Here is a 280851-nt window from a genome sequence, read left to right as displayed (position 1 = left end):
GTTAAATATTCTCTTAATTAAGAAGAAAATCCACGAAAACTACACTGGGTTCTTGGTATAACATACGTCTTCAAGATAAAATGCGTTAATTGGCTGGCGGTTTTTAAAAAGTTTTAAAATAAACAGAAAAAAGCGATCAACGCGGTGGAGCTGGAAGAGGGTGACGCAACAAGGGGTGCCCATTAATAGAGAGACTATTGTATTGAGAAGTATCGTGTAAATAATCGGAATTGGAGAAGCAAAAACCGGGGACGCGAGGCTGAAAAGATGTGATTGTAAAAACTAGGTGATGTACAGAAGGTAATGTGACGTCACCACACAGCTTGTGATCACACCGAGGGTGGTTGGATATTTAAAGAAACGCTGTAAAGAATTTTAATACTAAAATTATTTTTATTGTATCAACCTCGTCACAAGGTCTTTTTACTTCTCACTGGTTCTGCAGTTATAAACAGGTCTGACGAAAAAGTAGCTTTTATTCTGTTATGTAACAATAGCACTACCCGAGCAGAAGACAAAGCCGTCTGAGAAACCCCTTGTTAGGTCATTCTTATACCCAGACAACATTCTTTTCATAATAAATCCTCCACGGGAGGTGCCCAATCTAAAAACAAAAAGAGACAACTGGTCCTTAGATCGAGGTTGCATTTTTTCACCACAAGCCTTTCTATAGAAATGTCTAGAAATTATTTATTAATTTTAGAAAACTCTATTTTTTAATTATGTATTTTGTTATAAGACACAATGAAACGGAATTGGTGATTTTAATGTTACTACGAGCTAACATAGGCTTCCTAGCTACCTTGAAACAATGTATTGATAAAAGAAGAAAATTTCCTAATATATGAGGATTTCTTCTAATAGCATTTATTATTTGCGTTTGCGAAACTATCAAAATTTATTATTTCATTGAAGTAGAATATTTCTATAAAATTTTCAATACAAATTTCATAGGATGAGAAGCAGAAACTTATAAAAATATGAATTCACTTTCAGGTTATTTCTATCTTAGCATTTTATTTTTAACTACGAAGGTAGCGACAAGCGTGAGGATTATAAACAAACCTGGAAACATAACTTCTTCAATATTTCTACCATTATGTCTTAAAGAAAAAATAACACTAAATTCTTTGATGATGCTGGAACTCATTGATTACGAGATGAACGTTGCAAATACAGCTTTAGAGGGACTTAAAAATAAAAAACTAATTTATGGATATAATGTTTATGATACGTGTTATGAAGATCACGACCTTATTGAAGCAATTTTGGATGTTTTGATTGGTTCAATTGACGCTAAGTCGGATGAGGAATGTTTGTGTTTTAAACCTGAAGAAAGGAAAGAGTTTGTAACATCTGTTATTACGAGTGTTTCAGCAGATGAAACTATTTTAGCAGCTAATTTACTGCTTCATGGCAGCAATGACTTGGTGTCAATTACTTCAGATAGTCCCAATCTTGACACTGGTGCATATCCATATTATATTCGGATGAGAAACTTGGATGCGAAGCCGTTTCTTGTATATAATTTCCTTATTTCTGTGTTTAAATGGAAGAACATTGGGATTGTATTTTCTGATAATGATTATGGTGAAATGGGCTATTCATATTATTTGGACGTTTTAAAACCAACTGGACTATGCTTAAGTCTTGTGTCATTCTTTTCAAACGAAAACGAGAAAACAGTTTTGAATACTTTAAAAGAGAATGTGTACCTTGATGCTGTTATACTGTGGCTGACAAATGGAGATGGATTAAAATTTCTTGACTTGGCTGAAACTTATAAATTATACAACAGAACTTGGATAGCAAGTCCTTTGCTTTCAGAAGTGAGGCTTGACGTTTTGGAAAAATTTAACCCATATTTAGTTCAGGGAATGTTAATTCTCAAAGATATCAAAGCCCAAGAAGTCCACCAATCAGATTTCATGAAATACTTTTGGAACTGGTTTAATTCTACAGTTAAAAAAAGACCATGGTTAACCAATTTTCTTGAGCAGAATTCTCTCAACATAAACAACATAAATATAAGCATATTGAAAAATAACATTTCAAGTAAAAGTTATCAAAATATACACAATCTGTACAAAGCTCTTCATTTTACAAGCTTTGACATCACTAGCATTGCAGAAAATGCCGAAGGTGAACTTGACATGATGCGAAGACTTAAAGTAAGAACATTACATACTAACAATCTTTATCAATGGTTATTGAAAGTGCAAGATATATATGTGTATTTACTTCAAGTTGACATTGCTCAGCATAAAATACAGGCTTCATCTCTTGGTGGAGTTGTCCTTTTTCATGATAAGATACACAATTTTCTTAATATACCCTCAGAAGCTCGTTGGTCTGCATATCGCAAACATATTCCTCCTTCGACTTGCTTTGCACAATGTAAACCAGGATTTAGCCCTTTATATACAAACGGTGTTTGTTGTATGATTTGTTTACCGTGTGCAGAAGGTTTTGTGAAACCAAATCATGGCAATACCATGTGTGAGCAATGTCCGAAAAAAACAGAGTCCAATCAAAATCAAACTTTTTGCATAAAGTACAAAGACGTTTATGTATCGTTCACCAGCACTACTGCTTATGTTATATACATACTTGCTACTTTAGGACTGGTATTCAACCTTACTTCTATTGTTTCGTTTGTGAAACATCGAAATACACCAATCGTACGCGCATCAAATCTGCCATTATCTTTATTTCAACTCGCTGTTCATGCTTTGTTATTTCCACAGTTTTTATTTTTCATCGGCGAGATAAGGGAGACCACATGCACGGTGGCTGTCGTTTTGCAAGGTTGGTGTGTGTGTTTGATTTTAAGTATAATTTATTCTAAAACCGCTCATTTGATTAAAATTTTTAAAATGAAAAGAAGATTATCCAGCTCGGTGATGCGGAGGAGTTTTCCCTATGCTTCAATATTTGGGATTCAATTCGTCTATATTGTTGTTATTTTAACTGTCATCTTTTACTCGCCAAAAAGTGAATTGAAAAATGTCCAAATCAAATCCAGTTTACTAAATGAAGTTTCTTGTGACAATCGCAATCTTATGAAATTTCAGGTGTCATTTATTTTGATTTTATCATTCTTGTGCAGTATCCAAGCATTCAGAGCAAGACATTTACCCGCGGTTTTCTCTGAAACAAAATATATATTCTACTCAGCTTTTATCACTTTAATAGTTCTAACTATGTCCACCTTGTTGCTGTTCAGTCAGAAAGACACCAATCAGAGTTTATTATTAAAGTACTTGTGCGTATTTCTTATTAATATGTCCACTTTGGTTTGCATGTTTGGCGCGAAATTATGGATATTGCTGTTTCGGCAACATAAGAATAAATCTGGTGTTATTGGACGATCCATATACAATCACGTGCTGTCGAAATTGGATATCACAATGTCACGCTCACATGAGAAGATATAGTTTGTTGTGTAAACAAAGATGGCAGACGTGAACTAAAGCTTTGTATGCTGGGTAGCACGGCCTCATAAAGACACGCAAAGAAAAATATTAAAATAAAAATAAAAAGGATAGTAAAGTTTTGTAATATTTTGTTCACAATATTCTTTTTATCGTAATTTGATTAATAACAAAAAAAATAGTCATAACTACGTTTGAACTAAGAAGCCCTGTAAACAATTTTTATTTTTCAATTATCGATTGTTGTTCTGCAAAGTACAAGCAAAACCTTCTCGCTACCATCAACCATTCGATTAGCCAGCTTAAATTTTTAACACTAGTCGTTAGCCCGTGGAAAAATGCACGGGTTCGCCCGTCCTTTTTATACTGCATTGCGTGCGTCTCGCTACCTGCGCAGGACGGACGGACGGACGGACGGACGGACGGACGGACGGACGGACGGACGGACGGACGGACGGACGGACGGACGGACGGACGGACGTATACGGGTATTATAATATAAACTAGTCGTTAGCCCGTGAAAAAATCCACGGGGTCGCCCGTCCTTTAAGTTAACCCGTTGCAACAAAGTGGACAGAAATATCTCGCATTTGGTATTGGTGCGTATTTTAAAAATTTCGTGTTTCCGTTACGGGACACGACTTTCGCGGACACACAGACAGACAGACGACGGCTATTATTGAAGAGACTAGTCGTTAACCCGTAGAAAAATCCACGGGGTCGCCCGTCGTGTTCGCTCATCCTTTAAATTTACCCGTCGTAACAAGGTGGATAGAAATATATCGCATTTGATATTCGTGCGCATTTTAAAAATTTCGTGTTTCCGTTACAAGACGCCGATTTCGCGGACACACAGACAGACGGAATACGGCTATTATTAAAGAGATAATAATAAATATTCGTGTTTATATTTTCGTAGTAGTATAAAAGTTTGATAGAACTTTATGGAAAACAAATTTAATTTGACTTTGTCGAGTTAGTATTAAAATTATAATGATAAACTATAGTTTTGATAAACCTCTCCTCAAAATCAATACAAAAATGTTTAAAAAAATCTTGATAAACCGATGTTTTGGGAAATCGTGAAATTGTTTTCTGTACTTTCTCAATTCATTTTTTAATAATTATCAAACACACAAGAAAACAACAAGAAAAAGCAAGAAACAAACATAAATAAATAAATAAAAATAATTGTTTTTTCATTCAAGATACCATCTGCATTCTGGACCTTGTTGTGTGACTCCAGTAAGTTTGCCATTTTTTACAGCAAGATATTTCTTTCCAAAATTAGCAAATATGACAACCGCTCTTCTACCACTAGTATCTGTATTATCAGACATAAGCAACCATTCTTCGGCGCCGTAATGTTGGCCTTTGGTGTATGTGTAATCACCGTTTGGATCGTAACCTACAAAAAAAGAAAAAAAAAATTAAACTGTAACACCCCAAATGCGCCCCCATTTCCTCCCCTATTCCGCCTGTGCCCATTCCGAGCAGCAGGGTGTTTTGTCAAAAAGAATTTCTTAAATTCTGAACCTCCCGTACAGCTATTTAAACGAAATGAAGCGCTTAGTGTGTTCTGGGTAAAATAGCTTGTCTGTGTTTTTGGGTGTTGTTAAAGCGGCGTAGGAATAACCCGACAATCAACGCCAAATTGTTGTAAACAATATTGTAATATTGTCCCTAAATTTACATAAATTTTAACAAAAAGAAGACTGCAACAAATTCAAGTTCTATTGCCCGCAGGATAAGTTGTCTTTTTTTTCGTTAAATGTTCAATTGCCTGCGCAGGTGGAGGTCTGTCTCCTACCTCTTTCTTTACGATAGATAGATGACATTTGAGAAAGTGTTTTACACGACCCAGTCTTCTGTCGATAACTTTAGGTCGCTAAAAACTTGACATCTGGTACAATAATACAATATGAAAATTCTGCTTCGTAATATACTTACTATTATCTATATTAGCCTTATTAACCATATTTCTAACTAAACTGAGGTAAAATCTGAAATTTTAGTGGCACTTACCTAAATAGCCTTTTGAAAAGTAATTTTGAAAATAGATGATTTCAGATTTCTTCTCCTTTCTCTCTTCAACCCAAAAACTAGTGTCTTGTGTATTGTTGCTAAGCACCAGGGTACTTCTGTTTCCACTTTGCGGATGGAACTTTACTTGGCCTAAAAATAAACAAGAGTGTAATTCCAGCTTTAAACCATGCTCCGGTTGGAAACGAACCACCATGTTGGAAAGAAATTGAAAATTTCGTTTTGTAAAGCAATTGGCGTTATTTTTTCGTAAACATTCGTTTCACCCACAACCAGTGGCTCAACACTTTATCGTCGCCTCCGCACTTATTCAGTGGCTTCGCCCTTTTACAGAGGCTCCACGCGATAACATGTGCTCCACATTTAAACAAATGTTCCACACCTCGCCTTTCCGTTTTTATAAATCAAACAGTCGCTCCATTACTGCTTACGAAAAAACCCGCCAAAGTTAATACAACTAACAAATTAGGAGTTAATACAATTTAAATACAACTCATAAAAAAAACGTCTTTACCTGACTCAGCCAGAAATTTTCCACTTAGACAATGTTTAAAGGCTCGACTGACTTTATTGTGCAACTCTTGTGGTCGTTGATCAGCTATTGTTGGTCTTGCTGGCCCAGCTGAAGTCATCCAACTGCTTCCAGTTTGTGATATAATTTCTTTTGCGAGCGAGTCAATTTTTGTCTCAAGATTTGATTCGTCTCTAAAACACAAGAAATATATTCTAAGAAACATGCAAGTTGCACATGCGATGTTTCTAATTTTGACTGCCAAAATTGTTTACTCAATCCAACGTTGTTTTAGGCTTTCTTGACCTGAGTCGTTATCACGGGGCGATTGCACTAAGAAAGGCTAGTTCATGTGGTGTAATATGCACAGAAATCCTGAGCATTTAAGAAAAACATTTGATGTTTACCTAAAGTTTATCGACAGATATGAAATAACGTAAAAAAAACACAATGTTGAAACGTTTTTTTTACCATAAAGTTTAAAAAACAGCAAAAGTAGTGGAAACGAAGTTGATGGACCATATTTGGTTTTCATACTTATCTATTAGACAGCAGCCTGGCAAATTTCCCAGGGCATTTTACCTTTTTTGCTGAGTTTGACCGTAATAGCGGTAAAGGAGCCAGAAGACCTAAGGCCTTCCATAGCCTAATTATTGGCTATTACTTGAAACAACCCCTTTTTACAAACCGGAAGATATGTTTTATAAATAAACTTTATTTAGAAATCGGAAACTTGTTCTAAAAATATAAAGAAGGTAAGCAGGCAGTGGTATTTTGAACAAATTTCGAGGTTCGGATGACGGCACAGAGAAAACGAAAGAATTTGTAACGTCACAGAGAAAACGAAAGAAAAGTACACAGAAAAATGCTGACATCAGCAAAAAAACTATTTGATTCCATTTAGGAAGCCTATTAAAAGGTTAAAGGGGAGAATATTTTGGAAGAACGCCAGACCGAATACGGTTAAAAGTTAAAAGTTAAAAAAAAAAAAAAGAAAAAAATAATAAAAAGTTTTAAACTAACCGGAAATTTAAGTACAATAATCCCGCTGTGACGATGCCCAACCATCCTGTCTGTTTCCAAGGACTGGCTTGTACCATGATGGGAATAATATCCCTGTCCTGTGTATCCGCGTATGTCAATTCTCGCTTACAGTTTTTACTGTCCTGGTACTTTTGAGTCATAAAGCAACAAATGGCTTTTGAACCATCAACACCTTCCGCCATACTAAAAAAAATAAAAGATGTTATGTTAGGTTTGTTTATCATTAAACAAGTCAACTCGGCGTGCATATCGCATATCGCATTTGCTTTATTGAAACTTTCACTTGTGGCGCTTCACGGTATGCTCTCGTTCGTATTATTCACCTGGACCTGAAAGGGCCAGAACAGTTCCGGAATTACTATTGTTATTATATACTATTGTTAGCAACCGCTGGAAGAATGTCTGCTTGTAAAATCGAAAGATCGGTATATGATTGATTGTAGTCCCAGGTCCCTTTGCGAAAAGGGCCTGGGGACGAGGTTAAAAACTGCACATTAGACCTTACTTTGACAACTTATCAAGGTATTACATAGCCTCTTGGAAAGTAATTTCAAATAACGTAATAATAATGTTTGACCGAAATGTTATTATATTAGTGAATTTTTAAGTTTTCTTGTAATGTTTTATAAGATACAGTTTTTAAGAATTTACCAAACAAACAAACAAATAAAACATACCTGCTATTAATATCTCCACTGACACCTCCATCTATATCCATCCACACAGGCACACCTCTCTTCTTCAAACCAGCTGCAACTTTCTTTACCAAGTCTTGGTGATCCCAGTTGTATGACAGCATAACATACGCCATCTTTAATCAACCTCGTGCTGAGATCTGTAAAAGATGCGTTAACAGATCTACTGAACAAGGTTTATTTGATTTATTTGGTTTCTGGTATCTGTCAGAAAGTGAAAAAAAAAAAAATTACCTGAAACACTTCACTCACAATATCAAGTGAACACTGTATATATTTAAACTCATAAAAAATCTCTGATGAAATATTTAGCACAATATAATCTACTATTGCTTTGATAGAAATTGTTAAATTCTTCATAAAATATTTAATTGCGTTGGGAGTTTGCGTGTATCATCAATCAATTTTTTTTGTATTTTCATTGGCTCCTGGCGGTTGGTAATGATTTTATTGGTTAATTAATACTAGTACAACTCTTGTTAGTTAGTCAATTTGGAGCGCTCTGTTCACTTCATTACCTTTAAAAAATGTACCTTAAATAAAGCAATTTGGTTTTCGCGAAGAATTCAGACATGTCGAGATATTTTGTAAAGCTTTTGGTGGCGAATGAACAATTTTAAGGGAATTTTGCGATTCGCGAATTTACTAATAATTTTAATTTATTTCAGGTCTATTGATTCAGACAGAAAGAAGCCTTACATTAAACTGTCTTACAAAATTCAAGTGGGTTAGTATTAGCGGATTTAATCATCTATAATATAATACCTGTGAACGTCTGTCCGTTCGTCCGTCCGTCTGTCACGCAAAATGGTAGCTTAGCTGCGCAGCTGGCGAGACGCACGCAATGCGGTATAAAAAAGACGGGCGAACCCGGGGATTTTTCCACATGCTAACGACTAGTTTTTAAGAATTTCTCGAAGACTTATTTTCGCGTATTGACCTTTCTAGTAATATTCACGCAGACAAATATGTGAAAATTAATCAACTTAGGTATTCAGATTTTCAAAATCCGAGGTGACTTAAAAAATTAACTCTAATTACGACCTTTAATTACGTAATATATTCAGAGTTACCATTTATAAGGAAGCCTCGATAGAACATCGAGGCTTAAAGGGGCACTCCAGTGAAAAAAAAATAATTGAAAAAAATGTTATTTTGATAAGACAATACATAAATATGTCAGAATAAAACTTTTACAATTGTTAAAAATCTTTATTTATACCTTAATAGGGTCTGTAAACAACTTCAATTTTAAATATATTTGCATACGTCAAAGCATACGTCATATCCTGCAGAAAGTCCGTGAGCTCAGAAGCACACCATCTAAAAGTTTGTTTACTTACTGTTGACATTGTTCGTTGATAAGACGTCTTGTAACAATGACGAAGATTATAACTTAGAAAACATAGCATCGGATAATTCTCTTCATGAAAAAGACTTTACAAAGCTACAGCCATACGACTTCGAGCCTCGTGTCTCACAGGGAGAAATTAATAATGATGCAAAGTGACGAGATGTCTTTTACTGACTCAAAGCAACATTCTTAGCAAAATATTTTCTTTTTTCAGAAATATACTTAACCGCTTTTTTTAACATTCTTTTCGTCAAAAAACTTTATCATTTGCTTCAGTAAAAAATCTTTCTTACTTTACAAGCCAATTTATTTTTTCTTCACAGTTCAGCAATATTTTTCCTCCGCACGCGCTTTTTTTGAAATTTTCAACAAACCAAATATAAAAACTTTGATCGCTTGGTAGATCACCTGTACGACGTATTTCGTTTAGCCATTTTTAAGTTCTTTCTTTTTCACGGACGGGATTCTGTAAAAACTTACTTCTTTACACTTACTTCTTCTCTGATCGATCGGTACATCGAAACTCAGAGCAACTAACCATTTTTTAAAGATTTAAACGTAAATTACATACAAAAAGCGATTTAATGTAAGCTATAGGTGTTAACATGAACGTTCTCTGCGCTCGCTTGAACTTTCTGCACTATGTGATGTCATTATTTATAATCAGGTCCAGTCCTAAATGAAATCGCGCCTGTCTGACTTTTTATGAGAAAAAAATTGAATATGCGAAGGTTTTTACAACAATTTTAAATAAGAAAAACAAGTGAAGTAAGTTTTTTATTTCTTATGCTTTTCTGAGTACGTATAAAACAACAAAAGGTTATTTTTACGGGAGTTCCCCTTTAACTATAAGTGGATTAAGTCTTGAGAGAATTGATGCCAAGATTAACTTAATATTTCTTTTTTTTACGGTCCCAATTTTTGTAGAAAATAAACAAGGATTTAGTTATTTTCAACCTTTTAACAATTTCCCAAATCTATCACATTTAGCATACTTTTTAAGTTCCCTAGGTCATTTTAGTCAATAACGGAAAACATTTTTACTTCTGGACCAATCGCAGCCTATAACGTCATTGGCAGTCGAAAAATTGAAATCTTGGTATCACCAACATATTCGGCATGTTTTTTTTGTTTTATGTGCCAACTTGTTGTTGAAACCCTTTTAATTTGAGGCTTCGTGCAAACGAGGCCTCAAATTAAAAGCAAGTCAAAAAAAATTATATCATTCGGTTTGTTTAAGTCATTTAAAAATAAAACAAGAAGCCCTGGGGGCTCTAAGAATTTCCGCGCGCTACCAAAATATTTGATGAAAACCTGCTAATTCGTTGTTCTATTGTGCCAAACATTCAAAGGGGTTAGGTGCATGAACCTCTGAAGATAAAGCACACCAGTGACATTATATCTTACAACAAACGCAAACAAAACGAAACGTGTCATAATAAACTCACATTTTAAAAGAAATTACTAACAAAAAATACAGCCTATCATTCATGGTTGAAAGTCTTGCGATTGAAACGTTTATGGTCTTAAACGGCATTAGTTGACAAAAAATCAAAATTTTGATGTGACCATCATTTTCAGCATAATTTTTTTATTAACTGTGTCAATTTTTGTCGAAAATAAAGCAGTTTTAATTTTTGGATAAATTTTGGCCTGAAATGACATTTAGGTGGCAAAAACCAAACTTTTGTACCATCATCATTTTCAGCATACTTTATTTGTTAACTGTGCCAGATTTAGCCGATAATGAAGTGGTTATAATTTTTGGACCAATTTTGGCCTAAAATGGCATTTAGGTGACAAAAATCAAAATTTTGATGTCACCATTATGTTCAGCATACTTTTTTTGTTAACTTTGCCAAATTTTGTTGAAAATGAAGTAGTTTTAATTTTTGGACCAATTTTGGCCTAAAATGACATTTAGGTAACAAGAAATCAAAATTTTGATGTCACCATCATGTTTAGCATACTTTATTTGTTTACTGTGCCAAATTTTGTTAAAAATAAAGTAGTTTTAATTTTTGGACCAATTTTGGCCTGAAATGACATTTAGATAAGAAGAAATCAAAATTTTGATGTCACCATCATGTTCAGCATACTTTTTTTGTTAATTGTGCCAAAATTTGTCAAAAATAAAGTAGTTTTAATTTTTGGACCAATTTTGGCCTGAAATTACATTTAGGTAGGAAGAAATCAAAATTTTGATGTCACTATCATGTTTAGCATACTTTATTTGTTAACTGTTCCAAATTTTGTTGAAAATAAAGTAGTTCTAATTTTTGGACCAATTTTGGCCTAAAATGACATTTAGGTGACAAAAATCAAAATTATTATGTCACCATTATGTTCAACATACTATTTTTGTTAACTGTGCCAAATTTTGTCGATAACAAATACCAATTTTGGCCTGAAGCGTCAATACTAGACTTCCCAGTAGTTAAGGAGCTTGGGTACAAAGTTTACATCTGTGACGGACCAACCTGAAATCCCAGGGTCGATTTCTTCTCAAAAAATGCTCCGAAAGAAAAAACGACGGTTTTAAAGAATTTCCTACGCCTTCGGGCGCGGAAATTCAATAAAAGATTTTGAAATTAGATTTCCTTTTTATCTCTATTTTTTACGATTTAAAAATACATTATAATCCACTAAAAACCAACAAGAAGAGACATCAGCAAACTTTCTTTTTGATGTTCATTCTAAAAAAATAAGTATTGTACGAATACTCCCATCAATTGAGTCGTTTCACTAAATTAACCGCTAATTATTCGTGTTTTCTTTTTCTTTTCTCCTCGATAATAGTCTAACGAGAGAATCGCAAGTCTTACGCAGAGAATCAGTAACATTCGGTAATTTTCGAGTTGGTATTGCTTTTTCGGTATCCGAGCAACTCGACTTCGAGGAAGTATCATCAGATGACCCACTCGAACTATCGTCTGAAAAGTCTCTATCTGATGATTCTGAAAGCATGCGCTTGGCAGGTTGAAAATCTTTCTCGTCATCCGGCTGTTTTGAAGAGCCGGCTATAACAGTTTCTTCTGCTTCGTTCTCATCTTTTTCTATTTCTTTCATTTGAGTAGTGTCATTTCCGTCATTGCTCGGTAACGTCTTATCATCAGTAGGACATTTCTTTTTCTTTGCAGGCGGTTCGTCTACTTTTTCGCTGTTAATTTCTTTTTCTTCGGGATCTTTGGAACTTCCGGCTTTCGATTCTAAAAATTAATAAAAATATCATCGCACTAAAAGTTTTAAATGTCACAAAACTCAGCGTATTGTATTTTATCTCTTACACAAAAATAACAACTGGTTGCAACAAGAGCTTAACACTAACTTCCACAAGAAAATCGAAAGTGTCCGAAATGTGAGAAATAAGAAGTGTGAGAGTGTGAGCGCAGACTTTTTTAAAGCACGTTTAAGACTGTACCCAAAAAACTTTGATCGCGTCTTAATACACACAGCACCGCGTGTACATGCTTTCATCACATATAAATCACAGACTGATCTCCCACACCAACTTACCGCCACTCACAACGCCCTCTTCTTTTTTTTCTGCTTGCTCTAACTTTCTTTTGCTTTCTCCTTTTTTCTGTTTCTTCTCATCTAAAGCTTGTTTGTGTTGATTGTAACGTTCAATCAATTCTCTGATGCAACTTTGCAGCAATTGCGGTACCTTAACTTCACCAGGTCTTGTAACGGACAGGAGCAAACATAACGCACGTACATCCTAGTGTTAAAGATGAGGGCGTAAAGATTAGTGTTAAAGATAAGGGCGTAAAGATAGGGCGTAATTAAAGATTGCATCAACATAAAGACTTAAATAAGAAGGAAAATATAAATAAATGCACCTTGAATTAAATTTCGCAGATATACAAAATTAACGATTTTCGAACAAAAGAGCAAGTGAGTTGTTTTGACTAAAGGAATTCTAATTTTATACACGCAAAAATTAAGTTTGAAGTTATAGTACAGAATAAATTATTAAACTTGTACGATATAAAATTTTCTCTTGTGTGCGAATTAAAATCGCTAATTTTTGATTGATATAAAAAAACAAAAAAAGAAAAGGAAAATATTTAAATAGAAAGTATTTCTAGAGTCGATTCACTTAGTCTGCTATTTGCGCATGCTCACTATGCTAACAACATAACATACTCCATGAACTCTTGAACAAATTTCTTCGAATTGATCACTTGACATGTTCTTTAATGTTGTGACGTCAGCAACCAAAGTGGACATTATCATGTTAAAAACACTTTGCTTTTGCTCGAACAAAACTTTATGTTGCACCTAGAAAGTAAAATAACGTTGTTTTGAAATTTAGATTTCACCATATTAATATTCAAGGGGAAATAAAAAAACATTTTTTTCAAAGAATTTTTGTGATCTTATATGCTTCACACGAGTTGGCAAATCAAACCATTATTGAATACAAAAACTTACCTGAGGAAGCATAATACATACAAATGAGTAGAACACGTTAATATCGAACAATTCTCTTTCGTCCGTGAAAATTGTATCCATAAACTGAAATATAGAAATTGTATTTTAATGACTTGCTTATTCTTATCTAACGATGCGTTTCAGTTATGTAGGGCTGCAGCACTTCCACTAGTAATGTAGAGTAGGTAGAGCAATCGATGAAAAAGAAGGTTTAATCCAAGCCAACATATTTTAAATGCGCCAAAATCCTTCAAAATTAGGTAAACTCCTATGCACGCATTTAAATAATATAAAACGCACAAAAAGTACACCTAAAATATTTCTGCACACTATTTTCTTCTGTTTTATAATTGGGAGGGACATGTTACGAAGTGCTAGAAAACGGGATAAAAAAAGTAAAATTTAAAAGAATTTTAGAAAGCCTACATAGGGTAGGTTTACGTTCAGTGACACCCCTTACTTGACCACGAATTCAAAGCACGGCTATATGTACCTTTTGAGTCTTAATAAAAGTCGGTGAAAGGGTACATAAAACCATTAGAAAGAATGCACAAGACAAATTAAGTATAATAGATATACCTCGATAAAAGATTCACACATGAACAACCTTTGCATGCAGCTTTGATATTTCACATTCTAAACGATGGAGAACAAATAATAATGATCAGTAAGTATTCCTCATGAAACTTGGACGTAACAACTTCACTTGAGTTAGATTTACACCAAGCAAAATTTAGTACGAATTGAAAGGACAATTTCGCTGCAAATTTTTTGATGTTGACCATCTAATATTTGAAGTAAAGTCGGCACAATTTACGAATTACAAGCTTTTTCCATACCATCTATATTATAATACCCGTATACGTCTGTCTGTCTGTCACGCAAAATGGTAGCTTAGTGGCGCAATAGCGAGAATCACGCAATGCGGTATAAAAAGGACGGGCGAACCCGTGGATTTTCCACTGGCTAACGACTAGTTTACCAAAAATACTCCAGTGAAAATAAGAATTTACATGCTTATTTCTAGGTAAGTAAATATGATAATCATTCGTACTAAATTGCACCAACAGATTTACAATGTCAGAACATCAGAGCAGACAGCTTTTAAATATGTTAGACACGGGAGTTTTTTTAACAGCTCACCTCACTAGATTTGTTATAAACCTCCTGCCAAAGTTTTGGAAATAACGGAAGTTTTAAGGGTAACACTTCAACAGCTAACATGCAACCTAAAACAATAACCAGGATGGTCAACTTTCATATAGGCGATTGCAAACAGCACTAGTAAAACGCACGAACAAACGCACGCCTACGAACGAACGAACCCATGAAAATACAAACGAACGAACGAGCGAAAACAATACTTACTTATCTCTATTATCATGGATGGAATATCATCCAAGTTCAATCCATATCGACACAACTTATCAACAAAAACATGATATCCTTCGTAATATTCGGAGAGTTGGAGCCCATACTCTTTATCCGTTCCCTAAAATTAAACCCCTTAAATAACACTAGAAATAACACGTTTATGAAACATATCCTTTTAAATGAAAATATTCCATTTTGATAAGGAATAAGATTTTAACAGGCTTAAATTATTTTCATCCCATACGCAGTCACATTTACTGCTGAGTTCATACAAAAAGGGTTTTTATTGATTGCTAATCCGCTATTAATAATTTAAACTAAGATCAATTGAATGTACCTTATAGCTTTCTATTAATGACGGATGCAATGTCATATTAAGTTCAGGTCCGTTGGAACGTAACGAAGCTTTTCTATTGGGGGGTTTGCTTTGACCACCAAGTCTTGGGAAAAAGGGTCCAACTGGAGCTACGGAGAAAGAAAATCTTTACAAAACAAAGAACAATGCAAAAGGGTACTCCACAAGCTAAAACGGAAGATTTTAATAAAAAAAGATAATCCGTTGGTTTTGTTGCAGAAAGGATTATCTTTTTGTAAGATCCTTATTACTGAGGTAGTAAAGAGTCTTAAATAATTTTCAAACGGAAAATATTTTAGGTTTGGTTGATTTTAGATGATTTTCATTTAGAGGGACAAACAAATGAACAATTTTCACGCTTAATTCAGTAAGCGTTTACGTGAATTTACATCTCGTTTGAGCTCAGTGAACCCAAAAGATTTCGGGCCAAGAATAATTCCTATAATAATTTAATTTTGAGTTTTATTCTCAACCAGAAAAAGTTATGACACTAACCTGGCGTTTGAGTCATTCGTATTGTCATATGTGATTGCTGAATGATCGGAACAATTGTATCAACACACTCCTCTGGATATATTTGCAACAGGATCGTTAATAAATCTACATATTTAAAAAATGGAAAGTGAAGAAGAGTAACCCACGCTGTACAGTAATATGTGGAAACCTGGATGAGTCAATTATTACTACCCTTTTTCTTCCCTTCGTATTGAAAACGCGCCTATGAGTTTCACGTATTGATGTATATATTTTATATCTAGTGTACTCGCATTCATATTTCGTAGTAAAAGTATATAGATTTTATTACTGTTGTTTTTCGTTTTCTCCTAACTTCGATAAGTTGAACATTGTTTTATCCATCCAACTAATCTTCCCGCGTTAAGTAGGCCGTTTATATAAATAAATTTTATTTCTCGCGTTTGTTATGTAACTCCAACAACATAAACGAAAAGTTTAGCATCATACAAACATTTAGATATATTTCGTGACCATTTAACATGAAGATATTCTCACTTACCTAGGCAAATCTTTCGAATATCACTTGGTACGAACGAATTTAACATAGACAATGCTTTCATCATAATATCAGTTCGTTCCATCCAACCATGTAATGCTTTGTAAGCCTCAGCTGTTTGAGAAAAGACAATTTATGCACAACTTCCTTATATAGCTTAGCTCGATTATAAGTAAGGATATTTCTCTTTTCTGTAAGGCTAATAATTCAACAAATTAAGATAAAATTTCAGATAAATGTGAATATCATAATTTTTTCTTCTTCTTGCTACTGATGATTTTACTGCAAAACTCCCTCCCTCTAGTAACTACGCAACGCACATAAAACTCGACCTCATAGTAGTAAAATAATAATAGAAAAAAATTTTCCTACGTATCCTAGGGCTGTGCGAATGACAACATTCGAGAATGGTGTGAAGCAAAGTGGATACTTCCAATATATCTTTTGTCACGTTGCATGCAGTGGCTTCATGGTACATGAGATGGAGGGTGGAGAACGCCTAAACATCAATCACGTGCTTAAATTGTCAACAAAAGCTACTATAGAAGCAACCAAAACAAAAGAGTAAAAAATCTGCATAGAAATTAGAAATCACTTCTGTGCTGTTTGACGGGAAGAAACATACAACATATACAAAAAAAAAGGCTGTACAAACCTCTCCTAAAGGATTCAACCCATTATTGCACACCACATGAACGCAATCTTCTTCAGATTCGATTAAAATCTTTAATATACTAAAAACATAGCAACAATACTTAAAATACTTGATGTGTTTTCGGCTTCACTAAGATATGTTCTCTATTTACGGTGCAATGTATAACCCAGTTTATGTATTTATGTAAGGATTAGACATGTTTCAAAATATGAGATGTAAGACTTCCCATTAGGCCAAAATCAATAGGGAGCGTTATTTGAATTCAAGTCGTAACAAACCTCTTCTTTAAAAAAAAGAAATCCACCCTGCTGTGTAGCTGGACTAACGCACGCTAATATTTTTTATCCTTATATATATTCTAGGTATATATTAGTACAAATGTCCACCATGTACAACGTCAGACTTACTTGATCAATGTCATCCAAGAATGCTGTCCGTCCATGCAACCACAAAACAGTTCGATAGCTTTTCTTCTAAATTTGAACGCGAATTCTATATCCTCTTTTTCTTTATATGTTACACCAGAGAACAGCTTGATCATTTGCAGAAGTTCATCGACAACCTAAAAATGTAACGCGAATCTTTCAAAATTGAGAGAAACGAAAGAAGATCCTTAAGGCGTTACGACACGAATTCGAGAGAACAATTTTGATTGGTTAAAATCATTGCGCTGAACGTTCTGCTTGAACGAACGTACAGAAGAACAAACGAACAAATTAAAAATTGTTCTACCTGTGGATAATGTGAAGATCTTGGCATTAGATGCTCAAACGCCCAAGTCATGTTTGGATGCGAAGATAGATTCTTACAGAACGCAACTGAATAGCAACAAGCCAGTCTCATCAAACCATAATACACCGGAAGTGTCGAGTTGTTGTACGAAATCACTTCCTGGTCATCATTTGATCTAAAATGACAACAAATGTTTCAAATAACACTGGGAGAAACAGTAGACATTTCTTGTGTACTCTCAATAGTATGACATAGAGAAGCTACCAACAGAGATAGTGTTTTTGTAGAAGCATTATTAGAATTGAAACGTTAATGTATTCACATATTTTCAGTTAAGGTAACATTAGGTCAACCTACAAAATATAGTTATAAGCAATATTTGTAGCAACGTCTTCAGTTTCAGTGATATACTTCACGTTCTCTTCAAAACCATCACACACATGGTACCAAAATGTCAGCAAAGCCTAGAGAAAGAAACACCAGTAGTACCTAAATTGTGTAGCTGAACATTTTTTAAATCGATTCGATGTGTTCAATGATTTCTAAGGAGAATAAGTCTGTCCCAAATATATTTTACCGCATATATTCGTTTAGATATTGTGTTATGCAAAAATGTCGTACATACAAAGAGGTTTGAAAAACAACAGTAACTTGTGCTTAGAAACCAAGGGAACTTCTATCAATTTACTTAATATAATTTGCCTGTTTGGCTGATTGGGGAGATTTCACAATGATTAAGATAAAGCTACTCCACTCTGTCGTCGTTCGTTCATTGCAGTGACTTTATACCACAGTGGTCATGTTGAGAGAGGGGTGATTGAACGAGTAATATAATAATGATTAAATAATAAAATATAGCAAAATAAAAAGAGAAGAAAACAACTACCTGTTTGTTGAAATGAACAGCTATGTCAGGTTCAGACATGATGGGATGGTATAACTTCCACATCTCACCACTGAACGGTGTGAACTAAAAGAAAACATTTATTTAAAGCTTAAACTTCATATTTTTTACTGTGGTTGTCAGATCATAAAAAAATAGTTACTAACCATGGCCTTCTCTTCTTTCGATATACAACAGTAGTTCAAGACGGTGAAATAATTTACTAGTTTCGTTGTGCCCGAGTGCGTTTTATCTAAGAAGAAATAATAATTATAAAAAAAGATTTAGGATTTGATAATATTTACTTTTACAAGATTTTCTGGAAAGCATTTAATTTAAAAACGGAAAGTGTAACGATCAAAAAAAAAAACGAAAAAAAAAATGATTTCGCGATTGACGATGCAAAGAAAAATTCAAAATAATTAATTATCGCTCTTGTAAAATTGACACGAAATTCCCGGGTTTAAACGCTGTGTAATCTGCAGCAGTTTACTACTATTCGGACCAACCAAAAACATAAAATACAATCAAAATATAGTTACCACAATACTTCTTTAACGTGGGAAGTAAGTTCAACAGAAACGTGTAAATCTAAAAATAAACAATAAAATGCAACAAATAGAATTAATGCAATACAGGCTGTTAAATACTGACGAAAATTTTGACCTCCTTTTATAAAGACCAGTTTAGTAATTTTTTTCGCAACACTCCACCCAATTTCTTAAACCCTCATTGCGTTGTATGAAGACTCGTAAAAGTATAGAAATAATTAATCATGACCTTCTTCTAATAAATCTACGTAACTTCAATCACTGAGACTGTTTATGTATTCAATGATGATTAGCAAAGGGTACATACACCAGAAAAAAGTACGGTACCTCGTGAAGTATGCTTTTAGCTTCAGTTGTCATCTAAAAGCAATACACTAATTACAAAAGATATTCTTAAGCCAGCATAAAATTAAAAACAACAACAGTTAAGCTGTACCTTGATTTCTTTCTGTGGTGCTGCAAATAAACGGCCTCTACATAAATGAAAATATTCGGTGTTTGTTATATTTCATATGGAAAAAAAGCTAAAGTTTACGCATGCGCAATAGTTGATTTCTAAATATGAAGCATTTTACTGATTGCTACATTTTTTATCAAGTTGGAAAGCGAGTTATGAAGTTCCAGAATATAAATATGCTGACAAAAAACAGAATAAAAATAGTTACACTTCAGGAGAACTCTTTCAAAATTTTTAATTGTAGTAGACATTATATAATCATATGAGGTTAAGCAATATACAAATAGCTACCTGAAAGCTTGTGGAAAGTTATGGTTTGGTACTAAAGACACTAGAAGATATGCAGCCCCTAAAACAAAAAAGTTTTATTTAAAATACCAGAAAAAAAATTAATAGAATTAACTGCAGTGGTTTCATTTTTTTGTAATCACATAAAAAACTTAAAGACAACCAATGATAAAAAAATTTTCGCCAAACAAACCTCCACGTATTCTTGGACTGTTATCAGCTATCAAATACTTCTCAACCCATCTGTCGAGGTTTTGAAGAACAAATTGATGCGCCTGTGAAAACAGCGAACAAAAAATATTCAGTTAAATCTATCAAACGAATTCAACATCAGAAGATTACATTAACCAAATGGATTTCTGCTATTATAGAATGTGTCTTAAAGATAGGAATGTGTGAGTTTAAAACACAACCGTGCTATATCAACAACAATAATAACAGAGAACAGTCCCTTCTGTCTGACACTCAGTACAAAAAGGTTTGTTGTCTAGTTGAGGTGACATGCAAACCTTTAAATACACTCGATCTCTGACTTTTATTGACAATAGGAAAGGATTTCAAGAATCAATGGTAAGTAATCATTGAGTAATTACTACTACTAAACAAATCACCTGCTTATGTCTGGGTACTTGTGTTGATAACCAGTCTAACGTAAGAGCTGGGTTATATTCAGCCGCCTATAATTCAAAAAAAAAAAGGTTCTTTACTGTGTTTGTGATAGCTAAACTTTTTTAGTTTAAGAAAATATGTATTCGCCAAAAACTAAATCTAAAATAAAAATAACATGAAAATTGTAAGAAAACACAAATTGTTCATGCTCTTCTACAAGGATATTAACAACAGTAAGAACTAAAAACGTAATAAGCACTTCACTTTACGACGTTGTGTTCGTTCGACGGCCATTTTCAAGTAAGTAAGTTCTAATACAATATGTTTAAATATACAATAACGTCGTGAAGTATAGTGCTTATTACATTTTTATATTTCATAACGTCACACACATAATAATTTTTCAATATGAAAATATCACCCGAGCAATAAATCTCTCTTTTAGGTTACAATAATTTAAACTGGGAGAGCAATCTGAATAAGTTTATAAACAGATATTTTATTACAAAATCCTTTTTCATCTATTTTATCTTGTCTGTTTTATATCTTTTGTTTTTTTACTGCAAAATAATAAGAAGGATAACATTGATTTCCATGTGAGATAAATTGACATTGCTCAGTCAGACAAATTTTTGTGGAATTGACAGAGCCAACAATAGCTCAGCTAGCTTCTCATTTCTCAGAATTGGGTGAGCTTTTGCGTGAGCAAGAGCTATTGCTCTCCCCTTATTAATAGGCCTGATATAGCAACAGTGTTTTTTTTACCGTCCATATTTTTGGCAAGACCAATCCCATAAAAGAAGGTAGACCGGGTAATCCGTTTTCTCCGATTTCTGTTAACAACGACAACAATTTATAAAACGGTTGTGATTGTTCAATTGGTAACTTTTGTGCTGCATTGAGGAGTAGATTAATCATCATGTCAGCCATTTCTTTGTTATAGCGAGACAAATGGAATATTATGTTTGCAGTTTGGCGCAAGTTGACTGCGTCAGCAGTGATTTGATAGATAAACGGAAATTCCTATAAAGAAAAAAAATAAGAATGTTTTTTGCTGAAAAAAGGTGTGCAGATAGACAGAAAAACCGTTTACAAAGATAGCTTACTGTATTCGAAACAAAGCATTGCATATCTGCGTCAGATAAGTGTAGCTCACTATAACATAATGGTAGATAAGCTACGTTAGAACATAATAGTAGATTAGCTACGTTATAAAATGAGAGGAAAACTTACGGCCCATCCCTGGCTTCTTCTAACAGCAAAGCAATGGAGCCGATCATTTTTTCGAGAGCACTTGGATAAAATTTGTCTTCGGGAAACAGGGAAAGAATCTCGTCATCTTCGACATCAAGGTCTTCATCCTCGTCACATGCAGGTTCAGGCTAAACAAAGTATATAAAGGGTTGCTTCCTTATTTAATCACACAGGACATGACATGCAGAGGTAATTTTAAACAACTGAAAAAGTATTAATTTGACCATGTTTAGAAATTGTTACCTGCTTCCATGATCATTTATTATTATAGTAACAGTAATTGAAATTATTTTGAAAATATTGCAACAAGGGAAAGAAAACTCACCAAATCACTTGCTTTTAAGCTGCTGTAAAATTGCACCATTGTTGATATGGCATCGATGTTCAACATAAATGCACACTAGTACACAAAATGATAATAATAAACAACGTATCTAAAGCATTCTTGTTACGCTGGCTTACAAAATTATAACTTGGAGTCAACAATATTACCTCTTCGTGACCGAGCGATAAAAACTGATAAAGGAAGTAAAATAGCTCTGGTAAGTTTTTGCAGTAACTCTTTAGATTGTCTTCGAGCTAAAAACAAGATGAAGAGTGATCATGATCACTTTAATATCAACTGTTTGGCGGTCACAGGTATTAAAAAATATTAAATATTAAAAAATTGTATAATATTAAAAAATAATATTTAACTAATTCTTTACCATTAGCAGGATGGTCCTGATAAATCTTGTTATGGGAGAACACGACCCCACGTCGCCATTTTCCTCATCACTTCCTCCTTCCCTAAAATAAAATAAGAGTGCTATGCGATATGCTGGAATATCTGAGTATGTCCTGTAAGTCCGCACTCCATTGTGTTTACAAGAGTTAGCCTAAAACGTGAAACTAAGAAGAAAAAACTTACTCTTCTGACGTTTTATTATACAGCTGGACATGTCGAGGACGCAAATTTTTGATAGCGATCAAACAGAGCTGACCAAACATCTAAAACAAAAAACAAGGACTACAATACAACAACAACGAAGATGAGTTTTTTTATTATAAGAGAAGTTAAAACAAGAATTACCTGACGTATGCTCTGTCCAGGACATCTTATAAATAGCTGCTGCAACCACCAATCATCTTGTGCCATATTATCCAAAAACCACTCGCATGCACTTTGTGAATGTTCAAACCCGTATCTTAACAACTCAACCCAACCTTTCATATTAGGTTTTTCTCTTGAATGTAAAAGTGTTTCCGAAAAGAAGGAGATGGCTAATTTGGTGCTATGAAAGACAATATCGGACGGTATTGTTTTTGGGATTGCATTGCAAAACTGCCAAATAAAGTTGAAGTATGACGGCTCGAAAACAAGTTTATCTTGCAAGAATTGATAGTTATCCTCCCAAATTCCATCTCGAAGTTCTTTTGATACTTTGATATTCCGCGTCTTTCTTACTTGTTTTTCCATATCATTGTGTTCATAAAACAACATATAAGCACTGTGTGTTTTCTCAAACGAAAAATCCATGTACTTCTCCGTCATTGCATCAAATGTTTTCGTCTACAATAAAAACAAGGAAGAATAATGGCAGCAAATCCATTTCTATTTAAAGGATAATCTACAGAATAAAAAATTCTAACTTAGAAAAATAAATAAACATGTATATTTACCGTCATTTCACCACCAAAGCATTCTGCAGCAATCTGTGATGGGTCAAAAGATTTCACTTCAGCATCATTAAAAAGGTACCAGCTATTATCTCTGGATGTTCGATCACGAATAAAACTATAATAGTGACCACCTTCAGCAGTTCCAGTATGTACGACCACGCCAGCTAAATTGTACCAATGGCCTGGAATATCGTCAGGATCTAGAAGTAGAACACATCAAACATACTGACCGCTTTAAAAAAAATATTAGGTTCGTTGTAGACAATCTTGGTGCAAATAAACTGTCTTTATACAAGAGAAGACACACAAGTAGTAAGTCAAAACTAGCATACATACCGCCAACACCTTTGTTCGTAAGAAGATATTCCTCTGTATAGGCTGCCATATTTAACTTCATTGGAAATGAAAAGTGCGTGTTTACTTTCTCTTTCATCATGGTCACCATATTGAATGTATACCGCATTGTATTGAAACACATCACTTTTGGCAATGATTTAAAACAGGCTCTATAATGTAGAGTTTGTTTGAGTTTAACGTTAATACGCAGTATACGCAAAATAAAAAGTTTTTAACACAATACTAATTTTCATTTAGAACTACAACCACGTAGCATTTTTTTCTAAAGAGCTTTTTTAAAGTAATAACTTCCCAGCCCACCTAACTGAAATTTTTATGAGTCCCAAAGGAGTGGGTAATAAATACCTTTTTTCAGCTCTCACTTTTCCCTCACACTGGGAGCACGTGTATTTGTTATCACCTTCCAGAACATCTTTAACCGTTACCTCATCAAGGGATTCCTAACAAAAAATCATAAATGGAAAATATAGAGTTGAAAGATGGTACAACTACTGAAGAGAAGCATACTACATATTACTGAAAGTAAATTCAGAATGTGTAGAGTAACGCTTCTCTGCTTTTCAGGTAACACAGCCTTGCCAAATTTTTACACCTACCAAGTTAAATATTTAAGATAATAATTTCCAGAAATAACCCAAAACAAGCGAATGCATAAATTTTTGCTTGTTTCTGTATCTGTCTATATGTATCGGTATATATGTAGCCTATTTCTACTTAGGTAATGCTACAAAATAATGGACACTTTATAGAGGTCATTTCCCTATCAAAACTATTATGGGTTTGACAGTAGTAGCATCACTGTGTACTTAAGAAAGTCTCAAAAAGCTAGAATTTGTTAAAATGAACGATTTAAACAGTTCATATTCACACTGCTGTAAACAAAATAATACAGATTTATTTGCCTTTTTTCCCGTTGAAGTTAGTACTTACATATAAATTTTTCATATCAGCTACTGTACATCTGACAGAATAAAATTCTTCTTCTGTTTTGCTCACATGAGGACAGTCCTAAAACAAAAAAATTATAAAAATATAATTTAAAAGTAAATGAGGTTAAAATAATTTGTTTAGGTATGTATGCAAGCTTTGTCAAGCACAGCTGTGGATAACGAGAGGGCTTGTTATGCTTTACATATCCCTATTCCTATTTTTGGTAGCACAAACTCCCTATTTTCTGAAGAAGGAAAATAACTATGGAAGTGGTATTAATCTTCTTAAACAATGCCTTCTATATAAAATCATCTAAACAAAAGCAGTATTAATCTCCCATCATGATACTGCGAAGAAGAAGACAAGTAAGGAACCAGTAATTTCGTGTGTGCACATTAACATTTATAACATCCATACCAATGAAATAACGTTGTTTGTGATGACTCCACAAAACAATTCTCGAATCATATGTCTCTAAATGACAAGATGTCAGATCAATTACATAGAGACAAAACAATAATTGTCAGTAAATAATAATTTCTCTTTTTGCATTCCCTTTAAAAGTAAACGATTTAGGTGAATTTTGATGAAAAAATGAGTGTTTGTTTGTTTCAGACAGTCAACAACTAATAAAGAGTCCCTGAAATTCAGAAATATTTATTTTGGTAGCAACATTCCTGTCCTTACATAAGTAAGTAAGCACAGGTTGACAATTTTGGAGAACCAGTGTCAGAATAAAAACATACTTTGAAAGAAAAAAACACATAATGCATCGCGTCATGGATGTTCCATGGTTATAAATTTATAAAAAAAAATACGCAAGACGCAAGAGATAAATAATCTGAATGTGCACAACGCATCTTTGTGTGTAAAAAATGATTAATAAACATTCTATTTTTTAAAAACTCTTTCGGGACTTTCTTGCACCAGCAATTATATGAATGCTACTTATACAAAAAAGTCAACAATCACCTCGACAATTGCCATGTGTAAGTTGTAAACGTTAAATATAAAAAATCTTTAAAATGAGGATCATCCCAGTTACACACATTCACTATGTAAACAAAGCCTAATTTAAAAGCAAAAAAATTACCAGATCCACGCCCATTTCTTCAATTTTTGATACAAGATCTGTGAAGAATTCTGTCATATCTTTTTGTTCTCCAGTATTCAATGGTTGTTTATCCATTGTGTAGGTTTTACAAAAGGATCTTGGATTGTACGATTTCCGAATACTCTCTAACTGGTATGCAAACATTTTTTGAATTTCTTTTAAAATTCCTGGATGCTTTGTATCTTTTACGATTGATGTTTCCAAAATGGACTGGCGTGCTTCTGGTATCATAAACAACTGTTGCATACATGATGCCATATAACAAGTTGCACCTAAATTTATCAAACCAACATAACCCACATTGGACCGTTCTTGGTCATGAGGCCAATAATTCCAACCGTAACAACAATGTGATTGAGTTCTTGGATTAACAGAATGATGTCGTAAAAATAAACCTTGCAATTCTAAATACATTTCTTTAGAGTTGTTGACTAGCTGTAATAAAAGATCATACGCTGCTTGACGTCCCGACTTTGTGTCACACCTTGGCTTTACATTCTCGCTGGATGATTTAGGCAATGAAAATAAACACCTGTGAAAAATATTCCGCATCAGCTGATAGCCCTGACTTGAATTTTTAAATTCTGTATCATGTTGAAGCAACGCTGTGCAGGCTTGTAGCAAACCAATCAAGCAGTAATCCACAGATACATGACCCTCTGAAGAAGCAATATCCTGTTCATCATCTTGAATAAACATGGACACTTGAAGAATAGCAGTGCGAATGTTAATGACCTCATTAGATGAGTCACATTGATATTTGTTAATTAGACGACACAATAACCAAAAATAATCTTTGTAGTTCGAAGAGGAAGAACGGATTTTATCTGACTGAAAAAATTTAGAGGAACCTTGCAAGCGCAACTCTTTTCTGAGAGAAAGTTCTTGAAGTTTTCCAAGGAGAAGATTTAATATTTTATGAAGAACATCTTGTCCACCACTAACACAGAGTTTATACATGCCACGAGAGGCTTCAGTACGTACCGATCTCTAAAAAGAAAAAAAAAGGAAAAATAGTAAAAGAGAAGTATGCATAGGCACATATTCAAAATAACTGTCCAAGAAATAGACAAAAGTGGTGAAAAACAATTCACTACCTGAAAAATTCCAATTCAAAGAGACATAAAACAAGATTCTCTGTTAGGATTACTTAGTCCCACAGTTGTGGTATATAATACTAACCTGGGGCGAGAAGAAAACTAACTGTATTAAAAGTGTGCTGAAGTTTTGATGTTCAATTAGTGAATCACGAAGTGTTTCCTGTGAAGAGACCCAACATACCAGAAATGACAAGCAATGATAAACAACTAAAAAATAGTCATGAAATAAAAGATAAAATTATAAAAAAAAATCTCTGAAATTTTGTTTAAGTTAAGACTGGTTCAGAATTTTGAAGTACACACAGAAGCAAGTGAAGTAAGCATGTGCATTAGGTCTAAAGTGACATTTGAAGCTGATTGTAAACAAGTTGGTCACATTTGCGAAGTGAAGAAAGTCATTTTAAGAAAAACATAAGAAGAAAGAGGAAATTATGTTAAATTTTAGTTTGACCTGTTCAAAACACAGAGGGCATTGTCAGAGACAAAAAAGCACAAAAGTATAGAAAAATGGGGAATTTTGATTAACTTTTTATTGATTTGTTTTTCGAGGTATGTATTGTTCCAATATATGCTGGATGTAACTGGTCCAGTAATATTAAAAAAAGGACGTGCACTTACAGAAGGTTATGTCTTTAAAACATTATGAAAACGTTATGTTTCAGATTCGCACAACAAAAATCATAAAGCAGGTATGCAGCAAGCGCAAAAATGAAGCAAAACATAAAACAGAATAAGAACCCATCCTCATGCTTCACATCTACTTCACTTGCTCCATGAGTGTCCACACAGTGCTTGCGGCTGCTTTCACTTCTGCTTGTGTTTGTGTCTGCTGTGCAAAACTGCACAAAAGTTGAAATTTTCTTTAATAATAGCCTTATTTCATTTAAAATGGCTGCCAAATCGCCTATTTGTCCTAAGGATGTACCAAATAGTGACGTTTAAAAGAGGGCAAAAATAATAATGGCAGACTTACCTGATGCTCGTACGTCTTGACTACCAATGTTTGATGTTTCACCCGCATTTTCAGAAACATATGACAAAAGAGAGACTAAACGTCTGTATAAAACATCTTTTGATAACAGTTTCAATAATGGCTAAATGTAAAACATTAAAAATAATTAAGAAAATAAAACCAGGGGCTAATATACTTTTAATACTGTATAATACAAAATTGCCAATACTAATTGCATCCAATAACAGTTTGTCTAACACTCAATTACAAACAAAAGATATATCATAAACTTCCTACAAACTTAAGGGTCATTTTCATTTGACTGTGCATTTTCCACTATCGTGCGAAAATGCTCACAAGCTTTTTTGTTAACGAATCTTTAGAAACAATATTTAGTGCAACAACTGCTTTTAGCTACAGTTATCTACCAAATATAAACCCCTTAAAAACTTAACACATATTTTTTAAATTTTTTATAGATTTTTTTTAACTTTTATTTTAGGAAAAATACTTTATTTCACCTTCTTGGCAAATAAAATTCAATATCTTTGATTTTATAAAAAAAATAACCAAATATCAGAAAGGAAAACACATAGTGATAATGTTGTACAAATTATGTTGCGTACCTTATTAAACTGATGGATTACAACAGCATTATCTGCCTCAGTGCTTCGATATCGCGCTCGAAAAACATGCCGCCTTTGTGCAGTAGCACCCATTTTGTCTTCACTGGGACTGCTAGAGCTAGACGGCTCTTCATCTGGTGAAATATTAGCCAATCCTATTCTTGTTAACAATTTTATGATATAAGCTACACAGTTTAAAGACCACTCATCTTGGCCTGTCTTAGGTTCAAGTGTGTCTGATAATAACAGATTTAGCAAATGTTTAACAAATCCATTTTCGAAAAGTTTATTGATCCATACTAATAATAATTTATCACTAGTTGTCGAATTCTTATCACCATCTGATAAAGAACTATCTGAGTCCCCACTTGAATCAACGGTGTTAGTGCCGGTTGTATTTCTCATTAAGGGTAAGCTCAGACCATCTAGAACTTGCAATGTATATAATAACTTAAACTTTTGCTCAAAGTTTAAAATACCATCCCATGTGTTTGACAGATCAAATTCAAGCTGCATGAATTTGTTGCTAATTGCAGAATTTGTTGGCAACATTAGTATAAGTTCCCAGGCATTGTAAAGCAAATGATCTGCTGACAGCTGTTTAACGATTTCATGAGGATCTTCAAACGAATGTTCCGAGTTTTCACTGAAACAGCTATCCTCTAGTCGGTTTTCAAGTGCTGCCACCCAAAGTTCTCTATAATCATCCATCTTGGTGACTTTGTACAATACATCAAGCAAATCAAAAATTTGTTTAAAGTTGTTTTCTTTTAAAAGCTGTATCATTGGGACAGACTCAAAGTTTGGTGGTGGTTGCAAAGAAGGCGGTAATTGCGACTGGTTTATCATTCTGTCTTTGCGTACATTTGTGACAGATATATAGACAAGCTAAAATCATATGTTTAAAATACGTAAGTAGGCAAATAAAAGTGGAATAATTAAACCAAACGTAAAAGGTTTTGCTAAATCGATGGGAGCTTGCAAGAAATATTCCATTTAAAATATTGAGTACTGACGAAAATGATACCTGCTGATCTCTCATACCCAATTCTGCAAGTGTTTTCATATCAAAATCAGGAGTTAATTCATGTCCATGAGTAATTAATCGAAATGGTGGTTTTAATATGGTAGTGTTATCTGTACTGGAAGTTGAACCTCGCTCCTTTTGTATACTTACACACCAGTACGTGACTTGTGCACGAAAACATGATAATAAGTCAGAAGATAACATCTTGAAGGTGACCTGTGTTAAAAAGATGGTGAGTAATGGGTGTTGATAAACACAAGAACTATAAAGGGGAGTTGGTTTGCACAATATACGAATACTCTAACTGTTGCAGTGTGAAGAAAAACTATATTACTTCTTCTTTTAAAACAGAATCCTTTGACAGACAACATAAAGAACTCGCACACAACAACTAGCTCCTACCTTCTCTGTCATAACAACAGATATCTGACAGCAAATCCTTAACACATGATCTTTACTGTTTGGCTTTTGTACACATTGATGGCTATTGAGATTTTTACCATTCAGTCGCCATAACTCCAAATGAAAAGCAAACCTATATATAGTTACCAATTAAATTCCGAAAAAAATATTTCCTTCCATTTAATAATATCCTATAAACTAATAAAAAATCACACTTTGATAAGGCTTTTGGTAAAATTAAGTTTAAATGCATCCCTAATAAAAGCTAGAAAATTTTGAAATATTAACACAACAACAATATCTAATATATGGCATATACCTTTTCGAATACGTTTCTAAATGATTTCTAAGAATTTTCAAAACTTGTTGAATTAATCTTAAAGACTGGAGGCAATTCTAAAAATAAAAACAAATCAATGCAAATTTAAGTCAATAAATTGTATCAATGCAATTAAAAAGGAAAAGAAATCAATATAAACTCACAGCTTCCAAATTGCTGACAGCCTCGTTCAGCACAGACATGCATTTTTGCACAAATTCTTTTTCTTTTCGTACTGAGCTGTCACCAACTAAATAGACACACAAATATACAAACAAATACAAAATGTTACTCTTAACATCCAGGACACTCTTTTAGTATAAGGTATATTGAGGGTCAACTTCACTTATTTAAAAAATTAGTCTGCTTATATTAAACAAATCAAAGAAATAATAAGAGTAAATTTTGTTGCTGTTTCAAAAAAAAAACACAAAGACAAGTGAATAGACTATCTTACCTGTTAAGTAGAGATGATTAAGAATGCTCATGGCTTCATTAGCTACGTGAAGTTTCTCAGCTTTCAAAGCAATGTTCCAAAGCTGTTCTGTGCCAAGTTTATACTAAATTATAAATATTATTCGTTTTTAAGGATATCCTAATGACTTTTGGATTATTTCAGTTGTTATTAATATTTGACTAACCTCCTCTGTTTCAGTTTCTTGTTGAGCAAATGGTGAAGCATTTGAAAGTCTTGTAAGTCCAAATAATTTTTGAAACAGATTCAGGCCAGTTATTGTCATCTTTTCTGCGTTCAGTTCTGGTAACTAAAGCATTAAATTAAATTTGTTTACTTGACGGATTAAATGTTTACTTCATGAAAAAAGGGTTAGTATATAAAATTTATAAATTAATTCTGACAACTATTTTCATTTGACAAACTTATTTTGCCCCAAAAATTTATGTTTCATTGACTACTTGTAGAATTTTAAAAAGAAAAAGAAACATGAATAGTCAATTATCAGAAACTAAAAAAAGAACCACCTTTTTAACAAAAATATGTTTAAACGAGTCCAAACCAAGTGCATGTAGTTCTTCACTGTTTGTTTGTTTTAACAGCCAGTTCAGTATTAAAAAATGATATGCTTCTGGAACTTCAGTAACCAAACATAACCACAAACAATCAAGCTGACCAATAGTTAAACCTAAACATATTTGGTTAAAACAGACATTACAATATTGAGACACGTCCTAAACAAAACTAACGATCAAACACTCACGGAAATGATCTGGGGTAATCTCGATTGAAAACATTGCAGTCAAGAAATCAAGTCGAGCACGAATTTGCTGCTCTCTATCATTCATGGGATCATCATTATCAGACATATTCTTGCATATTGTGGTGTATGCTTTTAAATTCTCAAAGAAGCAGTCCATAAGTTCTAAATCTTTTACTGCCCATGACAACAATTTGGAACTCTCTGATGAGTTGTTGGAATGTGGGAATATGCTAAGTATTTTGGGAAGAATCTTAAACGATACTATCACAGATCTAAATTGAGAAAAAAAATATTAAATATTTGTTTTTAATTTGAATGTATCAAATGTACCAAGTAGTAGCAAACATGCATGATTTAGTTCTACATGCAGTCATTAGGGCTGGGATGACATACCAAATAAATGGATTTTTGATGCTCAAAACTGAAACAAGAATTTCTTTAGCTAGCTAAAAATAGTGTGTTGAGATGAATTATATTGTACGGTAGATGATATTGTATGACAGGTTTACACAGTGCAAATAAAGAATCAATGAGGTCACACTTAAACAGTTTGCAAACAATCTGATTAAACATGGCCATGTTAACAGAAAAACAAATACACTTCACTTAGTTATTTATATAACCCAAACTTTATGAGAAAATCAATGTAGCAGCCTTAAACATTTGCCTTCTGGTTTTTGCTTAACACATACCTTTATGAAAAAGTGAGTTTATGACCTAGCACATACTAAAAAAGATACATCAAATTTGGAAGGATATGAAAAAATGCTTTTTGCAACTGTGTGCACAAACTCTTTAAACTTCTATAAAGAAATCCTTGTCAAATGCATTATTATTGTTTCATTCTTATTAAAAACATTGTTTCTGATTAGATGCTACACTAGTGGAGTTTCAACATGCTTTATGGAGTGGTATCCAAATTACTTTTTTTAACCTGCTACTGCTTAAGTTTCTATTTTACTTGTTGTAAGTTTAACACTTTACTACTTCTTAACTTGATAATAATGACCATAAATATCTTTCCCGAAAGGACATTGATACATTTATGCTTAGTGTATAATGCTTTTTAGATGTTTAAATTTAAATGAAATATCCTGCAATTTTTAAAAGTACACACATTGCAGCATACTTAATGCACATATATAATTCATCCTCCTTAATATTGTTGCTGTGATTCTAAGCTATTAAAACATTTTGGAATCAGGTTTTTTACAACCATGTAAACCAGGTTTTAAATTTAAAAAAAACATAATTTTTTACCTATTCTTTTTAATATTTTCAAGACACCCTTTTATAAACACCATTCTAACTTTCTTGTTACCAGAATAACAAATCAGTTGCCACAACAGCTTTTGTATTTCGTCGAGTGTGCTGTCTTGTAAGGATTCCTAAAAAAATATAAAAGTAAATGTAACTAAACTATCAATCAAAATATCAAAACTATTTTCACATGATTGACAACATTACAATGCCAACAAAAGTAAAATTTAACGATATTAGAGGATTTTTGGTGAGAATTTAAAAAGACAATACTATTTTAACAAAAATTAAATAGATTTGAGTACATTTTCTTTTTTTTCCAAACAAATTAAGAATATTTAAAAAGATTTTATTAAAGGTGAAGCCATGAGTGAAGAACAAATTATTGTTATACACATGTAGGGTTTCTATGCATTCTGAAAATTAAAAAGATCTGAGAGGTTGCAAAAATAAAATTGAGGTGATTTAAGAAGAAATTTGTTAAAAAATCTCATCTTTGAGGAGATTTAAGGAGTTTTAAGGAGTTTTTAAGAATTGAGGAGTTTTAAGGAGGTACTACAACCCTGCTGCATTGATAACATTTTAAAAACTTTTAAAAGACATCTAAAAAACTCGTGCCTAAAGAAACACATTCGAAATATAGGTCAGAAACTGCAATGTCAAGTCAGAATCAGGACAACATCAGAATGCCAACAAGATTTAATGAAATTTTTTCTAAAAATTTAACTACGTTTAATTCTTACCAAGGAAGGATCTTGTATTAAATCCCACAACAACGTACTTCCTGGTTCACATAAACTGTCTATGTTAAATTCAATTGGTTCGTTTCTTTTTAAAGGTGTGTTTACTATGCTTGCCAGTGATGATTCTTCTTCCAAATCTTCCATTATATCACGTTCACGATCGGAAGCTGAACTTCCATTTGTATTTGTACTGCTGATAGCATCATCTACTTCTGCAATGATACCGCTACTTTGACTGCCAATTAAGCATGATTCAATAGGCGATGGTGAAATATGCATGTAAGGATCATTTGTCAATGTGCGAATCTGATGATCAGTAATCTTTAAATCCACACTAAAATTGTGTTGCAAGTGCAATAATAAATTTATAAAGTTTGCTTAACCTATCTATCTCAGGTTTTAAACCTTAATGTTATGTTTGTTATAAGTTTTTAAAAGGTTTCAGTTAGTCTAGAATGTGAATGAATTGTTACCCTGTAATCAATAGTTTATAAGTTGATAAGGAATTCAAATACATGCACATGGGCCCTTTAATTCCTTTTGAATTGGACCAGCTATGAAAAGATGCTGGTTCCTCCGCATTCCTTATGTTTTATTTGTTTACTAGTAGTATAATTCTTAAGGATTCTTGTGAATTTGTTAAAAATACATTTTCCATTACTAGTTGCCTAAAAACAGTAACAATATCATTAAATATAAAGGCTAGAGGTTAAAAAAATACAGAACCAAATTAAAATCCTGCATCCGCCTTTACCTTCTAAGTTGTTTTATTTGAGTTCCAGTAAATCTCCGTGCATGTATGTCAGCTATTTCTTCATCAGTACTTCCATCACTACTTAAACTTGGACTTTGTATAGGACTGATGTTGAGCTGTTTATATGCTGTTGGAGTAGGTTTAACAGGAACTGTGGATGAAAATGATAGTGAAGCTTAAACATTTTTACATAACATTTAGACTTATACAAATAAAATTTAATGCTTAAAATTAAAGTGGATGTGCATTTAAGAATAAAAAATACACACAAGTAGTCAACATCAAATCCAGTGTTTGATACATTTTTATAAGTGCAATTAATACAGTTGTCAATAAAGAAAAGTTCATGTTTGTGACAAGTCACACACAAAAAATTGCTTTTTTAAGTTTCTAATCAGTCTGTCTACAAAAAATAAACTTTTGCATTTGCAATATTGTTTCACGTGTGCCATAAGACTGGAAAACGGGGTAACCAATTCTGTTTCAGTTGCATGTGGAGGCATGTGAATGTGATTGCACTTGCTAGAATGATTGCTAATACTATTAAGCTAAAAAATTATGGTTTACAAAGTAGTAAAAAAGATGATATATTAACCAACAATTTGTCAAAAATCGCATAACAAAAAATGAAAATAAAAGTTTGATCAAGAGACTACTTCCCAACATCTAATTGGGTTTTAAAAGTTAATGTGATCCTAATAGCTACTGACTTTTTTATGTACAAAACATTGCAGGTGTTTCAGTGGCTTTCATCTTACTGACAGATACATCTACAGATATAATAGCCAACGTATAATTTTTAAAGATATGTGTTTTATACAAACCTTCATGTTTTCTTATGTTTAAAAGGCTTATCAGTTAACTAATGAGAAATGAAGCACGAAATGTTTTAAAACACAAATCACTTACATGTTAACTTTTTCGGTGTAATTTTGCTTGCACTTTTTTCCTCTGATTGAAATTCAATTAATCCTGCTGTCCATATGTTTCTTGTTAGTAAAGATGACAACAGCAATGTTTGTTTCGTATGAGATGCAACTGGAAGTTTAGCAATTAGTTGTAACAAGTATTGCACTGATACCAAATCCATTGTTTTGGCAAGGGTGATGAGCAAATCCAGGACGTATCGACTGATGTGCTTGAGCTAGAAAAGAAGTGTAAAATATTAACAAGTATAAAACCGACACATATTTAACCTCAAAAAGCTAGGATATTGTTTTCTCTATTATTTTTAAGTGTTGAAAATAATACTCTCTACCTGTGCAGCACTCCACAAACAGTCCAAATGCTTGGCTTTTAATTGTCGTTCTTGTGCAAGGAAGTTTAACAGAAATTGTGACTGTTTGATGAGCTGAAACAAACCCAGTATGAAGGCTTTAGTGACTATGAATACTGTAACATGCAATCTGCTGCTATTACACCACATTTTCTCTACAACAATTTGACCACTTTTTGACCACATAAAATTTTAGATGTTTCGCTCTGGCCCGTTGTGCATTTCAGTTTGTAAAGAATGCTTTAGTACTTATTCCCAATATACATTGATCAATGCAATGCATTTTAGTAAAACACTGAATAAAGATTAGAGTTACCTCAACATGATAATTAGGGCCAAACAAATGTTCTATCATTTCTTTTTCATTTAACCAAGACGCCAACTGTGAACACATACTAAAAAAATACTTCTAACCATTATATTTTTATGCAGTTTGAGATGAAGCCAATAGGGATGTCTATTACATTGTTTACTGTAGTTACCTGTTAATACCACCATACATTTGACTTTGCCCAACTTCAAGTAAACTATGAATTTGGTTCTAAATAAGTAATGAAGAGTATTTTTCTATCTTTTTAGCCATAAGTACTGAAAAACAAATGGAGTTTCATATTCCCTATTAAATAAGTTGTTTTCTATGCTGTCACTGTTTCTTTATGATGCTAGAAATGATATACTAATTGCCAATTTTAAATATTTTTGCCAATTGCTAAAGCCCGATAACATGGTGAGATTAAGTAGTCAAGCCTAGTATTGTTTTTGATCTAATTTGGATCTTAAGCAAATTAAGGTGAAATCATATGTTTAGGTTAGCTGACAATGTCACTGTCTTTTTCGGTATACATTTCGCTAAAAAAGGATTACAAGTTTTTTAATAATAATACATGATTTATAATCATGTTATATACATTTTTTGATATACATATTTTATATACAAATTTTTCAACCTTGTGCAAAAACAACATGGTTAAATAAAATGCTCTTTTTCAAACTACGTCCTACCTAAAATAAAACCCTAGGTATGTACAATTTACAAATTCTGGAACAATCTCCATTTTAAAATTTAACTGACTTCCCCTTTTAATAAAAAACAGCCCCTCAGCATAGATCATGAAAAAATAAAACAAAAAAGAATTTTTAAGTTTTGTATACATCTATTTAAAAAACTCAAATTAAATTCACACACGTACAGATAGAAAGTGTTGAAAAAAACGCAAGGGATCTTAGGCTAAACCATTTCTAAATAAGTGTATCAACTTAATATCAATCTTAGGTGTGAAGTTTCTGATAAAGAAGGGGTTCGATATTTTACGTTTTCATTGTTAGCCAAGCCTTTTAAGTTCAAATTTAACATTATATTTAGCCAAGAGTCAATTATCAAAATTGACTTGTTGAATTTTCAGTAAAGAAAATTCATACCACCTAATGGCAAGCTAATCTGGCACATCTAATTTTAAAAAAATTGCTTAATCTGCCAACTTGGCAGTTAAATAATTTTTTCGTGAAAACACAGGAGGAAGGACTATATACTTGTCATCACATCAAGGGGTAGTTTTAGGTGGTTGTTTTAGCAAGTTTGACTGCAACCTTACTGTTATCAAATTCAAGCCAGCCATTCTGACAGCAAGAGTGGTAGACATGAAATACTTGAATGCAATGTTGAGAATGTCGCTAAAAAGGAAAGAAATTAAATACATATTTCAAATGATACAAGAACCAAAGTAACTTATAAAATGATAATTCATATTTAAATAAACAAACAAGTAATTATCATAGAAAAGTACCACCAAAGAAAAAACTGATGAGTTAATAAAATGTTATGCAAAACTGGTGTACCAGTGTACCAAGTTCATTGTCAGTGTACTGATATTGGAGTCCAAAACCTGTTGCCTATACAATTCTTTCTCTATGTAATTTGATTATTGTGTGGCTTCCATTTTTTTTCATTTTCGTTTTTTTTCAAGTTTAGAAAGTTTGATGTTCTTTTAAAGCACAACTTTCCTGTAATTTAATAACAACAACTTAGCGCTGAACGAGAGACTTTACTCTGGGTGGCCATATATTTACCACTCTAAATTTCAGGAAAGTGTAGGAGGTTTTTAAAAAAAATTAGTTTTCAGTTCAATTTTAGGCAAAAACACTAAAATTATTTTACTCAATTCTACTACTCAATTTTTTATAACATAAAATGCAATAACAATAAGTTACCATTAGAAAAAAATGTTACCATATACAGTTTTAAGGTTTCTTAGGAGATTCTAGAAGGAATCAATATTTTGAATCCAAATTTTAGGCTATTTAGAAGATTTTAGGAAGTGTGGTCACCCTTTTTGAACCACTTCCTTAATGAGTGCTAACAGGCAGGAATGATACTAGTAACTAGTTAATAAAGAATTCAAAAATAATACGATGATTACGCCAATACAATGCAAAATAACATAAACTTACACATCATAAGAAACCTGACCAGGTTCTTGCACCTTAACAGTGTTCAACATAAGTTCAGCCGTAGCTCGTGCACTCATTAGTCGTAATTCATCTTCATGTATGTTGCATAAATATCTGAAAGCAAATATATAATTTTAAATGAACACCATGACTATGAGGCTTCTGTTTTTCAAAAGAATGAAAAGGTAATTGAGGAGTAAAAAGATTATTGCAGCTTTAGAGAAATTCTTGAAGACTAAATTAAGGAGATTTGGAAAAAACAATGTCTTTGGAGAAAATGCTGATATTTTAAAAAATCCACATTGGCTCAATCCATAATTTTGGATTTCTGATTATAACAAGCTCGGCTTTGCATATTCACATTACAAAAATATCCTAGTCAAAAAGAAATTTTTATGGTGGGAATCCTGCATCGTACTATTTTTTTATGCAATAAATTTTGCAAAACAGAAAAAACATTCTACCTTGTCACTGGTCCAGACATTGGTTTAATTAATTGAATGATGGCATGATCATGCATCCATGTACGCAGCTTTAAAATACAAATATGAAGGTCACACATTATTACTTTTCATTTACAGTTAAATGGATCCTAAGACAAAATTGGCAAAAAAAAGATATAATGATACAACTTTGATTGAAGATGTGTATATACATTTTAAAATCAACATAGCAATAACATATACAACATAAACTCACCTGAGCAATAATACTGATCAAATTACTGGATAGGCTTAAGGGCAGGGGAGTATCGACAGCTTTGAAGCAATTGTTTATTTTTCCAATGCCATCTTTCTCACAGAAATCAGCAATATTCTCAAACAACAATTCAGAAGCATTTGGATTCTCCTAAATGTCAAAATGTACTTATCACACATTGGAATATCAGGGGAATATCATAAAATTGTTTTCAAAAACATGTTAGATGACTGAACAAAAACTTTATAGGTTGCTACAACCATAAACATAGTAGAAATCCAACACAAAGTTAATAAGATTTGCGATAACGTCCCCACCAGCTGTTAATAACACTCCAAATTTATTACACTCCATGTCACTAAATTACATAGTTGCACCACTTTACAGAATCAAGCAAAAATAACAAAACATTCTTGGATAGTTTTACAGCAAAAATTTAATTTTGAGTTAAAAAACAGATCAGATTGTTATTAGGGACCGTCTCAAAATGTTCGTACGTAGTTCGTATAATTCGTATAAAAAACTTCGTATCGATTTATTAAATCTTTCGTATCATTTTATTTTTAATACGAACTTTTTCGTATCATCAAAATTAAAAGTTCGTATAAAGTTCGTATCATTTAAAATAAAGTTCGTATGTAGTTCGTATCATTTTTAAAGAAGTTCGTATAAAAATTTGCTTATAGGAAGTTCGTTTATTGTAATTGGACTATTATCTATAGTCTTTATATTTAATTTTTTTCAACAATTATAAAGTTCGTTTCGTTATACGAACTTCGTTTATTTTAATTGGACTTATTATCTAAGGTCTTTATTATTTAAATATTTTTTAACAATGACAAAATTCGTTTCATTAACGAAATTCGTTTAACAAATATTATTCACGTTATTACGCGTCTTATATCATAAAAAAAACTTTCAAAAAAAACTTTGTTTTGTTTACTAAGTTTATTGCGCTATCTTTACTGCATCTTATTTTAAATTTAAGAGTTTAAAAAAAGGGGAGAAAAAAATAAAAAAATATATACTTTGCAACAAATCAGTCTCGTCGTCGGAACTGGCTGTGTCATATATCCAATCGATATCACTGTCGTAATTTTTAGACATGCTATGAAAGTAGCTAGTTTTAAAAAAAACTGTTTAATTTAATTAAATTCGATATTTTAAAAAGGAAATACAAATGCTTGATATTAAATTTAAGTTTGGTTGAAACTATTAAAATAAATCGTATATTTTACTTCTTTTATTTCTGGTTTCGTATTGAAATAATTATGCGCAATTACGCCGGTACTTTTGAAGTTCGTTTTAAGTTCGTATAGCAATTTACTTCGTTTAAAGTTCGTATCATTTCTTTTCCTATGTCAAAAAAACTTCGTTTAATTCTTTTGTTTCTGATTTTGTATTGAAATAATTACGCGCTATTACGCCGGTACTTTTGAAGTTCGTTTCAAGATCGTATAGCAATTTACTTCGTTCAAAGTTCGTATCATTTTATTTTGTATGATAAAAAAACTTCGTTTAAGTTCGTATCATGTATTAAAAAAGTTCGTATAAACTTCGTTTATATTTTTTATTTTAAACGAAGCACTTCGTATGACATTCGTTTCACGAAACGAAGTACTTCGTAGCGTTCGTATAATTATACGAAAAAAACGTACGAACATTTTGAGACGATCCCTTAGTTCTTTTTACAGTTTAATAGGATCATGAGTGGTAGTACATACTACTGAAAACACCCACATGCCATTTAGAAACTTTGCTTATACAGACTTCCTCTGTATGCCTACTTGTGCATTGCCTTATAAAAAGTTTAAAAACAGTTCTTTTAAAAAGACAACAAATATTAAACTTTTACAGTGATGTCACAAAACTTTCCAATTGCCTGTTTTTGTTCATCAGTAACCTAAAATACAAAACATGTTGCAAAGATTAGGCCTCGAAAGGTCTAAGTTGCAGGAATAAAAATAGTGTGAAGATGCAATAGTGACTTAAATAAGAAAGCTTATACAGCATTTATTACTGTAAAACTCTAAATCAAATAGCATAGCTGTTGTACTTGGTGCCAGCCAAAACTTGGAGTTGGATAAAAATTAAAAATAAGAATGAAGCTCTAATGCATACGTAGTTAAGAGAATAAGAAAGGATTAGAATGTTGAAGAATGTCTATTATTTTAACAAAAGAAAACCTGCTAATTAGAATTTGTTTGTGCAACTTTTATAATCTGGAAAACTTTGATACTTGCACAGTTAAACAAAGTTCGTCAATCGTCAACTTGTAATTAAAAATTAAGAATACCTCAAAGTTATTCTTTACACACTCATAAGCTTGATACAGAGGATATTGTAGCTGGAAGCTTTTACAAACAGCCTGATATAGTTGTTCAGTGGCAGTTAGGAATTCATTATTCCAGTCATCAACAGTGATGACTGTTTCTGTGTACTTGACGCAAAAAGTATAGAACTTTTTTAATAATGTGCTTAATGGAACTATTAATGCAGGATTTCTCAGTAAACATTTGCACTGCCTAAATAAGAAAGGTATTAAAGTATGAGGGAACATTTCATTACAATAAAAACACAAAAAGTCAATATAGGGGTTTAAAGGGAACTAAACACAGAAATATATTTTGATAAGCTTCTACCAATACAAGAACAACTACAAGAATTTTAATTTAGTAATCCTACTGTTTCACACAACTCAGAAGTCACATAAATACCAATTTTTATTGCCTTATTTGGGTATTTAAATTTCAAAATTTCAATTTTAATGCCAGTTGTAACTTTCAGTTATACAAGTTGCTCTGTTTAAAAGCCAGCTCCACTTGCTACTTACATGCTACATGGTAAAGTCAAATAGTTTTCACAATCAATCTCCGTAAGTATATATATATATATACTTTAATTTTTATTATTAACTTCTTAAACACTTGAAGTGATAAGGAATTAACTGGCAAAAGATGTTGACCCCATGAATAGCTACAATACTGCTTAAATATAATTTTCAGCATAAATATAATAGCAAAAAAGACAGTAGATCAGCCAAGTTCCTTTGAAATTAATTGACCTTCTAATTTTTTAATATTTTGCTGACTACTGACCTATAATATCCAAAACAAACGGAGGACATGAGAATGCCGTGTATTCTTACCTGGATGATTCATTAATAGTTCTGGCAAATATGAAGAAATCGTGATCTGCAACATCTTCTTTGTCTTCATCTACAAAAAAGATTTTTAGAAGTTGCAGGACAAAATTGTAGATGTTCTAAATTTAGAATACCTTGCAAGCCCATACATAAAACATACAGATTAAAAACAACCAGAAAATATTCTTGTTACCCACTGTTGATAGCAGGTTTAGCAAAAAGGATCAAACATAACAGAAGATCAGAAGTAAGTACTTGAACAAAAGGGATGGAAAAAAAATTGTGATATTGACGAATGAATGATGGCAATAACTCAACAACTTACCAAATTTGTATTGAGAAAAATAAATTGCAAATAAAGCCAGAAATTTTTTTTCATGCATTATAACTTCTGCATTGGTAATGACTTTAAAAGGTTGCAAAAAATGTGGTGCAAGTTTGTGTTCATTGATCATTTGAAAAATATAATCAGACATATTACAAGCACTTCCACAGTGAAAACATAATGCTCGAAAATTTGTGCTCTTCCACAGTAATTTAAAAATGTTTAAATGTTTAAACAAAAACTATTTTTGTATGTATATAAACCGTAAATCTCCAAATAAACGCCCCCCATCTTTTAAACGCCTCCCTCTAATAAACGCCCCCTTAAAATCCGAAATATTTTATAAACGACCCCTTTTTTAAACGCCCCCCCCCCTCGAGAGGGGCGTTTTATAGAAGCACTTTTAATAAACCCCTTAATAAAAACCAATTAATGATGAGAATTAATGAAATTAACCCATTCGAACCTATTGATTTAGACATCAAGGATGCGAATAATCCTGGTAATCTTCTAGATGAAGATGAAGAAGATGATTTTTTAAACTGTTGTGTAAAAGAAATATAACTGAAATAAATAAACGTCCCCCTTAAAACTCTGAAAATTAAATAAACGCCTCAGGCGTTTATTTGGAGATTTACGGTATATATATATCATTCCTACTTGAAATAACACACTTTCTTATTTTTTTAATAATGACTAATCAATATTTAATTTTTAAAATAAGGCCTATTTATTTTATTTGTTAGTTCATTATCAAGCATCACTTTAAGAGATATTAGCATGTCTTGCTTTTTCAATAAGAGAACAATACGTATATATTTGATACCCTATGGACTTTCTATGAGGAAATTTCCTGTTTACTTTAGTGTAGTATAAACATGGTACAAACTTAAAAAATAATATGCTGTTAACATGAGGTGGAGGGGGTCATGCTGTTACCAAAGACGAAACCAAATGGTTGACAGATTCTTATAATTTTTGACATTCCAACTTGTTTTTATTCTGATCTACCAAAGCACTTCACCTTTTTAAAACTTTGAAATAAAATTGAAATTTGCAAATTTTGAATCAAAATTGTCTGTTTTGAGGAATAGAAGCAGACACTAGCTACATCCTGAGAACAGTCAGCAAATATTGTAATAAAAAAATAATTTCAGTGAATCTCACATTGGAAAAAACACATCCCTAAGTCATTTTAGTCATTAGTTGATTCACCAGCATTTTTGCAAAGTTGCTTTAAGAAGGGATAGCTTATAGTCCAAACCATGAAATTATGTGGAAGCAGATTTTACAGATCGTCACTAACACTGTTTGTTTTCACGTAATAAATACGGTATACACTATGGTTGTTGCAACAAAATTTCCATTAACAAGGATAAAAGGCAAGTGACCTGTAGTGGTTCCAGACTCTTCTCACAGTCAGTATTTTTTGCAAACTGACCATAACTATATTTCTAAATTTGAACCCCGTAGTTTCAACTATCTTTGTCTTTTTTTATCCATATTGAAGTTTATGTACTGAAAAAATGTCTGGTAAAAGTTTGGAGGACTTGTCCTAAAATTTTAAAGTTTAAAAAAATTTGACACTTGTGATAGAAGACTGGTATTTTTGTACAATTGTAGCTGTTTACACAACATAATTTGTTGCATACTTCAATTGACAACAAAAAGATTGAACTGTGTATCCAACCCTTTCATGTGCTATATTGATACGTGCAGAGCAAATCACAAAAACAGGGAAGCAAGAAAGGTAGCCAACTTACACTTTTCAAGCAGCTCTTTTAATTCTCTGCAACACTCTGCAGTCATACTGCTGATTCACATTGATAGGAAGCTAACCAAAGATTTTTTAATTTACATTGTAAACTTCAATTTACGCCTTTAACACGGTTGTTTTGTTTTTTTATCTTTTAGATATTTTTTGTTTCCGTGTTATTCTGGTCGCAACTACATCCGCCATTATTATTGTGACTAAATATATTTGTCGCTTTTGCTCTCCGCGCTCCCGGGAAAAGCAAGACCAAGAGCACCTTCGATTAAAAAAGCAAAAATTCCTGGGAATTAGGTTTCCAGATGAGGGTCTTGTACTGTCGGAAGTTTTTAAACAAGTCAATGAAACTAGTGCATGGCAAATTTCTTGTACTTTTACATGACGCAGATTTTTTAATAAAAAAAAAAAACACATAAAACCTTGTTTCATACACATTTCTCGCCCTGCAACGTCCTTAAGAAGGCGGCACTTACCTTTTTTAGCCGTTCCAACAAATGGATTTTTTAGTCAGTGTATTATCTATACGAATTTTCTTTGTTATTTCCTAAAAATATTGACCTACAGGCACATAGGAGCAGTTTTGTTTAATTTTTTAATTTGCTAAGTCAGCAGATATACTCGTTTATAACAATAAAAAAAAGAAATAGCTTTCACGAGCTCCAACTTTTTATAGCTTCGTAATTTTTCATTCATTGACTTCTGTTTTGACATGCTACATCTACTTGCTGTCAAAAGAAAAATGGTTAAAAACAAAAAAAATCTGCACAACGTTTTATAGCTGTATGATTTACAGAGCTCGTCTTAAAATTTTAAAGAGGAACGAAAATGCTATCAGAAGTTAAAGCTTTCGGGGTAAAGCGTAGCCAAGATATCCAGCATAATTTTGGTAAGTCGTCCACGCATTACTTCCCGAATATGTAAGAGATAACATATTCAATATGTGTTAGACCTACGTATTTTCCTTGCGGAGATGATAATTTCTTATTCTCAATATGACCCGTTTTCAGAACACCATGGCCTTACAATATACCATAGCCTTACAATATATACAGGAAACCGGAATTGCTAAGGTGGGAAAAATTACGCTGGGTCTCGAACGATTTTTCTGTGTGCAGAATACTGACCGTACTTTTATTTGGTTAATTTTATGCTTCTTTGCTCACGTGGTCAATTCTTTGTTTTGAGCGCGAATGGACTTACTCACCTGAATTAATATATTTAAACTCTGAAATTATTTAAGAGGGTAAGACGTGACCATGCCGAATTCGTGCTGATTGGTTGGTTGTAATTCGGGGTTTGCTATGAGGTGGATTTGAATTTAAGAGAAACTGAGTTTGATATCTTCGAATAGCCTAGTTAACTAAGCTTTCTTCTTCGAGTTGATAAAATGAGTTTCTCTCAAACTAAAGCTTAGACGCGAACGAATTACTCAGCGGAAACCCCGAGTTTAAACCAAACAATGTGACTAATCGCTTCATAGGACATTTTAATTTATCTGTGAGTTGTATACCAAGCTTGCCCAAATCTTACTTTGGTAAAAGATTTGTAGAATACTAATGTTTATTAGGGTGAGTGAAACCACTCGCTGACATATTCGGGATGAAAAGGGCTTCCCCGATAATAATCACGTGAGCAGAGAACAATAGAATTAGCCAATCAATGTTTTTGCTTTATTTAAAGCATGTTTACTTGCTTTAAACATGCTTTAAATAAAGCAAAAATAAGGAGTTCTTCGAGGCACTCTTTATTTTTGCTTTAGCTGCTATAAGTGCATAAAACAATAGAATAAAAAATATGCACAAGTATTTGAGTATTAAGAGTGAGGGTTTTGAGCGGGTATTATGAAAGTGAATGTTCATTCGTATGTGAGAAAAACAACAACATAAACGTTTTGTTTTTAAATTTTGTTTACAACTCTCCCCTTGATGTTACCGGCAACTTGCTTTAGTCAAAGCATGCTTTATTTTTATACTAAGCATGCTTTATTCTAGTGTGAACCCCCCCTAGGCTAGGTAAGGCTTTATTTTTACTTTATGCTTTCTGTATAATTAACAAGCTCGTGGCACTAAAGCTATATTCGGCAGAATTTATTAATTATTTTCGAATTGTTGAAGCTGAGTATTGTCGGTGAACGATAATAGTATTACCGCTATAAAACCGTCACAAATACATTTTTTTAAAAGGATCACTGCCACCTTAAGCGTGCATTGCACCAACTTTATTGACCTTGATTAGGTTTTCTCCAAAAGATACAGTTTTTTATTATCCCCAACTTCTTCTTTGTGTATGACGCGTGCCGTAGATTTGGTGTTTCAAACGCATAGATATCTAACGTAACCCATTTATCCTAATCAATCCTTCTACGATGACGTGCGCCCTTTAAAATCAACCTCTATAAGACGGACTGTCGCCACGCAGATCTGTTCCTGCTTCGTTTACAAGAGTAGCTGCATTTGGCCCTTTAAAAAGGACTCCAATCAGTCAAATGCAGTATCGCTGATGCCGAAACACCATAGTTTTTTTAACAAAATTTTATGATCAATAGTGTCAAAAGCTCTTTTAAGGTCAACAAGAAGCCCTGGGGGCTCTAAGAATTTCCGCTCGCTACCAAAATATTTGATGACAACCTACTAATTCCCCGTTCCCTCTATACGGCTAATTCGCAATGCATTATGGTAGTTGTATTCCGCGAAAACGTAAACAAACCATTCGTAGTAACAAAAATGGCCGAACAAGTACACTTCATCCTTAATTCTACTCAAAACCAAAGCGATATACAAAATTCTAATCAAGACAACAGTTTTTTTCAAAACTTGGGCTCTCCTGCAAGCATTGGCTCAAACTTTTCATCAAGTTCAAGCTTTTTATTGCAAGCTAAAAGTAAAGGAGGAGGGATAACTTGCTGTGTACCTCTCTGTCAAAACAACTCAAAGAAGAATCCAGACTTATCTTTTTATGTCATTCCTAAAGACTCAGAGCTTCGAAAGAAATGGCTTTTTATGATCAGTAGAAAGGATTTTGTACCTTCTACATCGCATAGAGTTTGCTCTGTTCATTTCACTGGTGGAAAGAAGACATATATGAACAATGTTCCCACAATAGTCCCAAAAACTATCAAACCAACAGCTAGCAAACCAAGAAAAACTCTCAACAGTACAAACTGTAAATTGCAACTATTTTCTCCTGTGAGGGCTACGACAAATGACATTGCTGCAGAATTATCTGTGGAGGAAGAGTTAAAACAAGAGTTGGAAAAATTGAGAGCCGAAATTAGTTGTATGAGAATTCATGAAAAGGAACTTGATCAAACTATTGAAAAACAACAAGCCACTATAAGTGACATAGCATTTTCAATTGACCGGTTTAAACACAATGAAGCACACTTTAAGTTTTATACCGGATTCGAATCTTATAAATTATTCAAAGCAGTTTTAGAATATTTACAACCAGCTGCAAATAAACTAATATATTGGGGTTCAAATACTAACACTGAAAATACAAAAAATATAAACTCTACAAAACGAGGCCGATCACGATCATTGAGCGCAGAAGAAGAATTCTTTATGATACTGGTTCGAATTCGATGTGGACTTTTGTTAGAAGATATGGCTGTTCGATTTAATATGTCGACAAGTCACATAAGCAGAATATTGATTACATGGACAGATTTTTTACATTCACAATTCCGTATGCTTCCAATATGGGCTTCAAAAGAAACAGTACAAAATAGAATGCCGAAATGTTTTCAAAAAAGTTACCCAAATACCCGTGTCATATTAGATTGTACAGAAGTATTTGTGGAAATGCCTACGTCATATCGCACACAGTCCAGTACCTTTTCAAATTACAAACACCATAATACAGCAAAAGGATTAGTCGGAATAGCTCCTGATGGATCAGTGACATTTGTCTCTGATTTGTATGGTGGACGCTTTTCGGATAAACGAATAACAAAAGATAGTGGTATATACGATTTGCTAGAGCCTGGGGATTCTGTGATGGCTGATAGAGGATTTGAGCTCGAGGAAGATTTACCTGATGGAGTAACATTAAATATTCCACCATTTTTAGATGGAAAACCTCAGCTAAGTTTATTAGAGGAAAACGAAACTAGAAGAATAGCATCTGTACGTGTACATGTCGAACGAGCAATCGAACGTATAAAAAATTACCGAATTTTACAAACAGTTTTCAAACTATCAATGGCTGCTGAACTCAATAAGATATGGGTTATTTGTTGTTATTTAGTTAATTTTTTACCACAGTTGGTACCAGATGTAAATACGAATGACTAAAAATTATAAACTTTCGTACACTATATATATATATATACTAGATCATGAAATATAAAGACAAAACAATATTGTGAGGAAACAATTTTATTTACTCACACTGTTGTTCTGTAATGTTGCTGTGCATGAAAGTGAAATAAAAGTGTGTTAGCTCAGGCAAAGTAATTCTGTTCCATTTTTCCTTTTGAAAAACTATTGTTTCCACATGTCGGTCAACTTTTGTATAAACAATAAAATCAATTTCATTGACTTGTGTTACTGCCATCACACCTTGACATTGGTGAAAATAATTATGTCTTTCTTTGAGTTTTGGCTTGCCATTCGATATTTGTAAAAAAAAATTTTTATCTTTGCATGCGTCAGAAATAGAGCAATCCTTTTTTGAATATGGGCACTTCACCTCAATCAATCGAGCATTCCCATTCAAAGTTGTTGCGCCATCAGGACTTGCACCTAACCACGGCCATTTTGGATTAATAACGAAACCACATTTTTCGACTTCAATATTTTTCTCGGTTTGATACCAGTTTAGAGCATTAACTTCATTTTCTAAGCCCCATTTGCAGGCCTCTGATGTAAAGTTTTTATTTTTATTTAGACATTTTTGTAATATGCTTTTTGGATGTATATTTTTTCTTCTATTTATAATAGATCCAAAATTGGATGATGTTATGCGTTTCTTTCTTTCTGTGTACCACATATCACATTTATACTGAGTACATGTGGATTTTTCTATGTCTCGAACTTGTTCGGCATTGACATGAATGAAATTGTTTACAAATGACTTTTGCTCATCTGATAACTCTGCTATTTCTGGTTCAAAGTCAAGAGCCTGCAAAAATAAATTAACTGTCGGACGTAATTCAACTGTTTCACTGTTTGTCTGTTCAAAATTAAATTCTTTTATAGATGTGTCATAAAATGATGATGGTTTATAGTCATTTCCTTGTAATAAATATGCCATTGAAGTTCCTTGCCCTATTTCAAATAAGTCTGTCGCTAATTTTTTGACTTTTTCGGTTGAGGGCTCATGTGCAAACAGTGGTGTAGAACAAAATTTTCTATTTCCTGTGACCAACGGTCTTTTGCGACTTTCATTTGTGTCTTTCGTAAGGTCTGCTTTCTCGAATGCCATTGCAGAAAATTTTATTGGTGCAGAATTTGCACTTTCTCCAGGTACATGCCATTTTTGTAACAAATCTGTGCATGTCTTGTCATCAGGGACAATTTTTAAGTCCAACTGTTTGTATTCAACCAATTGAAATAGAACTGCTGCGACATGCTTACAGCATCCTCCTGCTCCAGCTTTACATAAACATTTCGCATACAAAATATCACCACTTCTTTGACACAGGTGGACATAAACAGAATATTTTTCTCTTTTCATGGAAGCAGCTACAAAACATTTCACAAGAAAAGTTAATTTTTCAGCCATAACATTACTTTTAACTCTCACTTTCTTCACGTAGCTCTCCTTGAATAGTTGGTATCCAAGAATTTTATGCTTTGTAGCACCCTTCGGCTTGCTATCACAGCTATTTCCAAGAACTAAATATTGGTGAATTTTCTCCTGGGTGATCGAAGGCATAGCTGCAAGATCAGTTGACCATTGACTTATATCTTCGTGTGTTCTTTCCTCCACTTCTTCGTCCCTCTCGGCATTTGTTAATTCTTTAAAAACAGGTCTTGGTACCACACAAGAGCTTTGAGAAAAGCTAGGCCCAAGATCTGTAGAGCTTAAAATTATATCTAAATCTGTATCCTTATTTATTACTTCCATTTCGACTTCTTTCACTCCTAAAACCTCACTAACTAACAATATTTAAATGTTTACATCAATAACACGGGTTTTGGATAAGGGAGATAATGATTTTCTTGAGGAGATTTGAAAATTATCACAAACAATAACGGCTTTTTGTTATTATCGCCACAATAAAAAGAATGCTGTTATTTATTTACAAACTCTCGCTTCTGGGAGGGAAAACTGTAGAATACAACTACCATAATGCATTGCGAATTAGCCGTATAGAGGGAACGGGGAATTCGTTGTGTTATCGTGCCAAGCATTCGAAGAGTTTTGGTGCATGAAGCTCTGAAGATAAAGCACACAAGTGACATTATATATATGTTATAACAACCGCAAACAAAACGCAATGTTTCATAATAAACTTACATTTTAAAATAAATTACTAACAAAAAATACAGCCTATCATTCATGGTTGAAAGTCTTGCGGTTGAGACGTTTATGGTCTTAAACGGCATTTAGTTGACGAAAAATCAAAAATTTGACGTGGCCAACATTTTCAGCACACTTTCTTTATTAACTGTGCCAATTTTTGTTGAAAATAAAGTAGTTTTAATTTTTGAACAAATTTTGGCCTAAAATGACATTTAGGTGACAAAAACCAAAATTTTGATGTCACCATCATGTTCAGCATACTTTTTGTGTTAACTGTGTCAATTCTTGTAAAAAATAAAGTAGTTTTAATTTTTGGATCAATTTTCGCCTAAAATGACATTTAGGTAACAAGAAATCAAAATTTTGATGTCACCATCATGTTCAGCATACTTTATTTGTTAACTGTGCCAAATTTTGTTGAAAATAAAGTAGTTTTAATTTTTAAACCAATTTTCACCTATAATGACATTTAGGTAACAAGAAATCAAAATTTTGATGTCATTATCATGTTCAGCATACTTTATTTGTTAACTGTGCCAAATTTTGTTGAAAATAAAGTAGTTTTAATTTTTGAACAAATTTTGGCCTAAAATGACATTTAGGTGACAAAAATCAAAATTATGATGTCACCATTATGTTCAGCATACCTTTTTGTTAAGTGTGCCAAATTTTGTCCAATATTGGCCTGAAACATCATTTAGATGATTTCCCAGTACTTAGGGAGCTTGGGTACGAAGTTTTAATCTGTGACGTTCAATTAACCATTTGGGACAGGGTTAGTTAGTCAGTTCAATACCATCCTCCTCTCAGATGAACGTGAAATCCCAGGGTCGATTTTTTCTCAAAAAATGCTCCGAAAAAAAAAAACGGCGGTTTTAAAGAATTTCCTACACCTTCGGGCGCGGAAATTCAATGAGCACAACACCAACAACGTTTTGTTCATCGAGCTCAGTAAGAATATAAAATCAGACACATCGACTACTGAAGTTTCCGTGAAAAAACGTTTCGAAATCCAGACTGTCCGTCATTTAGGAAATGGTGCTAAGAAATAAAAAGAGAAATTTGCTCATGCACTAACTTGTCAAATATTTTTAAAGGAATTGGCAAAATGGTATAGAACGATAATTTGTAAGGTCTGTTTTATTGCCAATTTAAAAAAGAGGCGAGACCCTTTACATAATCCAGTAAATAAAGACTTGATAAATAAATACGAAAAAGTGTCGATCCTGCTTTTAGCAGTCGCGAACCAATTCCGTTCAAGGTCCGAGCCAGTATTTTTTAAGTTTTAATGAACTTATTATTTTTTTTACACTTTAGGTTTTAATTGGAATACACCGAAAATTGTGTCTGCTAATAGGTAGATTAACATTATCAAGTTGTGCCAGAAGAAAACTTTGAGGCTAGTTTGGCACCAATACTGAGAAAAAATAAATTACATGTGTTTAAAATTTCTTTTTGGGTTAGATATTACCATCATTTTATACTACTCATTGTTTGAGGTAGTATTGCCTGACTTAGCATTTTTTTTTAGATTTTTTGGAAGTTCTTTTAACAGGTTTTGGAAGTCCTGCAAAATGTCATTCGTTTTTTTGTCGATTTTGAGTTCTATTAACTGGTTTCTTTTTAGTTTTAAATGATGGATTTTAATGCTTTCCCTGATGACTGTTATTCATCACTGAACAATACCTCCACACGGCCGGAAAATCTATGCGTTTTAAAAGGAGCATGTTTGTCAGCCGCTGTTTTAACATTTTTCAATCACTTTCTCACATGCTTTAAGAAGCACCCTCTTCCCCAGGGTTTTTTGTCTTCTTGATATGAGAGAACGCAAAAAACCCTGGTGACGAGGGTACTTTAAGAAGGTCATCATAAATTCCTGAGTTCTTTTAGAAAAGCCTCTTCACTAAAGTTTTTGTATCTACGAACCTTGATAATTTTGGGTTCATGTTTTTGATTTTCAAATTTTCTAATCATGTCAACAAAATTATCATCGGTTTTAACACCATTTTTAGAAATACAAGAGCTATTAGAAAATAATCTAGTCAACAAGAGAATGATACTCATTCTCGACCCAAGAGCTCTTTGAGATAAACCTCGAAACTACTTTCGTGTTTATCTCAAAGAGCTCTGGGGACGAGAATGAGTGCTACTCTTTTCTGTAACACATGTTTGCTCCGTAAAAAGTTGTTTTAGGAAAAGAGTGGAGCATAATTCCTTTATTTTGGAGAACAGAGCATATTTGAAAAGCATGTTACAGGTAAAATCTCCCAGGTACATACGTCATTAGGTTTAGTTTTTTTCAAGCATAACGCCCATCATTCTCGTCCCCACGGTTTATTACCTGATGTCAAAGCCGCTCGCGCTAATTTGACGGTTAACGCAGCGAGCCCTGATATCAAAAAACCAAGAACCCCTGAGTCGAGGTTGATCGTGCATATATAAGGTACTACTGGAATTTCCGTCGTATACATTTTCCGCATCGTTGGGACACTGACGGACCTTCGGACACAAAGATGTCCTGGTGAGGGCATCAGAATATTGGGCGGAAAGCTAGGCTAGGCCATTCTTTGAACGCTTTTTAGCGGACACAAAAACCATAATTATTGTTTATAAATGAAAAACAAATTTCTTAGTCCTTTTAGAAATTGGTAAAACATTGGCTCAAGGATCGCGTCGCGAGATTTAATTCGAGGAGGCCTAATAAGCTACGAAAATGAAAGAATGTTTCCCATCATGGTTGGAGAATAAGGAAAGAGATCCAAAACGGCGCTGCGGCTCGTGTGAATAAAGTTTTGCATTTGTAGCTTGTGGTAGCTAATTTTGAACACACGTAGGACAGGCACACAGCGTTTAAAATTTTCTAGTCGAATTCTAGCACGCCTGCACTACGTAAATAATCCAGGTCGAGACCCGCAAAGACTCCGAAATTTGTGAAAAATATCTGTAATGCTGACGTCAAAAACTGCTTTCAACAACAAGTCTCTATTTTCAAGGGCGAGTGTTTGAAACAAACAGGTCTTCTTGTTTAGTTTGGTATTTATTTGAAGGACTTTACGTGTATTTTGGCAACAGAAACGTTTAATCTCATGTTCGACGTGACGCAAACCAAAGTAGGTCCGTGGTCCTTTAATTATACAGTCCTAGATATTCCATGAAAAAAAATTAGTGACACACGTGTTGGCAAATGCTTGGGATTAATGTATAAGTCCATTTTTATCCCACAGGAACTTTGTTCTTGTTGTTATGAACTGAATATATTCCATGTTATACTAGGTACCTTTTCTTCTCTTATTTCTTTTCTTCTTTTCTCCTTCTTTCTCCTCCAAGCCTCTTTTCCTTGCTTTTTTTGCAAGAAGCACTGGACACTAGACTAGAAGACAAGTGATATTTCAGGCCACACTATTGCTACACCTTTGCATTATTAATTATAACTTTGTTCGGTCTTGTGATGAAGAAAATGTTTTCTTTGTTAATTTCAGCCCACACAATCTCCTGCATCAACACCTAGACTCCCCAACACTGCAAATTAGAAAAGTATTAGGGAGGTTAATCTAGCTGTCTAGATATGAAAAAAGACAACAGGCCCTGAGAACAAGGTTGGAATTTGACAACCTATCATAGGTAGTAACAGTAAAACAGTCATTTCTAAATTTTATTTTAGCTTTACACAATCTACGTTGTCTTATGTCAGGAAGGTCGCCATTACTGCCAAAGGTTTTTTCATAAAAATAGCAAAAAAGAATGCAATATTCCTAAGTTATTTAACAAATTATGCAAAATAATTATTAAATTGTGTAATAGTTTAACATCTACGATGAGATAAATTTTTGGAGCTCGTAAAAGTCAATTTTTTTCCTGTCTATGCATTGTGGATTGAAAATTTCTGTTAACTCAGAAATATAGAAAGAAAGAGTTGAAATATTTCCATATGTGTCAAAGGCCAAATAGTAAAGGAAATTTGTATCATAAAAGTAAATAATGCAGTTGTTTGAAAAAGTAAAAAAGAGTTACTAGCACCTAAAAAATGGCACTTTTAGTTAATACTGAGGGGTCCAATAGATTAGTGTTATACGAGATTCCATGAAACTTTCGTGATTAATTAAATAAATGTAATGAAAATGTTTTTAAGAAGACTACATATACAAAATGGCTTCAGCAGAAAAGAACTACCAAGTTGTGTTTGCCAAAAGACCTGGTGTAAATGGTGTTCCTGCTAAGGATAATTTTAAACTGGAGGAATGTGCTTTTCCAACACTTTCTGCAGATAGTCCGGGGGATGTAAGTAAAAATATTGTCTTTTATAACTTTTTATGTCTTTGTTTATAGATTATAATTTCTATTGATTTTTCTTCCTCCTAATTTTCCCTATTTAAGAAGCTAATAATGCAGTCCTGCAGCAATTGTTTTTCATTTGTTTTGGATGTTATCCTGATCTGTTTATATATATATCAACAATCATATTTAACATATTGAAATTATTTTTTTCTACTGATAGGGTGGTATGGTAGGTACTTTTCCCAGCATTATACAAGTTTCACATTCTATTGTCCAGGACTTCTCAGCTCATTGATGATATTTTTGTTACTATTAAACACTATTCACCCAATGTAAATTAACAAAAGAATACAGCTGTGTCCTCTCTATTTCAGTAATTGGTTGTAACATAACACTGTCATTGGTAAGATATTGGTTAATTGCTGTAGTTCCCAATAAAAACACAAACTTGGAGTAGAAAATTTATTTCAATTTTGTAAGAATAAACTGAGGATAATTTGGCGGAATCGGGTGAGGATGCTAGGCTGAAGAGAAGATATTGTCTCAACCTCATGTGCGTGTTCCCAATAAATTCGCTCTTCTCCACTACATCCGGAGCTCTTCTCCTAGTAGTGTTTTCTGGCTTAACTAATCTCTCAATCACATCCAGAGCTCCTCTCCTGTGATTCCATTTCGTCTATCATACCTCACAAGAACCTACTCTTTATGAGCTCTAGCTTCTTTTGCATTTCACACCTGTTATTAACCTCTTGGTGCACCACCTCTGGCTTTCAGCGCAGCACCCCCCTGCTGTTATTTCCCCAGTCATCTGTCCTGCTCGCGTGGTGCACTGTCGTTCATTTCCTCGCACCTATACTTAAATCACCATACTCTTCCAGGGGTACACGCACATCTCTACACTTTGTGGCTGCCCAGGGCAGCCCAGCACCCCCACCAGTTAAATTTACCACATTGACATAATTAAGTAAAGTTGCCAATTGCTTCCACCACTGGACTAAAACCTTTTGGTCGTACTAAGCCGAACTGCGCCAATTCAAGGAAACCGTGTAGCTAAAGCAATTGGACATTTCTTTACGCTCGACGATGTTATGTAGCCTCAATGAACCATTTCGATTGTAGATAATCCGTTATCGTTCCAACATAGTGTGGCGATGATGCAGGTGTGTCACATAAAGAGAAAAATAAAATAAAATTAACCAAATATATGGGTGGGTGGGTGGAAAAATTATTTAAGTTAAGCACGTTATTGCTACTACTGGTGAGAAGCTAAATCAGAGTAACTCCCTCCTATTTATAGGGCCCCTGGATTGTTAATTGGCTAACTTAGAACCTCCTAATATGGACAGACTATACCCAAATCTTTAGTCCCCTACTCTAAAGTATCAACAACAAAAAAGTTGCTTCAAGTTATGACACATAGCTTTGATTTGGTTAATTGAGACAAAGATGCCTTGGGTGAGCAAGACAACCTTGTGTACCCTTAATGATGCATCTGCATAGCAACTATCAAGTATTGGGAACTGCAATTAACATGAGCTAAACTGTGTTTAGCTCCATTTAATTGCTGTAGTTCCCAATAAAAACACAAACTTGAAGTAGAAAATTTATTTCAATTTTGTAAGAATAAACTGAGGATAATTTGGCGGAATCGGGTGAGGATGCTAGGCTGAAGAGAAGATATTGTCTCAACCTCACTTGCGTTTTCCCAATAAATTCGCTCTTCTCCACTACATCCGGAGCTCTTCTCCTAGTAGTGTTTTCTGGCTTAACTAATCTCTCAATCACATCCGGAGCTCCTTTCCTGTGATTCCATTTCCTCTATCATACCTCACAAGAACCTACTCTTTATGAGCTCTAGCTTCTTTTGCATTTCACACCTGTTATTAACCTCTTGGTGACCACCTCTGTCTGTCAGCGTCGCACCCCCCTGCTGTTATTTCCCCAGTCATCTGTCCTGCTCGCGTGGTGCACCGTCGTTCATCTCCTCGCACCTGTACTTAATTCACCATACTCTTCCAGGGGTACACGCACATCTCTACACTTTGTGGCCCAGCACCCCCAAAATCTATGAGGCAATATTTTTGACGAGAACTACGACGAGATAATTCAACATGCCATAACAGGCTTAACAAATATACATGAAAAGAAAACTACATGCAAGTGCCTATAAATTAGCCTTTTACAATTCGGTATTTGATAAAACGAGCCCCTCCCCCCCACCCCCCCCCCCCCACCCCGAAATAACAGGTAATTTCTTAAAGCTTTTACTGAGCAAAATTTGTGTTCAATCATAGCAAAACGAATTGAATCACTCTACATTGACACATAGTTAAATCTAATCTTTCGTAATTATTATGGATGTATGCCTAATATAAAGGGAATACCTAAAATCGGAAGCCTAACCGTATTTATATGCCCAACCATTCTAAATTAAGGGCACTGACAATAATAGCATTTCCAGATTTCCAAATTGCACAAAAGATATAGCCTGATCAAACAATTTTGGGTATCATTCAAAATACGGCTATGTGAAATGTTTATAAAATTGATCCTAAAGACTGGACACATATTGCAAAAAAAAATTAAAAAAAAATCCAACTTAAAGTTTTTTTTAACGCCCAACGTGGGGCTCGAACACACGACCCTGAGATTAAGAGCCTCTAGCTCTACCGACTGAGCTATTGTAACATAACACTGTCATTGGTAAGATATTGGATAATATAGTTGGAAAAAAGGGGAAAAATAATATTCTCAAATATATTGGTTTAAGATATATTCCATTAATTTTCTACAAGAAAAATTTATCACTTTCATGGTTATTTTAGTTCTGTTACAAGAGTCTACCTTTTAAAAGAGTCAAAAACAGCTACTGGTATCACTCTTGGTTTTGGATTATGTAACGGAATGCAATAAGACATTCATCCAATAATATTTTTTTTCACTCCAAGCATACGGGGTGTCTTGTTGTTTTGAAGTTCGGATTTTTCTTTTTGTGCATTGTTTAGGTACTTATTAAAACACTGTACTTATCTGTTGACCCTGCACAAAGATGTCAAATGAATGAAGACACAGGAGTTGAATACCTGCAACCATGGAAAATAAATGAGACTGTACAAGGTTTAGGTGTTGGTGTTATTATAAAAAGTGAAGATAAAGATTTTCCAGTTGGTAAGTGTGAAACAATTTTTTAAAACTAAAATGATTTGCAACTACATAGAATTGAAAGAATTGTCTTGAAAGGTTAATATGTGTATTGAAAATAAATATCATGACAATTATTGAAAGAACTATAGTCTTTCTCGTCTCTTCACTACTTATAATATAATGTCTTGGGAAAAATATTAAATTATTTTTTGATATTTTATGTTCTTATGTACATATTTCAGAAGTAGTGGCGTGCTGTAAGACAATCTATTTTACAAGTTTTTCAGCCATATCAAATAAGAATGAGGTATCAAAACTTTAGAGAGGTAGAGACTGCATTATTATTATATCATACAATTTTAGGTGTGCAAGTGAGCACCTTGAAGGTATTTATTGCAGGAAAGTAAAACGAAAAAAGAATAATATGGTGTGTCTGTTTGTGAGAGGATTTTAATACATAGTATACTATATACTATCATATAAATGAATTGGGCATTGTAAATGTAATCTGTGATATATCTAAAGTCGGCAATACATTAATTGATTTCAACTTGATAGAACACATGGTGCACATGCTGAAAGTTGCTTCTCTGAAATATGATACACAAGAAAAGCTTTTCTCTTTAACACATTGTCTTCTGCAAGTGAAAAAACAGCTGGAGCCACTGCTGCAAATATATTTATAGTCTGCTAGGCAAATGTAGGAGAAAAAATAGAGTGAAACTTAAGGAAAAATAGCTAAAAAATAAGAAACATCTTGCAGGATATGATTGTCTTTTGCGCGAGTTTCTTCTTAAAAGGTTATCAGATTTTATTAACCTTTTATGGATGGATCCAAACTTTTTTTGTTCATCTTTTTGACCTTGTAAAATATATTTTTTACTTTGTGTTTGTCAAGGTTAGCTTCCACATTGCATAAAAATTCTTCTTTACAACATCTGTTAATAAAATTCTATGTAAATTTCTTTTTGTTACCTTGTTCTCTTGTTACTTCTTTCTCTTGTTCTTTCATAATTTTTTTTAAAAAAAACTCTGTACGCATTTGCTGTAATTCACTTGTTTTGGCACTTTAGATATATAAATGAGCTGATTAGTAGAAAGCAACTAATCAAACTTGACTTTTGTTCCAGGTTTGGATATTGATTCTAATCATCTGTCATCATGTCTGTTTCTAGGGCTATCAGTCACCACTAAAACATTTTCTTGGCCATGGGAGTTATATTGGAAAGGAGAAACACAAAAATTATCAGTTGTTACACATAAAGATGCAAAAGATTTTATGACATACTATGGTATTCCAGGATTAACAGCATTGTTAGGACTGCAAGAAAAAGGTGATTTTATTTTGTAGGTGCATGGATATAGTGTCAACTTTGTTAGTCCCCTCTTTGGAATAAGCTTACCTAAACTGAGAATATTTGGGTAAAAAGAAAATTTATCAGATTTAAAAAACCCTGAAATGAAATCTTTTTAAAATAAAGTCTTTCAACATGATTTGGACCCGGCTCATACTCATATTATATTTAATGTTTTTTAAAAGTGGTGGTTTTAAGCTATAACTTATCATCAGTTTCCAAGCTTTGTTTGCTTTTTTTCTGGGCTGGTTACTTTCATAAAAATATTTCTCACACCAGATTTCTGCTAATGCTGTAAAACTATTAATCACGTGAGAACACTTTTTGTTAAACCAAACAAATACAAGAACCTGGTTTATAAGAACATTGAGACTTACTCAAAAAATTAAGAACATGCTAATATACTCAGCCTAATTACTTCAGAGATTAAAAAAAAATCTGTTTTCATTGTTATGACACAGTAAAACAAGTAAACAGTAAACAAATCCCTTTTACTATGTTTTAACAATTGAAATTTACACGTAAACAAACGCAAAGAAACATCATGTATTGCCAGTAATGCCACATTGAGTTTCTAATGGCTGTGACTTAAAATTTCATTTAATCAGGCTGTGTTAACTGGAATACCAGGCTGTGTTAACTCCAATATTTGGAGCAACAAAAAAATAAATTAAAATAAGTGAAAAATCTATTTTACCTAATTTGATGTCATAAATCTGAATTTTTATTTAAAAATCAACCAGTCCTTTAAAACATGCTTTATTTTAAAACACCTTAAGGCACTCTTCATTTCTGTTTATTATATTGCTATAAGTAGAAATTTAAGTAAAATTGCTATATCGCACTAATAAAATTTTAAACTATTTTTTTTAAAAAAATGGAACATGTTATTACCTTGGTGGAAATGGATTGATTATCTTTTAATACAAACATATCAGATGTTGCTTGAGGCAAGTTTTCTGTATCATTGTTCGGACCAGAAAGAAAATATCATTATGTTTTTGTTATTGCAGTTGTTAATAAGCTCAGCAGCGTTTTCTTGTTATTTTTTATGGCGATTTTATATTTATCTAATTGGTTAGAAAATAGGATTTTATTGGAAAAGTTTTACCTAAGTTTACGGTGGTTAATTTAAAAAAAAGAATGTTGTTGCCTTATTTTTAAAGGAATTAACTCAGAATCATGTAAAGTAAAGTAAAGCTTTAGTAGCCTATTAAATATCAACTAAAGAAAGATAAATAAATTAAAGCCTATAATGTTGCGAAGCTGTGGAGAGCACGAAGAATTGTTGCTGTGTGATATAGAATTTTTTTGAGTATAAAACACAGAGTGCTATTTCTTTAACTATTGGCTATTTTTTTTTACACAATATTAGGATGCTCCAATTGCTCTCTTTACCATTTTTTTAGCAATCTGGGGCAGTCAGAGTTGAATCTTCAAGTAAACTTCTTGCGGAGCAGTTCACTTGGAGCATTAAAAATTGATGACTGGACTTCCTACAGTCAAAGCCTTTTTTCTTCTTCAAAAAATCACTTCTTTGGCACCCTATTTTTTGTTGCTGAGACTCTTGCAGTCAGAAACCACTTTGAATACTTTACATGAATTAAAAAAACCCAAAAGACACATAAACAAAAAGTGCACTCTCTACTATAAGCTATATATATTTTTAAACCATGTTAAAAAAACACTTCCATTCCATTCTGTGTTTTCTTTTAGACACTGGAACAGTTTTAGCATACACATTTTAATTTCAGGTTTAAAAGCTCAGACTTCAATTACAAGGGTAAAGGTGCGCATTGTGTTTTGCAAGAAATGCTGGATAGATAGGATATAAATATAAAACATTTGATATCCAACAGCTCTCCATTCTTTTGTATCCGTATGTTTATGTCAGTTGTTTGATACTCCATAAAGAAACTGTTATTACAATAACAAATGAAAAATAAACTGATCCATGGAATAGGTTGATATAAGAAACAGGAAACATTGTCTCCTTTATTCGAGCAAGAATATAAGTAACTACTATGTCGCTACAATTGCAGATATTTTAGACACCTTCCACATGCAAGAACTCAAAAATACAATTGCAAATCTCTTTAAACATTTGTAAGACTTTTACACAAAAAGAAAAGTTTACATAAAGGTTTATGTGATAAAAAAATATCAATTACATCTTTTCCTTTCTTTTTCATCCTCCACTTTTTCTATCTCTCCAAGTCTTGCCATTCAACTCGATATTTAACACAATCCAATACCTGAATTAATGTTATAAAGGATAGGAATTGGATATCAAACAATTGATTGACATTTCTCACGGAGCATGTGGAAATTGAAAAATCAATTTTCCCTCAACAAAAGTTAATTAAGGTGGCAGTAACCATTTACAGGTGTCCAAACAGCAGCATTATTTATTCAGTGTGTGTGATTTTGACTTGTATAAATTGCTGAGTCAGCAGAAATTTCCAGTAGGTATAATAAATAGGGAAAAAATGTTTTACCAGCTCCAACTACTTCATGATTTTTTATTTGCTTCCGTTTTAAATTGAAATCTTGTTTATTCCTATTTTTCTAACAATAGACTATTTTTATTCTAAAAGATTGTTAGGTAGCATTCTCTTGTGCAACTATCAAATAAAAAATATCCAGAATAAAAATATTTCTGCACACCATCTTATAGATGCATGATTTTCCCGACATGTCAAAAAAATGTTAAAGAAAAATGAAAATGCTGTCGAAATTTAAAGCTCGTTCAGCACAGTACTGTAAAAAGTGTCATAAAATTTTATGTTATACGCTATCTTTATTGTTAACAACATCTCTCTTTAATAATTATGAAATTTTTTCTGCAGCGTTAAAGCCATATATAAAATCATGACAAGAGTGTTATATTAAAAGAAATGCAGATAATATTGTTAGAAAATAAGTTAAGTAATTATGTCAAAAAAATCTTTTACTGCCACCTTAATTTCCCATCAATTTTGCCTCCTTGCAAGTTTAAATCCCCATGTTTAATATTTTTTTTCCAATTTCTCAAAATATCTTTTATGACTATATTTATTTTTTTATGACTAAAAGTATCAATATTGAGTCTCATGAATTCTTACTGATCATCTTTATTCTGTCATTGATTAACATCTGGTTGTTTTACATGTTCCCTTTTTATTGCTCTACAGGTCACATTTGCAATGGTGAAGGAGAAGGAAAGACAATTGTTGTTAGTGGAGCAGCTGGATCATGTGGTCACTTAGCAGGTCAATTTGCTCATCTATTTGGTTGTTCTCGAGTGGTTGGCATTTGTGGAAGTGATGAAAAATGTAAAGTACTGCTAAATGAACTTAAATTCAATGGAGCCATTAATTACAAGACAGAAAATATGTCAACTAAAATAAAGGAATTGTGTCCAGATGGTGTGGATTGTTATTTTGACAATGTTGGTGGTGAATTGAGTGACACTGTTATATCGCATATGAATCAGAATAGCCACGTAGTATTGTGTGGACAAATATCACAATACAACAAAGACGTTGGGTATCCTCCTCCCATTGGTCAAGATATTCTTAATTTATTAAAAGAAAGAAATATTACCAGGGAAAGGTTTCTAGTTTTAAGATACGAGGAAAAGTTTATGACTGCCGCTGAACAATTGTACAAATTAAGGAAGGATGTAAAGGTTTTGGAATCAGTTTATGATGGGTTAGAGCGTAGTGGGGAGGCTTTTTGTGACATGATGAATGGGAAAAACATTGGCAAACAGTTGGTAAAAGTTGCATCATTGTGATTTGTTTTTTGTGATATTGAAATCTATTTTTAAAGAATTGTTCATGCAGTGACTTTTATGTTTTAATACTTTCTTAGTTTGTCTCCTCACAAATATTGAGGACTATACTTTGTCTATTATTTCCAGGAGGGGCGCTGTGGCTTAGATGGGCAGTCCTAAAGTATATGCTCATTTTAAGCTGCACATACATTGTAAGGGTCTGCACTCTACCAGAGAACTCCCAGCAACATTTAACACCCTGCACCATTTCTCCTACATGGCAGTGGTTAACCAAGGCCTATCGTGACATTTACTCACCCATATTGAATCGCCGCTAAGAGGAATCAAACCTGGTCTCTTGTATAAAGTGCAGGAGTTATAATCAATAAGCTACGACGCCATATATGCAGTAACAGATTAACAGTTTGTTAGTAGAATATAAATAGCTCGCATTGAGTTTTTCTTTGATGCAAAAATGTACTTTTCTCTGTTTCTGCTGTTGATATGTATTATTTTATTTGTGTGTATTGTTATTGATGTGTGCACTTTTTTTATGATGCGAAAACAATTTGTAATATTTCTACTCATGGTAATTTCAACTGACCCAAACAATTGGTAACTAATCATAAAAAAAAAATAAAAAGACTAACCTTGTGTTTTTCCTCTATTATATGCAGCATAGTTAATTTTGAAGTTGTAATTTATTTGAAGCTTATTTGTTCAGTAGTGTCATGGGAAATTAAAAAATGCTGCTGTCTCTCCAATCCATGTTATCTTATAATTTTCGTTTCAGATGAATATTAAAATTGATGTCACTGAGCATTTAAAAAGTTGTCTAAATTGTCAATATTTTCGAAAGGATTGGAATCAAATATGTATATGCACTCAAAACGAAAAATGTATTGTGAAAGCAGAACAATTTATTTTGTTTTCTTGTGATATTACTTTTGCTGACGTGAGAGCTATATCTGGTGAAAGGTTTCATAATGATTTTGTGATACTTTTACAGTCCCATAAAAATGGCTGTTGTGCGGTCAGTATCATGGAGAAAAAGGTACTTGGGTCTTGGAGGAAAGGGGTAAATATCGTTATTGATGACTATGTTAATATTGGCCATGATCAAATTATTGTGACTTTTAAAACAAATGAGGGTGAGGATTTTTTTGTAAATGATTTTCGATGTTGTTTATATGATACCAGACTTACTGATAAACCGGATAAACAAGTTAAAGGTAACAGTGATAGTTTGGGAAGTGGATATATTCTAGCGGTAAAAGCAATGGAAAACAAATGTGTTTCAACCATAGCAGCCATACAAAAGGAAAAGGCAAAAATTATTGACAAAATTGATCTGGCCCAATCTTCATGTTTGTCATTGTTTAAAAACAGCTTGGATATTCCAAACAAACCAGCCATAAATAGAAACTTTGTTGATATGCTGGGGACTAGTACAGCCGTTGTAATGGAAGAAAAAGTTGAGGTTAGACAGAATGTCTTTGTTGTTAAAGACGTCTGGAAGAGGATATACAATAAAAATCTCTTGGTTTGCGTACAAATAGAAAATGTTACAAATGAGAACTTCTGGGATATTTCACTGAGTTTAGTAAAGAAAACTAACTGCTCTTCAAAATCTAAAATCTATTTTTCTTCACGTAAAACATATGATGGTGTAAAATCGAAGCTTAAGTATGTCAAAGTGGATACAATCATGAAACAATTTTGTCCCAAAGAAGTACTAGACCTTGTAACAATTACAGAGCTATCTAATTTTAGTACAGATGAATATAATTTTAAGATTGATTATCGAAACAGCAATAACAAATTTTTATCAGCAATTTTAGGGAAAATAAGTTTGACTGCAGAAGAAATTGTGTCTGGTAGATTAGATGTTCCACAAGATTTTCTGTCTCGGGATGAAAAATCAAAAGTAACTTTAGATATGGTCAGAAAAGGAAGCACATTTGCATTACAATCGAAAATAACGTCTTTAAAAAGTATGCCAGAATTGTTGTCAAAGGCTTTGTCCTGCCACAGTAGTACTATTGGTAATGTAGTTGTTCTGCAGCCGAAATATATATCAGGAGAAATTAGATTACAAATGTCTTACTCATTCATTATGTGTACTGTGTACACGGATAGTGAAGCTGATTTTAAAATTTTGTTGAATCAAATTGAAAAAGTTTTGCCTGCTGATGTGGAATTTAAAGAGACTTATGGTGAAAATGGAATCTTGTGTAAAGAAATGCTTACATGCCTTTTAGATGAAATTCGTATTAAGGAAACATTTTATAAGTATAATTTAAATAGGGAAAATGATGATGTTATTATAATAGATGGACCAAAAAGAAAAAGAGAGGAAGAAGAGTACGGTGTTGTAAATAAAGTTGATGTTTTGCAGACGGTATTAAATACAGATTCATGTGTAATTTCAACAATGTCTCAAAATATAAATTTATAGTTAATGATAGATAGTTATTTTGTATATATTATAAGGCTTTTAATATTTTATTCTTACTTATATTTTACTAGTGTGTTTCATTAAATTCAAAGACTGGTACAAAAATTAAGGCATGGAATCATTCAGCTGAGCTAAATTTTCAGCTCAAGCTGATTGATTTTTGATGTAAACTTGCAAACATTTCAAATAAACTATTATTGCTTATTGTTTGTTTTTATAAAGCTTTTCTTTGCATAATATTTTCGTTTGACATTAGTGCACCAAACGTTTTCTGCTTGCTGTTTTGACACACCTAAAGAAATGGTAAATTTACTTAATTGCTAAGGTAATTAAAGACATAAAGACAGAAATATCTATTTATATTTAGCTGCTGATAACATGTTACGAGATAGAATTCAAATGATTTAACCAGCATCATGTATATAATAATAAAACACATTTTTTTAATTTGAACTACATGTTTCAACAATTCTTATTGTCGTCCTAAGGTTACAAGGTTTTAAAGTTTTGATAAATATATACTAAAATTATTTACAAGTCTTAAAATTATGCTTACAAATATCAAAGAAAAATAGTGTTGATTACACTGCTCAAGAGCGTTATACAAAAAAGACACAAGGAAAATTATTAAATAAAAAAAGAATTTAATTCGTAGAGATCTTTTATTATCTCATGCTTTTTTATTAATTTTTAACTGAGACTGAAATATTGTAATTAAAAAAGATTTATCTTTCCGGTTTTCTTGCTGTTTTCCTCAACCCAACTTTACAAAAAAAGTAGGGAGCAAATTGAGAATGTGTTAGATAGCAATTCTTTTGTATAGCTTGGTAGGTGATTATGAGGCAATGCTTTGGTGTGATAATTGCTTGCATTGCCTTGTGAGTTAAATGTTGCCATTACAACTTTTAATACTATAACTTTGTGAAAACAGATAAAAAATTGTAAATTGTCATTTACAAGTGCTTACTTAAAATAAAGTATATCTCAAAGTAAAAAATTTCATTGTCGCTCAATATCAGACCCATTATACATTATACGTTGCGCTGCAAACACTGAAACATTTTTGCATCAAACTCTTCTAACAGTTTTATTCCTTTTAGGATCAAAACTGCAGATATTTTAAAAATGGTATTAATACATTAAAAAGTGTTGAAAAATTCTGTATTAAACGTATGTTTAGATGATAAAAGTTACTAAAAAATGCTATGGGTATGCTATTCGATTTCAGAGAAGTACGATTTTTTATCAATTTTTTTTCTACTTGAGGTATTTTTTCTTTAAATGAATAATGGGTTTGTTGTTATAAAATGTTATTTTGGATTTATAGAATTTCTGACTGGTCGTTGTTTTTCAACACATTCCAATTACCTACCAGCCTGTTTGTTTGATCATTTAAAACAGCGAATAAAGGTAAGCAACTTAAAGCAGCGAATAAAGGTGAACGAGTAGAGGCTCTTGTGTTTTTTATGTGGTTTGCACCTGTTGTGCTTTCCCGTAATCAAGTGTTACTTTGTGTTTTACAGGTTACAGGTCCTATTACTGTCTCAAGTTACATGAAAGAAGCTCTGACTAATCCAGTATGGGTATGTTTTCTCTTCACTTTTAATTTGTGTAATAAAACATTTGGTACAGGGTTTTTTTTAGTAAAAGGTTTTTAGCTTGTCACTTTCTTGTTGTTCCCAAAAGGTTTTGCAGATTCATTCCTATACTTAGGGTTATTATATGAAAAATGATGTCTTTGGAGCTAGTGGGGATTTTATAACATCTCCTGAAATAAGCCAGATGTTTGGAGAGGTATTTATATTTGATAACCTATGATTTTTAACACGTAAAAATTGTCTGTGTGTGTTACAGAATCCTAGAACAATACTGCCTTTAAACATTTCAGCTTATTGCTATTTGGTTCGTAATGCAGTGGTCTCAAATGGGAAAACCATCTCCAGTGCAATTGGTTGAATTAGGTCCAGGAAGGGGAACATTGATGGCAGATATACTGAGAGTGAGCTTGCTTTTTTGTTATTGTTTTTAAAAATTAAGATGTAGGTTTCCCTGTGGTTATTATTCATATCTATTTTTACTTATTATGATGGCACTTCATGACCTGCTTGCAAACTATTTTTATTCAACATGTGGTTGACCATTTCATGAAAAAACAAATTTTAACTAATGAATTGCCATTCTAAAAACTTTTTTTATTAATAATTAAATATTATGTTACTAAATATTCGTGCTATATTTGTGCTAATTGTGCAAGATGTTCCCACATGTTTTTTTCTTCTTGCGTCTTTTATTACGCCATATTCTGTCTTATGGCTCGCAGCATTTTGTTGAGGCCAGGTCCTGCTAAATGCAATCCGTCTTTCTGAAAACATCTTGTTTCACGTGGTACAACACTTTGCATAAGCGTTACGCGTTGCAATTTTGCATGGTACAAACTAGACGATAACTGGGCATTAAATTGCATCGCTTTTCTGTCCATGGCTGCATCATCTAGTCGTGGTGGTAGCGTGTATATATAAATGTGTCCACTGATTCTCTTTAATAAGTCTTTTATGTGTGACATCATATTTAAAGCAATTTCGGGTGGCAAATGCTGTTTTTGCTCAATGTTATTGGCACCAAGCAATATGCATACAGTTTCAATTTCTACTTCAGGATTTTGTATCACGTAATCAGTCACCTTGTCAAATCCACTCTCAACTGTGCTGTTTGCTTTACAAAATGTTTTTAATTCTTGATTTTTGTTTGAGTACAACTTTTTATTTGATATCTGATCAAAAAGAAAGTCGCCCAACAGTATGTTTACAATTTTGGGTTCTTTGGAAATGTTGGTTTCTTCATACAGGCTGGTTTTTGACCCTCTTTTTCTTACTGCTAAATCATTGGGTTTATAAGAAGAAGTATTGTCAGTACCTCCAAATGATGGATTCAGCTGGGATGTGCTACCACTTCGATTTCGTGGTGTTGCCAATTTATTAATATGCTCAGCCCTTGACATTCGTATTTTCCCTTCGCTTTGTCTTCTTGGTGACTTTTGGACTGAAGCATTGTCTTGAAATTGCTCACTCACAAACTGCTTGCACAGCTTAATGTCAGTTTTTACTGACAAAATTTCTTCATGTAATCTGACCTTTAACTGAAACAACTCCTCTGCGATATCTTTTTCTTTAACTTGCGTATCATAAGTATCCCACCATTCACTGTTGAATCTACCAACATTCTTACTTGTTTTAACGTCGTAAATTCTTTCCAATGCAAGCTTTGTGTCCTGATTTTCACTAGATGCCTCAAATTCTGTATACCTCTTTTTATCTGTAACAACATACAACACATTTTCAATTAAGTGCAGAACTTGACTCCGCTCAGAGCTTGTTAGTTTTAATTGATCCACATATAGTTTTAAATGTTGTGTAAACACATTTTTATGTAGTCTGTTGTCCCATGTAAACAGTTGTCTTGTAATATCAAGTGCAGTGATTATTGTGTTTTTATTTGTTGTCATCTTTTTTGATACAAGATTCAAGTTGATGCATGCACAAATGTGACTTCAAAACAAATTTATATATTTGTGTAAATGCATAATTTATTTTTTTTAAAAAAATCATATATACGTTTGATTTAACCTTGGTTTTGTGTGAACATAACATTCATTATTAACTTTAAATTCATGGGATTGTACAAGTGATTCAATTTGCTTGAACTAAAAATCATTTTTTATTTATTATATTCTTTGAAATTTTTAAAATGCGCAGTATTTTTAACTTCGAACTTCAGGTGTTTACTGTATAGCCTAAAATAGAACACAATTTTTTTTATATTAATGCCAATGAAAAATTTAACAGACGCATGTGCTGCTTTAAAGATACAGTAACCTCTTTATCCCTTTTCCTTTTTTTAAAAAAAAAAATTCATGTTATTCCCATAAAATGTTATGTATAACTTTTTGAAATAAAAATTACAAAAATAAATCGGAAGTAGGGCAAAACAAGGAAAACATTTTATTTCCTCTAAAAACATTTTTATGGTGTTCATGCATTTTAAATTTTTGTTCACACCATTCTTATTCCGAAGTTAAACAGAAAATTTTTCTTTTAAAAGAAATGATACACAAGTAATTAATTTTCAAAAGTTTCACACCTTTTGCATACCAATATATGAGTTTTTTTAAAGAAAATTACGTTGTCACCAACATACTGTCTGGCAGTGGACGGGATTCGATCTGCAGTCCCCAAAACTGGGAGCCGCAAACGAACCCTCTACACTACGTGCGGCATTATGTTCGCGATGAACATTCTCTGTTGAGAATGAAAAATACGGATGTGCTATGATATAAATTTATCTATGTATACACACATAGTCCAGATAAACTATCTGAGTTCATCGCTAATCTAATCAATTACAACTTCAACGTCCAACACTTTGGATTAACTGTCATCATCTAGTGCTATTTACTTAAAATATCCACTTTGAATATTCACTTTAAATTTGTTTATTTAAATCCTCCCCTGGGGCTATTGTTATTTTTACAACAAGATTGCTGGAATCACCAGAAAAAGTATTATCTTACTATAAAGTATTATAGTAGGTAAATGAATTTTACAATTAAAGATTTTTAATTGATGTTGTAGAACTTAAAACGTTTTATAAAAAGTTTCTCTCTTGCTACAGGCCTGTGACAAGGACGAGAGTTGTAACACTATAATGTGGGGTGTGCACATTGGTTTGCAATATAATTTTAATTTTATGAGTAAGTGTGTACAAATTTCACCTAAGGGATAAGCAATTGAATAAATAATTCAAATTATTTCAGACTTACTTGTTTGTTTTCTTTAGGTTTGCAAACAGTTTGTAAATATTGGGCAGGACTTTGCTGTGCATTTTGTTGAAGTTAGTCAGAAAATGATTGAACTACAAAAAAACAACCTAAATGTTGAACATATCACTCAGGTATGATACTATTTACTAAGTAATAGTTGTACCTGAAAACAAATACAAATGCTGCTGAACTGTAAGGGAGATATTAGTATATTGATGACATCATTGGCTCAGTGAAATGCAAAAAACATTTTTATGTATATCCTTTTTTATGTTTTTGGTAACACCTCACTTGCTGTGCTGGTTTAATGTGCTGGTTTAATTTTAAAAAATCTCCTTTAAAAGTGGATTTTTAACAACTCAGCTATCTTCTTAATTTAAAAAGAAGTTCTACTTAAATTCCCTAAACTGCAGAACTGACTTTTCAATGAAACAAAATACTCTGTTAAAACGAGTTATTCTCAATTTTTCAGGAATATGCATTAACAGATAGTGGTGTTAAAGTACATTGGCACAACCATATACAGGATGTTCCAAGTGGTATATTTCATCAGTCTTTGTATTTTTAGTTAGCCTTTAGTGTCAGGCTTATTGGTTTGGAATTACTATTCTCTTAATATAGGAAAAAGAGTGTGTTACCATTCTCTTTCACTATGCCATCACGTTTTTTCAGGTTTTTCATTTTACATTGCACATGAATTCTTTGATGCTCTACCTGTACATCTGTTTCGAGTAAGTTATGTAGTTATATATGTTTTAGTATATCTTACTACTGTACTTTTAAGATGCAGTGCAGCCTAAGATAGCTTTTTTATTTAAAATTTAGATTTTTAATTTAACTTTTATCTATACATCCATGTTTATATTTTTCAGAAAATAAACATCGAATGGAGAGAAATCTTAATCAATCTGTCACGGTAAGTGATAAATATTTTCTTTTTCTGCATTTCCTTACAAAAGACATTCTTCAGGACACTTAATTTTTTTAACAGTGATGAGGAATCTCTGGAATTTGTTACTGCACCAGGAGCAAGTCCTGTTGCACGGTCATTCGTTGATCCTAGTTCAACTGCGACAGAGTGCGAGGTGTGTCCGGACAGTGCTATTGTGATGTCATATATAACTGAAAATATTGCAAAATTTGGTGGCTGTGGGTTAGTTATAGATTATGGTGAAGAAATGAGTAACCGACTTTCCCTACGAGTAAGTGATTGAAAGCAAAGCTAGAGAACTCACTTTTAGTTACCTAGTTATAAGGAGTTGGAGCTTAACAAGAGGGCTAAACATAAGCTTTAAACACATTTAATTTAATTATTTGTTCTATTTGTCGATTTAACCTTATTTTTTTTTCAAAAAAATAATTTCTTGATAAAAACAAAAGACATTTTAGCACTTAATTCAATGTGTAATGAAACAAATAAAAGGGAAAACAACTTTTTTTGGATTTCTAACGATGATTTTGGACGTACAACTCTTACATTTTTATGCAAATCAAATGTTATTTTAACTTTTATGATTAGCTCATGTTGATATTATGAAATAAGATGGATAAATTATAATAGTGGATAGATAGAGAATAATTTCTTAGATAAAATAGTAAATAAACATTTTTCGTGTAAACCAAGAAGATACAGACTTTTATTTTATAGAGGCCAATCATTTTTTGTAAAAACTGTTATTATCCCGCCTACCAACAGATCAGAGCATAGAACCTGTAGCATGGGAGAACAGTAAAATGTGTTTATTTAATACATTGTTTTTCCCATTGTTTTTAGGCCTTTAAGGATCACAAATTATTAGAAAATGCTCTGCAATATCCTGGAGAGGCAGATTTGACAGCAAATGTTGATTTTGGTTTTTTGAAAAGACATTCAAATGAAGCAGGTAAGTTTTTTCTTTGTATGAAAGCAGATGATTATTAATATGTCACTTCCATATTCACTTTTAAAAATAAAAAATAATTTCAGGATAAATATTGATGTGATGTTTATCGAAGTTCTAAACAGTAGCATCTATCACAGTTTGTAATTTTGTAGCTTAAAACACCTGCCCCATCAATGAAACTTATTTTACAAATTTTAAATTGTAAGGCAATGCTGGTACACATATTTGTGACAGATCTTTTGTTTGCATTCCCTTGTGCTGGCCTCACGATTGACTACCACATAAAATTTGATGTACGATAAAGCAGACAATTTTGACATCAGTTTGCATTGGTCATGAGTGACAGTTCAATATACATTTAGATTAGAGGTACGCATCAACAAATGTGTGTACTATACAGAACATACAGGCCAATTGTGATGAGAATGGCATAACCATTGGTAATTTATATACCAATGCGACACATTTTGAGTTTTACAATTGGTGCTGAAATAGAATAGCAAAAAGCACTTATATTTTCCATTGTCTACACCTGTTCCCAATTACCAATGTTTTAAAAGTATAGAAGCCACGTGAATGCTGAAAACATTCATATTGGGGGTTCCATTCCTTGAAAATAGCACCGATTTGGTATCATTTGTGTTACTGATTGTAACCATACTTAATGAAGGTTTAGCTCTAACATTAAACAGAAACTTGATTAGAAAGATGTAACACCATTAGCCAGAGATGCCTAATGGCTCCTTCAAGCATTCTTCAAGCATTTAATATGCTTCCGCAAAAACATTAGGGAATTTTTTAGATGCTCCTCACAGATTTTTTTTTTTTTTTTTTTGATATTGGGTAAAAAATAGAGGATGTTAAGTAAAATCATGCTGAATTTTTGGTAAATTGCTATTTGCTAAATTAAATCTGTACTACATTTGGAAAAATAAATCTGAATTTCTTACTTCGTAACAATTTTATCCTAACAAGATGTGATGAATTTGAGCAATACACATAAGTGCTTTTAAAAATTTTCTATTTTACTATACTGCATAAAAATTAAATAAATTAATTTTGTTTTAGTGAAGTGTTTTGGTCCTGTTACTCAACAAGAATTTTTGTATAAGATGGGGATTCGAGAGCGTTTACAGGTATTTCTTATATCATTTAAATTAGTAACTATTTAAACTATTAAATAGATTGGTAATTCAATCTCAGCTTCCAGCTTAGAAACGAGTAAAGTTATTACTGTTTTCTTTTTAAGGCATTGATGCGAAATGCTTCAAAAATACAGAGGGAAAATTTGATGTCATCCTATGAATACTTAACATCATCAGACAAGATGGGGGAGAAATTTAAACTGCTTGCAATGGTTGATAATGGTCAGTCTGTTCCACCAGGTTTTGAAAAATGAGTTTTGAGGTAGCTGTGTGAATAAAATGGTAATTGGATGAATATAGCATGATGAATTGAGAGAGATGTAGGTGAACATAAAAAAGGTGATATTGGTATTTTTGTGCATATTACGTGCAAAGTGAGCAACACATTTCAGCCATAATATAGAAATTTGTGGTTTTTAGCATACTTTCTTATACAAATTTATTTTTTGTACTAAAAAGTTTTAAATGATGCTTCAACTGCATATTGCGTTATCTTGGGCACTTAACTCGTGAAAATAAATTCTCACAAAAGTTTTAAATATACAAGTCATGAAAATTTATTATTTTATACTACATAGGTGCTTAGAAATTGAAGTTTTTATGAGGGGACTCATCTAACTCTTTCAGAAAAAAGTTGGTAGGGCCCTCCTATTAAATTTGTGGAAATTTCAGAACCGATTTAGTGTGGTGTAAGGTGCGTTTAGAACGTAAGATGCCCGAGTAGCATTTTTTCTATCTCTTACTTTCTGTCTCGAGTTTGTAATTGGAAAAAATTTTCTCTAGCAATTAAATCATCTTTTCTTGTATCAATTTATCGTTAGTTATGGTTTAGAGGTGTGTTCCGGACGTGATAATTCCGGACCTGACACAGAGTCTCGCAAAAATTGAACTTTACACGAATGAATTATTTTGGTTTATTTGCCTTCTGCATGCAAGAAATGATTGACAAATATTAACAAAATATTCATTAATACTGATAAACGTTCCAGCTAATTCATCAATTTTCTTCGGCTAATTTGTGATGGGCGTGACAGATTTTGGACAGTCATAATAACCAACTACCAAGTACGTCAGAATCAGAACAAAACAAAAATGAGGGTTTTTTTCAAACAATTACTGAGTAGAGTAGCTATATATCATAAGTTTATTTGGGTCCAGGACCTTTACATCAAAGAATTGTTTTTTTATGACAATACTGTTTTATTTTGACAAATTATTTTTTTCAAAATAACATGTTCTCTTCTATTAAATGTCGTTTCTACTTTTTTTAGTCTTCCGAATTTCCTAAATGAGCAACGCATTACCTACCCTCTCATCTGTCACAACTGCAAACATTTAGATAACAACCATGTCAATCTTAACATAATCTCCTTGTTTACTTTCCTGCTCAATGTGCATTATACTTCCTCTTCCAAGACTTTCTAAGTTAGCTGAATAACCATTAACAGTAAGATTCGACACCAATTTCAACAACATTACAGAAAATGTTTTTGGGTTGGGCTTTGCATGCTTTTTATAGCGATTTTTTAAGAAATAGGTATCAGCACGTATATCGTCAAAGAGGCCAAGGATGATGACTAAGTCTGGGAATTTCTCTTTGGCTAAGTCAATAAATTCTTCTGCATTTTTAACAACATATTCTGTTCATTGCTACCTACGCCATCATTTTTCCTTTTACCATGTTGTTTTTTGTGTAGGAGGATGTTGGTGAAATGAAACTGGTTTTGAACTGATAAGGACCTTTAGACCAACAGTAGACCTTTTTTCCATAAAAATACCCCTATGTTTGACACCGTTAATTATAAAGTTGTTGTAGAACCAAATGCTGTCCTTTTCATGGGCGCACTGTGTAATGTCATCATCATTAATTGCGATCAAGATGAGTGGAATTGTATGTGTGGTGCAAATTGTCAGTGTCATTCAGGAGCAATCTTTTTTTGTTTCTTACTTGCATCTTATAATACTGCTTGAATGCATACCAGGTTAGAACAAATAATAAATAAAATAAATAAACAATTAAAAAATATATACATTTATTGGTAACGTACAATATAGTACGTTAACAGTGTTCTTGGACTGGTTGTCCAATTTATATACATGACCTGTAAAGTAATAAAAAATAACTAACATTATTTAGTCAGCCCTTTTCAAGATTCTAAATAGTATTGCTTAATTATTAATACAGATTATACAGATAAGTGAACAGTAAAAATTCTTTTTTTGACCTAGCTTTTACAAAACTGGGACAACATCTGTAAATTTTTATCAAATTAGCATAGACAAATTAGGAGCTAGATTGTTGTTGTTTTTTGAGGCAACGAAGCTAACCATTTGAGCTATTTATTTTCTAATGATAAAACATTGGCACTTCGTTAAAGTCGTCATTATGGTCACTGATGTTCTTTTGGTGACGTTCTCTATGACATTACCGCAGGCAAAAAGAGGTCCCATGATATGCGCCAATTTTTCCTGAACTTTTTTTAGTATTCTGCTAATTTTATGTTGTTCTTCTAATAACTGTTTTTAGGATTGCCTGCAGAAAGACTTTAGATCATAGGGTGATCGTCCGTGAGTATCCGTTTTCGTTTGGGGTCTGTAAATGATCTGTTCACAATTTCAGCCATTTTTGCACCAGTAAGGGGGCCAAAGTATTGGTTGCACAGCACAACTTCGTTGTTGTGAAAAATTCCCACCATAAAATTTCCATTAACTGCACGTTTTCTTTATTCCTTAGCAGCACAGTGAAGGCTAAGGCCTTCTATCTTTTTACGCAATTCATGTGCTTTCGGATCCAAAATTCTATTCTTAAGTTTCAGCGTTTAACTTTTCTGCTAAAATACACTCTCTTCTTGAGATCTCTCGCCATAAGTAACCTTTTCTTCCGCCACTGCAAGTTGGAGTACCCAGCTTTATGGAGAACACTTTACTTTGTTCGCACTGAACATGCTTTCTTCATCCCACTCTCCAGTCGTGGAGCCGTGAACGTCCGGTCACCAATCAGAGTTTTCGCAATACATCTTGTGCCATGTTGATACACCGTCGACTTGCTGTACTGTGGGGGCATGCTAAACCGTTACTTTCTCGTTTTCGCTCTGCCATTTTTGTTTTTTACATGTTTTGCTTGTTTACTAGGTGAAAAAATATCACTTTCTACACTTAAAACTTAACATAGCATCCACAACACAAAGGAGAGACTTGTCGAAAACTGAATAAACGAGACATACATATTTGTATATATATTACGTTCTGTATAAATCTTGTTAGTTTAGAAAACAAAATTTGAGATTCTAGTCGTCGTTAATAACAAGTCTACACACCAGAAATTAATATGATACAAATCTCTTTTTACGCAACAAGTCCTGTCATATTTCTGTCAAAGAGAAAAGTCCTGGAAACAAGGTTATGTTTTTTTTGATACGCGAAATTTTCTGCCCGCGAAAATATATCACTATTTTCTTTAGGTACATTATAGATCGCCCCTTTTGGGTTTGAACTTTTTTGAACAATAACCTTTGTGCAATCAAAACTCGTTCAAGTTTTCTTAATAGTGGATACCCAGAGGAAAAGTCAAAAATCTCTAACCTATTTGAAACAGCCTGACATGACATTTTCGGAGTTTTTAGTTTTTAACTTGTTATGGCAAGTTACACAGACATAGTAACTTGAAACAAAACAAAAAAAATAGAAATTTTTCAAATCTGTAATATCATACTGTATGAAACTTCAAAACAGATCGTTTGCACCTATTGTATACCCCACAAATATAATCCTTCCTATAGTCCTTCCTAATCATATTTTTGAAGCTAAATATCCGCCTATCTCAGGGCCTTGCTTTTCTTGTGCTTAAAAGTCTTTGAATTTCTAGCTATTTATCGCAAAATAATCTTTTTTAAAAGTATATTGTCACGATTACTCTCGTAACTTTTATGACTTTTATGTTTTCAGAATTTATAGCACAGTGCTTTTTTGTTTACCTTAATTATTTCACATTCATCTGCATAGTGCTCTTTTCTTTTTAATTATATTTGCTTATTTTTTAATTGCGTACCTTACGCTGCTTTCTTTTTCTAGATTTAACATTTTCCTTAGTAGCGTATTGTTCTCTCTTAACCTTTGTGTAATTTTCTCCTTTGAATGTTGTTACTTTCTTAGAAGTAGAAATATGAGTCAATTGTTTTTTACTGACACTAACCTTAGATTGTATTTCATATAAAAGAGAAGACTTATTTTGTTTCTGAAATTTGTCACCTTCTACAATTAGGTTACCAAAGGTATTTTTGTGACAACGTTCCCAGGCTATCAAGCCGACTTAAAAGCATGTATGTAAAGTATGATGGAATGTTGACGGAAACTTGGATCCGACCCAATAAATTCACTATCACTATGGTTTGTAAGTACGCCTTCTTCATATAACGAAACACTTCATCCAATAAGGTTTACAATCTTCCATGACAGAGAATGCAATGACATTCTGAGCTACCATTTTGACCATAAGATAAAACACCCCTGCCCTCAATTTTACACTTTCCCTGAAATAAGAAACGAAAAAAATCAATGGGGAAGTCAATATATTTGATAGAAGCTAGCCTTTCTTTTCTTTTGTTGTTGTCAAGTAACCATCTTCCATTCATTAGCAGTTGACTTTTCATTCGTGGCTTTATAATCCACATGTGCGCTGCCTCTGCTAGCCATTTTGAAAGGAAAGTTTTCGCTTGCTGAGTTTTGAACATGTGCAAAATAATAAAATCAATTGACCAACTACGTTCCGCAGTGTTTTTTTTCAGACCAATCGCGTTTCTACTAATTCAAAACAGGGGGTCGCGCTTTTTAAAAGAAAAACAGACTCGGGCCCAGTTTTCTGATTTTCTCGCGAACTTTCAAGCGATTCTTTGTTATGCGTCTTCTTGAAAATACTTATGTGCACCACGATTTCTTCTCAATTGTTCAACAACAGAAACCACGAAAGACTGGTCCGAAATGTTAATGTTTGCATGTATGGTGTGATTAGCATCTCTTAAAGAATTTACACATGTTTAACATAAATAATAACACCATTTTATACTCGCTTTGAAAGCATGGTACTTCACAGTAGTGAACAGGGAAACCTTTACTGATATTAATAACAATTGCAAAGTTTTCCATCATCTTCAACAACGATTGGACATTCAGAACTTTTATTTACAGAGAAAGAGGAGGACATTACTTGTTTTATTTCATTTGTCTCCATAAAAGCATTAACATTTCTTTTGCTTCACTAAAATGACACATTTTTATATTTTTCATTTTCTTCTCAACAAGATCTTGTAAGTCAGTATTACCTGGACAAAATACGCATTTGACCGAAAGTTTGTAAACAAACCAACATTATTACTTGTCAATATAAGGTACAGACTACAGCCCTCTGTATGATGTAACACCAGTGTCATATACTAGACAGCTTTGCCAGTTGTGAAATGAATCTATGAAGCTATATCGAGCTAGTTAGCTAGTTAGCTAGTTGACCTGTGTTATCTCAAGGGTTAACACATCAATCGTTGTTCCTTATTTTCATTTCTTAGTCTATTACCCAGCTTCACTACAATTTTTCCGCTGATGAATAAAATTACTGTGAAATGTGTCAAATAAGGGAACTTTTAATGCAAGAAGGAAATGCTTGAGCATTCATTATTTCTTTTTAATATTTTTGGGCAAATTCCCTAAATTGTGGTATACATTTTCAATGTTTTCTTCTGTATTTTGACCTCAAATTGTCCTAAAATCTTAAATCTGGCCACCGTAGTGAATACGCATGCGCCACATCACAGCTAACCATCATCTAAAAGCTGCAAAATTGTGGATTAAATTAAATCATTAAAATGTTTTACTGCAAACTTTGTTGCTCACTTCAATATTTTATGTATTTTATAGGCTGTTTAAAGTTTTTATATAGAGACCAGTGGGTATGACTTTTATTTACATGAACTTCTGTGACATTATGTTACGTGCAATATATTTCTAACAATCTCATCCTAAGGTTCGCTGTAATGAATTTTTTAAATGAGTTTTTTAATATTTCTTTTTTATGTTCTGCATTTCGTATTATTTAACCCATGTTTTTATTGTAACTGGATAATTTTTTGTAGAGTATAAAACTAATGTCAATATCACTTGTGAAATCTATCATTTAACTATTATATTTCGCGAGTATTTTTTTTATAACATCCACAAAGTTAAGTCAGAAGTAAGATAAGTTTTTTTAAAAAAATTGCAAAAACTGAGAATTTTAATATTTAGAAGTATTTAGAATCTAATATTTATAATAGAAATAGCAAAAAAAACTGTATAAAAAATATGTTGTTGTTTCTTCGTAATAATAATTCTTGAAACATCGAATGTTTTGTGATCATAAACTCCCAGCAACCCGAGTATTTGCTAACTCAAATAATTTTAGCGTACCACTGCGCCAAAATAGTCTGACAACTCCTACTCATGTGTGAAGTGGCTGTCATAGTTGCAACTTTTTTCAACTAATATTCGTTTAAGGGATAACTTTTTTCCAACATTCGTTATTAAGCGTAATTTTTTTGAAATTGCGTCCACTGTTGCTTAATTTTTGGTTAGCAGTTTTGTGATAGGTAATTTTTTTTTTAGGTTTTACAGCTACAAACATCCCATCGCACGTTCTCTCTTCTAAAAGACCACTTACATGTTTTTTTATAAACAAGTAAAAAATCGACAGGCCAGGAGAACAAGCTTTGTAAAAAATCGACAGGCCAGGAGAACAAGCTTTATCCTTATGTTATGCTTAGTTGAGAAACAAATTAAAAACTGAGTATAAGTATGCATAAATTTCAGACAGTATAGTGGTGTTAATTAATTTGCGGTGTATTAGAAAATAGTAAAAATACGTTACAGAAGAAGAAACACATCAAAAGGATTCAGCAATTCTGGGAATATGCTTATCAGGTTTAAAAAATTCCATATCTGAACTTATTCATGCTGCAAACCAACAATCTGCAACGTTAGAAACAAAATTTGCAATTTACCTTTTTGATAAAAAAACCAAACCTTAATGACAGCATTTTGCAGTTTGCTCAATCACAAAAATAATTGTCCCAAAAAAATTCTTTTAGACCTGCCAATGGCAACAACAGTTTCGCTAAAAATTTTCGTCACACTTTATTCCCCTAGCAATATTTTAAGTTTTTATGCCTCGATCAAAGATTGCAAGTGATAAATTTACGTCGTCAGTATTTCTGGGTAGATTGCATACGTGTATTCTTGGAGGAAGATGTCTTTATATGATGTGTCAATGAAAATTAAGCCTTTTTTTGAAAATATTGGGCGATTTTATGATCAACGAAAGTTAGTATACTTTTTCTGAGTAGTCCCCCCTATCTGTGCTTTTGAAGCAGATCGAAACGTGCAACTTTACAAAAATATATTTTAAAGCGAACAGCCAGTACCAGCATGGTGCTAGGTGCAGTGTTTATCGAACGTGCAGTGTCTATCGAACGCACTTCTAATATGCCCAGCACTTACAATTTAGATTATGTAAATTTCAACTCAAGAAAACAAGTCGATCATATGTACCGGGTTTTTTTTCTGTGCATGATGTGCTACCACTATGACGACGTACTGACTGTGTCGTCAGTATATCATCATATGCGGGAAAAACGACTCAGGTGGCGATGAGTCACGCAACATATATGGCGGTGTATTGTTTTGAGTAAAAAGGATAGACTTGTATAAAATACAACTATATACTTTGTCGACAACGGGATAAGTTCAAAATACATGTTATAAAATCAGAAGAATTGGATATACACGGGTTTTTTTTTAAAGGAAATCCCAAAAATGTTTTATCCTAAAAATAACAAAAGAAGTCTTTTCTTCTTCAATAAAAATGTTGTTTACAGCTGTTGATAAAATATCGTAGCTATTTATATAGAAGATAAACGAAGAAAAATTAAGAAAAAATTTAAGAAAATTTCAGCCTATATATTAACGCATTTTGCTAAGAAAATTGAGGCTCAGGTCAAAAAACGGTTTTCTTATGAAATAAACAACGTGTATATATTGTATTCATACCACTGTCACACTTTTTCTTCTCGAATCTGCAACTTATTCGAAGTAAAATACAACTATATACTTTGTCGACAACGGGACAAGTTCAAAAATACATGTTATAAAATCAGAAGAATTGGATATACACGGGTTTTTTTTTTAAGGAAAATCCCAAAAAAGTTTTATCCTAAAAATAACAAAAGAAGTATTTTCTTCTTTAATAAAAATGTTATTTGCAGCTGTTGATAAAATATCGTAGCTATTTATAAAAAAACTAGTCGTTAGCCCGTGGAAAAATCCACGGTTCACCCGTCCTTTCTATACCGCACAGCGTGCGTCTCGCTACTTGCACAGCTAAGCTAGCATTTTGCGTGTCAGACAAACGTATACGGGCATTATAATATAGACTAGTCGTTACCCCGTGGAAAAATCTACGGGTTCGCCCGTCCTTTATATTTACCTGTCGCAGCAAATTGGATAAAAATATATCGCATTTGATATTCGTGTTTCCGAAACATCATTTTCTAACTCAGCGGGGGGTCCGCGCAGAGACAGACAGACGACGGCTATTATTATAGAGAAGAAGATAAACGAAGAAAAATTAAGAAAAAATTTAAGAAAATTTCAGCCTATATATTAACGCATTTTGCTAAGAAAATTGAGGCTCAGGTCAAAAAACGGTTTTCTTATGAAATAAACAACGTGTATATATTGTATTCATACCACTGTCACACTTTTTCTTCTCGAATCTGCAACTTATTCGAAGTATTCAGTTGCCATTCAGTCCAAGAGCCGTCGAACACAGGCACAACTTTTCCCGTAACACGAAAACTAGCAAAGCTCAAAACACAGGCTGTAATACCACTTCCGCAGGAGGCAACCACATCTTTATCAAGCTGCACACCGCTATTCTTTATATACTTTTCAATGGCTTCCTTTGAAAGCATGACATTATTCTCACGATCAAAACATCCAAAATATGGCAAATTGACAGCTTTTGGCATGTGACCACTTGGTATTTTCGGATTAGGTTCAGGTGCAACACCAATAAATCGACCATTTGTTCTTGCATCCATTACTTGAGTTGGGGAATCTTTTTTAATATTTTCTTTCATAAATGCAAGGTCTTTTACAAGTTGGGGTTGAAAATTTGCTTTAAAAGTCGACTTTGCTGCTAAAAAGAGTAAAAGGTAAAAAGTTAATAAATTCATTTCAACTCACTCATATTTTTAGCTACAAAAAATATAAATATATTTATTTATAAATTTAATAAATAGGCTAGAGAAACAAATCAGAACGCTTTTGCTATCTCCAATTAGTTTAAAATAAATGAAAGGTAAGGGCTGATATTTAGGTCAAAATCTAAGCAATCTAACAAATAAAAATAATAATAAAAACTAGAATATTACGCTTATAATTTTGAGTCTGAAATTTCAAAATTTTGCTATTAACAATCGATAGTAAATTAAAAAAATTTAGTTGATTATAAAAATTATTTACTGATATGAAAGTAAAGAAAGGGAAGACTTTTTTTCCAAGCAAAACATCGTTTGTTTGCGAGTGGAAATCTTACAAATATTTATTTTTTAATACCTCGCAAGGCTACAATATGGTTCATTGTCTTGCGAACATCTTACAAAGATTTACCAAATTCGCAAATACCTTTGTAAACTGCAATTAATTTAAAGTCCAAATATCCCTAATTTTATCACAGAAGTAAAATCTATTACCTGGAACGTTTTCTTCTTCAGAGTAATCCCCACTAGCTGTTGAGTATCCTAATTTCTTCCATCTTGGCAAACCACCATCCAAAATCGAAATTTTGGTGTGTCCAAATAATTGAAATAACCACCAAACTCTTGGTGCTGAAAACAGACCAAAACGTTCACTGTTATCATACAAGATAACATGGTGATCTGAGGAAACTTTTAAACTGGAAACATAATTTTCAAATTGAACAGGAGAAGGCATTGTGTTAGGCAGTGAGACTTCTTTGTTTCGACATTCTTGTAGAGAGAAGTATCTTGCACTAGGAATGCGGCATGTTTTGTGCTCTGTTATAAAATCTCGCTTTGACATTGGCAAATCCCATGTTGCATCTAATAGTATGTATTTATCCTTCCAGTCACTTTTCTTCATTTCTTCGTTAAGCCATTCAGTACTAACCAGTGGTTCAACGTTTGCCATTTTTTATTTAAAATGGTGATAGGTAAATAGTGCTAAAGTAAGAAATTTCCACATGTCGATATAACATATAAATTCTAACTAGTGATAACGTATAGACAAGAGAAATGTTTCTTTGAACCCAGCTAATTCACAAAACATTAATTTAAATGTTTGTTTGTTATTTCTATATGCGTAAATGACTTTATAACCGGTACAAGGGGATATAAGTCACAAAAATTTTTTGCCACAAAGCTGTGTAGATAAGCTTTTAATGTTGTTCTACATGGAATAAGTATTGAATGGGTACCAGAATTGCTGAGGATAAAATTCATTTTATGTGTAATAAGAAACAGAGGTTTGGAAATTCGCAAAGTTATTACCGCAAAAGTTAAAGTCAGTCGTAAACAAAAAAGGTTTTTACCCGCAAAATGTTTTAATTAGAAATTGTTTTAGAGAATATGTTTTATAAAATAAAATCTATAAAAGACTAGTCGAAATAAAAGGGAACAAGAAGCCTTGCGGCTTAAATATTTCCGCCATTAGCAATAATCTGAAAAAGATATAAAATCGTGACATACATGTCACGATTTTATAGCTATAATACATTATCTTTCACCAAAAATATCCAGCCTCAACAATTCCTTTTCAAATTAAAATTCATTGATAATTAATTAGTTCTGCTGAATATAGCTTTAGTCTACGTGCTTACAAAATTGTAGTACAGAAGGAAATGACGTAATTATATAACATCAAGGATTGCGCATTATAAGACGATCTTCATTATGCTACACTGCACGAGCTTTAACTTTCGATTATAAACTTTAAAATAAAGTAATGTTCATTGGATAATAAAACAATTTGTTGCACTGTTAGGATTCTTATTAGCTTAAAACTTATTTTAGCCTCGTTCTCAGAAAAAAATCTGTCAAAACGAGGATTTAAGCTTTAGCCTGGATAAGTTTTAGGCGTCCAGGCTCTGGGCTGTCTCTATCTATCTATCTATCTCTCTCTCTATCTTCCCGGGCGATATTAAAGATTCCGCCTTCGCCGGCGGAAATCAAAAATGTGTAAAACCGCAAATATTCTAATTTCAAAAACTTCTAATTTCGCATAACTGGAAATTTTTTCCTCGCAAAACGCAAAAATTTTTGCGGTGAAATTAACCTGCTAAAGTTCCTTTTAAAGTACATCGGTCTATATATACCTGTGTGTTCCTTACACAAACAAATGTTTCGTAAACTGAATATAATGAATATGATTTTTTGGAACAAATAACAAAGCAACAATGCTTTTCAATGCAAATTTTTATTCTAAATTAAATATTAAAATACAAAAAATTAAATATTACATCAGTGCAAAGGAATAACTAGTTCACGTAAAGTCCTTAGGTGCTTGTGGAAGGGAGAGGTTATGACTTGACCCCAGTGCTCCAAAAATTTTGTCCCTTTCCCATTGTATTGAGCACCCGTGAATACTGTCATTATCCTAATTTAGTCCGCCCCAAAACTTCGTGTGCACCTGAATGAAAGTACTGTATTACTCTAATAATTAAACGCTTATCCTCCTATTCAGAGATAATTTTCAACGTACCAAATTTAGTATGCACTTTATAGTGATCCTTAAATGTAAATAATGAATTCTTTCAGAAAAAAATATGAGTAGTGTATTTGACCGAAAAAAAACTTATGGATGATTAACAAGTTGCAGCCACTATCATTAGCTTCTATTCTAAATAATGTTCGTCTGAACTTATTTTTTTGGGCGCATTAAATTAGGTTAATTACGGTAGTTAAAAAAAGTCACTGGAAATTAATAGTCTATGTTTACTGGCTATAAAAATTTACTCTTTAAATGAAGAATTATTTGAAGAAATTTTTTTCTTTTTACTTAAAATATGATTGACTACACTTCAAAAGATTTTTCATGAAATTTAATTGATCTGAACGTTATACATTTAATGACCTCACACAACTACCAGCATTCCAAAAAATAACAACAACAATAACAAAAATAAATTAAAATGAATAATTATAACATCACATGTTTTATTTCATTGGCTATCAAAAAAATCATTCCTTCTTTTCTTCTCGAATTTGCAATTCATTTGGGGTATTCAATTGCCATTCAAACCAAGAGCCATCAAACACAGGCACAACTTTTCCCGTAACACGAAAACTAGCAAAGCTCAAAACACAGGCTGTAACCCCACCTCCACAAGTTGCAACCACATCTTTATCAAGCTGCACACCACAACTTTTTACATACTTCTCAATAGCCTCAGGTGACAGCATAACATTATTCTCACGATCAAAACAATCGAAGAATGGCAAATTGACAGCTTTTGGCATGTGACCACTTGGTATTTTCGGATTAGGTTCAGGTGCTACACCAATAAATCGGCCATTTGGTCTTGCATCCATTACTTGAGTTGGGGAGTCTTTTTTAATATTTTCTTTCATAAATGCAAGGTCTTTTACAAGTTGGGGTTGAAAATTTGCTTTAAAAGTCGACTTTGCTGCTACAAAGAGTAAAAGGTAAAAAGTTAATAAATTCATTGCAACTCAATCACATTTTTAGCTACAGAAAATATAAAAATTGGTTCTACTGTTACAGGAAATTATCAATGGTACTACACTGTAAGTAAAATCTTTTACCTGGAACGTTTTCTTCTTCAGAGTAATTCCCACTAGCTGTTGAGTATCCTAATATCTTCCATCTTGGCAAACCACCATCCAAAATCGAAATTTTGGTGTGTCCAAATAATTGAAATAACCACCAAACTCTTGGTGCTGAAAACAGACCAAAACGTTCACTGTTATCATACAAAATGACATGGTGATCTGAGGAAACATTAAAACTGGAAACATAATTTTCAAATTGAACAGGAGAAGGCATTGTGTTGGGCAGTGAGACTTCTTTGTTTCGACATTCTTGTAGAGAGAAGTATCTTGCACTAGGAATGCGGCATGTTTTGTGCTCTGTTATAAAATCTCGCTTTGACATTGGCAAATCCCATGTTGCATCTAATAGTATGTACTTATCCTTCCAGTCACTTTTCTTCATTTCTTCGTTAAGCCATTCAGCACTAACTAGTGGTTCAACGTTTGCCATTTTTACTTAATAGAACTAAAAATATATGGTATGGCATAAAATTAAAACTGTTTGGAAAATACATCTTTCCTAACTTACTGAGCAAATCTGTTTTTAACATATAAACAAAGTCAGCTATTGTGAACAAACTTTGCCAATAGTGTTAAAAACTGTTAGTTAATTTGTGTTTTTTTCAAAGGATTTCACACTTTTACTCATTTTCAACAAAAAATAATGACTTCATATCAGAAGGTTCAACCTAAGAACTATTTGTCGTCCTTCTCTACCAGATTGCCTGCACAGTATTAATTATTGTGAACATGTTATGTTTTTTTATAAGCAAGTGAAAATTTCAAATCCAGCTTAGAGTATCCTAGATTATGCTTATTGGAGAAACAAATTAACAAGAAAGAACAGGGACCAAATTAAAGTTACAATAACACCATGCCAAGCTCAGACAGTAAAGTAGGACGAATACTGCCTTTAAACATCCAATACCCGAAAAACATTTGCCCAACTTTGAAGTGAGTAGATTCTGTATAGATATATCGAATAATAATCTCTTATAATAATAGGAAGAGAGAGTTTGTCTGTCTGTGACAGGCAAAGTGGAAGTGTTCCTTTTCCTTTGAAGTTAGCTTACATAGTTATATGTCTTATTTGTTAATTATTCTGACGTTCTGCCACGACGTCTATGCATTAGACTGACGTCAATAGCACTTTTAAAATTATGGAAATAATTTCATTGCCTTTCATCCTTGCCATTCAGGCCTTTCATCTTGAAAAGGGGCAACCAGGATCCAAATTGGATACGTTACCCACAGCTGGGTCTTACCATTTGTTTTGGAACAGACAGGTTGATCATGTCATCAAAATAACTTTAACCCTAATTGGTTGAGGGGTTTTTGGGAGATATTATTACCCACGGGCAGATCCTTCATCCCCATGGTTAAAATCTCCACTTTCACCGTTCGTCCTTACCCTTGCTTCCTTTGCCTCTTTCCCGGTTTTTTTCATAAAAAAAAAACGAGTAAAAATTAAGATATACATATAATCTATTCTATATTTCAAAATAAAGTGCCTCTAGTCATCGATTACAAAAGTATTACTTTTTCGCCTGGCTCTGGTTTCCCAGCTGGTTGATTTTGATCTTTGAGTATTCAAAAACATTGTTCTGATGTCACGATCACCTTTGTAAATTCATTGTTTTTGGAGATTTTTCAACAATAGATTTGGCTGTTTATCAAGAGAGCTAATTTTTTCCATTTTCATAAATAGTCAAATCAGACCATTTCGTAAGATTTTAGGCAGGCGTGCGGTAGAGTGCATGCCTCAAAAATTCTGCGTGTGCGATCCTTTACCCCTGTACACGGCACAGGGGCTGCTGTTTTGGCGTAAGGAACAAACAAAGTGCAAGTTCCAACAATGTATGGCAAGGAATTTCAACCCATAAGTTGTAAGCAGACTTGTTAATTAAACTTTGTTATTACTTGTGGGGCAAACAGATATATAAATTAAAATAAATTACGGAAAGTCGAATGGCGCTAATAAACCTGATGTTTGATGAATCATAAAAATTATCCCTTAAAAGAATATTTCATTATTAAAGAAGTTTCTTTTCATATTAGTTATATTATCTTTTAGTTATTTAAGCTTAAATAACGCTGTATTTCTTTTAAATTCTCCAAAAGGCGACCTTACAAAGATTAAAATATTGTTGCATTTTTTTATAAAATCATTAAAAAGAAACTCACAAAGCCTTAATATATCCTGGTGCGTAATACATTAACCCAAACTGAACAAACAAAATAAAATATCGATGATCCCACCATTAACTTATTAATTGTTTTCATTGGTTCGCAAAATTTGAAAGGAAAAATAAACAAATTCTTTAGAAGATAGCAGCCCCACACTAGGTTGTTAGCAACCTATATCTATTCTGCATAATACCCCTTGGTCGGCAAAGAGAAATAAAGAAAGCAAATGGTAGCAATTAAATTCACATTATCAACATTTGGTAAAGAATGCTCACATGCGATCTATTGTGAGTTCGGTAAAAGAATGATCATTTATTTTTAAGGTTTATTTAATAAATTTTCTTTCTTATAAATACAATAATTTTTAATTACAGCAATTTTTAATTGGGCATGCGATGAATTGCACGCCTAAACAAATCTGTGCGTGTGGGAGCGTGCACATGCGATTGCACACCTTTCACAAAATGGCCTGTCAAATATGTAGAAACACGAAATTAAGTCCCCACAAAATATTAGAAAATATCTCATCCGCCAAAATACGTCCCTGCGAAATGCCCAATTTTTACGGAAGAGCATAACCGCAAATTTAATGCCCGCAAAAATTCATCACAATAAAGTAATTAAATAAAAGATGTTAAAATTTTTTCTGATTTTAACATTTAAATATTGCCTGAAAATCCGATTTTCTCCGATTTTTAAGTAAACTAAAAAAATCAGATAATCGAATTAATCATGTGTCCAAATTTACAAAATGATTCCCCTTATTGAAATAAAATTGCGTTGCAGTTTCACCTTCAAATATCATCCTAACGAATGAGTTGGAAATGTTTACAAAGTTCTGTATATGTGCACGCATCTTAACAGGCAATAAAGGAAGGACACCATAAAGGAAATTGATGATTTCCTTTAATTCATAGATTTAAGGAATAATAAACAATAAAAAAGAAGCTGGAATTGGTTTTTCTTAACTATCATTTTCTCCTTTTAAGATCAGGTTTTAATTATTTCAAAAAGGACATGTGTTGCTTTTTTAATTAATATAATTTCTTTGATTGTTGCGGTCTGTTCTTTATATTTTTTGCATGTGTGCATGCATGCGCATGTCCAATGTTTTAGACACAAAATCAAAACAACTATGTCAGGATGCAACTCATTTATAAGGATTTCATAGAGAATTTTAAGGGGGAGTTTGAGGTTTGAGGATCAGCTTCCCCTTCCCCTTCCAACAAGATTAAACCCCAATATTTTTCAATCGTTTCTCAAAATCTTGATCAGCATTGGAAGCACTAGCTACACAATTTTTTCCAATGTGCGCAGAAATGGAGGTAACTTGTCCGCTTGGTTTGTTTATATTTTTATCTCCATTTCTGTGTGCGCATCAGGCATTATGTAATCACTTAGCTAGATGTGCGCGCAAATAAACATCGGGACTGTGATTCCATGTATTGAAGCTTAGCTATGTCTTCAAAATTGGAATCAAGGATCTTCCTATTGTTTTTTTGTCCAAGTGGGTTTTTCTACGGGCTTTATCGACTAGTCATAGTAATAATAAAGGATTCACTAAGGCAATATGCTAAACAGAAAGAGTCAAGTTAGCCTACAAAACATAAAGCTACCTGTAGCTACCTAGCAAAACACAAGGAAAGCAAAAAAAATAGATTACTCCCTGGTTTTAGATGTATCATAATGATGAAATACATTGATGAAATACGAATTTGATTAAATCCCAAACTTTCTCTTCTGAACAGGCAATACTTTTATTAAATCCTAAACCTGGGTTTATATATTTTTAAACTGCTGACGATGCCAAGGATGGGAGCCGTGGCTTAAGTTTCGGGAAACAAGTGTGTTTGGTCGGGTGTTATTTTTCACAATTAAGAGTTATAAAGAGGAAAACAATGAAGAAAAATAAAAATATGTTATAAATTATTCAATCCAGTTTTTTTATGTTTTATATTTTAATATATATATTTATACATGTTTTTGTTTTCTCTAACTTAATTTCTGCATATTGTTATTCGTATGGCCCCCTGAAATATTTACTAAAATTTTTATGAATGAATCGCAATCGAATTGGCTGTCACTTATTAATTTTTGCCGTGGGTGTTTTTCAACATTTACTTAAAATGAATCCAAATTAAACGTGTAATATATAATAGGACACATATGTACAAAACAAAAAAATTAAATTATGAATTTCAAAAGTGACTTTTAATCATAAGGTTGCATTTGAAGAATATCCAAACAAGTTAAATAAAAAAGATACCACGGTGAAGAGCTCTTTTGTTTTGTTAGCCAATCAAGAAGCGCAATTCTGCGAGTGCGCGCAGTTTTTACAAATTTTCAACGATCAAAAAGTTGTAGCAACCTGTCAACAAAAGACACACTTTGTTGTTGTAAAAATTTCTCCCTTAGGTTAGTTAATATTAAAATCTTATAATGCCTGTTCAAAAATACAAAATTGGCGATGATGTGTATGGAAAGTGGCCTGGAAGTTCACTTTACTACAAAGGAAATGTAACTGAGTATGACCCTATTGATAATGTGTACAAGCTCAAATTTGAAGAAGATTCAAGTGCAACAGACACAGAGGTTAATGCGAAAGATGTAAAGGTATGCGAATTTATTATATGAATTTCTAACATCCTGAAAAAACTGTTTAGAGAATAAGGGTCACTTAGAGAATATAGGGTATACAGTCCATACTACAATTTCCAATTTCTGCTATACACCAACAAGGCAACACTTGGCAAACATAGTGGTAAAAGGTGCAAAACATCCCAGGTGTAAATAGGCATATCTGTTACAAATCTTGCCTCTCATTACATCTTTGAAGATCAGCTCATCACCAAAAAAGCAGGCACAATTTATATATTTCCATACTTTTTTATTCCTTTTCAGTCAGGGAGCGTTTGCATTAAGATCTAATATGTGCCACACTCATTTTATGGCGCCCTAGTTTAGTACTTTTTGTGGGAGACCAGGGTTCGATTCCCCGATAGCCCCGTTAACCAAAGCCATTTGAGGAAAATTGGTGAGATGGCACACTGTATGGGCCGTTGGATGTTGCAGTGAGTTGTCTGGTAGAGCGCGACCCTAATTGTGACTGCGTAGCTCAAACTGAGCATTTAATACTCTAGGACTCCCCATCTAAGCCATGGCTTCCTGGAAATAATAGACAGGCTATACCCCTCGAAATTTGAGACTAGCCATGTAAAATATGCACATCTATCTACCCAGTGACTAAAAAGATGCATTCTATCACAAAAGTTTTTTAGCATTCTGTGCCCTTTGGACTACGTTTGTTTCAACCAAGCAAAAACTAAAAAATGGTGTGTAGGACAAACACAATTCATCATTTAGGTCACACATCAATCATTACCATAGCAGCAAAGCCTAACTCTATCGTACGACTCCCCATCTAAGCCCTTGGCCCCTTTTGTCCAGCTCTGCAAAAAAAATTACATCAAACCGAATCTTCGAATAATAAGGTGGATTGGATAATAGTAGTTAGATAACAACATGCATTTTGGATTAAATGTTTTATGGTTATAGTGACATACTAAATAACCAAAAAACAATCCACAGCCTTGATGATGAATTCACGTCAACATTTAGCATTGCCGACCTAAAAGCCAAGCAACATTGATTCAGGGACAGGTTTGCCCTATGTGTTTCAAGGTCAGTATGCTGAAAAAACATCTTTATAACATTGACGAAAACCTTGTTAATGCATGTAAGAAAACAATACCATTAAGTTTCTAATACATCGTTTGTTGTAGACAAAGGAAACCACTTCACTCTATTTTAATCTCATGTGGAATCTTGCATTTTGAATTATTTCAGAACTTGAAAAATCAACTTTGTTGCTCTCAGGGAAACAAAGTCAAAGTTGTCAATAAATAGGAGGAATAACACATCTGCAAAAGATATAAGTTGAGGTAAATTTTGTAATTTAAATCTGCAGAGTAAAGGAGAATATAACATGCTGACCTGTGAAGTGCCTCTAAATCGGTTTTGCTGACCTCATTTTCTGTGTTTGGCTGCCACGGTGTTGATTTTGTCCTCACTGCTGTCAACAGCATCATCAGTTGATTATTGTATCGTATGATAGCTCTAACAGTATCATCAGTTGATTATTGTATGATAGCTCCAACCATTTCTCCAGAGAACCAACTACAGTGATGATGCCATTCTCATTCTTATTTGTGAAAATCTTTTAAAACTTTCCAAGATTAAAGTAGTCTCTCAAAACCGGTTGCACTTCTTTAACCCAAAATAAAACAGCATTTTTCTGACTTTAAATTTCTGGTAGTGTACTTAAAGACAAAAATTGAACATGTTCCCTTTTGTAAATTGTTAAAACTTTTCAAGTGACTCTTACCAAACAAATGTATTGCCAAACTAAAGTCTGTTTCTACATGTCATGGCCTCAACATAATTTGTTTTGTCTGCCCTGGGAGATTGGTTGTAATGTCATGTCTGAATGGTATTTACTTTCAGGAAAATAGAAAACATCAGGACCACTCTGTCATATACTCTCATGACTTATCTTCTGAGACTCTCTAGGACAAGGCAGCCAATAAGTGATTTTATTTCTTCCTCCTTTTCAAAACCATCTGCTATGATTTGCAACATTCTAAATTTCTTTTTCATAGCAAGGCACCCTTTGTTTCTAACCGGACAATTGAAATCCTTTTGCTTGGAGCTATATGATTTTTGATGCAATACGCTGCAATGATACTCACTGTTGGCTTGCTGCCAACCTAAATATCCATAAGATCTATACGCTTCACCTGATGCGTCACTGAACATAACTAACAATGGATCTTTAATAAATATCACTTGAATGTTTTCTTTATGTATATCAACCACTTTGATCTCATTTTGTCAGAAACCGGATTTTACCAACCAGCGGCTTTATTATCATTAAGACAAAGCTTCTTTAGTAATATCTTGATTTTGACTGTAAATTACGTTGCTAATTCAAGTGAATCATAATTTCCATTGACAATATCATTCTTTTAGTTTGTCGATATGTTAAATGTCTTCGTAATCAGTATACTGCTATAAATTCCAGTGTGTGTGTTCCTTTATATTTACAAGTGCAAGTTTTCTCCTCGAATCTCCTCAAAAATCCCTGAAAATCTTCTCAAACTTTGTTTTGAAAAAAGAGTGGGAACAAAACTAACAAAACAATAATTTGTTTAAAATTTAAAAATCTTGTGGATAGAATCAGCCAACATGCTTATAAGGTTCAATTTACCTATAAGTATTTACAGCATAAGTACTATTTTCTCTATTTAAAAGCTTGTCTTTTAACTTAAAAACTTAAATGTTTAGGCCCTCAACTATTTTGAAAAGTCAAAGACAAGAAGAAGATCGCGAAGTTCTAGCCCCAGTCGACGTAGAAGGTCCAAATCACCAGCACGGAAAACATCCCCATCGCGGAGAGCATCCCCAGCCAGGAAATCTTCTCCAGCAAGAAAAACTTCTCCCTCACCAAAGACAAGACTTCCTCGATCACCTGCACGTCAAGTCACACAAAAGTTACTTCAGTCCACCAGATCTGCAACCGTTTCAGTTAAAAAGGTTAGCAGCGAAAAGTCAGTAAATATGAAGTTTATTTCAGATTCTTCTGTTGATGGAAAAGTAGAGGATGTTAGACACCAGCCTGTATTAAACCAGCCATCTGAGGTTTACACATTACCTGTCAGGACAGAAACATCATCAGTTGTTACAACAAGAAGAATGACAAGATCTGTTGCTCGTGCAACACAACAATCCGCTGAGATGGATGAAAAAGAAGTAAAAGTCAATGACACTGACAATGGTGTAATATCTAAATTTGCATGTTTAATTCAATTTTCACTTTCATGCAAATATCATCTGCTTTTGATGTTACTGCCCTTAATGCTTGTTTATGGTTTGTTCCTGACATGCAAAACTGAAAAGAAATGCACCATCATGAAATTACCATTGATTCCTAAATTTGAAAAGTTTTTCAAGTGGAAGTCCCTTAGTTATGTTTTTGGTTGGTTTACATTTCAGGCTGTTATCTCCATGTTGCCATTTGGAAAAGTAAGACAGGTTTTTTTATTTACTTTTTAAAAGTTCCTTTCACACTTTATAGGTTTTTAAGGTTTGTTCATTGCAAGTGTTAACACTATCAGTAAAAAAATTATATTGATGTTGCCTGTTTTACTGGCTGAGGCTAGGTTTGGCCATCAACATGCAGAAAGTCAAATCTAAATCGACTTATAAAGGCAAATGCAGCATCCACAAAGAGAAGACATGAAAAAAGACATAAAGAAAGTCATTTTATGTGGTAAATGTGCTTGCCCAAATTAGTGATGGCATGCGATGATGATTGCACACTCAAATTATATTAAGGCCAGCAAAAAAGAATAATAGGTGTGCAGTTACAATAAAGCATTTTAACTACTTAAAATAAAGACAACAAACTAATATTTTGAGCTTCAGCAACACCGTTAAAAAAAGTTTATAACCACTTCTGGTTAAATTAAATCATTTTTCTGAATCAAATGTTGCTATATATGCATTTAAACTGGGTTTTTTTATTGCATATTATTTTATAGTTTATATTTTCTATAAATATTGTTTTCTCTGGTATATAAGAAAGTCATTTGAGTGATAAAATTACTGCATTGTTCTAATAAACACGCCATGACAGAGCTGAGGTGTGCTAAAAATAGCATGCCAAATTTAATTGAGGCTTGTACGGAGGTAAACTTGCCATTCCTGACCAGGCCTATATCTACCCTGAACCCTGAATTTCTGTTCAAAGCTATAAATGACAAATGTGTGAACTTTCAAATATAGATGATCACACAACTACGTGGCTTTTCTCACTTTGACATAAAACAATGTTGTATATACAATGAAGTGACACAACTGTTCCAGTTTTATGGAAACTTACATTATAAATTTGTTTCTTATTTTAAATGTTAAATAACAGTTGTGCAACATTGTCACTTGTTATGATTAGAATTTGTATAAGAAAAAATGTTTAATAAAGACTTGGAAACATTTAGATTGTTGCTGGTCCCACTCACCCAGATGGGTCAAGGTTGCAGTATAGATTAAATGGTAATTATTAGTTTATTTTTAATTAGCTGTCGTAGTATGCCAAAGCCTGTGCATTGGCGTAAATTTAAACCAATATTCAAGTACAAACATCCTTGCAACGTATGCTAAACAAAAATTGTGGGCACATCTTTTTTCTGTCATCTGTCGTATTCTCTCAAAGTTATAGTTTGATTGTAATGTTTAACTAATCTAAAGCAGGTTAAAGAATTAAAATACTTCTATGTTTATCACACTCAGAGTTAATTGTGTTTTTTTATTTTTTTTATTTTTGTTTACATAGGACTTGCATCTTTCTTTATATCCTTTGCTGTGTTTATCACCGCACAGTACTTTAAAAAGTATCCAGCAATGTTTGTGACAACCAATTTGGTGAGTTTGGTTACAGCTTCGTGCTTATTCACGCTGTTTCTAACTTGTGTGGTTTTCATTCACTCTCGATGTGGATGTGCAACTGCAGAACCAAGTGGTAAGTAACGGTATTGACTAGTTATCTTTCATGATCTATAATTTGTATACAAATGTTTTAAATGGCCTATTTGAACTAATTTTTAAGAATTTATTATTCTTAAGTATTATTTTTTTTCCAGGTGGGATGTTTGCTGATTTCGTGTGTGGGCGCGTGACTAATGCTAGATTTTTCAAAGGAACCCTTGATATCAAAAAATTTGCTCTGATGTCTAGCCTTATTTCATGGGTAAGTTTCGAATAAAGAAAAGTTCTTTTATTCTAAATTGACTGCTTTTAAATAATGATATTTATGTGTAAATTCGAAGACTTTAGTTTGTTTTTTAGAAATAGAATAGTATTTTTGGAAGTACAGTAAATCCTCACTATAAAAACCTTGAACGGACACAAAAAGGGTTTTAAAGAGAGAATTCGTTATATCAAGGGGTTTATCAGAATTTTTTTAGTAGAGAAAGCTTAGTTTGTCAGATCCAGGTTTTAGTTATATCAGGGTTTCATAATATCACGAGTTGACTGACACTCTAATATATTTTTTCCAGTTTTATGGAAAAAATGCTATTAGGCGGATTAAAGCACAAATGGTGTAAAACCACTTATTTTAGGGCATCTTGAGTGTTTACTTCCTTATGAAAGCAGTAAATACTTCAAGCTTCAAAGATGTTTTGAAAACAAATCCTTCTTTGGTTATGCTTGTAGCATTTCAACTATGGTTTATCTTGGACGGAATCTTTTTCGAGGTAAATGCGTGGTGTTACTAATGTTTTTTTTCATATTTTCAATTTACCATCTGTTAGTGATGATTGGGTCATATTAAACAAACTCTAGCAGAGCATATTTGCAAAAGTTTATTTCCGCATATTATAGAAATAGTCATAGAAAATACTCATAGGAAAATCCACAGAAATTTGTCCGCCATCAGCATTTGAGCTTCGATTATTCCAAACTTTGTGTGTTTTGTGGCACTATTTATATTGTCGCATGAACAGACAAAGTACAGCTTTGGGGATCCTAAAATGTATAATCTTTTGAAGTATAGCCATCCCAAATTTGCGAGTTTTCTTTTAAAAGCAAGTTTCAAATTTTTTTAATCTAAAAGATTTATCTGTTAGTCTGATCAACCAGGAGCTACAAATTATCTTTTTATTCTAAAATATTTTTTTAGTTATTTCTTTATAATATTGTTAATAATTGGAACATTTTTTTCTCTGTTTAGGAAACCTTTTTACACTCAGGTTACATGTCACAAAAAATTGGTTACACATATTTGTTCACCATGTTTGGTCTTATTCCGTTTTTTAACTCTGTACAAGCAAGATATCTGGTCCTGTTTCCTGTATCTTTACCTTGGTACTGTTACGTCATTCCGGTGTTGCTTTATGGTAAATTTTTTTCCGAAAATTTTTTATTAACCTTAGTGTGTACTTACACTCATGCTGTTCTTGAAAATAAATTGAAAGTTCATTTGAATTTTACAATTTTCTGTTTTCAGTGATTGGCTATTATATTTATCGAGTTTCAACGTTGCAGAAATTCAATTTCAGGAAGGACCAACATCAAGCTAAACTTTCAGGTTTCATTTTTTTGTTGTTTTTTGTTCGTTTTGTCTACCTTAAAGAAAGAAAAGCCGCGCAAGAAATGATTGCGGAATTAAGATTGCGAATCTGATGCTTTGTCAAGAAATAGGCGTTTAAAATTACAAATTAAAGCAATCATCCTTAACTTTTTCCACGAAATCGCTTTTATAAATTTTTACATCTCTGTGCGTTTTCAACCGCTTACACAAACTTTTCTTTTTTTATTGTCTCGCATATCGTGATGGGGAGATGCTATTATATCAAACTCATTTAAATTGTATACATCGAACATGTACTGAAAATCCAAAGCTGGTACTGAAAATATCATTGTATTAAATAATTAAAGCCTCAGACATTTTTATTTTAAATGTGTCTTCGAACTAATTTCCTAACATTTTTGAATTTGTACCTTTACTATTAAGATTTGTTTCTTTGAAAAAATTTTCGAAAAAAATAATAAAAGGGTTTCTCCTGTAAACTATGATATAGCTAAACAACGACAAAAATAACTTCAAAAAGCTCAAATTTCTTTAATTCCGCATTTTTTTCTTTCGCGGTGATAATTTCCTCCCTTAAGTATGCCTTTAACACTGAATATTATAACAAAGAAATTGAAATCAGAAAAGACAATGTTTTTGTAAATGTTTTAATGTTTTACCAGGTGTAAATTACATCGTCACAGCTAACCAGAAGAACATTTTGATTAGTGGATGGTGGGGAAGAGTGCGACATCCAAATTATCTAGGTGATCTAATGATGCGAGTAGCTTGGAGTTCACTCTGCGGTAAGAATATTTTATCAGTTTTACCGCACAGTGTATTAAGTATTACCCTCCGTGGTAATACTTAAAACACGCGTAATTTGAGTACGCAATAATTAAACGAATTATGACTTTTTAAGCAAAAGCCTAACATTGTTATTTAAGCTGATAATAGTCGTGCAAAAAGAAAACATTGCACATCTCTCTGAAGAAAATTAAAATTGATATTTTAATTTGATTGTACAAAAGTTTACAGCGATATAATTCATTTCTAAAACTAGGAACCGTTTATACGTTTTTGTGAACCCATTGTAAAACAAAATTTAAAAAAAGCGCGTACTCTGAGTGTTGTTCAAAATTATACCTATTAATCTTTAGGCTTTCAACATGGTCTTCCATGGATTTCACCCCTCATCTTTCTTGGCATAATTATTACGGCAGCTTTCCGAGATGATGCTAAGTGCAAACAGAAGTACTCTTCGAGTTGGGAGGAATACCAAAATGAAGTTAAATACAAAATTATTCCATATGTGTTTTAACAAGATGTTATTTTAGAGTAGTATATAGTTCACCTATTTTTGCGTATGATAGAAGACTTGGTGTGAGAATTTCTATTGTTACTAAAAACGTTCAAGTGCGTCACCTATTTTGGTGAACTTTTAGATGTATATATATATAGTCTATATGACCTGTATGATTTTATATGTTTTAACTATGCACTTATTATTTTAACACTATATTCCTATGCGTGCGATTAATTTTTTTTGTGTGTGTGCTTGTTGACGTGTATTTTTTTCATGGAATAAAAGCCTGCTTTATTTAGTAAGCTTTTAAAAAAGAGCCTCTGGAACATTACGAATTAAATCAATTAAAATCTCAAAATCGAATTTTTGACCAAAATCGGGTATTTTTTATTGGTGAGCCACCTTAATGCGCAATGCAATGCAAACGCTTGCATTTTTTTCGTCTCAACAATTCAACCTTCGTGTATGCCATTTAAAGTGGGAAACTATCGAGTCGTTTCGTAACCTTTTTCAGATGTGTTTTGCATTAGCGGTTTAATTCTATAAACTGATAGAAAATAATTACACAGTATTGTAGTATATCGATGTTATTTATAAAGAATACATGTTCATAGCATGCATTTTGTTTGAGCTTTTGTTTCTTTTACATTTGAGCATCGCTTTTGACATGTTTACGAGAAGAAATTCAGGCGAATTTTACCTGAAGTAGATAAGACATTCAAACTTCGTGCAGTTGTTCCGTGATTAATATTTTTGAGTTTTGTAAGCGATACTCAATGGCAGTAGGACTAGGTCAGGAATTTTCAAATAATTGTCAGAAAACCTGCCGTAATCATTTTTTGATATTTTGAAAAATTTTTTACCGAGTTTGTTTTGTCAATATGCTTTTATTAAGTTTACTTTTAAGAGTAATCCCCCAAGCTTTATTAGTATCAACCTGAATTAGCTGAAAAAATAAGGAAATGTCGAGTATTTTAGTCAAAAAATGTCCGGTTTTGTAATAAAAAAATGACATTTTGCAATTCTTTTTTGTTGCAAATTAGCGTGGAACAAAAAATACAATTTTTGTTTAATTTAGGTTAAAATTTCCAGGTACAAGATTTAATTCATCATTAAATAATCGTAGGCTGGATGTGCGTGTCACTGCGCCTAACCATTGATACGATATAGTGTAAAAACAACCCGCAATATATTAATAAAAAATGAGGAAATATTCTTTAAATCAAACTGACTTTGATATAAAAAAATATATTGCAGAGGATTTGTCATTCCGACAATTTTTGCAATATATTGTGACCAGAATTCAGAAATTCTACGATATATATTGCCAGCGGCAATATATTGCTGTAATGTGAAACGCCCTAAATGCAGGGCAGTCTTTACCTGGCGCAGGGTCAGGGTTTCTGTGAAAAATGCTTACGATGCGTTTAGCTATGTTGTGGAAAATCAAAATGAACACGTGCAATAATATTGCATTATACATTCTTGCATAATAAATTTCTTTTTATACTAGACATGTTATATTGAAATGTTGCGTTGTGCACTGTACTAATTTTAAAGGTTTGAAGCAGTGGCAACATTACATTGCTTAAAAACAGTTTGGTACCACCCCAACAAAAATCATCTACATGGGTTGTCGTAATTCCATTCATCAAATTTACTTACTGCAACTCCAAGCTTTAACAATCCCTCCCTTACTTGGAAATATTATGTTCTAGATGCATCTGCAAGGTCATAGACTGTATTATTTCCAGACGTATCCATCTTTTTGGGAATCTTTTGGTTGTGCAAAAAGGCAACTTTAATGTCAATAGAATTCAGTCTCATTCCTTACAAACTAACATTGAATACATTAAGCGTAATTATTCTTTTGTGCAAGTCTGTCTGGATTAATTTCACAAACTCTTCAAAACCTTGTGCCACTATATAATCTAGTTGTCACAGGTCTTTGTCCATCAACATTCTTCTCTGTCAGAATACATCTGATTCTAATGCAACTTAGATTTTTGTCTTCCACTTCATCAAAAACTTTATTTTAGATCCAGTTGTTCTTTTTCTTGACAGACCTAATCTCTTTTTCATTGGCTTTATTTAAGCATATCAAAGCCTCTTGTAACACCTTTTCAGTAAAATTCCACCCTTCAACCTTTGTCCAGTCCAAACTCTTAACATTTCTGTCTTCATCAACAATATTCAGCCAATTACTAAACTTTCCATTAGCTTTTCCAGCTCTTGAGTGTACAGTTCCTGTTTTCCAACTATATAACATCGGTTTTGTATTTCACTTTATTTTTAACTTTTGGCATAATTATTGTTGCTTTCACGTTTGACTTTGATAAATTCTTATTTAAAAATGAAGTAATCATAGCTGTATCATTATTACCATCATTATTACCGTCATTATATACTTATCTCCTCATCTTCCTATTTTTCATCATTGTCAATGTCATTTTCCATCTCAACATTTGTTTCTTTTTTAGAGATGAACTATAACCTGAAAACAGATTATTGTATACAAATTTCAGTTAATTTTATGTTTGAGAACAATTATGCTGATAATTGATAGACCAGCCCAAATTATCCATAACTGAGGTTCTCATGTTTGTCCAAAAAATTGATTGTTTCATGTTTATGTTCATGTGTGTGACCATTAAGATGTAAACTTGTCTAATTTCCTATTTTTTGGTATATATACCCTGTGATATATATGTATAGCTGCAAAAATTATATTATGATGGAATGCTTCTTTAAAATTTATCTCCTCTACAAAAAATAAAAAGTATGCTTGGAGATTGAAGTGATTCCGTCGTACTTTTACAAGTTGGACTTACCTGAAAGATTTACATAAGAAATTCCCAATGACATATTCACTTTTTGTTAAAAGTTCATGTAACCTCAGATATCTTTTTTAAATTTTTGTTATTCTTGCAGCCTTGATGGCCACTTCGATTTTCTTGTTCGATAAAAATTTAAGACTAGCTCCAGTCCTTCTTAATGGCATGTGACCCTATTACGTAGTATTTCAGTAGCGCTAACAAATTAATGAATTTTACTCGCTATTATTAATGACTTTCATAGCCAAAAACAATATGCTGTCGCAACAAAGTTAAAAAATTCAACGCACTTTCCACATCGATCTCTCATCATCATCATCATCATCATTCTAGGCTTAACATCCGTTTCCATGCTAGCATGTATATTAATGACCCTCTTCCAATCTGATCTAAACTGTGTTAGATCTAAACTCAACTTCCTCTGTATCAAGTCTGCCCTTATAAACTGCTGCCAAGTCTTTCTCGGTCTGCCTCTGGGCTTTGCCCCAGGAACTATCAAGTCTCTACACTTTCTTACCCAATTATCCCCCTCCATTCTTTCCAAGTGCCCCAGCCAATTCAATTTTCTTATCTTCCACATCGATCTCTGTATGAACGATTTGTTTTTTTTTAAAAAAAATAATTCAACATGATATACTAGCCGTCTAAGCAATAAAACAAAAAAATAATATATTAGCAGCAGGTGTGTGCATGATTTTTTTATTTCAAATTTAAAAGAATTCATTTCAACAAACAGGTTGTAAAGATTACTGATCTATAACCTGTCGACCTAGGCGAGGTATGATGCTCAAGTGAGTATTGCCAACATTGTTCTCAACAATCATTGGGGATGAGGTTGCCTAAGTTACTCAGTAGATGGATATTTTTTTATTAAAAAACTAGTCGTTATCCCCTGGAAAAATCCACGGGTTCGCTCGTCCATTTTATAGCGCATTGCGTGCGTCTCGCTACTTGCGCAGCTAAGCTACCATTTTGTGTGACAGACGGACAGAGGTATACAGGTATTTTAATATAGATATAGATATAAAAAAATCAATAAAAAAGAATACTACTTTAATTCATCCCACAATACAGAAAGAGCCAGAATTTACTGTCTAATTAAATTTGTTTTCATGATATTCTCCCAATATGCAGCGCAAACATCAATGTTGTCTAGTAAATTAAACTCATCATTTTTCCCTTTTGCGATAGCACGCTAAAAGAAGAAAAGAGAGACAGGTATCCTGTCTAACATCAACCCTGCTTTACACTTCCATGATTAGACCTTTTAAAAGCATACATCATACATCAATGTCCAATGAAACCCTCATAATTCGCCATTTTTAACGTTGACAAATAACTGTTGTGGCTATATTCGTACTTATTAGAATACTGTGGCAGCTTCTAACATTTTAAACTTACAAAACACAAAAAAATGATTTAGCTACCTCCTAGATAAAAAATATTATTTTTGCCGGAGAAAAGCAAAGAAAAATAACATTTATATTGAAAAATAACATATATTTTAGCGTTTTCTGCAATGATTTAATCAAACTACATTGATGACAAACTGTTCTTATGATGCAGTTGAAGCGCAAAACTGTTTTTTTGCTAAGAGTTTGTTGTTCGTACATTGCCGTAGGAGGCAACTACACTATGCTCTGGAAAAACAAATACTTTTTTCCATTGTTATATTTGATTGCACAAGGCCTAGGGACTTTTTTATGTGCGATTTTAAAACGTCAAATAATTGCGGACGTGAAGGTACATGTTTTGAAAATATGTCGGTAATTACCTCGGCAAATGCCGAGTGCCGTTTCAAATTACAAAGGTTGTAACCGCCCTTAATCCTAGTGCTGGAGGAGGAGGGGTGATGCACCCCTCTCTCCCTTCCCTCTTCAATTTTTTACATAACTTTTTATGGGCTTATAGTCACACCTTGATATTTAATTTGCCTTAAATATATCCTTTTGAAATAAAAACCATACACATGTTGAACTGTGACATGTTGAATAATCAATAACTTTCACAACCTGTGTCTCAAGTAAAAGTCTTTTGAAATAAAAATCATGCACAACTTGCGTCTCAAATAAAAAGTCCTTTGAAATAAAAATCATGCACATTTTATTTTTTGTTTGATTGCTCAGCTATGTGAGAACACATGAGAACATTTCTCATGCAAATCTTTCAGATGAGTCCAACTTGTAAAAGTACCTTGGGATCCCTTTCTAAACTTTGAATAAAATGTTTGCATTTTATTAAAGTGTATAGATATTAAAATTTGATTACAATTTTACTTTTAGTAAAGTGAAAGTTGACGCTCTAAATATGGAGAAAATAACCAAAAGAAAGCCAATAAAATTGAAGACAAATAATTCACAAGAAAAAGACAATGAAGTTGAAGACAAGCCTATATCGAAACTTTTTATGATTGCTAAATTTTGTGTCTCGCTGCCACTAAATCTAGTGTCAGTCTCATTTCCAGTGATCTTCATTTGTGGTTTGCATTTCTCATGTATGTCGAAAAATGCCTGTACTTTTTTAAAAATGCCTCAATTTCCAGAATTTAGCAAATTCTTCTCCTGGAAATCTGTTGGCTATGTAACTGGCTGGTTTACATTCCAAGCTATACTGTCCATGTTACCAATTGGAAAGGTAGGTGTTTATTGCTTATGTACGTATTTTGTAAGGAGAGGTCTGCTTTCTGGTGTACTTGTGGCAGAATAATTACCTGTGTGGTAGAGAAAAATATTTATGTTACATTAGTGGCAAATTACAGGCTACGTAAAAAATTCAAGAAAATTCTTTACCCCTGCAATACAGAGGGGTTGCTATTATTGCACAGGAAATATACGTGCATAAAGTGCATGCTACCACACAGCAAGTGTAACTGATGCAAATGTTAAAGTGTTAACAAAGAAAGTAACATGCCATGTAATCGAATTTGAATACGAAAGTGTGAAACATTGCACACAAACAATAAACAAGTCCTTGTAGATTCTTTAATTTAAAGAACTTTGGATATAATTTTATTGTATCTCATGTAATTTTATTGTTTTGTTTGTTTAATTTTAGCTTGTTGCTGGCCCTCGCCTTGATGATCAAAAGAAATTGCATTATAGATTGAATGGTATGGCGTTATTTAACATGTGCCGGTAAGGTAAAGGCAATTTAATTAGTTCTATAGGTAGCAGAGTTTGTTTTTCTTGGGTCACTCGATTGACAAAATAAAATTAATTGTGAAGAATTTTTCTTAGTGTGCGATCTTAAAAATTAAAAACTAACAGAGCTTAATGATGCTCTTTTGGCATGGGGAAAAACATAATGAAGTTATAGCCATATTTATGACTGGGAAATTTCAACCCATACACAAAAATGCTGTAACAAAAGTTTAATTTAACTTCATATCTATCGACACTACAATAGTTACACTTTTTCAGGAAATCATAATCGAACAATTGGAAAAAAGATTTAATGTAAGTCAAGAATGGATGAAGATTTAAATAAAAGGACCATTTGAAAAAAATTGTGTATTATAATTTATAGTTTTTTACAAAAAAATGCAGACAATTAGGCGGAACAACTAATTAAATTGCCTTCGTCTGACAATAATATTCCCTGAAGTCGATATATATAAAAACAAAGTCTACAAATCTGTTAATGTACAAAAAGCGAAAGGATATTCTTCAGACACAAAAATGCAATGATCTTATCATAACATATGATTTGATATCTTGTCTTTTCTAGGACTATCATCTCTCATTTTTACGATGGCAATATTTGTGTACACAACTTACTTTCGTAAAATTCCTGAAAACTACTATAAAGACAATTATATAAGCTTTATAACAGGTTCATTTATTTACATATTACTAATATCTCTTGTGGTCTTGGTTCATTCTCGTTATACTGGCTCTACTAAATATGGCAACTCCAGTGGTAAGTTGTATATGTTAACTTTAGAATCTGTTTTTCTTATATAACTATTATAGTCGCATGCTTATGGAAATTTATTATTTTATAAATATTTTAGCTTATCTTATTTAAGTAATTTTAGTGTAAATTAGTGTAAATTATTGATTTATTTTGTTTTATGGAGGCACACGTTTATAACAGATATCTTTATGTAGTGCAGATTACAACTTTGCTTTCAATGCTCCTCTTTTTGTTTTGAATTTATGAATGTTTTATTCTATTAACATTATAGGCAGGTTGATAGAAGATTTTATATATGGATGTACAGTGAATGCAAGACTCTTCGATGGAATTTTGGACTTAAAAGTTTTTGCCTTTAAAGCTGGTTTCATTTCTTGGGTAAAACTTGATAGCTATACGATGAATACAAAAGCTGTAAACGTTTTTTCTACTTACGTCTTTTGTTTTCACTTAGGCAGTTATAAATATTGGATACCTCTTGGAAGCAGTCGAGACATCAGGATTGATGGGTACCTTAGATAAAAATCCATCTTTATTGATTCTTGTTGTCTTGCAACTTTGGTATGTATTAGATGCTATGATATTCGAGGTAAAACTTTTTTCATTTACAACTAATTTTCATACTATCATATGGGGTCATCCATAAAGGACGTCCGTATCAGGACGGAGAGGGTTAGCAAAATTGGAGACAATGGCTGACAGGAAGAGGGAGGGTACAGAGAATGGCTTTTGTATTTCTTGTCTTAATAATTATTTTTTTAGAGAAAAGAGAGCATTTATACAAGTCGTTTTGTTTTCCATTTAAATGATAAGCTAGAGAATTCGTAGTTGATTTTGTCTGGGAAATTTTCTACTTTTACTGATAAGCTATACTAAGCTTAAAGAAAATATTGCACTGTTTCTGTAGGGACATGGGGAGCAGGAAGGTAGTTAAGGAAACACGCAGACAGGTGTGACAAAAGGGGCGAGGCTAAAATATCGGCAAAATTGTGCGGGTGTCCTATATGGATAACCATGCTGGCACAAACTGAAATGCACTGTTATTTTCTTTTAGGAAGCATTGCTGTACACAGCTTCGTTGTCTTCAGAAAAAATTGGTTACATGTTTTACTACTCGGTGTTGTGTTTCTTTCCATTCTTCTGCTCCTTGCAGGCTAAGTACCTGTTTTTATTTCCTCGATCGCTTTCTTGGCAGTACTACATAGTGGCAGTTTTTTTGTATGGTAAATCCTTTTTACTTTAGTTTATACTGATCATAAACAAATATCCAGCAAAACGACAAAAGTCGTTATTTTGAAAAAAAAAACGTAAAATCAACAACCGCGTTGGTTGTTGTTCTGTTAATGTTTGTTATGTCTTATTTTTGTCAATGCACTGAACTGTGTACATACCAATGGTGGGAAAACCCAGACTCGGAAAGTTTGAAATCTCATCCCTTCATGAAACTCTATAAATCGTGATGTTGTTTCTACGTCATTGCTTTTTGTTTTTCTGTAGTAATTGGTTATTGTATTTATCGAACATCAGTTCAACAAAAGTTTAACTTCAGAAAGGATCCACATCAAGCAAAAGTTTCTGGTAAATTCTTCTAAACATTTTACGAGTTAAAAGTGCTTGACTATAGTTGAGACATCATATTTTTTCTCCGTCGTAGGTGTTAAATTTATCCTTACTGCAAACCAAAAGGACATTTTAGTTGATGGATGGTGGAGTGTTGTGCGACATCCGAATTATCTCGGTGATTGGATGATGTGTTGTTCTTGGGGTATTTTATGTGGTAAGACAGTATATGTGTGTTTTAAAGGTTCCTCCCGCAAAAAATCAAGTTGAGCTCATATTAAAGATCTTTGAACTTTGTCTAGAAATCTTTTTATTTTTTTGAAAAATCTTTATCGGTTCTCGAGATATTTGTCTTAAAAGTAGCGCTAATTATGCGAAATTGTGACGTCATGAGTATGCATTGAGCATAATTATGGTAACTAAATAAAAAAAATTATGTAAAATGTTCAAAACCCGTCAAAGTGAATGGCCAGAAAATTTTTAACTCTATATGGCTTTTCAAAAATGTTAACTTAACTCCCTTGCAGAGCATACTCATGACATCATGCATAATTAGTGAATCTTCTTAGTCCAAATTCTAAAGAACCAATCAAGAATTTTAATAAAAATATTCAAATTTCTAGACAACCTTTCAAGCTCTGTCATATGAGCTCAACTTGATTTTTCACGAGAGGTAATCTTTAAGTCACAATAAGATAATTCGATACATCCTCAACAATAATTTTACTGTCGGTTGTTAACTAAAATTAGTAAGATAGAGTTCCAGTTTTATTCTAATCAGTCTCGTTTTGAAAAGGAGGTGTTGACAAATCAAAAATTTAAAAGTTTACGCAACAGAGCTTTCTGTCAACGAATCGAGTCAAAAGCTTACACGCACACAGACATTCAGGGATACTAGATTTATATATCGGGACCTGAAAGCATCAATGCATTTTTTCCCTCCCCATACTTCTTTGTAACAAGATCGTTCATTGCTCTACTTTAAGGATTCACCCATGGTATACCGTGGTTATGGCCAGTGAGCTTACTTGGAATGCTGATTGGCATGGCAATACGTGACGATGCTAAATGTAAACAGAAGTACGGTTCAAGTTGGGAAGAATACAGAAAACTTGTGAAACACAAAATGTTGCCCTATATATTTTAAACTGTGTTGCATAGATCACAAGTAACAATTTTATCAAACGTATGCTTTTATATGCTTATTTCTTATGGTAATTTGTAAGTTTATGTTTTCTATTCGCGATTCTTATGTTTTTATGTGGTATAGAATATTTTTAGGTATTTACATCTGGTGCGTGTGAACATGCAAATGCTTTTTACGATGGACATTCTCCTAAAATATCGTTGAAACTCTTCGAAATGGAATGTACTAGAAAAAACTCCTAGAAAATTTCTAAAAATAGTAACAGCTCGTGAAAAATGATTTCTCGGAACCTTTTTTTAAGCTTTGATTGAGAGAGTCTGTTTAAATCGTCATGGTATTGTAACCTTTTTCCCTTTTTTCTTTTTTGAAATTTCTGTTTTTGTCAAAATTATTACAAGCTCGTGAGCTTGTATTAAAACGCAAATGTGTCCTACAAGAATGGAAATTTTTGCCTCCCTGAGCACCGACACGGGAGTCGTCGTGTGTTCGAATCTCATCTTGGTAACTATTTTTACTTTTTTTTTCTTTTTTCTTTCTTAAAAAGATAAGACAAGTGTTCAAAACACTTGTTTAACTAACTAGTAAATAAAGGTGTTTCTACCAAACTTTTTAAAAGTGAATGTAGGCAGAATTAAGTGAATTAATAAATTTCGCAAATTTTGGGGTTTGTGGGTTTGTGGTCTTTCTTCTTCCTGTCAGTCGGTTCACCCAAGACGGACCCATCTAAAATTAAAAGTTCGAGGAATTTTCCGTTCAGGAAGGTCTCACAAATCAATTTTGAAAAATAAGTGTGTAACAAATATTATTGCGTATCTGAATAGTAAAATATGTCGTGTCTAACTTCGTAACAAAAATCCCAATTTGATAGACAGCTTTTTGTAAACTTTATTCGCGAGGTTGTTTGCGTATATCATACGTCTTGTTCGAAATTATTCAACAACATTAAATACTGCAGGAAAACTTCTGGAATTTACTTTTTGAAAATGAATGTTCTAGTATGCACGATATCCTTTTATAGCTTTTTATTGTTTTTAGAATGCTTTAAGAGAACACCAAATTTGTTAACATTTTGAAGAAAAGAAGAGAAATTAATGAACCAATTCTCAAAATAAATATAAACATATATCCCGATTCGCGTTGCTTTTTGTTATTCAGTTGAGCTAAATCGTATCGCCTTAATTCTTTCGTGTTTTTGTTTTGTTTTGTTTGTAGGTGGTTGGACTGGTGGGTGAGGGTGCTGGGTTTGGGGATGGTGTTAACGTTATTTCTTATGCTGATGTAAATATTATTTTTGATTTTAACATTTCTATTTATATTGCATGACATGTATAAAATCCATTGTATATTGCTGATATACCGTATAAAAATGAGAGCAAAGAAAATCAAGAAATCCTCAACATACGTTTTTCTTTCTTTTTTTTATAAGAAACACGAAGTTGAGATTCTTCAAAAAACGAAACAGCTGGAAGACGAAAGCTAAAAAAAATCTGAAAATAGTAAAAAAGGAATTATAAAAAAAACAGTCGTTTTCAGGTCATATCTTGTTTTCTAAGTTTTACACAAAAATTGAGAAAGAGTTTGATTTTGATTGACGATTTGCATGTGAATTTTTTATTTCAAAGAAGAGGTGACAAGCAACAATCGTCCAGCGTGAAAAACACAGAAACTGAAGCAGCGTTTATTGAAGTACCTGAGCTCGTTAAGCTTAATACCTGAGCTCGTTAAGCTTAATAATTTGGGCATTAATTTGAAATCACCCCTACAAGTGACCTTAGACCATTTAAAAGAAGGAATCGCAATCTTGGGTAGTTATTTTATCGTTCGTGAACTTTTTAATATCAAAATAAGTAAATAAACAAACTTCGACACTGCCGGGGCTCTTTGTTTCTTTGTTTATACTGGGACGACAAAGGGGAAAAATCCTAGGAACAAGGTTGTAAATAACGCAATTAAACTTCCTTAAATAGACTTGTCTGAAACCATTCTTTTGACTTAGATAACACAGTATGAGATTTCTGTTTATTCTATCTTGAATTTTCGTAAAACTTTTCGACCACCGCACGCGAACATAGAAATTTCATCATTGGCCGTATTTATGGGGGGTTACATTGAAAAAACAAACAACACGGTTTTAGTCCTTCTTTATATCAGGGTTCAATATTGGTTCAAGTTTCCTTATCACAATGAATTTGTTTAAGCGAAAAGTTCAGACGTTTATATAATGCCGATTCTGAATTTTTCAAACATATTGAATTTATCGCTTATTACAGGCATTGTTGGTAACAAGTTAAAAAATAGCTAGAGTTGTCCCATCCTTAAAGTATCTAAACAAACCAATTTCAGTACTCCCTTGCTTCTTGAAGATTTTTGAGAGAATCATTTACAACAGAGTTTATTTTTTCTTGAACAATAAATATATTTTGTATAAAAAGCAACTTGGATTGCAAGCAGGTCATTTAACAGATCACGCAATCACTCAGTTGAGTAAAGAGATATTTCAAGCTTTTGATGAGAATAAATTTACAGTTGGGGTCTTTATTGATCTCAGCAAGGCATTCGATACAGTCAACCATGAGATTCTATTAGAAAACTAAAATATTATGGCATAAGAAATATATGCCTTTCATGGTTTAAGAACCACCTCTTCGAAAGAAAACAATTTATTTCTTATGACGATAGAAATACTAACTTTACCTGAAGGGTCAATTTTAGGTCCACTGTTGTTTCTTATTTACATCAATGATATATTTAGAGCATCTAGTGTCCTAAATTCAATTTTATCCCTTAACACTTCAAAAACTAGTTATACCTTTTTTCCACTAACTTAGTAAAAAAGATGAAATACCTCTTAGGTTACCTGGATTAGTTATTGATCGTGTAAACATAAGAAGAGAATATTCAATGAAATTTCTTGGAGTTCTCTTGGACGAAAATTTAACTTGGAGAGAACTTATTAAATTAGTGGAAAACAAAGTTTCGAAAAGCTTAGGAATCTTATATAAAGCCAGTTTCGCTTTGAATTATAACAGCTTAGGTGGCATATATTTTTCCTTTATACACTGCTATTTAAATTATGCAAACGTTGCATGAGATAGCACTAATATAACAAGATTAAAAAAACTGCACATTCAGAAAAAACATGCCAGTAGGATTATACTACGACAAAAAAAAATGTTCCCATTCTAACAAACTGTTGAAAGAAGGGTATTCTTAATGTTTGTCAGCTAATGTCCTTATTTTCGTGTAGAAGATTAAAAATTTAGTAGCACCAAATATATTCATCACACTGTTTAAGAAAGTTCAACATAAATATCCAACTAGGTTTTCAGGTAGCAATTTTCTTCGGCCAAAAATCATATCTAATATAACAAAATTAATATTAAACTGACTTTGGAGCATGCTTCTAAACGATGAGATAAAAAGCATTTCATCTACAAAACAATTTAAAATTGCACTGAGAAATCAGCCGTTACGAAGTAATAACGAACGAGTCTTCTTCTAAAACAACACTAACATATTTGTTAATTCTTATTTGACGCTTTTTTAATGATGGCTATGTGAGGTGTGACACGATAAGATTGCACAGTCTTCTACTTACTCCTGCCATCTCTATTCTACGTACTTGATACAAATATATATCCCAATGTAAGAATTTTGCTTATACTTTGTGTGTATAGAACTTTTATTTGTAATTTTGAAATACTTGTATGTAATTTTTTTTTTGGCGGAGAAAAAACCGTCGATTCTGCTTTGCGACAAATTAAATTAATTAGTAACATTAGTAACTGCATCCCCAGGCCTTGTTAGGTCTTTTTATATTTGTTCAACCTCAACCCCAGCACTATCAGAAAGCGCAGCGCCGTTGAGAAGCAAATAGTCCTAGGGACGAGGTTCATATTTGTTCAGATTCCGTCTAATTAAACCTAACAATCCCTGGGGAAGGTTGGAACACCAATAAAGTAAAATAAGAAAACTGATGCGTTTAAATAAAAAGACCTGTTTAAAAGTATGAAGAAAACTTTTTCTACTTTTTGAGAGGCGTTGTTAGTAGTAGTAAGTGGCGGTTATTTGAGGGGGCGTATTTAAAATAAAAGGACGTTTTGTAAAAGTATTGGTATACTGTTTAAAGAAATGATTTCTTCGCGCCGTCTCAGATATTAATTAAGCAAAAAATTGCCCTGTGAACGAGATTGGTAAAAAATCTTTCTTTTTTGGGAGAGAGGCGTTATTAGTGGGGGGCGTTTGAAAGAGAGAGATGCTTATCCAGTATTAATTTACAAGTATTTAATTAAAGAGGGAGGCTTACTAGGAGGTAATCCGTACCATAAAATTAAACTTTCGATATATAAACGAAAGTAATAATACTTTGTTATAATCCAATACACTGAGAACAAAATAGTAGATGTGCCCCCGTCCTTATATCATAGTCGTTAAAGAGCCCTGGATACAAGATTAAATAGAAAGATTTCTAAAGCGGAATTTCTTATTTAACGTTTCCAAACAAGCCAACAAGAAGTAATGAAAAGCTATATGAAATGTTAGCGGTATGTATGTATGTTTCCTATCGAGCTAGTCCCCTGGGCTCTTTTTTTCTCTTTAGGGCTGTCAACTTACACTTTTAAATTTCTTGTGTACCACTACCATAACGAATTACATATTTTTTATAAAGATTTAACTCAGTAACGACCTTAAACATCTAACCATTTCTCAGTGAGTCACCTACTGCATTTCGTAGCTAATCACATTTTTAGCTACCACCCTTGGATCCAAAACTTTTTAGTTTTTTGTTACATGTTCTGTCCCAATGTATAAAAACCTGAAAAGTCCTGGGGACAAGTTTGCATCTACGTATATGAATAAATCTTCAGTGAACTCTAAAAGTCTTTGCCTTCACTTCTATCTCATTTTCCGTGTAGATAAGGCAATACAAACGTAGTTAATTTTTTTTTTAGATCTTAGCCTGGATGTAGATTAGCAGGGTAGCAGCGCTTAACTTGAACGCATTGTTTACTTTGGTTTGTGTGAATTTGTAGTTTTGTTGTAGTTAGTTCTGTAGACTAGGCTATTTAATGTAGTTTTGGATAGGTCTGTGTGATTTAAGATGGCTTTTGCTGGTACTAGGTGGCTCTGAGCATGGAGGTAGAAATAGAGATGCTCTGAGTGGTAGCTTTCGGTAGTTTGTTTAGTCAGGGACTTAGAAAGCAATTTTTTTTGAGAGGTCATTGACAGTGATGATGACTATGCACTATTGCTTAAAGCTTGCATTTCGTTTTCCGCTCTTTTTACTGTTTTTCATTGATTGAGGAATTTAAAAGTTTACAATGACGTTTGTTTGGATTTCATAAAAAAAGTAAAATTTATTAAATTTTCGATTTGGATTAACATTACCGAGATTATATTTCTAGTTTATATGGCGCATGCAAATTCCTCTTTGCTTCTTTAATTTTTTTTTTGGAAACAAAATATGGTACTTTGTTTATATTGTAATGAATTTTATTAAATTTTAAATTTTTATAATTTTATATTAGTTTTTTTTGGAATATAATGTAGACAGCTGTGTTTATGTTTCAGAAAAATTTGTCAGTGGCCTTGGGAAAATCCACAGGTTCACCCGTCCTTTTTATACCCTATGGCGTGCGTCCAGCTACTTGCGGTTAATTTTGCGCGGAAAACAGATGTATACGGGAATTATAATATGGATTCTCAATGCAGAGAGGGTGTAGTAGTAGCGCATTCGGCTTGTAATCATAAGGATCCAGGTTCGAGTCCCCACTCCGATGCATTATAAATGTAGTATTGTTAGCCCATTTGGAGCCATCTCTATGGACCGCGAACCGGGTTATGTGACGGGCAGGTAAATTAGAGCTTGTTTATCTCTCGTCAGGATGGTATAAACACGGACGTTTTGTATTGCAACAAGTATTTCTGCCGACGAACGTGGTACAGACAAGCAAATTCGAATAATAGTCAAGTGATATTGTGTGGCTGATCGAGTAAAAGTTACCCTGCAGTTAAATTCATCTAAGGTCCCGTGAATTGTGAAACCCCGAGGCTTAAGTTTACTATAGTCGTCAATGTGCCACGAAAAATTGGGCTCGTGATTCTCATACATCTTTCTTCAAAGTCTGTGTCCTTTTCGATTTGATGAATCGACAGGATCAAGATTTTTTAAAATGTGTTTCACGTAGGAGGAAAGCTTGTACGTTACACAATTAACATGTGTACTCTCATTCTCTCTCCGCTATAAAGAATGCCAAATACTTCGATAAATTACAGCAGTGTCAAGATCATTTATTATTTCTTTTATTTTTTCTTGCACTAAACGGATTTGCATCTCCTCAATTCCACGCTTTCGCTTTCTCTACAAGTTGTAAAGTCGTAATCCTAGAGTTCGTTACAATTCTATGATGCTTTTCCAGAAAGTCATTAAATAATAAATCAATACTATAAGACAGAATTCACCTTTCTATCATGATCCTAGTCCCTGTAAAAAACATTTAGAAGAAAGCACAGTAACTCATTGTTATAGCAGTATTTAATTACTGTATCAAAATGCTTCTCTACATCAAATAAATCCACTTCATCTGTGACTTCAGACATGTTGATCAAACACACGCGTTTGAGCAACATAGTTTAAATCATGAATGTATCTTTGACTGTGACTTCTGCTTTTGCCACGACATTTATCGTAATAAAAGTCGTAACTTTTTTTTGTCTTGACATTTACCGCAACATTTGCTTTGTGGTTCTTTTTGGCAGTTGCGGGCTACCGTACCTTCCAGTAATGTGCAGGTAAAAAAAGGGTAAGTATTTTTTAAAAAAACTTTTAATTTTTTAATTATAAAAATGACATAATCATATTATTTGCAGAAAATGACTCACAATCAAACATCTTGTCTTGAAAACTATTAAGTCGCTTCTTTCTGATGCTCACACAACAGGCGGCCACAAACAAGCAATCGACTCATCATGGTCAGAATTACTTGAGGTTGTTTTTGTTACAGGCTAGCATACTAAGCTGTGAATTTAAAAATTATTCACAGAACGGTGGAACACAAGCCTTTCTTTAAGTCTTTTAGTCTCTGCATCACACGAGGAAGTTAATTTAATATATGACATGAGCTAGTAGGAAGAAAGGTTTGTTTATACCACTGTTTTTTTATTAAACAAATTTTACATACTGCGCGCAAGATCTGATTACTATGGAAAATAACACCATAAAAATGTTTGTTTATATAAAAATCTTTGATTGAGAAATTAATAATGTTATGTACAGACGTTGTTATGCACGCACCTTTCTATTTACTACGAAGGGCGTTTGTTTTATTGTAGAGGGCGTTATTAAAATTGGCAGGTTTTTACCTTACTTCTTTGTAAGTAGGGCGTTCTATTGTAAATAGGGCGTTATCGCTATTTAAAGGAGGCTACTAACAAGGAAGTAAGGCGTTGGTTGTATGCATCTATGAGCATCTTTCAGTTTAATTTCAAGTACCTCTTTTAACAGAGATTTTCATAAGAGCCTACCTGTCAACTAAAGTTTTGTTTAACAAAATTAATGACCCGTCAAACTTTGCTTGAATAGGCTTGTCTGAAGAGGTCAAAACACTTTACTTTAAAAAAGTTATAAAAAAAGTTGTAACTGTCTGGCTGTTTATTTGAATTTTTGTACCAACAGCACGCAATCATATAATTTGATTCTTAGAAGATATCGTCAATGTTGAAGTATGTACTTTGCGTAATATAAACATCTACTCTACAGATCTTATGTACACATCACAAGTTATACATTTTTAAACAGGAAAAAAAATCAGTTACACATTATGCAGTTGACCACTTGTTGTTCATTATATCACTATTATTTGTTTGGAAACTGAACAAGAACTAAACTCGTGCCTAAGCAGAGTCTGGCTAATTTTTTTTGAATCGAACTTCTTTCTAATAATAGATATAGCTAATTACTGTTTCTTTGTTGTTGTAAATCACTTAGCCTGTCCAGACAAGAGACAACCGAGCATCTTCTGTCAATAATTTTTCTTACAAAATAAGGGAAGCTTGAGTTCTATGTCAAATTGCTAAAAATTAAGAAAAGAAAGAATTAAATATGAGTCTTTGCTCCAGCTTATTTCCGCGTATTTATTTTTTCATAACTTTAAATCTTGAAGTTCGTTTACGTGTGTTTACATTTTAACCAACTATTTTATGATTTCGTGGTTTGTTTACAAAGTACTGAAAATGAATCTATAATTTATATATATATATATTAGTTTTCTTTAATTTGTTTGGAATAAAAATGTTGAGTAACGTTGTGTTTTAAATTAACAGTAAAGATAGCGAGTAACAAAGAAGGTTTCAGAATGTCCAACAAAAGATTAGTCGTATATATCGTAATGGAAAAGTTTGTGTAGACAAGTGATTTTAGAAATGATTAAAGTGGCCCAGGAGTAAGCGTGTTTTTTTTATGAGTAACAGATGTGTCACCAAATGAACACTGCTGTTGTTTTCATCTTGTGGTAAGATTTTATATATATTTTAGTTTTTTCAACAAGTAAAAGTGGCATTTACTATTTAATTTATGAATATTTTAGATTATAAATGACTAGTTATGGGAGAGGGGGAAGGGGAGGGGGATTAAATGAAGCGGCTTGACTAGCTTATAAGTCACTTACAAAACGGGAGAGAAATCGCAATTACATGTAGGGAGTAGACTTGAGACAAAGCTTCACCAAGCAGATAGAAGCTACGTCACTAATGTACTACAATATACTCACAAGGTTTGTGTTACATGTGAGGGGTTTTATAAACTTTCATGCATGCCCATCTACCGATTTAACTCGATCAGTTATAATTTTATAAGTCTAGACCACACATCTTGGCTGATTCATCCGGCTTGGTGAAGTAAACCAACTTTCAAAACTCGACATATGTAATTGAAAAATTTTCTTGTTTTGAAGGGCTGGCTTACTTGGATTAAATCAAGTCAGCACCTAAACTCGTCCCCAGCGCCTTTTGTCTCTTTTTTTTCGTCCCGCCGTTCAGTAAAAAAAGAGACAAAAAGTGCTGGGGACGTGTTTGGTCAGCATCAAATCATCACACTTTATCTGCGGAACATTGCCTTGTTGATAAAGTAACGGTCAAGAAGGGGCCACAAGACCGAGGTTGCATTTCCGTAGGACAAGAAAATGGTGGATGAACTTTTGACCTTTGGAGAAAATAGCGTGGTTGTCCTGAATAAATAAATTACTAATGTAACAGAAAACAATAAGTTTTGACAACACGGAAAATTATTTTTATAAATTATGTCGCTTTACAGAAGAAACACTGCTAGAAGATTTTATGTGAGAGTGGCAATCACAAGAACATTGTTTTGACTTTTTACTTACTTGTTACTGGCCGCCGAGCATTAAACTTGTCTGGACCGTTTTTTTATCTTGTTGTGGCTGTTGTTGTTGTTTGTTTTTTTAGCTGTATATGAAATTTGCAAAGGTATGATGTACATTACATTAGAGAGATTGCAAAAGGAGAGATTTTAAGTTTTTATTTTCTGCGTGAATACTCAAAATTTCTGTTGTTCGCCATCTAATCATGATCACCATAGATGGATATCTAAAATGAGAGTGCAACGGAGCAGACTTCTTTCTGTAGCTGTGCCTTCCAAAATCGTTAGAAATGTTGGATTTTTATTAGAAAATCAAAAATATTATCAGTTTTCTCGATAAATTCGAAACCACAACAGTTTTTTCCTTGAGAAACAAAAAAATCACAATATTTCGAAAAGAAACGAAATCACTTTGTTATTTCGATTTGGTTTCATTAAATACATTGGAGGAGTGGTTATCGTTTTTATTATATTTGGTTATCCCTAATAATCGATTTGGTTACGGTTGTTTCATCCCCAGAGTCTTGTAGCCCCTGAAAAATGCCCTGGGAACGAGGTTGGGTTGTTTCGTTTTGTTTCAATAACCAAGCAAATGTTTCGCTTTAATAGTGGATTTCCACAGCTCACTCAACGTTTTTATAACTACGAACAAAATGGCAAGGTTGTTTTCAGGTTACTTTACTGCATTGTGCCATTATCAATTTTTTGTAATTAATTCTGCATTTCGTGTACAAGTTATTTTAATAGATAGATAGTCCCCAGAACTCTTTGCTAGTGTTTGTATTTTTATGCATGAAAAAACAGTCTTCGTACCATACATTTCTTATTATAGTTTATTCAAAAACCTTCCCCACGTTATAGCTACTATATGGATAGTCCTAAATTTACAATAGGGAACCTCAACTCCAGGACTCTTATATCTAGGGACGAGGTTGACAAAAAGGTACAAAGGATTTTTCCTGGTTTGATACAATATTACTTTAGCTCTCTTGGAGCATAAGTGATTGTTTTTAGATTTACTGATATGTTTTTAGTTTTTTAGTTTTTTTAGTTTTTAGTTTAAAGTATAATTTGTTAACACACAGTAATGGGTGTGGGTTAAACCTCCCAAGGTTTATCGAATTATGTGCTTTTGTCATAAACTTACTGTCATAATCAGTTCTGGTAATTATTTTTATGTTGAAATAAAGTGTAATCAACTGTTGCAGTGAAGTGTAGGAAACTTCCAGTGGGATCAGTAGTCCAACAAGACGACGTACTTCCTTTTTTCTAATTTCTTGATGCGCGAGCCAAAAATCGAACGTCCACAGAATAAATAAAATAAAAGGACGTGCAGAGGTCGTCTTTAGGAACTGGTCTTTAGGTTATCATTTTTAAGACCACTCATGGCCCTCCTTTCATGTATGTCCTTGCACGTCGTACAGCAACAGGAAATCTTTAGGACGCCTTTTTTTCAGCGTCCGAAGAATAACGTTTAACGGTAGCAACTGTGAGACGTCTGCAGTTCGACGTACTTTTAACGTCGTACTTCATTGTCGGTAGGACGTTCTAAACTGTACATAGTTAGGACAATATGAGGACTTATTTAGGATGTCCTGTATTAAAATGTGCGACGGAACATTAATCTGACATGTCCTTAGAACATCCATAACTACAAAGAAGATCATATCTTTTTAAAATACATATTAAAAAATTTAGCAACCTTATTCTTAATTGCATTGTTAAGACGGTATTAATACATGCATACAAAATATATTATAATATATATATATATATATATATATATATATATATATGAGTAGCTGGGACAAGACGTCCCCTTCGCCCAATCTAAAGCTGAATTTTCGCTCACAACAGTAAAACGGGGGGAACAAGATTGACTATCCCAAGTAATATTTGGTTTTTATGATTTTTTCTGTTTTTGTCTGGCTTAGATCCGAAACGAATCGGAACGGAAAAGTTTATCAACCAATCAGATTTCAATTTTTTTTAAAAAACATAAAAAAGCAATACTGTTTCCTTGTCGCTTGAAAAATAATCTACCAACTTTATCGGATTTTCTTAATGTATTTCCGCAACCTAGAACTACTCACCCTCGTCCCTAGGGTTTTTATCTGCATCAAAAAGGCAAAAATCCCTGGGGATGTGGGTTAGAGGTGATAACTTTTAAAATCTCCTTTAAATGCTCATATATTAGTACTATTTTATTTTTCTGAAAAGTTTATCTACTATATTTTAACTGCCAGTTTGCAAATGTGGGCGCATTATATTTATACGTGGGACGATTAATTGCTATATCATTCCTACAAACACAAGAATAATTTTACTCTTTTGATTGCCACCTCCTCCTCGCTTGTTGTTAGGACCAACAATTAAGAGTCACGTGACAAAAATAAAAGCAACCAATCTTTCTTCTGAGAAATATGGCCCCTCCAACAACACATTCTTGCACGTGGTTGGAGATTGAAATTTTTTTGGAATGTTAAATGCAAGCTAAAACAAGAATATGCTATTTTTGACTGTTAATGGGATATTGCCAAGTTATATTTATTTACGAAAGCTGTGATGTTGCATTATATTACCAAAATACTTTAATTAAGTATCAGAAAGAGGAAAGAAGAAGAGAGATTGGATGTGCAAATACAAACTGATGAAATTATATACTATTTTTTCTTTCAAAATCTCAATTGAAACGCGTATTTAAAAAGGGATGTGGTATGAGAGGCGTTTTGAATATTTTAATGACTTAATGTTTGTCAAGCTATTATCATAATTAGCTAACTACTAATCTATACCAACGGTTTTTACGTCACAACACTTCACTGTTTTTATTATCACTCTAGGGGAAAGTAAGATATGGTTGAAATAATTTAAATAAAGTAACTCTGACCAACTCTGAACTGAAGATACTATAATATAGCAAACAAAAAGTTACAACAAACAAACTAAATGTATAAATGGTAAAAGACTTCAAAGATGACTATAAAAGCTTTGCTGTTTATGTTATCAATTGTGTATATGGTTAAAGGAAGTAATGGATTTTTAAAAGTTTGTGCCAATAATTTTACCGATTCATATCAAGTTGTTAAAAATGAGGGTATCAATACGGAATGGTTCAAGTGGGGACAGTTGTATTCATACTGTATGCAGGTAAGATGATTTTCTGTTGTTTTCTTACAAGCAAAATGTTCAACTTCTTTTTTCAGCATCTTCTCTAAAACATTAAAGTTTAATTTGGGTTTGTTTTCATAATATATAGCTATATATAATATAAAAAAAATAAGCAGTATAGTATGTATTTTTAATTTTTCTGTTACACACGGATATATATTTGAAGTAAAGGTATCAAAATGTCCAGCCTTACTCTTTACTAACCTTTTTATATTCTTAGCATTAAAATTTAAAACAGGCTTCAAGATGTCATCATCATTATCATTCTCTGCTTATCGTTCGTTTTCCATGCTAGCATGGGTTGGACGGGATATATTAATGACCCTCCGACCTAGACTGTGTTAGATCTAAACTCACCTTCCTCTGTATCAAGTTTGTCCTTATAACATCCTGCCAAGTCTTCCTTGGTCGCCCTCTGGGCTTTGCCCCAGGAACTATCAAGTCTCTACACTTTCTTACCCAATTATCCCCCTCCATTCTTTCCAAGTGCCCCAGCCAATTCAATCTTCTTATCTTTAATTCTATGGATACTTAGCCTGCTTCTTAGCTCATCTGAACTCTTTCTGTCTCTCAGACTGGCGTTACACATCCACCTAACCATTCTCATATCATTCCTATCTAAACGGTCAAGATCTTCCTGCTTCACGGCCCATGTCACACTACCGTACAACATAACACTTCTTACACAGGCCTGATACAACCTACCTTTTAACTCAATTGACAAGATTCTGCTAGTCAACAAAGGAAGTAACTCTCTGAACTTTTTCCAACCAGAACATATCCTGCAAGTAACACTTCTTCCAACACCCCCTTCACTGCCCAATATATCACCTAAGTAACAGAAGTTCTCAACTATCTCTAACGAGCCACTGTTGTGTATTGAAATTAAACACGATTACACCCTATCAGAAGTCTTTCTTCCTAATAAGCCTGGCCTGATTAGGATCATCTGTAAAGCTCTGAATCTTGTAACGAAAATATTATTTTCTCTGAAAAACCAGAAAATTAATACAAGGGGTTCCAATAAGATCAGGGATGAAAAAAGCTAGATGGAGACACTTATTTGGGACCTAAAAAGGTAAAGCCCGTCCTTCAAAGCATGTCAAAATATCTTGCATTTATTCAAACTGTCCTATGATGAGGGTAGCCCATTTTTAATGTCAATTGAAGACACCAATATATAACATGATAAACCTTCTCATATATTACTATGAATATATGGACAGATATAGTTTACACCATTTTGGAGCTCAAAAATATGTAAGCTTTTTCTGTTCTTTTTATTTCAGCAATATTGACCTTTTCATTATAATTGAAAATATTCTCTATCTACATATAAATCATTATAGTCTTTCTTTTATATATAGTTATATACTTTTTAATGGCAAGTTGTGTAAATTTTAAATGTAAACAATGTCGACCTTCTTGTAAACATTTAATTTTTGGGTTATCTTTTTAACCAGTTCCTATATATACAACATAATCTGAAAATTCTATATTTGTTTCTCTCAAAAACATTGCACATGTCAAGTTTACCATTTCCTGATGATATGATATTCAGCATGTCCTCAGTTAATTCCCCTGGGATATAATGATTTGCCTAATTTTCACATTTCTGATCAATACCCATCTTTGATTGCAAAGGATTTCACATGCATTTGATTTTATATATATGTTTTTTTTAAAAATTTAATTAAAATTGCTTATGTAGTCTATGATGAATCATCTTAAGGATATACATTGTACAGATATAACGTGTATGCTCTTAAAATTAGAAAGTTCATACAAAATTGATGTATTTTGCCAGCTATTAACCTATCCAACTTATGTGGCTACCTTTTTTTCAAATATTATAATAACAGGAAGTCAGATTTTAACCTTTCAAGCCCATTTTCTACTCTTGTGCATTACTCTCCATTTTTTGAACAAATACAAACCCAAGAAATACAAATGTTTGAAACACTATCTTGCCTTACAAAACGTGGGAATTGAAATGTCGGCTTCCTGAAACATACCACTACTTTTTTATTTTACTATTTAATGTTTTATTTTATGGCAAAATCTTATATATATATATAAATCTATTCACATTAATTAGAGAATTAATTTTGCAAATTTGCCATGTAAAGACCCTCAAAATTAGTGTAACCTGTTCACAATATAAGCCTCATCAGTGACATAACAGAGTATTTTGTAGAAACTTGAAGCAGAGTTGATTGGGAGGACTAACAAGATTCATTATAACCCCATCAAAAAGAAAAGCGAAAATTGTTTCTTAAGTCATGATTCCATAATTCTATCCCATAGAGGGTTATTTACCAAAATATTTTATTAAAACTGATCAAAAGCAATCTGATGGTTTTAGTATGAGCCAACTAGAAGACTTTGGAACTACACAAACAACACAGTGTGGGTTTTTATTTAGCAGTATATACAGTTCCACCACAGTGCTTTTATAGAGGGTTTCCTTTTTTTTAATACTTCTCAATGTCACAATGTTGGCTTAATTAAATGTGATAAGTAAAAGGGAAAAGAAACTTAAATTCTTTTTTTAATCCTTTTTTTAGAGTTGTAAAAAAACTTGTTTAATGCAAAAAAACATACAGATTGTTTAATCTTGAATTCTCATGTTAAAACCATTATGGTAAAATTGAGGCATTGAAAGTATATTTTTCTCAATTAAAACATGTGCTTTCCATAATGAAACAATTAAATAATATATTAATTGAAAATATCATGATACCTGATTTATACTTAAAATCAATAAAAGTTAAACATTCTTTTAATCTTATATTCCCTTTGTCATCTAAAAACAATTTTGTGAACAATACTTCTGATGTATATTAAAAAAAAAATTAATAGAGAGACAGTATTAATCATCACAGCTTTCTTTTAAAATCTTTTTTCTTATCAACTTTTGATCCGAAAACTGGGGTATATTGCATTCTATCACAATAATTTCATCCTAGCATTCTGCATTTAAAAGACAATTATTCTTAACACAGCAAAAAAGCAAAAAGAAATTAATCTCATAAAAAAGCCTAAAAAGGACTAAAATGACAGTGTTACAGAATGTGCCTACATCAACAAATTTGACATCAAATTTATTTTTCTATCATGTTTGGCACCTCTTTCAACTTTTATTGTCATATCATTTTCGCTTTCCTAAAAATTTGTGGGTTAATAAACACCCACTTCTTTACCTAAAATGTGACCCAAAGTCATTATCGTGCACATTAGATAGGTGCTTATTGTCACCTGAAGATGAATTTTCAGGCCAAAGAAAGCCAACAGAATAACCAATCAGTTTACAGTATTGTTATTGAAAGGTTTCCCATTATGCAAATTCATATATATAATAACACTATTTTTGGAAAGCAGTTTTCTAAAGATAATAGTGTGCTTCTTGGTTTAATCTCAGCAATTAAATTGCTTAGTATACTTAAAACATTGTGAAATTCCTATTTTATTAGTGATCTTTTGCATCATTATGCTGTTATGTTGAAGTGCAAAGTCATCCAAGAGGTCTAATTGTTGCCATGATAATAAATGATCACAAAATGCTGGCCAACTGTTTTCTTTTGTGTTCAAAGACCACAAATACATTTGTGTCAAACACCTAAAGAGATTTGTTCTCTGGTGGATTAAATATGACTAAATTAAAAAAGTCTTTTTCACAGGATCTTTTGTTTTTTAAAATCACTGTCCAAACCAGCAACATATGTAGCTCAAATCTATTTTGGAATTATATTGTTATTTAATTTAATTTTTTTTGAGTGATTTTCCTGGATATTTTTAAAACACTAACTTGTATTTTTGTGACCAACTAAGTCTTAAAGACAATTATTGTTTAAAATTTGTAATACAAAGCAGAAAATGTTGGACACAATTATTACTATAACATCAGTCAGTACCACTCACTTTAATTCTTGTTGTGTTTAGTATGATTCAGCCACAAAGAACATCACTTCAAACTTTGATGCTGATTGCAGTAGTACACAATGTCAAAACGTAAGTAAGGATGTGTTTTATGTAAAATGTATGTGAATATATGCTCATACTTTATTGAACCTATTCGGTACAAGGGGCGAGGGGTGATTTTGCCAATTCCTGCTTTATTTAAGCTGTTTTTTGTTTTACGTCATGCCTATAAGACTTGATGAGGTAAGGTATTGGTGATTACTGAAAACTGCTCCTTAAATTTCTATAAAATACTTATAGTCAGGAAATTATTACCCTGGACTGAATCGATAAAGTGTTAAATATTTAATACCCTAAAGCACCATGCGTAATCATTGAATAAATTAAAATAATTGCTTAAGAAAACGATTATATATTTGTTTAATTATGTTAATTGGTGATCTATATGATTATATTTACAAGAAATTAAATTTAATTGTCATTTATTTTTTATTTATATAGAACATTATGCCATAACAGTTCTCCATTTACTTGACAAAGTGCTTGCCAATCACCATATTTTTCTGTTAACTGCTTTGGATACATCTTTCCTCCCACTAAAAAAGAATAAATACAATCACAACAAAGGAAATGTTTACAATTATCATTAAGAAATAAAATTATTGTGGTCAGTGAGGTTATGCTAAATCAAAGATCATCTAGTTGGCACATGGAATTGAAGAACAAAAATAACTAATAATGAGCAAAATATGTCTGATAAAAAAAGTTTTATGCTTACATGGGCTATAACAAATTGTTTGTCCAATAACATTTGACATGTTTGCTCCCAGCAACAATAAACCAAAGAAAAAATGGAATTGCTGCATTTTGAACAACTTCTTTCATACAAACGTAGTTTATGTGCTTAATCAAAGAATATTCATAAAGCATTTTTTTGATCTTGTTAAAATTAAAAATTAAAAATTAACTTTTCAATAAAAAATGGTTGTTAATGATTTAAAATTTACCTTATTCAAATTATGAGTGAATTACAACTGTTAACTAAATAAACTTCATTAATTATTTGAGTAAAAGCGAATACTTCACAGCGATTTTTAGTTTTCTGCCTGTTAAACTGCTGATATTGCAGAAAGCTTCCTTTATAAAATTTTAAGATGGTAGCATCGTCTGCAACCACTGAATGGCTTCAATTGTTAACTAGTTTACGATTTTATAAAAATGGGTGTGAAATTATTGTCCTTGATTAGCATGTTATATGTGCGTCAAATTTCTTTTCTGTACTTGTGACGGAAGCAGTTGTATGTACACTTACTCTGGACTAGCAAAAAGGTTTTGTTTTACTCCTCTTTGTTCTATATTTCTCATGCTGTCTAGTTAAAAAAATGATAATATAATAAAAAATTATCCTATATGATGAGTTGCACACCTTGAGCATTTTAATTCTGTTCCAATCCCAAAAAAATTAAGAAAAGTCAAGAAAAGGTAGGGGAGGATTTTAGCAGTGAACCTTGATCTTTGTACATTATTTTACAATAGTTTATGGTATATAAGCATTGTATGCCTTTATTAACACATCTTTTTAAAAAATTATACTGCTTAGCTGCACCATCTTTTATTCAAAGAAATAAAATTGGCCTTTTAAACTGTTATTATAACTAGTACTTATGTGTTTTTATGTTTTATAACCAGAAAAGTACTTCTGAATTCCAAATCACAATTTTCAATTTCCAACTATGAATTTTAATATTTAGTTATTTTATTGACACAATTTTACCTGACAAAAATTAATTGTTCTTCATTACATCAAGATGACTGCACATTTTCTACACTATGTCTGACAAATTTTGTCTTTCATGATAAATCCAGACCAAAGAATAATGCAATATGTAATCACATTTGAATAGAAAGTTATTTGGTATAAAAAATGTCGTCCTCACTAGGAAATTACTTTCTTTCGCAAATGCTAATGTCATCATTTTTTTCCTAGTGCTTGAAAGTATGCAATTTACCGCTACCATTCGAGTTAAGAAGTTGTGAATCCAAATGTGTAAGTTTTGTTTCCGTTTTTTTTGATGTACATAAAATATTAGCATTGTCAGAAGAAGGATGTATGATAATCTATTAGCTGCATTAAAATTGGATGTAGAGATTGTAGCATACTAACAACAGAAACACATATTTTCTTCAATCCCATTTTTCTTTTCTCTCTCTTTCTCCACCTTACATGTAAGACTTTTCCCTGCTAAACCCAGCTAATAAAATGCTATTATGTTGGGAAACATCTGTATATTAATTCATAACAATAATAGTAATGAAAATCATTTATAATTGTGAACAAATAAGAAAAATGCTTTATTTATTTGTTTATTTAGACATCAGATGAGTGCAAGGATGGATGTCGGTTTTATGCTCGCATAAAGGAGGGTACACAAACATTTTTACATTAATGTTCCTACAGCTTGTTGTTCTCTTGTCATCCGTATTGTAATGCTAATTCAGTAAAAGGCAAAGTGGATGTACTTTTAACAAATGAGATATATTATTACAAAACCAGTTATCTTTTCCATTCCTCGCTTGCCAAACTAGATTTTTTCTTGGGACTGACAGCTGATATATATGACACTTTTGATTTTTTTTTAGATGATACAAATGGAAATCCTAATAATTTGCCTAGTACAAATTTCAATGGTATCAAATTATATAAAAAAAATGTGACTTCACTAAATTTTAAATGGCAGATTGTGTCATCAAAAAGCTCACCGGTGTTATCAAGTTTATACTTGGTTGTCCTAGTAGTTGAAACCAATAAGCGCTATGTAAATGTGCTGGGTCTGGTAGGTTTTTTCACTTTTTCTTGTCTTTTTATATTATAAGTTTGATTAACGAGTTGTCACAACTTGAGTTGCAGTACTACTTTCTAATATAATATCATAACTGCAAGGTGTATGGTTAGTCTTCTTATATATACTATATAATTCAATTTTAAACTAATTTTTGTTCCGCCACAGAGCGCAAGTAATGAGCAGATAATTGTAGCGGATCACATATGTTCATCAGTGACCAGCATATACCAAAAATTTTATCCAAAGAAATACCAGCTTCAAGTTTATCCTATAAATTACAATGGATTTGATAAAAAGAATTTTTTGAATAGTAGTTTTACAGGTAGGTCTTTTTTTTTAAAAAGAATTGCAAATCTAACATGTGTGGTACGTTAAGTGATATTTTATAGATTGTATAAGATTAAAAATTGATTTCCAAGTATAAATGTATTTGGATTTTTTGGAGCAAAGAAAAACTGAATTTGGATGTCATTCTGTTAAATTTTTATTCTTGTTGAATTTTCTGATATTTACCAAGAAATGGCATCTGCTTTGTTGTGTTTGTTACAGTGTATTACATTCATAAAGTAAATACATTTGAATACTCGCATTTACAAAGATTCTGCATTCAAGTTACATACCGCTAAATGTTGTAATTAAACCGCTTATTGTATGCTGAAAATGCAAAAAAGACTAATGAGGTTTACATATTAATAACTTTCTTATATCTAGAACTGGTGTCTGGAAGTAAAGTACAGAATCTTACCATTGACCCTTATCCAGAATTTATACATGGTTCACTGAACTATCTAAAAAATAAGCTGAGTTGGAACATTACTTGGAACCGTCCTGCAGGTAGGAAGTAAACAATTTTAGATCATGTTCAAACCTCAAAATGAAACAAGTTGTACTTTATTTGGTTGAAAATTGCATGCAGTGTAAATTAATATGCTGGAAATAATTTACACATTTTATATGAGTAGGATTTTTAATTTAGATTTGGAAAAGAAACAGTACAAGTATGGTAAATTTTATGCATATTTAACAAAGTGCTCAGCTACTCCCTATCCAGAAGAAGGAGAAAAAAATGTAGTGAGTTGAATTAATTTTTTTTACATGTGATCCAATGACAAAATATTTATCAATAAAGCACTGTATTTAATGTGGCAGTAACACTTTTTTTAACTATTCAAACAGCTGTTTTATGTGTACAAATTTTCTTTACTATTTCTTGGAAATATGGAATTTTAACACGTAACAAAGTATTTTTGCCTATTATCTAAGTTGCTGAGTAAGCAACATTTTGCAGTTAAGGTGGCAGTTACCCTTTTCAGCTGTCCAAATAGCTGAATTATTTATCAGTGTTTTATTTATACCATTTTTTTTTACTATTTCCCAAAAATATAAGCCTTAATACATAATAAAATGGTTTTAACTTAAAATGGTTAATACATAATAAAATGGTTTTAACTTAACCAAAATTGCTGAGTCAGGAGATTTTTCTATTCAAAAATGTATTATAAACAATAACAAAATCGGCTTCTACAAGGTCCAACTTTTTACAATCTCGTTATTTTTCACCAGCTTCTGTTTTTAAATGAACCTTGGGTTAACCCTGTTAAAACAATGTGCAGAGTTTTTTTGTTCATTCATATTTTTTTTAACAATAGCTTTTTGTTTTGTTTTAAAAGATTCTTTGTTAGCATCCCCCTTGCTGCATCGAACGCTGGTAAAAGAAAAAAATTCTGAATAAAAAGATTTTCCCACACCATATCATGGCTGCATGGTTCACCAAGCATGTCTGAAAAATTTAAATAATTATTTATGAATTTTATTTTAAGGAGGAATTGTTGAGGCTGAATATTTTTGTTGAAAGATAATAGTATTTTAGCTATAAAATCGTGACAAGTGTGTTATAACAGAAAAAATATGGTTATATAGTCTGAAAATAACCTTTCGTAACTAATTTTGTAAAAAAAAAGTCCGATTTTTAAAAAGGTTACTGCTACCTTAAGAATGTATAATAAACAAGAAAAATTTTTACAAGCTCTAGCATAATATTTTTTATTAGGTTTTGTTTTTTTCAATGAACTTGCAAAGAAAGAGTGTGTGGTGTTTTTTGTTAATTGGTATTTTCTAACAATAGGCTATTTCGATGAATTCCCAGAATTCATCGAAATAGCAACTTCTGCTGCATGAAACACTTGTTGAAATATCCAGAGTAAAAATATTAGATAAACGAATATGCTATCTGAAGTTAGATCTTGTACAGCGCAGTACTATAAAGATCAATGTAAAATTCTACAGCACATCCTCGTTGCGCATTATCTCTTTGTGTATAATTTTACAAGTAGGTAGCATATAATGGATTGCAAACTTTTTAATGATGTCAGCAACAACTCGTCAATCTGAGAATTTTTTTTAACAATAGCTTCTATTAGATCTTGAAAATGCTGATGGAAATAATGTATAGAATGGTGTGTTTGAAGAATAATTTGGGAAATGCCAGAAAGTGGCAGTTATTTCCACCTATTTCTAAGGTGTAATTTGGTCTCTTCACTTTTAATTACATTATTTACATTCATTACTCTTCTCTAACATAATAACGTTGGTGAATTGCATTTGAAAATCAACAGCTCCTTTTTTAACCCCTTTTGAATATTTTATAAACGATTTGTACAAAGAAAGGGTCTATACATTATGTACAAGTAATCAGTGTCTTATTAGACATGCTTTTCAATCGCAATGGTTACTTCTAATAAACACTGGGCTTTGAGTGCTTAAAATATTTTACAGGGTTGGTACCAATTTTAAAAACTTAAAATAACTTAAATTTTTCTTATTTGTCCTTAAGTACCCCAACTATTTATCTTAAATATTTTGGGAAAAAGTGATATGCATTTTGTTACCTAAAACACCCATATTGCTTATAGTTTGTGTCTCAAATGTATAAATTGTACTTAAAAAGTCCTAAAATGTAAATTGTTGTTTTGCATATGTCATTTTGATTGATATATGTCATATTATTTCTATTCTCATATTTTTATAATATTTTTATAATACAGCTAACAGATTTGTAGTTTGGACAGGACTTAGAGAAGCTGTTATTGTCTTTTAAGAATTCACATTGCTGATTTCAGTACTTTTCTGGAGCTAAAAATAAAGCTTTTGACATGTTTTGTAGGTCAAACAGTAACTTTAATTAATTCGAATTATATGTATTTTAAATATTTTATGTTCAAAACGAAAGAATCAGGAAAAGGAGATTCTGATTTTTTTTCTTTCTTTTTTTATCTGTTGAAGTCATCTATGTGGAATGTCCCATGTTTTTTAATATGTACTAAAAGTGTACAATTGCTATTCTGGTGTCATCAATTTTATCAAAAAAATAGTGATTGACCTTATTACTTTGCTCTCAAATAAGCTTGTAGAAAATAGACATGGTGTTTTACGGAGTTCTTAACTAATGTGTTAGAATAAATTTCTTACATTATTTTTTCTTTTTTAAAGGATACTTTACCATTGCAAGTATCATTTGACACCACTAGTCAGGATTCATTGCAGGGTTGTACACTTGTAGTTGAGGTAATTTGTCTACGAATATTTTAATTTTTGCAAAACGTGAAGATAAATTCTTTTATGTAAATATCTTTTTCTCATAATGTGTATTTTAGATCAAAACAATAATTGGTTCATGTATAACTGGAGATACTGCGATAGGGCGTGTTGAATACGAAGGTTAGTAAAATATTTGATTGAACTATTTCTATCCAACTAAAAATGATGAAAAGTGACTAAATTTCATCCCCTGAAACACCTAAATAGATTGTTCTTAATTGTTCCTTATTGAATCAACTATTGACTAGTTATTACAATTTTCATTCTGGAACAATGTTACAGAGATCAAAATTTTTTTGACGTCAGCAATGCCTCCATTGTATTGAGCTTGAAAAGCTGATCAAGAGAATGTATAGGATCATGTACTTTTAACAAACAGTTACAGAGATTGGGGATTTAAAGGGATTTTAATGACATCATTACCCTATCTTTTCCAAAACTGGTGGGTTAACCCCGCTTTAGGAAATTGGTCGGTAGTCCTTAGTTACCCACGCAGGCGATGACGTCAGTTATTACAAAGTTATTTAGCCTTAAACTTAAAACTGCAATGGCTTCACTAATCTTAATATACTTTTTTTGATGTTACTATTATTTTAGCACCAAAGTTTTGCAAAACAATTTTATAGGCAATGTTTTATAGACTTTGTTTAGGAAAATTGTAAAAAAAATATAATCGACTTTGCAAAAGTCACAGACAGAAAGACAAAAGCTTCGTATTATTATAAGAGATTAACCTTTTTCTACTTTAGAAAATCATATAATATATATTGTATTATATAATATTGTATTATATCATATAATATATATTTTATTTGTAGAAAGGGTATTGATTTTTTAATGTTTCTTATTTGATAAGTAATGTACCTTTGATACCAACAACATTTAATTGCTTGTGCGATTATTCCTGACTATCTGCTACATTATGTGGACATATTTTCCTTTATCAGCCACTGTACTTTCTTAGTTCTAACATTATGAGAAGGAAAATGTTGATATGATTACCAGTAATTTTAGACAAAATAACAATATTTCAGAGCGTCATGTCATTTCATCAAAGATTTGCATTATTTTCATGTTATTATAACGGTATTTTGTTGTTGTGCATCCTACAGTTTTTCTCTCCATACATTTTAAGTGATATGTGCATCATACCTTTAATTTTTCTGCCCAAAGTCAATTAGATTTCGTTTAAATTTTGCTTTCTACAGGGTGCCACATGATCAAGAAATATGGTTGCCATCTGATGCAGACAACTACAACTACAACTGCAAGTGAGTACTATATACTTATAATAAAGAGAAAAAATACATATCATCAAACAAAAACAATAATTATTCATTGTACTTAGAACCCACTGATCAACCAATATCCAACAGTGAAGTCCAACTTACAAAATCTCAAGAAAAGTGCACTGCCCTTATACAAACACAATGTGGTGATGATTCATGTTTAAAATGCAGCAGTGCAGTGTTTAATGTAGCTGTTGCATGGAAAAAGCCTGTCACATTATCTCCTATTCAACATTATGTAGTTAGATGGGGAACTGGTGTTTATTTTAACAAAAATTTTCTCATAAGGAAAGAATTCAATAAAACCAACATTTCTCCGGTAAGTTTTAATTTTTTTAAAATTATCCACTGTCTATGCCTATTTATGCTACACTCATGACAAAACGATATGCATTTGTGAGTGACTCCTCACCACTGAACATATTAGACTTAACACTAACTCAGGCTTAGGTAATTTGCCCTTATTGGGGTTTCCTTTTTTCTGAGTATTAAAAAATGTGACACTGCTAATATAAAATTGGCCTGCAATTAGGGGTATGTGCTCTAATACTTATTGTGTATTATCTAAACTGGGGGTAGGATGAATAATAATGATGAGGATTGAAGCTCCATTATTGCATCATATTGGTGCTTTACTGAATTAATGTATTTTTTTTCTCAATGTTTTTTTTCTTATAAAGAGGTTTATTCTACAGCATGTACAGTGTTATTAAGTAAATAAAAGTTATAGGTGAAACATCCTGTGACAATATGTTCAGCAGAACAGAAATCTCTTTTACTGTAACAAACTTTTTAATTATTTACAAAAGCCTGTTTTATATTCAGAGTACCACAACCTATATAATACACGATGTTCCTGTGGGAGACTTGATTGTTCAGGTAAACTTTGAAATATTAGTTAACAAATAAAATGTTATTCTCTTATTATTTTTGTCAGATAAAAAATGTTCTAATTTTTATAGGTCTATGCACAAACGTCAACACTTGGCATAGGAAAATCTCGAGGCTATAGCGTTATAAAATTAAAATGTATTTAGCTTATAATTACTTTTTTATTTTGATGTTTTTTAATAACAATTGGAATAGAAGTAAATGATGGAATTTATATTTTTTAGTACCTGAAAAAAAAGTATTTGTCGTAAACCAACCAGGTATAATTTATTTCTTTCCATGCATATTCCTAAGCATATTGCGTCTGTGTGTTTGTGTTAAGCAAAGGTGATTTCTTTAATAGCAGCCATAAAACATTTCCTATTACCTGTTTTTTTTAAATCATGTTAGCGTTTTTGCCTGACTTAGAATATAGTCATGTCATAAGATATAATTAAGCAATTTCCAGAGCTGAGAAAACTTCCTTATTATTATCTTTGGAAATATTACTGACAAAAAGAAGTAACGAGTAATTGGAAGGCAAGCATTTTAATATGTTATCAGAGGCTTAAGTGAATTCTTCCATAGACCTTACAGTTAGTTTTTAATATTATTTCTCTTATTCAACTAAATATAAATAAAATTGTTTTAGATCAATATGAAACAGCTGATGGTTTCTTAAGTTTGTGTTCAAACAATTTTGTTACTATGCCCAAAACGAATCAAATAAGCGATGGAGAAAACGGTATTAAAGATGATTGGTTTAAATGGGGAAGATTATATTCTTTTTGTATGCAGGTAAGAGTATACAACATGTACCAATTGAACCAGTTGAAAAAGCTAAAACACATGTAATTTTAGTAATTACTTGGCTGGAAAGCTGAAATATGTTTGTTAATTATTGAAAAATATTTTTAAGATAACAACTGAAAGATTAAATGTTGATTCCTCCACCACACAAACAAACAAAAAAAATCCAGATTGGCTATTCATTTGATTTGTATTTGATGTTTATATGTATCTGATGCGCCTTTGTGTATTTGATGTTCTTTTATTTGTATCTGATATTCGCTTATGTGTACCTGATGTTTATTCATGTGTATCCGATGTTCGCTTATGTGTACCTGTACTCATTCATGTGTATCCGATGTCTGTTTATGTGTATCTGATGTTCATTCATGTGTATCCAATGTTTGTTTATGTGTATCTGATGCTCATTCATGTGTATCTGATGTTTGTTTATGTGTATCTGATGCTCATTCATGTGTATCTGATGTTTGTTTATGTGTACCTGATGCTCATTCATGTGTATCCGATGTTTGTTTATGTGTATCTGATGTTTGTTTATGTGTACCTGCAATAACTTGGCTGATAAAAAACTTGTTATAAGGTAAAAAAACGCAAACCTATAAAATAAAATGAAATAAAAGTTTTTGGTCCTGTAATTATGTCTTACTTGAAACATGTTTTAATTGCCAATATCAGTTTTATTTGTTTTGTTGTTGTTAATTTTTTTAATCTTGGACAGTAATGTTTTCTTTGTTAAGTCTAAAGGAAAGGAGTGAGCTAGAAAATCAAAATCATTTATTTATAAATTAAAAATTGACAAATTTTCTTTTAATAAATTAAAAAAACATGCTTTTATGTGATGGCTTTATTTTCAATCAGTATATAATTTGGAAAATAATGCTTGTCTTTAGTATGACTTTGGCTCAAAAAATATATCAACATCAATGTATTCCAAATGTGAAAGCATAAAATGTCGACAGGTAAGCGTTTGGATTTATTAATGTTGAGTTTTATCAGATATAAAACTTTATCTATTTGTTTTTCCATGTTGCCATTTTAAAAAAAAGCAACTTTTTTTATAGTGTATGAAGGCGTGTCATATTTCATTGCCTTTTGATGTTTCAAAATGTTTTAATGCTTGCGTAAGTAGTTTTACATTTTTAACATTAAAGACTTAATTAACCTCATTTTACCCATGGAACTCATCCAGTAGAGAACTCATGGGCAAATCACTAGTTTCAAGTTTAAAACCAGGCCCAGCACATGAGTAACACATCTTGGGTAAACTGATCTAACAGTAGAAAGCTAAGAGCTGATGGTAGGTGTTTGATGCACCACTTAAGCAATGCAATTTTTCTGCTCTTGCACATATGTGTACGGGGTAGATACTCCATCTTAGTTCACATTTCTATTTTACTTTTTCTTACTTGGTAAAGTGTTTTTGTCCATCACTGAAAGTCAAGAAAATTTAATTACTTTTCAGACCAGGATTAGAAAATTTCTATATCACTAGATGTCAACATGTCAACTATTTTTATGGAAGCACCATGCTGCTAAATTGTGATTTCAGATACCCTCTTTTTAAAATGAAAGTTTTCGTATTTCTATGTTGATCTAAAAGTGTTAATACAGAGATCTTTTCATGTTTATTTATTATGATCTTTAGAGTTCAGATGAATGCCAACAGGGATGTACATTTTACAACCAAACGAATAATAACAATGTATTGGCAACAGGTTAATAAAATTTAAATAAATTTAAGCATTACAGTTTTTAATATTTATAATGACTTGTGTAAAATAAAACTTCTAGTTGGTATTAAATGTTTAATGAATCTTTTAAATTTATTTCACATTATGCCTGCGTATATTTTTCATAGATGGATTCGTGAATGCTAGTATTACACCCCATTATTTGTCTCGCTATGTCAACATTGTTAAGAAGAATAAAACTAGTGTCACTTTTAAATGGCCAAGCATATCACCCGAAGGCTCAGCAAAGCTGCCCAGTGTATATTTAATTGTTCTGGAATCTAATAATACATATAAACCAGACTTAAAGAATGTTTTAGGTCTTGTAAGTACATTTGTTTAACATATAATGCAGATTTACAAATAATGCAGTCTGTCTAATTCACGCTGGTGCTTAGCAAAAACAAAAAACAAAACAAGGTGAATGGAGATGTGTAAACAAAAAATTTTGAGTCACATTAGCAAATTTTTGCCAATCTTGTATTCCTTGAAGTTGGAGTTAAGTTTTGCTCTCAATTTTCTTCTTAATTTAACCGTTGTTCGGTATATAAAAGTGCACAATCCCAAAGCAAAATATAAATTGTTAACCTAAAACACAAGGTTGCCAATTCGATTGTTTCTAAATATATAACATAGTTGTTTATTTTAACCTTGGTGTTTTAGATGACCAGAACTATTCGAACCATTACATTGTCTAATATCTGCTCAAGTTATCAGCTATATGGCAAATTTCTGGACACTATGTACAGCTTGCGCGTATATTCTATCAATTATAATGGTTATGACAGAAGTGTATTTTTACAAAGCAATATGACGAGTATGATTCCAAATTTTTTTATCTTATCTTTGCTAAAAGTTGTAAAATTAAAATAAATATATAAATTTCAACCAAAAATATTATTTTAATCTATTTTAGAAATGATACCCTTTAGCGCTGTACGCAGCCTAACAATAAATCCTGCACCACGTTACATAAAAAGCAAGTCCCTGCTTGCACAAAGTAGGATTGCTTGGAACATTAGTTGGTTGCCACCACAAGGTATTTATATTACAATACACATTCACATATTTATTATTCACTGACTCACCATTTTATTGGCCCTTATGTATTTTTTTGATTTATAAAAAAATGATCATTTCTTTCCTAATCCATTGAATTAGATTAAAAAACTTATAGCAAATGTGTGTTTGTTCTGATTATTTTGTAACTGTGGTTTCAGAGGTTGATTTACTTGGAAGTGTTGATGTTAAAGTTAAAGTGGAAGTTGGCATAGCTAATTGTTCCAACCTGGAAAATTTCCAAAGATTGGTGCAAAGAGGATTCATTTTAAATGAATTTGAAACATCTGTTGTAAGTTCTATTTTGTTACAGTTTTCTTGTTGATTGGAAAAATTTAAAGTAATGGTAATGTAATGTTTTTTAGAATAATACACAAGTGACAGTATCACAAGCTAATACTGACCAAGATGATTTAAAATCATGTTTGATCGAAGTAAAGGTAAACAAAAAACATCTTTTAAGATTTTTGAATTTCCGCGCCCGAAGGCGTAGGAAATTTTTTAAAACCGTCGTTTTTTTCTTTCGGAGCATTTTTTGAGAAAAAATCGACCCTGGGATTTCACATTCGTCCGTCATAGATGTAAGCTTCGTACCCAAGCTCCTTAACTACTGGGAAGTCTCGTAATGACGTTTCAGGCCAAAATTGGTATTTGTTTTCGACAAAATTTGGCACAGTTAACAAAAAAGTATGCTGAACATAATGGTGACATAATAATTTTGATTTTTGTCACCTAAATGTCATTAAAGGCCAAAATTGGTCCAAAAAGTAAAACTACTTTATTTTTGACAAATTTTGGCACAATTAACAAAAAAAGTATGGTGAGCATGATGGTGACATCAAAATTTTGGTTTTTTGCCACCTTAAATGTCATTTTAGGCCAAAATTGGTCCAAAAATTAAAACCACTTTATTTTCGTCTAAATCTGGCACAGTTAACAAATAAAGTATGCTAAAAATGATGATAGTACAAAAGTTTGATTTTTTGTCACCTAAATGTCACTTTAGGCCAAAATTTATCCAAAAATTAAAACTGCTTTATTTTCGACAAAAATTGACACAGTTAATAAAAAAAGTATGCTGAAAATGATGGTCACATCAAAATTTTGATTTATCTTCAGAGGTTCATGCACCAAACCCCTTCGAATGTTTGGCACAATAACACAACGAGTTAGCAGGTTTTCATCAAATATTTTGGTAGCGCGCGGAAATTCTTAGAACCCCCAGGGCTTCTTGTTGTTTTTTTAAAACAATCACCTTTAAGATAAAAAATACATCAAATGTTCTTGACTTTCTTTTAAAACTAAGGGACGAAGTTTGGTCTTTTTGCCTTTCTTGCTTCCAAATTTTTTGGTTTACATATTTTTTCCTGATATTGTTCTGATAATTTTCTTGCTAAAGAAAATGTTGGTATTAACTTAATAGCAATCTCTTGTTTAAATATATAGTTAAATGTAAAGTTGATTATAAAGTTGTATATCACTTTATGTTAGGTCAACACTCTTTATGGAGGATGTCTTTTAGGAGATACAGCTGTCCAGTATGTGAAGTATGAAGGTATAGAAAAAAGTGGAATTTTGTATGATATGTGGTTGGAGATATGTTTCTGTAAAGCATGTAGATGACAAATCTGCTTAAAATACCTTATACCCTTCCTCCCTAACATACCTTTCTAAAGCAACTCGATGACAAATCAGTACAAAATACTTCGTTGGTATGACTTTTTGCATGTTTAATTTAAATAAGAAGAAAGAAGTAGTAAAACAAATGGGTGTAATTGATGTAACAAACTTTTTTTGTGCAAAATAGTGAAAAGTGAAAAAAAAAACCCTTTTCCCTTCCTTTCTAACTTTAGGTTTATTTTACATAGTTTTAAACTTATGAGTCTATGTCTTTCTAACAGGTTGCGAGACTGTACCAAATTATGAATGTCCACCTTTACCAACAACACCAAGTAAGAAAGGGCATTTTTATTTCTCTAGCACTTTTTTTTGTGTTCTCTATTTGGTATATAAGTTCTTCAAAAAGATTTTGTATGGTATATCACACATTGCGGTTTTTATCATCAAAAATTACATTGTTTTTTTTTCATTTTGCCTCTAATGTTAATTTTGGTAAGGGCCATTTGAAAATACTTTCTTTAATAGTTACTAACTGAAACTATTTTTTGTTATTTTTTTGTTTAGAACCAACAGACCAACCAGTTACCAACATAACCATTAAAGTCCTAGATAAAAGATGTTCAAGACTCGTGTCGACACTCTGTTCAAATGGTTTTGTAAATGTGACATGCTCCAAGTGTGAAAGTATGTCGTATGACATTGGAATTATTTGGAGCAGGCCTTTCACAGCTTCTCCACTGCAATATTATGTACTACGATGGGGAGAAGGTCATAAAATTTCAGTACTTGTTCTTATGAAAAGAGAATTTGGTAGAATAAACATAGCTGCAGTAAGTCGTCATAAATTTCGTTTTTAATTAAGTATATTTTTAAATGCAAACGTCATTGTGTTATATTGAAATTTTTTATAAATTTTTTAAAAACTTTTATGGTAGGAAAATACAAGTTATGTCTTAAAAGATGTTAATGTTGAAACTGGTGGATTATTTTTTGCAGTTCAGGTTTGTGTTTTTAGTGCACCTAATAATTATATTTTTACAATGTTCTTTAACGATACTGTGATTAACCAGTACAATTTGGTCCTCTGTATATAGATGTTGGTACCTTTAGTTGGTCAGACGTTCTTAAAAAAAGTTGATTTTTTCTTTTCTTAATATCATAGCTTTTAAACAAACCTATCTTGATCCTTCTGTTTCTGTTGAAAAATTTGTGATTTTTTTTTTGTGAAGAAATTCATTAATATTTGTTTTATTTTCACAAGAGTTGAGCCATTTTTTCAAATTTAGCATTACCTAATCTATTTCAGTAAATTAAAGAGACATGATTTTTTTTATAATTTTTGCGGAGTGGTTTTTACTGGTAAACGGTTACAGGCTTAGCATGTAATGTTTGATGTTAGCTTTGTTTTTCTGTGATTTCTTATGGGGGCTGCAGTTAGCTTTGCAAAATGTTCCATTGTGTTAAGAAATTTATTATAGATCTTACTAACACTGAAAGCTTTAATGTTAAAAGTTTAATCTATGAAATTGTACCTAATTAATATTATTAATTGTTTTTTATTTATGTAGATTCATCCTAAAACAAACACCAGTGGTGATATTACTGATTTTAAACCTGGTTACACAACATTGAAGCTAAAAGGTATGTTTGCTTATACTGCAGTTTAAAAAAAAATATTTAGGTCACATCTTAACTAATAATTATGTGTGTCATAGAAAGAGAAAAAGAAAACAATAACAAATTATTTGAGGGAAAGAAATGTTATAATTTAAAAGTAAAATGATGATGTAAACAAGTGTCATGTCAAAATAAGCAAGTAGAAAACCTGTAATAAGCATAACAACGCAAATTTTTTCATGCACAATGGTTTAATAGGAGTTAAACTATTACAATGCATACAAGTACGTACTTAATATTAGAAAGTAGATAGTTTGGAATAAACATTTTTTCTAGGACCTCCTCCGCCACATGTTCCTTCCGCATGTAAGTTTTTGTAATTTGTATAACTGTTTAATTTTCCCATCATATTACGCGATTATATTTCATAATTATTCCAGTCATTTTATCCTTAGTCCTTGATGGATGTCAACAGGTTTGGTCAGTTGAGTTAACTTTGACTATTTATATTTACAGCTAAATTCACAACAGAGGATGGTTTCCTAAGAATTTGTTCGAACGCCTTTTTAAAAACAAAAACTAATCAAGTGATCAGAAGATCCAGTGATGGACCTTTTAACAATCAGTGGTTAGAGTGGGGACGGTTATATTCATACTGTATGCAGGTACATTTTAAATCTTTGCCAACCTAAATGTCAAAAGACTGGCTTTATATATATATATTGTTTTAAAAATGTTTGTTATGCATTTTGATTATAGTACGAGACTGCTACGAAGAATGTTTCGTCAATACTTGATGTGAACTGTGCTAATCAAACTTGCAAAAATGTAAGTGGTACTTTTGTTAATAATAATCAAAACTATCAAGAGTAATTTCTCCACCGATAATGATAAATAAAGGATCCCAAAACTTTTTCCACCGAAATTCAGAGGCTCCAAAAAATATATTTTTTACCACAATTTCCACTTATTTAATTTCAAATTTTTTTTTTCGAATAAATTTTATTTATTTAAACTATTTTAGTTAAGATCACCTCTGTAACAGCAAAAAAATTATTGTAAAGTCATTTGAGTAATGGCTTACCATGTGTGTATTTAAAAACCCATTAAAATCGCACTTGCAATCGTAGTAATAACTCCCATCCTAAAAATTTCCATTTGAGGATGTACGAAATAGTGATGTGGAAAATTTGTATGACGGGCAATCCCTGGTCAATTTTCTATGTTATAATAATTGAAAAAAATTGTTTTGAATTGAATTTTTTATGTTTTTCCTTTCTTCTAAAATAGAAAAACCCGTTTCTAATTTGAATTCCTAACTAACGTTTGAATTCGTTTTTTTTTAGAATGTACATATTCGGTTTAAAATTTTTCTGGCAGAAAAGTTGTGCTGTACTTTTTCCACTTAATTTTTCCCACTTATCAGAACTGTTATTAAATATTTGTTTATTTTCTTATATTTTTCTGATACCTCTTTCCTTCAGTATCTATAGTATTTTATCATGTGTTTATAGTGTATGACTGCTTGTAACGTTCCACATCCATTTGACTTGGATGCTTGTAAAGGTTATTGTGTAAGTGTCCTTACATTTGTATTCTCTAATAACAAAAAAAAAAAAGATTTTCTGTTAAAGACTTATCAAGGTTCCATTTTCAGATGTTTTATGCTGTGAAATTTAGTTCCAAACAAAAACAAAGAAAAATAGATGATAGGCGAAATCTTATTAGACTAGATTGTTACATACACTAGGCTGTGATCCTACTTATCATTAAACATTTTACATATAAATTTTAAATCTTAGAATTCAAATGAATGTATATCTGGATGCGACTTTTATGCCAAATTAAAATCTCCAGTTCAAAGTTTAGCTGGTATGTTTTTTATGTACGTATGTTATATATCGGTCATATTTATTTGGTTTATCTTAGCAAGTTTGAAAAATCAAAACGCGTGATTGGGTCATGCGTCAAGAATTGACTAGCTAAAAACAATTATGCATAACGTGAAAATGAAATGCAGAAAGTTTTGACTATCTGTGGCACAGAGATCCCTTACAATCCTGCTGTATCAAAACATTTTTTGAGTTTGCTCTGCATCCTCTTTAACCTTAACCTTAATTTTAACATCTTGGCTCTTGTCATTTTTTTTGTTGTTGTTATTTACCCATGTCAGTCTGAGCTGTTGCTTTCAAGTTTCTTCATTTTTAAAATAATTTAGGCTTATTCTTTGTTCAGGGTGGTCACTTCTCTTAAAATCTCTTATATAACCCCTCCAAAAAATGAAGACCTAAATTCTAAATGCAGAAATTTACACTCAAAATATTAATTAAACAGGGCTGATGAATTATATTTTATATGTTTACTGCATTTCGAAAATAAACAGTTTCTCTGAAAACGTGGAAAGGCTTTTTATTATAAGCATCTTTTATAGCAGACCTGTCTCTACAGCAGTCGCTTTTTTCAGTATTGGTTAAAATCATAGTCTGATATAACGAAACCTGTATGTAGCGAACACTTCATAGTGGACTCCTCCTTATAATCATGGAGTTATATGTGGGACAATATTCGTGTATGGTTTTCGTCGCGTTGTAATGCTTTTCGTCGTGTCGTATCTTTCTTCGTCGTGTCGTATCTTTCTTCGTCGTGTGGTTTTCTTCGCAGCGTAATGGTTTTCGTCGAGGCGTATTACTCATGTTGGTGTGATCTCATGTTTCGTCGTGTCGTATGTCACTTCGTGGGGTATTTCACTTTGAGGCGAAATAGTTATGCTTTTTTTACACGGAATTACTAATTTCGTGAAGCTTTTACACAATATATTTTACTTTCTTTCTAGTGGCTTTGGTCTTTCTACTGGGTAAAGCTAGCTATTATTATTGTCATTTTTTTTTAAAAAAACCATACATTCTTAGCTATAGATTTAGTTAGCTAGCTATACATTTTAAGCATGCTACACTGTATAATCTATTATCTATTTTGTAGTTTAAATGGATTCTGATGAAAATATCAAAAATCAAATAAACTAACTACATAAACATAAATTATTACATAAAACTCTTACACAACACATAATATTTCTTCATAATCACAAATGTAAAACTAACTTAAAAATAGAATATAACTTTTAGCACTAAACTAAAGGTTTTGTTTATTTTACTGCCCTTTATTCATGTGACTTAGATTTCTTGTAAGCGCTACACGAATTTAGTAATTTCGTGTTAAAAAAGCATGAAAATTTTCGCTACGAAGTAAAATACGCCACGAAGTGAAATACGCCGCGAAGTAAAACACGCCACGAAGTGAAATACGCCGCAAAGTGAAATACGCCGCGACGAACACAAATATGACTCAACGAAACGTTAAACCACCCCACAAAGAAAGATACGACGCGACAAAAACCACACCACGAATATTGTCCCATATATAACTCCATATATAATTGATCTCCTTATAGTGGAGAGACTAAAATTTTAACCCCTTCCTCCCCCTATCATATGCACATACAGTATAGAATTTTGTATACATCGAAGACTTGTGTATTGTAGCTTATATGTACTGGGACTAATTTGTAATATTTTAGATCCGTTGCAAGCCGACAAAAAGAAAACAGAAGGCAGTGTTTTCATTACAGAACGAACTACCAGTACTGTGTCTTTTAGTTGGAGTGATATAGTATCAGATAGCAATCCAAAGTTATCCAGCGTGTATTTACTGGAACTGCATGTTAATAATTTTTTTTATTCTGATTTAAAGAACGTACTAGGTTTGGTAAGACTTTTGACTAATTTTATTGAAATATTTTTAATTGGTTTAAGCTGTTTTAATCTCACCATGCATTATGTCAAGCGTGCCAAATTTAATTTTGAGTAATCTTGGCACTTTGGCTTTTTTTTAACCCAAGTCCTTGAAGTATTTTGTGAATTGATGAAGCTGAGAATTGTTGCAAAGCAATCTTAATTCTCTTCCACGTGGATCCATATTTCGATATCTTGAAATTGAATGATCACAAGTTATGGCTATTAGTTGGCATGTTGCATGTCAGTATTTTGTGTTTGCTGTGTTGCTAATTGGTGTATTTTGACTCCCTGTGTTGACACCCTGATATCAAATTTGGTGTCTGCTGTTTTATCAGCATCTTTTCTTCATAGAGCACACTAAGTGAAAGAAACATATCGTCTTCAAATTTCTGTTCAAGTTTTGGATTGTATGGGAAATTTGATCATGAAACAAATTATAAATTGAGAGTATACCCAATCAACTATCTAACATCCAACAGAGACCATTACATTGAAAGTAATTTTACAAGTAAGTGACCACCATGCTTTTTTTAAACACTTTACGTCTGGAAGAGTGAGTGTCTTGAATAATAATATAATGTTTATTTTTAGTGATGAAGCGAATTGATGTTATATACAATCTAACTATTAATCCTAAACCAATTGCAATCAAAAACAATGATCCTCTGCTTCCTACTTATATACGCTGGACAATATCTTGGTCTGTCAACTCATGTAAGCGAATTGTGCTAGAAAAGTAACCATGCTAGCAATCATCCTAAAATCAGATAGTTTAGCTAGCCTTATTTATTGCTATTCTTTAAATGTTTTTCTTTCCGTTTTTATGTATTTACTGTTTTTGTTTTATCTTCACCAATCTGTTTTTTACTGAGCTAGTTACACCTTGAGGGAAAAAATATGACTAGTCAAATATGGTTAGCTACCACAAAATTCTTAATTAATAATTCTGATACTAAGTGTAGTCAGGTAGCTACAAATTTTATTGTAATATAAACTTTGGCGAAAGTCTAAAGTTTATTGATTCAAGGAGACAACAGTCTCAATTAAAATTTGACAGTTAGCTTAGGGTTTTTTTACCCACAATTAGTTTTGTGACAACAGGCTTTCTGTTTTTATTTAAACTGACAATGAATTTTGCAAATTTAACTTTTTTACAAAATAAAATTACTGAGTTTTCTGTGTTTTATTTAAATGTTTTTGCCATGGCGTGGTACAACACTGTGTTTTTATTTAAATGTTTTTGCCATGGCGTGGTACAACACTGTGTTTTTATTTAAATGTTTTTGCTATGGCGTGGTACAACACTGTGTTTTTATTTAAATTTTTTTGCCTTGGCGTGGTACAACACTGTGTTTTTATTTAAATGTTTTTGCTATGGCGTGGTACAACACTGTGCTTTATTTGAATGTTTTTGCAATGGTGTGGTACAACACTGTGTTTTTTTAAATGTTTTTGCCATGGCGTGGTACAACACTGTGTTTTTATTTAAATGTTTTTGCCATGGCGTGGTACAACACTGTGTTTTTATTTAAATGTTTTTGCCATGGCGTGGTACCACACTGTGTTTTTATTTAAATGTTTTTGCCATGGCGTGGTACAACACTGTGTTTTTTTTAAATGTTTTTGCCATGGCGTGGTACCACACTGTGTTTTTATTTAAATGTTTTTGCCATGGGGTGGTATAACAGTGTGTTTTTATTTCCACTAAAGTTTTGGGAAAGTTGTTTTTTTTAAAAAATATAACACCTATAACACTGGTGCTGTATGTGCTTCATTTGATATACCACATACTGCATACCTAATACATTTTTTAGTATTGTCTACATTTTTACCCCTAAATCCCCTAAAATTGTGGAATTTCAAGGCTATGATCACGTTGTTGTAACTTACTGTAATCACTTGGTTATTGGGAATAACTTTAATAACGCATTTCATTTGATTAAGCTTTTCTAAGAACGCTGTGAAGAACACCACAGATAGAACAACAACTAAAAAAATATTTTTTGATATCTCTTATTTTGAGTTTCTAACTGTGTTTTTTTTTATTTGTTTTAGCTTCAAATGTAATGCTTTATAAAAACTTCCACAAAAGTTTTGTTCTTCTAAATTGCTCCATTGAGGAAAATCAAAGAACAATGATGTCGGTTTATTTGGAAAACACTATTGAAAAAAATACGGAAATTCCATCTGTAAGTGATCGCTTTTTTGTGGATATGTATTACACTGTTTACTTAAAGACATTGAAAGAAATGAAAAATATAATGCTGTCTGTTTTCGTCATGAACCAATGGTCAGACTTTTTAAATATTTAGAAACATTTCCAGGCTGAAAACTGCGTTTCTCATAAACAGTAGTACTGGGTTGTAACAAGAACAAATAATCGTTTATTATTTTCATGAATTTTCCAAAACAATCGCATGCACAACTATCCGTAAAAAAACCAACAGTAGTTCATGTTTTTTCAATGTTTGTAAAACTGTTTATTTGAGTAAAGCAATGGTTTGGCAGCTGTAGCAACATAAATGTAATTTGTTTTTATTTCCTGAGAATCACACAAATTCTACATGTGAAACTTCCCCTAATTCATCAAGCTTATATGTCCCAAATTAGGGCCAGCGACTTTCATTTCCGTTCACAGAAAAATAGGTTCAATGGCAGATAAATAGATGAAGTTTTTTACGTTTCAACTTGATAAACTGTATATTTAATCTATTTTCAGAATGTACATCACACCACAGTTGATATGCCTAACAATGCTTATGATTCACTCCGATCATGTTTGATCAGAGTCCGGGTGAGAACGTACTGTTGTTAAAGGGGAATTTTCCCTTCTTGTTTACTGTTTTTTCATTTGTGTTTGATTGATGAGAGAAATTTATCTTGCCCATCAACCTTTCTCCGAGTCGGCCTATCAACACTGTGGTGCACAGTTTGCAACATTAATCACGTGATTTTCTGTAGCTTACAGAAAAGGGGAGAATTTAGTTAAACTGATAAAAAAAGCAATGTAGTAACAGTTTAGAAAAAAAGTTATTTGGTATACAAAAATTATTTAGATATTTTTTAAATATTTTTTTAGTATTTATTGATTTGAAATTAAAACCTGAAGAATGAACCAAAGCCTTATATTTATAGGCTTTGGTTCATTCTTCAGGTAACATATTTCAGTCATACCTTCCTTAATAAGATATTAATGCTCTAATGTTAACAAAACAATTTCTACGTAAAAAGATATTTTTTGGAATATGTCGTTAAATATGGCATAGTTATGAACTTTCAGTATTAAGATTTTTAGTTTTGAAAAGAGTTCTTTTCTCCCGACTTCAGATCGCTTCACTGTACAACCAATGTTTGCGTGGAGATGAAGAAGTTTCTTATGTGAGATACGAAGGTAATGGCTTAAATGGCGTTTTTAATTTTCATATTATTGATGATTAAAAACGTTGATTATTTACTGTATACAAGAGTAAAAAGCATTTTGCACATAAGTAGATCACTTAAAAGGGCTCGTAAGAAGTCGTAAAATTTTGCACACTGGTAGATTACTTGAAGGGGTTCGTAAAAAGTCGTAACATTTTGCGCATCAATGGATCACTCGAAAGAGCTCGTAAGAAGTCGTAAAATTTTGCACTACAGATCACTCCAAAGTGTTTGTAAGAAATCGTAACACTTTGTAACACATTTTAACCTATTCTTATAAATTAATATATCATTTTTATTTTTGGTGTTTTTTCTTTGTAGGATGCAACACAGTTGATAACTTTGATTGTGCAAAGATATCAACAACTACAGTCAGTAAGTCAACCCAGTTCGTCCTGTCTTGGGATTAAAAATCTCAATCGTATTTTTCAATCCGGTGTCACGCTTCAAAAAATCAATGAAGTCATTTTCGTTTGTGGTCTAGTCTTAATGTATATTTGTTTCGGTTTCGGGTGAAACTTCGGATTTTCTTTCGGTCTGTGCCACGTAAAGTCGGTATATTCAATGCAAAGTCGGTATGTTTTATGTAAAGTTAGTTTGTTTCATGTAAAGTCGGTCTGTCTTATGTAAAGTTGGTCTGTTCTATGTAAAGTTGGTCTGTTCTATGTAAAGTCGGTCTGTTCTATGTAAAGTCGGTCTGTTCTATGTAAAGTCGGTTTGTTTCATGTAAAGCTTACTAGTTTTCCTCGTCTATTTCTTCTACCAAATGTTGGTTCTCACATGTCTATGTGGGTTAAACACAGAAAATTTGAACAACAAGTGATCAAATGTGTTTATTTCCCATTTAGAACCAACTAATCAACCTTTCAGGGATGAGATGATTAACATCACTCACACTAAAGAAGAATGTATCAATACAACTAGAGCACTTTGTTTTAATGGTAAACAGAACGCCTCGTGTGAAATCTGTACCACTTTGGCATACCATTTGCTTTTGCGATGGCAGAAACCGATCCTAGTCGAGCCTATTAAGAGGTACCTTATCCGCTGGGGAAAGGCGTCTTATGTAGGAAGTCTGAAAGTACCTATATTAAATGAGAAGGATGAATACAATCGAGTCAATGTATCTGCTGTGAGTAATTCATTCAATTTTGATATCCATTAAGTTCGAACTCGAGCGGGAAAGTTGTATGGGAACTCACCCATAGTCCTGTCATCATACTTATATGTATGCAACTGCTGCTTTTGCACTTGACAATTTATTCAATATTTTAAACATTTTTTTTAACTTGTTTTTTGAAACTTACTATTCTTTTCTTTTTTTGACTTGTACAAGACAATATCAGGGTCCATATGGTGATTTGATGATTTCCCTGCAGAACGAATTATAAATATTTCTGCAATTATTTTGATTTCTCATCGCAATAAATAAATTCGAATTTTGTTTCATTTTTTAACCCTTTTATAGTTGTAACAGAGATACCAGTAGAACATCAACTGATAACATGGGCGGTTTTTAAGCTGGATGGCGTTTTTTCAGGCTGTTGTGTATTTAGACACGTACAACTAGCTATTACAACAATCTATTTTTTTAGCAAGAAACTTCATATAACATCACTGTTACAGTAAAGAATTACGACATTGACATAGCTGTTCAGGTGAAATTATAATCCTCTTTATATGTTGGTATTATATTTATATATTTTCTTTATATGTTTGTATTATATTTATATATTTTCTTTTTATGTTTGTATTTTATATATTTTCTTTATATGTTGGTATTATATTTATATATTTTCTTTATATGTTTGTATTATATTTATATATTTTCTTTATATGTTTGTATTATATTTATATATTTTCTTTTTATGTTTGTATTTTATATATTTTCTTTATATGTTGGTATTATATTTATATATTTTCTTTATATGTTTGTATTATATTTATATATTTTCTTTATATGTTGGTATTATATTTATATATTTTCTTTATATGTTGGTATTATATTTATATATTTTCTTTATATGTTTGTATTATATTTATATATTTTCTTTATATGTTTGTATTATATTTATATATTTTCTTTTTATGTTTGTATTTTATATATTTTTTTTATATGTTTGTATTATATTTATATATTTTCTTTATTTATTATCATTTTTTTTAGGTGTTTCCTATCACCAATTCTAACCGCAAACCCGCTCCAATAACATTTGAAGGATATACGCAGATATTACTCAAGGGTAAATACCTTAAAGTGTAATTTATTGTAAAAAGTCAGTCATGCATTTAGTCAACAGATTACTAGTTTAATCTGCCATCAAAACGATAGAAGTTTTGAAGATTGATTTTGTTCTGTGTCTTGAAGTGGGTTTTTATACTCCTTGTCACAATCCTGGATGTATTTTTATTTTCAGCTGCTGGGAATCCAATCAGCATACAGCCGCCTCCTCCAGTGATAGGTAAATTTTACAAGTCATTGCAACCGTAGGACAGGGGGAATGACTAGGAAGGGACACTCCTTTTTTTCATTATCACAACCCACAGTCAAACCTAAATTGCATTAACTAACCACAGTATATTCCCCGGGCAGACACGTATCATTGCCCTAAATGCATTCCTGTATTAAATCATTTCAGGAGGTTTTATTTTATTAAGAAAAAAAATTTTCTACAATCTCAGTTGGCGAAACAACTTGTTGGCGTTCAGAAAAACGTTACTATTTTCATCCGCATCCAACACAAATTTTACGAAAAAAAAAATCTACAAGATAACTACACATTATTTAACATTCTATGACTCAAAAGCAGAAAGCTGTTATGTACGATCGATGCGTATTTTTTTAAAAGTTAATATACTTTAAAAGCCTTCCATCAGATTTGGTTTAAGGTTAGATATTTTAAAGCTACTAATCAGAGATATCTGTTTTATAACAATCATCTTGATTTTTTTGCAGGTGAAGATGACGATAACACAGAAAAAATCGTACTCGCTGTCTTGGTTCCACTTTTGTTATTAGCACTGTGTTTCATGGTGATCATGTATTTCCGTCATCACCAAAAACGCAATAACCGACATTTACATGGAATGTCATTCTCCAAAGAGACTTTAGAGTAAGTAGACTTCTGTTGTTGTTGTTTGCCATATAATAGGATCGTAATTGTTGTTTTTTAATAAGAAGCTGATTATCTATTGGCTGAGTTAGAGATTTGGCTCACGAACTAAGTAAATGATAAGCAACCGACCTAAAATTGAAAAATTTAAGCAAGTGAGACTTAAAATAGGATAGTCTAACACACAACAAACAGTTCTTTGAAAGACTGAGCAGTCCTGAATATTGCGCTAAGCAACATCTTAAGCCCTAAGGCGTAACTCAAAATTTTGCTTTTAGCAACTCAGGCTAAAATAAAAAATAGAGTTATAAGCATAAAGCATGTAATTGTTTTCCGCTTTTCTTCCAGGAGCTTTGTGTTTCAACCGCAGCTTTTTAAAAAACTTAAAATATTGTCTCTGCTGGGTGGGAGATTTATTCTCTTTTATGTAGGCCTTTATTTTCATTAAGGCAAATATCTGCCATATCAGCATTTCGCCTTTGTTGCGATGCAAATTCGCGTGCTTCGGAGTCTAAGGTTTAGGAGACTGACTGTGTACACACACACACACACACACACAAAGTCAAGCAGTTTATTTCTTATTTTTGTTTTGTGTTTCGAGTTGTGATAGTTATTTATACCATAAAAATGACAGGTAAAAATAATGAAGATCATATAGAAACGCGTTTTTACTGTCAGTTTACAAAGTCACCCCTCTTTATTTTTGATCTGTTAGAATGTATTTGAGTAAAGAAGATACGGAATTGGATGATTGGGAAATCTTTCCTATCAATATCACGTTGGATGAAAAAATCGGCGAAGGTGCATTTGGTACTGTGTTTAGTGCAACATTGGATGCTAAAGTTTTGCTCAAATCTCATTATGCCAAACAAAATGGCAGCGATTTATTTCAGTCTAAAAAAGTGCCGACATTTGCTGTCAAACTTCTGAAAGGTGATGTTAAGCTATCGTATGTATAATTCTGTGAAAATAGCAACAATAGTCAGTCATCATTTTATGACATTGGAAAAATGTGGACGGGTCGTATTATAGTGACGTAAGAGGATCTACCGCGATGGAAAAGACTTCTAAAATTTAATTTTCTAGAATGCCAAAAAATGAACTTTTTATGCAACTTTTGAACAACTCTAGATTTTACGCATTTAATTTATTGACAGTTTAACTTTTGATAGATCATATAACATAAAAAAAATTATAGTGAAAAATAAGAAATTTGATTATTTTTTGACAATATAATTATGTAGGCTCGACACTGTTCAAAAAATTAACTACTCCTTCTAAATTATTAGAAGCATAATAGTAATACTTGATGTGTGGGTAAAAATGTGTGGACGGTACTGTACTAATCATTGCAAATTTTAGAGAAAAAGATTTTGTGAATTTTGAAGCAGTAGATGAAATTAAAAATACATCCACTTTTAGAGGGTGCTTCGCAAATGGAATATAACGATTTCAAGGAAGAGATATCGTTAATGAAAGAGATTGGCTTTCACCGAAATATCGTCAATTTAATTGGTTGCAGCACAGTTAACAATCCACTTTGCTTGGTTGTAGAGTTTATGGAACACGGTGATTTGTTGCATTACTTGAGAAAGAGGAGAACAAAGGTACAATTGTTTGTTTTGTAACCCAAATTTTTCCCAGCTTTTTTTATTGGCGAAATATTTCTACCAACTTCTATTTTTTGCCATCGAAGTTTTTACGATGATTTTGGCTTTTTCTTTTTTTTGCGCATTTTTTGCGCATTTTTTTGTTGACAATTTAGTGTCAAGCTCAAGGTAACTGAGTTTAACTATAGGAATTCCTGCTATTATGCCTATCCCCTGTCATCACAAACATAAAAACAGTTACATTGAAATATTTGAACCAACATTTTCTTGAACCGAAAGATTTCTTAGAATATCTCTATGCTTTTATGATTAAGTGGCTGCGAAAACGAGAGAGGAGGTTTGTAGTACCGTCAAAACAACTTGAAAACTCTTTTTCTGCACAAAAGGATAAAAAATGTAATTTCTTTGTTAAACATACTAAGCGTCGTTGCGCAGCACTGTATAAGACAAAATCAGAAGCAGAGAGAAACAGATTTGCAAATGTATTAAGAAGGGATGAATTAAGAAGACCAGCGCAATGAAGCGTTTAAGATAGCAAAGCAAATGAAGAAGATTAACCAAGATGCTGTAGCTAAGAAGTGTGTATGTGACGATGGAGGTATCTTGGCTGGGACAGCTATGCAGGTCAAGACAGAATGGATAGTGAAGGCTATGGGAAAAAATGAAGATTGGCAAGGCTCAGGAGTATCAGGTGCGTCTGGATATACCGGAGTTGAGTTTATTGCAATTCTCGCTAATTAGATTATAAAAAGTTATTTGGTGGGCTATGAGAAAACTAAGTGTGGATGAGTGGCTAGTTACGATGGTACAGTCTATGTACAGCCATGCTAGAAGTTGTGTCAGGATTAACGATTCACTTAGTAATGAATTTAGTGAAAATGTTGATGTACATCAGGGTTCTGTACTTCGTCTTTTGTTGTTTGTGGTAGTCTTAGAAGCGCTGTCAATGGAATTCGTAACAGGTTGTTCATGGCACTTATTGAATGCAGATGATTTGGTTTTCATAGCGGAATCACTGAAAAAATTAGTTAAAAAGTTTGAGAAGAAGAAAAAAGGACTAAAAGAGAAAGGGCTAAGAGTGAATACAGCGAAGTCTAAAGTCATGATTAGCAGCATTGAAGCCAACTTTAAACTTGTGGCTTGAAAGTGGCCTTGTAGAAGTGCAGTGGTATTGGAGGAAGATAAAGCGCTGACATTCAGTTTGTATGCAAGCGTTCCAAAGTTAAATTATAGACAATTAATATTATTTATAGCTTTATTGATGTACAACAATGGCTCGTTAGAAATAGTTGGGAACTTCTGTTACTTAAGTGATATGTTGGGCAGTGAAGGGGATGTTGGAAGAAGTGTTACTTGCAGGATAGGTTCTGCTTGGAAAAAGTTCAGAGATTTTATCATTGTTGACTAGCAGACTCTTGTCAATTGAGGTAAAAGGTAGGTTGTATGAGGCCTGTGTAAGAAGTGTTATATTGTACAGTAGTGAGACATGGACAATGAAGCAAGATGATCTTGACCGTTTAGAAAGGTATGATGTGGGAATGGTTAAATAAGGGACAGAAAGAGCTCAAATGAGCTAATAAGCAGGCTAGGTATCCGTAGCATTAAAGATGTTACCCAGATAAGAAGATTAAGTTGGTTGGGACACTTAGAGGAATGGAGGGGAATAATTGGGTAAGAAAGTGTAGAGACTTGACAGTTCCTGGTGGAAATCCCAAAGGTGGACCCAGAAAGACTTAGCAGGAGTTTATAAGGACAGAGTTTATGCAGATGAATTTGCATTTCGGGTTAAAAACAATAGGTCTATTGTTTAGAACAATAGAGAAATAAGAATAATGACCAGTCTGTTTTTTTAGCATTATTATAAAAAAAACTTGTAGGTCAATCCAATGGGGAATTAATTTTCACGAAAAATTGATTTTCACGTTAGTGCAATCTCGTTTGTTTGCAAAAACACGACTCGCGCGATATATCTGTAAGCGTTATCTGACTTTAATTAAAGAGGTCTGCTATTAAGGGTGAGTGTGTCCACAGCTTATATACTTACTAAACATTTAATAATTATGTTTAGTTATGCACATCACAATCTTCCGACTCTAGTCGCTCATACGCTTATAATCAGATGTTTCAAAGTTCTGATCAGGTAAGTTGTGATTGGTCTTTTACTGCCATGCAGGCTTCTGATTGGCTCGTATGCGACATTCATTTTTTTACTTTCTTTCTTTTTTTCTATTTCGAGATATGTATTTTGAGGGAGTATTTTTCACTCATATAGGATCTGAACGAGAAAAACGAATTTGTACCAAACTCAACATTATCCAGTGATCCAGATGATCCTGATAAAATTACGGCTGACGATCTTTTGTCATTTGCATGGCAGATATCTGCTGGGATGGTAAGTGGATTTTTTTTAGAAAAACTTATGTAAGTAATAACTCCAAGGAATAATGAACACTCCTTGGAGGATGAGTGGGTGATAATACTTATAAAAAGCTCATAAATTTGCAAAAATCTAGACTAACGACTTTTTGTGATTGTACAACGATTTTAAGATTTCCTTTAGAGTACTGGGTCCGCTATGATTGGTTAAGTTTTAATTTTTTGAGTGTAAGGGCCTCGAAATATCCATGTTTTTTATTTTCAACACATTTTTTTACCCCAGATTTATTCCCACTCCCGTCCCTTTTAAAGTACTATTAAATTCTGTTAAGCATTCCAGAAAATCTGTTTTTAAATTTTAGGAATATCTTGCGCAAAAAAATCTGGTACATCGGGACTTAGCTGCTCGCAATATATTAGTTGGCAGTGATCGAAAGGTTAAAGTATCGGATTTTGGGTTAACAAGAGCGGTTAGCAACGATTTGATTTATATGAGTAACAAAAATCGAAAGCTTCCTATCAAATGGATGTCTGTTGAAGCTATCTTCGATCAAGTGTTTACCACTTTTAGTGACGTGTAAGTTCGTACGCCCGCTGGTTTTTTCGCTCGCTCGCTTCCTTGTTTGTTCGCACGCTCGTTTATTTGTTCGCTCGCTCGTTTGTTTAATCGCTCGTTCATTCGTTAGACTCTCTGGTTTGGTTTTATTTGCTGCAATTTATATGCCATGTACTTCTATGTAAGAATATCTTAATACACCAGAAAATTTACCACTAGGAAACACAACATTACAAAATTTCTTTAAAAATGTAAAAAACGATTTTCAATTTTTTTTTAATGTTTCGGTTGTTGAACAGTCATCATTAGAATGAATTAAAGTTTATATTAAAGATTATATATACAAATTAAGTTAATAAATGACTTTGATTTTTAGATGGGCATATGGAATTGTTCTGTTTGAAATCGTTACTTTGGGTAAGTGAGACCGTACATTCGTTAAAAAGTCTATATGTGTGTGAACAAGACTCTTGTAGCAACTTTTTTTACTATAGGTGGCACCCCTTACCCGTCCATTAGCAACCGTGAGTTACTTGGGATGCTGAAATCGGGATATCGGATGGAGAAACCGGAAAATTGTGCAGACGCCATGTAGGCATTGACTTATTTTTCTTTCACGTAAAGAAAAAAATTTGCTTCCATTCCTCTTCTTACCCGTGTATCTCTTTACATTTCATTACTACCCTGGGTTAACAGATAACGTTCTGACACGTTTGTTTATTTAGGTATGATGTAATGCTGCACTGCTGGAACGAGGATCCATTGCAACGGCCGTCCTTCACAGAATTACGTGAACATCTGGAAAGTGTTTTAAACGAAGGTGATCATTACTTTAGTTTCGACATCAATCAAGAAGACACGTATTATAACGTTGCATCTTTTAAAAGTGTTCCCTCTGATGATGAGGAGGAGAATAAGGTTTTTGATGAGGAGTTCATGCAGAAGCCCATTCAGATAAAAACTGCGAAGGAGTTGAAAAAACAACAGGAAGGAGAAAACGATGCCAATACCAAGTTACCACATGACGATACAAACCCCGAGAAGCGAAATGATACGAGATATATCGAACTGCAATCTGTGAAAACACCTGAGAAAAATTCTAATGTGTATGTTAATTCAGCGTTCGATACTGCCGATCTTGTGTTATAATTTTGTTTTATTGTAAGTGTAAATTGCGCATGCGTGCAGGCACGTTTTAATACCACGCAAATTTGTATATATATAAGGTTGACACTGTTGTATTTAATGTGAAACACTTGTTTTATGTTACCACTTATATCAATATTTCGTTTTATCGCAAACTTAAGCCGGGGAATAATGTTCGTGGCTAATTATGTCTATAGTTATAATTTTTTAGATAATATTTTTTACTTAATTTTTGTGAATAGGCCCTTTACAACTTTAAATTAATTTAACTTCAATTTTTTTCCAGTTTGTGCATTCTAAATATAAAAATAAAAAAGAGTTCCAGAAATCCTTTATAATCGATACCTCTTGATAATGTGCTCTGTTGTTAATTGCAGTACTTTGCAATCTTAAAGCACTGGCTAAAAAAAGAGGAATTTTAAAAACCATCATTTCCTTCATTGCTAATGCTTCTTTTTTTTTAATTTTTATCCTTTTTAAAAGATGAGCTGTGTTTGTTGTATTAAGGGAATATCGAGTACACAATTAAATTGTATTTTAAAAAATAATATTTAATTAAATTTCATGTTGAATTATACGGGTAATGTTATAGCCTACTTGTAGACCTGCTCTGCTCCGTTATGATCTATCTTTTTTGCTAAACTTATATCCGTAAAATATCATTTGTTGTTTTTTGCTCAGTCAGCATTTTTACAACTTGTCGTCTTTTTGAAAATATTCATATACTGAGAATAATGGAGTTTTTCTAACAGTCAAACAAAGTCCTGAAAAATGGAATTGCCTTTTTGAAAAACATAAAATCAAAAGTTCGTTAAGTAGAAGCGCAGCGGAGTTGCTCTACGGGTAGCTAAAGCTTGGTTTTCATTAAAGCAAAAAGTGTTCAGCAACAGTTCGGTTTCACGAAAGAGACACAGAGATGTTTCACAAGAAATGTTTTCAGATATTTATCTCTACAATTGTTACACAGCTATTACGGATTGTAATGTAAACCAAGATTAAACATCTAAGGGTATTTTACACGTTATTTTTCTTTATTATAAGAACATCGTGAAAACGTCGAGGCTTTACACATTCAGAACAATTAGATAAACATGTATATTTATAATAAGATAACTTCAATAATATCTATACTTTCAATTCATAAAAAACATTTTTAACACCATCCGCAAATTTGATCATATATTTCCTCTTTCTTGTTGAATATATTTTTTATTTTTTCTGTGTATTCTGTTTTCACTGTCCATGTTATTTATCTAATGTTTTAACTTTTACCAAATGTGTATATGCATAATTTTGTAATAAAACCACATTTTCCAAATCTTCTCTCGTCATAAAAATCTACTAACCTTGATAAATAATTTCATCGAAATATTTTGCAGACTGCCACAGAGCCTAAACCTAAAGAAATTCATATTTTTCAAAGTCACTGAAAACTTGGAAAAGTCAAGGAGAATATTAAAAACGAAAGTTGAAATAGTTTTTAAAGAAAATGCTGACAGAAGAATGGTTGTTCTTAATTTTGAACCTTTTTAACGTAGTTTTTTTAAGGTTTTTACATTTAATGACAAATGGGTGTTTATGTGAGTGCTATGTGAGTGCTATGTGAGTGCTATGTGAGTGCTATGTGAGTTTACAAGTGTGTCAATGAACAATTGCGTCAGTTTTGATATTATTTCACAGTTAGCACGTAAGCAAAAAAGACGAAGAATTTAAATCCTGGCTTATTCCGATTCTGAGGAAAATTCAAGTTTGGATCGTGGAATCCTTAACGTAATCGTGGGATCCTTAACGTAATTTTAGGTGGTTGTAGCCTGCAATAGACAAGCTTTGATTGCGTGAGGGGTCAACAGATTTGCTAAAATTTGAGCCTGAAGCTGTTGTTATTTTGTAATGTTTTTAAGCACATCCTTATGCTTGTGTTGTGATGAAAAAGGTGTATTAATGTCATCGGTCAAGCTTCATTGACTTAACCTATAGTTTCTTCAATCTCTTGTGTTTTGTTTCTTCAAACAAAGCTACTCACGTGAAGATTAAAAATGCATAGGAAGTTTTCCTAGATTGGTCGGGGGATCGCGTTTCCTATTTCCGTTTGGCAACCCTGTTTGAATATACCAGTTTATATAGGCACATGAAAATATTTCGCAATAAGAATAACATCTCATTAGTTTTAATCGACATATGTTTAATATTCAAACCACGCGTACAAAAATTAAAAAATAAAATAAAAATTACATCTGCAAAACAAAAGTTTAAAGATCATCATTATACTTTCTCAAAACTGTTAGAAAGAAAATAAGAACAATTTCAAGTTAAACATATAAGAAGAAGAAAAAATAAGAAAAAGAATAAGAAAAGCATCTCATTCCATGGTTCTTTTAAAAAAATTTGCTTGTACAATTTTGCATTAAAATCTTCTTCTTCCAGTTATGGTCAATTAGAATCACGTTGGGTGTTTATTCGGTAAAATAACTATTTCCGTTCGGTAAAATAACAATTTTTGCGTTCGTAAAAATAACTACTCTTCTGTTTTTGACGCCAACCAATTGAAACATTCTTCAGCTGATGGCCGTCTTGTTGGCTCTCTATCCCAACATACTCTAATCAAAGAAACCAGCCGGCCATCAATGTTTAACCCATCTATGTCCGGTTTTAAATATCCTTCTCCGACGTGCTTTTGAAGTTGATTGATGTTCAAGTTCTTAAATGGTTCTTCCTCGCAAAATACTTCAAACATAATCAGACCGAATGCGTACACATCAGCCTTTATCATATCCCCTCTGTTTAAAAACTCCCCTCTGAGAAGTTCGGGTGCCATGTATTTAGGTGTGCCAATATATCGGACCAGTTTATTCTCAGAAGATGAAGTTTCACTTTCGCTTTTCATCATTGACAATCCAAAATCCGTGATTTTGACACTCGCTATGTCATCGTCGAAAATGTTTAACAACACGTTGTTCGACTTCATATCTGCATGTGCGATTTGTTTCGAATGGAGATATTTTAAACCGCAAGCAATTTCGCGCACAATGAATGCTTTATGTCGGTCGTGAAACTGCCGTTCGACAATATGCAGCTGATCATACAAGCTCCCTTCCATAAATTGCATCACAATACATAGATTAGATGTCTCCAAGCAAGCCCCATAGAAGGTCATGATATTTTCATGATTCAGCGTAGATAAAACTTTTATTTCACCTTCAAATTGAGCAGAAAGACTTCGGCTTACGCGTTGATCACGTAGCTTCTTTATAGCAACTCTTATACCTTTCCACATTCCAGAATGCACTTGCCCAAAACCTCCGCTCCCAATTCTTTCTTCCACAATTAGATCTTCAAATGGAATCACTTTACCGCCATAACGTTGAAACGAATCGGCAGCATTGTTTTTTGACATCAAAGTTGCCAGACTTGCAGAGATGTGCGCCTTGTCCATGCGTGACACCAAGGAAGAGTCATTAGATGCCTCTGACACCAAAGAAAATTCATTGGATGTTTCTTCATAATAACGTTCGCAGTATTCCTTCCATACATTCATGCGGTTGACGCATTCTTCCATTGCGTCCATAACGTATTCTTTTGAGGCATTGCCCCATGACGCAGACAGTTCATCCAAATCGCCGTCCTAAATGTTTGTGCAACAATAAATTTAAAATTTAAAAAACGACGTGCCTATTGGTTAAACAATAAGCATCGCGGTATGACTAGAAAGAGCGTCTGTTAAATAGGTCGTCTGTTGCAAATATTATAAAAAGTGGCTTTGGCATCAAGCAACCAACCCTGGGGGATAAGGATGGGCAGAAATATGAAAAAAGTACACATAACAAACAGATAAGGTCAACCTGATACATACTGAGTTCATCAGCTGTTGATAAGCCATTTTAAGGTAAGTCTTTTCATTATGCTGCGAAGTCTCTTCAGGCTTGGTACCTAGCGGAAGCCCAACTCGTTTTAATCTCCTGTTCGCTGGGTTGTCAGCATAAACCCTTTGGTTGCTACTTTGAACGAGCGATGATTGGGATAGTGGCTTGCTCCCCACTTGAAGACCAACTCTCCCTAAACTTCTATTCAAAGCGTTGTCTACATACCTTCTCTTGATTTGGACAGACTTAAGTGGCACTGATCCTAAAGGTTTTCCAACTCTGTTCAAGATTCTATTTACTCGATTGTCAACATAAGTGCGTGTCTGGACTTTCTCTTCCTTTGTATTGATTGCACTTTTTAAATCTCTGCGTTCTGGAAAACTTCCAACAGACATACCAACCCTTCCTAAGTTTCGATTCATCGAGTTATCAACATATGTTCTTGACGAAGAAGAACTGCTTCCAGAATCTATAGACGCTGGAGAACTTCCAACAGGCATACCAACCCTTCCTAAATTTCGATTCATCGAGTTATCAACATATGTTCTTGACGAAGACGAACTGCTTCCAGAATCTCTAGACGCTGGAGAACTTCCAACAGGCATACCAACCCTTCCTAAGTTTCGATTCATCGAGTTATCAACATATGTTCTTGACGAAGACGAACTGCTTCCAGAATCTCTAGACGCTGGAGAACTTCCAACAGGTATTCCAACCCTTCCTAGGTTTCGATTCATCGAGTTATCCACATACGTTCTTGACGAAGACGAATTGCTACCAGAATCTCTGGACGCTGGTGAACTTCCAACAGGCATACCAACCCTTCCTAAATTTCGATTCATCGAGTTATCAACATATGTTCTTGACGAAGACGAACTGCTTCCAGAATCTCTAGACGCTGGAGAACTTCCAACAGGCATACCAACCCTTCCTAAGTTTCGATTCATCGAGTTATCAACATATGTTCTTGACGAAGACGAACTGCTTCCAGAATCTCTAGACGCTGGAGAACTTCCAACAGGCATTCCAACCCTTCCTAGGTTTCGATTCATCGAGTTATCCACATATGTTCTTGACGAAGACGAACTGCTTCCAGAATCTCTGCGCGCTGGAAAACTTCCAACAGGTATTCCAACCCTTCCTAGGTTTCGATTTATCGAGTTATCCACATACGTCCTTGACGAAGACGAATTGCTACCAGAATCTCTGGACGCTGGTGAACTTCCAACAGGCATTCCAACCCTTCCTAAGTTTCGGTTCATCGAGTTATCAACATATGTCTTAGCAGAAGAGCTTGAGGCATAATAGTTTGAACTCGAAGATCTGGAAGACACAGGTGCACTCCCCATAGGCATCCCCACTCTGCCCAAACTTCGGTTGGTGGAATTATTAGCGTATGTTCCTCCTCGTGGCATTCTGCTCAATGTATTTGAAGTACGGCTTCAAGTGTTTTTTTTAAACAAAATCGCAACCGCCTGGATGTCAGAAAATGATGTTACCGATCTTATTTATTGTATTCGCAAACTTTGTAAACAATGCGGTTTAAACAAAATGATAGTATACCCACTTAATTTTTTTCCAAGAATTTTTAATAATTTTTTAATTAAGCTGGTAAGACCCTTATTACATCGGGGCATTATAATTCATCTTTATCCTGTATACTTTTAAACATAATAGAATAATACACAATATATTGGTGTGTTTTTGTCTTCCTTGATGAAATTTCATATTACTAAAACTTGTAGTTCGTATTAGCCAATTTAGAGTTTTTGTGTTTCTGCTCAGTAGGCTGAACTAAATATTAAAATTCATGTAACATGTTTAAAAAAAGCCAAACTGAACAGTTACAAAATTAAACGTATCACTACTTTATGGTAGTTCTAAGTGATGTGAAAAAGAGCACTAAGGACGAGGTTGAGTTCATCGAGCTACTCGTCTTACTTTTTTGTTGGAAAAAGGTGCTCGTTATGGATACTTTAGACGAAAAAGAAAGATCAATCAAAAAAGGCTTTCTTTTGAGCAATAGGCGAGTGACAAGGCAAATTATTATAGTGTGTCCGCGGCTTTACAGAAATTTCGAAAGTAGGAAGTGATGCGTTAGCTCTATTTTTTGTCCAAAGATAAAAATAAAATTATAGTTTAATCTAATTCTATAAACACTTCTACAACCTCATCACCAGGGTTCTTTCACGCCTGTGATGGAGGTTTGATGTGCCGTGATGCGATCAGCAATCATACGCGTAAAAAAACACTTGGAACTAGGTTTAATTATTTTACTATTTTTCGAAGAGAAACTTTGGAATTTTCATTATTTTATTCCAACCACTCAATGTAAATAGTGAAGAGCCTTGTAAAGGTGTCACAAACAACCTTGTTCACAGGGTTTTTTGTCTTTCGTCTGCGCTGTGCTTGATAGGTCTCGCCGTCTGATATGCAAAAAGAGACAAGAAAAAATAATGTAATATATAGATAATGAATATATAAAATTATAAAAATTTAGGTGTTTCGAGAGTTTAAGAACGACATCTTAGTAGAACGAATATTTAATACGCTGATTAAAAATTATACGCAGTATGGTCCTAAAGTCACCCTCGTGATGTTTGTCTTATTGATATGAGAGAAGACGGCGGAAATTTTTTAATGTCTTCCCTCATATCAAAGAATTAAAAATCCCTGGGAACGAGGGTGTTTCTGCTAATATAATTCAAATTTCCAATATCTACGCGTTCTACTTTTGAGGTTTAGCTTAATGAGCTATAGGGATGCGAATGCGAGAGGAGAACCACGAAGACAGTTTCAGAGTTCGAATTTTCAAGTTAAGGAGGCAGTATTTGTTGACTAACATTTTAGCAAAAAAGTGAAACTAGATCGACTTAGCGAAAGTATTTCAAATCAAGAATATAAATTTCAAATCATAGATTATATAATCTTGTTGATGTTTTCCTTGTACATTGGAAATTTATAAAGAAGAATATTTGTTGTATCTTCAGTTTAAAAAAATATCTTTAAAAAAAGAAGAGAAACTTGCATAACTATAGTTATCGTTACAATAGTTCGAATTAGTGAACATTCGGGGTAATTTTTGGCATGTTAAGACGGCATAGGTTCTAATCCAATCAATAATGACGAATATGAAATCTGCTAACGAATAAACAACAACCTCGTCCCTAGGGGTTTTCGCCTTTTTGACATCGAGGCGGCGGCGAAATTACTTGTTTAGTCATCAAGTAAGCGCTAGAGGCTATGGCATAGACAACAAACCCTGGGGACGAGGATGGAATAAACAATCTCGTCACCAGGGCTTGTTAGATATTTTTATACAGGACGGTAAAAAAATAAAGATACCTAAAGAAGCTCTGGGGACGAGGTTGACAATTATGCTATTTTTGCTACGTCATTGATACAACTAAAGACAGTCGAAGTTTTTTGAAGGTGTCGTGGCTTCACCTCAACATTGCTTACGTCGGCAGTTGAAACTGAAAGTCATATGTTTTCCTCAAAATCGATACTCGTTAACAGTTGTATTAAACGACACAAGCCAGTAACTTTCCGGGAATTTTTATCATTTATTTGAGTCTATTTTGATATTTGTTTTCTGTACATTAATGCCAGTGGAAGGAAACAGTTACTTCGGGAAATTCCGCTCTTTTCAATTTCCTAATTTTTCTTAACATATTGTTACAAGTAAAAATTATGCTCCATTCTCTTACCGATCTTTAACAACCTGTATATTCTTAATTTTAAATACGTTTATTTCATATTAGTCTTGAGTTGGTTTTGGTTTGCGGAGGTGGGCGAGAGAGAATTCGTAGAACTTTTTCCGGAAAAGTCCTGCATTACAGCGCCCCGCATATATTTACCCGTAAATCTTGCCCGCCTTATTTACTTTTCTGGGAGAAGAAAAAAAAAGTCGAAACAAAAGGGTATCCTGCCGTTGTTGTGAATATGGTTCGTTGAATTGGTTTAGTAGTAGTCTTTTACTCAGTAATGTTTAAGTCTTAAATGAAACCATGTGGTATCGCAAAGTTTTTTTACACAACAATCTGTTTATGATATGTAGCACAGCTGTATAACATAGTTAGCTAGCCGGTTTTATTAAGCTAGCTAGATGCTATATCTAGGTGCTAAAAGTGTTCAATTGCTTGTGTCTGATTATAGCTACCATGAACCCTGGGTGACTTGGATAGTAAGTTTGACACTCTGGCGAATATTTCGAGGGTAAAATTTTGTCTTCGTGTAGTTTTCACCTAGCTAATTAACGCCCAAGAAAAATGGGTTTCTGTGTCCATTTCTTGCCTTTTTAATTTTATGCTGTTCCATTTCATGTTTCATGTACATGATTACAATGCAGCCTTCTTTCTAGTACTTGTGTTGATGGTGTAACTAAAGCTAAGTATAGACCTTTTTGAATGTTTACATTTTCCTCAGTAAGCCCTCGGCGGCCTTAACAATTGCGTGGCAGACAAAAAGGTTCCAGCGCTAGGTAAAGTGAGGTCTTTTTTAGTCTGTTTCTTCGTACTAATGTATTGTTACCACTTTGTATGCATATATGTCAATCAGAAGTTATCTATCTACACTCTATAATAGTTTAAAGCCTCAAAAATGTTTCCATAGAAAGAAATGGGCTGAAAAAGACCTTTCTTCAGCAAGTTTCTGCATGTTTCTGCCTGCCATGCAGTTGTTAGAACCAGAAGGCATACTGCAGAAAATGTAAGCATTAAAAAAGGTATATAGCTATATACAAATGTTTGCTGATTCGATTTAAAACAAGATCAGCCAGATATAGAATCACTATCATAAAATATTTGGAATAAAAGAGACTAGGTATAGGTAACTTATATGATTTAGTATACTAGCTGACATATATACATAATATAAAAATCTGTGTTTGTTAACATTGATTTGTAGCTACGTAAAATATATTTTCATCATATAAAAATGTTCTTAGAAAAACTGTTTACCCTTTCCACTCCTTTACACTTTTCATTCCTGGGGGTAAAGTTTAAATGTTTCGTACCATGAAATGAACGCAGTTCACAGTGTGAGTGCTTGTGATTGCAAAGATTGATGACACTGAATAAGGGAAAATTATATTTTTTAATTTTGGGCTAACTTTAAAGTTTGCTAAAAATTATAGATTTCTGGCATATAATTTTTTAGAAGAAAGTAATACTGATCTATGTAATGAAGTCAGAATGAAAAAAACAAGCACAAGTGAGAAAGTCTCACAGGATGAAATCATATCAAATACAAAAAATGTGTTACGAGGGTTAGAAACCCTTAAAAGTGAACATGATGGCTTGCTGGTAAAGTTGTCAACGAAACAGCGAAATGGAGACCATGATGGAAGTAGCAGCAAAGATGCCACTGAAAAAGTCGATGTCATTCAAAAATCATTAGAAAAAATTGAACTAGGAATTGGGGAGGCCCAGGTGAGAGCTCTTTTTTTAATTTTTTATTTATTGTACATTGTATATAATAATACTTTTGTTAAACATTTTCTAAAGCATTTGTAAAAAATATTGCTCATGTTAAACTGAGATTCATTGATCTTGAAATTCATACATCAAATTAGCATATACTTCTAGCTTAACACCATGTGGCATTTTCAACTGCAGCTATGATTTGGAATATTTGAATGCACACCTTCTGGACAACTTTAAAATAAAACTTAAAAATGTACTGCAAAATATAGGATGAAATTTTACACAATTCTCCATCTGCTGTATTTGTGGTTTTTTGTTTTGCTTTGTTTTGTTGCAGTTATATTTGTGTTTGGAAGTCTTGTTTATTGAAAATTAATCAAGCATACATTGGTTTAATTATTTTATGTTACAGGTAATGATGGCATTATGCAGCCATTTAGGACAAATAGAAGCAGAAAAACAAAAATTAAAAGCGCAAGTCAGACGATTGTGTCAAGAAAACGCTTGGTTGCGTGAAGAGCTTTCTGCTACCCAGCAGAAACTTCAGACTAGTGAACAAAATGCTGTACAATTAGAGGAAGAAAAGAAACATTTGGAGTACATGAACACGTTAAAGGTATACGACGAAGAGAGGCCACAGGTTAGCAATTAAATATATTTTACGTTTTAAATCCAGACATCAGGTAAGCATTCGAATAAATTTAAAGATTCTATTTTCCAAATAAATTTAGCCTATCAAGTAAGATTTTTTAACGTTTAGGATGAGGGTATCGATAGTGATTTTCATGAGGATATTCTAGATGAAGGAAATGAATCAGATAAAGATGAAGGTACTTTTTTAACTTAGTCATCTACATAATCATCAATATATACAACAAGGCAAGTGGTAAATGATGAAATTTTTTTTAGATGACACTTTGAGTCAGGTTTCTTCTGTTGCAAGCTCTGTAAATAACGCTGGTGTGTATGAAATTCCTGCACGACTTCGAACATTGCACAACCTAGTAATTCAATATGCATCCCAGGTGATTTTATGAAATTCATTTTATGTGCTTTTTTAACTTGTAAATCTTGACAACCTTTATCAAAACTCCGAAAATCAGTCTAAAAGACCCAAAAAACCTTGAACATTTATTCCCCTCTAAAAAACCCTTAATAGAAACCTAGGAAAGGAAATAAGATAAGTTCTAAAAGCACTTTAGTTAATGATACATCCTTATAACTCAATTGTTTGCGCTCTTTTTCTAAAATTATGAGCTGGTATAGTTTTTGTTATTAATGCCTGTATTTGCCTTTTGGTTGTGTCCTCAAGAACCTTGTAATATAATCAACAGCTCAAGTCAAATTCTAGAATAGATTCCATGTTCAGTATGTTAGTTAGAATTTCACAATAGTGGCCATTATGCTCCAATTAGGAATTTCTATTGGTGTTTTGCAGAGGACTCTGTATGATGGTGCCTGTAGAGAAAATGTCAAATTTTTATACCTCAGGCCCAGAAACTGGCTTAACGTTAATTTGTCATAAAATTGATCAATTTTTATTTTAATTTTTTTAACTCCCCTGCAACCATTTCTAAGTCCTTGTTTGCAAGTATACCTTCAAAATAGTTGGTACTATTATTGATCACAAATTTTGTTCCTATCATTAGAAAAATCAGCAACAATTGTTACAGTATCGTTTAGTTAGCCTGGAAAAGAGGAAATAAACAGTTTTAAAAGTTCTTCATGATAGGTTAATGAATTAATGTATCAATACCACTAAATTATCAGACCTGTATACCCTTTGTAATATAATTCTTTACAGGGAAGATATGAAGTTGCAGTACCCCTTTGCAAACAGGCATTAGAAGATTTGGAGAAAACGTCTGGACATGACCATCCTGATGTAGCAACCATGTTAAACATTCTTGCTCTTGTGTATAGGTAAAAAAATATTCTTGATCAATTTATTTTTAATTAATTTATTATTCACACATAAAGTGCTACTTTGGATCAGTATATACTTAATGTTAGCTAGAGCTTTCTGGCACTTTTCCGTATTGTTAAAATATGACATTTTGGGTAAGGGATTTACTTGGAGTTGAAATTCTACAAGAGTCTTCATTTTCATTGGCAGATTTGGTATTGTCCGAAAGACAATTCATCTACCAGGATTTACAATGAAGGATCTGCTTCAATTTTTGTTGGTTCCTGTTCGAAGATTTTTGAAAATATACTTACATGATATTGTCTATAATAATTTAACGCATTTGGCATTGGAATTACCCAAATTAGATGTTGGAAATATTGAAAAACTTTGGCTGAGGGGAAATAGAGATGGTTTATCTAGGCAACTAAGACATGTGCAACAAAAACAAGAACGATTTCTTCAGTGTAGAATAGAATCAAATCCAGGCTGTTAAATTGGAATGTTGTATAATTCTCATGGAAGTGAAAGTCCACTAATCTACTAACAAAATTTTGATTCATTTGTAGAGCAAAGAGCTGAATTTTTTAGAAAATTCTTGGTATTTTGATTTTGAGTTTTTTTACAATTGCATATGGTTACAGTAATTCTACATTTGCTGAAAATGGTTATTAGTTTAATAAAGCTTTTCGGAAGTTTTTGATTTTTTTTTAATACAAAAAGGAAGTATCTGTTTGTGTAAGTGGAAATTGGGTAAATAAAATCAGAAAGCAATTTTGTGTATTTTCATGTAAGCCAAATAAAAAATAAAAGCAAATCCCGCATGTTTAAATCTTTTACCATATAATTTTCTGCTCTTTTGATAGGGCGCTTTCTGTATAATCAAAGTGAGATATATACAAAATGACAACAATGTTTTGTTTACTGTTCTTTTGTTCTACCTAAACATGAATAACAAACTAGTTGCATGTATTGACATACATTTAGAAATATCACATCTGTTTGTTTTTACTAATGTTTTTGACGTGAGAGGTCATTTGTGTCTCAATTCCTCACTGACCGTGTAATTGACTAACAAAAACAAATAAAACAAAGAAAATAAAATCCAAACAGTTAAACACACCCAGATTTTCTTGGATTTTAAACAAACTTTTGTTATAATGGTAGTTTTAAGTTTAAAGCATAAATAAACTTTAACAGAATTCGTAAAGAAAACACTTCTCTAATTATAAAAAAATAAACAACATGACAGTCATAAACTTCCATTTGCAATATAATATCTTGTTATAAATCATGATGTTGCTGTTTTTTTAATTTTTACTAGTAATTCATGAGGGAAATATCTGATGAATGTACAAAGATTTCAAAAATTTCAAATCCTCATTTAAAAAATCAAAGATATAAATGTATTTCAAATTTTTTTGATACTAAAACTCGGCTATTCTTATCTTTTACTTGATCCATTGAAACTGCGGCAACAGTATTTTTTTACATCAAACTTTAGCAACATTGTGTTCCAGAAGATAAAATTTTCTTATAAAACAATGAAAAGTTATCAACTTTAAATTAGAACAAAATATTTTACTGTATTCAGGCAGAGAAAAAAAAATGAAATCATTTCAATGTCAATAATATTCAAGTAAAAAGGTGTTATAAAAGTTGAAGTTTTACTTAATTATAATTAATCTTAATAGTGTTGGGGTTGGATTTTGTACAAAAAAAAATAAAAGTGATTAATTATATTCCTGCAAATTTTTTGCTTTTTAAGCAGAGTTTAAAAAATGTTGAAAAAACTAAGAATTGGTAAACGAGAGGAGTCTTTAAAAGACCAAGGAGTCCCCCTATATTAAGTCCACATGGATTTAATAAAATGAAAACATGCGAACCTGCAAAAAGATGTGATTAATTTTTAAAAAAATTCGATTATTATTTCATGCTCAGTTCTTAACTTTTCTAAACATTATACTTTGTGTGCAGAAACTGTGTGAATTGGAAACATTCACGAATTGGAAAATTTGTTAAAAGTGTGTGCATGTAATATAATTGAGAATATAAACTTGAGCCATATTAAAAGATGTTGAGAAAATAACCTTTCTACCTGCAAAATGTTCTGCATTTATATTAACGAAGCTTTGGGTATTTGAAAATGAAGACTGCTTGTAATTTTTATCTTCAGAGATCAAAGCAAGTATAAAGAAGCTGCCAATCTTCTCAATGATGCATTAGCAATACGAGAGAAAACTTTGGGTCCAGATCATCCTGCTGTAAGTGACCAGTAATTTAAGAAGTTTGATGTACTTGTATAGTGTATACAGTTTTCTATGTGATGTAATTTTGTTAATTTGCATTGAAAATAATGGACATGTTTGCGCATTCTGGTATGTTGGAAATATAAATAACAGATCGCAGTGGGCGATATCCAATTGAAAAAAGGAATGTTCACTTAAGATTAAGAAGGTTTTTTACGAAAAACTCCAACAGAAGCATTTTTTTGATCTGGAAAACTTACTGTAATTTGGACCTTGTACAAGAAGTGTGGTAACGAGAATCAAAAAACTTGAACATGTAGAATTATTGACTGTGACTGTATTTGTTTTTTTTAGGTCGCTGCAACATTGAACAACTTGGCTGTTCTTTATGGCAAACGTGGTAAATACAAAGAGGCTGAACCATTATGCAAGCGAGCTCTTGAGATTAGAGAAAAGGTTCGTTTCTTCACTTTTATCTGTATTTTAAGTATAATTGATATACACATATACAGATATAGGATATCTTACTTTTGCGATAACTATAAGCATATATAAAATAAAAGTACGACGAAATAAGAGTTTGATAGGATGTTTTTTTAATATTTCCACCATTAATCTTTGTAGAAACTCACTAGAGAAAAACAAAATCATGTGTAAATATACCGTATGCAACAGTTAAAAGAAATCACTGATTTTCCTAAGCTTTCGACATATTTTTTCTGCGTATAATTTCAAATAGGTCATTTTTCTTTTTTTTTTTTAGGTTTTGGGTAAAAATCATCCAGATGTTGCTAAGCAACTAAACAACTTGGCACTTTTATGTCAGAATCAAGGCAAATATGACGAGGTTTGTTTAAAAATTGTTTTATAACCATAGTTGTTCGAATTTTTTTCTTCTTGTTGTGACTTCACTTTGCATATTTTAAGTTAAAGTGTTGATGCTGTTCGGATCTTTCTCTTGTTGTCATGAATTCTCTTTGTACGATAAGTCCATAGTAATTGTTTTTTACCCATTTTTTTAGGTTGAAATGTACTACCAAAGAGCTTTAGAAATATATGAAACACAACTAGGCCCTGATGATCCTAATGTAGCAAAAACTAAAAATAATTTGGTATGTACTCATATATATATATGACACCCATCACAGATAAATTCCACTGTTCTGTCGGTGTCATTTTACATAAAAAAATGACTACCACAAAAGATGATTAGTCAGGTTTGTGTTATATAGAAAAGCCAGACTTGTCTCGCTTGCCTTTTAGTACATATATATGTCGATACACGTGTTGTATAAAGAGATAACAACAGACCGTGAATAAGCAAAATGAACATAACATAAATGTAGTTCTTTATCTCGCGCTCCTACAACACATAACATTTTCTTTCTTTTTGAGATCTTTTGGGGATATTGTTTAGAATGAAGTAAAGACACTGTATAAATATGTTTATGTGTGCTGTAATTAAATAAACATTTTGACTTTAACTGCCAGGCTCTAGACTATATGATACAAGAACTAGTCGTAAGGAGCACAGGCTAATCTTTACATATATGCGCCATGTAAAAAGTAGAGTATGGTTCTGTATTGACTGTATAAGCAAACTCTTATTAAAAATTGAAATAAGCGCAACTACTTATCCCTAACTACCTGTTCATTATAAACTTGTCATTTAAATTGTCGCATAGCAATCCTTAAAGATTGTCAAGGATGATTTTGTGATATTGTACGTTACTTCTAGGCTTCGGCTTATCTGAAACAGGGAAAATATAAAGCTGCTGAACAACTCTACAAAGAGGTAAAAGATTTCTTCCTTTTCAAGTCCTTGTTTATAATGTGAAGATTAGAAGAAATAACGCTGCTTCTTTTCCTAATAGGTGCTTACAAGAGCTCATGAACGTGAATTTGGTAAAGATGACGAGAGTAGGGTAGGTTGTTTCTCAGTTAAATATTTTTATCTATCCCGATATGCTGTCAGTGTGAAATGTCTATATCTTAACACAGCTAGCTGTTAAAATGTTATCCTTTTGATTCTTTTTACCAGCGTGGGAAAGATAACGCACCCTATGGTGAATATGGTGGATGGCATAAAGCAGCCAAAGTGGACAGGTAAACAACGCAATACTTGATTGATTGATTCTTTAAAGAATTGGTTAATTTACGCATTGCGCTAACATGCTTCGTTTTCTCTTAGTCCTACTGTTACGACGACGTTACGAAATTTATCTGCTTTATATCGACGACAAGGGAAATTCGACGCTGCCGAAACATTAGAAGAATGTGCTAACAGGTCTAAGAAAAATGTAGGTTATTTTTTTAATCGAAACGCTGAGGCAACAGGGAGATTACTAACATGGGTGTAGCTTGAACGAAATAGGAACAGTCAACAAATAAAATGTACGCCATATTTGTTATCGGCATCCGTATATTTAGTGCAGCTATTACTAAATCGGGGTTAAGGCTGCCATTTTTATTATTTTTTCTTGAAGGTTTTGCAGTTGGGAATTATTGATCGGGAAAATATATGGTTACACGAGTACTTTTACAGCACGAGTACGAGTACAACTCTTTTAAACATTTGGACTGCTGTAAAAACTCATATAATGTTTTAAAACTTGTTGATATTACTATTTCATAACTTTTAGCCTATGGACGTCATGCGTCAGTCTCAGTTAGCAAGTATACTAGGAACTGATGGAGGGAACGGGTCAGCTTCTAGTGGAGTAGGTGCTAGTTTAAAATCTTCTTCAAGATCTGAAGATCTGGATGGTAGAATGGAAGAGGAGGTAACAATCTGGCTTGGTGAAAATATCGTCTTACTCTGACCCTATGAAGAAATTCTATGAACATTTCTTACGAATACTTCTTTTATCTTAATGTTTTGCAAAATGTTTTGATTAAAAATGTGAAATAATTACTGAACTTTATATAATTGACTTTAAATTTCTTCAGATTTGTATGTTTTTTTTACGTGTAGGAAAAACGAAGAAAAGACAAAACTACATTATCCCGTCTAAAACGCACATTTAGTAATCGAGGCCAAAAAATAATGGAGAAAATTAGTTCAGGAAATTTGAAACGTTCTTCTTCGCGGGAAAATCTCGGTATGCAATCTAAAATACCACAATCGGATCGTATTTCACGAAGTACGTCACATCTAGCTCAACTGTCAAACGAACAAAGGGTGAGTTTCTTTTTGCTTACCAATAGATGAAACGCGATTTTTATATTTAAGCAAAAGAAACGCAATTTTTCTTATATTTTTGCCTTTTGACGTGTAATCCAACTTGTCGTCTCACTTTCTTTATTCCCTAGATAAGACACGTGATATGAAAAAATGTTTTCTAAATTGTGTTTTTTATTGTGTGCATTTTACACTAGAACATACAGGTTGAAAATGACGACCAAAATGAACCAATCATCGAACAGCAAGACAGAGTATATAGTCATAACAATTACGGACTGCGACAAACAGTAGACAACGCACATGGTTTTCGTTGACAACGCGTGTTACTATGACAACGCGCTGCGTTTCACTTCTATTAGTTCTCTGCAATGTTTTTTTTTATTTTGTTTTATGAAATTTTGAATGATTTGATACCGAAAAATATCTGGTTATCTATTTTGATATATCATGTGTGCATAGCATGTTTGAATATAAAAATATTTTATTTCCGCACGTTAAAATCATAGTAAAGATAATAGTAGACGCACATATCTTTGCTTTTATGTTTTTATGTTTTTGTTTCATTTGTTTTTTTATTTTATATATGTTTTTTTTTATCACTGTTTATAATGTTTTTTTTTAGTTTTAAGCCGAAAAACAACTTAAAGTTGCTTCGCATGGTTTTTCATGTGACAGTATAATTTGCAGAACTAAACATGTTTTGTTTAAAAGGGTGTTTTATCACTTCTAAACATAATGTTAGGTTTCAAGGAATGTTTAAAACTTTCCTCGCGGCACTATCTATGCGACACAATGAATGTTGACGCTAGCAACAGTAACTAACGACTAACACCGACTGATTCACATTCTAGCAAATAATGTCGTATTTGTACCGTCAACTTTGTCACCAGATCTTTGAAAAAGATTGCACGTTAATAATGACACTAATTTATTCTTTTTAGTCCAAATCCCCATTTAACCGTACTGGCAGCGCTGATCCACACTAAACTGTTAATCAAATAAATTGTAAATTATAACTAATTTCTGGGGTTCTGCTAATCTTCTACACAATTTCTTCCCCATAGCCAGCCCCAAGAAAACTGCGAGGGTATGGGAACGAAATTGTGTAGTTTTATTAATTTATACATTATTTAATACAAATCAGAAATATTTAATTCCTTTCGTTCCCAGTACTTTTTAATTATGATAATTATTAGCCTCGTACTGGTTAGTTATTTTCTTGTCATCTCGTTTTTTATTTTTTCAGTTTTTACTTAAAACGTGTGACCACACTGCGGATAGGTATCGCTCCAAAATGTTTTTTATTGCAAATATCAGAAATAGTTTTTTTTTGTTATTACTATTATGGCAGATTAGGAACCAGAAATTGAGTCTTGTTTATTTGAAAAAATGCTATAAATGTATACAGTAAGTTGATATTCTAAAATTATGTAAGTTAATCCTTTTGCTGACTTAGATTCCTCTTTTCATAAGAAGAGGGCGTTACAATAGGAGGCGTTTGTAAAACACTTGATTTTTGGGTGGGCGTTGTTTTCTTATTCTGTTTTGATAAATTACTTTTGTGAATAATTCCCAGACTAGGGACATCGAGTCTAGGTGATTTGCTATGGAGAATAATTTAACTCTTTATTCAGTTGTATGAGCGATACAGCTCAAAACGTCTGCATAGGCTTGCCATTACGGAGCGACGCCTATCTGCAAGTGTGAATACGGCCTTACAAAAGGCATAGTTCGTGTGTGGTTTCCAGTGAAAATCAACGTTACCCAATCACTTTAATGACAAAAAAAAATTAGATAATCGAGTTTAAATGATATTATTGAGGCGATTATTATAAATTTTTTGAATTGAGTTATTCCTGAATGTTGTGGAGATGCAACCATGGTATAAACTATTGTACAATATTTTAGTTTTTTGGGGGACCACGCTTTTTAGTCAACGATAGATGTTTCACTATTTCTTTGAATATGCAATCTAAACGGGGTATGTTTTTTTTGTATATAAGCATGATATTTATAAGCATGTCGAGGCTCAGATTGACTAAAGAATAAGCATACTTTTGTGTACTGAAAATAAACAAATTTTATTTCCAGGAGGGGTTGTTAAAAAAACGTTTGCTAAGCATACCCCGAGCCAGCAACTTCGTTCTCAGACTGTCCAAATATAAAAAGCCCAACGAACTCTGGGGACGAGGTTTGCTGAGCCGGTTCTCAAATTTTCATATGCTTATAAAAATTATGTGTATCGGCTTAACTATATCGTGAAAACGTGTGGAAATATTTACTGTGGTGTGCGCACTGCTTTTATGTTTCCTCACGTTTTTCTTTTGATGTTTTATCTAATTCACTGAATTTATTCGTCATTGTCTAAGTTATATATTGTGTTACGAAATTTAAAGTGATAAGAAATATTTATTTTTGTTATACATCTGTTTTACTTTCCTTTCCACTCAAGCGTTCTTGTTCCGCGGCGCTGCAAATCTGCATTTCGTACTAAGTGCGTTCACACTTGCGCCATTTTAGAGGAAAAGTCACAAGGGCGTAATATATACAATCACAGGAAATTTAATCATGAACTTCAAGTACGAACTGTACGTTTGTACCATTCCCCTACCAAAAGAGATGGTTTATGTCAAAAAACTGTTAGTACGAGGATGCGTTTGGGCTTCTTTCATATCACGAGTCAGCACATGCGCACTAGCTATAAACTTAAAAACGTGGTTGCATGGTTGCGAAGTCTCGTTTCCATTTAGCTGCATTTTCTTCCGTAGCTCAAAATTCGTAAAAAACGTTCTTTGTGAAATTTATTCTAATTAACCCTTGTAATGGCACCAACCTCATCTCCAGAAGTTTTTGCTTTTTTGACATCGAGACCGGCGGCGAAGAAACTTGTTAGCGTCAAGTAAGATCTAGTGGCTTTGACAACAGCCAACAAACCCTGGGGACGAAAAGATTGCGCGCACATTTCTTTACAAGACTCTTTTTATGGACAAAAAGAAATTATATTTTCAAAATTTTAGTTGCTAAAGACCTGATTGTTCTACCTAGATTACTAACTGTTGTAATTACTGGATAGCACAATCCTTCTAAAACATGCTCTTCTCATAACCTAGTCCTGCTACTATGGTCAAACAGTTGGCCCCATTTTTACCGATTTTTGATCGCATGCTTACGTGTTTCGCGCTGTAACGATTTGACCAGCACTTATATAAAAATCTGTTGGAAGTTTGACACTTTAAAAGCAATTTAAAAATTTCAGAATGTCATGTGATCAAAAAGAACAGGGGGTCGCTGGCCTCCAAGGTTACTTCGCAAAGGACAGTAGATTATCTTGTTTAAGAAAAGCGTTGTGTAAAGGTAGCCTTAGTTTATCTTCACGTTAATCATTCGCAATTTTGTAAATGAGCCAAGGCCAAACCGAAGTCTAAACTGAAACTGCATGTGGTGTAGTTAGGTATTTTTTTTTAAAATTTTATTTTAAATGTTTTTTATGTTTGTACTGTAATAATTATATTAAAAATGTAAATACAAGGTTGTGCTTAACTTTAACTAAAATAATTTGTCTCTTATAATAAGTAAGAAGTTAGCCACGTATAGACCAATTTCCGCGTGACGTAGTTGTTTTGATTTTATTTTGAGAACAATGGGCATGCGCGCACTTTTGTGTAGATAAAAAAAGCAGGACTCGCACAGGGTAAAATGGCTATTAATGAGGATTAAGATTTTTTGGGTAACAAAAGATCCATTGGAATTAATCCATTGGAAATAAATAAATGTGATCTGTTGTTGTTTATATTTTCTACCTACAGAAACGCTTGCGCATGTGCAAAAAGATCGCAAAATGTTTTAACTTTTGTAAACATTCATGTAACATTAACGTTCAGACGATACTCAAAAAACTCTTCTGTGAATTTACGAAAATGTTGATCGCTTTTGTTTATATGAAAAAATGCGCAAAAATAAAGACAAACGGTTGACGTAATGTGATCATTCAAAAATGATTTACACTTATTGTGCCATCAACATGAGAGTTGAAATAGAGCACCTGCTAGCATTGTTACATTTTAAGCATGAAACACACGATTAATTTAAATTAGCAAATATTTTTTAAATGATGATTCCTGTGTTATTTTATTTACGTATCTATATATGACATGTTGATATGTTTTCAGTTGGACGGGTTAGTAAACTCATGGATCTTTCGACCAAGGATGAAATTAAAATAATATACCGCAATTCTCACTGAGTGAGTGCGATGGTGTCTTTCCTCATCGAAATGTCGGCCTGAACAGTGCTAAAACATGCGTATGACTTTGTAAAACAACTTGTTTTTAGCAGAAAATTATTAGAAGGGTTTTCTTCTATGACTATCATTTTTACCAAGGCGATGAGGATGAGCGTTGACGTTTTATCTCTTGGAGACGACACACCTTCGGTGGGAATCGAAAATAGGTAATTTTGAGTCGTGGATTTGAGTTATTTTTAGGTAGTCGTCGAGGGGAGAGCTGCTAAATTTCACGGTAACGAAGTGGAAAGTCGTATTTGCTCTCTTTCGTAGAGCCTGTTATTTTTTTATATTTTTAACACCCGATGCGTGAAATTCCGTTGGAGGTATTGCAACACTAAATCACACTCACTTCTAATGAAATTTTCTATTTAAAGTACAGGGTTCCAGCAACACCAGCAAAATATAATTCTTTAAATGTTTTTATATATCCCAACGATTTATAGCGCAGCACAAAAATGTCAGCTCGGTGCAGGTTGGAAGTATTCTGGTTGGTTTCTTGAAACAACGTGAGATGAATCTAAGGCCCAGGTGTTGACAAAACCAAGATTGAAAAATACTTTCTCCTAATGATTTTTTAATGAGATAGCGTCAGAAAGGGTAATTTTACGGTGATTTTACACGTTTAATGGTGGCACTTGGAGACGCGGCGCTTTTTTGTATTTTTATATTTATGTTTCTAACCGCCACGGAGTGTTGTTTATGAATGTCAAAATGAAAATGTGAGTCTAGAAAAAGAAAAAGTTTGGCTTGCCAAACTATGACCCATTTATCGTAGATTTTCAAGAAATTTAAACCCAAATCTAGCTGAAGGAGATAAGCAGCAAAACTTGCCAGTATATAAAAATTAAAAATGTAAAGTATATGTAAAAATGTAAAATGAAAAAGTAAAAAAGCTTATAACTTTTTTAATGGCGTAATACCAGACAACTAGCTAGCTATTCAGCATTGACTTGAATTTTTTAAACATGTACAAGTCTACAGATAGAGAGCGGAATCTTCAATCAGTGATCGGCAAGGCATATGAGAGAAGTGAGACCCGATACCCTATGTGATACACGAGACCCGAGACCCAATACCCTGATACCGAGACCCGAGACCCTGATATTTTTTTATTTTTTATATTATTATTTTTTTATTTTTAATATGAACGATAATAAAAACACATTTTGTTATGTATATTTCTTCGCTATACGAAAATATTTGTTGCACGTAATATGCGAATATGCTGCTGGCTCAAGAATGGTTTTATATCACCAGGAACTACAAAATGAAACTACCATAAAAAAATTATTTTGTCTGCTCAAAAACATGAATGATTGAAGTGATATTAGACTTTTTTAAATTCATTAGAGTATGTTTGTTTTTTCTTGTAGGGTCGAAATAACTCCTTTTCGTTTTCGAAACCACGATTAAATTTTGTATATTGTCCAAAATTTACTCCACAACCATCAAGTTAATACATTCTTGTGGGCGTAGTTGAAAAGGAACAAAACATAATCATTATCTGTTGGTACAGGTGGTACTGGTTTTATTAACTGTTGTTGAAGGTGGAATAGGTAATAGGTTGAGTTGATGGTAGTATTGATTATGTTTGTATTAAAGGCGCAGATAATATATTGGTGGCGTTAAATATGAAGTATGTGTCTGTGAAGTAGCAGTAGGCTGCAGTAACGGTAGTGTAGATGGTGTTTGTGCAGGAGCTGATGGATCGTTTAAATTTGTAATTGGAACGTTTTTGACGTTAGCTGGCCCTTTTCATCTCTGAGTTACCTTCGTTTTCTTTTTGCCCGCGTTTTTCTCTTTAGTTTTAGCATTTTAGTTTTAGCAATTTTCGCATATGTATCGCCAAATCCTGTGATGAACGTACGCCTTGCTTGGAATAAACCAACACATCATCTTCCATATGTTAGGTTGAAAAATAAGAAACTAATTAGAAAGAATTAGGATTTTTATTAAAATAAAACATCGCCGAAAAAAAATTAATAAATAAAAAAATCAGGGTCTCGGGTCTCGGTATCAAGGTATTGGGTATTGGGTCTCGGGTATCACATAGGGTATCGGGTCCCACTTTTCTCATATGCCTGATCGGCAATAGTAGTTCACATGAAGTCGGTGAGTAAGGGAGTTGCCCTCACTCACCGACTACCAACTCTCCAACTACCTCACTCACCAACTACTAACTCTCCAACTACCTCACTCACCGACTACCAACTCCCTCACTCTCCAACTACTAACTCTCCAACTCCCTCACTCTCCAACTCCCTCACTCTCCAACTACTAACTCTCCAACTCCCTCACTCTCCAACTCCCTCACTCTCCAACTACTAACTCACCAACTCCCTCACTCTCCAACTACTAACTCTCTAACTCCCCCACTCTCCAACTCCCTCACTCTCCAACTACTAATTTTCCAACTACCTAACTTCCTAATTATAAAATCATTATTTTTGTGTGTATCGTGGAACCGAGAAGTTTGTTCGAAATAGCGGGTGTTCGGATAAACGACATTCGAATTAGCATAATAATAACAAAACTCTATTTTGCAGATTTATTTATAACAGATACTCAGCCAACATAACAATTAAAACATGGAGCCTCTGGTGAACATAAAAAACGAACCTCTCGATAGTGAAAGTTTGGAAGCGTTTGTTCAACCGAAATGCGAGGAGAAAGCCACACAAACGGAATTGGTGAGTTACGCCTTTATACACCACAAACTGTCGGAATATGACTCGTGGCTAGCTGTTCTTATTTTTCCAGTCTTTTTCAGCCTGATTTGTTTTTATTTTATTCTTAAAAATAAGAACATCTGTTCTTATTTATATCTACTTATTAAAATTTCTTTAAAATTTATGTCTAGCTAGTTATATGAAAAATATGAAAAATAAAGAAAAAGATGACATAATCTTTACCTAACTTCAAAGAGTATTTGAAAAGAATCAATTTGTTCTTAGTTACAAAAACGATAAGTTCTTATAAAAAAGCTTACATTGATCACGAGACGAATTTTTGGAGAATTAGGGAGGAGATCTAAGGATGATTTCTAAAGGTCGTGTGGCAACTAAGCGATGAAGTTTAGGCGTGGATTCGATTTTCACTAAATCTGCTCATCGAAAGTTCTACCTACTCTAGTTAATTAAGTGTTTTTTCGAGGACATCAAAATTCAGATTCTCTTATACGAAAGCCTTAGACGCAAGCGAATGTGTCAGAACAAATCCCTAAAATCTAAATCCACCAATTAACATCAACCAATGAACACAAACCCAGCGTGGTCACGTCCCACCTTCTTAATAAGTACGAGAATTAATTATATTGTTTGGGTTAGTGAGACTAATCGCGCTAAAAACAATGAATTTCCCCATAATGATCACGTAAGTAAAGAACAATAGAAGTAACCAATCAAAAAGCGCGGTCAGTATTCTGACGGCAGGAAATCCGTTTGCGACCCATCGTAATATTCCCCACCTCAGCTATTCCGATTTTCCAGTGGTTAGAAAACTTACGCTGGGTCTTCTGGCTACTACATATTTTTTTCATCTACAACTATCTCAACTTAAATGGTGTTCAAGTTGAACTAGTTCTTCCTTTAAATCGGAAAAAAATATTATTATTATTATTATTTTAATTTAACGAGTCCTCTATTTAACGCATGTGGCCTTCTTTTCTAAATATGCCTAATTTACTTCCTCTAATTTTTAGCGCGACTCTCTTTGTTTTTCCTTCCTTTGTTTTTTTTCTCTAATTTAATGCGACAAAGGTCGAATTTTCCCCTAATTACAGAGCTAGACGGTCTGATCAGAGAAGTTTTTTTCTATTTTGGTTTCTATTCTTATTATCTATTTTTTTTAAAAAGGGAAATTTTACAATTTCCTTAACAAGTTCTAAAAAGGGGTCTTCATCTTCTTCGTGATCTCCATACATGTCTCATAAAATGTGCCACTTCGAACTTTTGATTTGTACGTTGTTGTTATACTACAGGCTTAGAAATCATATCCTTGTCGTTTGATATGCAATTGAATTCCTCCTCGATCCATTCTACCATGTTCTGGAGGCTAGGCGCAAGAAGTTTGTTATCATTTGCGACTGGGATCTTTTCAACAGCTTAGAAACGTGTGCGCCTTAACTTTTGCGCAACATTGCTTAAAACGGGCTATTGATACATCCATGAGTTGACACATATAACTGCATCCAGGAATATTGTTGCATTTCGTCAAACCAAGATTTTATGAACAAAATGGCCGAGAAAGGGCGAGAAGTGGTAGAGAAATTTATCAAAAAAACGAAAAAAAAAAGAGTGATAAAAAATAAAAGAAAAAAACAAAATATAGTGTTCAAAAAAATTGTTTTTTTATTTCCTTTAATTTAGTACGGTTGTGCCGCTTTTGCTTTAAACCTTCTTTTTTCTCCAATTATTACCGCGACCCCTGAAAATAATTTTGAGATAAAAACATTTTGTTACTTTTCTAATATCGATTTTTACTGCTTTTAGGAATTGAACCGTCTTATTGAACAATTTTTGAAGTCGAAGACTGCGGCGTTGCTCTGTAATGAAGAGTTACGAAATCGAATTAAAATTTTAGAAGATCAAAACTCGAGTATGAAAAAACACATGATGAAAGTTATGCACGAATTACATAATTCATCAATGGTTAGTTTCTTGAATTACTCTCGAGTCTCCAATAGTAGGGGGTGGGGGTTAGGGGAGGAGTTTGAAATATTACGAGGTGGACTCTTGAGTCTTCAATAGTAGAGGCCTGGGGTTAAGGAAGGAGGTTGAAATATTAGGGGGTGGACTCTCGAGTCTCCAATAGTAGGGGGCGGGGGTTAGGGGATAAAGTTGGAATATTAGGTGGGGAGGTGGACTCTTGAGTCTTCAATAGTAGAGGGCGGGGGTTAGGGGAGGAGCTTGGAATATTGGGGGTGGATTCTCGAGTCTCTAATAGTAGGTAGCGGGGTTAGGGAAGGAGGTTGAAAAATTAAGGGGTGAACTTTGGAGTCTAATAACAATTGAAATTAGGCTTCGAGATTAAAATAGCTGAGGCTTTCTGTACTAAAGTTTGCATAATTGTTCTTTATACCGAATTCTTTTGAATGACGTTTCGTAATTTTACATGTAGACTGACAAAAATGTGGGTGGAATAGATGACACAACTAAAATCATGCCTAATAAAGAAAACAAAGAAGACCAAAAAACTAATACGTTTACCACCCGTTGGGTTCCAAACGATAATGAGCATGAATGTACAAACAGAACAATGAAAAGACAATTTATTAACCCAACTATGCGAGATTTGTATGAAAACCCGACATCAAATTCAAAAACGATTGATAATTTTTTAGTAAATAAGCCTCAAGCTATCCCATACCAACAATGGGACCAAAACATGGCATTCTGTTCTAACATATCCAACGAAAAATCAACTAAACACAGGCTAGCTACGTTTATACCTAGTTTACAATGTCCACCCAGCCTACGTATCCCGCCTAACTTTATGCAGACACGTTTCCAAGAAGATTTGCACCAAACCTATCAAAGCAATGCCCTTCCGTTTGACTATAACACAGTCTCGTTCGAGCATCATATCATCCCCCTCAAGCGTCATGCCTTCCCCTTAGAACAACATACCATTCCCTTCGACCAACGTGCTATTCCCTTCAAACAACATACATCGCATTCACCTCAATTTGAAAGCACATTAAATACGCCAGTGCAAAGAACGCAACACAGAGAGCATCATCTTCCACCAAATGGATTTCAACAAAGATGTCATCCATACTTATAGTTCAGCAGGACAGCCAACACATCTTTTTATTATTATTTTTTGTAATGTTATAAACTTTTTATCGATTTTTTAAGTACTTATTTGTTATGTATAGGAAAACTAAAAATGAATGTTTATTTCAATTATTTTGTGTATGTTTAATGAAGGATTAAAGGAGGGGGTTGGTAATAGCAAATTTGTAAAAGCTGGAATATTTGCTCAAATTTCGTTATTTTTTAACCGTTGTGAATTATTTGACATTGTCGAAACAACCATATTAAGACAGGGAGGTTGGTGTACTGCAGTTCCTCACCAATACCTGTTGAATATGATAATTGGAAGTTTTAAAGATATTGCGTTAAATTAAGGGAAGAAGATTTGGTGATTTGATATAAAACAGCTAAATTAAATTCTTGCCAAAACTAATTATTTTTCGTTTTCCGTCAATTATTTTAAATTAAATTTAACATTAAAATTACTTTTTTTTTCTTCGCCAAATTTTCATCTGCTAAATTAAATTCGGCCAATTCTGCAAAATTTCCCTCCAATCATATTTTCTTCCCGCCAAAATTTCTCTCCTAATGACTTTAAATTTTACAGCAGTGTGAAAACAAATATCGCTGACGAAAGCTAAATCACTAAACAAACATAAAACTTGTTTGAACAGCTTATAAACACCAAGTCGTCAAGAATAACAAAAATGTTTATTTGGTAACATTCTTTACTAAATTTAGGTACGCGAATGTTAAGGTAACTATGAGAGAAAAAAATATTTGTTTAAGACTTGTTACGCTACAACAACAACGACATTTTTTCTCTTATCATGAAAAAGCAAGATGTTTACTTTCGGTAGGTGCTATTCTTTTAGATTGAGAAAGATTGATCTAACAAGGGGGGATGGATTTCTCCTGGATGAAACCAGTCTATCTTTTTTCCATAGGCTACACATATTTTATGAGAATAGTGTTTTTTCGCTTCAGCCTCAGCATTCTTAAATTTTTGACAAAAATCTGCCTCTTCCTAATATATTCTACAACCTGAAAACATAAAATTAGCCTTTAGCAAATTTTACAACGTGTAACAGACCCGTTGCAGTTGTCGCTTTGAAAGAAAGAAGTTTAGTTCATATATGCAATGAGAAATTAACCTAATCAAATTTTATGCATCAAACAATCTAGAATAGAAAACATGTTTTGAAAAAATTGCAGAGCAAAAAATATTCTTACATTTTGAAGTCAGTAAAATTAAAAAATGCTTTATAGCTAGTTCTTCTCTGCCTTCATTTTTTCTTTTTTTTTTTTTATTACGTAATTTAAAAATTGTGATAAAAAAACCCTGTACATTTAATATCACAAAACTGCGAACACTTTTTTGCTTGCATCGTTTGTAGATTTGGACCAGCTTACCGTCCAATGAGAATTGATTAAATATTCAATCTTTGCTAGGGTAACAATCTACTTCACCATAGCCTTTGTCACAAAGTTTAAATTAATTTTTTCCATTTTAGCAATTTTTGTACTTTTTCTTGCGCTTTCGTATTCCAACTGTCACTCTTTTAAGAGAGGATGCGTTTACAACGGGAAGTTTTATAAGCCTGGTGACAGCATCAAAAAAGTATATCGTGCAAGAACCAGTTGGTGCTGGTGGAGGTACTGTAATGATTATGGCCATGTTGTATTTCGTAATAAATTGAACTGTAAAGGCAAACGAGAAGCTATCACTCCTTCAACAACAACAACAGAAACAACAACAACAACAATTCCGACAACACCAATAGGATGCTTCCATAAAGGCAAGTATTATAAACCTGGCGAAGAAATCAGTAGAGGATATGATCCTTCTTCTAACTGGTGTTATGGTTCATTTTGTGACAGATACAGCCTAACAGTACTTCAATGGGATAATTTTAATTGCGTAAAATCTACAACAACATCAACAACTGTCCCTACAATGTCATTTACGACCTCATCAACAACGACACCTCCCAAGGGATGCTACTATAATGGCAGGTATTATAAACCTGGCGAAGAAATCAGTAGAGGATATGATCCTTCTTCCAACTGGTGTTATGGTTCATTTTGTGACAGATACAGCCTAACAGTACTTCAATGGGATAATTTTAATTGCGTAAAATCTACAACAACATCAACAACGGGTCCTACAACGCGCGCATGATGCTGTAATGATCAAAATTTGACCCAAATATACATGACATAAAAAACACTTGTTTTTTCTTCGACTTATTTTTGGTCAACGGTTTACCTTAAGTCTTAAATGGGAGCAAGTTCTAACATCAGATTTTAAATGATGTAATATAGTTTACATTTTGTTCTGGACAATAATTGTGCAAAAGAAATTATTTAAAATGGGAAATTGAACCATGACTTTTGAAGAACCATGAGTAGGCGACTACGGAAATTTGTAGTGAACTTTGTAAATAACCCCGTGAGATTTTATTGAAAATTTTATGTAAAACTACGGATATAATTATGAAGATGTAATCAAAGTTTAATAAGACAAATAGAAATAAATACTTAACATAAACTGACTTCACTTTTCGCTACTTTAGTTTCAATTAGTCCTGGTGATCGAAATGTAATGTTTTGAATGCCACTTTAAGTGTGGTTTCTATGCCAACAGATTGGCTTTGGTGAATCATTTGCCGCTGTTTCATTTTATTTGATAATACGTCTTTTTGGCAACTTATTTTGCGGAAACCAAGCCTCTCTAAAATAGCTGTTCTTGTGGGGCTGTTGCTAGGAGATAAAATTTGATTTAATGAGAAAATAAAAAATTGCTTTTCAGATGGTTATGTAATGTTTACGCTCAATCAAGCAAGTATATCAATAAATTTCTTATTTAATCGATACACAGACCGCCGTAGCACAGCAATTTCAACATCGAGAAAAAGTTTTTCTTCGACACAGATCTGCGGAATGTTATAACTTCAGCTAATTGCTAAATTTAGCGCAAATACAGATCATGGATTAAGTATGAAAATGAATAAGAAGTACAATGTTTTGAAAACATCAATTTACTGGTGTTGTTACGAAAATTCAAGAAAGATACAGGAATAAGAATATTTTTTTAAAAAATTTACTAAAAATTTTGCTGCAAAATGAGGAACTTTATCTTTCAAGTTTCAGGGTTAAACCCTGATGATGGAAGAACCAACAAGACATCTGAATAAGCATATACACAACTTTCACAGTTAGTAATATTTCAATCTGCATCTCCTTCAGTGTGGTTGATGTTATGTTATTCTTGGGTGCTTCGGACGCCGGACTCTGTTAAATTTCTCCTGGCAGTGATAGATGAACAAATTTATTTCATCGTTTCACCTGATATCCTTAGTGTCTATTAAAACGTTCAACACTGTTTTTTATCGTTGTTGTAACAAACTAAATACTGGTTTTAGTAAATAAAAGTGGATTGTTTTTCGAAAATTGTGAAATTGTAAACATTATGTTTTAAAACCACAAAACTTTTTTGGGGGTTTTATTCGTTGGTTTCATTTCAAAATTGCATATGCAGTCATGTTTTATTGAACCAAAATGGTACTCCGACCTGTAAGCATTGTTTTTCTTTAAAGGAAAAATACATTGTAATGTAAACATGTTGTCAAAAAATATCCGTCTATTCTAATAATAGGGCGCCAAAACAACTATTACAGTCTGTTTTTATTGAAACAGCGCACCCTTTCCATACGCTACTTATCGCTGCGTTTCACTAGAGTTGTTATTGCTTCGACACAATTAAGGTCTCACTATATTTCGCACTTCAACCAGTATTTAGTTACATAAAATAACGTGGTTAACAAAAAACTTTTTGTTTTATTTGTTCTGCGACACGTGTCCTTAGTGCTAGTTTAGCAGCAATATAAAACCATCTACAAAGTCATTCCAGGCACTCATTTTTCTGATTATTACACACTGCGTTGGCGATAATATCGAGATATAATGCTATATCAGTGTAGCAACAACAGTAACTAGTCTAATATAGAAAACAATAACTTCATTGTTTAGGCACATATTGTTTAGGCACATATTAATCGGGCACCTAAACACGCGTAGACATGGGATGGAGGATGGAGGTTGCCTGTCGTTGTCAAGTTCTTCAATAAGTGTCAATTGTTAAGATTTGCTATCTGTGAAAATTTTATTGAATGCCTAGGTTTATTTTGCTAAGCGCCATCTCATTAAGCAGAGTTATTATGTAAGAAAGATATGTGTGGGTGGGTGGTTCATTAACAAGGACAAAATATGTTTAAAATATATCCATCCATGCTTGAAGTAGATTGACCTTTTCCGGATTACTTTATCCATGTTAGCACGAGCACAAAAATTCATGTAAACAGAACAGTTATCGAAACCACAAAAATTTCGAATATTACCTTTACTTCCATTTAGATTTTATAAGCTCTCTCGCGCAGCAACCGAGATTTCAATTGATCGTTAAAACAATTCATTCTGATTGTGTTTAATAAGAAGTTCAACGAACCATCGCCAATCAGGTCTTAATTGTTCGGAACAATAAAACATGCAGCTAGCTGAGGCTGTGGAAGGAGGAGAGAGGAAATGATAGCCAGGGTGGAACGAAGCAATAGCCAGGGTGGGGTAAATGAATAACCAAGGCAGATTGAACCAATAGACAGAGAGGTGGGACGAATCAATACCCAGGGCGGGACGAAAGATGAGTATTTAATTGCGTTATTACTAACAAGATTAATTTTGTGTGTTATCGCTGGGTGATTTTCAACTTGTTCCAGCAGCACGACTATCCCACTTTCAGTGAAACGAAAACTCGCCTCATCATTTTTCACAATTTTTCAACAATTCAGGATAAATCCTTTTTTTCGTCTCACCGTCATAAAAGAACGCCCCTTTGACCTATACCTTCCTTTTAAATTCTCCGTCCATGATACAACCATCCTGTTACAAATAAGAAACTCATAAATCACGTCACAATTTATTGTCAGGCCAGCAAGGTTAATTGTTTAAACTGAACTACCCGATAGCGGAGGCGTTTTGAAACACATCGATATAAAGACGTAACATAATTAGTTTGCATATCATAACTTTCACAAAGTTCGACGAGGACTGTTGTTCTTCTAAATAGAGTATCACAGAGACATCAAAGTTTAAAAACATTGGCAATATGTTGATTAAGATTTTACTTACTGCGCTTCTGGTTTTCCACAACACAGAAGCTAATGAGTTTTTAGATATTTGTGACATAAGTTCGCTTAATTCTACTGGTAAAAACATTAGAAATCCTTGGTTAAAGTTAGGACAGTTCTACTCTTATTGCATGCAGGTATGTCTCATCATTTTCTTTTTTCTTTTTTCTTATATTACCTTGTTGCTTACAAGGCAACCCGGTAAGTTGGATTTATTGGCTTCAAAAACTTTCTCTGAAAACATATTGAGAAAAACAAGGCAGTGGCAATCCTTGGTGAAAATTAAACGTCTATTACTATATATCCGATTACTATTATATAAACTGAAAATAACATTGTTAACAATGTATTGTTTATAACATCTCGCGTGTTTCCGTCTCGTGTCTCTCGTTCGTGTTGGGACGAAGAATGTGAAGCGATGTTACGTGTTTACTTAATGAAATGGGTAAAGAGTCCCGCATGCATTTAAGAACAGATTGCTTTGTGGCAATTTTTGATTCTCTATGCAAAACTACCGCACAACATTTCTAAAGCATTAAAAGTGTTTAAATGGCTGCCGTAGGTTCATTCCAGGTCTTCCGAAGAGGAAATAATTTGCTGACGGGTGAACTCGTGAATTTTTCCCAGGGTTAACTTATTTGGACTGCTACAACGTCACAGAGATTACGACAATTTTTTTGCTGACTCATTATAAAAATTATTTTAATCTTCTGCAATTATTTTGATCAACTGTTGACCATTGTTGGAATTGTATCAAAAACATCGTCACTGCTAAAATTGTAAAAAAACTTAATAATTAACCTCGATTGACAATCCGACAAGCGCAGACACCTAGTTATTATCCAGCAAGCAACTATCTCCTCTTGAACGACATTACATAACAGATAATATCGGTACTTCTTCGTAATTACAAAAGCATTATTGTGCGATAACCACGTGATTAAACTGACAAGGAAGCTACTCTAGTGCCATTCTTTACAAAAATAGGATGGGGTGTATGATTTAAGTTCATAATTAATTTGAAATGCTTCTTTCCACTCATGAGTGTCTTCTAAGTTTAGAATCTACCTGAAACCAGCTAGGGTACGTTGCTAAGGTGGTTATTAAGTCAATAATTACAAAACCACAAGCAAACCTTAATCACGTCATCAGTAACCACAAATATAAGTGCTGAAGAAAATAGATGAATTGAACTTATCATAAAAGTGGGCGATATGATGTTGTCTTCCCTGTATGAATGAATCCATTCAATTGCGGTATCCAAAAAGCAGAGGCAAGCATAAGGGTTGGATATTGAATTGAGCAATTTTTAATATGGTATCATTTTCAGTCAAACTCGATACGGGGGGAATATGGAATTTGAAGCATGGCAATAAACTTGGACCATGATTTGGGTATAATAAGGAGCCCACGCGATGAGCCAATCAGTGGTCAATAAAAATGTGATTAGTAATGTCACAAAATAAAATTTTTGAGACACATAAGGGGACTGTTAATTTTTAAATAGAGTTAAATTGCTACTTCGTTATGAACGTAAATTTGTAATTAAACACAATTACGACACTCACGACTACTGGTCGGATTTTTAATGGAAGAAAATTGATACTCGTATCGTACCGAAATCGGTTGATATGATTGGACAAGCTTCATCTTTTGGTTGTTACTCGAAAAAGCAGAATTGAACTATTATGTTAGCTAACATGTGTTCTACTTTGACCCTTAAAACACGTGAATTTTTGTGCTTATTCTTTCCGCTATGTATAGAGGCAGTAACAAATTTGGATTGCTGGAGAATTTGCAAGTAAGGTTTATAAGACCAGCCAAGATAGGGGCGTGAAACAAAATTTAAAGATTTTATTAGAGAAATATGTGAGGCCCTTCATGCCCGCATACTAACTCATCAAAAATCGCGGTTTTCGTTACATGCCCCGAGTTCCCCTATGACCTCATACGAGGGTTGCAGGCGGTGGAACCCCACTCGGGCTACTTAAGGTCAGTCCTTTTTTATTTCAGGGTCATTTTCATTAACTCAAGTTATAAATATTGTGGCATAATTTATTGGCCACCATATGATTATATGAATAGTAAAACGCAGAATTCAACTTTTGTGAAAAATTTTGATGACGTCATATGCCATAAACGCGTTTTACCCGCAGTTTTTTCAAGCGGTTTTCCGCACCATAAAAGGGTCTTTAATTTCGCGGGAAGTAGCATAAAAGAAAGTCTTGGCATGAAGTGACTTTCGTATACTCCGTATCAAATTGAAATATTTACCTCCCGCGAAGATATGATGTTGTCAATTTCAAAAAATAGCTTTAGATTTACTAGAATGTGCGTTTTCGACATTTTGGCGATGTTTATAAACTTACAACAGGATTATCCTGTAAATAGACCACGTAAGACGCACTTTTACACCCTTTGTCGCAAAAATTGTAGTTGTTCAATGACGCAGAAAACCGCTTGAAAGAAAGAGCGGGAAAAGCGCGTTTTTAGCATATGACGTTATCGAAATTTTTCACAAAAGTTGAATTCTGCGTTTTACTATTCATATAATGATATGGTGGCCAATAAATTATACCAGATTCTTTATAACTTGAGATATTGAAAATGACCTTCAAATAAAAAAGGACTGGCCTTAAGTAGCCAAAGCATGCCGTGTTTTCACGTGGTAGGAAGGTGTTGGTAAGTGCTTGAAATAAAAGGGAAGAGGAATAGCTATTCTTTCAACAGTAACACCCCCGTCCCTAGGGTTTGTTGCCTGGTGTCAAAGGCGCTGGGGCTTACGTGAAGACTAACAGTCCACGGTCTCAATATCAAAAAGGTGAGAACCCCTAGGGACGAAAATAGTTAAGTAACTCCATGCAAGGTATCCGTTAACGAAAAAAGATTTGAATACTTAGGTATAAAAGGCTTAAGTAAGAGCACCATTTGACAGTGTTTTCTATTGTGTAAGAAGAACGAAAAGTAAAGTATTCACCCATATTTTGGAAAACTTTGGTCTAGCTCAAAGAAATGGCGTACTTTCGATAACGCAAAACAAGACAAACAACGCTGCACAGCATGAGCTAAACATAGATGCCTATAGTGTAAAATAACCCTTTCTTTTAGTGGGATACGGCCACAATGAAGATTCCATCAACGTTCGATGGCGCATGCGCAGGTGAAAAATGCAAACAGGTGACATATACGTATTCTTAAACTAATAAGTTTGTAATTTAGATATTCGCCATATTTTTATGATAAAAACAAACATTCATTCAAAGTTATCTTTACAGTGCAATAGCTTTTCGAACGCTGTGTTGATCAACAAGTACATATAATCTGTGCATTTAATCAGTATATATAATTACAGGTACTGCCAATTAACATTCAAAAAACTTTGACTTTTCATATTATTTTTCAGTGCATCAAAGCGTGCAACTATCCACAACCGTTTGATCTTCGTCAATGTCAATGCGATTGCGGGGTAGGTTGATTTAATGATATTAAATCCAGGATTTTTTTATGAATGATGGTTTGTGTAAATGAATCAATGGATCCTTTTGTCGAAAAAAAAATGACATTTAAAAAAAAGTTAAATAATAAACAATGTGGTATTAGATTTTTACCAACATTTTTTGTATATTTAGACAAGCGATGAGTGCTTCTTTGGCTGCTTGTTTTACGCCCAGTTGACGGGCGCATCAGACCAAGGTAATAAAAATCATAACTTAAATATAATTATATTCTCAACCTACCTAGTAACATAGCTACAACCGACTGATAGCCTTGTGGTAGAGCGTTCGCTTCCAGTGCGGGAGGTCTTGGGTTCAAACCCCGGCCGAGTCATGCCAGAGACTAAAAAAAGAGTGAATCTATCCTTTCTGCTTAGCGTTCGGCATAAGAATAGGATTGATATCTTAGGCGGTTGTCCAGTTGAGCGATTGCTGCGCTTGCACGACTTTCGTAGCTCAAATGGGAGCTTTAAATGCGCTAGGACCCCCTTCGCAGGACCCTCATTGATAGCAGTACCAATAGGAACTGAAGAGGCTATCCTGAGTAAATAATTTTAATAATAATAATAATAAGTCACAAAATATAAGTTTGTCCCTACAAATAATTTTGTGGGTCGTTTCTATACTAGGTGCATTTTTAATGTTCAAAGTGGACTTAGGACCTTATTACTTTATTTGGGTATAGTCTCAAAACATGCTAATTGTTGCTGACGGCAACGTTGCCATTATCCTCAAATTTCGGATCCCTTGTGGGCCGGACGCGGATTATTCCGTAAAGCAGACGTGTTACTAGCGCATTTTAAATGCTGATTACCTAACCTGCACATCTGAAAGAGAATTTCCGAGTTGATGCTTTTTGCCAAATTCGTAAGAGGGCCGTAAATGTGCCATTGTCTCCATATTTTTGTGATAGCTTTCAGCTACTCTTTGCAATTCCGTTCATAAAGACTAATACAGATAGAAATTGATGTTTTTTCTGAATCCTTTCTCTCCTTCAGCTCTGAGCAACCCTTAAAGCCAGTAGCTAGAAAAACAAGTTAAAAAATTTTTTAGAGTGTTGAAAACATGTCAGATAGAACATTGTCATCCATCATTTTTTTATAGAATTTATCACGCTGCAACCGAGAAACCGTCCAAATGCATCGCAAAGTCTGATAACAGTTGGGGCGAAAACAAAAGCTGACGTCCAGTTAAGCTGGCCCAACGTAGTAACAAGTGCTGGCCTATTTACAGTTGGAAGTGTCTACGCGATTTCACTGGATGTGGATTATGTAGGGCATCGTGAGCAGGTTTACGGACTGGTACGAGCGATTGAATATATATATATTTTTATAAATGTGTTTCTTCTCAAAATGTAAATTCAAACTAAAGAATCTCAACCTACGCGGGGCTTCTTTTCTCGGTACTTAGTATTTGAATATAAACATTACTTTGTTATTTTTCAGACAACAAAGAAAACCTTCACTCTAAGTTTATCTGATATATGTTCAACATTCGGTTTATACGGAAGATTCGAAAGAATCACAAGAATTACATTCAGTGTTTATCCGATCAATTTTAATGGATGGATTGAAGCTAGCAGAATAGAGAGTACAGAAATACGTAAGTGTTCACGAGGTCATGTGCCATGGCAGTATATACCCAGGGCTGTGTTTTAATGAGGATTCTCACTAAACGTCCGAGCCCTAACCCTAACCCTAACCCTAAGAAAAAAACTTAGAAAAAAACTTAACAAGGCATCTAAGTTTTAAAAAAGATTTCTTTCCTTCTCCGCTGTTATATTTCCAAAGATTTCTTAACGGATCGCAAAAGTGGATGTTTCTGACAAGTAGGTATATATTCAATAAAGAGGATTAGAAGGGGTTTAAATTAATGTTCTTAAGTCCGTTTTGAAAAATGTTTTATGAAAAATAAATAGTATATTTTTTTAAATATTTTTTGAAAATAAAGTACTAGTAAGCCTGTAAAAAATTAACGAACATTTGCACATGGTAAGTCACAGCTACCATCTTTAGACAGAAGGTTTAGTATTTTAATATAGATTAAACAGTGACAGTGGACTCTCCCTCTCTCTATCTCGCAGGACCAGACAATTTGTTAGAATCCGGGGCATTTTGTGATAAGTAATTCAGGCGAGGGATTTATGTAGAGAGTTAAACCAGTTTCTTATAAAAAGAAACTTGTATTACCATTTCGGAAAAAGTCTCCTGATCAGGAGCTTATTAAATGCTTCCTTTTCCTATTAAGTGTCAACAAAAATACAAAAGTGGGCAATATAAATGATTCTCTTCTATTTGTAGTACCGCAATCTATTTCTCCAGTTCAAAACGTCATTATTGAAACACCCCCTGCAGTTGTAAAGAACTTTCAAGGATTTCCTGTATTGACATACACTGTCAAATGGACACCTCCTTCAGGTAAGAGCGTCTTCACAAGGGTATATATTTTATAAAACCACTTTAATACCTATCTTTTTCACCACCATAAAACGTCCCTTTTTTCGCGCCATTTTAACTGACAACAAGAAGCTGACACGGCTTGAAGATTCGCGCCTTTAATTACAACTTTCCTAAAAACGATATTGTGAGAGAATTAATACAATACAGTAGATGAAGCTGTAGCTAAAATTACGAAAATTAAAAAAAAATATAAAAACAACAACTTTAATTTCTTCCTGAGTTTGAAGAAGAAATTGTCCTGGTTGTGGGAATATGAAACATATTTCTAAGTGACACAAAATCAACGTCCTTTTAGCATCATATTTTTTTATTGACAACGCGAGATCTTGTCAAAACCGAGGTAGTACAAATAGTAGTAATTGTATAGCCTCATGTAACTTTATTTTAGATCCAGATACCTTAGCTGTCCTTAACAAAAAAGTCAAAGTGTCTTATGATATTCTGAATTGCACTTCACAAATTAACTACCAAGCAATTGTTCGACTTTTGAACATAGGAGAACAATTAGTTGATCTTGTAAGTATTATTATGTTGCCATGATGAATCTTACTCGTCTTTTCATACTATAATAACTGAATTATATTTTTAAAGAAGAAGAAACACAAAACTCCGTGGAAATGCATTGTTATATCTTAGACGAGAAACGCATTTCTTCTTCAAAATTCAACATCATTTTCACGGATAGAATATTTTGTTTAGAACAACTCAACGACGATACAAATTTATAATACAGAAATAGGTGACAGATTGAGAGGTTGCACCATTGTTGTGAATGTAAGTTTGCTTTCGATCTTATTTCTCTCTTTTTTTCTTTTTTTCTTTTTTTCTTGTTCTCCTTTTTTTCCTCTTCCTCCTTTCCTTCTTCTTCTCCTCCCTCTCCTCCGCATCCTTTTTCTTCTCCTCCTGTCTTCTTAAATACTAATTCATTATTTCACATTTCTTTAGGTAACAACATTACAGGGTGATTGCTTACTTGGTTCAGTAGCCACTAAAACTGTCATGTACAATGGTAAGTCATCATCTCATTTCAAAAAAATATCCTCTTTTATCCTCTTTCAAAATTAATGCATCATTTTCACCCATTTTTTTAGGTTGCGAAACAGTACCTGGTGACACATGTCCTCCTGTCACCACGCCTAGTATGTCAATTATCTTTCTATACTTTTTGCATCTTCGTACCCTCATATGCACTCTCATATGCACCCTCCTCTGGACCCCCGCGTGCTTAAATATTGTTAAGAAATATGTATACACACCTTATTTAGTTGTCCTTTATATTTATCTAAAATGTTCGTTTTTTTTAATTTAATTTGCCCTGTTCATTCACAGAACCAACCGATGCACCAATCACAACGCGTAGTTTAACCATCACAGGAAATGGTTGTACCACGTGTGAAAATCAAAGTTGCACAGTTGGCTTCCATACAGTAAAAGTTGAATGGCAACCTCCAGCTACCTCATCACCTATACAAAATTACGAAATATATTGGGGAAAAGCTCAACCATTTTTCCCGGGATTTCCCGATTTGGTTGTGTTCGCCGGAAAAACAGAAATTGCGCCAGCGGTATGTATAAATCACTTGATGTGGTATGTTGTATGCTTTACAAAGGAGAAACAATGTTGATTGTGATAGCGATTGATAATAACCCAAATTAAATTAAAAAAAAGAAATTGTTGAAAAAACGGCTTATAAACTATAGTCTGTAGGTTATTTTCCCCTTTTTATACAAAAATATATTATTATTATTTTTATTATTATTATTATTAATTTTTCTAGTCATCTGTTTTTTTTGTGTGGAAAATTTAATTTCTAGTTTTACTTTTAGACAGCTACATCTTATACTTTAAACGTACAACCAAGTATGAACCCATTAGGAGTCATGGTAAGAGTTTTGTTTTCTCCTTTTTCATCGAAACCAGCGAATAGAAATAACAAAACTCGACGCATATGACAACCTTTCTGATGAACGTTATTGATTTTATGTCTAGATTTCTGCTATTAGTTCCACATCAGATCCTCCACGTCCTCTAAGTCGAAACTACGTTTTCCTCGATATACCAGGTATTGTATATTATTTGTCTTTTTTCCTATTTTTTTTTATTTATATTTATATTTATTTATAAGAAACTTGACAAGCCATCTTCCAAAAATTCTACATCAATTTTTATTCTAAACTTTCTGAATGGGTTTCCTAATCAAATTCAGGTCTTTTATATCAAAGCGTGTAGCCTTCCTAAATAAGTACATAGGAGTCTAGGTTCAAGGAATTCATTATATCATGATCAATTCTTAATAATTTCGCTGCTAATAGGGTTACATTGCAAACATTTCGCATTGGTTTGAATATTTCTTGTTTTTTATTTAGATCTAAACCTCGAAAATCTGACGTGCCCGCAATAAGAAATTATTTATGAAGAATCAGAAGAATGCATAAGCCAATAAGATTGCTTGCTTTTAGCGCCATCTTGAGCTGGTTTCTGAATGGCATCTGAAAAAAAATGTTATATATAAATTCATCTTTAAAACTTTTGTATAGTGCAACTTTTTCCCCAGGGCTCTTTTTCATTCTCAAAGGAAGCCCTGGGGACGAGGTTGGTGTATAGCACACTTTATAAATATGTCGCTGAATGACAAGTAATTTAAGCAATTATTATTTGTGGAATTATAAGGATATTTTTGCACATCATCTTCATATGTTGTATATCTTTACTCCAAGATATACTCATGCCTCGTTATTTTCACGTTTATATATATAATATATATATGCTATATGTTTTATATGCGTCGTTAAAGATATACATGAAAGAAAAAATGTTGATAAGAAACACACTTTTTATATTACAATCCACAAATTGTATTATGTTTCTATAAAAAACAAACATATAATCTCTCTCACTAAGCCAATTTTTATTTTAATTTATCAAAGGGTTATATTGTTCGTCTTTAGATGAGCCTCTTTTCCGAAGGTCTTGCCCTTTCTACGCAGGAACAATAGAGCCTTTTCACAAGTAGTGCCGAAAATGAAGTTCTCTAAATGTTAGTCTTAAATATGTTTTAGGGGCGGACGATGAGAACCAAAAAAATGTCGGTTTTTTAGTGTTTTTTTAAGACTCAGTTTAATTTTTCAAACATGAATTATAAAATATAGATTATGAAATATAATTTTGTGAACAGTTCACCCGATCTTCTTCCGATCTTTACCCGATCTGGTTACGGATTGGACACTGCACGTCGACATTGACTCTTCACATGTGGTACTTCCTCCATTAAACGTTTAAACTCTAAAAAAATATTATACAGTGAGTTCCACAACTAAACTTAACTCTTTCAAGGATAAAGCATGGTTGTAAAACACACGTAAAAATTTATACAGCTAAGAAGCCTACATTCTCATACTGCAGTAGATTTTTAGCCATTTTTTAAAGACAACTCTTTAATACTCCGTTGCCGGCTGCGTACGCAAGTGTTTTAAAATGTTTCAGAGGGGCCAGATTGTAAATTTATGGACCTTTTTGTATTACGTAAACCAAGAAGGCCCCACCATGATTGGTGTGTAGTAATCAGACATTCAGAAAAATTTTAACCTATCAAATAGGCGTGAAACTGCGCTGTGGATTTTATTTTTGTACTACAGTATAAAATTTTTTAAAGCAATCGCCACCACATTTCAAGGATTTAGTCTAACTTCACTTTTTAACTAGAAACTAATTGTAAGATGAACAGCAACAACAATAACAGTGGACAAACTTTTAACCAATTTCTTCAATATATTTTGCAAGGAATTGCAACTTACCTTCAAAATCAATTCCGCCATCTTTGTTTATATCAGCGAATTTCATCATTTGCGAAACTTGCTTTTCTGTTAATTTTTCCCCTAACGATTTCATCATGGAGCGAAGTTCTTTTGTACTAAAAAAAATTAGCGTCCTCTCATCTATTTCAACTCCAAAATATTATTTCAAAAAAAAATGGGAGATAAAATTGAAATGTCTAGTTTACCGTGTTTCAAAGCCATTAAATTTGTTAAAGGTCTTAAAAGTCATCTTTATGGCCACGACAAGCTTTAAATTTTTCAGGCAAAAAGTCAAAAAAGGTTGTCGTGATTTCAACAAAGAGGACACAAAACTAGAGACTTATGGTTTAAAAAACACTGTATTGACTTGAAAACTGAAAAACTTACGATATGACGCCATTTTTGTTGCGGTCAAATAACATAAAAATATCCTTGGTTATGTTTTCTTCTTGTTCATGATGTGAAATATACGAACACATCATATCCAAGAACTCATCAAATTCGATGACGTCGTTGCCTAAAATAAATGTAAATTATCAACACTTGGCTAGCTGTGTCAACAGGAAGAATATTTCTTTTTATATAAGAGATCGACCAATCCTTAGGGTGAGGAGAGTATATCGGGTTGGGGGTGAATACTGCTTCATGCCTGAAATGGAAGGTCAAGTGAGAAGTTTTAAAATTGGCTTAAAAATGGTTAAGTAGTACCATGTCTAACAAAGTCAAACACTGTCAACACCAGATTTCGTTCATATGACCCATAATTTTCGTCAGTGGTTGGTCTAAATTTTCGTCACTTTAGTGGCAATTTTGTTTCGGCCAATGACGGGGCAGGGAGGGTGAGACGAAAGTGAATACATAAATTCTAAAAAAGAACAGCTTGTGTTTAATATCAGAAACGGAAAGATAAAAATGATTTTTTAGGAATCACACTTTTTTGTAATATGCAGTAAATAGTTTAAATTTATATTTATTAAAACAGAGAAGACGTATAGTAAATGATATAAGGGTTGAAAAATTTGAAATACAATATAATTTCTCCACTTCTCTCTACAATATTAACATGGAAAAATGATTTTTAAATATTTCTAAAAAATACAACTGAGCCCTAACTGTTGGTCTTTTGGTCCTGTCAGTATTTAGCATGAACTCGCCAATTCAAAAATCAAACTCACCGACGCTCTAAAAGCTGGTTTAGTTTTTGGTAAAAACAGTCGCTTCTGTGAAAGGGAAGAAACAGACGTCTAATCGCTAAACATTGGATTTATACTTGTTGTATTTATAAATATATATTAGAATTTCATACTTTAAACATTTGTATTAAACTTCGAAATTGCCTAACCCTTTTCCCGCAATTTAATTGACAGTCTCTTTCCTTATTTTGCAAAACTAAACTCCAGGACACTCTTATTTTCGCAATTATTACATCGTTACAGTAAATTTTCTGTTTCAATCACTTGGTAAAAATCTCAACTTGTCACAAATTGAAATATCTGTACGATCAAAACATACGAGCGTGTCATATTAAACATTTTTTTGATGCCGGACCCCTTATCCGGTTATCATTAAATATATCACGCCTATATCTGTTTTTAACACTGCACAAATGTCATGTAAGTATCGTTAGTTGTATGACTCCGTTAAGTAACACAAAAGCGCGTCTTCCAAAGGGAGAAGTTTCATTGTAAACCACAAAGAAGTAAAAATACTCAAGCATCAAAAAGTGAATTTTTTGTTTTTGAAAAGTTAAAAATGATGGAAACTGTGAAGATTTTCACAAGAAAAATAAAATATATCACAAAGTAATGCCATTAGAGTTGCACTAGAGTTTTTTAGGCCTAGAATCGTTATTACCAAATTAATCAAAAAGGCCATGGGAACGAGGTTTAGCACATACCATTCTTATCCACTTTCTTGATCATTTTACTAATTTCATCGTCTGTAGGTTTTTGTCCCAAACGTACCATTACATTTCGTAATTGTTCACTGGATATCATACCCACGTGATTGGTATCAAACACGTCAAATGCGTTCCTGAAATCTTTAAAGAATGTAAAAAAAAATGTAAGTAAAAAATTATTGTTTTAAATAAATTTTTTTTAGCATATACGTACCAAGTAACTGTTCCTTTGTCAAACTATCACGTGGTCTCTAAAACAAAAACAAAAAATGATGATTATTGAGTGCCTTAGAGTTATCAAGAGATTGTCTTATACTTTTTGTTTCAAATGAAAAGGTGCGAAAATTAAACTTGAGACTTGAGCCTAAAACAATATGTCTATGCGTGCAGATGACTTAATGTTGACAGTTGGCTTATCTCGAATGACCTGTTTTCACAATCATAGTGATTGTAAAAACAGGTCACTTTGAAATCTTCGACAACTTCCACAAAACAGAGCACAGTATTTCTTAACCTCAAACTCGTCTCCAATGTTTCTCCACGCGCTGCCAGAATATCACATGCGCAGAAAAGCCCTGGGAACAACATTAACTTACTAAAAAAATTTCCTGGAACCTGAGGTGCTAAAAGTGGACATCGACGAAGTTATAGCTTTCTTGGTTCTTGGCTGATGACCCTTGACCTAGGAAATTTTAATTTCCGAAAGCATTAACAAAGCAAGTATATTTCGCGAAATATCACATTATCTATAAACCGAAAAATTTCTGTTTTTAACCATTCTTGTTCCTAGGGTTTTTTTTCGCTTTTCAATTTGTGGCCAGGACGTATACCAGAAAGCTAAAACAGATCTGAGCACGAGATTGGTTATCTTACCTTTGTTTCAAAAATACTTTATCTAAATTTTTTGAAGGGCCATCATTTTGCCTATAACAACTATTTAAAGGGATAATAGCCTCAAGGATGGAGGGTGTATACGTGATTTATCATCAGAGATAAGAACAAAAAAACCGTGTTAAAATAATTCACAAAATAAAAATTCAAAAAAAGTAATGATAATAAAAACGACAACAACAAAAATAATAATGAAATACAAAAAAAATAAAAACATATAGAGTTCATTAAACATAGAACTCTCTATTTTTTTCTTTTAACTTAAAAGTTAATTTTTTTTGCAGTATTTTAGTTTTTGGATAATAAGTTGTACATTTTGCGGGAATCAGACATACCGAAAAAAAATTTGACCTAATTTACAGTCATTTCCTCATTTTATTTCTTCCCTTAAGCTATACATTTTACAGGAATCAAATACACTGAAAGGTAGTTGGTAGAAATGTTTGTTGGATGTTAAACACATCACTTCTTCACTTATTGGTTGAATGAACGAAAAAGAAATTTTTTAAAAGAACGCCTTTGAATTTAATCTCGCAAAACGCACCTCCTTAATCATCTAATTTACTCCCCAGACAATTTCTTCCCTTTAAAGGTCTCTTTTTCTTTTCTTTATTTGTTCTCAGGACGAAAGACAATAGAAGGGAAATATTCCAGCATTCTTATAAAAGCATGCATGATACACAAAATATTTTCGTAGCTGCAGATCACATGTTGTCTGCATATCTTTCCGGATGTGTATACGAAAATGTAGCGGGAAACAACAGTTTGATAGTTTCATTAAAAACAAACTTCACCACTTACCGTCATTTTTGCTTTAGATTAGCGTTTTGGCATTTGACTGAACGTGCCACATACTCTCACATCAGGCTTTTAATGTTTTCAACTTTATTTCCCAACGCGATCATCAACTTCGCAAATTTTTAACTATATAATTAAAATACAACAGAGTGTTATCAACGGATAATATACGTACTAAATACTCTCCACCACGGAGGAAAAATAAGCAGAATAATCAAACGGATACAACTGTCGTTAAAGATTACGAATTCAAAGCGAGTTTTGGAAAAGTGAAATATATAAATAAAATTTAAACATAATTAGGAGGATAGAGAGAAAGATAAGAGGATAACGTATTCTCCTAGGATACGATAACCTTATCGTATCCTAGGAGAATTATTGATGTAAACAACAAAGAAAAACCTTTTTGTGTTCTATACTTTGTGCGCCAATTATGAACTGCATTCCCTGGTTCGCATAGTCTCCAAACTGGGAAAGGGGCGAGGGGGTGAGGGGGTGAAATACATTAAAAATTAACAATTGGATGGAATAATAGGAAGAAGGGTTTGGAAAATAAAAAAACATGCATATTTCGAAGAAAACGCTCCTTTAGGGTTGCTTTATTTAGTCATCTGTATAATAATAGCCGTTGACTGTCTGTCAGCCAAGACGAGAGGGCGATTATTTGATACTGCAGAGTAACTAAGTTTTCTAAAAAGGTTAATAAAATACTAGACACTGAATTTTTCAGAAAAAAATCCGATGTGACCATTATAAGTGTGGTCACATCTTTCCCTCCTCTTAAAAACAGTCCGAATGTTAATTACTCTTTGGTTGAGTAACATAATTCGCTGAAATATTAGGAAAAAAGGGTTTCTAAAGTATTGTCTACATGAGCAAAGTATAACAGCAAGTAACCAATCAGTAGGCGCAGTCAGTATTTGGCTGCAAAATTATTATTGAATATTACTATGTTAAAAGGCACAAAATAATTATTGAATTCAAGCCTAGTTTTGCTTTTTGTAGTTATACACCGAAAAAAATAATGCAATTCTCTCAATATGACTGTAGAGCCTCCGTCTTTGTACAGAGATGGAAAAGTGTTGGGTATATCTTCTGTCACCGTTTGATGGTTTATGCTTATTTGAGGACGGTGTTAGAAAAACCTTTATTGAGCTATGTAAAACAAAATATCATCTATACTCGGTTCCTGTCTGTGAGCAGGAATCAAAGATGGTAGCTGTGATTAGCAACTGGCGAATATTCTTGTGGATTTTTTCACAGATTTAACGACTGATGTCTGCAAATAGTCTTAGAGAAATGCCGGAAACGAGGCTGTACTCCAAACTTCGTCGTTTCAAAGAAATCGGGACTATGATGTTGCAGAAATATATTTTCACACACTTTTCTATAAAATTGTAAACGAACGAATCCAGAAACCTTCTAGCATGCTTTTGTTACAAACTTTCCCCATCAGTACGCCCTAAACGGACGGATTTCTTTGCGATTAAGTTCTGTCAGGTATTACTAACTAGTCTTAGATAATGTTTTAAAAATTAATAATTGGAGAAGTTGAAACAATTTGGGGCGGGTTGAAAAATAGAACACATGAATATTTCGAGAATTAATGGTTGCTTTTTTCAGTACGCCGTTCTTGATTTTTTTATTCAAGTTTCTTTTATTCTCATATGCTGTTATAAAAAGTAACAATAAGGGAGGGGAGACGATTATTCGGTGGTCTAGAGTAGATAAAATGATTCTAGACATACTTACCTGACCCACGCTCCTAATGAGGTGTGACACTGGGCTTAGTACCCTAGAAGTTCACGGGAAAGAGAATGCGTGAAGCTTGACAAAAGTTGGATGAAAAGCATTTATATCATAATATCAAGGCTTCTCAAAAATAGTGATTTAAAAAAGTAATTTAATAATATCGCAACAATAATATATTAGGAGTAATTAACTAAGTAGAATTGTTTTTAGACCCAACCATACTGTTCTTCTTCTGTACTGTTCTTCTCAGTATGATAATTAAAAAAAATGCTGCGTAAATAAAAAAACTAATTTTCATTAACGTGAAAAGAAGCAACTGTTTTACCACAACCAGCATTATGACTCTATTGCCAACACATTGTAGCTACAAGAAAGCGACGTAACAATGATGTATTTTAATGACGTATTTTAAGGGAAACTAAGATTTATTTCTTTACAAACCTCTTTGTGCCGTGATATACAACTTACAATTATCTCGAAGTCACGCTGCGTCGAACTTTTTGTCCTGTACATTAAGAGTTTGAGTTAGCGAGACTAGACTGCGCTTACGAAGCAAGCGTTTCGTTGTGACTACAATTTTTAGTTTCGCGAAAACGAACGAAAGACTTCAACATGACAACCCAACAAAATATAACCACCGAAAGAAAAACGAAAATATATTAATATCTTTTTATTTACCATTTGGCTAAGTACGAAAATCGCAAGTTGTGATTGGTCGAATGAGATATGTAAAATAACTGTGATTGGTTGATAAGTTGTGTCAATATTTAAAACGTTAAATGTTCTTTTACATACGAACGGTGTTGATTGAAAAGGGAGTTGGCTTATTAAAACATGCTCTTATACTAATTATGAATATAAATATCTTGCGCGCGTCTCCATTCGAAACAATTAGACATATGGTGACATTTTATGAATGTTTATACAAATTCAACCTAGTTTCCATGACTTATATTTTTGGACTGAACTAAGAGCATTAAAGGTTGTACTATGCATTATAAACGGCGTACATAAAAAATTTGTTTATGAATCCACACTCACGTGAGAATTGTACTCTCAACACTTCAAAAACCTTCGCGGGCAGAAATATTTGTTGTGGTACCAAAGAAGAATTATTGTTATTGAAGTTGATGATAAAAGAAAAAATAAATCGCTAACTTTGCGATTCTCCCCTTTTTTATTTATTATTGGTCATGAACAAAGTTTTTGCTTGTGAAAATCATCCCCCTTAAATGACCATGCACAGCCATAAAAACTTTGTGGAAATTTAACACTTAGTTTAAAATTCCTGTATGTGAATGGTCTTACACCCTTGTTCCCAGTGATTTTTACCTCTTATCTCTCATCAGTAAGCCAAAAATACCTTAAGGGTGATGGTATTAGTATTTGGGTCGCAAATATGGAAAAGGAAAATTAATCAGCAATAGTAGTAGAATTCTTTTCCATCAATATATCCATCTGTGTATATTTATATACAGCTAGAAACTATATACGTAGGAGAGTAGATGTTTTACTCTATTATTTTGACGCCACTAACTAATTTTGTAGATGAAAAAACCCACTGTGGAGAAGATATGTATCATTGTGGTGATAAGAAAATTCACAGCAGGACTAGTCTGAAAAACAGAACTCATAAAAATGATTAACAAATTCATAAAAAAATAAATACTGTATTTAAAAAAAATTGTTATATCTGTGCATAGTGTAAGGTGGATAATATCTCCTTTGCATTCTTTCAGCTATTTCTGATCGCTCGTAGTCACTATATCTATTTTCCCTTAAGGAACGTCGTGGGTGAGTTAAATAAAAGTTATAGTCATGGCTTGAAACAACCCTTTGCGTCATACTTTGTCGGGATGGTACAAAGTTTGGATTGTACCGTGTGATGTGTCTAGAATGAGTAAGATATGGCAAGGGTTCTGAGGGATACGGATAGGTCAACATTTCTCCATTGAGGCCAGTGTAGCTATAGGGCCTTTGATTAACCCTTGGTAATCTAGTTACAGATGGCGGTCGTGGGATGTGAAGTTCAGTGAAGGCGTAACTGCTATTTGATGATACATTATTATACGTTATCTGCCTTACAGTGTTTCTATGATTAGCTTTGGGGGAGCTTCTGTTTTGAGTTTGGGGTGGTCTCGGTTGGTACGCATTAACGGATGGTTGCGATGCGAGGTTCGTCTGGTTACCAGCGACAAAATTTCGAAGGTTACGATTATGCTTTGCTAAGTACGTGTGATAATCATCCATCGGTTCCGTAATATTCGCAGGATGGTCAAAATATGAAAAACTGTGCATATTTGAAATCATATATGGAAAGTTCATACTTCTATAATCGTGAACTTTTTCATGAGACATATTTAGTCTTTGTACTAGCATGGAAGACTGATCTTGCGGTTGTGGTTCTAATTCCACTTCTCTTTCATTGTCAGAAGGCTCTTGGGAACTTTCAACTCCCGTTGGATAATTTAGATCTGTTACATGACTTTGTACTCCAGAATCCTTTGTAGTCGTTGCAGTTGACGGCCCCGGTGACGCAACAGGAGCAGGGTCAGCACGGCCATTGTCTAGAACCAAGACGTCAATATGATGGTAGGATGCCTCTGCTGGGTTAACATTACTCGAAATTCCGGAATTTGCGTTGGAATCACTCGATCTCGGATTGGAGTTTTGATTGTTATTTTCATCTTGAATGACTTCATTTTCATTAGTTATGTTTTCACCTTCTTCACCAAGCCTCTGTCTTTCTTCTTCTCTCAATTGATCTAAACATTGCTTTCGAACGTCTTGTAGCCAAACTTCCAGTTGATTATCCCCGTAAAAACCATGTTGATTTTCCAACTTCTCAAAAGTGTCATGAGAATCAACAATGTCCTCGCTTAATTCTTTCTTTGAGCTATGATTTTCCTCTTTTGTTAAGCTGTTTAATGTCTTGTGCTTATGCGTCAGCGCTTTTAATTCAGATAAAGTCAGATCACTGTATGATAATTTTTTTTGGTTTTCTTCTCCTTGGTTGGTGTTACCATCAATGTTCACTGGCAATGCAAAACTGTTCAACGAATCTTCGTATTGATCTCCATCACCATTTTTATAGTCAGGCTCTTCGTCACTTTTGATTTTATTCGTTTCGAGTTTGTCGTTAGCAAAGTCGATAAGTTCATCCAATACGTTTATATCTGTTGTCACATGTGTTAAAGCATTCGAGTGAGCTGAGTTAGCTGACCTGGAAGTAAACTGCTGCACTTCCTCCGTTTCAGGGACTGGTTCTAATTCTGATAAAGGACGGAGAGACGTTCTTCTTTTGGATAGCTTTAACCCTGAGCTCTCCAATGGAGGGTGTGTAGGAGATGATGCATTTAAAGGTGGAGTCATGGGGACATCTGAATCATGTTCAGTGTTGGAATAAAGAATATCGCTTGCAACTTCCAACTTCTCAAATGATCCATTTGTTTTCGATAATGCGCATGCGTTCAAATAACTTGCATCATCATAGTCACTGTCGTAGTAAAATGTTTCTTTTGATGAATCATGAGATATCTGTTTGTATGGCTGGTGTGTTGAAATCGGTACTTTTTCCTGTGGCACTACAGGGGTCATGCGAAGTGCGCTTTCACTCAAGTCCAGTCCCTTTTCAGCGCTGTCGTTAGTTGTAACCACGTTATTTTTCTCCTCTTGATTTCGTAATGTTAGTAGTTCGTCTTCCGTATGTTCGAGCACAGAGTCTCCACCATTGGTGTCATTTTGCAAAACAGTATTATCAACGTCTATTATCAATTCGTTATAAGGAACCATCCGACCGTCGTCGTCAGCATGATACACTTGTCGCAGTTTTATTAGTTTGACCAGGTCTTTTATTTCAATAGCGTTACTCAAATTTTTATCTAGCTTTTGTCTTAAATTTTCCAACAAAATTTCTACTTCTGTATCATCTAGCGTTCCCTCATCTACTTCATCCATAGCGTTTTGTTTGTCTTTACAAGTTTCTACAGATATATCATTTCCTATCAAATCATTTTGTTTTGAATTTTCGTGTACCGGTTGTTTGTTATCAGATTTCTCTACGTGGTGACAATCTGAAGTAAAGCAGTGTTTGCATATAAAGCCTGTATGTGCGTTGTATAAAAACGATAAGCGAGTTGAATTTCTTCTTGAAGAAGTAAGGGGAGAGCCTTCGTAAAAGTCTTCTTCAGTTTGAGGTAATGGTAAAGTGCTACAAGTTTGATTATTTAAAATATCACGGTTTTCGGTAGTAGTGTTTTCTTTTCTACCCGGTGTTGTTTCTGCTATATCCCATTGGTTGTTTTTATCAAAAATCTTGTTCTTAATAAAGACACCGGATTGGCTTATATCTGATATATCGTCCAATGAAATGTGAAAACCATGATCCGGCTTCTTCTTATTAACGACCAGTCCGGAACTCATTTCTAAGAATCCGGGACTTGTTCCGAGGAAACTTACAGTGCTTTCGTTTAATGACAAATGAAATCCGGTATTCCGAGATTTTTTCTTAGTTGCATTTCCCTCTAACAAACCACTATGACCGGGCTCATATCCATCTTTATAAAGATTTAAACTATCGCGGTGTTTAAAGACAGATCGACCGCCGATAATTTTATGAGCATCTGGTGAATCTTTTATCTCCTCAAATAACCCGGATTGTTTTTCAACAGGTAAAATCTCTGATTCGTCAAGAAGAGATGCCATTTTGGCAATTGAATCCTTTCTTTGCAGTTCTTTCGGAGATGTTTCATTTTTTTTATCACACTCTATGTTTTCACTAGTTTTTGTTTTACCAGTTCTTTTAATTTTCTTCTGTTTTGTTTGCGCTTTCACCGGGTGGGACTTTGAAGAAGATTTTGTTTTTTTTCCAGCGATCGGTTTCTTGGTTAGTATATTCCATTGTTTTTTGTTATCCGTGGTCGGCTTATCTTTAATTTGAACAGGTGGCTTTTTATCTAATATTTTCTTTGTTGATGCCTCCGCATCTTTCGCGCCATTTTTCTCAGTGTTTTCGTCTTCGTTAGGTGCCGGTGACGTTTTCTTCTTTTTAAAAGTGACCAGAGAGAATGTTTTCTTTGTCTTCTTCGTTTTATGAAGTTCTTTCTTGTTGTTCGATAAATCCTTGCCCTCGGAGATAACTAACAAAGATTCATCTGTGTTTTTCATAACCATTTGCAAATATTTCCTACTCTTTATTCAAATATTTTTCTTTTAAAAGCAAATTTCGTGAAACATAACATCGTGATAAATTTGCTTCATTTTAGAGTTATGTTTATTATTCATCAGGCGAGTTATATTTTTGTTTCTTTGTTATGGTAACTGACATAAATTCAAAATGGTACAATGTAGTTCCAACTGAAATATTCATAAGATATTCAAAAACTTGCAAACGTGCTCTTAGAAATAAGAAATCTATACATGTTATAAATATATGAATATATAAATATATAAATATATGAATAACAAAACATGCTGAGTCAAATCATTCAAATACCCTGACAAGAATGTCTCCTAACCAATCAAAAGCTTCGCAGTTTCGCAATGCTTGACTCTCAAGCAGCATCCGCACCAACAACATAAACAAGTGTAAATTGCTAAGTGACATTGTTTTGAAAACATCTAGTGCGCATGCTTAGCAACTGACAGATATATATTAGCGCTCGAATTGACCTTTATCTCGCTATAGTTGTCATAAGCTGTTAAACCTCGGTACCAAACCCCTTCATGAAAACTTAGAGGAGCTTTTGAGTTGTGATGCACACTATACGGTATGCTTACAAAACAGTATAGAAATTTATTACCGTGTTTCTGCGCTTAAAAACATTAAAATTTTCGTGCTACCATATTGCAATAATTACTTTCTTATTTATTTATTTATTTTAGGTTGAAAAGGTATTTATTGTTGTTAGAACAAATTGAATCAAAAGTTGCACTGGACAACTTTTTAAGGTTCCTCTCAATTATAAACGATCTAAAAAGCCCTGGGGACAAGGTTGTCGTTAATTTCAAAACTCACCTCCCTCGAAAAAACAAGTTGATTTTATATGAAAGAGCTTGAAAAGTTGTCTATTAATCTTTTTATTTTTTCAAAAAATCTTTCCTGGTTAAGGAGATATAGTCTTGAAATTTAACCGATTGTGCACAATTTAGACATCATCTATAAGGTGCTTAGAAACATTTGCTAGTATGAATAATAATCAGGGTAATTAGGTATTAATATTCATGTAAATATGTTTAAAATATCAAACTGGATAGGTGAAAACATGTTTACATCACCACAACCCTTGATAACCTCATTTTTCTAATCCATAACGTCATGCAATTATTAGCATAATTATAAAAACTTCTAATCCAAAAATCTTGAGAAGCGATTAAAGTTTTTCAAAAAAATTAAACTTGTAACGCGTAAACAACTTTCCATGCTACTTAATGTTTTGATTTTGCATTGACAGCAATGAGCATGCGCACTCATTACTGTAGGTAGAAAATGTAAACAACATATACCACGGAAGTTGAATAAATCATTTAAAAACAAAATATTCGTTTTTAGTGAAAAGTTTATTTCGAAGAGCTCTAGGGACAAAAGTTTTGAATCTTGTCTTTCTAAAAAATCCATGAATTTCACCATTAAGCTTTTTTACCCCATGCGTTTTACCTACGAAATTGCGCGCGCATGTATAGTTAATAATCGATAATTATTACAATTCAGGAGGATATTTTTATCCTAGTTGCACTTAAACCGAATAGGGTTAAAAAGAAACAAATGGTTAAAACTCGAACAGAAACAATTAAATAGTTTTACTTCGAACTCTTCTTATGAATATATCATATGATGAAAGAATATTATAAGGGAAAAAACAAGATTTGCCTTTTCTTCATTCCCATATACTGTTTTAATTTATTTACAGTCAAAATTAAACAAGCAAATGAATTAGATTCTTTTTTGCTTATTTCATTTTTATTTTTTTTATTTTTATTATTTCAATTAATAAATTGGGTGGGATAAACGCGTTGGGACTGACCAATGGGTTGAGGGTGAAATGTGAGGGATGGATATTTTGTACTTAAGACTACGATTTGAGTTCAAACTCCTGCAAAAAAACTCGAACTTTAGAGGTTTTAATCTCAAAGAGCTATGGGGAAGAAAATGGCATTGGTGTTGATTATGAAATTTTCAACAATAAAAAAGCCACATGGTTTTGAATCGATTCAAAGGGTACGTTAAACAATTATGAAAGATATTTCAATATAAAGAAAATGATCGCAAAAAATAATTTCGCAAATAGCCTGTTTCAATGTATTTTGAGGGAATGCACTTTCGCGATTTAATCAAATCAAAAAATCGCAAAAATTTGTGTGGTTTTCTTCATTCACCAAGATGTATTACCACCTATCAAATCAAACAGTAAAATAATTCCTCCAATATGTTCAGGGGAATGGACTAAAATTGCAATTCTTTCTCAGTCCACAAATTTATTTACTGATTACTTCCATGTTGTTGACCAACAGAAATAGTAGATATTCGTCAATATCTATTCCTGCCCGCATAACAGAAAGCGAATAAAAAGCCCCGGCAGTTACGAGATTTCAGTGCAGGCGAAAACACATAAACGGGTACAAAAGGGGAAAAACGAAAACGTTGTGCACCATCATTCAGCTTTTATTAAATTAACAATGATCGTGGAGACAAATAAACAAACAAATATAAATAAATAAATAAGTAACTACAGTATCTGTGTTCAAATGTCTCGATTATCCAAATTTTTGAGGTGAAAAATTCCTGCTTGTCGTAAACCTTTTATCAAATACGCTTGATCGCGTACACAGTATTTTTTTGTCCAGCCCGTTTCAAATCCCTATCTAATTAGCGCCCAATCTAGAACAGTTTCAAAAGCGAACTTTCAAATAAGGCATTATTTAAAAAATCAGCTAAGCATTTCCAAGTTCTCTTTAAATTCATTCCCAGTCCTCAACTAGAGCTAGAGCTGAGCTAGAAAATCACGCCAAGACGTAATAGGGAGAAAATACGAAATACCCTATATATAACAGTGACTCGTTTAAAAAAGGGATTGTAACTCAAAAAGTATCCACAAAGAAATTCAATTCCGATTTACACTTAAAAGTTTAAATCTGAGTAGAACAAAAAGACTACGTTCTAATAACATATTTACAAAAAATCAGTAACTATAAATAACTTAGAAAAAACAAACAAACAATTACAATATAGCTACAAAATATGTTACGCATGACGTCATAAAAAAAGGAAAAGTTGTATCTTTACAACTAAGATTTAAGTTGAAAAAAAATTACGGAGAAAGGGGCCATTCAATAATTACGTTACACTAAAATTGTAAAAAGTCATTTTTTAACAACCCCATCCCCACACCTTGCAATGCATCGTAGCAAATCTAGAACCATCCACCCGAAATTCGAAATTCAATTCGAAAGGTGTCTTATTTATTTAGGGAGGATTAAGAAAAAGTAAAATACTAATTAAAATGCCACAAATTCTTAAAAAAGACATACAAAAAAATTACATTACGTACTAAACATTTTCAGCATCAAGCAAGCCTCGATTATTTTTTCGAATTATGACACGATATTTTCTGCAGATACGATAATACATAACACTATCGATGAGGAATAGGATCGTGTTGATAAAACTAAAAAACTAGAAAAAAAATAATAACAGTAGTAAATGGAAAGATCTCCACAGTTAAAATAAGAGAATGCAACAAAGAAAAATCTCCACAATTAAAATGAGAGAATGCAACAAAGAAAGATCTCCACAGTTAAAATGAGAGAATGCAACAAAGAAAGATCTCCACAGTTAAAATGAGAGAATGCAACAAAGAAAGATCTCCACAGTTAAAATAAGAGAATGCAACAAAGAAAGATTTCCACAGTTAAAATAAGAGAATGCAACAAAGAAAGATCTCCACAGTTTTTTTTATTATTATTATTATTATTATTACTATTATTTACCCAGGATAGCCTCTTCAGTTCCTATTGGTACTGCTATCAACGAGGGTCCTGCCAAGGGGGTCCTAGCGCATTTAAAGCTCCCATTTGAGCTACGAAAGTCGTGGGAAGCACAGCAATCGCTCAACTAGACAACCGCCTAAGATATCAATCCTATTCTCGTGCTGAGCGCTAAGCAGAAAGGATAGATTCACACTTTTATAGTCTCTGGCATGACTCGGCCGGGGTTTGAACCCAAGACCTCCCGCACTGAAAGCGAACGCTCTACCACAAGGCTATCAGTCGGTTTAGAATGAGAGAATGCAACAAAGAAAGATCTCCACAGTTTAAATGAGAGAATGCAACAAAGAAAGTTCTCCACAGTTAAAATGAGAGAATGCAACAAAGAAAGATCTCAACAGTTACATTTTTTCTATTTTTTTGCTGGACCCATATTTAATCGCACTGAGCAAACGCCGAGCGTCAACGTAAAGTCTAAATTCTCCCTCCCTCATCTTATTCTCAAAGTATAATGCAAAAGAGTTAAATTCCCATTGCAAACTGTATCAACGTATACAAAGGCTTTCGGGGGGTAGAGGGGTGGGGTATTGAATGGTTGCTTTATGGATGCAGAAGCGATCAAAAAACACAACACTTTCCCGAATACCTCCTTTTAGCGCTCATTTTTTTTATCTAACCAGATGACAGAAATAAAAGTGTGTTAATGTTAACAATCTGCACACTTTTTTTTTGGCAAGACACGTGTGCGAAAACATGGTTGATGCAAAGTTTCAACTGCATCAACCATGGAAGGTTACTTTTTTAATGGCTACATTCTTAATATTTCAATACGCACCAATATGCGGCATCTATCAAAAATAAATTGGTCCATGCTTTTCTCAGGTTCAAATTCAATCAGCAAAAATAATTTCCCTTGATTAAAAGTTGAAAAAACCACATCAGTAAGTTTCACTTTTGGAAATGAAAATTTAAAGTGACATTAAAATTTGAAAAGGTAAAGTTCTGTTTGCATTGTTCAATGACCACAGACACACAACGTTTTAATAAAGCGAAACTTACTGCAACTGCTGCATTTCCACCACGAAACCAATAATGCCATGCCAACATGAATCCTCCAGACAACCAGAAAAAAAACCAACTCAAGGAATAGGCCAGCAAAAAGAAGAACTATAATAGGAAAAAAAACAGTTTATTGTATTACCTTAGAGAAAAACTTCAGTCTTTAGTTAAGGCTGAGTGTTATACGTGCCCTATTTTTATTCATATTCAAATATTTATGTGTACATATATCTTTTTAAATTTTTTAATTTTCTTGTTTTTTAACAGTAGAATAGCCATGAAAATGAATTTCCCTGAATACATTATTATTATAAAAAACTTAAGTTTGATGTATTTTGGACAAAAAGTGTAAACAACTGCAGGACAAAAATTCCAAAATTATTATAGACAAGTTTAAATGCTTTAAATTGAAGGAAATAAAATTGCATTGCATGTGTTGGTTGTATCAATTAGCAAATTAGAAAATCAGGACACGTATGTTGGAGTTTATATTTGTATTGTACAACGTTTTAAGCATTGCATATATATAATAAACTAAATTGACTTTTACAAATAATAATGAACTTGTGCATAGGAGAAGTCAATTATCAGATAATAAAAAAATGGCATAGATGCAATGAATTTTATTGAGAACTGGCTTGCCCCTATGTGTCAGCAAAACTGAAAATATTAGTTGCGGGGGAGGCAAGTCTGGATTCCAACAAAACTAGCAACAATTAGCCGAAGAAAATCATACCCAGCCATAAGTTCGCATCAGTCTACCAAAGATGCATTTATTGAAACAACCAAATAAATTGAAGAGAATAACAAATATGGTGAAAACCCAACAAATAATACCAACAATAAGAAAGAAGATGTATCGTGATGATTTATGAATATCATCTGTTGTGTCGTAGATGCGTGCACAAATAGCCCATGCGATTAAGACCGTAAACTAAAGAAACAAATAAACAATATTTTTATATTGAACTTTTTAAAAGTACAAAAATATCACAAAAAGGCAAACATAATTACCATTGTAACATTTTACATTATAACTTTGCTCATTCAAAACTTTGCAACGCTACTAAAAGTATTATTTTTATATAAGCTTATTTCTTAGAAACACAATATAATCTGAGATTAATGGGGTTTTTAAGTTATTTTATGCAGAAATATATCTCAGTTCCAAGAGGATAAAAAGTTCTTCAATAAGATTATTATTGTGTTAACAAAAAATTAATTTAGAAAATGTGTGTCACTGTTACACTACCTTTGCAAAGTCTTTTAAAGTATATCATGTTAACTTTTTTTCTTGTAAACAAAAAAAGATTTGGACATATTAAGGAGAGTTAGAAATAATTTCCTAACGGTTCTTTATGTATGATAGCTGTCTCAGAAAAACTATCCCTGCAAGGTCAATTCTTCTGGTAAATCGGTAAGGTTTTGATGCAAAACAATGAAATTAACAAGAAATATGTGCTGGTAAAAACTTCACTATAATAACATCTGACATCTTGCCAAAAGTGGAATAGTTCAAGCAATTGCAGCCTAAAATTAAGACAGTCTAAAATTCTGCAATTATTTAAGCGTGTACAAAAACAATACTTACAAATTCAATTATCTTCAAAATTCCTTCCAATGAACAAAGAAATTTTGTGTGAGGTGTACATGAACCTTTCTTTTCTTCATCACCATCCTTTGCCATTATTAAAACAGTTATTTATTGCTATAAATAAAAAAATATATAATGAATTATTTTATTATTATACATTTACTTAATCCACAACAATGTTAACAACTAACTAGACCTTATCTTACCATCAGAAGTGAAAGCTTCTTTCACAAAAATTTGATCCCAACAAAAACCTTCCAAATGTTACAAACTTTTACTAAATTTTCAAAAATAGTTATTAAATATTCTTCTGCATAAATTTTTTAAATCTTAAATCAGTTCTTGTCTATTTAGTTGCATGTTAAAATATTCATATCCCTTTCAGAATATTATTTTTTTCTCTTTTATTCAAATTTACATTTTGATGTGACCCTGTCTTGATTATTACAGATCAGTATGAATCAAAGAAATCTGTCATTATAAAATGATAGGGCATTATAGTTAACTACAATATTACTACAATACTCTCACAGCATGCAATATTTGCTTTACTAATTCTTGAAATACAGTAAGATATACAATGCAGAAGATAAAATACATATCAACATAAAGGCTCATAATTATATCTTTAAAAATTTTTTCAACTACATCCAAGAGGTGTAATTAAATTTTAATTATCATTGTCCAGTGTGAAAGGGTTTTTGTACAGAAAAAGACTTAAATCATCTACATACTTAAACATTTGACATGTAATTTAGTGATATCCATACAATTCCTAACATCTCTTTCCACTCCCCATTGACATAAAATACTGTTAAACAAACGCAAACAAAACAATGTTTATCAGTACGTTACAATCATTTGGAACTGTATTTTCTATTCTGTACAAAAATATTTCAAATGTTCACTTTGTTACCATCTGTGCAAAATTGTTGACAAGTCTCTAGATGTTTTTGGAATTTTGAGACAAACAGAAAACCCTAAAAAATAAAAGTGTTGCATTTTGTAGGTGAAATCAAAATTCTATTCTTTGAGATATTGTTAAATTCGGAGTAAAACAGAGTTATGTTCTTTAAAAAAAATTCAACTTTTAAGTTCTTACAAAATTACTTAACGTATATAATGTGTTGTTTGCAATCACAGAAAAAGTATATGCATGAACATATATGTTTTTGCTTTTTTTAAAAAAAGAATATTGCATTAGAGTTTTTTGAAAGTAGTTTTAAAACTTGTGAAATCAATAAACTTGTGGATTAATAAAAATAGAAAAAAAGTCCTTTAAAATTTTTGCATCAATGGTTTTACAAACGCAACTGCCACATTTTGTATTTTTAAGACATTTATTTTAATAACCACTAACGATTTGTTTATTTTTTCTTTCTTTTAACCTGGGTATTAAGAATTGGTAGTGTTAAGTATGCGTAAAGAATGGTCACAATACATTATGGCTACAAAATTATGTTTCGAAATACATTTTTCCGAAATGTGATTTCAAGCTGTGAAAAACAAGTTGTTTTCATATGAAGTTGTTTATAAAAGGTTAATTATGATCTTGAGAGCCCAGACTTTTTTATGAATCTAATTTGCTACAAAACAGGATGTTGATTTTTGACTTTAGTGACTTATACACAAAAGTTGAGCAAGGAAAGTGGAGGGGGGGGACTTAATGAGGACCAAAAGAAAATCTTAAATCATCTTAGATCATTTTGACACCTTAACTGAAAACAAAAGAGAAACTTGCAAATACTTGATACCAATAATTTATACTACATAAACACTTACCTTGCTTTTAAATAAATTTTTTTAAGAGTAGGAACTTTGAACGTTTTTGACCTACCTAGCTAAATATTTTCTTCTAAATTCTGCACAGAAACATATCAAATTATTGCATATTAAGTCAGGCAATAACAATGACTTTTTTTTAGAGGTATTGATTTTTTTTAAAGAATTGTATTATGAACACTAATATATTTTGCAGACTGTGTCTTATTTTGCCATCAAAAAAGAAGACTGAAAGATAACGTATTTATCTTTGGAAAACACCATCAAAAATGTAGCAAATCATAAAAAGTAATTATTCATTAACATGTTGTCTGTATTCTTATAAAAGTAGGTTTAATTTTTTGTGCCTTTACCTGGTCTGGTTATTACACAATTTTATTCTGAATGTGCGAGAATGAACAGTAATATCAATAATGGAGATATTACTTGAACTATTTTGTAGCTCTAAAACAAAATACAGTGTTGTTCAAGCTCCAAATGATTGTGTTTTGATGAATTCAGAACAAAATACAGTGTTGTTTAAGTATATATAATCACATTTTGATGTAGCAAAACCAACTCTTTTATTATTAATTTTGAATAAAGATGTTTGATAATTGCCTCATTTCAATCTGAAATGGTGAGAAAACAATCCTATGAAGCTTAAAAATTGTTGTATATATTCACTTTAAAATGAAAAAATAACTGGGAGGAGCAGTCATTGCACTTCATTTTATAATAATAAGTATGCTTTCTTTTGAAACTTTAAAATCAATATATACTTAATTTTAAAAATGAAGAGAAAACGCCCCTACTGCTAAATATTTTTAATCAGGTTAAAAACATATCCTAAGTAGTAGTTGGTGCGAAATAGATTTTTTTAAAAAATTTGTTAGCACTTTTAAACAATAGCATGCATGTTACAGATGACAAAGTTATATGTACATTTTTACCTGCTTCATACTTTGCAAAAAGAAAGAAACTTGTAAAGGACTAAATATAAAATTGATGTACAGTATATGCAGTATATATATTTTAAAATATTAATAAGTTTTGATTTGCCCATTTTCGTTTACTACGTAAATTTGATATGCAAAAAAAAATGACTTGCAATTTGTGATCCTTTAATTAGGATGATGCAGCATATAGCTATAGATTTTTTACTTTTAAAACTAGACATCTTTTGCAGAATATATTGCAAAGCTGTAACTGCACAACTTATGTGCCATTTCCATAGTCTACGAATGGCTGACTTTAGCAGCTCTGGTGTGGGTTTTATATCAGGTACATAGGCTATAAACATAAAGATTTTATCTGTGAATGTTATTTTTTTTCAGTTCATAAAGAAAAAAAATTGGTATCATGCAGCCAATAACAGTGGAGGAGAAGGAAGTCAAGTATTAGTCCTACGCCAATAAATAGACAAAATCGTTTGTAAATGGCCTCTTACATTACACACAGAAAGTGGTCTATTTAGGCATTGGATTTTAGTGATTGTATAAAAAAAACCTCAGTATCAACACCTAGTTAGCTACCCAGTTATTCCCAACAATATTTCTGAATTGTCACCCTTACAAGACATTGTTGCTCCTAGCTAGCTAAATCACACATTCAAAAAATGCTCTGTCGCAGGAGGGTTTTTACGACAGTTTTAGGGTCTATACTTTATTTCTTTTTTAGCAACGAAAATTGTTATCAGTCAAATATATAACGGGCTTATAAAAGAGATACTAGAGCGGGCTTATATTCGCAGGTTTACGGTAGCTAGCAAGCCAACAACAGGACTTATATGGAATCATATCATCCTGTCCTTTCGGGACGTGCAGATCTTTGTTTTGATTTCGATAAAAATATTAATGTTCCCTTTTACACGAAGTTACTGTTTTTTCAATCGAAAAATGTAATTTCAGGACCAATTTTTTCGAGTTACTTAGCTAGCTATTATACTTCTTACTAAGACAGAATATGCCATTTGTTCAGAAAATACTTTAAGTGATATCTATTATAACCTCTTTGTTTTAAAATTTACAAAAAGGTGCTTAAATAATCCCTTTTGACTTCCCGACATTTTTTCCCGTTGACGCAAAAAAGTCGTGTAAAACGCCCATCGTATTCCATAATTTATGCAATAAAAATGTTTTGGTAACCATATTGAATATTTAGAGTTGGAGACTCACCTACTCTTGTCGTTGAAAAAAGAACACTTCCAAACCAATCTCCTGTTCTGTCTTGTTTCATTTCATGTCTGGATGTTTTAGTGGATGTAAGGAATTATATTACAAATCATTTCTAATTTTACTGCAGGACAGTTTCGTTTATTTATGCAAGAAAAAACGGTAGCTTGGTTTGGTTGGTAGCTAACTGTATGGTAGTAGACTATATTTAATAAAAACTGTCATATTTTCTTAACGCTTAGAAAGTGATGTGATCAAGTGCTGATGACTAAAAGTCAAATACCCTGAAATCTTAGTTTTTACAGTATATTAATATATGATTTCATATTATCTCAATTTTTACCAGAACAGGAAGGACCACAAACGATCCTTAGAGTGATTAAAAAAACTACTATTTTAAACTAATACCAAGAAAAATTCTGCCCAACAAACAAAGGTAGGGATTCAAATTAGACTTTTTTAGCTGTAAGACATGTTCCACTGATTGAGCTACTTTTCTAGCAAACAGAAAGAAATGCTGTAATAACCAACCAACTGACTTCGCCAAGAAAAATCCCTAGCTGTATTTTCCTCCATGGTGTAAAAGCCTAGCTTAATGGCACCACTGTTTTGTGAGCACTTTCCACTTTGCTTACTGACATAGAGCCCTATATAAAGTTAATATCGATGAATAAAACCAAAACTTATTTTTGACAGCTGGCACTCTAGTAAATATATACAACTCGTATAATTTTAATTTTAATCTGATATTATATTGTTTATAACAACTGAGATAACATTAAAAAGAAACATAAAAATTGTTTTCTTAAATTTTTTAGAATATATGTTTATAAGGCACACCTTTTGCATAGCTAGTGTTTTTATTTTTGGTGTTGAATAAAACCAAGCTGATGTTAAAGCTTACTGCTGTATGTGTCTTTAGCATAATTAAGTAGGTTTTATTTGTAAATAATACTTCTATTCAGTTACATAATGTTCATAAATTAATTAATATTAATATATACAAAGATATATTGTAAGTGTATTTATTACAACGATGACTGTCATTTTTAAATGAAATTACATATAATATATACGGACATATAAACCTTCCCATGGAACACAAATTTTTATTTTTTTACAATGTTATTTTTAGTATACTAATAGAAAGTATATAAATGTCTGTTGTTACGGTATAAATATATAAATTAGTAATAATAAAGATATGTTGTTAGTTTTTTAGTTGTACATATTAGGGAACTTGATATAGTTTCCTTTCACTTTACTGTAAGTGATGAAAACTAATATAAACACAGAAACAAATTTGTGACATCAGAAAATTTGCAGTTATTGCTGATTACAAATTTATTCAAATAAATATACTTTGTTGTGAAGCTTAAATATTTTTGTCTATGTCTTGTAGCAAGTATATGGCAATAGAATTATATTATATGTTTTCCTTCTGCTCTAGAGATGATAAAAAGTAGATCTTATTGACACAGTAGTTTTTTTACAAGATGTCTTCAAGTCTAATTGTCATCAAAGTTCACCTGGAGAAATTAGAAATCAGCAAAACATTACAAGTAAGTTCATTGTTACTTTCATTTTATTTTTGTTATAAAGATACTTGTGGTTGAACTTTAAATCTTTAAATGTTAACTGATCCAAATTGGACTCTTTTTTGGTAATTCTTTTTTTAAAAACAATAAGTTTATTTCTGTAATGGCAAAAAAATGAACAGTTTAGTTTATCCCTAGAATACTCTTTAAATTGTTCATTTTTATCACAGTCTGGTGTCTTTTATTGGTGGCCTTAGTTAACAGACTTATTTAAAGATTAGATATTTATTCACCTTTTATTATTTATCATCATTGTTAATATAATAATAATGATGGTCATTGTTAGTGCTCAACAAAAATGATTAAAAATGAAATATTGAAAATTAGACTGTAGAAACAAGAAAAGAAAAACAAATTGCTATTCCTTTCTGTTTACTTTTCAATCACCTTCCTTTTTTGTTGTTGCATGATTAAATGCCACTTTTCATGTAAGCGTTCTGGGTTGCAGTACCCTTTGTTTCATTACTGGCCCATTGCATTTGAATTTTTTCTTGTCGTAACTCCTGTATTTTTATTTTGGCAGCTTTTGATATTGAGATTAGTAAGCTTTCAAGAGTTTGTAGGCAAACTTTTGAATATAAATAAAACAATAAAAAATATCTCAAAATAAATGAAGCATATTGATTGTTGACATTTAAGCACTATGAGTTGTGTGTGACCAAAATTCTTTAATGGAAAAACACTGCATATTTTGTCATAAAAACAGTCCATGTGGCTAATGATTATATATGTTTATTTTTTAATGCGTAATTCCAGTTACTATGTATATGATTTTATTCCAAATCACTTAAATATTTATGTTTGCCATTGGTGGATCAAAAACAATTTAATTAGTAGCCTTTTCGCATACATCAAAATGTACTGTGTGTAAAAGAACTGAACAATGTTCCCCACGGTCAACAAGTGGGTTTGTTAAAAATATTATTTGCAATTGTTACCTTGCGTATTTTAGCACTACTTTAACTTATTTAAACAATCGTGCATCTTTTGTCTAATTATTCTTTACAATGTTGTTTTTGTCTATAGTTTGAGCCTACATCTACCATACAAGATGTAATCAATCTTGTTCGAGCAAAAATTCCAGAATCTGCTCCAAAGCAAAGTAAGTCGTTCTTTTTTAACTATAAGGAGATGTCTGTCTGACTTATGCTTACAGGTTCTTGTGATACTTGAGTAGTTTCTCTATCAGTTTGTGTTCTTAGTGAAAATATTTTAGTAGTTTTGTTATTCAGTGTGTCACAAGGGATTTCTTTTGTTACAAAAAAACTTTACAATGTTTTGGAAGGTAATTTAAGGTTACTGTAAAGGAAACAATTTTTTTTTTAGTTTTTTTTTCAAAACATTCATGACATATAGAAGAAAAATTCTCTTTCGAATGACATATTTTATATTCCATGAAAATATTTTGAACATCCCTTTTTACTAGGAAAAGCCTTTTCAGAGGTGTTATATTCTTCACACCTGCACGAAAATATATATGTATATATATATATATATATACATATATATATGTATATATATATGTATATATATATGTATATATATATGTATATGTATATGTATATATATATGTATATGTATATGTATATGTATATGTATATATATATATATAAAATAAAATATATTCACATATTTTGGAGAATGAACTTCAAAAGCGAAAAACTAAATTTCCAACCTTAAACCTAAGATGTAGGAAAAAAGTAAGTAAGTATACTTTTACTATCGCCTCAAAAAAACGCCCCTTATGAGCGAGGGGCGTCTATTAGAGGGGGCGTTTATTTAAAAATTGACTGAAAAGGAGGGGGGTCTATTCAAGGGGGGGCGTTCAATAGAAGTGGGACGTTCAATAGAAGTGGGGCGTTTATTCTAAGCATTACTATATGTGAAAGAAACAAAAAGGTTATCACTACGTTTATTGGTTTAGAATAAACAAAAGAGACTAAATCCAAAATGCGATTCCGTGGTATTAATACTTAGACTAAAAGCGGGACCCGGAGTCGAAACGCCAGGTTAAGTCTCAAGTAACTGTGTTACCTGGCGTTAAACGCCTGTAAGAGCGATTAGTAAGAACTGTAAACTGTGCCCACATTTAGGTGGAGCGCTTTAGTATAGTATGTCATAAATCGAGTGATGCGCAGAACATGGTGTTTCTGGTGTAATATATTTTTTTAAAAATAGGTGCACAACATTATGGTGTTTCCGGTGTAATATATTTTTCAAAAAATAACTTTCCACAACTTTAGCTGAAATAAAAACTGTTTACAACTCGTTGTCATAGCAAAAACTGTCAGCCAACCTTTATTTTTCAGAGAATGACCCTGCTAAAAGTTTAAAAACAAATATTGCTCCAGGCTAAGTGATTAGTACAGGTAAACGGTGTTGCACATGTGTATAGGCGCAATAACCTTTTCCAAAAAAACCTATTGCAACTTCAGTTTAAATAAAAACAGGAAACAGCCTGTCATTACCCCATCCAGCTAAAAAAATCACTCAGCAATTTTTTTTTGCGGAGTAAGTTTTTATGACAGTAATAAAAGGTGTCGCTACTATTTGCATTTAGCATAAGAAATATTGATTAAGAATTTTATTGTAGTTAGCCAAACTACATTTGGCTAATTTTACTCTTCAGCTAAAGGAAGCTAGCTAAAGAGCTAGCTATAGGAGAGCCACAACCCCAACATAAAAATAAATAATAACATATCACACTTTAAAATAATAAGAATTAGTAAGGTTAGCTACAGCTAGCTGGCTTCAGCAGGATGCTACCTCGAAATCTACGTTTGTAGCTAGCTAAAATCCTGAAATTGATTTGTTTCAGATTTACACATTGGAAGAAAACGTGATGATATTTTTGATTAAATATGCTTTATTAATCTTAGTTTTTAAAGTCAGCATTAATGTTTGAACTAAAAGAATAAAATATGAAATAACACAATGATATCAAATACACACACAATTTTCATCTTAATATGTGAAAACATAGACACAATAAAGAGAATATCTTAAACGTTGATAGAACTGTCAGTTAAATAATTATGCTAACCCAACCAAATATTTCTCTTTACTTCAAAAATTTTTGATTCGCGGCTTGGTGAACAAGCTGCAGTATAATCACTATGACGTCCTTAAGCTCGATCCCTTGAAAGTAACAACTTCGTACCTTAACCCCTAGAGCTCAGTTGAACAAAATCCGCCTCCTAAACATAACTGGAAACAAAAATTTGAAGGAGTATCTAGCATACATCATCAAATAATATTATAATAACAGTCTATAATATTTGTGATCAAATTCGTAACGCAGTCTTCATTCTTTCCAAATTTCACAAATATCAAGATACGCACACAGCCAGCGTAGCGCTAGGTCACTGGGTCAGGTCGGACTTTAAAAGTCGTGACGTTACGGCAATCGGTTCTCCAAATCTGCAAGGAAAAGTCATAACTTGTTATACTGCTGCATCATCTCTGCAGTCGGTTCAAAATTTATAACTGATGTGGTAGTGTGATGATGCTTCTTGTACAAGGGTCTTTCAATAAGGCCATCACTGAGTTCTTCAAGATGTTTTGATGTTTTCACTATCAAAGATTTTACATTTACATTTTATCAACTATTAGTCATTTAACTGAAGCAAACACGTGTTCAGCTTGTTAATTTTCCAATACGCCCTTTGATTTCTTCGAAGCTACTGTCCTGTTCCATTTAATATCATTTTCAATTTTGTATTCAAGGAATAAAAAACACTTTATCACCAAAACTGAACAGGACAATCCAGTTTTTTGTGCTATTTTCTTTGTTTACACGCTTTTAGAATGGTCACCACAGAGTTTTTATTTACAGTTTTTTTTGTAATGTGCTTTTATAAAAACACCTTTTTTTCCCCATTAATATCTCTTTGTGCCAAGCCACATATGGGGATGCCATTAAAAATATTGTTGTCTTTATTGGTTGATTGTTGAGAATATACAGAATTAAATTTAAAAAAATATTGCACATGCATTAGTTTGGTTCCAGCACAGCGAATAACACAAATAAAAGTTTTTAGTTAAAAAATTACACACCTGCTAACTGGCACTTGCTATTACAGAAAATAAGTTGATTAAAAAGTAGAACATACGTTCATGGTTGACATCTTTCGTGTCTGACAAAATAGTGTAATGTGTTTTTGTTTTTACTTGTACACATTTAAATTTCCATGGAAATCTTTATAGGTCGAATACCGGTACAACTCTTTCTCCAAACAAAATATTCACGCTTTCAGAAGACAATTTCTTATATGTGAAATCTTTGTAAATAATAAATTAAATTATATTCCTAACCTGAAGGTCTTCTGATGAAAATAATTCTTTAGATTCTATCTGCTGAGAAATATTTGATACATTAGACTCACTTGCTTCAACTTTCTCAGCTAGGAATGATGTTTAAAAATACAACAACATTGCTTGATAGTTTAAAGAAAATAATAATGATAACCAATAAAAAATTATATGAAAATTCACTGCTGCATTCAAAATATTTTGAAGTTTAATATAATAAAGACAATTTTTTAAAAAAATTGAAAAACCAACACAAACTAGCCACCATGTCATAAAGCTTTGTTTTGCGAAACCTAAAATTTTCTGGATTTGTTCCACAATTTAGTATATAGAAAACAAACACTAGATAAATGATTTAGCTTCTCCATTTCATTCATTGTGCGTTTCGTGTGTTGAGGCTGCACCAACTGATATAAGCTTGAATTGAAACAATCTGTGCATGTTTTATATCGAGTATTTTATTTTTATTTTAATGAAAAGTGTCAATTTGAATAATAACTTTGCACTTTTACTTGTATTCTTAGATGAAAACTTTGGAGTGTTTTATTCTGATAATAATGACCAAACAAAAAGTCAGTGGTGCCAAAATGATAGAAACCTTGAGTTCTACGGTTTTACGAATGGGGTATGTGTTGCATCTGTATTTTTGAAACACTTTGTATACATTTCTTTAAGAAACTTTTGACCAACACAAACCTCTTTTGTTTAGACTGAGTTGATATACAGAGATAAGCATCGCTACTTAAAAGTGAAAATGTTGGATGGAACCATCAAGACTGTATTGGTATGCAATCTAATGCAGTGTTTTAGTAGAAGCATTTAGTATTCATTAATAAAGCTGAAAGTAGAAATAGATATCATGTTTTTTTCTTTTATCGCTTGTTTAGGTTGATGACAGTCAAACAGTAGCTGTTGTTTTGGAAACTATTTGTGATAAAGTTGGTATGTGTAATTTTTGTTTTGAACACATTTGCACCTTGAATAGAAGATTTCTTTATTTCTTTTTGGCAATTGAATATCAATGGAGAAAATTAACATTTGCAATTTTAATATAAATTTCCATATAAAATGGATTATTATTTTTTAATTACCATAGTTTGTGCATTTTTTTAAGAAAATTATGGCTGTAAAAGCAATAAACCAAATATGTATGTACTGTTACTTTGATTATATTTTTAGGGATCACAAATGTGGAAGAATATTCCCTCTTTATTGAAGAGGGTAAAGACGAGAAGAAAGAAGAATTTCAGTCTGGTACATTAAGCAGAAGGGTAAGAATCATATATATACATATATACTTTGTGGTATGACTTTCCAGTTGAAATATGATGTTTGATTATTATTAATTAAATTATCAAAATTTCAGGATAAATCCATGAAAACAACAACACTTCAAAAAGTTGAAGAGCGTGACAAAAAGAAAATGGATACTTTAAAAAGAAAGTTGCATACAGATGATGAAGGTAGGTTTTAGCATTATCACGTATCTAGAAGCTAAATTTATAATAAGTTGCGTTTCATTTTTATTTATTTATTAGTTTTATTATTTTAAATACTCTTGTTTTTTAGTGAATTGGCTTGGTCATGATAAAACATTGCGGGAAGCTGGAGTGGAGAAAAATACACTAGTTGTTCTTAGGTAAGGGGTGTAGAACACCCAACCTTTGTTTGCAACAGGTGGTATGTTTTATTCTTAAACTTATTTGGTAAACACTGTTTTTAATTAGACGTAAATACATGTACGAACAAAGTGTTAATATCAAAAATCCTGTTGAAATCAACTTGTTGTATGTGCAATCACGAGATGGAATCATTGATGGTACCTATCCTTGTCCACTGGATGAAGCCTCCAAGGTTTGTATTTCTAACACAGGTTTTATACAGTTCTTATATGAAATTTAAAGTCTTGCGTTTTTATATAACTAAAACTAAAAACTAAATAAATAAATTAATAACCTGAAACACAAGCTTGCTGACATTTAGCAGGCAGGATTACGCATCAACAATTTTTTGTTGACGTATAATAAATTGAATTAAAAAGGCTGGACCGTCTAACAATAACAATCAGATAGCCAGAAGAAAAATCCAGTCTAAAGATTTATCATAATCAATAAAACTAAAGGGTCCATTTCATTTCTTCAAAAGTATAGACTTGCTTCAACATGTTTAAAAAACTTGCCAGTAAGTAAAAAGGAAAAAAGTGTGGTGCTTAAAATTGTTTAAATATGTTTTTGTAGTTTGCAGCTTATCAAATTCAAATTCAATATGGTGATTTTGATGAAGGAAGATATAAATCTGGTTACATTGAGTAAGTTTATACTTATTATTATACTTATTAAGTAAGTTTATATTTATTTTGATTAATTTCGTTATTGGAAAACATGCTTTGTTTCTGAAAGATCCAATGAACCTTGATTGAAAAAAACTGTAATTAACCCCTAATCAGTCAGTAAACTTTGCTAAATTCATATTTATTAATAAATTCATTTTTTTAACAGTTTAAAAGAGTTCTTACCAAAAGAGTATGGAAAGAAAAAAGAAGTTGAGAAAAAGATTAAGGATGTAAGCATTAATTATTTCTTTTTTATGTTTAACTCAGTTTGATCGTTTTGTTTTTTACAGGGAGCTACATTGCTTTTTTGGTTGAAGGAAAAAAAAAAAACTAGGGCTTTTTGGAGAACAGCTTAAACTGTTTTAAGGACTGGAAAGCAACCCATATTTTATTATATTTCAGGAACACAAATCAATTATTGGCATGGATGCTCTGAATGCTAAGTACAAATATATTCAACTATGTCAAAACTTACCAACATATGGCGTAACCTTTTTCTTGGTCAAGGTAAGAAGATTTTTTTTATGTTTTGATACATTTTTAAGTTCATCAAAAATAAAATTCTTTTAACTTTTTGTATAGGAAAAAATGAAGGGTAAAAATAAGCTGGTGCCACGATTGTTAGGTGTAAACAAAGAAAGTGTCCTTCGTGTTGATGAAAAAACAAAACAGGTATGATAAACAGAGACAAAAAATTACTTTATAACTGCTCATTAATAAATAAATACCATTGGATATTTTATTCTTCTTTTATTAGGTCTTAAAAACATGGCCATTAACACAAGTTAGACGTTGGGCTGCTTCGCCAAACAGTTTTACCTTGGTAAGTTAATATTATTATAATTTATTCCGGTAGCTTACTTTTCTATTAAAATTCGAAACTTTCTTGAGCTTTGAATGTGACTACTACAAGTATTCAAATTCTGTAATAAATTATTTACTACATTTTAGGATTTTGGTGATTACACTGAAGGTTATTACTCAGTTCAAACACCTGAAGGAGAGCAGATCAGCCAGCTTATTGCTGGCTATATTGATATCATTCTTAAGAAGGTAATAATTCGCTTATATGATTTGAGAATATGATGATCTTTATAATCCATTTAACATTAAAAAAACATTGTGTAAAAAGAATTTAAAATCACAGAAATTCTGTTATTTTAATTAGAGAAAAGCTCATGATATGTATGAGAACGATGAAGATGAAAACAGCCCTATATTAGAAGAGCATGTTGTTCCAAATAAGGCCACTGTACTCCAACGTCAAACCAATTTTGCAAAAAACCCGACAACAGGTTCTGTTGCTCTTCCTGCTGTTCTACGACCTGGTGGTCAAGGTCCGAACACATTTGAAGTTGGAAACATGGGAGATGAACAATTTTCTAGTACCAGAGGACTTACCCATTCAGGCCATCAACAGCCTCCAGGACAGCAGGCACATATCGGAAATTTATCTTCTGGTCAAAAAGCTATAATGAAAAATATTGATGATGGAAATCAAAAAATCAAAGTTGTCATTGAAGAACTTTGTGAGCAAGGTCCAGACCTGCCAGACTTAAATACTGATCCAGTAAGTATTTTGTGTTCATTTTTATTTTTATTGTTAAAACACAATTTTTATTGTTAACTATTTACTGTACCTATTTAGCAATCAATGAGATGGAGAGACAATCAGATGGAGATATCCAAAAACAATGTGGCAAGCCGACTTGCTGCTATGTCTGCTGCAACTGCAGCTATCATTTCATTAACATCAGGTGACCCTGAGAACTTTAATTACACAGCAGTTGGTGCAGGTGTCTCAACAATGTAAGAATATTTTTCTTCATAAAAAGTATGTGTTTAAAGAAGAATAAATTAAAAAGGTACAAATTTTTTTACAGCACATCCAATTTGGAGGACTTAGTTCGTGGAATTAAAATGTTGGCTGCTTTCATGGATGATGATGGTGACAGTAAAAGTTTACTTGACGCTGCAAAAGATTTAGCCAATGCATTTTCAAGTTTTCTTGGTGCATTAAACCCGGCTGACGACAAAGTAAGTTAGACTGCCGTTGAAAATATTTTCAGTACTTCATTGATGAGACAACCAGTAGAGAAACGATTTTGTTTGGTTGATTCGAAATTCTACATCTGTATTTTTAACATATTAGTGTTTTTTAAATCTTTTTGATTTTCATTATCCAATGCAACTTACACGTTGTGGTGGTTATAATATTTTTTCTGAGTGGAATAAAAAACAACAACAAAATACAACGTACATACAAAGTATTTTTTTGTAGGTCTTGTTGGACTGATTAGGTCTCAAATTCCCACCTCTCTTTAGGGAATACTCACACTGTTTTATTTTTGCTTAGTCCTTAATGAGTCACTAGTTCTGCCAAGCTTTTTCATACAAAATTTTTCCAAATGTCTAGATGGTAATCAAGTATTCCAACAAATTTCTTCTTTTTTTTTAATTCCCATCACAGCAGCTCGTATGAGTTAAGTTTTAAAATCTAAATTATTGAAGTAATTTCTTTAGCAAAGGCAAGACTTGCTTAACGTTGCTGGAAAGATTGGAGTAGCAAGTTCATCAATCATGACTGCAATTGGTGATCCAGAAGCAGATGCCGAGTTTCAAGATCTTCTTTTACAGCTTGCCAAGGCTGTTGCGAATGCCACTGCAGCTTTAGTATTACAAGCTAAAAATGTGACAAGTGCTATTGATGATACCGTAGCGCAAGATAAAATCATTGATGCTGCAAAAGACACTGCTATGAACACATCACAATTGGTAGCATGCACCAAAGTTCTTGCACCTCATATTAACAGTCCATTGTGTCAAGACCAGATGATAGAAGCTGCAAAACTTGTAGCCACAAGTGTTGATGCTGTTGGTGAATCCTGCTACGTAAGTAATATAGTGAATTGAATAGTTTTAAATGTTGTGAATCTGCAAGTTTTACTGCTTTGTTCTGCAACCTACATGAGAAAAAAATTTACATGTAATTGTCTAAATAAATAGCATTTCGTAATTTTTAATTAATTCTTTTTGTAATTCCGTCCTTTCCAGGCTGCTACAGAGGATCCAGTGCATACCAAGAATGTCCAAGATTCATCTCAAGCAGTTACTGATGCATTAAATAATTTGCTTCAACATATTCGTGATGGTGCACGCATTAGACCTGGTGGACCATTTGATACTGTGTGTGATGACATACTGAATGCAACAGATAAATTGTACAACAGTATGGGTAATGCAGGAGAAATGGTGAAGCAAGCTAAAGTTTTAGCTCAGGTTAGGAACTGCTTTCTTTTAAAAAAATATCAATTTGCCAGATACAATTCTCTATATTGTATTTCTATCATTTTAGGCTACTTCGAAACTTGTTAATGGTATTAAAGGTGATGCAGAGGATGAAGATGATGATGACACGCAAAAGAGACTTCTCGCTGCTGCAAAAGTACTTGCTGATGCCACTGCTAAGTTGGTAGAAGCTGCAAAGGTAACACATTTTTAACTTTTTACTTTCATACTGCCAATCTTATTTAAGAGGTACTATGAAAGACTTAAATTAATAACCCCCACTCCTTTATTTGACTGTTTGCATAGAGATACTAAGTAACCTATTTACAATAGGGTGCAGCTAAAAATCCCAATGACAAGAATGAACAAGAGAAGTTAAAGAGAGCAGCTGAAGACTTGCGTGTTGCTACAAATGCTGCTGCTAGCAATGCACTGAAAAAGAAACTGATCCTTCGGTTAGAAAACGCTGCCAAGCAGGCTGTTGCTTCTGCTACACAATTAATATCAGCATCAAAAGCAGCTGCTCCAAGTAATAGAAATCCAGCCTCACAACAGCAGCTTGATGATTCAGGAAAGGTATATACCTAACACCAATTACGATGTTAAATACCTAACGTCAAATACGTTGTTAACATAAAAACAGTTCTATTTTGTTGTATTGCTATGCTATGTTTTCCCTTTTTTAGGTGGTCAATGAAAGCTCTCATGATTTGATACACAATATTCGAGACAGCCACAACAATCCTGACAGTCCTGCTGCTCAATTAGGACTGATCACAGCTTCACAGAACTTCATTCCAGTAAGAACATTTTGATGTTTATGTTTATATGCACAGAAACTTTTCAGCAATGCAAAGTTTATATGGTCAAATGTTGTCTGAAGGGTACTTTCATTAGAAACTGCCAAGCTTATTACGTAACTAGATTTACTTCAAATTGTATTTTAGCCTGCTTCAAAGTTGGTAGCTAATTCCAAAGCCGCTGTCCCTACTGTTGGAGACAATGCTGTTGCATATCAGTTGAATAATTCACAGAAAAATACTCAAAATGCACTTAACGAGTTACGCATTGCTGCAGAGAAGGTAACCAGAAAGGATAATGTAGCATAATATTGTGCTAATTTAACCAATCAATGCACTGCTTTCTTGCAACTTTTAATATGTTTTGCTAGGCTGCTGAGGCATGTGGTTCACTCGAGATTGATAATGCTCTTGCTGCAGTAAAAGAATTAGAGGTGGATTGTGAGCAAATGAGAATTGCTGCTGATGAAGGACAACTTCAACCATTCCCAGATGATAATGTAAGGGGATTGTTTTGAAATCCTTAAGAAAAAACCTTTCATACAACACTGTTCTCTATATTTATAATATGTCTGACTGCTTTGTTTCAGGCTGATGATCGTGCTTTAGAAGTTGGTGCTTCATCGAAAACAGTTGGTGCAACAATGGCTCAACTTTTAACTGCTGCTGCACAAGGCAATGATAGTTACACTGGAATTGCAGCACGTGACACTGCCAGTGCCTTGAAAGTGCTGGCTAATGCTGTGCGCGGTGTTGCAGCTACTTCTGATGAACCGAAAGATCAGCAAGCAATATTGAAGGCTGCAAAAGTTGTTATGCAAGAGTCTGCTAAATTGATTGAGGAAGCTAAGCATGCATTGGAGAATCCAAATGATCCCAGCAACCAACAAAAGCTGGCCCAGGTATGTAGTTTTCTAAAATTATTTGTCTAGTGATTAAAAATGGATTAATGTTATTCACCTTCTTTGTTTGTTTAGGTCGCAAAAGGTGTTTCTCATGCTTTGAATAATGTTGTAAACTGCTTACCAGGCCAACGTGTTGTAGAAGATGCTATTGAAGAAATTAATAGAACCAGTGAAGTTCTGTCTGCTCCTGAGATTGTGGTAAGTGTTGACGCTTTGGAACATCACCAACCTTTTTTCTGTTTCACATTTTTCAACAAGTACATTGTTATTTTTAGTTCCCAGAAACTGACGAACCTTTCAGTCAAGTTCAAGAAAAGTTGAACCAATCAAGTCTTAATTTGAATGCTGCAGCCAATGAGGTTGTGCATGCTGCAAAGGGACCAACTGGTCAACTTGCGAAAGCGTCTGCGAAATTCTCACATTCCTACCAAGACTTCCAACATAGTGGTTTAACACTTGCAGGGCAAATAAAAGACAAGGAAGCACAAGATCATTTGATCAATGATCTACGAAAGACATCAACGGTCAGCAGTAAACTGTTACTTGCTTCCAAGTCATTGGCTGCTGATCCAGGCGCACCAAATGCTAAAAACTTGTTAGCTGCTGCAGCCAAGTACGTGTTGTTTTGTGAAACTTTTATCTAGGAAGAAAGACAAACCTAAAAGTAAATTTTGTTTTAATTAAATCTAGGGGAGTAACTGACGCGATCAACCAACTGCTTAATCAAGCTCTTACTGCAGCTCCTGGCCAAAAAGAGTGTGACTCTGCTGTTCGAAATGTTGAAGCTATGTCGCATGTCCTCGAGAATCCTGTCGAACCTGTGAACGAAGCATCCTTCTTTGAATGTTTGGATACTGCCACAGAAAAATCTCAGCAGCTAGCACAATCCATGCAAGATATAACAACTGCTCTAAAGAAAGAAGATGCTGAGCACCTAGCTGAAGCAGTAGGGGGTGCATCAGATGCTGTGTGCCATCTCACAGAATCAACAGCTCAAGTACGTCACCAGTATTATTTGTTTTTAAATGCCGGTTACTGTTATACATTTGCATGGAAGTTTCCTTTCTTTTTTAGGCTGCTTATTTGGTCGCTATTGCTGATCCATCAAGTACTGCTGGCCGAGCAGGTTTAGTTGACCAATCACAGTTTGCTAAAGCACGCGATGCTATTCGAGAAGCGTGTGACGGTTTATTAAATCCTAACGCAAACCAACAGCAAGTATGTCGAATTTTTTATATGTTTGTCCTATATTGAAAGATTTTTTATACGCGAAGCTTTAAATATACAAAACACAAGCTTTTTTAAAGCAACACGAGGCTAAAACCTTTTAAAAATTAAGCAACTTATACACAAAAGCCAGCATGAAAATAAAAAATAAAAACAATAGGGACTATAAAAAAATGTTGCAAATTTCTTACGACGACGAACGTGATGAGAAAGAATTTTGATAGTGAACTAGCAAGAAGTAACAAACAGGTGAGTCTGTAAAACACACAAATTCAAACAACATTCAGCCTCCGCCAAAATTTTGCGTTGCTTTCTGATTTGTTACTATTGTCAACTTGTGCTAAATAATATTTAACATACTTATTGGTCAATATCTATAGTGTAAAAACCTATTTTGGTAACTTAAAGGTAGAAATTTTCGCGGGTTTTGAAAGGGTTGAGGGTGGCAGTTTATATTCTCGTAAATTCGTAATTCAAGCGAAGTGTAAAATGATAAAATAATACAAGTTGAATTATATGTGTAACCTGTGTTGTTATATGTATTTCTCTGATGGTTTAATTTTACAAACCGTATATTGTTCGCAACATAATTTCGCGAAAATCACTAAGTATCGCGAAAATTTCTACCTGTAAGCCAGTAATAACCTTGTGAAATAAATTAAACCTATTCTAACTCTAAACTTGAAGTAATTGTAAAAAAAATTATTTTTAATTCTTTTAAAGGACAAAAAGAAGATGTATTATCGGGTAAGCATAAATATTTAAAATAAACGTTAAACAATTTATAAAATGTTTAATTACCAAAAAATTAACCGTAAAAATATATAATATATATACCCGAAGTGTTAACATAATACGTAAATGTATATAAAAGAATAAAATAAAATGTATTGATTGAACCTATATCTTCTGTTAGATATGGGACTCGATATATTTCTCTTCATCATGTTGTTTATGTGCACTGTAGGTCTTATCAGCAGCAACAGTGATAGCTAAGCACACTGCTGGTCTGTGCAACGCATGCAAAGCTGCTTCCGCTAAAACTGACAATCCAGTTGCTAAGAGACATTTTGTACAATCTGCTAAAGATGTTGCTAATAACACAGCTAACTTGGTTAAGTTTATCAAGGTAAGCTGCTGCAGAGATTAATTATATGCGTTTTGTTAAACGCACAGAATTTTTTTGAATTCGTTACGATTCCTTAATAGGTTTATGCCCAGGACATGTCACCACGAAATCGCAACCATTGTCAAGAAGCGACAGAACCACTCCTCGAAGCTGTGGACAACTTGGTGACGTATGCGTCATCACCGGAATTTGCATCTGTACCTGCGAAGATCAGTGCTCAGGTTTGTGGGCCATTAATTTATCACAGTTATTTATTGTCGCTTGTGTGTGTGAATTAATTTTATTTGGTTTTTGATAGAAAATATAATTTTTTGAAACCAAAAACATGCGATTCAGTTTGATTTGAGTTTTTCATATCGCCATCTTGAAAATTTTTAACTATTTTGAATATTAGTTCATTTTTTACTGGATAAAAAATATGAAGTCAAGGCCAGTTTCTTCTGAAGGGGAAAAAAAGTTTCGAAAAAAATATTGTAGCTGGATTAATTTTCTTGAAGTTGTATTTTCAACATCATTGGGCGGATTAATTTTCCCAAATTGATAATCTAAACATTTTAGGGATGGTAATTTTTGCAAAAAAGACAGAAATTGCGAAAATCAAAACAACTTCTCTCGTTGTATTCTCCAATTAAACTATGCACTTTTTTGTCATACAGGCAAAAGCAGCGCAATATCCATTAATTATGTCTGGTAAATCGATGGTATCGTCAAGTACACATTATTTCACCAGCACTAAGACATTAGCTGTAAACAACAAAGATCAACCAACATGGCAACTGTTCGCTACTCATTCACGTGCTTTGGCAGATGCTATGAGGAAAATTGTTTCTGCTATTAAGTATGTTGTTATCTATATTATAATACTCGTATACATCTGTCTGTCACGCAAAATGGTAACCGCAGTAGCGAGACACACGAAATGCGGTAAAAAGATGAATGGCGAACCTTAGATTTATGCATAGTCCCCCATCTAGTATATATATACTTTAAATAAATTCTTAAATGACAATGTTTTCCTGATTAGGAATCTTCCTTAGCCTTTTTCAAAAAAGTAGTCAAGTTTACATCATTTGATGTTTCTTTAACTTAAGTACTACACTTCACGACCATTATAATTTGTACAATAGTTTAAAAGGTTCCTCTGTTAATTGTCAAATTTTTTTTAAGGGAGAATGCTCCTGGCCAGCAAGAATGCGATCAAGCTGCAGACACAATCAATAGATCAATCAATAAAATCGACCAAGCCTCTCTTGCCGCTATAAGCAATAACTTAAAGCCTACCACAGAAGATTCTTTGAAGGTAGGAATACGCCATGTCAACTATTTAAATGTGTTTCTCAACAAATTTTGTGTGGATTGATAAATGTTTTACATAATTTCATCCAATTATAAACTTTCTTTTAAATATCGCAGGGTTTCGAAGAAAAGATGATGTTAACATGCGCACAACTGCAAGAAGCAATCCCAAATACAGTGGAATATGCGAAAGGTGCTCCTGAGAAGATTGGTCACTCTGTAAGCATTTCTTTTCCAATTTTTCAAGTTTTGATTAATATTTTGTTGTTCTACTAATTTTTCGTCCTCGTTAAGGTTATCAAATTAGCCAATCTGATAGATCCATTAGCAGACAGTGCTATCGGTTTTTCATCAAAGCTTCCAGGTGGTTCAGAAAAACAGAACGAGTTACTAAACACTGCTAAAACAGTTTGTGAATCAGCTGCTCAACTTGTATACGCAACTAAAGATGCTGGCGGTAATCCTAAGGTAGAATAAATAAACATCAGTTTTCATTTTTAGTATTTATTTATTTTTTGCAAAAAGTTACCTTCTTTTGAGTTATATTTAATGAATATACAATGAATTTTTAACAGTAAGATTTCATGACCTGAATGAATTTGTTTCTTTTTACTTAGGCTGTCAATTACCATCCTGCCGTGGATGAGGCTGGCACAGACTTTATCGAAGCAATCAAAGACCTTACCCAACAATTAGAGGAAACTGCAGGCGATACCGGTGCTGTAACTGCTCTCGTTGACTCGATTAACAGAGCGCGAACTTCTGTAAGTCACCGTGGTATATACATGCCGTCAAATATTTCAAACGTTATATGACTTTATTCTCAACGTTTTATTTTCTATACAGATCAATATGTTTGTTTCGGATTATCGGGACAGAGGAATCGCCGAGGCTCCCATTGGAACGTTTGTTGAACACCAGGGCAACATGGTAAAAGAACTGAAAAATATAGCACGGGATGCGCAAGACATGGTAAGTTATTCAACATTAACCGTCAATATGGATTCGAAAGAAACCTAATGTTGGATATTATACTGAGTGCCACAAGAAAGGAACATTACTTTCTAATTTTCTTGTACCCAGGTTGGCAAGGCAAACACTAAACCAAAGGAACTGGGAACGATTAGTCAAGATTTGTGTAAAAATTACAACGCGTTGACTGAAGATACTAAACACGCAATAAGGTTGTCAAATCAACCTGAGGTAAGCGAGTTTTTACCTTATATGGTCACGAACGCTTGTCAATACTCTGCCAAATTATTAAATGAGTTCCAGCGAAAATTATTTTTTTTGCTATCCAGCCATAATTTCTTTTTGGCGGTGTTATATATATATTCAGTATGTTCCAGCGCTCATGTATGTTGTTCCTATTGTAGATCGCAGAGCGTCTTAAAGTGAGCGTGGACACACTTGGAGATTCGTGTGCTGAATTAGTACAGTGTGCTGGAAATGTTCAATCCAGTCCTAGTGACTCATATGCAAAGAGAGAGTTGTCAGACAAAGCAAAGAATGTTTCAGAAAAGGTATATTCTATTTCTTTAGCGCAATGAACTTTGCGTTTTCTTGTGTTGGCTTAAAGTCATTGTTCGTGTCTTCTTTTATCCCAGGTTTCCTACGTGTTAGCAACATTACAAGCTGGTTCAGTTGGAACACAAGAATGCATTAACGCTATCAGTACGCTAGCTGGTATTATTGGAGATCTGGAAACAACTGTTATGTTCGCCCAAGCTGGCACATTAAACCCTGAAAAAGAAGGCGAAACGTTCGGTGATCATCGTGAGACTGTTTTGAAGACTGCAAAGAATCTTGTAGAAGATACGAAAAATTTAGTTGTGGCTGCTCAAGGAAGTCAAGAACAACTAGCAACATCTGCCCAAAATGTCTTAGGAAGTATGACCAAGTTGGTGGATAATGTTAAACTTGGTGCAGCTGCTCTTGGTTCGGAAGATATGGAAGCACAAGTAAGGAATATATTTTCATTATATTTAGAAAAAGGTTTTCTAGTATTATTTACCTTCCGGTATTAACGCGCCGTATCTTTGTCAGGTGATGTTGCTGATGGCTGCCAAAGATGTTGCAACAGCTCTCACTGATCTTATCAACAGCACAAAGAATTCGTCTGGCAAATCCGCTACTGATCCTGCCATGGAGACGCTCAAGGTGTCAGCTAAGGTATATGCAACCTACATTACCATTTGTTTTGAGTATTACGAAAGGAATCAAAATTATAATAATTATTTTATTTTTAGACAATGGTAACCAGTGTATCTTCGCTTCTCAAGACTGTTCGTAGTGTTGAAGACGAAGCATCGAGAGGAGTTCGGGCAATCGAGTCAACTGTTGATGCTGTTCGCCAAGCAGTTATTGTATGTATCACTCTCCGTTCCTATTTACGCAACTGTATTTGACTCGATTACTGGCATAATAAATTTCGTTTAATCTAGAACTTGCAAGTTGGTGATCCTGAAAAGACAGCATCTCCAGAAGATTTGATCAGAGCAACAAAAGGTGTTACGTTAGCTACTGCGAAAGCTGTAGCTGCTGGACATTCTGGCAAGCAAGAAGATATTGTCCAAGCTGCCAATGTTGGAAGAAGATATTGTACAGAATTACTGGTGGTTGTAAAAGTAAGTAGTGTAAATGTAGTTTTATGTTTAAGTGTGAAGCGAGTATAAGACGTAGATATGTTTGGGTTAAGCGAAACATAATTTTACGTGTCTGTGTCCGTAGTATGTGTTTTGTTTTAAACCAGATGTCGTTTAGATCATGAAGATCTAAAATACATTTGGCTCGCATCAACACGTGGCTTGACACAATCTATCTACATAAGTCTTTTTTACATTTATTATAAAAGTTATAGCTGACATTCTTACTTCGTGTAGGCCGCCGCTTTCAATGCTGAATCTGAATCAATACGTGTAGCTACTATAGTCAAAGGTCGTGACACTGCCCAAGCCTATTGTGAAGTATTGGACCATGTGGCATCGGTTATTGTACATCCTACACCACAGAAAAAACAACATCTTACTGTGCTGTCAAAGAAAGTCGCCTTTTCTGTCGGTGAACTTGTTAAATCTGCAGAAGAACTTAAAGGTTTGTTTAGCATCTCTATACATGTAGCATGTCTATACATGTACTATACATGTAGAAAACTGTCGTGATAGGTTACATCGATCTGCATTAAAGCGCCGTGGCGCCTATACCTGGGCGTGTTTATCAAATTCGAACTTTCGTATATTAATAGATTTTTTACAGATATTATATCTTCTCAAAACAAAACAGAGACTCAACAAAACTTTATAAGACTTCACGGTTTTCTCAAATAATTGTGGTATGTGTTGTACAATTTCGCTTTTTTAACACGATATGCTTAGCACTTAATCAGTTCTTTTAAAAGTCAATTTTTCCCTAAAGGATTAGGCTTTAGATATCTTCATATAGTATGTTGCCCAGTGATAGTTTTTAACACAATTATGTTTGATAAGCACTGGACGTCTATATGTTAAAGCAACGGAATATCATCAATATTTGGTTATTGATTACAGATTGCCAAAATATTATCTTTGCAAAACTCAAACTCAGGGATTTTATAATAACCACCCGGGTAAGTCTTAACAAACCTTACAAATATATGGATTTTTGTGATTTAGGTGCAGATTGGGTTAATCCTGAAGATCCTAATGTTATCGCTGAGAACGAACTTCTGGGAGCTGCGGCTTCCATTGAAGCGGCTGCCAGAAAACTTGCTGAGCTTAAACCGCGTGCACGACCAAAGGTAATGGTTTTATTACGTAAATTTTTAAATTTTAAAGTTTAAATTAACGCCTTTATGTTGTTTTTTTTATTTGTTTTAAAGCTTGTTCTCCTTGTAAATATAAGTGAACACATTGCTATTATACTAAGCCTTTAGTTTGAGATAGCAAAAAATATTTTGATTTTAATTTTCTACTTTTACATATATACTAAATTTTCTTAACAGCAAGCCGATGAATCATTAAATTTCGAAGAACAAATTCTTGAAGCTGCAAAATCGATCACAGCTGCAGCTGGTGCACTGGTTAAAGCCGCTACTGCTGCTCAAAGAGAATTAGTCGCTACAGGACGAGTGAGTGTTTAAATGCTAAAATTTCAATTGTTGGATTGTGAACGTAACTCGGGAGGGATTGGAAAGGGGGCCTATAATAGGTTATACAAATCCTTTTACTTATTAACTTGACCGTTCTACGCACATGCGCTGTCGCAGCAATTCGCCGCTATTTTATGCTTAGTTTTATTATATATTTATTATATATTTACCGGTTATATATTTTTTATTTATTTATATGGTTTATCCAGTTTTAAAGCCTTTAAAGTATTTTTTGCTGTTGATAATAACATATCTTAAGTATGCTTTTAGAATTCGTTTTAGATAAGACGCTGCAGTTTGTTCTCAGCATCAGCCCACGATCAATTCTATTGGAAGTGATGTTACGTTCCTATTATAGGCCCCTCAACAAACTAATTTAGATCAACCTGCACTAAAATGTGTTTATATTTTGTCGTTTTTTTTAGGTATCTAGTGATCCTTCCAGCGCAAGTGGGGACGGGCAATGGTCACAAGGGCTTATTTCGGCGGTAAGTTTGCAACTTGTTTATAATAGTGGAAATTTGAAATGTTGTATTGTTTTCATTGTATTTCGGACCTTAATATCGAAAATACTTTTCTCGCCTTTTAGGCTAAGCTTGTTGCTGCTGCAACTGGGTCTCTGTGCGAGGCTGCTAATGCCGCAGTGCAGGGAAATGCTAGTGAGGAGAAATTGGTGGCTTCCGCTAAAGCTGTTGCTAACTCGACCGCACAACTGTTGCTCGCGTGTCGTGTTAAAGCTGATCCTAATAGCAAGACTCAACAAGGGTTACAAGTAAGACGGTCTTCCTTCACAAATAACATGTCATTGATATTCATAGCTCTGGTGTTTGTTTCCATGTTAAGTTTACATTGTTCTTTCCTTCATTTTTTAGAGAGCAGGTTCAGCCGTCAAACGAGCCGCAGATGCTTTAGTAAAAGCGGCTCAAGGTTCAGCAGTTTTCCAAGAAGAGGAGATCGAAGTGAATCTCAGCACAACTCTCACGGGAGGTTTTAAATCAGAACTTGAGATTCAGGAGGAGATTTTAAGGAAAGAAAGAGAGTTAGAGAGAGCCAGAGCTAAACTCGTCAAAATTCGTAAAGAACGTTACCATGACGATGAAGAAGACGTATGAAGTTTTGCGACGGTTTCCGAAGCGGTGATAATGTGGTAACGTTGTTGACTTACGTGTCAATTTTAACGAATAATTATGCTAATTATTCGTTAAAGGTTGGTGTCAACCCACGTGACGGATCCACAGTAGTAGCTACGATACATATTAAGGATTTGTTTCGTATCATTTTCTTGTTTTTTTTTTATATCGATAAAAATAGAAATAATTTTGTATAGTACCGTTAACTTTCATTTTCTGTACTCATAACAACTTATTATGTGTTCTGTAAGATATCTTTTAATCATTCTGCAAAGTAAACAGCCGATAAAATTTCAGAAGTACTCGTTGTTGCGCAGCAGTTAGTATAAAGTACAAGAGACTGGGTACGATGTCTTGCAATTTTTTTGAGCGTTGAAATGAGACTGTGGTAGCTGTCTTAGGATTATATATATGAACGTTACATTTGATTTATATTCTTCATTTTTTAAACGATAACATAAAATTGTATAAACTTTTTGTTTACTAGAATAAACACAAATTAGCATAATATTGTTTTTTATCGCGCTCAAGCTTGTTATTTTAGCGACGCGTAAAATATTGCTGAAGCAGCAATGTCCTATTATAGGCCCCTATTTTACGCCGAGAATCCTTTTGCTGTTATTTTGATATCATTCTATTTTGATTTAGGTGAGTTCAACCAATGATCCAAATTACGATGGTCAGTGGTCACAAGGTCTAATATCAGCGGTAAGTTTAGACTCATTGATGTGAATTTAGAAGTTATATAATTGTTTTGTTAACCTTTTTTATTGTGTTATTTATTATCTTAGGCCCGCATGGTGGTAGCCGCCATTGGAACGCTTTGTGAAACAGCAAACGCCGCTGTTCAAGGGAATGCTAGCGAAGAGCGCATCATTGCGTCAGCTAAAGGAGTGCAAAGCTCGACAGCGCAGTTGTTGTTGGCCTCACGTGTGAAAGCAGACGCTAACAGCAAAACCCAGTTGCAGTTACAGGTAATATTTTCTTAGCTCAGTTGTTATTATATCTCTTTTTTTCTACTTCTTTTACTGTATGTGCTCGTAGTTTGGTATGTGCAGATGGGGAACACACTTTATTTTAAAACACTCTGACGTTTGTTCTACATAATTCATAGTAGTTTGGACGCACAGCCAATCTGCAATGAAGATCGTTTTGAAGCAATAACATTTCATAAATAGATTTTCGTTGATCTGTTACGAATTAATATTTTTCGTTATTAGGTTGCCGGTAACGACGTTAAGCGTGCATCCGACAACTTGGTGAAATCAGCGTCAAGCAAAGACGAAGAGTTTGTCGTTACATTGCAAGTGAGTCAACGAAAAATGGGAGGTATTCGACAAGAAAGGGAGGCTGAGAACGAAGTGTTACGTTTAGAACGAGAACTTGAAGAAACGCGCATGAGGCTCGCGCAACAACGAAAGAAAGCTTATCAAAAGAAATAATATTTTGTTATTTACGTGAACGTGTTACTCGAAAATCGATGGTGCTAAACCCCTGTGTTTGTTAATAAGGGCTAGCTATGTTTGTTGTTCTTATATACGAATTTTTAAAGAAAAAAATGGCTGCGAGGATTTATACCATTATGTCTTTGTCGTGGGGGAGAATTGGCTCTCCACCAAATTCGTAGACATGAAACTCTCCTGCACACATGAATTTTTTTTAATAGTTGACAGTTATTGTAAACGTGCACGCTTTGTATAATGCAGATAGATTATATACTTTTTTATTTCATTATTTTGTATTTTATTTCTTTCAAATGCACGTTTTTTATATAAAAACACACGATATAAGAAGCTAAAGAACACAAGGCTTCACAAGTTCAGAACTTCAAAACATGTTAAGAACTTTTTTAATACCAAGAGGTACTAAAATGCTTCTTTAAACTTTAAAAATAACAAAATAAGACGAACATGAAAAACGATATTTAAAAACATTTTGAGGCTTCAAATAGAACAAGTTAAGAACATTTCGTGGCTTTCTGTATTGTTGCATGTATACTTCAGAAGAATAAAAACATCGTAATAACGATAAGTTCTTAAATGATGTTCTTTGGAAATAACTGAAATTTATAGAATTAACAGAATAAAATAATTTGTATCTCGTTCTTAAATAATCTTAAGCTTCGTGATAATAGAAAGTCCAACCAATCAGATTTTTCGGTAATCGTGGTCAAATAAATAAAGGACATAAATAAATAGAAATAAATAACTAAGAAAATAAATCAATAATTCTATAGAACAGAAATAATTGCACATTTTTTTTTCATATATAGCATGCTGTTAGCTGTGATTTTAGATTTAACTGCGAACGCTGTTTCGTAACAGGTTCTTTCATTTACGTTTTCGCACGCTTCACTGACTACCATTTTTGCTGAAAATATTTCGTGCTCAATACTTTAAAGAAATGGAGAATGGAGATATGCAAGTACCTAATTTATCGAATCACATCAATTATTTTAATTGGACCGTGAATACATTCGAGGCAGAATTTTAGTATTTTTTATAAGGATTTGGTTATAAAGCTGTTGTTCGTATGAGTTTTAACTCAATTTGCGCATGATTTGACCACTTCAGCTATCATTGATGTGATTATAATTTGCAGCCATTTGCAAATCAAAACATATAAACGACGACAAACAACGACGTTATAAATACATACATGTATGGAAGTTTTTGTTTTTGGTTATGAGACGAGTGTTATGATTGATTGTCGTGAAATTTCATGGGAGCAGTATTACAAACCGCTGGAGCGGCTGAACTTGTTGCAGAGCTTACTTGCTGTGCATGTTCGTCCGTGTGCGGACTTGTAACTAGAGATAGTGCCACTCGCGCAAAATTTCGATATTGTTCGTTTTTAATGTTAGCAACGGTAACTTGTATCATCCTATTGATACCTGGTTTGCGGTCGAAACTCGATAAAATACCGAATTTATGCAATAAAGTCGTAACTTCCGAAACTTGTGATAAATTTGTTGGTTTTGATGCTGCATACAGAATATTATTATCGCTCACTATATTTCATTTTTTGTTAGCAGTTTTAACAATAAGAGTAACTCGGATAAATAGCTTCCGTGCAAAATTTAATAATAGTTTATGGTTGTTTAAAATGGGTTTAATATTTGGTATAACGATTGGTTCATTTTATATTCCGAGAAAAACCGGATTTTTCCGTATTTGGATGTACATCAGTTTAACCGGGGGTTTCATGTTCGTTATGTTCCAGATTATTCTAATCATCGATTTCGGTCACTCGTGGTCTCTCTCCTGGGCAGAGAAGTTGGAGACAGGATACACCAAACTCTGGTATTTTGCAATGGCTTTGGTCACACTACTCATGTTTTCGCTATCACTTGGAGCTTTGTGTGTTTTCTATATATTTTTCACTCACCCACCAAACATAATGAAATGCCATGCAAATGTATTCTACATAACATTTATCGGTATTCAATGTTTCTTAGCCATTGTTGTCTCGATAACCCCGTCTGTACAGCAAGAATTGAGTGGAGCTGGTCTTCTTCAAAGTTCTGTTGTTGTTTTATATACAATGTATTTGACCTGGAATACATTATCCGCGGAACCAGATATTACATGTAATCCGCTTGGAAACGTCATACTGGAATATGATTCGTTAACAGGAGTAAGCGCAGAATCGATTTTTGGCTGCTTGCTAACTTTAATTTTGCTTATATTTGCTTGCACTGTTCGAGCAAGTACGTCACATCTAGGAAAATATGGACTGGCTTTAGCAGAAAGTGAGGATTTCGCCATGGCAACATACCGCGAAGACGAGGCGAAAGCTAACGTAGAAAAGCAACTGGAATCTGGTGAAAAAGAAATCTCATTGGGTGAATACGTTGGATATAATTATTCCTTCTTTCACATAATTATGTCACTAGCTTCTCTGCATATTTTAATGGTATTAACAAATTGGCATTCACCAGATGAAAAATCAAATATGAAAAAACTAATCAAAAATTGGGCTTCTGTGTGGGTACAGATGGCATCAAGTTTTGTCTGCATTTTAGTTTATGTTTGGTTTCTTGTAACCCCTCTTGTAAAAAGAGTCTGGGGACCTACATTTGGAGTAATAATGGATGAAGAGACAAACTATACGCCTCATCATGGTCAAAAACCACCTATTTCTGTTTCTAAGGTAAACTCAGAAAGATTAAAATCGCGACTAGAAATATTAAAAGAGAGAGAAAAATTTGATAAGGATCATAATAAGGACTTTGAACCTCGACCAGACAGCCGTAACACATTTGAGCCCTTTGTTATGGATCAACCATTGTTAAAGAGAAGGGACTCAGAGGAATCAATTATTTCTGCTGTGTCAGCAATTTCAAATGCAAGAAATCGAAAATCTAAAAAAAAGAACAAACTTATTACTGTTCAAGAAACTGAAGATAATGATAAAGAAATTGGAGTACCAAGTAAAGTTATTATTCCTCCGCCATCTTCAAATTCATTACATAAAGAACAGCGTTCGAAAAAGTATACGAAAAGAAAGAAACACGATAAAGAAGTCATGTACAGTTCCTGTGAAAGTCTCGCATCACGTGTTTCGAACTATGTAAAACAAAATGTAAATAAAATAAAACGAAGTGCCCCGTTTAGAAAAGAAGAAAACGAGTCAGAAGACTATAATAAATTACCAAACGATAACAAAATAGATTTAAACCAATCCATGAAACTCGGAAATACTGCTGCCACTTTACATCATGAAACCGAAGAAAAACTTCATGAAGATCACGTTACAGGTAAACACAAACACAGTAGACATGAGAAGCACGCGTCAAAAACAAATAAACAAATAAATGACGGCGATATCGTTTTTGAAACAAAGGTGACTCAACAAAAACAAAGTAGACTTCAAGACAATCCGGTGTCACACGATGCAGATGTATCTCTTGTACCTAGTGTATTTTGCAAGAAAGCTCAAAAACCTGAGACTGCAAAAGAGATTCTCAAGTTGCAGTGGAAGATATTAAGAACACAAGCTAAAGTTGTCAAAATTCAAGAAAGAATTATACGGCTACAAGCAGAAGCTGAAATGGCGGGAGACAATAATGCCTTCCCAACTGTAGAGAGCAACTTTGTTGAAAAGAGACCAGTAAGGACTAAAAGTCACCATGGCAAAGAACATGGGTAGATTCTTTTTAATTTAGAAGATTTCAAGGCGAAATTTTTCTCACAAGCGTTGAATAAACGCTTTTACTTTTTCTGCATTTCTGTAAAATATCAATGTTTATAGGTTTCCATAACAATAACAAAAAGCAAGTAGAAGTTGTTTTACTTTCGCGCGAACGAGAAAAAATTTTTGTTTCCGCCCCCCGGGTAATGGCTGATTCGCATCTTGTTACCGGAAGACGAAGGTGCTCTAAATCTTTGGCAAATACAGTAGAGTCTCCATAACTCGAACAGCCACGGGGAAAAGGAAATCGTTCGAGTTATGGAGACATTCGAGTTGTAGAGGTTTTCAACTTTTAGCGCAATATCCTCCCTTTACGTGAACCAGCTGGATAAAAACGTTATATTTAATCTTAAGTCTAACTTTAAGGGGGCTATTAGGTTAATGAAAGTCAAAACAATACACTTTTAATGAATTTTTTAATGTTTATTTAGAGAAGAAGTCGGTGATAACTGTTTGCTTACAACTCATATCAAAATCTTTGGCGATATTACGATTCAAGTTCCTCAGGGAAGCTATCATTTCTTCTCCAAAATGTGAAAAAATACTCAAGTCTTCGAGGACGTTGATAGCTGTACGCACTTGCTCGGCCGTCGGTCTTGTGATCTTATCTTCTTCCTCCTTGTCTTCTTCGTCGACCTCTTCTAATTCTTCGTCTTGAGTCCCAGTGATCTCAGCAATGATGTCAGCAGTCTTCAGACGCCCATGGGATGTACTGACTTCAATGTCAAAATCAATGAAATCTTCAGTTGATAAGTCAGGATCAATGTGGTCAGGAAACCTTCGTTTTATGTAAGAGAGTTCAGCTTCGAGGGTTGGAATTGGGTCTTCTTCTACTTCGCTGGTTAAACTTTTAAAAGGGTCGTCATCTTCGTTGATCGCTCTTTCTGCATCCTTTTGGGAAATTCCTGATTTTCGAAAGCAATTGGTGAATGTTTTGTTGGAAACATCATCCCATGCTTTCCTTAGCATGTACATAGCTGCAAGAATCGAGAACTTCGGAGTCGATTTTTCCTCGTCCAAGGCTTTTATCAATTTCCGCACTGCTAGCGATCGATATTTTGCTTTCAGGGCGCGGATAATTCCTTGGTCCATAGGTTGGGTTCGGGACGTGGTATTTGGAGGAAGAAAGATCAATTCTACCCATTCCAGGAATTCAACATGAGGATGTGCGGTACAATTGTCAATAATCAAAGCAATTTTTCGCTTAGAGACAGAGAATTTTCGATCAAGCTCGCGTACCCACTCTTCGAACAGCTCTCCAGACATCCAACTCTTCTTTTGCGAACGGTATCGACAGGGTAGTGTTTTGACACCTTTAAAGCAACGAGGGTTGGCGGACTTGCCGATTACAAACATTGGCAATCGTTCCCCCAAGGCATTACCAGCAGCTAAACCAGTAACCACTAACTTTGCTGTGTTTTCCTCCAGAACACTTATCACCTTTCATATGAAAAGTTTTATTGGGAAGGCATTGAAAGAAAAGCCCAAATTCGTCGGCGTTAAAAATGTCTTCCAGAGGATAGCGGGAGAGAATGGTTGGTAATGTTGTCTCCGACCATGGCGCTGTCATTTCCTCAGTGACGGACCGTGATTCTCCAGCGATGGTTTTGAAGGATACTCCATACCTGAAAGGAATGGATGAGAAAAACGTTTATCTCTGTAGTTGTGACTAGTGTAGATGGAGCTTTACATTTTGTTTGATTCGAATCATGGAATTCTAAATTTAGAATGCCATGGCCATGATTCGAATAGAAAACATTCGATTGTTACCATGTTTTGATTTGTGAAAGAATTCGAATAGAAAAAGATTCGATTTTTACCAAGTTTCGAAGTTTTGACGAGTGAAAGAAAGCATGGAAGCCGTGAAAGTCCAACAAGTCAAAAGATTAACAGACATTATTTGTTGTATAGAACTTCCTATCATTAAACTTATTACGTACGAAATCGACGCTTTTGTCATGGGGTATCATGTTTATAAAAGTAATTGGACACCCTCTGTTGGAGATGAATTTTATGGTTTCATGGAACCAACAAATAAAATGGATAAATATGCAGTTGCAGTCAAGAAAAATGATGGAGAAATCATTGGACATCTACCACTAGGAAAGTCAGGACGCTTTGCAAAAGTCATATTTTACTTTCTGAAGAATGACAGCTTCAATGTTTGCAAAATAACAATTACTGGAAAGTCATTGAATGCTGGTGATGGATTAGGGATGAAAGTCCCATGCAAATTATCCTTCCTCTCTGAAAGAGAGTCTATTGATATTTTGAAAAAACAACTACCAAAGCTATTGTAACATTTTTTTAGATTTTATCTTCACGAAGATAAACAAACAAAATCTTAGTCAACTAACCTGGTTTTCCATTTAGCCATCCACCCCTGAGAAGCTTGAAATGACTCGACACCCAACGCTTCGGCAAACTCAAGAGCTTTCTCTTTCAGCATCGGGCCACTGATTGGGATATTCTCACTCCTCATCATAAGTAACCATTTATGAACAGCTTTGTTCACATCTTCGAATTTTTCTGGCTTTGATCTCTTCGATGTTTGCCCGTTGTTAAACTGCTTGTAAATCTTTTCTTTATTTTTTTTCCAAGTTGACAGGGTGCTTGGAGGAATTTTCAACTCTTTTGCCACATCCTTTGGCGCAGTACCCTTTTCCAACGCTTTAAGAGCTTTGTACTTGATTTTGCACGACTTATTGTCAATTCGACGCTTTGATCCTGCCACAGACGACATTGTTATGAGAGTGTCTTTCTTTTGAAATTCTTTAGATTTTCTCGAAAACGTTCGAAAAAGACGTTCGAAAGGTTTGGATGACGCACCATTAATCATTCGAATTAATAATAAGGCCTGCAAAACACGTATTAACAAGATTTTTAGACCCAATTTATCAGGAAAACTGTTCGAATTTTGATTATGATGTCAGAAAATTCGAGTTATGGAGAGAAAAGTCTCCAAGGGACAAAAAAATTTGTTCGAGTTAAGGGAAGATTCGAGTTATGGAGGTTCGAGTTGTAGAGGTTTTTTTATAAGAGTTTATTAGGAAATTTTCACGGTGCCAACGAATTTGTTCGAGTTAAGGAGAGATTCGAGTTATAGAGGTTCGAGTTATGGAGACTCTACTGTATAATGTCAAATATGCGTCAACCATGTCCTAGCTCAGGAACCTAGCTTCCTTTTCTGTTTTTATCACAAAAGAACTGTTCATTTGAGCTTGTCAGAAATTGTAGTTTTAATTGTGAAGATTTTGACGCATTAATGATTCTTGTACTAGAAATGCAAGAACCCCTGGTGAAGAGGTTGATTTTGGGACCTTTTCGTCTGCTAAAATGTATTCCGCAAATACTTTGTTTCCTTAAGGTATTTTGAATTAAGTAAAAGAGAGACGAAGGCAAATCGTAAGTTGTAAGGAGAGAACTATCGCGATACACTTGGACTATTTGTTACTCTTTCAATTTTCAAATTGTTTGATTTATTATTCGATTTTTTACCCTTCGTCAAAGAAATACTGTTTTTTGTCCATATTCCAAAAATCTTTCCAAACTTAGATACCAGACCTGTTGCCTTTTATTGTATATTCTGACCACTAGATAAACCTTTTCATCAGACTATCAAAGATCTGGGAACGAGGTTGAGATTTGCTCAAAGATTATTGGTCCATAACATTTTGAAAACTTCTCTTGTTCAAAAGCTTCTTCTTTATGTCACTTGTGAGATCCGCCGGGGGACCCGCTACCCCATACTCTGTGATGCTAGAGACCTGTGAACCTGAGAACCTGGTTATTATTTTTATTTTTTTTTATTTTTTGTGTAACTTTTTTTTGATGAAAAACAACAACAACAAAGTTTTAATTGTTTAAAATCAGTTTTATAAGAAACCAAGCAAAGAGCCTTGTAGTCTAGGTTTCTTAATTATTTTGTGATTTTAGTACATAAGGCCGCTTGTGGTTTTAGGGTAATGATGCATCAAATAGTTAATATCGAGCTTGCAAATGTCATCTCAATCAGTTGAAGTTTGAGCGTATAACAGAATAGTAGTAGAGGCCAAATACCTTATGGAAAATATGTTATAAATCCATGCGTTCAAAAACAAATCTTTTACGAAAACATTCTTTGCACAAACAACAACAATGCGACAACAGAGAGTCCCCCCCCCCAAAAAAAAAACATATCAATCGGGGCGCGGGGGGATAGCGACGGTTTTTCAAGATAACTCGTTTAGCCACATTTTCCTCGATTGCCTTCAAAATCCGCATTTGATGAAATTTTTAAAAATGGAGTCTGGAGAAATATTTTTTATTATTTAAAGCAACAAACACATTGTATGTAAGTATTTTTGGTCATTGTGTGAAAGTTTGTAGCACAAAGATACTACTTCACAATATATTTTATATATATATATATATATACATTACGTTTCAAAAAAAGAAGAGAAGTTAGGTTAGAGCTAGCTGGCTAGCTAGCTAGAATAAATTCGTTGTAAACCCTTTCAGATTGGAGCGTCACAGTTTCATGACTAACAATGTAATTTCCTTCTGCAGAGAACAAATCCTGCAGTTTTATTTCATAATTCTCCATGTTGGAATAATGTCCACATGGCACACTTTCTGGTTTAGCTACATATATTGGATATTTTTTTGTCCGAAAATTTTTCAATCTGAAGTTTGATTTTGCTGAAAGTCTGAAAATTTTTGGTTTTTGTAATTTTTTACAAAAAGGACCAGTGCATAGAAATTATATATAGGGTAATCACGAGGGTGCCGATAAGCCGCATACCCCCTAAAAATAAGCCGCTTACCCCAAGCGAGTTTGGGGTTTTAAAAAAAGATCCAGTATTTGCCTGAAAAAACCTAAAAAGACCAGAACAATGCCCCCCTCAAAGAAAAACAGACACTAGTGATTAAAAAACTTTAAAAATTAATATGTGGTAGCAAACTGTTTTTAATGGTTTTTGATAAAATTTACTTGATAAATAAATTATATATAAACTTCAAGAGCCTTCTTACAACTATCGTCTGCATGGTATGTCAAAAGGGATTGCATTTCAGGAATGCCTTGGCGAATCCGCAGGCGAATTTGGGAAAGTGAGGACAGTTTTGGAGGATAGCCGTAATTTAGTTAGAAAAGTGGCCCGACATCGCCCTTATCTTGGATAATCAGAAAATCAATAAAAACTGCAGTCTTTGAATTGATTATTTTCGTTATTTTCACATTGGGCTGAGGCTCGGTACCTATAAAGTTGGATCCCGAAGACCCTTTTTAAGATCTTGAATAAATATATGTACACTATAAATGCTTCTATACACTATAAAGCCTTGTGTCATTTTCGGTAATCATTACTTTTGTTTAAAATTTGGTTAAAATTTGTTCAGAGGACTTCCCCATACATTTTTTGACTTTATAAATCTTGTTCAAAAATTTTTCTGCTGAAATAGAAAATTTTGGTTCGAAACATTTTCAGCTGAAAATTTTAGTTCTTAATGTAAGGCAAACACACAAATATTTCATAGTCAAAAACTCACAGGGAAAGCTTCGATCGAACAAGAATTACAGATATCTGAATTAAAGTAATACTAAATAAGCAATCTATAGTTATGTCAGGTTATAAAAAAAATCAGCCCCTATTTATGAAGAGCTGGCAAAGTGATTGGCTGTTTTCCCTAAAATCATAATGGTTACTCCTTCAAAATACAGTAATTCTGGGATTCAGTTAACATGCTTAAAATTTCCCTAATCAAAATTTATGGAAGCATGGAATTTTTCCTGTTTAGATACATGGCCAGTGTTTACATGTATCTTTGAATCTCAATAAACAACTATTGTCTGGTCTTGATAAATACAGGTATGTTTGTGTGCCAATATGGTCATTTAACATGTGTACCACATAAATAGACCCTGGATAAACAGAGAAAACAACAAAATTTCCATTCGTGGCCACTTCACCCTAAACGGGCCACCAACTATTTGCTTAATACACATTTTAAACTGGTCATCAGTAGAATAATCTGCAATAATTGAACGTTCTTCTAACTAATAACATGTCAGAAATGCTTATTATTCATTTCAAGTCCCCTAAACCCTACTATTATTATTAGAGCAATACTGGTATATCATTGTTGCAGTTTTTTAGCATAAATATTTAACAAAAGTGTAGTATAATGGTCAAAGATGGCAATATCATGAGTAAAACCGAGAATAATACAGATTCTGTGATCAAGCACAAACAGATAAGTGATGTGAAAACGAAACAAGATGACCAACAGTCTGATATATTAGTTAATGGTAGTGTTTTAACAAATAATGATGATGAAAATGAATTTAAAGCAAATACATTTAAAGAAGAGATACACAAAATAGGAAATGTTGATAAAACACCGGTTCAAATGATGACCTTGGGAAGTAATAACAATGTATTTATGACTTCACAAAAGTTGCAAGAACAACCGTTATATACTTTAAAAAAGTTACCCAAATATTTGAAAGACACATTGGAAGAATCTCTTTCAAAGATTTCTATTGTAGAAGATGAAGATGAAAAAATTATTAATTTCATAGACTATGAGACAGAAGAACATTTGCCAGATCTAACTGCTCTCATAACGAAAGATCTCTCTGAACCTTATTCTATATACACATACAGATATTTTTTACATAATTGGCCACAGCTCTCTTTTTTGGTAAGTGTTGTCCAACTTGACTGTTTTTGTTATACGTTTGTTGAAAAGAGCAATACACTTTACAGTACAAGCTGGGTCGATGGTTATTGTTTATATGTTTATTATTTGTATTATTTTGCATGTAAAACTGTTATTTTAGGCTTATTGCAAAAAAGAGTGTGTTGGCGCTATTGTTTGTAAATTAGATCAGCATAGGAAAAACATTTGGAGAGGTTACATAGCTATGTTGGTTGTTAGAAAAGACTTCAGAAGATATAAAATAGGTAATATGTGATTTTATTTCCCCACAGAGTGTTTTAAATTTTTAATTTTTTTTCAGCATTTTGTTGGTTATTTTTAATCATGTGGTCAGTCTATATGAGGCCGTATTTACCAGCATCAAAGCTTAACGAAAACAGAACAAACGTTAAACTAAATTATGAAACAAAACAAATCAAATAATAAAGGCAAAAGATGAGATTTATCAAATCTATAGTGCTGTAATCATTCAATATATATTACACTGGTTCGAAATAGTACCTTTATGTATGTATATTTTATATGGTTAGGTTCAAAATTAGTTCAGAAGGCTATTCGTCGTATGATAGAACAAGGCTGTGATGAGGTAAATATAACAATAACATTAAATTTTATATGGAATTAATAGGGGGAGCTACTTTTCTGTGAAAATCCTGTAAAGTTTTTATTATTTTTCATGTGGAGTTCTTAGTTTTGCAGAAATCTGAAAATTATTTTCCTACAGAAATATTTTTTAATGTATATTTTTGCTGAGTCATCTTTCCTTCGCCAGAATTAGAACGAATTACAGTTGCTTCTATACATCCTCAAAGTTTTTTAACAAAATTCCTCTTATAATGATAGAAATGGTCTTTTGATATATTTTCGTTAATTATAATGACAAAAATGTTTCCTTTCTACTTCTTTGGTGTGTGGTTTGTTCTATCTTTTATTGTTATTTTGTATGCTGGACTTCAAAAACCTGGAAAATCTTGAAGTCAGATTAAGTCATCTTAAAAACCTTTAATATCCATCATTCTCTAAAGAAAAACCTACCAAAAACATTTCTGTCTAGTTATGAAGCATTGTCTCGTATATAAGATGTTGTATTTGCTTTTTTTTCATTAACTCCATATATGTTTAAATGTTCAGCGCCTTTTTTGTAATTTTTTACATTATCTTATTGCGTACCTAGTTTCTTTCTGGACTCTGGACTCCGGAACCTAAAAATATGACATAAATTTTAGTAAAAAACCTTAAAAAAGTCAGAAATGGCGGTTAAAGCCGAAGACCTTTAAAAAGTTGGCAGACACCTCGATCGTTTTAATGGTGATGTTCGATATTTTGTGTAACTGTATTTTATTTTTCCTATTAATTCACGTAATTTATTGCATTGCTATATGCTATAAAGCCACTAAAGATCTTTGAAACTAGTTTAAAATTTTGTTCCACCCAAAACAATAGTAAGGTGAGGATTGTTTTAAAGTCTCTAATGGTTTCTGCATGTAACAAAGTAAAGTGATAGTTCATTAGTTTGACGTAGGTTATGCTTAATATCTTGTGATTTGTTGTTTAGGTTGTCCTGGAGACAGAAGTTACCAATAGGGCGGCGTTAAATTTATATGAAAATTTGGGTTTTGTAAGAGACAAAAGATTGCTTAGATATTATTTAAATGGTGTGGACGCTTGGAGGTTAAAACTGTGGCTTGTTTGAGATTCTTTTATCCGTTATGCCAAGTTTGCTTAACACACCCGCTTTCATCCTGTTTTCATCCCGCTTTCATCCTGTTTTCATCCCGTTTTCATGTCTCACAAACTGCATTATTTAATTCTCACTGTTTAATGTTAGTGTATTTTAAATGTTCTAAATAATTTCAAGTTTATATTTGCGCCATGAAATTTTTACATAATATCTGCTTTTTTTTCTAGCTTCTTCCTTTTCGAGTATTAGCTTACATCAATGAAATAATTTAGATTTTAGATGATCAAAAAATTTATAGGGACAAATTTTCCTAAAAATAGTTTCTTTTACCAGGAGTATTATTGATTAATTATTTTGACATGTTTTATATATATACATATGTATATTTCTATTTCTGGAGTATATATATTATTGTTTTCAAGCTTATTTTTAAACAACGTAAAAATCGTGTTTTTTACCGTTCATATATATACATGTTGTGTTTCACACCAATACTGAATGCGTTTATAAATATTTAAAATGTTTTAGAAATCAAGCGATAAATAAATAAATAGCTTTTAGCGCTTTTGCTACTGGTAAAAGATAGCGAAAAAAAATCTTCGAATTGTGAATATTGTAACTCAGTTAAACGCCGGGGTGGGGGGTTATTTCTGCATTCTCGAAGAGGGGCGCTTGAAGGTGGGTTTAATAAAAAAAATTAAATTTTAATGTTTCTTTTCCGTCACACACAACTTTGTGTTTTTTGTTGATATAGTGATAAAAGTATATTTTGTTAAGTCTGTTTACCACTAAGTTGGATCGCTCCGGACTGAATAGCGATCCGTTTAGTTTTTTGGATTTCCACTCACGAAACAGGATTTTGGCGCGCACACTTTTTTTTGTATCGCATGTAAACAAAATGACTGCTGTAAATATTCGTGCATTGTTTCTTACTTTAGAAATTCCAGACAGAGAAGACAGAGAAAAGTATAATAAAAAAATTTGGATACGTCAATTTTTGATAGAATATTATTCGTGGTTATCCATTACAACAAATAAATTTAAAATTCTTTTTCCCAACATGGACGTTTTTCCAAATAAGCGCTATAAGGGCTGTCCTTATTAATTCAAAGTCAACATGACCAGTAAAATACTCAAAACATCATCCTGGCGGAAAAGTTGAATGTTTTTCAACTTTTTCAAGATCCATTTTGGGCCGGTGCGGTGCTTAATCGAGAGGATACCCTAAATCAGGTGTTTACGGTTCACGCTAATAAATTGGGGTAGGTAGATTGTCATACAGAGGACTGATGGATAGGGCCAGTAACAGTATTATTTAACTACAATGCCTTTAACTTGTTCCTGTTGTAAAATTTTCCGTAGGTGGTGTTGTCCTCCACCATCTTTAATTCGGTTACCAAGAGTAAATAACTTTATGAAAAATTGAAATGATGATTTGAAACCTGGAATGCTAAGTTTTAGGTTTAATGAAATAAGGCAAAAAAAATCCACTGATTTTAGCAGTTTTTGGAGACACGATCCATCGCTTTAACAATATATCAACTTTGACAAAATATATGCTCAGAAAACACTAAACAAACTTGATTGGGTCAGACACCGCAACCGGAACAGGGCGCAACATCAGTTATATTTTATACGAAGTATACATGAAATTTGGCAGTAAAAGTTAATTTCAGCTTTTTTCTAGTGTCATTGTAGTAAATATATTTTATCATATGCGTAAAAAAGTACTTGAAAAAAGATGTGGTCGGCCTCTTAAATGGGTATTAACTAATTCCGAGTGAGTCACAGAGACGCAAAACGTCAAAAATTTTACATTTGAAAGAAAAAAGTCGGGGGAAGTATAAACATTAAGTTTAAGCTGGTTTCAAAATGAAAATTTTACCTGGAAATTTCAAATTAACAATGGTATAAATTCAGTCTGCTGCACAATTTTTTGATATAAAAAACCTATGAGTATTAGAACAACGCAATTCCACGAAATAAAAAACGCATGATAATCCTAGAATTTTACCTACTGCAGAAGTTTTTTTAAAAAAAAGGAAAAGAAAAGTCAGACTGACATGGTCTTGGAGTATTTTTTTTCCTCAAAAGTTAATATATTAGTTAAAAACATTTCTTACAGTTCTATAAAAAAAACTCGTACAAAAATATATTAATTTTAAAAAATGTCAATGCAAAAATTTACAAAAATATTACACTCTGTTCAAAATATATTATATAAAATCTAAATATTCTATAACGCATACAAATCCAATGAAAAATGTAATTAAAAATGCCTATTTCTTTCAAGCAAGTTGGAACAGACAAATTTTGGAGTCGCAAATGAGGGGGGGGGGGAACTAAAATAGGGTCGGGGTCCGTGAGTTTTTCATTTTAACCCTAACCAAATTTAAAACGAAAATGTCATCATGTGTTGCAACTTCCCAAAAAACGGAAGACTAAAAAAGGGTAGTGTTTTAATCTTATCATAAGATTAAAACACTACCCCTCTTACAAAAGTTATTGCACACTACAAACCGAGCTTTTGTTTTGTTGTATTGAAGATGGTAGTCCAGTCTTGCGATTGTTTTGAAGCGCATTACAAACCTGAACAAGAAACAAAAACAATAAATAAGCAAATTCAATGCATATATTAAGAACTTTAAACGTGACATCTTATCTCAATGGAATTATTTTCGCCAATTTCGGGAATTAATTTTCGCGATTTTTGTCAATTTTGCGAAATATTAATGTCGCGCAATTCTGAATTTTTTTCTCTTCAAAAATTGATTTATGCTAGGTTTATTCTTTTGATTTATCTAGAACTACATAAAATATATAGGAATTTCAACTTCAGCAGTTCATTAATCTCGCAAAATTCGCAAAATTTATTCTCGCCAAATTTTTGGGAATTCATCAAGCTTGGTCCAGTTATGGGCCATAATGAAATTAATAAAAAAACATTTCAAATTTTGCTATTGTCAGCACTTTCGATGTGGCGTTTTCAAAAAAGTTTAAAAAGGCTAAAAAATTGAAAAAATTGTATATTTTATGAAAAACACAAATCGAAGGAACATCATAGCCGTTATAAACGTAATGTTTTTAGTTTTTCTGGGAGGTAAATAAAATGTCTTTAATACTTCTTTAATTTTTCTTTAATACTTTAACTGCTAAATACTGAAAATTACCTGCAAGTTGGCATTTAGCACTTTTCAGAACAAAATCGGAAAAGTCAAGAAAATTGGGGTTGAAGTTGTTTCTTTTAATAAAACAAATAGGTGTTCTAAATTTCAAGTTTATATCTTTCATCAATTAATCGTATTTCTTATTTTATAAGGGTTCCTACAGGAATTCGATGGGTAGTTTCGAGTAATAAACAATATATCGTGTTCTGAACAAGATGGCAACTTGATATTTGGCTAAAGTGTGTCTCATAGGATATGATTTAAACTCAGAAAGTTCGAAACGTATTGGCAACGGGGAAAAAGTTACTGAACGAAGATTGAGAGGGGGATGGGGATAGAGTTGAATTATCTTGTCATAAAGATTTCAAGCCACCTTCTATTACGTCATAGGTGCTCTCAATAATTACCTTTAAACATTCCAAAAAATCTAACGAACCAGTACCATCAACATCAATCGTGGTCAAAATATCCTTTACTTCACTTTTTGTAAACATCAAGGATGTGGAATCTAACATCTTTTCTAATTCTTGCTCATCCACGGTCTGAAAAAATGTTGCAAAAATACTTGTCAGTTCGTATCTATATCGTTAAACGCAAACCACAAAAACAATGACAAAATTCATACGAAAAAAAGACATCAAGAAAATACCCCATCGTTATTCGCATCGGCCTCCGTAAATTTCTTCTCTGCATGTAAAACCATTGACAATGGGAGGTCTGGGTACAACTCAGCTATTACCTATAAAGAGATAAGTTATTAAAACAGGTTTTGTAAGTGGAGCGTACAAAAACTAAATGTTTGAAAGTTTTACCTCATATAAATTCTCCGTGCTTTCAAATGCTTCATTTTCGTCAATTTTTGGCGTATTGTGCTTCTTAGATCGTGGTATTTTTCTTTTGACAGGTTTCTTCCGTTTTCCTTTGTGCTAATCGGATAAAAATGATCAATGAAACACCTCCATAATAAAACGCATTAACTACAGATTCTATTTCACAAAGTATCGTAAAAAGATAGAGATCTTGATTCTTTGGTCTTTGTCACGAAAAAAAGAATAAGAATCTTCATAGACTGATATTTAATGTCATACGGTACCTAATGAACGCTGGTTTTTGAATTTATAGCATCAAAACGTTTTGGTGGGTTGGAACGCTGTGTAGAAGTCCCACCATATAACAAAACAGGGCCAAACAAACAAAACAAAACAAACAAATAAAGCAAAGAAAAAAACGAACAAAATAAACAAGCGAAAGAAAACAGGCGAACCTACCGAATGCTCAACTTCTTTTTTTAATGTAGCATTCTATAACAACAAAGTTGCAATTGACACTGTTTATTTGCATGCAAGAAAATTATTAAAACGGGTGTTACACAAAGGTGAAACAGAAGTATGATTTTTTACTGTTGCAAAAAAAACTTAAAGGCAAACTTTAAAAAATAAAATTCTGGTCCATTTCTAGTTTTTTTTCATTTCTCAAGGCCTGAAAAGATTCAAATCTAAGATTATACTTCTTAAATTATAAATGACAAAAATCCAATCCCTTTAAAAAATCCCTAAAAAATGGAAAACGTGATGAACAACCAAATTTGAGCTTCACAGAAACTTCGTCGTATTTCCCAGGTCAAAATTTGTAATTGCATGTCAAAATGTCAATTATGGAATCATGAAGTATTTGTTATCTTATACGTTACGTTATTAAAACTTCCCGTTTAAAAACCTAAGACTTCCAAAAAATTAACGGGATATAAAAAATGATTTTGCTCTGTTGATTCTAAACAAAAGCGTTAAAAGCGCGTATTCATCGGGGTGGCTTACAATTTTGCACTGTCACAATAAGCAAAAACCTTATTGTAATCTGCAGTTGTTCAATGTTTGTTTGTTAGATACACACATTTTACACAGATGACATTTGCAAAGTCAGTATTAAAAAGTTGATAAATCACCCTTTGAACCACAGAAGAAACTTTTGGTACTAAAATCATAAAATAATCAAGAAACTTCTCATAAAAAATAGACGTACTCCTGTTTACAACGTCTCCTTTGAAAAAAAAAAAATGGCAACACAAGGAAATTTCCATACCATACCTCCTTCTCTAACTTTTCCAACTTCTTTAACAAGTCATAGTTCTGGCCTTTTGCTTTGTTAAGTTCTTTTGTAGTCTCAGCCAACTCCTCTTTTAATGCAGTTCGCTCTTTCACATCTGCTATGAATTCTGCAGTAGATTGTTTTCTTTCTTCAGTGGTTTCAACTGATGACTTTGCTTCACTTGCATCCATAGTTATGTTTCATCTTAATACTGTTGTATTTTTTTCAAAAAATATTAACTAAGGATGTAAAAGACTGATAGAAATATATATATAAAAAAATGGTAACAGTAACAAAGAAAATTTCATGACATTAAATTTATGGAATACTGTTCAAACTAAAAATATGAAAGGGGTTAAGAAATGCACCTTGATTACAAGACTTAAATTAACAATACACAAGAATAAAACAAGAATTTAATGTGCTAAGCTTTATATATTTCATTATTTTTCTGTAATATACAGAATGATATATACAAATGATACAAAAGTTTAAATACAAATAAACACAAAACAAAAACAAAATATCAACATATTGCTCTCCGTTGCAGTGATTTTTCCCTTTTACAGTTAACCAAATATAGTCATTCGACACAACCAAACTAAAGTTTCCTTATAAACTGCTATACAGATTTTGATTAAAACGGGGGATACTGCAAACATTGTTGAGAACCTGTTACATTGTACCCCTTTCTGTAACACAATAGATAAGCAAATGATAAAGAAAATTAATCCGCCTGCATCAAATACTTATTTTTGATCAATACCACGGAAATTCTAATTGTTGTAATAGAATTGTATAATAGAAATACTACGAAAGAAGCGCTAAAACAGAAAAAAGTGTTTGGGAAAAGTTTCTAGGACGAAAGTTAGTAAACTCTGATAGCATCAAATTGTATTAATATAGGCAAAATACGCCTCCCTACATATTATAATACTCGCTGTCTGTCTGTAAGCCAATATAAAAACCGGGGGGTTTGTAATCGAAATAGCTATTATAATCGCACGTATAATTATTTGGTAATAACCCCCATCCAAGAAATTTCTTACTTCATGCTAACAAGGGGGCAGGTTTCGGGAAATATATACCACAGGCTACCCCCTGTGGAATTGTCCACGGACTAACGACTAGTTATCAAGAACTCGGTGGACAAGGGGGTAATTTTCAATACGAAAAAATGTTACTTTATACGTACTAATTTTCGCTCTTTAAAAGTGTATAAGAAGAAATGAGACTTTACGTATTCCTCCTATTTTTGCAGCTACAATCCATCCTAAAACTTTTCACAGACTAAGACCATAACACAATTTAAATAAAAAGAAAGTTTAAAATAAAAAAAATCGGTTACAAATGATTGTTGTTATTATTCAGGGAACAATAGATGTGCAATATTTGAAAAAAAGTACAGTTTTAAACATTTTCTCAACTTGTACCTCCAATACAACGTAGGATATCTGATTACATCTGAACAACCAACAGATCAGTGAGTTTTCACTTTTCGTACTTAAAAATATGAAATATTGGAATTGCCAAAAATAAACTAGTGAAAGGAAAAACTTTAAAATGAAACCGAAACTTTAACTGCATGCTTCTTCAATACACGTCATGACACAGAGCTACAACTTCACTGTTGAAAGCAGGACAGTAAAAGATGAAATCTGTAAGGATACCACCCAAGTTAAAAAATTCTGATGTAATAATATGTCACGTAAAAGATCAACTTTCCTGTTGACTGGTTAAATACTCATCAGGATGCGTGTGTCTTTGTAAAGCCTGTATCGTCATTGAGTCATGAGGTAGTTCGGATTTTCGCCGAAAACCCAGTCGTTGCTGGTTATGTTGTTTCATTTCACCAACACTTTCAACCTAGAAAAAAATAAGGATGAAGTAAACCAATCTTGCATGCTTCAGGTTCTCTAAAAACTCTTCTCAAACTCAAGAATACCCCGAACGCAAAGCCTTAGGGTTCATGGTATGTATATCGGATTAAAGTTAATACAATTTAAATTATGTAACGCCACTGTAACCATTACAACAAATAATAAAAGCTTGAAAATTTAGTTAACACAAAAATTTAGTATGAATGCAGATCTTCACCTATGAATTATCTTTCATATTATGCCTCTAACTTATGGAATGCATTAGTAGTCGCGTTCATACACCATACTGTAAAATGACCAAAAGTTAACCAGCACTTTTAGGCCAGAATTCGTGTTCCAAAAGGCAATAACCGCTAAACGTCAAATCTTAAGTAAAAACTGCTTTCTATTTATGAAATTGCCAAAAAATGATGACTAACGGTTACAGAGATATTAAGGTTTAAAAGAATTTTGATGACGTCGTCAATCCGAATTAGATCATCCATCCGTTCCCAAGTTATGCACTGTGAAGGCTTTACCAACTTTAATAATATGACTGCACCAATGGTAATGACGTAATGTTTAAAAAGTAGACAAACAAATTAGACTTTTTTTTTCAAATTTGAATTTTCTTTAGATGAAAAAAAAAACATGTTCTTTGGAAAGCCAAATTTGCTTCTGGTTTGGTATTTTCGGTCACAGATACGAAACAAAAATTTGTGACTTTATTAAAAACCCAACCTTGGACTAAAAAATCGCATTCGCAACAACTTTTTGAAATGTTATCAAGACTCCTTGGGCATTCAAAATCAGTGAACAAAAACTAAAATAACTACAACAACAAAAATGATGAAAATTATTTACCTCAAGATGAAGTTCATCAACATCTATTATATTTTTATTATTATTTCGTTCTTTATTCAATTCATTCATTTTATTTGCCAGAGATGGAAAGTCTTCAAGTAAAGCCGGATCAATATTTAAATGTTTTGTTGACTAATAAAAATAAAAGAACAAAAATTAATGCAGAAAAAAGCATACCAAAAACATTTAAAAAGTAAAACAGACAAAAGTGTTGCACATATGTATGATTGAAAGCTGATAGGCTGATCTTAATTAACTGTGTCTGAATTCGCTGACATGTCGTCCTGGCTGGGGCAAATTTCCAAATCAAATCAGATTTTCTTTTATGCACAGCTGAGTGGGTTAAAAATGTCAGGTGCCACGCGCTTAAAGATAAAATAAAGGGGCAGTGCATGATATTTTGTAGCCTATATTTTAGTTTTGTACATTTTTTTTGTAGTGGTTATTTTTCTTTATTTTTTTCCTCTTTTGTTTTAATGTCCTTGGAGTGTTTTCTCATAAAAAGCTATGAAACCTTTCCCCAGAAGTTGCAAAATAATAAAAGAAAAACATTTGTTGATGTTTTTGCTATTTTTTGAGCGCCCTCTTCTAACTTAAAATTTATGGTGATTCTCCATTACGAAGAGTTAATTTAACTCTAAAAATACCAATTCAGCTTTAATTTCTAAGATTCTTTAGTAAAAGCTTAAGTATAATTATTCCACAGTTCTATATCCATCAGTCTTACTTGGTTGTTTTTATTCTTCAAAAATTCAAATTATTAAACGCCTGCAGCACAAAAGAACGAGGGGATAAAATTAGACCTTATGAAATAAATTTATACTGACTCATAATAAAAACCCTAAAAAATCAAAAAAAGGTTCTTTGGAGTTGGGGCATACTATTAGTCTTGCTGAAGCATGAAAAAATAATTATTCAAGGAAAAAAAGATATAGCTTCTCACGTGCGGGTTTTGCAGTGCTAAATCGAATATTTTATGCCATGCAGCTTCTCTTTCCTCCATTTTCTGTTGTTCTCTGTATTAGAAAAAAATTATATTTATAACAAGGTTTACACGATAATTCAAAATACCTCCAACTGCATACTTCCTGTCTCCAATAAAAATAGAACATCAAAAATTATAAAAACACAAAAAATAAATAAATCTAATATTTGTAACAGCTTTCGTGGTTTTACCATCGTATTTAAAACCATGGTCACACACTTTTTATACAAAACACCCAAGTAAAACTTTGTTTATTCTTTGAGGTCTGTGAGCGCTTACCTTTCCATTTGTTCTTTATAAACAGTTGCACATTCATCAAACAAACGTTGATTCATTTCCATTAACAGTTTCAAAGCATTGTAAATAAGTCCATGTATTGTTCTGAAAAAAATAATTAAAAATAATCCTTAAATTTACAGTTTATTTTACATATTTAAATTTCGAAAAAAACATTGACAGGTAATAACACTAGACGTTGTGAAACCAACATGGAAATATTAGGTAGCCTTTAGAAGTGTAAACCCATCTCCAAGTAAGCGTTCATCCCATCTTACAAAAGTAAAATTATTGAAAGCCTGCGACTTTTTACAAGGGAACAATGACTTATTGGTAATTTAATTATCTTCGATGCAAGGCAAGCTATACATGATTTAATTTTCATGACTGCAAGCCTGTTTTTTATGAGAAAGCATTAAAAATGCTACCAAATACTTCAAAAAAAAAAGAAAGAAAAACTTTGGATCAAGGTGTCTTTATTTTTTTTCATAGGAAACAAGGAAATTTCCATAGAAAATGTTTGCTCACATGAGGTTAGAGATACTTTTAACTGCTAACTTATAAAATTTTGAATAAATTAAAAATACTCAGGCTATACTAAAAAGGGATGTTGCTAATAAAAAAAAAAGGATTTTTGTCCTAACTTAACGATACAGCTTGCATAGCTCATATAGCCCTCATCAACATTAAGAGATTTTTAGTCTTCAGTTAAGGAAGAAGTATCTTTGTTTTTAAAACCAGATGTCTTACTTGTTCCAATGACTTTTGGAATGTTTATAAAGACTTGGGAATATAATAGGTATGATAACAGTAGCATTATCGCTAACAAGGCTCATAATGTATTCATTATTCCAATAATATAATGCTCTTTCTGCAACCTGTAATAAAAAAAATTTTGATTATCAGTTCACACAAGTAACTTTAATTAAGCTGATAGTCCTAAAAAATTGCCAACCAGTATTGTAATAAAAATTATATCCACTGGCAAATATTTTTATTGCTAGCATGGCATAACATTGTGATTATTTTCTTTTCTTCCTTGCAAGGTGAAGATAAAGGGATTAGGTATTATGGACTTACTATGGACTGGTTTTACAGAAACAAACATTTTTAAATAAAAAAGAAAAATTACCAAAATAACAATAATGTTAAAAATAACCTTCTTGGTAAAAGGTTGTGTGAGCTTAGTTAAATGTTTGCTTATATTATTACAGACACATGTTATGATCTAATCAAAATAATTACATTTTGTTAACAAAGCCAGGTCATTAGATAGTTGTTTGGGTGTATAGCAAGCACAAACATGTAGTACTTTAGATAAAGTTTGGTGTGCATTTTGAATGCAATCACACATAAATTTGTTTGTTTCGTGTGCATGGGTAAAAATCTTTCTAAGCTTTAAATTACCTGGAAATGAGGACTAGACACACACTGACCAAGCTTTCGGAACAGAGGCTGCATAACTTTCACAAATTCATTTGGTTCAATAACATCCAGAATTTCTTCCAACTCATTTAAAAACATAACCTAAAAAGACAGACACAAAAGCATAGTTTAGAAGGATTAATAATTTTGTTTTTATAGGAAAGAAAATCAGGTGAAACTTTTGTTTTTGCGCTTCATAGTGTATTACATACTTACTTCTTTAGGACTGTGAACCTTAGGCCAAAATTTAAGCAGTCCCATGATTGTCTAAATTAAAAAAAAAATATCTGTTTAATAGAATTTTTAAAAACAACATAGGATCTCCAAAAACAACACTTTGATCAACAGAACAGTGCTGAAAAAAAAAGCAAACAAAGCAAACTTCTAACAATTGCGCAAATAAATGTACAACTGAATGAACAAAAGAACAAACATAAGAATGACCAAACTTACAGGTTCAGTCAGAGTTGGGTCTTTCTCCAGAAATTGTACAACACAGTAAGCTAGTTGTGGATGGTGCATGCTCAAAGCTTTTGCTTTGTGAAGAGGAAGCAATACTTTCAGCAGGAAAACTTTGTGTTCTTCTTTCAATGGCAGTGCAAAACCATTGATAATGCTAAAATAAAAATATTATTTTCAGTTACAAGTTGAAAAGGGATTAAGTATCATATAGTTTATTCCACTGCATGGTTTATAGATGCAACTTTACATCTGTATTCAGTAATAGCTGTTGTAAATGAAAACATAATTCTCAGGGTCTTTTCAAGTTGCCAATAAAGCTTGTGACTTTTATGATAAAATACTGCAACCATACAACACTCACCTATTAATAAGTAAACGTTATACTTAGAATCAAATTAGCATACCTTCCGAGCACTTCCAACAGTTCAGCAATACCGTTGTGTCTTTCTGTTTCATATATAAAACTAAAATTTAAAAAAGTATTAACATTGAATGAAAAAGTTAACACTGAGCTCATTCGTAATTTGCATATTTATAAATATTAGTTAATCAAATTTTATGTTTTTAAGGTCCATATACTGAAGTTGTGATTACTTTTGTCCCCATAATTGTTTGGGGTATTTTAAAACCAATTGCATTAATACAGTATCATAGAAATAAACTGAAACATAATTTATAATTATTTATTTATGATCAATAAAAAAATAGAAATGTAAAAAAAACAATTATTGGTGTAGCTGAATTGATTTGTGTGAAATACTTTGATGGAAAATAATTTTTGAGAATTCAGTTTGAAAATCTATAAATCCTGTAGTATACAGCTGCTTGTCTGTCTGTGAACCACAATGCTAGATGTGAATACCAATGGGCTAACAGCTAGTCCTTAAAATTTATTGAGTAATTTGTTTTTGTAATTATTCAATTTGGTGTGTACTTTACAAACACACACACACACACATCTCCAACAAGTACACAGCCTTTCATAATCTTTAAGGTTAGTGAATATGGTGTACCATTATAATACCATACCATTATAATTCATGAAAAAGTATGAACAACAGAAAATCACAAAATAAACTTTAATACTAAGTTTTTTTAATATTAGCGTGACGTGTTCACACATTTGATTATTTGTTACTTTTATGTTTGTAGTTTTAATAATCACCAAGCTGCACCGAGATTGGTATTGCTATGTAACTAAATTACTTTTTTCTGTTAGTTGTTATATCTTATTTGGGAGACTTTTTGTTTATCATCTATTATTTGCCTACCTATGCGCCTCGAATAAGAGTGCATCACAGATTGAATAATTATGTTAGAATTATGGTAGAATGAACTAATTTCACGAACTTCAGAAATTCCCAGTTACCTTAAAACTTTGCATGAATAAAAAACAACAAACAATGTATAATAACAAAATTAGGAAACACAATGATTTACCTGTAAAATAAATTATTAACTTGCTTTCTAATGTAAGCGCGTAAATTAAGAAATTTTCCATAAATCCGATGCAATATAGTTTTTAAAAAATCTCTTTCGCGTGGGTCCTCACTGTCAAATAAATCCAGAAGCTAAGATAAAACACAGTTATAGGATTGATATCAGTGCTTCTGAAACAAAGATGCATTGTCCATTCATATATTAGACAGTATTTAGAGATTATACAAATTACTTACAGATATGAGGAATCTTTGATCAATATATTTCTTTGCAATATTTGGTTGAAAGTCAGGTGATTCGAGAAAACGCAGAAAGAATTCATACACAATCTATGAAAGAAAAAATAAATATGATGTTTATTTAGTGACACAATAAATCAAATAATTGGCCTGTCTTATTTTTTTTTTGCAAAAGAATCACTTTTGACAAATAAAAGTTTCCCTTTTGACATTGAAAAAGTTATGGTAAAAGAGAAACCTGTAAATGCGGCCAAGCAGCTTCAAGAGTTGGTTCGTCCTCTTCCGGATCATATTCAGCACCAGCTGGATTTGCAGATGGTGGTAGAGAACGAAATACATTAATAGAAAACTAAAAATAATAATAATAAGGCTTATTAAAGTAATAACTTTTTTTAAGTTGTAATAAAACTAAAAAATAATAACAAAAGGATTTTGTCCATACCATGGCGCATGCTTCTGGATAAATTGCCTCAGTTATTACACCTTGATGATGTGTGACATAATCAACAATTTCGTTCAGAGCTGCTCGCTTCACTTCCTTCCATTTTAAGTCAGATAATGGATCAACAATAAAGTCAAAAAGAGTGCCGCATTGTTGTAGCTTTTGAATAAATAAATTTTCTTTTTCACTTTGTGAAACATCTAGAAACATAATTGGCCTAATAATTGAAGTTGTCAATATACAATAAATTTATGTTTCACCTATATTCATCTGACTTTTTTAGAAGTCTCTTATTCTTTTTAATACATTTTTATCTTTAAAGCAAGTTGGGAAAAACAATATTTTAAGTTTTCCTTTTTGATGGTCAACATGTGAAATACTTTCTCAGTTTTTACAAAATAATGTACCTTTCATTAAAGGAAGTTTCTGTAATTCTCTATTTTTGCTGATATTGAAGGCAGAAGAGCCCTGCCGTTTGTCTCTTTTAAGAAGCTGTGCCATGCCGGTCTTTTTCACCACAGGCGTTTGTGGTGGAGGATTGGTGTTCTTCATTTTCTAAGTAGGAATACAATTATCTTTAAATTCCATACAAAAAAAAACAGCAAAAAGAAAACTGTAAAAGAGAAAGAAACACAAGGAAGTATAAAATTCTGTAGTTTAATAATATATAAATAAAATTACTCGCAAAGCTGCTACAAACATATTCATACTGCAAATATCAAGTTTTATTCTTTCATTTATAATGACAATAACAAGAAGAACCACATATGCAAGTCTAACCCACGATTTAGCATGTAACTTTAAGACAATAACAAAAAACCTAATAGCTAACCACAAAACAATTCTTTTGAAATGACACAGGTCCACTTATTTATTTTGTTGATTGCAAAACAAAAGAATAATTAATTCGTAATTTTTTTAAATACAAACCTATTTATAAACACTGACAGAATGCATTTAATGTTCTCATTTACTACAATTATTATTATGGTGAGGATAAATGATTACATTTTGAAGATAATGAAACAAAAAAAACATACCAAAGATTTGAGTGAGTCCATAAACCCAACCAACATGTCTACCATAGGTAACTTTACCAACTGTTAGATTTATAAAACTTTTACTATCAATTTAATTTTTAATGGTAAAATCTGGCAATTTTTTTTTTAAAAAAATTTCAGGACAGTTTCACTTTCTAATTTATCTTACAAAACGTGATTTAACGCATCTTGAAGTTTCACTTGAAAATCAAAATGTACAATGTTTATTAAGTTGAAAAAATCATGTTACAACAAGATAAACTATACATCTTATACCGGTGTGTAAATAGTTTAGGCTAATCTAACATTAAAACAAAAAAAAAGATGCAAACTTTGTAGATTTTATCCAACACCCTAAATTCAAGTCCATTCAAACAAATTTTCATACAAAATTTCCATTAAAGTAAAATAAGTAGACTTTTCTTCATTAGCAGATTTGTTTTAATTTATTGTTTGGGAAATAACAATAATAATAGACATTAAAAATTATCAGTCTTTCCGATCTCCAAAAATAAGCCAGGTTGCTAAGCATTGTTTTCAAATTAATAATAAACCTTTATGTAGACAAAACAAGAATAATTGAACAAAGGTCAACATTAACAAATTATAAGGCTGTTCAGGCATTGTTTACTTGTAAAAGTATCTACATAAAAATAACATTCACTCTTAAGTGTATGAAATATTGAATGAAGATTCAACTTAATAAACACTGTGCACAAAAATGTTTATACACAATTGGTGTTACGGTTACCAATTAGACATTATTAGGAGTTTGTCTATTGTCGTGGAAAAAAGAAAAGAAGGAGTTAATATAAGAAGTTTACAAATTTATTTAATATTTAATAGCAATCCCTGGTAATGTAAATAAAAAAGACATTGAGTTTGTGGATAAAACACTCTAAAAAAGGGAACATAAAAACAAGAATTTCAACTCACCTCCATGGATTGAATTTACTTTTTTCAAGACTAAACTATACCTTATCAATGTTATCTTTAAAATGCCATGTGTATGAAAAAATTTACTTATTTAAGCACAAATCTAATTAAAAATCTTTAAACTTATTTTTTCAAATCAATCAATAATTTATTGGAAATATGAATTTTTTCTTTTTTTAAAAAAAGTTACAGTGAGAATTGTGCACAACATATCTTGATCTGATTATTAAGAATAGCATTGATGTAAAATAATCTGCAGAGCGCCTTCTTTAAATAACAAAACATTGGAAATTCTTTTTATTCATTCTTTAATTTCTAAAATTAGAAATTAGACACCCAAAAAGTTTATTTACGCAAGACTTTTTCTTTCCTTATAAATAGAAGAAAAAGTTAAAAATAAATTGTAATAAACTAAGGACTTGCCCCAGGAACAGTTTGAAAATGTGATCTCAATAAAGTCAAACTTGTAAGAGTTTTAATTAATTAACTCTTTAATCATTGTGACGTAACTCAAAAACATCAAGTTAACATGAGCAATAGACCTATTTCAATATTGCCTTTTCATGACTGGCCGTGAAAAATCAAAACATTGCAGGAAAACGAGGTTGAGATAAAGAACGAAGTTGAGATAAAGAACGAAGTTTAGATAAAGTTCGGGATGCCAAGTTGTTTACTAGCTGCTCCTGACATCAGTTATTATCAACCGATGTTGGTTTCATAATTTCCAAGTGCCATATTGAAAGAATCGTAGCGGATACAAGTATATAGAGGGTATTAGTAGTGGTAGTGTGACAAAAGTTATGAATATTTAGTAATAATAAGTGTCTATTTGTGACAACTTTAACTTGTTGGCTAGCTAGCTCTATAGCTAGCTAGCCAACAAACGCCTTGTTTCTTACTCCTACAAAAAGTTTATATTCCATACTGTAACTTACAAAATGTTTACCTAGTTTACTGAAACTTCATAACTTATATACTTATAATTTATATATATTACAATTATATAGCTAAGTCATAACTATTTTCCTGAAAAGTTAGCCAACTTTTCATCCTATTAGGTAGATATTATATATAGGATGTTATAGCTAGCTATCTACAAAGAGATGATGTGGTGTCCCCTGCTACTAAGCTTTAACTAATGCATTTAGTATACAGTTATAATAAACATATTTTTGGCTCAACCCAGTGTACTTAGTAATCATAATTTTGTTTTTTTGATTTTTCTTTTCAGGTTCATATTAGTATTGTAGCTTTATCACTCCTTGAAAATATTTAGTAAGTGTAGTGTTGCTCTCTTCTCTAGGAAAATAGGTTCAAGGTTCTTCCTTTTGGAGTTAACTTGACAGAGCAAGATTAGGCCTCCATCAACTATTTTAACAATGAGTGTTAAACTTGTAAGGTTATGTTGTCTGCGTTGTCTTAAAAAAATAAAACAAAGCCATTTATTAGTTGCAAGGGTGTCTGTATATATTTAAAATTTGGTTAAGTAATTGTGGTAAATCGATTGAGTATTAAACATATTCAATTGTGACTGGTTTATTCATTTACAATTCTCTTAGCTTTTAAAGAAATTTCCTCCTCTCCCCCCAAAAATATATAAATAAATGCCTATTTATTATTATTTGATTAAAGTACATAGTTTTCTGTATAAAAAATCTATTGCCCTCTTAGATTTGAATTCTTAAATTCGGAAACTTAAGAAGTATAATACAGAAAAGATTTTATGTTAATTCTATCCAATTTGTCTAAGAAGAACACCCTTTAAAAAATATTTTTCCATAAGTTGTTGATCTTCGCTTTTAGGTACAAATAAATTAAAATACCCATAGTTATACCTGACATGAAAAAAACAATCTGGCAATACTTAAAGAAATAATATTACTGACAATACTTATAGAAATAGTACTGATTGACAGAACAATTTGTGAATTTAAAAACAACAACCTTCTGTAGCTGCAACTGTTACATTCTTACAGGCCACGATTTTTATCAAAAATAAGAGTCAAGGGTAGTTATGAGTAAGCATGCTTTTACCTTGGTTGATTGGATTGCTCTTACAATTTGTTAAATGTATAACATAGGACCAGTATTCAGCCGAATACCACTAATCCAATATGCTTAGGATAGCAAGTCATAATGTTATTTACAGATGTTTAAAAATATATATATATATCCAATAACAAAGAATAAAGTGTATATATGTGTCAACAACATTGGTTAAATCTTTAACTAGCTAACTAGTAGTAACCAATGCTAGTGTGCTAGTGTAACTATATATAAAATCCAAACCAATCAACCTTAGCTATCTAAACACTAGTAAAAAAATATAAACCAGCAACTTTAATAAGCCCAATGGGTATAAAATAAATGCCAATTTCAATTTCTTTTACCAACAGTTCATAATTTGCCCATTTGACAAGTTAATTTGAAGAATGAGGTAAACAAACTATACGTGCATCACTTCGCTGGAAAATTAAAATTATCTCTAAACTAACCTCGTTTTCATGTTACTATGTCTATTCCGGCTGTGTATTCTGCGGAATGGAAATAGACATTGAAATAGGTCTATTGTTTCAATTCTATCAAGTTCCAAAACTCTTTAATTGCAAAATATACACATCACGTGTTATATGTTTGCTTTGAAGTGTTCTTCATTGGTCAACTTTTGATAAGTTTGGTATTTTGCAAATGTTTTTAGCACATCATCGCGGCATCTATTTTTTTATTTTAGAAATTTATAAATAAGTTCTTTGACATAAAAAGTGGTTAAAAAACCTTACTATACTCTTAGCAGTACTTTATATTGTGAGTGAACATAAAATTTATACATTAACATAAATCCTGATAAAAATAAACCTTAAGTTCTTTTTGAAAATTGAGTATAATTCAGCATAACTTTTCTAAAAAATTAACACAAATGTGTTAATGTTTTAGAACCAACTTATTTAACCAACTAAAAATAAGGATAAAAATAGTTATTGTACGATATAATACAGCATTACTTCCACAACATTACCCCTCAGTAATCTCACTTAAGTTTTTTACCAAAGATAAATAAATAAAATATAAAAGATCCAATTTATCCAAAACAAACTACAACCAGGTCAAAAATGTTATATATATATATATATGGGAATAAATTAGAGTACTAGCTAATATCTATATCTGTACTTATTCAATTTAAACTTAAAAACATTTACTTTTTGTATTTAGGAATAAAATATTACAAGGAAATTGAAACAAAAAGACACTGCATGTGATAAATGATTTTGAGTGTTTAAAAAATAATAATTCTATAATGTTATTAATATAAATATAATGTAAAACAAATTGATTATAAAATTTGCAAAATATCATTGCACTTGTACAGAAAAGAAGAGATAACCAAAGAAGGAAACTTTTATAGGAAAAAGAAAGATACTTAATTGGAATTGACTATTTTTTGTTATACCTTACTTCTTAACTTTTTTTTATATACCCAATTCTGTTGGTCAAGCAGTTTCTCTATAATAATAACTCTATTCTGTTTAAAATGGTTGCATCGTATCTATATTTTGGACCCCTGTAGAGTAATTCCAGTAATTCTTGCTAACATTAAATCCAAAGACTGAAATCTATGCATTGGGAACCTATGATTTTTTCTACAGGCTAATGACTATTTTTATAATATTGATACCCCTATTCTGAAAGAGTTGTCCTGCAAAAACAAGAGAAGGATACATAAAGTGATGGGCGAACATGTGTAGATTTCTCCGTGAGCTTTGAACTAGTTTTTTATATACCAATTGCATACATCATTGTAAATTGATAAATTAATAAATATGAAGCTGAAAAATGATATTGGAATTTCGTTGTAGAGCTTAAAAAGTTAATTTGAAATAATTCCATAAGCTCTTTTTGTTCTCAAGGTATTCACATTTTTAGGATTTAATTATTCTTTAAATGCATACTTTATTGATGATGCCATATTTTAATATTAATATTAACTAGTCAATAATGCCCGTGGAAAAATCCACTCAGGCAGAATTAAAATTAAAAAAAGGGTGAGTTGAATTTTGATGACGGCAGCAACTCATCCACAAAAAATAATTTAGAACTTGTTTTCACGTTGCATTTATCGTATAGACCTTGAATCGCTGATCAATAAAATGTATAGGATCATGTACTTTTGACAAACGGTTACGGAAATATTGTGGTTTAAAGGTTTTTTTATGACGTCATCAACCTGTCAATTCCGAAACGGATTTGGGGACCCAGGTTTGAGAAACTTACCCAAATTGGTCCCAGGTGGTCCCTAGTTACCCATGCAGTAAAAAATCATTGACGACACCACCTAGCTTCTAAGTTATTTAGCCTCAAAGTTTTAGGTGCATGTAATGGTTTGACTAACGTTAATATACTTTCCTTTGACGTTAATATTATTTTAACGTCAAAGTTTGGTAATTTACAAAACAAATTGATATGCGATGTTTTATAGACTTTATTAAACAAAATTGTGAAGAATATAATCCACTTTGCAAAAGTCACACACAGACACACGGAAGCTCTATATTATTATATAGTGAAATTTAACATTTTCTGATGACTTTAGACCTGTTAACCCTATTGTAAGGAGAGAAGGGCAGTAAGGGATGCAAAATTTTGTGATGCATGAGATGTGTGAAATTCAAAAAGTCAGAAGAGAACAGTGTTACATTTACAGATCTTTGCGTTGTTCTATCAATGTCACAAGTTTTAACTCATAGTCATTTAAAATTCAGGACTTAATTACTGCAGGCATCCCCCATGGTTACACAGAAAAATACTATAATAGGGTTAAGAAACATACATTAAAATCTTTTCATTTTAGGATTTGCATGTCAGTTTGCAATAAAATTCGGTAGGCATACTCTAATAAGCCCTATATGTTTACTTAATTATTTCCCAAAAGGAAACCAAATTTTACTTATTTTTACTTAAACTCTTGTCTTTGTATGCAATAATTAGAGAATAATAGTTTTTTTATTATAAAAATGAAGCATACCCATGATGCGGGTGAGACTTTATTCAATTTATTTTATTTGTGATGTGTGTGAAGTTAATTTATTAGTAAAATAACAAAAAAACTAATGCTTGGAAACAAAACTTCCACAGATTTTGAGGGACTTGTAAATTGGAAGCCTTGGAAGTCAAGCTTTTTGTAACATTTAGGTAAAAAATTAAAATACATATTCCCCAAAATGAGTCATTAATTTGTTATCATATTAAAGTAAAATAATCATGGCAGGTTGTATCCAGCAATATGCCATATATAACCCACCTAAGTCAGCAAAAAAATAAGAGGCCTGGGAGAAGCAAGCAAGCAAATGTCATTTTGGCAAAAAAACTTATGTTAATCAATTAACTTTTATAATATCTATGCATTGATAAAGTTTGAATGCACACCCCTTAACAGGTCTGAATTAACTAATGAAAGAAAATGTCCAAATTTGTTACTACTAAAATTGTTACATTGACTAAATTGTAAATTTGTTACTACTAAAATATGACATCATAATTCATGCAGCATAATTAAATCTAAAATTCTTTAAATGTGAATATCTGGAGACTTGTTACCTAACTTTTTAAGCTCTATAATATAAGTCCAAAATCATTTTGTACCTTGGGTTCCCTTTAAGACCTGAATCTATCAAGCTAAAGTGACTAGGTTAAAGCTGTGACAATTCCATAGTATAAGTCCCTGATATTTCCAGGTATTTTTTCACTACTTTTAATTATTTGATTTGGCGCAGGTCTGTGAAAATCCTAATTCTTATTTTTTCCTTTTTCTTTTGTTTGACCTTTTTGTGTAAGAGTCGCATCTGTTTAAAAGATATTTAACTCAAAACATTACATCATCAAAACATAATCTACTTACTTCATCCTGATCACTTTTGTTCTTCTCCTTCTTCTCCGAGTTCTAACAAAATAAAGTATAAAGTCAATAAGAGGACTTTAACATGAACAAGATATATTAATGTAAGGGTTTCTAAAGTTTAACTCGTTCCTGCTTATGTAAGGAATGGCTGGCCACTAGTGTGAATCAATAATTCTGCTTCAACCCTCATTTGTTTTTTGTACTAAAATTATTTTACTGTTTGCTTTTAGAACATATGATAATTTTATAGTTTCTATACAATTCACCTTAGATTATTTATTTACCTTAGATATTGGCTGTTACTTTAAACAAATTTCAAGAAAACTTCTGTAACAAATAACTTCAGATGTAGTTAATGGTCAGAACCTAAAATTTATCCAATGTCTTTAGTCACTTTTACATGCGACTAAAGGCAAATCTCCTTCAAAGATTCTACTGAAAAGTCACAAAAGATTACATTTTTGATTTATCCAATTTTACCTTGGAACTAAATAACAGCTGAAAGATATTTTAACAAAATATAAATTATTATTTATTATGAAACTTCAAAGAGAATGTAAAAAAAGTCAAAGTCAAAATGTTTTGGGATCAAACACCGACAAATTAAAGCTGTCACAAAACTGCCATATAAAACAAGCAAATTAAATCCTGATGTTTCTAATAGTTTGTTCTGATAACAAATATACAAGGGAATATGCAAGTTTAATTTAAGTTCTTGTAATTGTCATTATGATTTCTGTAGTAAAAGTAAAAAAAAATGGGAAGCTGATCCCACCCAACACCTACCAGGCTACGATGAATTTTCCTGGGGATGTATAAAGGACATAAAGCAAGCAAAATGGCTGCAAAATAGAGTGAGAAAAAATGTTTCTTTGACACACTTCAGCCATATAACTTTAACTCATTAACCCTTACCCTCCCTAAATGTCAAATCATCGTTTGATCAATTATATACATCAGGCCATTTCTTGAATAAAAATATGCCAGAGCTACAAAAAGCACCCACGAGTGCTATGGTGTGTGAAAAATCGCACTCGTAAGCAAAATTTACAAGTGCGATGTGAATATCTGCAAGTGTGATTCACACTTAACTTTTTTTTTGTTTACCACAACGTTATATGTTATTTGAGCTGTATAGAAATGAGGTTTAAGTCTTGCAAGAAATATATGATTAAAAGAAATATAAAAGGAAAATTTTGAGTTGTGCACTCTCATTGTGTATGAATAAAACAATTTTTTCACGTCATACTCTTCTTGTGTACGAACAATTAAATATTAAAATACATTTCAATTATCGCACAACATCTTTTTTTCTGCTATTCAAAAAAATGTTGAACTTTCTATTGCTTGCTAATGTTATGAGCTCTCTCTTAAACACAATGCTGGAGATCATTTTTCTTTTGTGTTGAATGTAATTCTAATCTATTTATATCTTTGCAATCACATTGAGCACACTGAAATAATTTGCTTCTGGTAATAGAGCAATATAGCAGGTATCAATTTTAGGTTTAATTGACATGTATTTCACAACCTAGTGCCCAGGACTTAATTATTAATTCCTGTTGAAAATATTGATAAATGTTAAAATAAATAGATCAATAGTATAGATGATAATTTTCTTTTTTTATGTTCGCTAGCTTCAAGCAACAGGTGGCCACAGAGAATATCAAAAATAAATATAAAATACAATTATCTCCTTTTTATTGCCGCCATTCATCATTTTATCATGCACACTGTGATTGCTGAGATATAAATAGATAACAAGATTCTATAAACATTAGAAAAGATTGTTCCGTACATTGTTGTTACAGGCAACTCATGATAAATATTATGTTGTTTATTTTTATGCTAAAAAATACTTAAAAAAAAACAAATTTTTACTTTAGGTTTAATAGCCCTTTTCATCATTCTATAATATTTTAGAAAAATAAAAAATTTACGATAGAGAGGAAGTTGAGTTTAGATCTAACACAGTCTAGATCAGATTGGAAGAGGGTCATTAATATACCCCGTCCAACCCATGCTAGCATGGAAAACGAACGTTAAGCCGAGAATGATGAATGATGATGATGACGAGTGCGATAAAAAGCACTCGTAAATTTTTTTAACAGTGTGCGCGCGAGTGCGCGTGCGATCGCACTCGTCTCAAGGAATGGCCTGATACATTGGTTTATTTATCTGAATGTATTACAATTTCTTGGCTCAATAGCTTGCTTCCATGATAATTTCACTGTTTCCAATAGTGGGGGGGGGGGGGGGGGTAACTGTAAATTCAGCTATAACGTTATTTCTCCTAATTAGGCTAAACATGGTTTTTGCTGCCTATCGCTGTTCTGTTGCATAGTCGCAACAATTTTTAAACTCAAAATAAAACCTCCTTTTTATAGTATAATAAGCCAACACAGAGACTTTTGAAATATAATTTTTTGTCCTGTGGAAAACTATACAAAATTTTGCTAAAAAAAAAGATGCCCCCAACAAGCAACCAAACTCCAAAAAGACATAGCTCAACTTGACTTGGTTGTCAAAATAATCCTAAAAAAAGAAATTGAATCTTTTAAATAAGATGGAAGATCTGCTAAGCTTCTATCCTAATTTGACGTAATATAATCTAATTTTTAGTTGTCCCCGACTGTCCAACATTAGTATATTATATATATATGTTTTTTTTATTATTTTTAATTTCTAATAAAAATTTTATTTACGGTTGCATACATTTATTATTCATGCATTTTAGAAAACCATTATAATATAATATATAGCTGTACTTAAAGTAAAGGTCAAAAAATTATTTTTTTATGTCAAGTAGACACTAGTGACCTGCTTAATTTCTCTTCCAACAATTGTTTTGAAATGGCAGACTCATTAATTAAATGATCACCATGACAAAAGAAAGCCAATCCCCATCGATTGACAGCAAATGAAATCAGGAAATATCTGGCTACCTACCTGCTTGATATTCCCCTGCTATCTAGCTGATAAGATAATTTTCTCCCAAAACAAAAAGAAACTTAGAGGGTTAAATTCCAGAAACATAGCAGAAAGAAAAAATGACAGGATAGTTAATACTAAAATAGAATATAACTATCACGTAGGAAGTAACACCAAACCTAAGCATGAATGATATATGGTGAAAAAAAGCAAAAGTAAATGTGTTTCTAGCAAATTAAAAATTCAAATTTGACATATTTTGATACCTTGTCCTTATCCTTCTTCAGCTTTGTCGGCATTTTAGAAAGCCACTCCAGTTTGAATAAATTATAAAGAATAAACTGTCATTATATTAGGACAAAAAACTAAAACATTCCATTCATATTAAGCCTCCATGTTGTGTTTATAAAAAGAGAATGGGTCGAGCAAAACAAACGTTTTAACTTGGATCCATTAGAACGAGGTCAAACAACCCACCCGCGAAAGTCGTTTTTTACTTTCTCGACCTTTTAGTATTTTGGGTTATTCTGAACAGAAATAAAATATCCAATACAGCACAATTTTCTCTATATTTTCTTAGAGCACAAAATAAAGTTTTAAAAAAAGTATTCGAATTTTTTCAAACTCTTTCGTGTTTCTGGTGGAAAATTTTTTTTTTCCCCTCTTCTCTTAAGCTCTTTATTCCATAGATCAACACTTCCCATCTGTCCTGCCCTGTAAAAGGAATTGGAGGGAATATGGAGATAAATGGAAATCTCGATTACTTGGATTTTCCAACCACATTTGATAACTTTTGTTAATTTTTGTTACATTTAAAAGCAGGCAATTGTTTAACAATTCGGGTTGTAGATGATTTAAACTCAAAGAGCTCTGGGGACGAGAATGGTTTGTACCCAGGTATTTTCCTTTTGTATATCTTCTTTAGAACCTTAAATTATGGCACAAAACATCCAAAAACTTAAAAAAAAGTTAAATAAACGTGTTAGAATTATTCTATATAAATTTTCAAAATTGGAAAAAAGAGGATCATATAATTATGTCAATGAATAAGGTATAGTTGTTCGTATATCCCCGCTATACAGAATGAAAAGGAAAGTGAATTTTGTTTTGGCATTAAAGTATCTGTATTCTAACTGGAATTTTAAGCTCATTCATAACGTTTCTACTTAATAAATAGTCGACAAAGAAATTCAACATTTGTATAAATAGGTGATTTAAAAACTTCTTGATTTTTTAAAGTGTACATGCAGAGCGGTAACCTTGATCCCAGGGCTTTTTTTGTCTTTTTGATATAAGTGACAGTAAGAAAATATCAAAAAATAAAAAAAACCCCTGGAATCGAGGTTGGGTAGAGCGAGTCATCTTGATTACCATTTTAAAAAGACTATATCTCAAAATCCAGTGACGTTTGGACACTCTACTTTAAGGGCTGAAGTTTTCGTGATTTTTGCGATTTTGGCCCCTTTTCGCAAACATTTCTGCCCAGTTAGAATATTAACCTGAAATTCGCGAAAGTTATTTTCGCGAAAAATCAACTTTTTCTAAAAATCGCAAAAGTCCGAAAAATGGTTTAAAACTCTAAAAATGTTTCCAAAGCCCGACTCAAAGTGGGAAAGTCAGCTCTAAAAACCGAAAAACGGAATGGTTTGAATATCTTCGTATCAGAAATTTCAAATTTCAAGACAAAAACAAAGAGCAGAGTGAAATAATAATTTGGTGAATTTTTTCTATATAATATTTGATTGATTCATTGTCATTTGCGAAATTTTTTATTCCCAAAAATAAAAAAATTTTGGAAAATTCGCGAAATTTTTTTCTGTAAAATTTCTTCCAGAAGTAGAATTCGCGAAAATTAACTTCGCGATTTTTTATCCTCCCGCGAAAATTTTGACCCTTAAAGTATCTCGATTTTTCTGAAAGTAGAGTGAATTTTCTACAAGATTAAGTAGTTTCAGGGTCGCTCTACCCAAATGCAACAGCTCGAGGCGATGGAGCGAAATAAGTTACTTAAAGTTTGGCCGTAAGCCGACCACAATTTTCAAACTGTGATTGTTAATAAGAGAATAGATATAATAGTCTCTGTAAGAGTTCTCGTTTTTAATAATGATTTTATTTTTAAAAGAAATAATATTTTTTTGTTTTTTGTTTAACTCAACTTTATCTTGGAAAATATATCCATGTATATGACCACTTTGTGACTTGTGTGACTGAGTCTAGATCTACAATCTTTTTTTGCCAAAAAGTAATCAGCTTCCTAAAATTTGAGATGTAATAATGTGGCCAAGGTAAAGACCTAAATTTTTGCAAAGAAGGGTGAAATTTCAAAGCTCATAACCACAAGTAATAAAGAAATTCGTTTGCATGTAACTAACATGCAATATATGGAATCACAGTCCCCATATTTACTTGCGCGCGCATCTAATTGATTATGTAGCCCGATGCGCGGCCAGAAATGGAGGTAAAGATGTAAACAAACCAAACGGACACATTACCTCCATTTCTCCGCGCGCAGGAAAAACACGACGCACTGATTCAGTGTATCCTTCTTTGGAGTTCAGATTGCTGACATTAGCACGCCCGGATTCCTTCA

General features: G+C 32.7%; 25 protein-coding genes and 1 long non-coding RNA gene across 40 annotated transcripts; 14 read left to right on the top strand and 12 right to left on the bottom strand.

Moving 5' to 3' along the window:
* The first annotated feature begins 1160 nt into the window (after positions 1-1160).
* LOC130657899 (extracellular calcium-sensing receptor-like) lies at positions 1161-3437 on the top strand. The gene has a single exon (XM_057460887.1). The coding sequence runs from the start codon at positions 1161-1163 to the stop codon at positions 3435-3437; it is 2277 nt and encodes a 758-aa protein (XP_057316870.1).
* A 1098-nt stretch (positions 3438-4535) lies between these two features.
* LOC130656219 (uncharacterized) lies at positions 4536-8054 on the bottom strand. Of its 2 annotated transcripts, XM_057459049.1 has the most exons (6): positions 7962-8054; positions 7710-7867; positions 7012-7215; positions 5992-6182; positions 5460-5609; positions 4536-4842 (listed from the first exon to the last, which is right to left on the bottom strand). In XM_057459049.1, exons 2-6 carry the CDS (start codon positions 7841-7843, stop codon positions 4634-4636), a joined length of 888 nt encoding a protein of 295 aa, XP_057315032.1. In that variant the 5' UTR covers positions 7844-7867; positions 7962-8054; the 3' UTR covers positions 4536-4633. The 2 variants fall into 2 exon arrangements, with proteins under 2 accessions (XP_057315032.1, XP_057315031.1); XM_057459048.1 differs by lacking the exon at positions 7962-8054 and having other exon boundaries at positions 7710-7936.
* Positions 8055-11672: 3618 nt separating this feature from the next.
* LOC130657691 (ubiquitin carboxyl-terminal hydrolase 34-like) lies at positions 11673-44023 on the bottom strand. The gene is made up of 63 exons (XM_057460700.1): positions 43808-44023; positions 41723-41792; positions 40871-41099; positions 40430-40477; positions 38575-38724; positions 38340-38407; positions 37876-37989; positions 37020-37098; positions 35910-35968; positions 35744-35822; positions 35410-35502; positions 35061-35295; positions 34152-34302; positions 33398-33731; positions 32655-32782; positions 31395-31666; positions 31159-31319; positions 30819-30941; positions 30635-30737; positions 30342-30427; positions 30178-30254; positions 29859-29991; positions 29457-29672; positions 28430-29317; positions 27825-27945; positions 26934-27058; positions 25731-26741; positions 25055-25111; positions 24638-24715; positions 24053-24147; positions 23687-23856; positions 23351-23550; positions 22761-23240; positions 22599-22678; positions 22396-22477; positions 22181-22267; positions 22014-22088; positions 21668-21816; positions 21541-21589; positions 21200-21457; positions 20437-20502; positions 20019-20100; positions 19829-19886; positions 19517-19553; positions 19408-19440; positions 19072-19120; positions 18697-18782; positions 18533-18616; positions 18004-18110; positions 17647-17821; positions 17322-17476; positions 16915-16993; positions 16632-16758; positions 16263-16373; positions 15743-15847; positions 15230-15357; positions 14887-15010; positions 14662-14747; positions 14098-14154; positions 13519-13602; positions 13231-13365; positions 12598-12802; positions 11673-12290 (listed from the first exon to the last, which is right to left on the bottom strand). The coding sequence occupies exons 1-63, from the start codon at positions 43851-43853 to the stop codon at positions 11839-11841; spliced, it is 9684 nt and encodes a 3227-aa protein (XP_057316683.1). The 5' UTR covers positions 43854-44023; the 3' UTR covers positions 11673-11838.
* A 3355-nt stretch (positions 44024-47378) lies between these two features.
* Positions 47379-48110, top strand: LOC130657898 (uncharacterized). Its single transcript, XM_057460886.1, has one exon. It carries the CDS (start codon positions 47379-47381, stop codon positions 48108-48110), a length of 732 nt encoding a protein of 243 aa, XP_057316869.1.
* Positions 48111-54185: 6075 nt separating this feature from the next.
* On the top strand, positions 54186-62896 carry LOC130657327 (prostaglandin reductase 2-like). Its single transcript, XM_057460306.1, has 4 exons — positions 54186-54564; positions 57567-57729; positions 58881-59039; positions 62234-62896. Exons 1-4 carry the CDS (start codon positions 54433-54435, stop codon positions 62836-62838), a joined length of 1059 nt encoding a protein of 352 aa, XP_057316289.1. The 5' UTR covers positions 54186-54432; the 3' UTR covers positions 62839-62896.
* A 2564-nt stretch (positions 62897-65460) lies between these two features.
* LOC130657326 (protein arginine methyltransferase NDUFAF7, mitochondrial-like) lies at positions 65461-76685 on the top strand. Of its 5 annotated transcripts, XR_008985118.1 has the most exons (15): positions 65461-66507; positions 66603-66685; positions 66799-66858; positions 66989-67069; positions 67164-67274; positions 70109-70222; positions 70564-70630; positions 70764-70822; positions 70964-71007; positions 71083-71293; positions 71866-71974; positions 73043-73110; positions 73224-73458; positions 75647-75687; positions 76252-76685. XR_008985118.1 is itself a non-coding variant. In XM_057460305.1 (13 exons), the coding sequence occupies exons 1-13, from the start codon at positions 66456-66458 to the stop codon at positions 73371-73373; spliced, it is 1209 nt and encodes a 402-aa protein (XP_057316288.1). In that variant the 5' UTR covers positions 65461-66455; the 3' UTR covers positions 73374-76685. The 5 variants fall into 5 exon arrangements, 1 of the variants encoding a protein (XP_057316288.1); XR_008985116.1 differs by having other exon boundaries at positions 75647-76685; XR_008985114.1 differs by having other exon boundaries at positions 73952-76685.
* A 4728-nt stretch (positions 76686-81413) lies between these two features.
* On the bottom strand, positions 81414-83531 carry LOC130657329 (uncharacterized). Its single transcript, XM_057460308.1, has 2 exons — positions 82896-83531; positions 81414-82339 (listed from the first exon to the last, which is right to left on the bottom strand). The coding sequence occupies exons 1-2, from the start codon at positions 83350-83352 to the stop codon at positions 81894-81896; spliced, it is 903 nt and encodes a 300-aa protein (XP_057316291.1). The 5' UTR covers positions 83353-83531; the 3' UTR covers positions 81414-81893.
* Positions 83532-84617: 1086 nt separating this feature from the next.
* On the bottom strand, positions 84618-86551 carry LOC130657328 (uncharacterized). Its single transcript, XM_057460307.1, has 2 exons — positions 85986-86551; positions 84618-85849 (listed from the first exon to the last, which is right to left on the bottom strand). Exons 1-2 carry the CDS (start codon positions 86440-86442, stop codon positions 85401-85403), a joined length of 906 nt encoding a protein of 301 aa, XP_057316290.1. The 5' UTR covers positions 86443-86551; the 3' UTR covers positions 84618-85400.
* A 3953-nt stretch (positions 86552-90504) lies between these two features.
* LOC130657323 (delta(14)-sterol reductase TM7SF2-like) lies at positions 90505-99231 on the top strand. The gene is made up of 10 exons (XM_057460303.1): positions 90505-90791; positions 93522-94259; positions 95234-95288; positions 95569-95754; positions 95876-95982; positions 96356-96490; positions 96967-97132; positions 97243-97323; positions 97989-98111; positions 98466-99231. Exons 1-10 carry the CDS (start codon positions 90618-90620, stop codon positions 98624-98626), a joined length of 1926 nt encoding a protein of 641 aa, XP_057316286.1. The 5' UTR covers positions 90505-90617; the 3' UTR covers positions 98627-99231.
* Positions 99232-103550: 4319 nt separating this feature from the next.
* Positions 103551-109464, top strand: LOC130657325 (delta(14)-sterol reductase LBR-like). The gene is made up of 9 exons (XM_057460304.1): positions 103551-104079; positions 104500-104554; positions 105172-105363; positions 105632-105738; positions 105815-105949; positions 106415-106583; positions 106858-106938; positions 107015-107137; positions 107907-109464. The coding sequence occupies exons 1-9, from the start codon at positions 103753-103755 to the stop codon at positions 108065-108067; spliced, it is 1350 nt and encodes a 449-aa protein (XP_057316287.1). The 5' UTR covers positions 103551-103752; the 3' UTR covers positions 108068-109464.
* Positions 109465-119892: 10428 nt separating this feature from the next.
* LOC130657558 (uncharacterized) lies at positions 119893-156890 on the top strand. Its single transcript, XM_057460544.1, has 54 exons — positions 119893-120593; positions 124557-124625; positions 126523-126582; positions 126908-126959; positions 127176-127369; positions 127544-127700; positions 128090-128212; positions 128355-128449; positions 130868-130942; positions 131032-131095; positions 132184-132246; positions 132324-132583; positions 133090-133143; positions 133227-133293; positions 133380-133415; positions 133787-133932; positions 134835-134903; positions 135006-135065; positions 135590-135659; positions 135803-135999; positions 136338-136491; positions 136591-136713; positions 136895-137025; positions 137099-137173; positions 138225-138288; positions 138635-138685; positions 138918-139183; positions 139289-139354; positions 139922-139994; positions 140307-140336; positions 140487-140635; positions 140730-140798; positions 141485-141544; positions 141773-141842; positions 143548-143735; positions 144116-144272; positions 144356-144478; positions 145820-145953; positions 146484-146558; positions 147092-147155; positions 147506-147559; positions 148033-148316; positions 148780-148842; positions 149352-149427; positions 149602-149646; positions 150141-150297; positions 151013-151230; positions 151720-151904; positions 153976-154047; positions 154180-154299; positions 154646-154860; positions 155216-155256; positions 155334-155430; positions 155565-156890. The coding sequence occupies exons 1-54, from the start codon at positions 120420-120422 to the stop codon at positions 155986-155988; spliced, it is 6258 nt and encodes a 2085-aa protein (XP_057316527.1). The 5' UTR covers positions 119893-120419; the 3' UTR covers positions 155989-156890.
* LOC130657572 (uncharacterized) lies at positions 124932-125864 on the bottom strand. Its single transcript, XR_008985167.1, has 2 exons — positions 125314-125864; positions 124932-125131 (listed from the first exon to the last, which is right to left on the bottom strand). It is a non-coding gene; the product is annotated as an uncharacterized LOC130657572 (long non-coding RNA).
* Positions 152080-242369, top strand: LOC130657557 (talin-2-like). Of its 4 annotated transcripts, none has more exons than XM_057460541.1 (52): positions 152080-152089; positions 219946-220058; positions 221121-221196; positions 224930-225030; positions 225115-225189; positions 225293-225347; positions 225585-225676; positions 225772-225868; positions 225975-226044; positions 226133-226259; positions 226643-226713; positions 226904-226967; positions 227140-227244; positions 227320-227409; positions 227495-227560; positions 227689-227790; positions 227906-228307; positions 228386-228546; positions 228621-228774; positions 229261-229629; positions 229792-230016; positions 230093-230224; positions 230359-230601; positions 230712-230825; positions 230973-231107; positions 231197-231325; positions 231416-231727; positions 231803-231928; positions 232006-232343; positions 232421-232727; positions 232805-232948; positions 233681-233704; positions 233925-234086; positions 234167-234307; positions 234743-234924; positions 235254-235386; positions 235500-235601; positions 235677-235850; positions 236000-236146; positions 236229-236354; positions 236466-236585; positions 236759-236905; positions 236990-237343; positions 237429-237554; positions 237632-237748; positions 237827-238009; positions 238265-238475; positions 239033-239157; positions 239362-239487; positions 239934-239996; positions 240098-240280; positions 240381-241146. In XM_057460541.1, exons 2-52 carry the CDS (start codon positions 219993-219995, stop codon positions 240618-240620), a joined length of 7734 nt encoding a protein of 2577 aa, XP_057316524.1. In that variant the 5' UTR covers positions 152080-152089; positions 219946-219992; the 3' UTR covers positions 240621-241146. The 4 variants fall into 4 exon arrangements, with proteins under 4 accessions (XP_057316524.1, XP_057316525.1, XP_057316523.1 ...); XM_057460542.1 differs by lacking the exons at positions 152080-152089; positions 239934-239996; positions 240098-240280; positions 240381-241146 and adding exons at positions 218631-218932; positions 241287-241346; positions 241430-241612; positions 241859-242369 and having other exon boundaries at positions 219947-220058; XM_057460540.1 differs by lacking the exon at positions 152080-152089 and adding an exon at positions 218631-218932 and having other exon boundaries at positions 219947-220058.
* LOC130657559 (uncharacterized) lies at positions 158137-161368 on the bottom strand. Its single transcript, XM_057460545.1, has 2 exons — positions 159836-161368; positions 158137-159607 (listed from the first exon to the last, which is right to left on the bottom strand). The coding sequence occupies exons 1-2, from the start codon at positions 161258-161260 to the stop codon at positions 158501-158503; spliced, it is 2532 nt and encodes an 843-aa protein (XP_057316528.1). The 5' UTR covers positions 161261-161368; the 3' UTR covers positions 158137-158500.
* Positions 164945-175031, top strand: LOC130657561 (kinesin light chain-like). Of its 2 annotated transcripts, none has more exons than XM_057460547.1 (16): positions 164945-165277; positions 165684-165911; positions 166032-166101; positions 166181-166296; positions 167076-167194; positions 169354-169441; positions 169781-169882; positions 170190-170273; positions 170449-170538; positions 171165-171221; positions 171301-171351; positions 171468-171532; positions 171618-171726; positions 172069-172209; positions 172401-172607; positions 172805-175031. In XM_057460547.1, exons 1-16 carry the CDS (start codon positions 165041-165043, stop codon positions 172922-172924), a joined length of 1884 nt encoding a protein of 627 aa, XP_057316530.1. In that variant the 5' UTR covers positions 164945-165040; the 3' UTR covers positions 172925-175031. The 2 variants fall into 2 exon arrangements, with proteins under 2 accessions (XP_057316530.1, XP_057316531.1); XM_057460548.1 differs by having other exon boundaries at positions 164947-165277; positions 173552-175031.
* Positions 178314-185206, top strand: LOC130657564 (uncharacterized). Its single transcript, XM_057460551.1, has 4 exons — positions 178314-179585; positions 181386-181544; positions 182014-183507; positions 184166-185206. Exons 1-3 carry the CDS (start codon positions 179484-179486, stop codon positions 182677-182679), a joined length of 927 nt encoding a protein of 308 aa, XP_057316534.1. The 5' UTR covers positions 178314-179483; the 3' UTR covers positions 182680-183507; positions 184166-185206.
* On the top strand, positions 189220-194624 carry LOC130657566 (uncharacterized). The gene is made up of 7 exons (XM_057460553.1): positions 189220-191014; positions 191241-191303; positions 191467-191530; positions 192436-192632; positions 192777-192933; positions 193632-193748; positions 194179-194624. Exons 1-7 carry the CDS (start codon positions 190961-190963, stop codon positions 194328-194330), a joined length of 804 nt encoding a protein of 267 aa, XP_057316536.1. The 5' UTR covers positions 189220-190960; the 3' UTR covers positions 194331-194624.
* On the top strand, positions 194496-196686 carry LOC130657569 (uncharacterized). Of its 3 annotated transcripts, XM_057460557.1 has the most exons (6): positions 194496-194564; positions 194736-194799; positions 194882-194929; positions 195120-195355; positions 195618-195674; positions 195781-196110. In XM_057460557.1, the coding sequence occupies exons 2-6, from the start codon at positions 194790-194792 to the stop codon at positions 195913-195915; spliced, it is 486 nt and encodes a 161-aa protein (XP_057316540.1). In that variant the 5' UTR covers positions 194496-194564; positions 194736-194789; the 3' UTR covers positions 195916-196110. The 3 variants fall into 3 exon arrangements, with proteins under 3 accessions (XP_057316540.1, XP_057316539.1, XP_057316538.1); XM_057460556.1 differs by lacking the exon at positions 194496-194564 and adding an exon at positions 196158-196686 and having other exon boundaries at positions 194767-194929; positions 195781-195853; XM_057460555.1 differs by lacking the exon at positions 194496-194564 and having other exon boundaries at positions 194767-194929.
* LOC130657571 (neo-calmodulin-like) lies at positions 196878-203621 on the bottom strand. Of its 2 annotated transcripts, XM_057460561.1 has the most exons (7): positions 203605-203621; positions 201178-201300; positions 199700-199736; positions 199483-199626; positions 197973-198102; positions 197586-197701; positions 196878-197073 (listed from the first exon to the last, which is right to left on the bottom strand). In XM_057460561.1, the coding sequence occupies exons 2-7, from the start codon at positions 201181-201183 to the stop codon at positions 197003-197005; spliced, it is 504 nt and encodes a 167-aa protein (XP_057316544.1). In that variant the 5' UTR covers positions 201184-201300; positions 203605-203621; the 3' UTR covers positions 196878-197002. The 2 variants fall into 2 exon arrangements, with proteins under 2 accessions (XP_057316544.1, XP_057316545.1); XM_057460562.1 differs by lacking the exons at positions 201178-201300; positions 203605-203621 and adding an exon at positions 200082-200124.
* LOC130657897 (uncharacterized) lies at positions 204340-208531 on the bottom strand. The gene is made up of 4 exons (XM_057460885.1): positions 208421-208531; positions 204760-208116; positions 204489-204542; positions 204340-204411 (listed from the first exon to the last, which is right to left on the bottom strand). Exons 1-4 carry the CDS (start codon positions 208529-208531, stop codon positions 204340-204342), a joined length of 3594 nt encoding a protein of 1197 aa, XP_057316868.1.
* Positions 210566-244801, bottom strand: LOC130657570 (uncharacterized). 2 transcript variants are annotated; one of them, XM_057460560.1, is made up of 5 exons: positions 244792-244801; positions 214559-214677; positions 213704-213901; positions 212968-213075; positions 210566-211597 (listed from the first exon to the last, which is right to left on the bottom strand). In XM_057460560.1, exons 2-5 carry the CDS (start codon positions 214652-214654, stop codon positions 211472-211474), a joined length of 528 nt encoding a protein of 175 aa, XP_057316543.1. In that variant the 5' UTR covers positions 214655-214677; positions 244792-244801; the 3' UTR covers positions 210566-211471. The 2 variants fall into 2 exon arrangements, with proteins under 2 accessions (XP_057316543.1, XP_057316541.1); XM_057460558.1 differs by lacking the exon at positions 244792-244801 and adding an exon at positions 214768-214924 and having other exon boundaries at positions 214559-214675.
* LOC130657560 (probable serine incorporator) lies at positions 242496-245917 on the top strand. Its single transcript, XM_057460546.1, has one exon. The coding sequence runs from the start codon at positions 243360-243362 to the stop codon at positions 245787-245789; it is 2430 nt and encodes an 809-aa protein (XP_057316529.1). The 5' UTR covers positions 242496-243359; the 3' UTR covers positions 245790-245917.
* LOC130657896 (tigger transposable element-derived protein 4-like) lies at positions 245812-247187 on the bottom strand. The gene is made up of 2 exons (XM_057460884.1): positions 246293-247187; positions 245812-246023 (listed from the first exon to the last, which is right to left on the bottom strand). Exons 1-2 carry the CDS (start codon positions 247185-247187, stop codon positions 245812-245814), a joined length of 1107 nt encoding a protein of 368 aa, XP_057316867.1.
* A 4552-nt stretch (positions 247188-251739) lies between these two features.
* LOC130657565 (N-alpha-acetyltransferase 30-like) lies at positions 251740-254635 on the top strand. The gene is made up of 4 exons (XM_057460552.1): positions 251740-252515; positions 252655-252778; positions 253064-253119; positions 254089-254635. Exons 1-4 carry the CDS (start codon positions 251997-251999, stop codon positions 254224-254226), a joined length of 837 nt encoding a protein of 278 aa, XP_057316535.1. The 5' UTR covers positions 251740-251996; the 3' UTR covers positions 254227-254635.
* A 1638-nt stretch (positions 254636-256273) lies between these two features.
* On the bottom strand, positions 256274-259733 carry LOC130657567 (uncharacterized). Its single transcript, XM_057460554.1, has 6 exons — positions 259466-259733; positions 258650-258682; positions 258194-258307; positions 258031-258120; positions 257789-257923; positions 256274-256803 (listed from the first exon to the last, which is right to left on the bottom strand). The coding sequence occupies exons 1-6, from the start codon at positions 259655-259657 to the stop codon at positions 256717-256719; spliced, it is 651 nt and encodes a 216-aa protein (XP_057316537.1). The 5' UTR covers positions 259658-259733; the 3' UTR covers positions 256274-256716.
* Positions 259734-259881: 148 nt separating this feature from the next.
* Positions 259882-278696, bottom strand: LOC130657563 (serine/threonine-protein phosphatase 2A 56 kDa regulatory subunit gamma isoform-like). 2 transcript variants are annotated; one of them, XM_057460549.1, is made up of 16 exons: positions 278528-278696; positions 275331-275372; positions 267866-268013; positions 267459-267658; positions 267255-267365; positions 267014-267106; positions 266778-266908; positions 265742-265801; positions 265329-265491; positions 265092-265142; positions 264858-264977; positions 264201-264328; positions 263454-263555; positions 263133-263205; positions 262190-262321; positions 259882-261332 (listed from the first exon to the last, which is right to left on the bottom strand). In XM_057460549.1, exons 1-16 carry the CDS (start codon positions 278558-278560, stop codon positions 261183-261185), a joined length of 1737 nt encoding a protein of 578 aa, XP_057316532.1. In that variant the 5' UTR covers positions 278561-278696; the 3' UTR covers positions 259882-261182. The 2 variants fall into 2 exon arrangements, with proteins under 2 accessions (XP_057316532.1, XP_057316533.1); XM_057460550.1 differs by lacking the exons at positions 275331-275372; positions 278528-278696 and adding an exon at positions 268499-268635.
* Between the last annotated feature and the right edge of the window lie 2155 nt (positions 278697-280851).

Source organism: Hydractinia symbiolongicarpus, chromosome 9, assembly GCF_029227915.1.
Source record: "Hydractinia symbiolongicarpus strain clone_291-10 chromosome 9, HSymV2.1, whole genome shotgun sequence".
Lineage (NCBI taxonomy): Eukaryota > Metazoa > Cnidaria > Hydrozoa > Anthoathecata > Hydractiniidae > Hydractinia > Hydractinia symbiolongicarpus.
The sequence above is the reverse complement of the archived record's forward strand: the minus strand, read 5'-3'. Positions and strand labels throughout refer to the sequence as shown.

What these genes read in the sequence shown, in the direction of transcription:
- LOC130657899 (XM_057460887.1), top strand. Translation starts at nt 1,161, where the DNA reads ATGAACGTTGCAAATACAGCTTTAGAGGGACTTAAAAATAAAAAACTA.
- LOC130656219 (XM_057459049.1), bottom strand. Translation starts at nt 7,843, where the DNA reads ATGGCGTATGTTATGCTGTCATACAACTGGGATCACCAAGACTTGGTA. An exon ending in AGTGGAGATATTAATAGCAG is followed by an intron (nt 7,216 to 7,709) that starts GTATGTTTTATT and finishes TATTTTTTTTAG; the next exon opens with TATGGCGGAAGGTGTTGATG. An exon ending in CTTTTCAAAAGGCTATTTAG is followed by an intron (nt 4,843 to 5,459) that starts GTAAGTGCCACT and finishes CTTTTTTTGTAG; the next exon opens with GTTACGATCCAAACGGTGAT.
- LOC130657691 (XM_057460700.1), bottom strand. Translation starts at nt 43,853, where the DNA reads ATGACTGCAGAGTGTTGCAGAGAATTAAAAGAGCTGCTTGAAAAGT. An exon ending in GTGTAAAGAATAACTTTGAG is followed by an intron (nt 40,478 to 40,870) that starts GTATTCTTAATT and finishes TTTGTATTTTAG; the next exon opens with GTTACTGATGAACAAAAACA. An exon ending in TACACCGAAAAAGTTAACAT is followed by an intron (nt 34,303 to 35,060) that starts GTAAGTGATTTG and finishes TTTCATCCACAG; the next exon opens with TTCCTGTTAAACCTACTCCA.
- LOC130657898 (XM_057460886.1), top strand. Translation starts at nt 47,379, where the DNA reads ATGATACTGGTTCGAATTCGATGTGGACTTTTGTTAGAAGATATGGCT.
- LOC130657327 (XM_057460306.1), top strand. Translation starts at nt 54,433, where the DNA reads ATGGCTTCAGCAGAAAAGAACTACCAAGTTGTGTTTGCCAAAAGACCT. An exon ending in CTGCAGATAGTCCGGGGGAT is followed by an intron (nt 54,565 to 57,566) that starts GTAAGTAAAAAT and finishes TGCATTGTTTAG; the next exon opens with GTACTTATTAAAACACTGTA. An exon ending in AGATAAAGATTTTCCAGTTG is followed by an intron (nt 57,730 to 58,880) that starts GTAAGTGTGAAA and finishes GTCTGTTTCTAG; the next exon opens with GGCTATCAGTCACCACTAAA.
- LOC130657326 (XM_057460305.1), top strand. Translation starts at nt 66,456, where the DNA reads ATGATAAAAGTTACTAAAAAATGCTATGGGTATGCTATTCGATTTCAG. An exon ending in TGCTATTCGATTTCAGAGAA is followed by an intron (nt 66,508 to 66,602) that starts GTACGATTTTTT and finishes TTGGATTTATAG; the next exon opens with AATTTCTGACTGGTCGTTGT. An exon ending in TGATGGCAGATATACTGAGA is followed by an intron (nt 67,275 to 70,108) that starts GTGAGCTTGCTT and finishes TGTTTTCTTTAG; the next exon opens with GTTTGCAAACAGTTTGTAAA.
- LOC130657329 (XM_057460308.1), bottom strand. Translation starts at nt 83,352, where the DNA reads ATGGCAAACGTTGAACCACTGGTTAGTACTGAATGGCTTAACGAAGAA. An exon ending in TGAAGAAGAAAACGTTCCAG is followed by an intron (nt 82,340 to 82,895) that starts GTAATAGATTTT and finishes TACTCTTTTTAG; the next exon opens with CAGCAAAGTCGACTTTTAAA.
- LOC130657328 (XM_057460307.1), bottom strand. Translation starts at nt 86,442, where the DNA reads ATGGCAAACGTTGAACCACTAGTTAGTGCTGAATGGCTTAACGAAGAA. An exon ending in TGAAGAAGAAAACGTTCCAG is followed by an intron (nt 85,850 to 85,985) that starts GTAAAAGATTTT and finishes TACTCTTTGTAG; the next exon opens with CAGCAAAGTCGACTTTTAAA.
- LOC130657323 (XM_057460303.1), top strand. Translation starts at nt 90,618, where the DNA reads ATGCCTGTTCAAAAATACAAAATTGGCGATGATGTGTATGGAAAGTGG. An exon ending in TTAATGCGAAAGATGTAAAG is followed by an intron (nt 90,792 to 93,521) that starts GTATGCGAATTT and finishes TTAAATGTTTAG; the next exon opens with GCCCTCAACTATTTTGAAAA. An exon ending in TGTCTAGCCTTATTTCATGG is followed by an intron (nt 95,983 to 96,355) that starts GTAAGTTTCGAA and finishes CACTTATTTTAG; the next exon opens with GGCATCTTGAGTGTTTACTT.
- LOC130657325 (XM_057460304.1), top strand. Translation starts at nt 103,753, where the DNA reads ATGGAGAAAATAACCAAAAGAAAGCCAATAAAATTGAAGACAAATAAT. An exon ending in AGTGGCAGTTTTTTTGTATG is followed by an intron (nt 106,584 to 106,857) that starts GTAAATCCTTTT and finishes GTTTTTCTGTAG; the next exon opens with TAATTGGTTATTGTATTTAT. An exon ending in ACATCAAGCAAAAGTTTCTG is followed by an intron (nt 106,939 to 107,014) that starts GTAAATTCTTCT and finishes TCTCCGTCGTAG; the next exon opens with GTGTTAAATTTATCCTTACT.
- LOC130657558 (XM_057460544.1), top strand. Translation starts at nt 120,420, where the DNA reads ATGACTATAAAAGCTTTGCTGTTTATGTTATCAATTGTGTATATGGTT. An exon ending in ATTTGTCGTAAACCAACCAG is followed by an intron (nt 133,416 to 133,786) that starts GTATAATTTATT and finishes AAATTGTTTTAG; the next exon opens with ATCAATATGAAACAGCTGAT. An exon ending in ACCTTTACCAACAACACCAA is followed by an intron (nt 138,686 to 138,917) that starts GTAAGAAAGGGC and finishes TTTTTTGTTTAG; the next exon opens with AACCAACAGACCAACCAGTT.
- LOC130657559 (XM_057460545.1), bottom strand. Translation starts at nt 161,260, where the DNA reads ATGCCACGAGGAGGAACATACGCTAATAATTCCACCAACCGAAGTTTG. An exon ending in ATCAACAGCTGATGAACTCA is followed by an intron (nt 159,608 to 159,835) that starts GTATGTATCAGG and finishes ACAAACATTTAG; the next exon opens with GACGGCGATTTGGATGAACT.
- LOC130657561 (XM_057460547.1), top strand. Translation starts at nt 165,041, where the DNA reads ATGAAAAAAACAAGCACAAGTGAGAAAGTCTCACAGGATGAAATCATA. An exon ending in TAGGAATTGGGGAGGCCCAG is followed by an intron (nt 165,278 to 165,683) that starts GTGAGAGCTCTT and finishes TTTATGTTACAG; the next exon opens with GTAATGATGGCATTATGCAG. An exon ending in TGGGTCCAGATCATCCTGCT is followed by an intron (nt 169,442 to 169,780) that starts GTAAGTGACCAG and finishes TGTTTTTTTTAG; the next exon opens with GTCGCTGCAACATTGAACAA.
- LOC130657564 (XM_057460551.1), top strand. Translation starts at nt 179,484, where the DNA reads ATGGAGCCTCTGGTGAACATAAAAAACGAACCTCTCGATAGTGAAAGT. An exon ending in AAGCCACACAAACGGAATTG is followed by an intron (nt 179,586 to 181,385) that starts GTGAGTTACGCC and finishes TACTGCTTTTAG; the next exon opens with GAATTGAACCGTCTTATTGA. An exon ending in AATTACATAATTCATCAATG is followed by an intron (nt 181,545 to 182,013) that starts GTTAGTTTCTTG and finishes TTTTACATGTAG; the next exon opens with ACTGACAAAAATGTGGGTGG.
- LOC130657566 (XM_057460553.1), top strand. Translation starts at nt 190,961, where the DNA reads ATGAAGATTCCATCAACGTTCGATGGCGCATGCGCAGGTGAAAAATGC. An exon ending in GTGAGCAGGTTTACGGACTG is followed by an intron (nt 192,633 to 192,776) that starts GTACGAGCGATT and finishes GTTATTTTTCAG; the next exon opens with ACAACAAAGAAAACCTTCAC. An exon ending in AATAGAGAGTACAGAAATAC is followed by an intron (nt 192,934 to 193,631) that starts GTAAGTGTTCAC and finishes TTCTATTTGTAG; the next exon opens with TACCGCAATCTATTTCTCCA.
- LOC130657569 (XM_057460555.1), top strand. Translation starts at nt 194,797, where the DNA reads ATGGTAAGTCATCATCTCATTTCAAAAAAATATCCTCTTTTATCCTCT. An exon ending in TCCTCCTGTCACCACGCCTA is followed by an intron (nt 194,930 to 195,119) that starts GTATGTCAATTA and finishes GTTCATTCACAG; the next exon opens with AACCAACCGATGCACCAATC. An exon ending in AAACAGAAATTGCGCCAGCG is followed by an intron (nt 195,356 to 195,617) that starts GTATGTATAAAT and finishes TTTTACTTTTAG; the next exon opens with ACAGCTACATCTTATACTTT.
- LOC130657571 (XM_057460561.1), bottom strand. An exon ending in CAAGAAAGTGGATAAGAATG is followed by an intron (nt 198,103 to 199,482) that starts GTATGTGCTAAA and finishes CATTTATTTTAG; the next exon opens with GCAACGACGTCATCGAATTT. An exon ending in TGGCGGAATTGATTTTGAAG is followed by an intron (nt 197,074 to 197,585) that starts GTAAGTTGCAAT and finishes ATATTTTTTTAG; the next exon opens with AGTTTAAACGTTTAATGGAG.
- LOC130657897 (XM_057460885.1), bottom strand. Translation starts at nt 208,531, where the DNA reads ATGTCACTTAGCAATTTACACTTGTTTATGTTGTTGGTGCGGATGCTG. An exon ending in GACAAAGTATGACGCAAAGG is followed by an intron (nt 204,543 to 204,759) that starts GTTGTTTCAAGC and finishes TCTGTTTTTCAG; the next exon opens with ACTAGTCCTGCTGTGAATTT. An exon ending in TGATACATATCTTCTCCACA is followed by an intron (nt 204,412 to 204,488) that starts GTGGGTTTTTTC and finishes CTACGTATATAG; the next exon opens with TTTCTAGCTGTATATAAATA.
- LOC130657570 (XM_057460560.1), bottom strand. Translation starts at nt 214,654, where the DNA reads ATGGCAAAGGATGGTGATGAAGAAAAGAAAGGTTCATGTACACCTCAC. An exon ending in TTTTGAAGATAATTGAATTT is followed by an intron (nt 213,902 to 214,558) that starts GTAAGTATTGTT and finishes TTGTTTCTTTAG; the next exon opens with TTTACGGTCTTAATCGCATG. An exon ending in TGATGCGAACTTATGGCTGG is followed by an intron (nt 213,076 to 213,703) that starts GTATGATTTTCT and finishes TTCCTATTATAG; the next exon opens with TTCTTCTTTTTGCTGGCCTA.
- LOC130657557 (XM_057460541.1), top strand. Translation starts at nt 219,993, where the DNA reads ATGTCTTCAAGTCTAATTGTCATCAAAGTTCACCTGGAGAAATTAGAA. An exon ending in AGAATCTGCTCCAAAGCAAA is followed by an intron (nt 221,197 to 224,929) that starts GTAAGTCGTTCT and finishes TTGTATTCTTAG; the next exon opens with ATGAAAACTTTGGAGTGTTT. An exon ending in ACTTGGTTAAGTTTATCAAG is followed by an intron (nt 234,087 to 234,166) that starts GTAAGCTGCTGC and finishes ATTCCTTAATAG; the next exon opens with GTTTATGCCCAGGACATGTC.
- LOC130657560 (XM_057460546.1), top strand. Translation starts at nt 243,360, where the DNA reads ATGGGAGCAGTATTACAAACCGCTGGAGCGGCTGAACTTGTTGCAGAG.
- LOC130657896 (XM_057460884.1), bottom strand. Translation starts at nt 247,187, where the DNA reads ATGTTTGTAATCGGCAAGTCCGCCAACCCTCGTTGCTTTAAAGGTGTC. An exon ending in CAAAGATTTTGATATGAGTT is followed by an intron (nt 246,024 to 246,292) that starts GTAAGCAAACAG and finishes TATTTGCCAAAG; the next exon opens with ATTTAGAGCACCTTCGTCTT.
- LOC130657565 (XM_057460552.1), top strand. Translation starts at nt 251,997, where the DNA reads ATGGTCAAAGATGGCAATATCATGAGTAAAACCGAGAATAATACAGAT. An exon ending in GGCCACAGCTCTCTTTTTTG is followed by an intron (nt 252,516 to 252,654) that starts GTAAGTGTTGTC and finishes CTGTTATTTTAG; the next exon opens with GCTTATTGCAAAAAAGAGTG. An exon ending in CTTCAGAAGATATAAAATAG is followed by an intron (nt 252,779 to 253,063) that starts GTAATATGTGAT and finishes TTATATGGTTAG; the next exon opens with GTTCAAAATTAGTTCAGAAG.
- LOC130657567 (XM_057460554.1), bottom strand. Translation starts at nt 259,657, where the DNA reads ATGGATGCAAGTGAAGCAAAGTCATCAGTTGAAACCACTGAAGAAAGA. An exon ending in AAAAAGAAGTTGAGCATTCG is followed by an intron (nt 258,308 to 258,649) that starts GTAGGTTCGCCT and finishes TTATCCGATTAG; the next exon opens with CACAAAGGAAAACGGAAGAA. An exon ending in ATTTTTTGGAATGTTTAAAG is followed by an intron (nt 256,804 to 257,788) that starts GTAATTATTGAG and finishes TTTCTTGTTCAG; the next exon opens with GTTTGTAATGCGCTTCAAAA.
- LOC130657563 (XM_057460549.1), bottom strand. Translation starts at nt 278,560, where the DNA reads ATGCCGACAAAGCTGAAGAAGGATAAGGACAAG. An exon ending in GAAACTTCCTTTAATGAAAG is followed by an intron (nt 267,659 to 267,865) that starts GTACATTATTTT and finishes TTATGTTTCTAG; the next exon opens with ATGTTTCACAAAGTGAAAAA. An exon ending in CTGTTGGAAGTGCTCGGAAG is followed by an intron (nt 265,492 to 265,741) that starts GTATGCTAATTT and finishes TTTTTATTTTAG; the next exon opens with CATTATCAATGGTTTTGCAC.